Raw genomic sequence first — 288,358 nt, 5'->3', positions numbered from 1 at the left:
AAAGAAGCTCAACAGAACTCTAACCTTGTTTAAGGGACAGCTCCTCCTAAATTCCCTAACCTACAGTGCAGAGCAGATTAGACGTTGCTGAATAAACATAATCTTAACCTGTAAGTATAGTTCATCATCGATATGATTAATTCTTACATAAAGGATCTTTCCTGATCTTAAAAGATACAGTCACCATATATTGATTGCTGTCTCTTCTCTTGGCTCACCTTCATGCCCAGAAAAATGTACCTAACATTAATTTCCTCCTAATGAAGGCTAAAATGAATAAACCCTACCTCCTTCATACCAGTCGAATGATGCTCAAAAATAAATTTCTGACGCTTCCTTTCTACTTCTTGCACTAATGAATTAAAGAATGAATTTGAACTGAGAAAAAAATACTATTTAAATTGAGTGTTAGACATACTGGTTTGTTGAAAAACCTCCTCAAGGTCCTTCGGAGAACATGGAGTTTATTGTCAGGAGGCACATAGGAATGAGTAAGCAGCAATCACAAATGTCAAAGAGACCTCACGGAAGCCCAGAAAGACAAGCCCAGTTTCATACCAGTTCTAGGCCCTGAGGTGACACAGGTACTACTAGATCTTCCACTTGATCATCCATGGTACCCAGCTACTCCCTCTCACCTGTTCCTCTCTGTGCCTCTTTCACTTTTCCTGTGCCTCCCACTTGGCTTCCTTCTAGCTTCTCTTTCCTTGTAACATCCTCACTCATGGTCTGCCATGACCTCCCTCTACTTCACGGGTTTCCATCTTCTATACCTGCTACTACTTACTGGACCTTTGCTATGCTCTTCTGTTCAGATTCCTAAAAGATGGTGATCAAGTTGGTCCAGACTCTCCCTATTTAGGCAGAGATTTTGTTCTGAGCCCCTCTTATAGTCCACTACCACCGTATGGCCGGATGTCATTCCCGATCCAATTAGCTGTGTGGTCTGTGCAGAATGCATACTCCAACTCCCACTGGATCCCTGGACAGAAGAAGAATTTTCACACAAGGGTTTAGGAAATGTCCAGCACTGTGTCTAATCAGCACCTTACAGGAGAAGGTAAAGAATCTACGGACTTACTACTCTGGTAAGGAAAGCCATCTCTTTCAAATAGCACTCCCATTTCTCACCTTACATTTTTTCCCTTGTAATACAACTATTTCCAATTTCCCATCTGTTACCTCGTCCATAAAAAAGAATAGTCACATTTTAAAGAGTGTTACCAAAAAGGGAGCCAGCCAATTTTCTTTTATGGGGCAATCTGTAAAACAGTCATTGCTAAATAATACAGAAGCTTAAATACAAAATCCAGGAAATACAATGGACAGGAGATGAGCCAAACTCAGTGAGGCTTTTCCAATACTTGCCCTGGGAACTGTGGTGTGATGACCTCTACAAGCAACACAGTGTACTGTGATTAGAATAGCCATGCTACAATCTAAAGAAAATTAGATAATTCAGAAGGAAAAACCTGCCAAGCCTCAATAGAGGAGAAAATCATTTAGTAGCTGAGTTGGAAACATTTAGGTTATTGGGCTAACAAAGTCCTCCAACCATCTGACCCCCGATATTATGAAGACATACCTAGGAGAAGAAAGGCACAGAACGACACAAGTAGCCTGCAGCCCTCAGTAGGATGCCCAGTTTGTACCCGTGATCAGAGAAGAGCATGGATTCAATTATTTGTAAACCAGAACTCTAAGAAGAAATGAGGGAATTAACTATAGGATGTTAATAAAAATAAGTTGATAAAATATCTTCCCCTGCAATGCAGCAAGAATTATTTGAGTTATTCCATATTCCTTAGATTCACAATAACAAGAAGTTACATCAGAGAGCTTGGAGGCTTTATTTTAGTGAATATTGTACTGATTCACAGTTCCTGGTTAGGCCACTACGGGAGGTTGTATTTTAAATCTAATGGTAAAAGATTTAGGAAAATGTTAGAAAGGACATGAGCTCAAGAGTTACATAGACAGATTCTGCCTCTACTATTCACTGGCTGTGTGAGAAAATACTGAACCTTTGTGAGCCTCATCTGTTAAATGGGGATGATAATATCTTGTGGAGTTATAAGAATTAGAGATAGATCATTGAACAGCATTGGACCTATTCTAGATGATGACTATTAACATTACCACCTAGAGAGCAAAGATGCAACTCTACTTGTTAGGAGGACCCACCTGACTGTCTCCTGCACAAAGGAGAACAAAAATGAAAGCAAAGGGACCTCTAGAGCTAACAAGTCACAGGCAGAAATTACACATGAGATCTGGCAAGCATCTCAACCTAATCTATCCCCATCTGGTTTTCACTTGGTGTTTATATAATAAGGTGAGTTATCAAGGAAAAAAGCAATCAGCTATTGTTCGGGGCTCTCTCACCAGTAGGGATTTAAAAAGAGTCAATCTCCTTTCCCTATCTCCATCTGTCTCTAAAGGTCTGAAGGTTCCCTCCCATGAGGGGGCTGGTGAATAGGCCTGTTTCAGACCCACCAAGGTCATGCCTACCAGAAGAAGAGAAGACAGAACTAATGCTTTAAACTGCAGGTGGGGATGATGGTCTGCACCACAGTTTCCCTGAGATTTGGAAAAGTACAGGTTGAACATTTCTACAAGTGAGAAAGAGCTGACCTCTACCCCATCCAGAGCCCTGGGACTTGGTAAGGCTTCTGTTGGGCTGCCAGTGAATGGCAGAGAACAGAAAAGCAGATGCTTTGGCAAGGAGCTCCAGGCCTGATGCAGGCATCAAGGGCATAATCTTCCCCACCCTCCCTCCTCAGCACAGCCGTAGCCACAAGCATCTCCAAGTTTCTGGACTATGACCTTTGGATTCTTACAAAGTAAAGAATGGACTCCCTAGCAACAGTGACCAAAATGGACTTTTCTTCAACCTTGGCGGGGGGGGGGGGGGGGAAGATGGTGCAGGGAGAGGAACTCAGGCCCAAATTTATTTTTATTTAGAAAAATAAGTAATTTGGGTTTTTTGTTTTTTGGGTTTTTTTTTGCTCTTGAGGCTCATTATATAAAATAGCAATAAGAAGGAAGAATGGAGGAAAGTTCCATTTCCTTTTTCAAGTCTGCCCTTTGATGATATAATAGACTATTAGTCTTTTTTTTTAAAGATTTTATTTATTTATTTGAGAGAGAGAGAGAATGAGAGATAGAAAGCACGAGAGGGAAGAGGGTCAGAGGGAGAAGCAGACTCCCTGCTGAGCAGGAAGCCTGATGTGGGACTCGATCCCGGGACTCCAGGATCATGACCTGAGCTGAAGGCAGAATAGACTATTAGTCTTGCCTGCCTGTGCAGGAAAAGGACTCATTCCATTCTCGTGAAGCCATCCCTGGGCAGAACAATCCTGTTCTAATAGAGGAATTCTTGTACCACTGGCTGACATTTTCTTGGCACTAGCTGTCCGGCAACCTCAGCTCTCCAAAATAGAGTTATGAAGAGAAATGAGTGAAAAGGGCCTCTAAGTAGCCAAAGTAACCTCCATCAAGGCCATCAACACAAGTCTGTTCTTTATTCCATAGAAAATGCCCTCAAACCCCAAAGCAGAGTCAGTCTATGTAAAAAGCAACATTATGTCCTCCACACCACACATGAACATCAGGATTGCTGTGAGGATCAGAAGATGAGGTGCTCTTGATGACTATTGTCTGGTTTCTTGTCACAAAACTGATTAGGAACTGAAGAGGGAAAAAGGCAGGAAATAGGATCTAAAGAACAGCTCATGTATGTGGCTCCATGGCCAAGGGGTAGGCAGTAAAACTGTAAAGTGGGTAGTAGAAGAAAATCACCTTAGGTCTAACAGTTTCTTTCTGCTACAAATCCTATGTGCTTCAAAGGCCCCCAAACAACAGTTTTCAGCTTCCAAAATACCTGGCAAGTTGGCTTAAAGTGCAGATTTCACTTACGAGTACTCCTGGAATTCTCCTTGGGGCCATCTAGGGCCGCAGGAACCTGAAGTGTTTTGAGACCTTGGGTAATTTCTGTAACAGTAAGTCCTTGGACCACTTTTCAGAAACACTGAATGGAAGATATGACTGCACCCCTCGTAATTCATGCCTTTAAATAAGGTTTATTAAAAATGTACTGGGTCCCAAGCTGGATGCCAGGAATACAGAGATGATGGAGTCATGGTCTCTGCCCTCAGGATTCCCACAGCCTAGGTGGAGTTATAGACAGGGAGATAAAATCTGCAATAATGCCATCAGTACGGTGCTGGCACATATTTATACATATATCAGCCACATTGGCAACACACAGAGAACAAGAAATTCTACCTTGGCGGAGCTGAGAAGCTTTCACTGGTGAGGAGATGTTTGAATTGCATCATGAACAAGTGTGAATTCAACAAGTTGACCTGAGGGAAAGGCCTTTAAATCACAGATGAGCTCGGGGGTTGGAAAAGCAAGGACACTCAGTGAACTGGAAGTCTGACCTAGAGAGTGGAGGGAGAGAGGAACAGCAGATGAGGTAGAACTGGACAGGTAGGGGCCAGGTCAAAGAGAACCCTGAATTGCAAACTTCTCATGTGAGGACTCTCTCCTGTGGGCAGAGGGGCGCCATTGACAGAATTAGTGAAAAAACAACATGTAATCACATTTGTACCTTTGACCTTTCAGGTGCCGGTAGGGAGCTCACTATCGAAGGTGGAGGCATTGAAGGTGAAGGTGCTGACAGTTTGAACTGTGTAAGCTTGAGCCTTATCTAAAGCAATTAAGTAGCAAGGGTGGAGAAGCCCAAAATTTGAAATGCACTAATATAAAGAGTAAATTAGAGATGGGAGGACTATAGCATCAAGCCCGCCGGAACTATTATGCACCACACACACAGTCTTTAACTGTAAGCCCCAAATCCTTTATCCTCAATTCCAAAGCCAAAAAGCTCTAAAAACTAAAAAATAATTCTTAATAACAGATGTGGCAGCAAAACCTGACCTGACCTAGAGTCATTTATGACAAAACCTGCCCTGACCTGATATGAGACTATGCATAATTTTTAGTTATTCCACTTAGTATGACTATTTGTAGGTTTGCCGCAGAAATATTAAAGGATATGATTCTGGGGAGCTGTTCTAGCTGCTGCTGGTGATGTTACAGAATATGTGGTTCAGGGTCCAGATTTCCATTTTAAAATCAGAACAATCTGAATTCATGAACACATTTGGCCCCAAGAGTTTGGGGTAAAGGGTTGTGGTCCTATGAAACCAGAGCCAAAAGCCTGTCCTGGGGGCACCTGGGTGGCTCAGGCAGTTAAGCGTCTGCCTTCGGCTCAGGTCATGATCCCAGGGTCCTGGGATCGAGCCCCGCATCTGGCTCCTTGCTCAGCGGGGAGTCTGCTTCTCCCCCTCCCTCTGCCTGCTGCTCTCCCTGTTTGCGTTTTCTCTCTCTCTCTCTAATTAATTAATTAATTAATTAATTAATAAGCAAGTGAGCCTGTCCTGACCTAAAGCAGTCACAGCATCAGAGAGAAAAAGAGAGCAACAACACTTGGACATGAATGTGACGGAGAGAAAGAAATCCCATCTCTGGCTTGGGTCTAGGACAATAAAGACTATCACCATCCAGAATGAAGAAGAAGGAATCAAAAGATTAAGGAACACTTTATAGGAGTTCAGGAATCTTCCAATTCAAATTATTCATTTTCTAAAAGGTTGTTTAAATGGGTACATTACAAATATCTGAACATCCATGTGTCTGGAATATCTCAAACCTCTTCAAACCTAGATTAATGAAATCAAAACAATAATTCCTTACATTGCTGTGTGCTTTAGAACTTACAGAGCACTGCCCTATAACTATGGCACTTAGCCATCTGAACAACCCCAAGGCATTTTTGTGTGCATGTACTCATAGACTTAGCTAAACTTTAATTTCAAAAAGAAAAGCAGTCAGTTTATTTTTGCATATGTAATGTTTCAAGACATATACTCAATATCAGAAAGGACTCTGGTATAGGGAAAGGTTTGATAATGTGGGGGAAAGGAATCTATAGAGCCACATGAAGTCTAATTAGTGTACTTCCATATCAGTGTGGAAAATGTTCAGATCCATACTGAATCCATCAAATAGTGCAGCATTATAGGACTGCTGCAGGAGAAAAAGAAAGCAGGCTGTACCTGTCTCCACTCAAGCATTCTATCACTATTTACTTTCAATCAGCAAATTTTTCTCCCTTCCAAAAAAAAAGTGCCATAATCTATAATTGTACATTTATTAACCTCAATTGTATTTATATCTCAATCTCCTGAGTCAATAACAAATTTAGTTGTTCATTCTTGATTGCATTTTTCTTTATAATCCTATATTTACCCAATGGTTCCATGGCACTTTGCAGTGTCCTTGCCAACTGTAGATGCTAAATATTTGTCTCAATTAACGTACATGTCTGATAAAGCTCATGTTAAGACTACATACACATTGCCCAAATGAGGGGAAATGTGTCTTTGACAAAAGTTATCAGTAACTTTTTTTACTGTTATGCAAGTAACATAAGACTATATTGTTGTTGTAAAAGATTCAAATATACAGCAGCACACAGCAAAATGAGAAGGTTCATTTAGGCTCTCCTACTTCATGCCACTGACAATAGTTTGATGTAAGTCATTCATTCTCCACACTCTCTCCTATGCTCCAAGAGTAGTTCAAAGGGAGAACTCAATTGTTTTGCCTTTTAGGTTCTCGTTCTCTCTCTCTCTTTCTCTCTCTCCTTCCCTCCGTCTCTCTGTCTCTCTCTCTCTCTCAGTCTATTTAATATCTTCTCCATCAGGAACCTGTGTTGGCTCAGTCTTCAAAATATATCCATCACCCCACACTGATACCCAGAAAGTTCTATACAATCTTATCTCTCTGAGCTCATCTTCCGTAACTCTCCTGGCTCTGCACAGCCACACTGGCTTCCCAGCTATTCTCAAATGTGTCAGATCTGGGGCCACTTAGGGTCTCCGGAATGAACACAGTTCCACCAATACCTTAATTTTAGCCCTGGAGCCTCATTGTAGATGCCTGACCTCTAGAAAGGAGAAGGTAATAAATTTGTGTTGTTTAAGCCGCTAAATGTGTGAAAATTTGTTACATAAGTAATAGGAAACAAATACATAATCTGCCTTTCTTTTATAGTAGCCCCAGGCAAGCACCCCTTCTAGACACAAGTGGTAAAAGTACTTCCAACTCTGAAATTTTACTAACCTTCCAGTGAATGTGTGGATTGATTGCTTCTTTACTTATTTTCTTATGTATTTGTTTATGCTAGTATAATATATAGCAACTGGTAACATAGCCTATTTAGTAGACATAATGCATAGAAAAACAGACGTTCAAATAGAGAAAGGGCAGAGATCTAAAACAAATTTTTTTTATTGATCCAAAAGTTACTGAAAATCTCCCATGGGCCAGACACCATAACCATGGCAGATACTGAGTCCCTGAGAGTACAAAGGACACTAATTCATTCAATGACTGAATTCATGACTATGGTTATTGATCATCTATCAGCCATCTAACAATTATTGGCCAATCATCTACTACTCAGTACTATACTGGATGCTGAGCAACACAAAGAAGTATCCGGATTCATGATTATGTATGACCAGACTAATAGACCAGAAATGACAAGTGAACAATGTCAGACACTATAGTTTGCATTAAATCATAAGGATAGCAGGTGGTCCATGTACATGGACCAGAGTGAGGACTGCATTCAGCAGGACCTAAAAGGAGGACTGGCAAGATTAGGGTGAGTGAAAAGGGGACATGAGGGCATCTTAGGCAGGAGAAACAGCAGGAGCAAAAGCCTGAAAGAGAAAAAGAGCACAGCAGAAATGAGGGAGAGTGAGGAAATGAGCTTGGCTAGAGCACAGGGTTTGACAGGAAGCAGTGGAAATAAAGCTGGACAGATGTGGCACAACTTTTTAATTCTGAGCTTTAAAAGCCAGGCAGAGGCCTTTGGACTCAGTGTAATAAAAGTAGGGAGCTATGGCATGCATTTTCCCATATTACTTGGAAATCTTTCAAGCACCAAAAACAGTTGAAAGAATTGTACCTAAACATCCTATATGCATCATCTGGGTTCCACAATTCACCTGTTGATTCGTGTACTTTATGGTCTTCCACTGATCTTTACAGAAGGGAACTATTCTTCTTGTTCTGATCTCAGCTAAAATTTTGTCTCCTCAGAAGTCCTTCTCTGACCAATGTTTCTAAATTAGAGGCTTACTACTATATCCCTACTTACTCTCTGAATAGTACTTAATACTAACTGAAATTTTCTTATTTATTTATTTATTTACTTACTTATTCATTTTTATTTTACTTTCTGGATCCTCCTTCTAGAATGTAAGTTTGATACGATCAAGAACCTTGCCTGGCTAGTTCACCATTGTATCCCAATAATAGTACCTGGTACATAAAATAAAGTAAATAAATACAGACAATGAATAAGTGACTGAAACAACCTCAAATTCTTTGGAATGACTCATTGCTAAAGTCACGGGTAACTTTTATTCCAGTTGTCTCATCTCCTGAAACAGCATTTTTGAGGAGGAAATTACTGTTTAATTAGCTAAAATCAGAATTGATTTTACACAGTTCATTAAATGTTTTATGAATTAACTCAGAAGAAAATTAACTCAGTAGAAAAATAAATGTATATGCATTATTTTTTTAAATAGTTTTTTTTAAGATTTTATTTATTTATTTGAGAGAGAGAATGAGAGAGAGACAGCATGAGAGGGGGGAGGGTCAGAGGGAGAAGCAGACTCCTTGCCAAGCAGGGAGCCCGATGCAGGACTCGATCCCGGGACTCCAGGATCATGACTTGAGCCGAAGGCAGTCGCCCAACCAACTGAGCCACCCAGGTGCCCCACAATAATGTTTAAAAAAGGGTGCCTGGGTGGCTCAGTCGGTCAAGCATCTGCCTTTGGCTCAAGTCATGATCCCAGGGTCCTGGAATGCAGTCCCATATCAGGCTCCTTGCTCAGTGGGAAGCCTGCTACTCCCTCTCCCTCTGCAACCCTCTACTCGTGCACTCTCTCTCTCTCAAATAAATAAACAAAATCTTTTAAAAACAATGTTTAAAAAATATAGAATTAGAGACATAAATTATTTCAGATGTCAATCTACAGTTGTTAGATCTATTATTGGTGTAAACGTAATATGTTAAAATGTGCAAAACTCTTCTATAGCTAGTTCTGTGTTATAAAATAATCCATTAGATGTTTTATTAAAAATAGTTTACAAAAATAAAATCAGATTAGGCTTAAAATAAAGACTGTGATTACTCCCAAATTCCTAGTTTCTATTGCCAGGCACAGAAAGATGAATAGCAAAATAACTCACTCTAATTTTTAAACTGCTTCTAGGTCATACACAAAAACTAATACATATTTAGCCCAACCCTCAAATCATCTATATTACTAAAGATACAATTTTTATCAACTGATTTATAATTTGACCTTTCCTCTCCATCTTCTAAAAATGATTAAAAGTAGATTAATTGTAGTAAAAATTGAATGTTCCCAAACAAGAGAGAAAAATAAGAAACAAAAGAGGAGAAAAGAAAATTTATATTTTAAAAAATCTTGCTTAAAGTGAACAATGCTATAGTAATTGGATAGAACTTAGTTCTTTATTCTGATCATCCTAAAAACCAGGATAAAGAAGGAAGTACATAGGTTTCACCAATAGACAGAAGTATATTCGTTTATCGGGAAAAACAAACTTTTATCCAGATCCTTAGTGCCAAGAGAAATACTCATAGGAGATTTTGTAAGAGGGCATTGAACTGCTTTATAAATACTATATGGAGCTCTTTCAAATGTTACATGTTTTCAATTCCACCATCTATAAAAGAAAATAATGCCAAAGCATGGTTCTATCAATGCAGTCACCATGTAGGCAGGGAAATGCGGACAGGTGGTGCAATGCAGGTATTGAGTTGTCTATTTTCTTTAACACCTGGCGTGCATAAAAAAGAAGCTGCATTCATTAAAACATCCCATTCCTAAGGAATTATAACTGGAGAGTTATTCCATGTGATTTCTGAGTTCACCGTGGGAATTTGTAGTAAATGTGCTTCAGGTTATATATCACAAAATGCAAAGTGTCCCACTGTTGAAGAACATTGCCTAATGAAAGGACGTGTTGATGGGATGTAAAGTGACATAAATGTTCTGTTATTTTGGCAATATGTACCAGGAGGCTTAAAAAAGGGAATAAATTTTGACTTAGCAATTCTAGTTCTAGGACTGCGTCCTTAGGACATAATTAAGAAAGTGGGCAAAGGCTTACTTACTAAACACCCAAAAAATACAAGAGTGGTAAAATACCCTCTTACACTGTTGGTGGGAATGCAAGTTGGTACAGCCACTTTGGAAAACAGTGTGGAGTTTCCTCAAAAATTTAAAAATGAGCTACTCTATGACCCAGCAATTGCACTTCTGTGTATTTACCCCAAAGATACAGATGTAGTGAAAAGAAGGGCCATATGCACCCCACTATTCATAGCAGCAATGTCCGCAATAGCCAAACTGTGGAAAGAGCCGAGATGCCCTTCAACAGATGAATGGATCAAGAAGATGTGGTCCATATATACAATGGAATATTACTCAGCCATCAGAAAGGATGAATACCCAACTTTTACATCAACATGGATGGGACTGGAGGAGATGATGCTAAGTGACATAAGTCAAGCAGAGAAAGTCAATTATCATAGGGTTTCACTTATTTGTGGAACATAAGGAATAGTATGGAGGACATTAGGAGAAGGAAGGGAAAAATGAGGAGGGGGGAAATCGGAGGGAGAGACGAACCATGAGAGATGGACTCTGAGAGACAAACTGAGGGTTCTAGAGGGGAGGGGGGAGGGGGGATGGGTTAGCCTGGTGATGGGTATTAAGGAGGGCACGTACTGCATGGAGCACTGGGTGTTATACGAAAACAATGGATCGTGGATCACCGCATCAAAAACTAATGATGTATTGTATGGTGACTAACATAACATAATAAAATTTAAAAAAATAAAAATAAAAAAAGAGTGGTAAAATACATTATATGGAAAACTATTTATCCATTAAAAATTCCTTGGCAGAAAAAATTTTTATCCTAGAAAAATGTTCAAATACAGGTCAATGTTAGGAAAATGGTAAGGAAGTAGTTTCTTTCCTATGATGGAGGGCACGTAAATTTGGCAAAGCTTTATGGGAGAGATATTAGGTAGATTTATCAAAATTCTAAATGTGCATCCCCATGGAACAGCAGTTCAATTTATGGGAAATATGCCCTGAAGGAATCCTTACTGTGTGTTACAATTGTTATGTTGTTGTAATGAACAAAGTCATAAACGGCCTAAATGTTCTTGATAGGTGTGGTGGTTTTATCCACAAAGTCTCTGACACTTCTCCCATCAAGAGATGGGGGTCTATGTTGGAGCTCCTGAAATCTAGGTAGGCATGTGACTACTACGACCAAAAGAGTACAACAGAGGTGACACTAGGTCAAAAAAGGCTATGCAGCTTCTGCCTGGTTCTCTGGGGCATCCACCTTAAGGACTCTCAGCCACCGTGGAGAAAGTTTAACTACACTCCAGCAGCCGTACTGTGAGGAAGCTCAGACCACATGCAGAGGTAAGTGCTCTAGACAAGAGCCAGCAACAACCACCTGGCATGTGAGTGAAAATACCTACCAGTGATTCCATTCCCCAGTTACTGAGTTCGTCTGGCTGTTGGGTGTCCCCAGGTAAGGTCCCAAACATCATGTATCAGAGAAAAGTCATCTCCACTGTACTCTGTCTGAATTCCTAATCCAGTGAGCACACCAAAATGGTATTTCACATGACTAAGTTTTAGAGTAGTTGATTATGCAACATTGCTAATCAGAATGGTAAGACATTGGTTAAGTAAAATGTGGTACATCCATTGAATGAAACTCCAAACAGCTGTTAAAAAGTAATAGATGGTGTTGTTTTCGAAACAATACATAATATGACTCTAGTTTGTCTTGTATTTTTTAAATTTAGTTTCAACCTTACTGAGATATAATTGACAATTCTGATCCAGTTCATGAAATAGAGGAATAAAGATAAACAAACATTGCATATGAGTCTTATGAACTTTCTAGAAAGCAATTTAGCAGTATATTTATTTCAAGAGCAGTAAAAATCCGAAACAGTTGACCCAATAATACCTTTTGTAGGAATGTATCTTTATTTTGTATTTTAAAACTTCATATGTAAATCTAAGAATTCTTCCTTAAAAAGGTCAACTAAAAAAAAAAATCCCCTTTGAATGAAAGAATTAAGCAAAAAAGAGAAAGAACACAAACATTCAACACTAAAAAAGGGTGGAAGTTTGATAACCACAGGAGAGGAAATTTAAATTTTTTTAATGCTACAAAAAAATATATAAACTCTGGATAAATTAGACTGCCCTTTTGGAAAACATAAATTACCAAAGTTTTTAAAAAGGAATTTTAAAATCTAAATAATTACGTTAGAAGGTGAAAAAGATTTCACTGCTGCTTCCAAAAAATTGTCAGGCACAAAAAGTTTTGCATGCAAGTGTGTTCAAATTTTAAATGAAGAAAAGCTCTATTAGAGAAATTAAATCAAATTCTCTCTTAGCCAGTAGGATTACTGGTGATTTAATTTTCTTTTTCCACTATTCTATATTTTCTAAGGGTTCTACATTTTTAAATATCTTTTTCGATTATTAACATAATTAATATTATATATAATAATACAACACAAATGTACTAAAAATTTGGACGAATCTAACAAATCATGAAAATGGGAATATGTAATTTTTTATGCAGCTTTGAAATCAGTGAAAGGCAAGGTGAAGGTGGTACTAATTTGGCTGGGGAGGCTGAGATCTTGAGAAATCCCTAAGAACAGAAATGCGGCCTGCTCCTCAGGCCAAAGCTCCTGGACCAGCAGATAGGCCCCCTTCTCAAAAAGACAGGGGTGTGTTTCCGTCGGCTATCACTGCAGTGCTCTCGGGGTGGAAGACTGGTGTTCCCGCCTCCAGAGCCAGACAATCAAGGGGCTTCCCCTGGGCTGTGGCTGCAAAAAACTGGGGCACTAGACTATGTAAAAGCTCCCCTCGGAAGATCCTGAGGCTGTGGAGTGTGGCAGAGGGAGAGCCCAACATGGCACCCACCAAGGAATGAAGAAAAGTCTAGAGAAAAAAAAAAATCTTGGAAAATGGTGCCCGCGAGCAGCTCTAAGAGTATCCCCAAAAGGCCCCTGCCACTTCCAGGGAGGCTTTAAAATTAGCAAATGAGGGATGCCTGGGTGGCTCGGTGGTGGGACCAAACCCCATGACAGTTTCTGCGCTCAGCACAGACTCTGCTTGATATTCTCTCTCGCCCTCCCTTCTGCCTCCTCCAACCTTGCTCTCAGGTGTGGAGAGGCGCATGCACGCGCTTTCTTGCTCGCTCTCTCAAATAAATAAATAAAGTACATAAAATTAGCAGATGAATCTCTTTCACCTAAATTCTGGGTACTTTTCAAAAGCTGCTTCTGCTCTGGGCCCTGAGGCCTCTGAGTCTGTGGGAGCCCATTTAAAGACCAAAGAATTATCTGGCCCTAAACGTTCCTCAGTTCCCTTCTGGTCTCATGGCCTTGAGCCCTGTTAAGTTTTCAAAGCCAGATGTTTTGTGGGTTCCTTTCTCAGGTGCAGGTCTTAAAAGCTGGGGGTGCCTCTGGTGAGGTACAAACTCTACACCCCTCAGGGAGAAACTTCCAGTTCGTGGGATTCTTCCGGATCACGAGTCACTGTGGGAGGGAGGTTAAAGGGGAGATTGTGTCTCCACCTCTCCTACCTGCTTCCATGTCTACATTTGCCCAAGTGAAGGAGTTCCTCAGCTGGTTTTCAGGTCTTTTTCGGAGGAAATTACTCCATATGTAATTGTAGACTCCCTATGTCCGTGGGAAGAAAGGAGTTCAGGATCTTCCTATGTCGCCATCTTGAACTGCTTCCCAGGACTTACTCTACAACGGGAAGTTTGTATCTTTTGATCCACTTCACCCTTTACCCGTTTGCCCACCCCCAACTGCATAACTCTGACAACTACCAGTCTGTTCTGTATATCTAGCTATGAGTTTGGGGTTATTATTAATTTTTAAGATTCTACATATAAGAGAGATCACATACATGTAAGTGAGACAGTTGGGGCCTTTCTCTGACTTCACTTTGCATAATGCCCTCAAGGTCCATCCATTTTGTCACAAATGGCAAGATTTCCTTCTTTTAATGGCTGATTAACATTCCATTATATACCACATTTCTTTATCCATTCATCCAATGATGGACACTTGTGTTGTTTTCATGCCTTAGCTGTTATAATACTATAATGAACACGGCGGGGGGTGGGCAGGTACATGGTGCAGGTATCTTTTCAAGTTAGTGTGTTTCCTTTGGATAAATACCCAGAAGTGGAATTGCTGTATCACATGGTAGTTCTATTTTTAACATTCTAAGGAAACTTCCTACTGTTTTCCACAGAGGCTGCACCAATTTACGTTCCCACCAACAGTGCATGAGGGTTCCTTTTTCTCCACCTTCTCACTAACACTTGTTCTTCTTGTCTTTTTGATTCTAACCATTCTAACAGGTGTGAGGTGGTATCTCGTGGTTTTGATTTGCATTTCTCTGATAATTAGTGATGTTGAGCACCTTTTCATGTACCTGTTGGTCATCTGTATGTCACTCTTGATGTCTCTGAGACAAATAAGGAGTAACAGATACTATGAATGTGTGGTGGAAAAGAAATACAGGCTTTAGGATGTAAGGAAGTTAAAAAATGACATTGGGAAATGAAAGGAAAAATAGTCTGCGAGATTTGACATTTGTCAATATGAGTATGGGAGTTAGATAATCTTTGCTGGGGTTCATCTGTACTTCATTCTACTGTACTCTGGTTAGAATTAAGATAACAAAGTCAAGAGGCGACACTGGCATAGGGCTACACATTTGCAGTACTGGGTTGAGTTTCCAGGCTTCAAAATCTGGTCCTTAGTAATACACATTTAGAAACTCAATTTTACAAGGTGGGTATGACACTCAGAGATGACCAGTCTCTTAGAGAATGAATCACCCCAATTAGATTCTCCAGAGACTAATGCATTATAAACCTAATTCTGATTTATTAAATAATAATGAAGGCTATTCTTCTCTAAAATGTCACTAGATGAGAACAGAATCAAATAAAAGGAATTTTGAAAAATGTTTACCTAGCCCGGGGTTTCTCAAATAGGAAATCATTTGGCAATACCTAGAGACATTGTGGGGGTAAGGGGAGTCCCATTGTCATTTAGTGGGCAGAGGGCAGGGATGCTGTTAAGCATCCTACAATGCACAGGGTAGCTTCCCACAGCAAAGAATTATCTGGCTCTAAACGTCAATGGTGCCAAGGTTGAGAAACACTAATCAAGCCTGTGGAAAAGCCGTAAGAACACTTCTCAAGTAGCACAGTGCTGATGCCCAGTAGATTATACCATTCTTCACGTATGGTGCCTTTTCCAGGCTCTCTAAAAATCATCTCCTTTCCCAAAGACCTTAAGCAGAGTTGAGTTTTTCTCATTCATTAAATCTCTTTATTGACTCCCTAAGATTACATCCTATTTATTTTAGGTCAGCAGAGTCCTTAAATCTTCTCAGCCACACATTTGCAGATAATTTTTGTCTATTTCTTTAAGTAGTTAATATTCATCCATTTTTTATTACTAGTTTCATTATTAGAAATGTCAACCTTAATTTATGATTTCGGCTTACTTTGCTTCCATGCATATACATATATATGTATGAATATATATAACATATTTCAAAGAAGAAACAGAAATTTACTGGATCTATTGTAATATTATTTATGCTGAGCAAAAGAAATTTTAGTTCTTGTTGTTATCATACTGTATTTGTAACACAAGAACCCTTTCATAAAGGACTACATGCTCACAGTTGTTAGGCTGGGCTGTACCCCACAACAATCATTTTATTAAATAAACACCCTTTAACTTTCTTCAAATATTTCCTATCAGTTCTAAATAACTTGCAAACCTGAGTATTCTGTTTTATTTGTGAAACTCAGTTTGAAGAAAATTCCCTTTTCAGTGATTTATATTTAAAAAGTAATAGAAAGCAAAAAGAAATCTTCAATAGTTTCTCAGAATACACTTTTTATTTTGATTAGATAAACATTATTTTTGGACTGAGTCTCAGTTGCTCCACAGGTCCACAGGTTCAGTCCACAGTTTAGGTCAGTCCACAGGTCATTATGGCAAAATGGGCATGGGCCACAGGACAGAGTCTGGCATCCCTGTTTATAATGTCAGCTCCCATAGAGGTCATTTCACCTACGAATCCTTTCTGCAGGATCAGCCACATGATTTGCAGGGCTCAGTGCAGTAGGAAAATATGGGAACCCATTGTTAAAAAATTATTAACGATGTTAATAATTTAGGCACAGGAAATAATTACACTAAGCAGAGAATTAAACCAAGTTCAGGGTCCTTCTGAGATAAGGACCTTGTCCTATGGCTTGCACCCCCATGAAACTAGTCCTCCCTTTCAGATTGTTCATTTACACTCAGTCAGTCTAGCTGTTGGTTTAAAAAAAAAAAACAAAAAACTTTTTTGGGGATCACATTTAATTTCCTCAAAAGGCAAAGTACATACACAATCAGCTCAATTAAATCAAGTCAAAAAATAAAAAAAATCAAGAGAAGATTTGCTGTAAGTTATCAACCAGCAACTATTAATTCAACTAAGTTATATTCAGAGAAGGGAAAAAAGGGAACATTGGTGGAGTGTGTCTCCTCCTATGTGTCTGGCACTGGAGATTTTTTTTTTTAAACATTTTATTTATTTATTTGACAGAGAGAGCACAAGCAAGGGGAGTGGCAGGCAGAGGCAGAGGGAGAAGCAGGCTCCCTGCTGAGCAGGGAGCCCGATTTGGAGGGGGGGATGCGGGGCTCAACCCCAGGACCCCGGGATCATGACCTGAGCTGAAGGCAGTTACTTAACCAACTGAGCCACCCAGGTGTCCCTGGAACTGGAGATTTAAAACTGACACTTCATGTGGATGAGGGGGATGGGTGCAATAGATGAAGGGGATTAAGAGTACACTTCTCTTAATGAGCACTGAGTAATATGTGGAACTGTTGGATCATACTGTCCGCCTGAAATTAATACAACACTATGTTAAGCACACTGGAACTAAAATAAAATAAAAAATAAAAATGGCCCTTGTTTAACTCCAGCTAAGTAGGTGAACTGGAAAGATTTAGGGGATGGGGGCTCCCAGACACGATAATATAATCTTGTTTTTAAAATAAGTTCAAAGACTACTTGGAAATCTTTTCCACCAGTTAAGTGGAAAAGTTAAAATCCTTTCCACCAGTTAAGTGGAAAAGTTAAAATCCTTTCCACCAGTCAAGGAAGAGTCTGGGTCCGCGGGGGTTGGCTGGTCCCTGACGAGGAAGCCCACAGCAGGAGCAGCAGGAGGAGAAAGCCCAGTGTATTGAGCCGAAAAGCGTTCGGTAAGGCAGGGTGGGACCGGGGGGCCCGAGCGACCGGGGCGGGGCGCAGGGGCGGGGCTGTGGCTGGGCGGGGCCGGAGAGAAGGGACTCAGGAGGTGGGACCCGAAAGTGGGCGGGCCTGAAAGTGGGAGGGCCTGGTAGCGGCAGGGTCGAGCCTGGGCGACCCCGAGCGTTGGTCCCCGGCGGCCATGATGAGGCCCCGCCTTCCCGCTTCCGCTGCTGCTTGTTTGCCCGCCGGCGCCAATCCCCGAGGTAAGACTGAGTCTGGGCAGAGCCCTGGATGTCCCCAGTTCCTCTGCGGCTCCGATTGCACGGCGGGACCTGGTCCGGGGCGGACGCTGAGGCCAGGGGCGAGCCCAGCAGGCTTGATCCCTGGAACGGCGGCCCCGATCCCGAACGCGACCCAGCAGACGCTGGAGGCCAAGGGCTGGGTCTCCGAGGCCAGGATCTTGGCTGCGGACGCAGGCCTTGGCCCGAATCCCTTTCCTTCCCTGAGCTTCCAGATGAGTGTAACGCTGGGCTCTCGGGCCTGCGGTCTCCGTACCCGCTTCCGTTTGTTTAGCTCTTTCCATTTTGCATAGATTCTCCCCGCCCTTTGATCCGATCGCCACCGCATGAAGTAGCTGCATACCCAGTTTAGTGAGAAACAGAGCCCAAAGCTGTAGTAGCCCTGGCAGGCGCGCGTTTCAGGGCCCTGGGTACGGGGGGAACCCGCACCTGCTAACGCATGTGCAAGCGCTTTGTTAGTCTGTCCGTGTTGTAAATGCTGTCCGAGTTCTGGAGGGGTCTGGAGGTCACTCCCTGATGGCGTTGCCGGGGAGCTGGCATTTGAGCGGACCTCGGGGGGCATTCAAGGTTGCTGGAATAATAATAACTAACATTTGTATGCATAGTCTGCAGTGTTAACAGTCAATAATAAATTAAGTCATTTAGTCTCGGGATCAGCCCTCAAATTGATCGTATTGTATCTCCATTTTATAGATGGGGAAATGAGTCATAGAAAGATTACCTAGCTTGTCTAAAGTCATGTCGTAGTAGTATATGGTGAAGCCAGAATTTGAAACTGAGGGTCGGTCTCCAGAACCTACTCTGAAATTGTTACACCATGGCAGTGGGTACAGCCAGCCATTAGAAACATCCAGGCTATACTTGGATTCTGCATAATTGAGTTTGAGTGACTTAAGATAATAGAAAGTTTGGCCAGAAAAATAATGTGGGACCATTGAAGACAATTTCGAGAGCCAAATTAAGGTGTTTGGAATTCATGGGTGCTATATTTTCCCCCCATGGTGGATTAAAAATTTCTGTATGGGCCAGCCATGTGAATTTTTATGAAGGAAAAGAGACTGTTATGGCCAGTACGCAGTTAAAATGTGACCAAAGTATATGTGGAGTTTTATTCATCTTTATCTTTTTGTCAGTTCTTAATAGTTTGAATTTTATTAAGTTTTGATGGCACCAAACTTGAAAAAAGTTATAAATAGTTATATTATTTTTCATTTCAATGACTTAGTGATTTTTCAGCCACAAGGTGAATGGGATTCCCTCTACACCTGTAGCAGCAGCGTGGAGATGGCCAAGATTTCTCCTTTGCTGGTTATGTGGGCAAGCTAACCATGTTTTTTAAAATTGACAGTATACTTAGCACTACTGAATTATACACTTAAAAATAGGACAGTAAACTTAATGTTACATGTTTTTATCACAAATTTTTAAAAATCAAATAAAAAATAAATCAAAATGACTAACAATTGCATGTAGGCCATGTGAGGCGTGAATATGTAATGTGTAGAGGTATCCATTAAACAGTAAGATTACGTGTGTTAAAGTCCTAGGCTTCCCTGAAGGATTGATTTTAGTGGAACATACAAGAAGGAAACAAAGTAGGAGCCTAAGTTGTTAATTTCTTTTGTATAATTAGAATGGTGGCAGTGGGAATTCAAAGCAGGGGTAACTTTAATAAGACGTTTCACACACAGGTTGGGCAAGAGAGGCATGGATGAAAAGAGAGGCAAGAAAAGGAAAGAAAAAAATGGTTTGAAGGTGGGAGATAGACACTTAATTTTAAATTTATTTTTTATTTTTATTTTTTGAGAGACAGAGTTGGGAGGGGAGAGAGAATCTTAAGCAGATTCCAGGCCCAGTGTGGAGCCCCACGTGGGGATCGATCTCATGACCCTGAGTTAATGATCTGAGCCAAAATCAAGAGTCTGGTGCTCAACCAGCTGAGCCACCCAGGTGCCCCAACACTTAATTTTAGATGTGCTGAGTTGGCATATCTCGGTAAAAGGGTGTAGTAAGACATTGAAATTCTGGCAGTAATGCATGAGAATGATTGCGTTTAGAGATGCAGATTTAGATTCTTCCACCTAGAAAATGTGGTTGAAACACAGGGAATGGGAGTTAGGGAAAGAGTGCATGCGAAGAGCAAAGGAAAGGGAGATGGGAGAAGGGGAAGGGGTAGAAGTACCCAGAGAGCGAGTTTTATCTGAAGAGAGGATTTAAACAGAGACATGATGGTGAGCAGTACCATAATCTGATGATGCCGGGGAGACCTGTGTAGGTTGTAAGAGCCGGTGGAGTGGGACCCCCTGAAAGTGAAGAAATGGATCCAAGTCCGAGGAGTCAGAAAGAATGAGAACAAAACACAGGAAGAGGTAGAGACCTTCTGAGACTCATCAAAAGAAGAAAGGAATGGGTGAACCTATAAAGAACACAGCTTTCTGGAGGAGGGTGGCAGTTAGCCTGAGTAAAGAAGGTTAAGAAAACTAAGATTTGACAAGTCAGCCTTCTGGGGGAACAGATGCTTCGTGAATAAAGATGATTTCTCTTTAATAGCTTTTGCCTGATTGGCTTGGCAGTGCACTTGAGAAAACCTTTCTTCTCTGAGAAATATTGATGTTCATTTCATTGACTTTCTAGAAAAATTGTGTAACACCCACTGGCACGGTAAAACTGTTGTTTGTTCAGGGTTTTTCTTGGGGGAGGGATCTGTTTTGCGTTTTGCTATTCTGCCCCACTCTTTCACTCCATTTCTCCTACAAAATACAATCCAAGAACCTAAATAATATACCCGGCAGGTAAAATGACCCTGACAGGCCTATACCTACTGTGTAAGTTTCTCTTTATTTCTTACAGTGTCGCAGCAGTCCCTGCACCATCATTCATAAGCCCAGTCATTTTTCTCAGCTCTTCATCCTTTCTAGCCTGTCAGCCCAGCAGTCCTGAAGTCCTTTCTCCTGCGCAACAAACTCCATCTACACCTCGTAGCCAAACAGGTCTGCGCTTTCTGTCTCTCTCTACTCTTCTAGCCCCCCCATCTCTCTCTACTCTTCTCTCTCTACTCTTCTAGCCCCCACTCCTGTTTTCTTTCCTCTCAGCGGTTGATTATATCTCATACTAACAAATTACACTCTAAAATTTTTTTCTATTTAATTAAAAAGAAAAAAAACACACAAAACTTTCTTCATAGGAATCTTAGTCCAGCAGAAGTTTTTGCCTGCCTTGTAGCAAAATAAGTATTAAGGAAGTTAGATTAAGGGCTGAGGTGATGGGGTGATGCTATTCCCTCAGCTGCTTTTGCCATGCTGCCTTATCCAGAGTAGACAGTCATCTGCATCTGCCTCAAGGGAAGAAAATGTCTCTGCTCAGAATGTGTTATGCCCTGCACATGTCTGTATAACCACTGTTGTGAAAAGTATGTCCTGAGGCGCCTGGGTGGCTCAGTCGGTTAAGTGGCTGCCTTCGGCTCAGGTCATGATCCCAAGGTCCTGGGATCGAGCCCCAGCTCGGCCTCCCTGCCCGGCAGGGAGTCGACTTCTCCCTCTCCCTTTTTCTGCTGCTCCCCTTGCTTGTGCTGTCTCTCTCTCTGTCAAATAAATAAATAAAATCTTTAAAAAAAAAAAAAAAAAGAAAAGTATGTCCTGTTTATAAACCACTTGGTCTTTTTATTTTTTTCAGGATCATCTATCCTTTGGTGCAGGCAAAAAAGCAAGTAGCAATTGGTCAGGTAAATTTAAGTTTTATTTTTTAGGTGTTACTTTGAAAGTTGGATGAAAAAGCTAATAACTTACTTTAAAATATGTTATTTTTCACATAGAAAAATTTTAATGAAGAACGCAATCACCTAGTATATTATTTCATATATCATAGTGTATCTAGTTCTTAGCTTCTGTCATATTTTTTTATTGAGTGTAACTTTTTTCTTGATTTTTAATCAAGGTAATTTCTAAAATGGGTGGTTAGAGGAAAAAACTTTAAAAGCTTTGATTTTATTTTTTTCAGCTCATTCTATCAGTTGAAAACAGCATTTTAACTTGGTTTTCTCTGACCAAAGGGGAAGTACTTGATTTTGAATTTTAGATAAAGCACATTAAAAAAGCAGAAGAAATAAACTAGTTGTGCTTTACTAAAAAAAAAATAAATCATAAAGTATAGAGCAAAAAAGATGAAGGACAAGCAGATTTTTAAAACTTTCACATAATTGGTAGTCAGAAGTTAATAAAATAAATTATTCATTAATTCAACAAATAATTATTAGTTATTTCTTATGCACTAGATATATGCTCAGTGTGCCATGGTTTAGGAAAGCAGACATAGCCCTTACTAAATTTAAGAAAATAGGACATCCTTATAGAATAATTCAGCAAAAAAATTCTATTCCCTGGTCTCGTGTGTATGCTAAAATTATACGTCTGTCTGTGTTATTGTATTATTTAAGCTAGGATCATGAACAAGAATAGCTGAAGTTAATAATAATTAATAACATTTGTGAGCAGTTTAAGAATTGATCTCTTATAGATGAAATGCATGAACCTGTGAATAGAAGATAATTTCTCTGTAATTGTAAGCCCTAATCCTATAAATTTAGTCAGTCTCAGAGCATCTAAAAAAAGAGAGTATATAAAGACCCTCCAAAGAAGCAGTAAAACATAGCAGCAAAAAGTAGGAGCGCTGATGTCAGGCTTCCTGGTTCAAATCCCAGCTTTCCCATGCAAAGCTAAGTATTTGGATTTATTGAGGAAATTACTGAAAGGTAGGATTGAAACTAATCTTAATTTAGATTTTGCAAAGACAGGGCGCCTAGGTGACTCAGTTGGTTAAGCAACTGCCTTCAACTCAGGTCATGATCCCAGGGTCCTGGGCTCGAGCCCCACATCTGGCTTCTTGCTCAGCGGGGAGCCTGCTTCTCCCTCTCCCTCTACCTGCTACTCCACCAGCTTGTGCTCTCTCTCTTTCTCTGTCAAATAAATAAATAAAAATTCTTTTTAAAAAAAGAATTTTGCAAAGACATTTCCAAGATTAACTTTTTAAGATTATTGTTATGTATTTTTTTAGAGTAACCCTAAAACCACAACCGATCAGCATACTGTTACTGAGAATGTCAGTAGAAATTATGTGGAACTTATTCACTGAGAAGACCACTAGAGTGGTAATACCTGTTCCTTGTATCTGAGGATTGTTTATTTAGTGTGTATGGCTAACTGATTTATAATAAGGAGGGGAAGGGAATCCTTCCTGAGAGATACACATCATAAGCAATCTGGTTCCTCTTTGTTGAACACGCACTTCTGGTACGGATGGTTTACCGACTTTTTTTGTCTTATTAAAAATTAAGAACGTGTGCTATTTTAACATTTAAACTTAAAATTTTGTATTTATGAACATTTAAAAGATTTGTCTGAGAGAAAAAAATTACCAAACTTCAAAATCTGCCATCAGTAAGCTGTGCTTTTAATTCACTTATGTTTTACTTGTTGGTTCGTTTTAAAAGGGAGAATTGTTGACCAAAAGTTGTGCATCACTTTCTCAGAAAAAATCTCATAGGACGAGGAATTTGATCTGGGTGCGTGTATAGCAAAGTGGCGATCACGCTGTAAGTGCTCAATAAATGTTACCACTCGTTGTTATCATTATGGTGACATCATTTTCCTCCCATTTTAAAAAATCAGCCAAAATCAGTAAGACCAATTCTTTGATTCGTTTGTTACAGTTGACAGGTAAAATATTAAACAGTTTTTGATCTTCTAAGCTAAAATAGTTAATTAATAGCTTGTTTATATTCTCCCTCTTTTCTGAAAAGAATTTGGGGCAGTCCACAAAGAGAAAAAGAAAAAGCTTGTTAACCAACTGGATAAATTAGTATTGACCTACCAAAAGTACTAAAGTTTCCTGAAGTGCATAACAGCTCTAAGTGTGTACATGAAAGTGAGTCAGTTTCTTAATGTTATTTACCAGAAAAAAATAGCAAGTGAAAAAATATTCTCAGTGGAAAACAGTTGTGTATGTTGGCTAATTTATCTGAAAACAGTTTTGTTTCAAATTTTTCAGGAACTAGTGTTTTAGAAATTAATAAGATTAATCTTCACTAATAGGGGAAGAATGGCATTGAAGCAGATTTCCAGCAACAAGTGCTTTGGAGGATTGCAGAAAGTTTTTGAACATGACAGGTAACTACCAAGAAGATAAAATTTTAGGTATCTCTCATTCTGCTTCCATCTATTTGATTCCTTAAATAGACCCATGAAAGATCATTGTTGCACAAATTGCCATTTACATGGAAAAAATACCTGTGGTTTTTATCAAAATTACCTCATTTGTGATGTTAGTGATTATAATAAGATATTAGTGACAAAGAATAAATTAAAGATGTACATTTCATTGCCCATGAACAAACATATAATTTAATATCTTTAGAATTCATTTTTTATAAAAGCTGATGTGTTATTTCATACATCTCTTTAGAAACAAAACCAATTTTTCTCTTAGTAATATTAGTGCTATATTGAGGATATTACATTTATTCTTTTAATTTATTCCCACCCCAAATGACTCGTGTGCCGTGCACAGCGGAGACCCCGGTTGGTTAAGGGATCAGTGTGCTAAATTGGCCCCATTCTTTCCTTAAGGGCCAAGTTGTATTCCTTAAATGTTGGTGGAATCATACTTTATGTTTCTGTCTTAACGAGTGAGAGGCATTGATTTTTTTGTCATGGTTAAAATTACAGTGTTGAACTGAACTGCAAAATGAAATTTGCTGTCTACTTACCACCAAAGGCAGAAACTGGAAAATGCCCTGCACTATATTGGCTGTCTGGTAAGTGTTACTCATGTGAGTTTTAGAAAGGAATTTCTTTTTCTTTTTAACTGCCTTATCTTCTCTTTTATCTTGACTTATTGGTGTGCTTGCTGAGCCATTTATAAAAGACTTTAGGAACCTCTTATAGTCTACTCCTACTTTATCCTGAGAATAATTGCAGACCTACTAAGTTATATTGATTTCACTTCTTTTAAAATTAAACCAAGTAATTTAACAGAGAATGTAAAATTCTGGACTCAATGGCAAGAGCTTAGCAAAGTTACTTACTTAATTTGTACCTACCTAAGAATTTCTGAAGTTTGTAGAGATTTTACCACTCAAATAGAACAATATTAGGTAAAATGAGAACACCCATGATACACTAATTAGAAACTACAGACAAGTAACTTCTTTTGGAAGGGGGAGTACCAAATTACTTTATTTGAAGAATGCTACAAATGAAAGAAGTTAAGTAGATGTTTTGGTACAACTTACAGAAAAGGTAAAGGTAACCCCAACATGCATGCACTGCCTTGCTGACCAGGGAAGTCGTGTTTTAATCAGACTCCATCAATCTCCTCTGGCAACAATCTGGAAAAATCACAAAAGAACACTAAAGTTTCTTAATCAGTGGCAAATATTAAAGACTATAGAATGGATTATGAGAGAGTAAAGTTTTGCCACCAGTAGTTTGAAGCTGTCTGCTAATTTCATAAAATGTTGGCATTTCATCTTTAGAAGCAACCATAAGGAGAGGCTCGATAGAAGCTAAATTATGTCATAGAGTGCTATTTTTGTTACTTTAAAATTGCTTATAGCTTGGATTTTAATAAATCCCCTCTTACATATGTCTTACCAAGGGTAAGCCCCAAATACCAATCATTTAAAATGAGAATAAACATTTCATTTTAAAAGGTAAAAATTAAGTGCCTGCCTGATTGTTACTCAACAACCCAATCCTGTGATTGAAAAAAGCAAACCGATTTTGCTGGAAGAGCAGTGGGTATTGCCAAAAGCAGCAAGAACAAAATTGCATGCTTGTTTTAGAAACACAGTACTGTAGCTGAAGATGACCTTAGAAATCATGTAATCTATAGAACAGGTAACTGTTTCACAGGCCCCGAGAAGTTATATATTGACCGAGATCATGTAACAGAGTGAACACGAGATCATGTAACAGAGTGAACACGTTTTCTGACTTAGAGCCCAGGGCTGTATTTAGTCTTTCCCCTGTTCTTTTTGCATTGTGTTTCTGGTGACGGCTGCTGGAGTCCTGTCTCCTGGCTGTAAGTATAATAACCTAGATCAGAAGTACCAGGGTATTGTATAAGAGGTGCTGTAGTAATAAGGCCCTAAATTTCTAACCAAAATTGGAATCTCTCAAGACCTATCATCTGAGCTTTATGAGTATAAAACATAGAATTTGGGTTTGTTTACATCACATGACAGGACAATTTCCTTAGTGAGATGCTGAAGAACAGATAGACTTTGTAACCTAAGGCTTGATTTTCTTTTAAAAAATTAAGATCGTCTGACTATACATTTGAGAAATAATGGCAAAAGAATTTCAGGATATTTATTTCCTGGTATGTTGAAAGAAAACAATGGCAGAGAGACGACATCAATTTTTAGATTTCTTAAATGACTAAATTAACTAAAATTAAAGCATCCAAACTGAAATGCTAAAAGATGGTCCTGATGGCGTGGTTTGCAACTTTCCCAAGTCAAGGTGACCATCAGAACAGCCCTTCATTAGCCATATATCCAGGAGCACTGAAAATATGTGTCCATATAAAAACTTGCACACAGATGTCCATATATTACATTATACATTATTTATAATAACAAAAAAGTGGAAACAAACCAAAGGTCTGTCAACTAATGAAATAAGGAAAATGTGGTATATCCACACAGTAGGATATCGCTCAACAACAAAAAGTAATGAAGTCCTCATAGATGCACCATACATCATGGATGAACCTTGAAACCATGCTAAATGAAAGAAGTCATTCACAAGAGACAACATATTGTTAAATTCCATTTATGTGAAGTGTCTAGAGTAAACAAACCCATAAAGACAGAAAGTGATTACCAGGGCTGAGGAGGCAGGGAGTAGAAAGTAGGAAGTGACTGCTAATGGGTATGGGTTTTCTTTTTGGGGTGACAGAAATATTCTAAAATTAGATAGTGGTGGTGTTCCATAGTTGTAAATATACCAACAGTCATGGAGCTGTACACTTTACATGGGTGAATTGTATGGCCTTGAATTCTACCTCAATAAAGCTGTTAACCAAAAAACCCCAAAGCTCTTCATAAAAGTAAGCATAGTTGATCAAGTGGATGTTAATTAGTAACCATCTTTATATTCTTGAGAGTAATTCTGCTAGTAGAATTATCTTCATTTCTGTGAGTCTACAATTCATTTCCTAATACCTTAATCAAGGAAATTGTGTTCTAACTAGAAAAAAACAAATTTTTCTCTGGTCGCTAAACATTTACATTTCCCAAGTATAAGACACTCTGCACTGTGTCCAAGACACAATTCAAGGCTTTTTACATTATTGCATTTAATCCTCCCAGCCACACTGTGAGATCATCATAAGCAATATTATCCCCATTTTTCAAATGAAAGAACTGAGACTCAAAATATTCAAGTTACTTGCCTGATTTTGGTTAGCCAGTAAGTGGCTGAGTGACATCTTTATAACCAGATCCTGTCTGAAATCCTCAAAACCCATTCTTGTTACCCTTATTACCTTGCCTCTGAACACATTTGCATTAAGGTCATCAAGACCGCTGACTTTTTATCAGTATTTGGGGTAGTTCTCCATCATGATACGGCTCCTATATCTCTGGAAGATTTATTGGGAAGGAACAGAGTGGACAAACAAGGACCTTCTTCCCCTGCTATGACTAGTGAAAGTATGTACGTCCTAACAGTTTAAACATGAACTCCTGGGGCGCCTGGGTGGCTCAGTCATTAAGCGTCTGCCTTCGGCTCAGGTCATGATCCCAGGGTCCTGGGATCGAGCCCCGCATCGGGCTCCCTGCTCCACGGGAAGCCTGCTTCTCCCTCTCCCTCTCCCCCTGCTTGTGTTCCTTCTCTCGCTGTGTCTCTCTCTGTCAAATAAATAAATAAAATCTTAATAAATAAATAAATAAATAAACATGAACTCCCGAAACACTTTATCCAATAATACTGGTAACTTTGTATCTTGTAATTATTTATTAATTTAATCCTCATTAGCAACCATTTCATAAGCCCCTGTGCTGGCTGCTAGGGGATAAATAGAAACTATAGAAGTGTTCCATAGTTAATTCATACCGTATCACGCATACTAGTAAGCTTTGATGTCACTAATTATCAGATGTGGTGGGATATTTGGCATTGGCCACTGGAAAAGGGTGTTGGGTTAGGTGGTACTTAGCTCATCCATCTATTGCCAGTTTATTCTTGGCCCTTCTCCTGTAATAAGAGGATTCAGTCATCTCTTCTGTCACACGACCGAAAAGCCTATAGCTAGGAAAAGCAGCAGAAATAGCTGGAAAAACTAGAGCTAAAGTTTAAGGAGCTATATGGTAACCATTTCTCTCTTCTTAAAACACCGAGGAATACAAAGATGATCAGGCTAAATTCTGTTTATAAAAAAAAAATTTAAGTTATTTATAGTATTATGCTGACTTATTGTGAATATTTATGTTTTGATGCAGGAACAGTAACATGTTTAATTAGCATGTTTGACAGCACCCCACTGGGGTTGATACAACGTTGCTTTCTACACCATATTGCCGTTCTACAGTTTGAAAAATTCTGAATTCCCAAATACATCTGGTCCTAAGGATTTCAGTGTTTGAAACTTTAGTGAGTGACTTTGAAAGGACAGCTGTGGGAGCATTTAACCTAAGACAGTTCTTAGATTAATACTACTGTAAATTTTATGAGAAAGGGAACTTTATTGTCTTCTTTAGAATCATTTCTAAAAAAAAAAGTGTTTTAATAATACCAAGTGAGTTGTTTTCCTACATTATAAAAGGGTTACATCATGGGGCGCCTGGGTGGCTCAGTCAGTTTAAGCATCTGCCTCCGGCTCAGGTCATGATCCCAGGGCCCTGGGATCGAGTCCCGCATCGGGCTCCCTGCTCAGCAGGAAGCCTGCTTCTCCCTCTCCCTCTGCCCCTCTCCTGCTCATGCACTCTCACTCTCTCTCTCTCTCTCTCTCTCTCTAATAAATAAATAAAATCTTAAAAAAAAAAAAGGGTTACATCTTATAAACCATCCACAGTGTAGCATGAGATAACACCATTTCTGATCTTCAGGTTTGACTTGCACGGAACAAAATTTTATATCAAAGGCTGGTTATCATCAAGCTGCCTCCGAACATGGCCTTGTCGTCATTGCTCCAGATACAAGCCCTCGTAAGTATTCTCAGTCCAGAGATCCTTGTTAAAATCTTTCAGGCTAAGTTATAAGTGGTATAATGTACTATTATTTTATTTTTTATTTATTTTATATTTTGACTATTATCTCTATTAATCTTTCAGATGATATCAATACTCTAAAATACCATGCTATATATTTTCCTCACTGTGAATCTTACTCATGGCAGCACTCTTATGAGAAGGGACCGTTTTGCTAGTCCCATTTTGTATATTAAGACACTTCAAAACATGGGGCACCTGGGTGGCTCAGTCCTTAAGCAGCTCAGGTCATGATCCCAGAGTCCTGGGATCGAGCCCCGCATCGGGCTCCCTGCTCTGCAGGAAGCCTGCTTCTCCCTCTCCCACTCCCCCTGCTTGTGTTCCCTCTCTCGCTGTGTCTCTCTCTGTCAAATAAATAAATAAAATCTTAAAAAAAAAAAAGACACTTCAAAACAGAGACTGAGCAACTTGATTGATATATTGGCACTAATGCCAAAATTCATAAAAATATTTCTATTCCATAGGTAAACTGACCTGTCACATGAAAATTATGTTGTTTCTCATCTGTTCATCAGTCATGCATCAGTCATGCATTTAATACACATCAGTGTATTGGTTTTAATATAAATAACTAGAATGCTTACATTAGAGAAATGAAACTATCAAATATTTGAGAACTCAATCCATCAGAGAGTTAAAACTTAACTTTGTGACCCTAGAAAGTGTCAGGAAATGGAATTTATTAAATGCAGCTAAAATTATCTGGAGGATAAATGGCTGGCCTTAGGAAGTAGTACATTTCCTTTCACAGGACATATAATACACCAAAGCAAGACATACCTCACTAGAAATGTAATAAAAAATTTAATTCTGAGTAGTATCAAAAATATTAAATGCCTAGGAATAAACTTTTAAAATATGAAGATTTATGTTTTAAAAGAAATGTAAAATTTGCTAATAATCATAAACAAAGACTTTAATAAATGGAAAAAGCCATGTTCCTGGATGAGTGTACTGAATATCATGAAGAGGTCATTTTCGTGAAATTACTCTATGTATTAATGTAATTCTCTTGTCTCAGTGATTGGCTTTTTAACCACCTGCAAGCATATAAAATAAGACCTAATAAATTTTAAAAGATTATAAGAAAATCCTATTGGGGGATGAATAAATAGGGGAAATATAATGGAATGATTCCAAAGTACATACGGAGACATTTTCAGTGCAAGATAGTAAATCTGAGCACAAGCATTTGTCTCCTTTTCCTTCTAAGAGAAAAAAGTGTTGGTAATAGGGGAGGGTCCTCAGGGGAGGAATCTCAACACATTTTGGAAGAGTAGAGAGAGGATATAAGTCCTCTGACAGGTAAACACTGAAGAAGCATATAATCGGAATACATAGGAGGGCACTTCAGCCACAGAGAAAGCCATTGTGCCTCCCCTTAGCAGTGACTTCTCCAACCTGGAAGGGCATTCCCTCTCTCACCTCATTGGCTAGAACTAGTCACGTGGCCCCATTCAGGGCTAAGAGGACCAGGGAGTATCTGCTGGAAAAGGCAGAGAACTGCAGTATTTGGCGAACCGCCCAAATGCAAGTGAACTTCCAGATTCATTTAAAAGAGTGTTACTAAACATGGGTCATTACCATGGACTAGATGAGGCCACGGGATGTTTTCTCTGATAGGTGGCTGCAATATTAAAGGAGAAGATGAGAGCTGGGACTTTGGCACTGGTGCTGGGTTTTATGTGGATGCCACTGAAGATCCTTGGAAAACTAACTACAGAATGTACTCTTACGTAACTGAGGAGGTAATTTCATTTATGTTGTATTTATTAATTGATGATTACGAATTGTTTGGGTCACAAAGTCCTTCAGTCCTGAGAATTTTAAACCAGGGTATGGTATTGTTGAATCTATTTGGTACATATTTATTGATTATCTTAGTGAACATTCCAGAGTTTACTTATGCGGTAGTCTTATTTACTACAATTTAAATTAATATTAAGTACAGTTTTAAAGAGGATAATAAATATATTGATACCTGCGTACACTACCCAGATTATACAAAGAAAACAATATATGAAAAAACTCTGGCAGCTGGTTTATTCAGACATATTTTATAATGATTAACCAAGGCTTACTTAGAAAGGATAAGTAAGGGTAAATCGTTGCTTCTGTTAATAATATTTATGCGCAGTTCATGCATTTTTCTAAATTTTATATGACTTTAATTGTTAATGTGTATATCATAAAAATCCAGAAACAATAATATAAAATTTTAATCACCCATTATTCCATCCCCCAAATAATAACTATGTTTTGGTATATTCCAGACTTTTTTTTGTATGACCAGTTTTCATACAGTTGTAAAATTTTTTATCTTCTTTTTTTTAGTTGTATAAAATATTTTCTAATACTCTCTTTGTAACATAACCTAGTAATTGCATAACATTCTGTCAAATGTCATAATTTAGTTTTTTCTAACGTAGGTTATTTACATATTTACGTGTATTTCTTACCACAGTAAATTTTACTGCATTGGTTGTCTTTATGTATAATTTTTTTTTCCCTAAGGACTTTTCCCTTAGAATAGATGCCAAGAAGTGAAATTACTAGATCAAAAATTAAGACATTTTAAAGGCTTTTCTGCATCGTCTTCTTTAATTTGCTTTCTGAGGATTACTTTTCTCCAGTGATACATTAATAATCCTTGTCTACCTGAGATTTTTTTTCATCTTTATTAGTTCATAGTACTCTTAAGACAGATTTGGAAGTGTTAATTGTGTAATTATTTTATGACTTTGAAGAAGTCTAAACTTGTTTCTTTCATATCTTTTGTCACACTATTAAATGCTCTCTAGCTTCCCCAACTCATAAATGCCAATTTTCCAGTGGACCCCCAAAGGATGTCTATTTTTGGCCACTCCATGGGAGGCCATGGAGCTCTGATTTGTGCTTTGAAGAATCCTGGAAAGTACAAAGTAAGATTACCGAAGCTTTCAGTGACAAGTATTTCTCTTGGATAATATCAGTTAGGAACTTTCAAAGAGTGAAACTAGGATATTGTTATTTTATAGTACTGGGACTAAACTTCTCTAGTGTTGGGAGTTTCAGGGGGCTCTAGGGGAAGAGTATTAAATTTGACCACACGGTTCTATGCTCCAGAATCAGAAATACAGGAATTCTATCACGGTTGGTCTACTAGAAGTATGGTAAAGCAATTTTTATTGCTTCTATTCAAACTATAGTTTTATAGGCATTTTTTTTCCCCTAAAGCTTATTCTTATTACTGTGGCAGTGTATATCACTTACTTATATTTTTTCCCAGGATTACATTTGTTAAGTTGACTTTAATTTTCTGAGGTAGAAAATATTCATGATTTGTAAAAGTTTAAGTATTCTCTCTTCTCATTGCCTCTGATGCAAATTGGATTGCAGCTTAACTGAAAAATAACACTGTCAGTCTTTCTATTCATTTATTTGAAATAGTATAGCTTCACTTTTTTGTTGTTTAAATAAGCCAAGTTGGAATAACCGCCATATGTAAAATGTCTTGGGTAGAGCGGCATGCCATCATGTTGAAAAAGGAAATGGTGAAGCAGTGATAATCTCAGGATTGCTTCTGTCTTTAACATCACAGGGCTGTCAGATACCTCAAGATTTGTTTAATCCATGTCCTTCCCTTAGGAAAGACTTCTTAGCTATTTCAGGTGTGCCCCTGAGAAATGACAATATTTCTGAGAGCAGTTTCTTATTGTGGCACCAGATATTTTTCTTTTAGCAGACTTTATTATAAAGTTGAACTAATTCATGGCTTGAGAGTAGGTTTTTAAAATAAGGTCTTATTTTCCATTTTTTATACATAAGACAGTTTATTACATTTAAGGGAGAAAGTCAAATTCAGTTGTTTTTTGTCCTTTAAAAAAGGTAATAGACGTTAATAAACATATACTTTTAGAAGTGCTCTGAAACTGAACGATTCCATCTCTGCCACTTATCCAGTGAAAAACAACACTGCATAGAATACAAATATTTAATGCATTGCTCAGTGCTTTCCTGGCCCTCTTTAAGAGAACTAATGTGTCTCAGATTTAATAACAGGTTCACAAAGATGAGTGTAAACTGTTCTGTATTACTACTCATTAGTTATAAGTGGAAAAAATGAGTGGAAACGGAATATAAACTTGCATGTGTTATTTAATGAAATAAATTATTTATTGAAATTATTATTTAATGAGAATACAATGTATTGCTTTACAGTATGTTGGCACCTATGGTTAATTAGCTCTCAGAATGTACAAAAGATGTATCATGGAGAGGCCTACAATCTCAGTGCTTCATATAACCAATGGAAAATTGTTCACAAGTGTTTTCATGGCAAGTCAGAGTTCATAAGCAAGTTGCAGATAAATTTCTGAGTTTTTAAGCAAGTTGCAAATGTTTGTTCATGTTTGCTTTAGCAAAATATAACTTGTTTTTAAATTTCCTTTGTTTCTGAAGTCTGTGTCGGCATTTGCTCCCATTTGCAACCCAGTGCTCTGTCCTTGGGGCAAAAAAGCCTTTAGTGGATATTTGGGAACAGATCAAAGTAAATGGAAGGTAGGTACTGGGATGGCTGTCTTCATACTCATTCTTAAGTTTTCAGATTTGTGAAAAAGCTACACATCACAGACATTATATTCCTAACTCACTAAAAGATCCAGAGCTAACATAATTAACAAAAGAATATATGTAGAACAAGATCAACAACAAAAAAGCCCTATTTTCTAATTGTAGTGAATTGTGGTGGATGTTCTGAAACTACATTCTTTATTCTAATGATTAATTTTTGTGTTTATTTCTAAATTAACATTACCAATAAATACCACACTTTATTATTGACTTTAGATTTGCCTCTTATTAACCAGGTGCTCAATTGTACAACAGGAAGCATGAGTCCTGGCCTTTTAATTATTTCCTTTATTTGTTTCAAAATCCAGCATTTCTCAGATTTGGATTTTAAATTCCAGACTCAAGTTTTTAAAAATAGATATTGTGTAATGTGCATTTATGCGAACATTCCCAGTAGCAAGATTGCTTTTTCAAGCATGGGAGCAAATGCTTCAAAATGAAAATTTAAAAATGGCTCTTTCTCCCGAGACCCATTTGACTTTTGTGCAGAAATAAGCTATTTACAAACGTCGCCAAGAGTTTGAATATTTGGCAAATACATCCATCATCATGTTAACAAGTAGAAAATACCTGAGTGGGGGAAGAAAAAAATTTTTTTGTCTTACTGTTGTGTGTTCAGGGGGGGTCATTCACACATGGATCCTAATTTTATTTAAGATTGGTCATTGAGGGCGCCTGGGTGGCTCAGATGGTTAAGCGTCTGCCTTCGGCTCAGGTCATGATCCCAGGGTCCTGGGATCGAGTCCCGCACCGGGCTCCCTGCTCCTTGGGAGCCTGCTTCTCCCTCTGCTCTCTCTCTCTCCTCTTCTCTCTCATGAATAAATAAATAAATAAAAATCTTAAAAAAAAAAAAAAGATTGGTCATTGAAATTCTAACAAATTGGAGGGTTAATCTTTTAGGCACTAGATTAGAATTCTGTTTTGTTTAGGCTCAGATTTTTATTATATTGGAAGAATGCAGAAAGTGATTACTATTAGGTACTTTGAGAGCTGATGGTGCATGTACTTGGGTGTTTGGAGTCCTTGCTACTGTGCAGAGCCTGTGTGGAGTTTGAGATCTTAGGTCACAAAGGTGATGATAACCTTTCACATCCACACGGGTCTTAGGTTCTGATGGGAGAGTTGGGTAAAAGACCAACTGGTGGGGTGCTTGGGTTGCCCAGTCAGTTTAGTGTCCGACTTGTGATTTCAGCTCAGGTCATGATCTGATGGGTGGTGAGATCAAACCCCAAGTCAGGCTCCCCACTCAGTGGGGGGTTCTTCTTGGGATTCTTCCTGTCCCTCTGCTCTCTCTCTCTCTCTCTCTCTCTCTCTCAAATAATAAATAAATCTTAAAAAAAGAAAGAAAAAGACCAACTGGTTGGAAGAAAGGAGGGGAGAGGTAGAGGCACAGGTAACATATAAAGGAATCTAATTATATAATTTTTCTCTAAGTGGCAGTAGATTTTACTATCTTAATTATGTTGCGTTTAGGCTATTTAATTTAGCATTGGAATAAGGAGGCCGTGCAGAATTATGAAGTCACAGAGCTTAGAACTAGTTGGACTTTATAGATCCCCTTCCAGTCTCTCCTTATGAGATTAAAGAAAGCAAGTCTTAAAAGCAGGCTACTTTAGAAGGGGAACTCTTTGGGTTTTTGTTTGTCTTGATTGGTACATAGAAGTTGTCGCTAGTGAATATATATGAATCCAGAATACTTCAAGGTGGATGGTAAAATACGAACTTGTAACTAGTGGCAGCTCCTCAGATAACAAATTTGAGGGATTGTTTATATGAGTCAGATTATTTAAATTAAATCTTCCTGAAAGCTTATGGGGATAGCAGACATTTGGTGGTGTTCAACAGACCGCAGAAGAGAAGGCTGAATGTATTTAAGTCTGGAATTAGAGCCAAAAAGAAGAGGCAACAAAATAGACTATTTGAAATAGAAAATATCTGGAAATAGAAAAAGATAAGGAAGGTAGAAGAAATAGTCAATTTGTGGGGGGGATTTATAAAGAAAAAAAATTACGATTTTGGAGTTGGGAGGTGATTAAGAACCTCAAAGGTTTAGAAGAAAAAAGTCTATACTATGAAGAATGCTGAGGTACAGAATTCTTGCCACTGGCCCAGGACTGCTTCGAAGTAGAGAAGAGGCTCTAAGTGGGACATAGACTTCTGAAGATCTTATAAATAAAAGCCAGGCAAGACAATGATAAAGCATTTTTCTGGTTTAATCATCCTTAGAGCTTAAATAATGTTAAATTTATATTTGGTTCTACTGCATTCTGTTTTGAAGAACATATTTCTGGGCACTTTACAATTTATTTTTCAATATTTTTCTTTTTCTAGGCTTATGATGCTACCCATCTTGTGAAGTCCTACCCAGGTTCTCAGCTGGACATACTAATTGATCAAGGGAAAGATGACCAGTTCCTTTCAGATGGACAGTTACTACCTGATAACTTCATAGCTGCCTGTACAGAAAAGAAAGTCCCTGTTGTTTTTAGATTACAAGAGGCAAGTACTAGGAAACCTCAGCTTGTTCTAAGTAACTATAAGGCAAAATTCCAGGGGCGCCTGGTTGGCTCAGTTGGTTAAGCATCTGACTCTGCGGGGGATCAAGCCCCATGTCTAGCTCATGCTCAGCTCTGGGGTCTGCTTGAGATTCTCCCTCTCCTTTACCCCTCCCCCTGCTCGCTCACTCTCTCTTTCTCTCTAAATAAATAAATAAAATCTTTTTTTTTTTTAAGCAGGATTCCATAATACTTTATATTTCAGAATTTGAAAAGCTACCTCTAGTAAGGTATTTTTTAATTATAACAAGACAAAGTGAAAGCCTTCTTATTAAGTTAGTGATGCTTATGATCTAATTCCATAGAAAGAGGAAACCTGTACACACTAATTCCTATTTCTTCCTCCCTGTCTCCAACCTGTGGCAACTATCATTCCACTTTCGCTGTAAATCTGACTACTCCTTAAGTATCTCATGTAAGTGGAATCACATAGTTGTTTTCATAATTTCCTTTTCAGATTGTTCATTGTTAGTGTATAAAAATGCAGCTGGTTTTGGGGTGTTGCTTTTTGTATCTTACTATGGAATCTTTAGGGTTTTCTGCATTTAAGATTATATCATCAAACTGTACGCCTTCTACGTCTTTTTCTTGCCTCATTGCTCTAGCTAGGATTCCTAGTACTAGGTTGAACAGAAGTGGCAAAAGTGGGCACCTCGTCTTGTTCCTGATCTTAGAGAAAAGCTTTCAGTGTTTCCCCACTAAGTATGATGTTTGCTGTAGGTTTGCGTATATGGCTCCTGTGTGTTTTACAGGCTCAGAAGGGTACTTTGTATGTGAGGTCACACAGCTAGTTTACAGTAGAACCAGGACAGGAAGCGAGGCCGTTTGGATGGAGACACACGTCCTCTCACCAGTCTCACCGTCCCCAAGCAAGGTGAAGGCGCGCTCCCGAGGAGCGCGGGGATGGGATTAGCTGACGCGAGCGGAGCTGATGCGTAACCTGTGATCTGACTTCTGCAGCAGAGCTTAACAGTCTCCCTGGTTTTTTAATTCCCCTAATATTTTGATCATGTAAATAATACATATTATATAATAATATATTTACATACATATTTACATGTATATGTAGATCGATCGATCATGTGGGAAAACATGTCAAAAACCAATATATTAGATATACCTTGTTTTCTCTGAGTGTCTGTCTTTAAGTAATAGTATTTTCTTAGATTAATTTAAACACTTATCGGAATTACATGTTTTCAGTCAATAACCAACTTTGAGAAACCCAAATACCAATTTGATTATAAAGGAGTGTGTTTAGCTACATTAACTCTAGCTCTAAGGGACATAATAAACCATGTTTCTTTCCGAATGATTTCTTGGCACTAGCAGTGTTGGATGCCTCTTCTTCCCCCCCCCACCAAGGCGGTGCCAGGAAATTCTGTTGTTACTACCAACACCAAAGTTTCAGCCTGCCAGCAAAGACTGAAAAATCTCTGGAGTTTGTTATGAAAATAGCACAGAAGTAAAACACTGATGAAATTCTTGGAGGGAAAAAAATAAATCAACTTATTTATTTCTGAAATGCTTATATCCTAAGCAACTAAAAAACACAGGTGGGTGTATTTAATGAGGAGTCGAGACAAAATATTCAGTTCTTTAAAAAAAGTGGGAAAGTATTGAAATTAACCAGCCGCAATCTTTGCTCAGACGCAATTTTTCATTCACTTTCCTTCCGGCAAGGGCAGGTTACCAGCACACTACAGGGTCTGAGGATGATGTTTAGACTGGTTATAATTGAATGAGCAGCTGAGTAGACATGACTGGGCATGGCTCTGGAGAGGATGCCTTCACGTTTCCAGGCCAACTTCCACTTACTTCAGGATACCTCAGGTCTGAGAATCGTACCTGCCTTATCCTTGACATATAAGTACGAGGGAACTGTATTTCTTCATGAAATGGGAGCAGTGAAGCATTAAGGAGGCTGACAAAAGTAGGGGCTACGTGTAAGTTTGTGAGCTGAGGAGGAAGATTGAGAATTACTACAGTCATGTACACGATTTACCCAACTTTATTATTCACCTCTCCTTGGTGTTAAATGCTCACACTCTATTTTTATTCTCTACTGTCCGAAAATAATGAGAGGTAAGTGTGGTGCCTGGGGATATTTGTTTGTTGCCTCATAGAATTTTTCTTTTTTTGTTTAGACTTCAGCGAATCTAAATTGAGAAAGCGCTAGATAGCAGAATTTTGATAGTATACAAAGATCAGATCTTACTCTGAAGCCTCATATGTCTTATTTCCAGTTATTGAAGTTACATTGTGAGGAAAAGCTATCAGTGACCTGACAGAAACTTCCAGAAACAATATTGAAGCAAGGCTATCTGACCTCTTCAAGTGTCAGGCCCTTTTTGAAGACTCGGAGGCTGTTTTGGCCTCTGCACTGCGTGTTAGAGAATAGTGAAAACATGGCACAGAATTCCAGAAGGGCAGGGATGTCATGTGCCCCTGTATGCTCATGCTCAGCACCATTACCCAGCATGTAGGACTTCGGGAAGGGCTTCCTAAACAAACAAGTGAGCGCCTTTCAGCAGTCTTCTTTGTATTCTGAAGAAACTGAAGAACCCAGGGATTCATACCAGCTTTTCTAATTGGGTCTGGAAAATGTGTGGGAAAACACTGCCTGCTAGAATAAATGTTCATCATAGCTGCTGGCACACTACTTTTTTGAGAGCTGAGGGAAGAATGAAAGAATGTGTTCATTTATTTTTATACTCTGAGAGAATTTGTTACTGATGATTTTTCCATTTCAGGTGGGAGGTAGAAGACAAAACTAAGGCTCCTTCAAGTGTCACTGCATATATGGAATTGCACGAGCTGCTTAACATATCAAACCAACTCAAAGAAGTTAATGAAAGGACCCACCCCTATTTAATAATATCAATAAATACAACAGGAAGACCAGTCAAGAATGACACAATTAGCTCAAATTATATAAGCATCTTTTATCTAAACGGAACTCCAGTAGTTCCAATGTGTTCTCCTGCCTTTAAGTTGACATTTTTTTTCTTTTTTTATAATTTTATTGTTATGTTAATCCCCATACATTACATCATTAGTCTGTGATGTGTTCCATGATTCATTGTGTATAGCACCCAGTGCTCCGTGCAGAACGTGCCCTCCTTAATACCCATCACCGGGCTAACCCATCCCCCCACCCCCTCCCCTCTAGAACCCTCAGGTTGTTTCTCAGAGTCCATCATCTCTCATGGTTTGTCTCCCCCTCTGATTTCCTCCCCCTTCATTCTTATTTTTCCCCTCCTGCTATCTTCTTCTTCTTCTTCTTTTTTTTAATCTTTCCTGGGGCGCCTGGGTGGCTCAGTTGGTTGGGTGTCCAACTCTTGATTTCGGCTCAGGTCATGATCTCAGGGTTGAAAGATCAAGCCCCGCAATGGGCACTGTGCTCATGGAGAGTCTGCTTGAGGTTCTCTCTCTCCCTCTGCCCCTCCCCCTGCTTGTGTACGCACGCGCTCTCTAAAAAAAAAAAATCTTTCTCGCTGTGTCGTGATAGGCCATTTTCTATTTTCTCGTGAAGGTGGGTCTTCTGTTAAATATCACTGTGGAAGTTACGGACAACTGGCTTTGTATTTTAGATAAAATATACTGTCATCTTGTGGTACACTCCTCAGAGCTCAAAATTGTAACTTTGTTTTACCCTGGGACTTCTCTAATAAAATAAAAATAATAATAAATAATAACAAGAATAGTCATAGCTACGCCGTGTGTTCCTGACACTGTGCAAGGCATTAAACCCCTGTGAAGCTGCATGAGGTTAGAGCCCTCGGTCACATGAGGGCATGTGCTGCACAGGTGCCGGGGCACCCACATCCTTGCATCCGGACCTGTCTTCAGACATCTGTCCATCTGTAAAAACTGGCAGGTGCTGCTTGGTCCTACATTTCCTAGGGTTTGTGGGTTGAAATCATGGGTCTGAAGATCCTGTTTAACCTTGGAACGATTGAGGAATTACAGGAGTGGAAAATGCTTTTCTTTATGGTTCTCTCTCTCCCTAAGAAATTTCTTCAGCTCTAAATTGAACTAATTAACTAGGGCTGGTCTAATCATTGAGAAATGTGAAACCAAGTGATTCCAGAGCTCAGCCTTAATTTTGACAACATTCTTGTCAGATTCATTTCTGTGATTCGGCCACAGGAAACAAAAGATCATGCTTTTAAGTTACTTGGATGACTTTAACCTGGAACTCTTTACTTATTAACTTCCGTTCCCAAGATATGTAACATTGCATTTCTCTGAAAGTAAAAGATTAAGAACATTTACCGATTTCATCAAAACCTTAGGGATTTGCTTTGTTCCTTGGAACCCAGGTGATATTTTTATTAGGGCTTTTTTTGCTTCTTAAGTGCTTAGGAAAATTCCCATTTTCTCTCATCACAGACCATTGAATAAGCTAAAAACTTAAAAATCTTTCTTAGACTTTTACCTCCTTTCAGTTTATTTCACCTTCTGTTCTCATTGTGTTTTGGAACGGAGGCCACCCCCAAATTACCTGTTTAACCCCCCTTAGGTTCTTCCCACCTTAATTTTTTTCTTTTTCCTTTGAAAGCCTCATCTTATCTTGTACTCAGAGGATGCCCCGAGGAAGCATCTTCTCTCCATTTATCTAGATGTGGTTTTAATTAACCAGGTAGCATGAGATCTGTTTATTACATTTTCTCTCTGTTTCAGAATAGTTTTCAAAATAGTTGACTGGCTTTTTACCCAGTGTGGTTTATTGCTAAGGGATGTCAGGGTTTAATGAATTATTCCTTTTTCCTCAAATAAAAATGTGATATGCTTTTATTGCATAGGAGGTGAAATTCCTAACTAGACTTAGGATAGCTGTGTTTGACTTCCCAAACAATGTTTAACCATTTGGGTGGTTTTTTGCTCTTTCTCTGTATTGCCTTTGTGTGCTTATTTTGTATTTTAACATTTTCTGTGTTACCAATGTTAGTGTGTTTCTTCTGTGAGTTGAAACTTCTTGCCTATGTTTCTGACTTCTTTAAATTCTGATTATTTTATTCCTTGTTGATATGACCACCTGTTTACCCTGTACATTTGATTAATGTGTTATTTCCTCTCTTTGCATATTAATGGTAGCATCTAGAAACGAGGCTATGCAGAATGTTTCTTTTTCTATTTTTGCTGTTCTCTTAATGTTCAGTGAAAATATTGAAGTACAAGTATAATAAGCTTGATTTTGATTATAAGCCTTCCTCATGTTCTAATAATTTCAGGATTTCCAAGAAAATTAAGTGACATGAGAGATATATTTAATGTCCTTAATATTGATGTTTCTGACTGGTAAATATCCTACCATTTCTCGCTTTTGTCTTCTAGGGTTATGATCATAGCTACTACTTCATCGCAACCTTTATTACTGATCACATCAGACATCATGCAAAATACCTGAATGCATGAAAAACTTCAGATAAGAGGATTTGTTCAAGATTATATAAAATTTGTTCAAGGTTATAAAAAGGGAAAAATGATTTCAAGACACTGGATTTCATAGTGCTAAAAATGCGTCATTCCATAGTTGAATCACTTTATGAATAAATACGTCAAACCTGCTTACGATTTAAAAAGTTATTTTACCAATGTTCATATGGGAACTATTTAATACTTTACAGCTTTTGCAAGGTCATTTGGAAATCATTGTTGTATTAACCTCAGGCCACAGAATATATGAATATGATCCCATTTAAATCCTAGAATGCTAACTCAGGAACGGGCCTTAGAGGTAATTTAGCCTAAACCCCTCACTTTGTCAGGCTTGAAGTCTGTGAAAGCTGGACTGTCTTCGTTACGTTTACTGTTACATCTCTAGTGTCTGGCAACTGCTTGGCTTCTAATAGGCATTTAATAACTGATTTGTTGTTAAATAAGGAAGTAGGCTCAGAAAGGTTAAAGAAGTTCCCCATCTTCAGCTAAGATTAGAAGCCAGATTTCCTAAACCCAATCCAGTGATACTTCTTATCTATTAAGCCAAACAGATTTGTGGACCTTGATTTCTGGAATCTCCCAAGAGACAAGAATTAAATAATCAGATTCAATCTGGAAATAGCTATATAAGGAAAGTTGTTTCAAATGTTACTGTAATCACAGTATTTTCCTTCAGTTACATGCAGAAATTTAGCTTGGTGAGCTCGCCAAGAGAAGTAATCCGTCTCTTTGTAAATACCAAATTGTGTTCCTTTAAGAACTTAATGAATAAATGAATAAACTTCTGAAGCATGATAGATGAAGTCTGGTTATTTAAAAAAGATTTTTCTATTAGAGAAGCATGAAGATTATACTTTTTTTAAATTTTAATTTCAGTGTAGTTAACATAATTATTATTTTCAGGCGTGCAATATAGCGATTCAGCATTTCCATCTGTTACTAAGTGCTCATCAACATAAGTGTACTCATGATTCCCCTCACCTAGTTCACAAAGATTATACATTTTAAACCTTCAAGAAGACTGCATATTGTACAGCAATTAAAGAAGCCATCAGGTTCTTAAAGTTATAAAATTAGTACTATTTAAATGTGAATTAGATTGTACTAAAATTTTTAAAATCAGTCCTATTGAAATATCAGTAGTCAAGATCGAGCCCTGTAGTGAGCTACACACAAAATGGTTCCAGTCTTAACGGTTTTGTGTCCTCTAATAAGGAATATTGTTTAATTTGTGAATTTTGTGCATGTTGGTAACTCCTTTGTAAAGAAAAGCAGTTGTGTACTAAGATCACCATATTGCAGATTTAGTTAGAGAAGCAGAACTAGCAGGAGATAATACATATTAAGAGGGTTTTTTTGTTTGTTTGTTTGTTTACAAGGAATTGGCTTATGTGAATGTGGGGGCTGACTAAGCAAGTCTAAAGTCCATAGGGCAGGGGCGCCTGGGTGGCTCAGTTGGTTAAGTGTCTGCCTTCGGCTCAGGTCATGATCCCAAGGTCCTGGGATTGAGTCCCGCATCGGGCTCCCTGCTCAGCGGGGAGCCTGCTTCTCCCTCTCTTCTCTGCCTGCCTCTCTGCCTACTTGTGCTCTCTATCTCTCTGTCAAATAAATAAAATCTTAAAAAATAATAATAATAAAATCCATAGGGCAGGCCAACAGGAAGGTTCATGAGCAGGATGGGACCCCACAGGCATGGGCTGAGGCTGCTGCCCACAGGTGGGATTTCCTGTCTGGAGCCTTGTTTTTAAGGCCTGATAGGGTGAGGCCCACCATATTATCCAGGATAATCTTCCTTATTTAAAGTCAGTTGATTAGGGACTTTAATTATATCCGCAAAATCCCTTAATAGCAATACCAAGATTAGTGTTTGAACGGGAGCTATACCCTCCCAAGCCGGTACAACATTATGAGAAAAGTGTTGCTTTGCCCTTTTGCAGGGTAAATGCAAAAATATTTAAATACTTGGTAAATAATTGCCAACATATAGCCAATGATAACACTAATAAAGACAAAGGCTTCAATTACAACACAGAACTGACTGTCAAGGATATATAGGAAGCCAGTAAATTGAAGCTTGCTCTTAGATGCTGCAAAGACTGGCCTGGGAGGGATGAATTCTTATTATATGCCTAAGTGTAGGCTGTTTCCCCCACCAGAAATCATTCTCAAAGTTACAAGGAACCATCTTGATGATTTCATAGTAGAAAAATAACCCCAAAATGACCTCCTACTACTAGCTCTGTGTGCTTCTAAATGGCATCAGACAGAGTCAGGTATAAAAGGAGGCAAAGGAACGGACACATTTCCTGGGTTATAGATGTTGTAAAACCCTCTTTATGATCCCTTTAAGGATACAATGAAGTGTATTGTATTCTTCCAGAGAGAAAGGGCAAGCCATGTCGTGGATGGAATGGCTTGCAATACACTATCTGATAACGAATTTGTATCTAGAATATCTAAAAAGCTCCCACAAATTCATTTTAAGAAAAGATGTAAACCAACAGGAAAACAAAATTGAATGGGTAATTCATTCACGAAATAGGATGTAAGTATGCCTAATAAACCCATGAAAAATGTGCTTAACTTCCTAAGACCAGGAAAATGCACATAAAAACTACAATAAAATGCCACTGCACACTCACCTGAAGTTAGGACAGCAGAAATCCCGGGTGTTGGTGAGGCTGCACGGTGACCGGCTAGTGGGAGTGTAACCGGCAGGGTCTGCGGAGATGGAGCATGACCCTACCCGACAGTTCCACTCGGGGTACCCCAACCATAGCATGTGCATACAAAACCTGTCTGAGAATGTCCTTAGCAGCACTACTCATAATAGCCAAGGTCTGGAAACAACCCAAATATCCATCTACATAGAATGGGTAAAATTGGTATATATTCAGACAGTGGAATATTCTACATTAATGAAAATGAGCGTGCTACTAGATGCGGCCACACGGAGGGGTCGCAAACGTACTATTGATAAAGGAATCCAGACAAAAAAATTATGTCCTGTGTAAATCGTTTTGTACCATCTCATGTAAGTTTCCAAGCCAGGCAAAATTCATCCGTGGTGTTATAAGTCGGGATGGGGTTGCCACAGCAGGGGAGGGGTGGGGCCCTCGGAGAGGTGATGGGAAGGTGGCACGAGAGGGAGCTCGTGAGTCTCTCTTACTACTTTATCTGGGTGCTTGCTTCCTGAGTGTGTTCACTCTGAAAATGCACCAGTCCATACATTTAAGATTTATATACTTTCTCATATACGGTTGCACTTCAGTGAGGTCTACATTAAAAAAGAATTCAGGGGCGCCTGGGTGGCTCAGTTCGTTAAGCGACTGCCTTCGGCTCAGGTCATGATCCTGGAGTCCCGGGATCGAGTCCCACATCGGGCTCCCTGCTCAGCGGGGAGTCTGCTTCTCCCTCTGACCCTCTTCCCTCTCGTGCTCTCTATCTCTCATTCTCTCTCTCTCAAATAAATAAAATCTTTAAAAAAAAAAAAGAATTCAGTAGTCCTTCTGTGAAGACCATAAATCTACTGCATGAAGAAGAAAAACTCCCAATGTTACACAAAGGACCCTCATTTGGGGGGGATAAAATTTCCACATGACTTCTAGCTTCAAGTAATGTTGTATCTCACTTAGAAACCGCTTAGAATTGAAGGTGGTGTGTGACACTTCAAGCAAGTGGAACATGATGTCTGATTTTGGAGATGCGAGTAAAGAGTTTGAATAAAACTGTTTCATGAATCTTACAGTGCAAAAATTCTAAGCTGACGTCTTAAAAATATTTTTAATATATATGCGTAGTAAGCTGTCATAAGTAGACATGCGTTTTATATTGAAGAGCTCATTAGACCTATTCCCAAATTGGCCAAGCAACCTTTTTGTATATTCTCATCGGAAGAACGCAGACCTCCATTGAACACGTTGGACAAACACAGGATACAATAGAGATTACATCAGTGTGTGTAACTTCTGAAACCAAAATCACTTTTTATTAAAACAAAAACAAAAAGGTGTGCATTTTTTTTTTAAGCTTTCATTTTAGTTTAGTTTTGGGTTGCGTTTCATTTGGGTTTGGATGAAGAAAGGACCTGCTGCCTGTGGTGCGGGCTGGTGAGGGTGGCGGCGATGGCAGGTGCCAAGGGATTGGCAGACGTGGGGGAGCAAATGGAGCCGCAGACTCAGCCACAGGAGCACTGGTGACCGGAGGGCGGAAGCAGCAGCCGTGTGCAAGACGGGGGACAAAGTATTAGAACCAAGAGCAGCATCTCAAAATTAGTAATTTTCCTATCAGCTTATAAATATCTAACACAAACGTACAAAAGGAAAATGATCCCATTCAGAGCAGCAACAAAAACCCAAAGTACCAAGAAATACCCCGAACAAGAGTGGTATGAGGTCTTTAGTAAGGTAAACCCTTAACAAATGGAGAGCAACGTATTCATGGAAGAAAAGACTCAATATTGTAAAGGTATTGATACATTCCAGATTAATCTATGGAGGCAATGCAATCTCAATCCAAATCTCAATACTTTTAATGGAACTTGACAAGCTTGTTATAAAACCTCTATGAAGAATACACCAAGACAGTTTTGGAAAAGAACACATTGCTCTACCAGGGGTCGAAACACACTGGAAAGCTGTGATAATCAAAACAGGCTTGGACTCCGTAGAGTTTGGTGGATCAAAGAAATCCTGCAGCAGATCTATCCAGGGATTTAGTCTAAGTGATAGGTGGTGTCTCAAGTCTCCAAGGAATGCACACTTCCATATATGGTGCTGCAAAATTATTTTTCAGCAGCTTCACGGAGAAAGATGTACAAAAGTAGCCCCGGGAAGGGCATGCCTTGCAACATTGCTTGTGGTTGAGAAAATATGAAAACACCCTAAAACATTTATGAGTAAAAATAAGCTGCTGAACAACGCACTTTAATTCAATACTGTTAACATTTTTTAAACCAACACAGTATGTGTACTTCCTATAGATACAAATATTTCCTAGGAAAATGTGCAAATGAAAATAACGGCCATTACTTCTGAGAAGGAGAAGAGCTTCAGAATTGAGGATGATAGGCAAAGGGCTTTATTTTTGAAGAATGCCATCATTTTTACTAACAGAAGTTATGCGTATATGGGCTGAGTTGTAAAACATTAATTTTCAGCCTTCATGTTTAATAAACGTTGGAAGCCAGAAAGAACAGTGCTGACACCCCGCTGTGTCAAGGCCCAGAAACACACCTTCATGCCTTTTCCTTTATACTCGTGGGAATTTAAGTTCTGATTCAAAAACACCTTTTAAAAAATAGAATTACCGGGGCACCTGGGTGACTCAGTCATTAAGCGTCTGCCTTCGGCTCAGGTCATGATCCCAGGGTCCTGGGATCGAGCCCCACATGGGGCTCCCTCCTCGCGGGAAGCCTGCTCTCCCTCTCCCACTCCCACTGCTTGTGTTCCTGCTCTCGCTGTCTATGTCTCTGTCAAATAAATAAATAAAATCTTTAAAAAAATAAAAATAAAAAATAGAATTACCGTAACTTGCTCTGTGAACTAGTGAGACTTCCAGAAGAAGAGAACCGGATGTGATTCCCACGTCCATAAGGTACCTTGGGCCTGATTGCTCATCTGCAAATGGAGCAGACAAGAGCCCCGCGCCATCTAACTCACGGGGCCGTAGCGCGTAGCAAAAAGGATGGCCTTCGAAATCACCGCCGTCCCGTCCAGTTGTCAGTGACCAGGGGCACCAGTGCCGCTGGACTCCACAGTGAGGTGTGCTCACCTGCAAAGGTGCACAAGACCATTCATTGGAGTGTGAAAGATCTTCTGTCAGTGTATTTTTAGCTCATCCTTCTCCTGTTAAAATGTCTATTTTTGTGCATACCTTAAAATATCCGTAACTTACTCCTGTGGCGATACACACAGTGATATGTAAATAGTCATATATTGCGGATGCATGTGGCATGTGTGAGCCCTCTCCCCCTAATATTCTCCTACCACAACTTTTTGAGTAAAAGAAAAGACTTGTGAGGGCCAGCACACTGAGTATCAGCTCTGCATTCAATGTGTACCCTGTACCGAGGCTGCTTGACTATAGAAATAAAATCGTTTCCTCCAGGAGAACGTAGTTTGTAAACTTCTTCATTTCTTTTAGTGGCCCCAGCCAGTCCAGGAGAAAATGTCTTTTTGGTCTTCAGAGAGGAAATAAGAGGAATCTAAACCCTTGCAGTATTTGGCCTGAGACCAGGACTCCCATCCAAGAGCATCGAATTTCCGATTTCATTCACGTCTCTTTGGCACCAGGTGTCAGCCTTCTGTCCCTGGTGATGTTTAATGAGTAGTTCACTTCCTGGTGACCGTGAGTAAAGAAGAGAATCCTAGTGCCCTTTTTGGATGACAGTGGTATATACTCAACCAGTCAAATATATTAATGTTTTCATCTCATTGGGTTTATTAGATGAATTCAAATACTATTAAAAATGGGGCATGGAGGTAGGACCTAGAAAAGGCAAGAGACTTTTAATTTATCAAGATGATATTTCTGGCATTCTGGTGTGTATGTGTGAATGTCTGAGCGTGTCGGAGTGTGTGCACTGTGTGTGTGTGTGTGTGTGTGTGTGTGGTTAAAACACCACATTTGGAGTTGTAATTTTCAGCACAGGCTGTTCAGGTGGTGGATTGATGGCATATTGCCTTTTTGTTCATTGCTGGTTACGTAGGATTATTCTTCTCAGAAGACTGAAACCTACTGCTTTAGGGGCTCTTGTGAAATCATTTCAGTAAAAATACTGCCACCCAGTGTTTTGATCAGGACAATCACAATAGGCCACACACTAAAAAGTAAAGTTTTCTAGAGTAAATAGCAAATAACTCATTTTCTTAGTTATATACAAATAAGGCCTGACAGACTATAGAACATTCCGGTCTTCATCGTAGACTGACCCAGCCCACACTTGCTGCATAGTGCAGAGAGGCTATCCCAGCTGCTGGGATTATCATGTTGATTCTAAAATATGAGTTCTATAATCCTGCTAATATTCCAGCCTTATTCAGTTGTTCTCTGCTGAGGGATTTCATAATTCGGTCCCTCCCACAGCCTTTCTGCTGCAGCCATATCCCATGCACCCCCCAAGAACTTACCTCCAGGAGAGTTCAAAGCAACCTCATAGAGCAGTTCCCTCATGGGGGGCATGGGGGACCACGTCTGGAGAAGCCCGTGTTCTGTCTGCACCCCAGAAAGGAGCACGGTTCATTCCCGGGGCAGCCCCCTTCTCTCTGCCCTGCCAGCCCACAGGTCAGCGTTCAGAGGCCAGGCCCCTGCATCAAAAACTCCAGGGGGCACACATCAGGTTTTCCAAATAGTCCCTGTATGCCCATCTACCGAGGCCTAAGGTAGACCACCCCGCTTCCCATGGCAGGGCAAGGCTGGGGAAATGCACAGCACCCCACATCTCTCTCTGAAAACCTTTGGCCTCCTCAACTCTTCTTAACCGCTTCACAGAGGGTGTTGGACCGAGCTGGGTTTCACATCCCCTTTCGCAGGTGGCCTAACACCTCCCTTTCGAAGGTGACTGTACGGAGTGCCGACTATTTGGGGACCTCCGTCAGAACTGGGGTAGAGAGAGCCCCACAATGACTTCCTGTTAAACTCATGAGCAAAAGAGGGATGATAATAATGGCACCTACTTCTAGGGTCATCGTGAAGATCAAAGAAAGTAACCCAAGTAAAGGCTTCAACTATTTACTCCAATTTTTATGATTGTAGGTGCTTGGTCCAGGGCATTCAGGAAGGGTTGATAGCATTGAAGAGCGTGTGCTCCGAGCCAGACTGCGGGGGATCTGAATCCAAACTGTACTGTCGCTTAGGACTCAGGGACCTTGAACAAGTCACCTCCCTGCAAAATGGAGGTTATGGTAGGTGCTGCCTCCCAGGGGTGCGGGGAGACGTACAACACAGCCCTTGACCAGTGCCAGTCGGGTAGTGACTACTCAGTAGGCATCAGCCATGGTGTTTCGTTTTCTTCATCACACGTGGGTCTATGATTACTCTTATTAAGATTTCCATAAGAGAACAGATGAATTATTGAGGGTCTTTTTGTGCCTTTTTCCCCACTGAAATGATTTCGTCCAATATGAAGAGTTGTATTTAGAAATGAACATTTGAATATAGCAGACCAAATTCTTTTTCAGGAATACGAAGGAGGAAGAGATCATCCGGAGGGTGTGGGCATAGCTTCGCCGAAAACGCTGCACTTTACAAAATCAAGAAGGAGTGAGAGGACATTCCAAGCAGCAAATGTAGCACGGGGGACAGAGACATCAGAGACCCCAGTGAGGCTCAGGAGAGGGGAGACTGGAGTGGCTGCAACAGAGGGCGTTAGCAGCAAACGGGTAACAGATTGGAGAGGCATGCATGGCATTGAAATCTACTGCATAAATAATAGTGAGATACGGAAGGTGTTTCCAGCAGGGATGAGACATAAGATTTGTGCTTTATAAATATGACTGTAGTAGCAGGGGGAGAGGGTAAAGAGCAGGCAGACAGGGAGACCAGAGGGACCACTGACTACTCACCCCTGGGAGAGCCGTTCAAGGCTGACACTAAGGGGGCAGGGATGAAGAGGAGATGCTGGGGCTGAGCTCCTCCCTTTCTAAGGGAAGCTCTACATGGCTTAGTGACCAGCTAACAGGGACAGGTTCACATTGGTGATGATCCTACAATACCTGGCTCCGGAGGCTGGGGAGGCGGTGAAACCACAGAATCGGGAAATGCATGAGAAGAAGATGGGATTTGGGACGGTAGATAGGGAATTAAATTTTAAATACCGTGAGACTGAAGGATCTATAGGACTGCCAAGTGAAGACACCCAGAGCTACATCATGCTAGATCTCAGATGCGAAGTGGGACCTAGAAGTGCAGAGATTTGTAGATTCATAAGTCACTACTGCTGGTGAGCACCCCCAAAGATCTTCAATATGGAGTGTGCTCCTCCTAAAAGAAAAGAAAGAGAAGACTATGAAGAAAATGAAAAAAGAACAGTTAGAGAGATAAAATGTCACCAGAAGAAAACTCTTGGGTTTCAAGAAGCGAGTGTTCGGCCGTCCCATATGCTTCCCTGTTCGGGAGGATCAGATAGAACAAGGACTGGAAAGAGGCCATTGGGAGGGGACCCATGACTTTCTTATGAGTGTTTTCAATAGAGTGATAAGGGTAGAAAGGAAAATGAACAAAAAGCAAAGGCATTTGTTCAACAAATTTTTATCAAGCACCTATTCTATGTCAGCCACCATGCTGGGCCTTGAGGATACTCTGGTAAACAAAACATAGACCCCGCACAAAAGATCGAGCCCCTGGTCGGGCTCTGCGTTCAGCAGGGAGTCTGTTTGCGATTCTCTTCCTCTGCCCCTTCCCCACTTATACACACTCTCTGACTCTCTCTTTCTTTAAAAAAAAAAAAAAAAAGAGTACTCTTGAGAGAGAGAGAGAGAGAGCGAGCACACACGTACACGTGAGGGGGGAAGGGTAGTGACGGGAGAGGGGCAGAGAGAGAATCTTATGCAGGCTCCATGCTCAGCATGGAGCAGATGCAGGGCTCGCTCTCTGGACCCCGAGATCACGACCTGAGCCAAAATCGAGTGGACACAACTGACTGCGCCATCCGGGTGCCCCTTGAATATTCTTTTAAAGAACGTTCACTAAGGATTTAGGAAGACAAGAGACTAGACAGTATTTTGAGGGGAAAGGTGAGGTCTGCCTGTATGGGACCTTCCTTAGGCAGCAGACGTGTCTCTCCCTCCGTCCCCATGCCCAGCTTTAATGACTCTAGCAGGTATCTATGTGGAGATCACATTCCAAGAGGTCAAGGGCTTTCTTTTACTTTGTAAAGAAAAGTGATAGTTGTTCAGGAGTGTCCTGGCCCAGCACTTTGGCATTTCTCATCGCAGTGGAAAGCGGGCAGCCTGCACGTCCCTGCTTCTCCTCCCCCGTCCCACCCCCCCCCCACCCCATGTGACCTTGTAAAACACCGAGTCTGCCCCCGCTGCCCTCTATAAATCCTCAGCAGCTTTGCTCTTCCTGAGTGTTGCTGAACCGATTGACCTTCAAGTCCGGCATCCAGAAAGCACCGAGAATGGTCAGATGGATTTTCAGTGGTTAACTGCATCCCATTCCTTTGGTCTCATCACCTCTTTGACCTTGTCAGAAAAGACCTCTTTACTGTCCTCCTGAAGATGTTTGTGCTGCATTCTCCATGACACGTAAGGCAACAATCCTCAGCTCCAGACCTGTTTGCCAGGACAGTGTCTTCTGACCACAAATAGGTACACTTCTTAAGATCGTCTGGCTGGGCACAGCTGTCTTAGCCCTGGGTGTGGGCTGACACAGGTTTCCAGTCCTGCCGGTGGAAGATTCTACTTACTTTTGAGATGGCCCTTCTCAAGTGCCTTTACCAAGTGGAACGCCCAGCCATTAGAAGGCAGAATGAAGAAGTTTGGGCTCATGTCTTCACTTTCTAGGATCACTTTTACCGCATGTCTACAGATACAGAGGTATTTGTACTTCTCCTGCTTGAAATGTGTTGTGCCTCTTGAATCTGAGCATTCAGATGCTTTATCACTTTTGGACAGATCTCGATTACCATCTCTTTACATATGGCCACTCTCTTCTTAATATCACACTAAGATGATAAAGACTTGAATAGGGGCGCCTGGGTGGCTCAGTCGGCTAAGCATCTTCCTTCTGCTCAGGTCATGATCCCAGGACCCACATCGGGCCACTTGCTCAGCAGGAAGCCTGCTTCTCCCTCTGCCTGCCACTCCCCCTGCTTGTGAGCTTTCTTTCTGTCTCTGGCATATAAATAAAATATTTTTAAAAAATTAAAAAATACAGACTTGAATATCTGCCAGCTCCAATCGAGTCTTGTCACCAAATTTAAGTTGCAAAAAAACTTTCAGGCTGCAAGTCTCAGAGCTTCTTTTGTAATTTTGCATAGGATGCTCATGCATGGTCGGTGTCATCCCAGGGAATCTGTGGGGTCTGCCTCAGTAAGGAAGTGTTTTTTCTTCTCCTTGGTGTCCTGGAATGTGACCAGCCTGAGACACTGTAAGTATTCTTCATCTTGGGGTTTCCCAGACCACATTTGCAATGGAAATTCAAAGCATAAATCTGTGGAAGATGAGACCTGTAGTGACAGAAGCTAATATTTCCCACTTCCTCTCACCCAAGGATCGCTTCTCTCCTTGCCGTCTCCCTTGGTAGACAGGCTAACTTCTTTTTTCTCTATCCTTTCAATGAAGATGCAGCCCTTTACGGATGCTGGCTTTGTGCAGAGATTTCAGATCCAACTCAGGACTCACCTTGACTGGGTCCGTGTATTTGTTGCCATCACAGAGTGCCCATTAGTTAATACACCATCTCTTGGTCAAGAGGAGGGACCGGTGCTCCCAGCAGGGTCATGGCTTTGCCTTCATTTTAATATTCTGGTCTCTAGCTCCCTCTCTGCTTACAGATCCTGGGGATTTCCTTATTTTCTTATATAACCAAAGCATTTAAATGGGCATACACTTATTTTTTTAAGCATATCTAGGCATGATGTTAAGGGAGGTTTTAGGGGGATATAAATACCTCCTGGGAGTTTGGCTGGGAGGATTCTGAGGTATGAGATATTGTGTACCATCTCCCAGAGCTTCCTCCAGGACTGAACTTCAGTCTTTCACTGTGGGGCTGCCTTGAAAATGTACCTCCCGAGATGCCTGGGAGGTTCAGTGGGTTAAACAGCTGCCTTCGGCTCAGGTCATGACCCCAGGGTTCTGGGATTGAGTCCTGAGTCAGACTCCTTGCTCAGAGGGGAATCTGCTTCTCCCTCTGCTTATTTCTGCCTGCCACTCTCCCTGCTTATGCTCTCTCTCTCTGACAAATAAATAAAAAAGTCTTAAAAAAAAAAAAAAAAGAAAATGTACCTCTTGTTGGCCACTTTTCCCTTCCAGCCGTAACTCCCAACCCCCTGCAGACTCCCTGCCCACCAAAGACCTCATGGCCCTTAATCTTATTTCAGGGTCTGTCTGCTTCTTTTAGGTATTGCCCACCTAAGACCACGTTTTTAAAGGGGGCTTCTAAAATATCATTAGTGCCTGTTCATGGTACCCCATTTTTTCTTTTAGCAAACAGCATTATCCTGGGGAAAATGGATATACTCTAGTATTAACAAGGGAAAAACCTATGTAAAGTTGTACTGTGTAAAAATACATAGGAATGTCTCAAAGAAAATATTTGAAAAGTTTAACAGTTCCCTATAAGATGGGATTACCAGTGATCTTCCCCAACCTCTTCATACTGCCCAAAGTTTCTTTGATAAACGTGTATCACTTTGATAAACAGATAAACATTCCAAAATTAAAAAAAAAAAAACCCTAGAGTAATGTTTTATCAAATTGGGAGAGAGAAATGGCAAGGAAACTGGAGGCTTCCTCCTCGACCTCATTTCAATGTGAGGAACGCTTCCTCTCCCCTGGGCCTGTTTTTTAAACCTCTTTTCCTGGCCTTGATCTGTCTTAGCTAGCATTTAAACTGGTCCCAGTAAGGCTCAGTTTATCAAGTTTTATCCCACAAATGCTTTCTTTTGTATCTCTAAATCCTAAGAATTGCCCAAGACCTTTAAAAAAAAAAAAAAACTCTAGAAACTTCAGTCGGTCAGCTCTGCTGGGATGCCCTCTGTACAATGACAAGGACACAAGCCCAACAGTTGAACTTGACCGTGGCTTGCCCTCTGTCTTACCTGATATGAGCTTGAGCAAGTTGCTTATCCCTACTTCTCTCTGAATGTCAGTGTTAGCCTCTAGGTCTCTTCCAGGTTTTATGTCTTTGTCTCCAGTCACCAGGAAAAGAATTAAAAATTGGGGGGAAGAGACTTATTGGTGAGTTGAGTAAGGTGGCTGCTTTTGAACCAATAAACAATAGCCACGTGGACAATGTCAGGCAAGGACCACAAAAACCTCTTGGTAGAAGAGGCAGGGTCAGTTCCTGATGTATGTAGTATTAAGTATAGGTGTCCACAAGTCCTTCCCTGGTAGCGTTTTGGCAAGAATTTTTGAAATACTGCGTGCAAAGTTCATTAATTCTTCTAAGTGGCATCTTTTTAGTGCCTATTGACAAGCACTGTTCCAGGCAATGGGGAATTGACAGAGAACAAAATACACAAGTAGCCTTCTTTTAATGGGGTTTATAGTTCAGAAAAACACTTGACCCACAGTAGCCACTCAATGACTATTGACCATTAAGATGGCCCATTAGTGTGTGGGTGTGAGGAGTGAAGGTAGTGGCTGGGAGTGGAACCCTGCTTTACACGCACGCCCCCCACACGAGTACCAGCTCCAAAAAGAACTCCCTGAGTTCATACATCCCGTGAGACCAGGCTCAACTGGATCTGGTCTCTGCTAGCTGACCTCCGGGAGGTTAGATAACCAGCCCCAATGGGGTCATTGCTGCCCGGATCTTTCGGACTCCCCCAGGAAGAAATGGGAAACCCCCAATGCAACCGTTGGCCAGAACTCGGTCTCTGGGACAGTCCCTTGCTGCGGCCAATGCCATATAGCTGAACCGCACGGATGCCCCCAGTGCCAAGTGTGCCCCCCCGCCATGTCCCCCCACCAGCGCTCTGCGCCTGTGGCCTCCCCTTTGCTTGCCCTTCACACGTTCCCCAGGTGCTCCAGCCAACTTACAGTGCAAAGTCTCTGTGAGTGCTAGACTTGTGCAACATATAGTAGACTAAGATACCCCAAAATTCGAGGTTCGGCCCAGGAACAGCATTCCCCATCGGAACACTGTTGGCCATGCATTGGTTTTCTCAACTCGGTAGGAACGGATCTTAAATGGAGAGGCCCTGACCCTGATCTCTGCTTACTTAGGCTGTTGGTCTCGTGTGTTGTGTTTTCACTTGAATTCCTCCAAGCAGCTTCTCTTCTACCAGAGGTAGGCTGCACATGTGGGAAAAACCCCAGCCTAGATTCATGGGAGGTGTAATCATGGCGGCCACTTCGCAGGTCAGATCCCACGGGGGCAGCTGAGGAGAAAGGACCAGATCCTGTGGTTCTCCAACACACACCGCACAGCCTTCAGGCTTCCTCGGTGACATCTTCTGGAGCTGCCACCCAAGGGACAGGTGAAGGTCCTGAGTCTACACTCCCTCTCCCCCTCACCACAGCAACTCTGCTTATAACTGCTGTTATGTCCTGTGCTTCCAGGGAAGATTTTAGTTTGGAAAAAAAAAATGGTTGGAAAATATATATATTACAGGACGCACACACACACACACATATATATATATATATATATATATATACACTAGATAATTGCTACAGACTATTTCAGCAACGACACCCTAGGATTTCTTTTGTGACTATAGTCAACCTTCATATAAGATGGGTAAGTCAGGCAGAAGATGGTTTGTACAAATTCAAAGTTTTAATGGCTGTTAAGTAATAAAAGAAAGGATATTTGCGCTGTGTACATTCTGTCCACTTCCGGTACTCTCAGCTGACCATGCCCGTTTTATTGCACATATAAACAGTGTACAAGGATCTTGAAGACGTTACTTAGCCATACACCGACTGCATTTAAAAGGGGAAAAAAAAAGCCATTGCACAAAATATTGAAGTCATTTGTATTATACAGCCAACTTTAAGAAAAATACTGAAGATTAGTATCAAAAGAAATATTTTAATTTGGGGGGGAAAATCTCTCAGAACAAGGATTACAGAGCTTCATGTTTGCCATATACACACGTAAAAAAAATATTTCAGGACCCTGCGTTCTGAATGCCCGTCAAGGTGCGGCAATCTGCATTCTTATTTCCATATCGACCTTGGCATGTTGTTGACCTTGAATAGGCTCTTTGCCCAAAACGCCTTTCTCTTTTACATCATGACGCTATTTGACAGAACAGGTATTTGTGCAGTACAGGAACATATTAAAATATATCTTATGTTAGGTTAAAGTGCACAGTACATCTGACAGGAAATAACTGCTAGCTGCCAATCCAAATGACCGTTTCCAGTAACCGCCCCTATCTCGCCCCCGGCACAGGGCAGCCGTGGCATTGACTGACGGGCGTCTGTGTTCAGTGCCTCCCATCCTCGCAGCGCCCACCCGGGTATCTGTCTCCCGACACTTACAACGGCTTCTCATGGAAGTGAGGCTGCAGTCGACCTTCTCGAGACTTTGGAAGACGAACGAGCGGGCTATCTGTAACTGCGGGGCCAATGCCCACGCGTGGAAGCGTGTCTGTGACGCCTTACGTGAGTCCCTCAAGCCAGCACAGGTCCCTTTCCTTTGCTGGCTCTTCTTAGCCTTGTTTTGACTGAACTTCCTCCTTCCTAGGCTACTCCGTCTCCCAACAGCCCTTCCCGAGCCCGTTCCTGAGCCTGTGTTGGTGTAACGGGTGGCTGCCCCCCCCAGTGGGGGACTCATTCCCGTGGTTTCACAGCAGAGGCCGTGAATTCTGCAGCGTTTTAGGGAAGCCGCCGACTAAATTACAATGAAACGAGCACGTCTGCCTCTCGGAATCATTTTCTCTTTTAAGACAGGCTGGCAGCTGTGAGAAGGGCTGGTCCTGATCCAGGTCCTATGTGCCGTGTGCCATTCTTGCTCACTCAGTCAAAGCTGTCCTTACAAAAGCTTTGTCGTCAAACAATAGACTTTTTCTTATCTCTACTTACCTAGACCATTTCCTTATTATCTACCTTTGGTGCTAGACTTTCTTTCATTAGCCAAGTTACAGTGCAAAATTATACTTCAAGACACATGACGCTAACACTTACGAGTTCTTTGTGTTAAAACGTGAATGTTTTGTGCATAGCAAAATAAGTCTGAATCCAAAAAAATAATTGTTCACATTTCATCTTCAAGTTTAATATGCCTTTTTTTTTCTTCATCACAGCTATTTACAAATAACTTTGGGGTGCTCTCTTGATTTCAGTCGGTTTGTTATGTGAGAGGACAACAGGGCTGCTGGAATGTAGGAAACTGGATGGAATGCAGAAATATAAATAAAACCATGTTCCATAAACCTAAGTGTAAATAATGCCTCCCCAGAAAACAGTTCTTGTCACAGAAGCACCTGTTTTTGGCTTAAATTTTTTTTTTTTTTTTTTTTTTGCTGAGTCACATACACCAGAATACATGATTACTGAGACCTAGAACTACTGCACACCAAAGAGGATAGAAAATAATTCAATATTTATAATATTAAAATAAAGTGTTTAACCACAAAAAAGCAGTAATAAAATAGTTTCCTAATTTACAATTTGCATCCAAAGGATGAATAACAACTCACTAATAAATAATATTTATATAAATATTTTGTATGTCGAAAATAGTTTTTTAAAAGGCAATGGTCTCAAGAAACGTCTTGAAAAATTTGGTGGTGAGAAACCTGATTGTGTCCCCCTCCCCCCACTAAATACACAAGAAGTTTGGTTTGAATAAAACAAATGCATCTTGTTGCAAAACGGTTGTGCTTGGTGTGTTGGTAATGGCAGTAGGTGAGCGTGGAAGGGATGAAGGAGGTTGTAAAAGGCATTGATGTGCTGCTCAGGTCTTCGCTGGCAGCTCCCTCACTGGCTTTAAGGTAAGTATCTCTCCTATCTTAACAATGGAAGTCAGTTCTGGAAGGCGGACAATCTTCCCTTCTGTCCTCCCTTCGATGCAACCAGAGCCAGGGAACTGACAGGCAGTGAGTGGGAGGGCAGGAGGAGCGGGTGCTGAGAGCAGAGTCCAGGACTTCGGACGAGAGGAGAGTCTGAACCGACCCCAAGGAGAGGGGCTGGTTTCATGTGAACAGAGTCTTCGTTACCGTTACATCTAGTAACGCTTGAACGGTAATGCCCACTTTGACCAGGCCTTTCTCTTCAAGGATGTGATGGGGTAGACACAGTTTTTCCTAAAAGGAAGAAGAACACAGCGTCAATTTTTAGATGACCGAAAACATAATCATAAAATCTTAGAGGACACCACTGACAGGAGTTCAGTTGAGCTCTGACATGTGCCTGTCTGATCACCTCAGACTGTGCTCCCTCCCTTGCTTTCCACCCGCTGGCAAAGATCTTTTCTGTGTTTGCAGAGAAAATACCAATTTTTCACAAGTGAGGGCTGTTCCAGAAAGTCTCTCAAGCATCTTAGAATATGCACTAGATCTAAACAGTTAAAAAAAAAAAAAAAAGCTTTATTCTAAATAACTGAGCTACATAGACAGGGGGAAACCAAACACCAAGAAGATATTAGATTACATTCTTATAAAGTAAAATGCACATAGCCTCTCACACATTCCAAAGGAACTAGGACACTCATTTATACAGACCATGCACCGTTCTACTGACCATAAACCTTGATTTTATTTGCTGTGATCTCTGAAATGGAGGTATGCTGGTGGACTTGGTATCCTTTCTTCATGGTTTATGAACGGCCTTGTAAATAAGTAATTTTAACCACAGCCTTCAACAGTCTCCCTTTTAGGACTCTGTCATAAAACGGTCAAAGACACAAATGTCCTGTTACTTTCTCAGGTTGAATTTTTGCTCTTGGGAAATGGCCGGTACGTACAAGTCAAGGAAAACAATCAATGCAAATCACTCCTTATGTGGAGAACCTTGCATGCTCAACCAAACAGTTTACAAAAGAACACAATAAAATAATTTCACACCTTTGTCAACTGGCTCTGGGAATGAGGGGAGTCTCCTTGCAGAACATGTCTCCTTGGCTAGGGAAAGACTCCGCAGCAAACACTCCCTCTTGTCTACCGGATCCTGGTATGTTCTCCACAAGCCCAGTGACGGCTGTTTTTAAGGACAGTTTAAAGGGGATGTGGCCACACCCCAGGTGGTGGACGCAGTGTTTACCATGAGGCCAATGAGGGTCTTGGACATTTCTGCTTCATCTCATGGGACTCTTGCTTGAGGAACCAGATCTTCCTGCTTCCTCAAGTGCAGAGCTCTCCAGAAATTACCACAGACACAGGCGTTCTGCTCTTAGAAAGATCTTCGAAGGACATGCCATGACATCTCCAGTAAGTTGTTCCACCATCTGAAAATGTCATTTTCCTACACGCTCTCGATCACCTTATTACCCCTATCCCTCCTCCTTCCCTAACTTGTGGTAAATGCAGAGTATCTCAGACTCTGTGTCCGGCACCAGGTCTTAAGAAATGGCCCCATGTCAACGTAGGACAACGGATTCTTTAGAACACAATTTTAACCGTTATTTCCCATGTCTGCTCTGTACCATAATAAGATGATCTTGCCAATGGCATAGTCGGTGGGCATTCAGGTTTATGTTGCTTGCCAATTTAGTAGGCACATGTCAACCTGAGAAAGAATGGGGGGCTCTGTGCCAGGTGGGCACGAAGCCAGGATGGGCCACAGCCAGATGTCAGGGTAGATCCTTTCCTGATGCCACCTTTCGCGGGCTTGTGAAAGCACCTCAATCTGGCATTTCATTGCTAAGGCTGGTTCCACAGGGGCAGGGGTATGTTTACCCCATTCTTATGATCTCCACATCACCCAGGTTGACATTGGGCTTCGCAGGAAATTACAAATGGCCACTATTATGGTTAAGCTCCTGGTACGAGACATTACTTGGGGAAAAAAAAAAGGTCTTGTATTTACACCATATGCTAAAATCAATTTGAAATGAATTAAAGAGTTAAATGGACATCTCTCCTAATAAAACAGAGATGAAGAGTAAGCATTTTCTCCTATAAATAAATGGAGAATTTTCTAAGTTAAAAACTGTTACAAAATTCACAACAGATAAAAACAATTGAATTGCCTTAAAGTTTAAAGCTTCCATGTATCAAAAAAAACCCCAAATTGGGGCACCTGGGTGGCTCAGTCAGTTAAGCGTCTGCCTTGGGCTCAGGTCATGATCCCAGGGCCCTGGGATCAAGCCCCACATTGGGTTCCCTGCTCAGCGAGGAGCCTGCTTCTCCCTCTGCCTGCCACTCTCCCTGCTTGTGCTCTCTCTCTCTGTCAAATAAATAAATAAAATCTTTAAAAAAAACAAATTAACTAAAAGATAAACAACAGACTCTAACAAAAGTATTTGCATCAAATTACAAAGAGTTTTATATGACACGTTGGTTTAATAAATCATTGAGAAAAGCAGTAAGGGATCAAAAGAACACTGGGTGAGGAACACAAATAGAAATCTTAAAAGGATGCACACACCCAAAGCATTTTGAAAGACACTTTGCTTCTTGACCGCAATGTTTACTTATATTTAGTCCTAAATGTTCCTGAATTCAAGTACAAATATTTCCACAGGGTCTAAACTCTGTGTACAACACGGCTTTTATGGGGCTACGTGCCCTAAACTAAGTCTTGCTTGAGATGCAACATGGCCCCATTAATGGCTGCGCCAGTCCCGGTGAGGAGTGCTGGAGGCCATGGTTGGGAGGGGGGCTCCACAGAGACAGGGAGGGGAAAGTACTGAGGTTTCAACCTCCCACTGATAGGACTTCTGGAGACAACACAGACTCACAGACTGAGCTAGCTTAAGGTCATCCTCTCTCCTAGCCCTTTAGTTTTCCAACTGACATTTCTCACCTTCCTGGTCTCCTCACTTCTAAACCAGGTGCAGAGTCCAAGAGTCTCGCTTCCACCCTCACAGCTGGCAATGAGAAGTACACGGAAGACATAAAAAGCTACTTCTCACTTCCTTCCCGCCTTTCTCCTTTCATTCAGATGCCCTGAAGAAACCCAGAAGTGCCCTAAGATTACGTGGATGGGGTCGGAGGTGCCTACAAAGACTGGTCTAAGGTAACAGAAACATAAAAACACAGCAGTTCTGGTTATCACAGGACTGGGATGAAACCTGATAGGAATGATGAGCTGAGGCGCTGGTTGACAGGCCGAGCGAGGGGAGCCTGCCGGAAATGAAGAGGGTAGCAAGGATGGCCAGAAGGCCATCTCCCACCGCACTAGTCGGGCCACTGCATAGGCCGGGGGGCATTGGGAAGGGTCCTGGAAGTGACCCAGAAATTGGGATAGGGAAGGAACTTCTGCACATTCCATAACTGGATCAGAAGTGACAGAGAAGGGCCACCCCCTAAACCTGGATAAAAGGGACTTAAAGCAGAGATACTGTACATTCACACTGACTTTAAATGCATTTAAATTTACTTCCTTTTAGAGGAGCCTAGCGGCTTTCCTTGAGAATGGGGCACCACTGTTGTGTTTCCTTTTAAAGCACAGGGCAGAGTCATAAAGGAGTATCTTCCATAAATACCATGCTTCCGAACCCCTCTGAAGAACTCGTGCTTTGTGTTGCTTCTCCGATGGTGGAATCAGTAAGGTTCCCTCACATGCCGTTCATTTTTTTCCCCGCCTATGTTTACATCTTGAGGTAGAATAGTTTATCTGCAGCTACATGATGGGCTATGTGAGGAAAAAAAAATCTGGGCTATTAAGAGTGAAAAAGCGTGTTTTATGTAAATTTTGAAAGGAAAATGGGTCAAGAGCATGGTTTTTAAACTTACTTGGGCTTCATTTAAAAAAAAAAATGTTCTTGGGTGCCTGGGTGGCTCAGTTGGTTGAGCGACTGCCTTGGGCTCAGGTCATGATCCTGGAGTCCTGGGATCGAGTCCCACATCGGGCTCCCTGCTCAGCGGGGAGTCTGCTTCTCCCTCTGACCCTCTTCCCTCTCGTGCTCTTTATCTCTCATTCTCTCGCTCTCAAATAAATAAATAAAATCTTTAAAAAAAATGTTCTTTAAACCCAGTTATTTCACTTGATTTGCTAGCTTCAGGGAAGAGATCGACTTTGTGACCAGCGCTAAAGGTTCCATGCTAGTATGGCTTGTGCCAGCCGCTGTGCCGTATTCTTGCTGGAGATGAACCCTAGCACCGGAGCCCATCCTTCCTTGTCAGTCGTGACCCAAAGATGTCATCGTTCCTAGTTATTTGTCACCACGTAATTGGTGTTGATTGGAAACTTTCCCTGAAATGGGGCAGAACTGCTTGGCTGCTTCCAGGTAACTTAAGCATAGTAATATAAATAAAGTAATAGTTGGGGGGAAAAAAAAGAGTTGGTCACCCAACTCTTTTTAGAGCCACAGCAAACAGGGCTGGAAAAGGCAGGCAAGCCATAAACACTAAACGCCAACTCAGAAAGATCTCCGGGCCCCTCCTACATGCTCGGTGCCAATGCTACAGATCTGCACTGCTTATTTCTCTAGGACAACTATGTAAGGCGGATATAATACCTCCCTTTTACAGATGACAAAACTGAGATGTAGAGAGCTTAAGTAACTTTGTTAAAGTCCCACAGCTGGTAGGTACTGGAAGCAGGATTTGAACATGCTTCTCTTCTCCTAGCCGGGGCTCTTTCCACAACATCATGCTGTTGCCCATAAATTTTACCTTCATCCGTAGGTGGGTATGTTGCACCTGTGCCCCTGGGACAGGAAGAGGCCTCTAGACCCCCGGAGTCCTAGCCTGGGAAGCCCCAGCAAGTTCAAGATCAGGTGCGGGGGGGACACAGAACCCTCAATTTGGGGACAGGCGTTAGCTCGGCGACTTGGCTTGTTGGGCTTCTCTTCAGGGAGAGCAACAGACATCTCATCCCAGAGGAGGACGCCTTGCAGGAGCATCGCTGCCTGACTCTCCTCCTTCTATAGTTCCTTGTGCTCCCAAACAGCCACGCACCTCCTTCCAGGACCAGCTGCTAGACTAAGAAGAAGTCGTTTATATCCGCATAGTTCATATGGTCCAGCCTGTTTCTCAAATGCACGTTCCTGGCGCTGAAGTGACTGCACTTAAAGCAGAACTGTCTGCATGATTTTCACGTGAGAGAGCTTCAAGTTCTGCCACCTGAGCATTCTGAGGGGCGGTCTCCTCCTATGTAAAGTGGAGACCACGTCACACTCCTACAGACCAAGATGGACGTGTCCTGTCGCTCTCCGTGGGAGTCTCTGCCTTCCAGCCCTGCCACCGTCCAGCGCTTCCTCCCTTGGGAATACGTCATTCTCTACAGGTATCTGCCCCCTTTCGCACGTCCCTACCTGCACCCTCCTCCCCTGGCTTTTCCTACACACCTTTCAGGTCTCCATGTAAACATCACAGTTCCAGAAAGGCTTTGCAGACTCCCCGTTCCCCATCAGGGTCCGGTCCCCTGCCGTGTGCTTTGCAGAATCTTGTGTCACCCCGAATCACATCTTATTTGTCCACTAGGTCAGGGGTCCAAAACCCACTGCCTGCGGGCCAAGTCAGTCCACAGCCTGTTTTTGTAAATAAACTTTTACTGGAACACAGCCGTGTCCATTCACTGATGAGTCATCGATGGCTGCTTTCAGGCTGCAACAGCAGAACAGAGTAGTTGTAACGTAGACTGCATAGCCCACAAAGCCTACGATATTTATAATCTGGCACTCGACAGAAAAATGTTGCTGACTCCTGGTCTAGACTGCAAGATTTCTGAAGACAGGGTCATGTATCCCCAAGGGCTACCACAGAGGCTTACTCAAAGAGCGCTCATTCCGTATTTGAGGAATGAATAAGTGAACACAAGCACAAAGAAAATCACACTGAAAAGCCAAGGAACGGACTCTGATAGTCTCAAAGAAGAAAAAAAGTGCACATTCTACATACAACTGATTGTTTATTGAGAACTAATTTCAAAACCTGAAGCCTAACTTTAAACCCAAATCTCCTGAAATAAAATGGTATTAAAATATTTTTCATTTACTCCAAAACCACTTCAGGCTCCTGAAATTTTAATCCACTGTCCAGTACTTTACCCTGTAAGGTGAAACAGCCTTTGTCCTTAGGATGTCTTGTCCTTATAGAGCAGCATGGATTTTAGAGAGGTAACCCTAGCTGCCATGCACTGAATTTAATTTCTTACTCACAAAAAAATGGTATCGGGGTATCAAGTCCCTTTTTTTTTTAAACCTATTCTCATTGAGGAAATTCCTACTCAGTTGTCTTACTTTTGAGTTCTCCACCAGCCCGATTCCGTAAGTGTCTTGCCCCGAAGAGTGAGCCACATGTGACTCACAAAGCCGTCAATAGAGGGAATGAGTAGACACATTAGCTATGACATACTGTGGAAATCCTGATGATGAGTGGTGAGCTGCCACCAACTGGAGGACCTGGAGAAAGAGAACCTTTTCTTTCACATAGATCTTTCTATCTCAAAGAGAGAGCATAAATAAACAATTGGTTCCTTTTATCAGGCACTGCAAGTACTGTGAAAATGGTCTGTCTTGTGTGAGGAAGGAGATTGAAGATGCACATATAAATCACACAACTAAGTCCCTGCCCACCTCTCAGACGACAAGCATGTCAGGCTGTAATGGCAGGCCTCATGTGGGCATATGAGTTGGTGTGTGGGTACCTCGGGGAAGAACCATGGAGAGGCTTAATATTCTGAATAGAAATGAACAGCCTGACAATGGGCAAGACAGTTCATTCCAAGTTTTGCCTAAAGGCCTAAATTAATTGTGTTCTGCTAGTTACCATGCCACTTGATAAAAAAAGAAAAAAAACAAACAAACCATCCCACAGATCCCAAGAGGAGCGTCACGTTAGGTTACAGATACATTAATGACATGAGAAATGAAAGTGCATCCAAAGAATCCTTTGATGCCAGAACTGAAATACGAACATAGCCTGAGAATGATATCAAGTAGCACTGAAAATTAAATCTGATCTCACATGATTGCTCTACTCAGTTTTTATTGACAGAATTTTCTTTCAAGTGCCACCCTGTAAGTCATCTCTCTTCTTCCCTTTTGCCCCCGCCCCCACTCCTCCCAAAGAAGAGAAAAAAGAAACCCAAACAGTGATGATTAAGGGAAGCCTCAGTGTACTGCAGAGCTGGATGGAGATGCAGAGGGCTGCTCCGGGTGGGCACAAATCAGTGCATCGACGGGCTGATAAAAACCTGGAATAATCACCCGAAATGTGTTTATTATGGCTCAGGGTGCTCATTCGACTTTGCACAAAGGGCTTTTATTGTGTCACAGATTGAAGGGTACAAGATAGCCCCAAAAGCAGTTCAGTACATCTGCAGGTTATTTATACACAACCGAGGTTAATTAGGTAACTTCCACATACCGTGTATTTCACCAATCAACACAACAACAGGAGGGAAAAGCTCAGGTAACTCAAGGTATTTTCATGTAAAGAATGTTTCCTGTTAGAAAATCTAATTCAGAAACAAAGAATATTTATAAATATACTCTTCTAACCATGTGGGTTTTGCATATTTTCAAGTCCCCTGGATTCATGGAAGCATTCAGAAAAATAAAATTATCTTCTTAGTAGCCATCGATGTAGACTCTTCACAACTCAGTAAATTAGAAATTTATCTTAAGGAAGTTAACATCATCATCTCCCAAATTTAAGAAATAGTATTTGGCCACCAGATGTAAAGTGAAGCCTAGGGGAAGCTGTCTGAACTGTGGAGGAGGGCATTCTCATAGTATGAAGAGACATCCCAGAACCAGAAATATCTTGGCCTAGACAGGATTCTAATGGGTTTTTTTTTTCTTTTAGTTACAAACTGATCACATTGCTCCAAAAGCAGATATAGTTAACATATAATCTTGTAAGCTTGCTTAAGGATAGAAGCAGCTAGCTAATGTCACTGGAAATCAAAGGTTAAATGGAAATTTCAGGCCATTAGGGAAACTACATTCTTCTAAAACAAGAGCAATCTTATTGTTGGCTTCTCCCATAGTAACCCAAGTATTAGGACCAAGAATGTTCCATGACTCATGGCTTTATTTGAAAGCAAATACAGTCAAATTCATCACATTCTTGACCTGCAGTTATGATGTGATGTAGCAAAAAAGGAAAACGACCCGTTCCATTATTTAAAAATAGAAATCCCTTCTGAAAAATGCTTTTCTAGGAGCTCAGAATAGACCTAACATGGAGCAAAAAGTAAAAATATGCGGAAAGTGATGTGCAAGCGAATCCTCCAGATGGCACTCTAACAGCAATGGACGCTTCTTCCCCAGCTGCCCAGCTAGGTCTCATGCAGCAAGGCAGAGGGGCTCACTCAGGGTAGGGGTGGGCGGCAACCCTCCCTGGTGCCCCTCACCGCTCCCATGGCAGGAAACAGGGAGGAATCCAACTGCATGGCCAGCAAAGCAGTCATTTGCCGATGGTATTTTTCAAGTTGGTCAGTAAGACTTTTATAGGCCAAATTGGGAGCCAAATGCCAATTTTCTGTCTCCTCTGCAAGGTGGCCCTTCTACACCTCAATTACCGAGTCCTGAATTAGGATCCGACACTGACCCAAAGGAAAGATTTCCACATCCTAAATCCCCTCTGCTCCTGTTCTGGAATCTTCTTCCACTCTACCAAGGGCAACAAAGCTCCCTGGGAGAGAGAGAAGAACTGCATAGCACTGCTGCTAGCACTATATGAATGAGAAAGCATGAGGTTTGGACACACTTGTTGCCGTTTTTTCAGTAAGGGAGAGAAATTATTTGTGCTTTGGGAAAAATCTGACTCATAATGTCCGGCTTCAAAACTCCAGAGATTACTAAAGAGATGACGGGGATGGAAGTTGGCCAGGCAAAGGCTCAAATGGAGGAAGGACCCTGCGATTAGATCAGGGTGACACAGCAGAGTGTTTGGATGCACATGCAGACGTTATGCGGACAGAGCATTCCAGTGGTAAGTGACATAGATTAGCACTATAAAGAGAATGTGGACAAGACAGAAGCTTATAAGGTCCCTGGAGCGGAGGGCAGAGGTTGGTTGTGGGGGTTTCTCCCCAAGTGCCAGGAGAGTGTCAACAGTCTTTCGAACGTGACGAAAGTCCGACTGCAGGATGTCATACGAAGAGCAGAGGTCGGCCTATTCCGTGGGCAGCCATTAGAACAGAAAGAGACAGTGCATACAATTAAAAATACACGCATTTCTGGTTACTAGCAAATGGCAAGAGTAACCCCTTATTTCAAGCAGGTAAAAACCCACTCCACCATCAAAGATTTTTTTTTAATCCATTACAAAAGAAAAGTAGCATACCCAACGTGTTTTTTGCAAACAGTGCAAAAAAATCCTCCAAGCACAATGCCACTACTAAGGAATAGCGCGTTCTGCAATTACTAGGCCATTCCGTCATCGAAACAGTTTTAATGTTTAAGTGGAATCACGTGCTCACCAGTGGCATAAAAATAAGAGCTTTTGGCTAGGGACGTTCAGGACCTAACCTTACCTAAGGGAAGAATATAAACTTCCAAGCTGAATCCCCACCTGTCCTCACCATTCTCAATGTATTCTTCAGCCTGGTTTATGAAGACTGAATGAATATCAAGGATTCCTCTCTGAAAGGTAATACGTACACCTAATTTTTGTTTGTTTGTTTGTTTTAGGGTTACTGGTAAACTCTGGGGAATGCTGCTTTTAAGTATGTTCCTACATGTGTCAGAAAGTACATTAAATTTCGTGGTTTTGCAGCCACACATAGACCAAAGTCTAGAGGAGGCTTCTCAGATGTGCAGTGAGCATAAAAGTACATGGGGCTGTTATGTAAATTTCTTCACCACTAAACAGGTACAGTGGGGCACAGCTCTTCTGAGTGCCTCTGAATATCTGTTGCTATCAGGAAGCAAACCTTTTCCTGATTCACTGTGTTCCTGAACTGGAAATGACCACAGCTTAACATTAACAGTGGTTATAACTGCCATGTCAATAGGAAAGAGAAGTAGTTTTGTGTCCAGATTAAACAAGGATTGAAAATACTTATATTTCATAAATGCAGCTTTATTTCAAAATTGGCAAAGTATTTAAAATATATGTAATATAGATTTTATAACATACTTTGCTACAGTTTTACCCTTTGTTTTAGCCTCATTGCTAAGCAGATGCAAATCTCAGAGCCACTCAAAGATTCTAAGATAGAGATGCTGTCTTGCTTGTATCCTCTGAAGTTAGCCTGATGCCCTCAGATAAATAGGAATACTACAACAGCAAGTGGGATGAATAAGGTTAGAAACAGTCAGCTCTTATTTTGGTTTATGAAGGTAGAGAAGCTGCTATTAAGGAAAGGCTTTTTAAAGATATCAAGTCATATCTAGTCAGATCACGAATCTTTTCTCAGTGGATTTGGAGGAATCAAACTACCACTGTTATTTTCCTAAGAATTAAAACAGCTACACAGAGATTTGATTTCACTGGGAGAGAGACGCTGGTCAAGGACTAAGCGGATGGGGAAACATCTAAGGAAAGAAGTTTTTATTGCAATAATAATTTTCTATTGCAATGTTGTGCTTTAACCAGTGAAATCTGAGCAAAGCAGACATAAGACAGAAGGCATCCACAAACTGAAATGTGATTTTCACAAAAGTGGGTATTTCCATGTTAAAAGCAAATCATTCTACCTCCAGTGTATGTTTTAATACACTTCCCGGGGCCCTATGGAAAATGTGGGTGGCTCAGTCGGTTAAGCGTTTGCCTTCAGCTCAGGTCATGATCCCGGGGTCTTGGGACCGAGTCCCGCATCTGGCTCCCCGCTCGGCAGGAAGCCTGCTTCTCCCTTGGCCTGCCGCTCCCCCTGCTTGTGCACTCTCTCTCTCTGACAAATAAATAAATAAAATCTTTAAAAAAGAATAAAAAATAAAAGGTTTATTCTCAACAATACACATATGAAAGGCTGTCAAACTGCTGACCACAGACGACCCTGCCAGCAGGAGACACATGGTGGGAAAGGAATCTTACATTCTCAGTGGTAAACTCATACTACCTGTTAAGAAATGTACCTGATTTTACACACTAGAGACTGACTCTTTTTAATAAATTATGAATTTAAAAACTGCTGTTAATAAAGTAGCAAATGTGTCAGTCTGCACCTCTGGTCATTCAACCTCAAGACTAATCAATATAAGTAGAAAATAAAATTTTGTAATAATAATCTCATCCCATCCCCCCAAATTATTTATTACTTATGATTTAAATTGACGCTAAAATTACTGATTAGGGGGAAAAAGAGAGGCTTAAAGCTCAAAGAGAAAGAACTCATTTCTCCTGTTCTCAAGATTAAAGCAACAACAAAAAAGAGCAGCTTCGATTTATAGAATGTATGGACTAAAAAAAAAATTCAGATTAGTTACAAATTTCCTAAACCCTCACTTAAAGCAGGGAAATTACTACTGTTACTTTCAGATACTGTACACCTCATTACAAAACAAACAAACAAAAAACCCCAACAAAAGCAAATATGAAAGGTATTGAAAAGAAGACTCAGCCATAATGTCAACACGACCCACTTATATCAACATGATCTTTGTTAGAATCCGAATGTTCTCTAGGATTTTATGTTTAACTCCATTTGGCTGATGCAGAAGCTGAGGGATCCCCTCCAGTCCCACAAGCCCCTGGTCTCTGTGCTGTCCAGGCAGGCGAGTGGGGGCCCAACGTGTCCACCACTCAGGGGAGCTGCTGCCCCAGATCCTCTTCTCTATTTTCCCTCTGCAAACAGAAATGACTATGAAGGGCTGGGCATTTCGTCTAAGTTCCCTCCTCCTCTAAAGAGAGCAAGTCTCTTAAATAAAGGACCTTGCTCCTTACAGAGGTCTGAGGCCATGGCTACTTATATAAAACAGAGTAGAAAAATTTCCCTGGTGAACCAAAAAATATCTATTTTCTAATACTTTTAATGCTTCGTAAATCAGAAGTTTCTTTTGACCTGTGGCAACACTTATTAATAAAAGCCCCAAACTGCCCTAAATTTGAATCAATTTGGAAACCCCCAATAGCCAACCATGAATCTTCTACAACAAGTTTACAGGCCAAGAAAAGAAGCCTCAGTATGTCCATTAGTAGCCTCATGAGTCCAAGGGTTAACCGAAGTCAGATTCTCGGGTGACACAAAGAATGTATCCTCAAGAATTTGAAAGCCCACCAAGGGTAGGCCTGTCTTCAGGATCAAGTTGATGCTGGGGCACTCAGTCGTTAAGCGTCTGCCTTCGGCTCAGGTCGTGATCCCAGAGTCCCGGGATCTAGTCCCGCATCGGGCCCCCTGCTCTGTGGGAAGGCTGCTTCTCCCTCTCCCACTCCCCCTGCTTGTGTTCTCTCTCGCTGTGTCTCTATCAAATAAATAAAATCTTTAAAAAAAAAATTTAAAAAAAATTAAAAAAAAAAGATCAAGTTGATGCTTGCACCAGAAGTCAAAGATAGCTTGCACAGTCTGACGACTGGCATCATTACCACATGGAGCTCTGGGTGGTGCGGTCACCATCACCCAATCCCTAGATTTTCCAAGGCACCATGATGCACCTGCGGTTACACCTTCAACTGCTAAGCAGCCCCCCCGCCCCCCCCAAGAAGGGGAAGCAATTATGGAGCTGCAGGATACAGATGAGCTTTCATGGACTCCTACAGCTCAGAGAAATCATAGGGGTCTGATGATTTCCAAACTATGTTTAGCAATAGGATACATTTTCCCCCAAAGAAAATGTTAGCTGGAAATCCAATATATGCTATAGACAAAGGAGAAACTGCTCTGGCAGATTCAAGGGGGCAAGAATGATCTGCAGTCTCCCCACTTGGCTTTCCCTTACCTCCCGGGCTGGCCACTGGAAAGACTCGAGGGCTCTGAAGATGATTTGAATTTACTGCTCAAGTCCAACACCTGCAATCTGCAGAGTAGGGAGCTCAGTCACAGAGAGCCAGGTTCAAACGCCAGCTCTGCAGCTAACCAGCTGTGAACGTGAGCTTAGCAAATTGTTTAACCTCTCTGGACTTTACTTTCCTCAGGGCATGGCAATAAAATATTTACCTCCAACCCTCCATGGTAAGCATTCAAGATGATGCATGGATAAGAAGTCCTCAATAAAAGGTTAACCGCTGCTAATTTTAAGGAGTTAGCCTCAAGGCACAGAACTAGTTAACAGCACAAGTAGGGATAATTGACCCCAAACCTTGTGCATTCCCTCCCTCTGCTCACAGATCCCCTTCACCCACTCAGTCTTCTCCTTCCAGGTTATGTTCATTTTGGTTGTGTCCCTTTAGTGGAGGAACTGGTCCCCAAACCAAAACCAAAACCCCAATGCACCCGGATTGGGGAGCAGGAAGGAAAATTACCTGCACTGAAATAACTATTGGAATATCCAATGTCATCCCCTCCACTGAGAAAGAAACTTGCCGGCGAGTGCTACTTCTGGTTCATTTTTAAGGACCTTTCCTTGGCATTCTCATTAGTGAGCCTCTACCTCATCCCAAATCCTTCTCAGTTAATAGCAAGGAATTCTCCTGTCACCCTAACAGAATTTCTGCAGGTCCCCATCACTAACGTCTTTCTGTGATGTCATCTTCTTTCCCTCAGTAGCAGCTGCTGTTCCAAATCCTGTCTGTTCCCCCGACTGAGGAGCCAAGGGGATAGATCCAGCCTCACCCAAACGTCACAAATAACGCACAGAGGTCTGGAGTGGCCTTAACCTGTCCACATACGCTAACCTGCAGCAAATACGCAGACCACAGCCAGGTCGAAGAAGGCACATTTACAGGTAAGCCGCACCAGAACCTCTCTACCCAAGCGCAGAGTAAAATGCTTCATGAACCTTGACCGACCCGGCGGCACAGAGCTGGGATTGTGTCCACGGGGACTTCTACAGAAAATATATTAAACTGTAGCAATTTGAACAATTTTAAAATTACTTCCATCCCTTCAGATTCTTTTATATGTAAAAACTCAACTAAATCAGCAACCACATTCCACGCATAGGAACCTGACAAAATTATATAAGCTGCCAAGACTGACTTTGCCTGGCGTTTCGAACGGTGATTCTGTTTCGAAGGACACCGAAGGCAGGGCTTAGAGCACAGCTGTGACTTTTCAGTCTCTACAGGATGATTCATCACTGTCAATTAGTACTGGGCTTATAAAATACAGAATTCAAGATCTCTGTGACTTATGAGTGTATGTGAGTAGATAAGCAATGGATGGAGAAGAAAGCAGGAAAAAGCTTATACATTGGGGAATTAACTATGTGACTGGGAAATATGAGGTGTGATGCAATTAAGAAAATGTAATGGATACAGGTTCTCTTTTTTTTTTAGGTACGAGCCTTTTCAAATGTCTGATCATAAATGGAGAATTTCGGCACTTAGGCTTGTGATATAATTATTTTTAATGTAAATAAATTAATTGTAGTGTGCCACATATACATTAAAACATCAATGCCCTTCAGAAGTGAAAGAAGTGTATCTAAGGCGAAGGGAGTCATTTCACTCCTCCCCTAACTTCCTATCACATGCCCAGATGAAAAGATTTCCTCATTTCCCGTCATGTATTCGTGCATTCTGAGATGAAAGCAAGCTCCCTTGTGCGTCCAGGAAGAGCTGCCAATTGCCTTCCAACGGCATTATAGTTTTCCACTAGAATACTCCTTCCTCACTTTTAACACGTCTCGTTAAGAAGTTCAATTGCTAACTAACCAACAGACTTTTTCTAGTAGCCAAAAGCTTAATGTACCTCTAGTCCCTGGTAAAATGCTATTGGATTACCCATCAGGATGGATGTGTATGTACACACACACACACACACACACACACACACACACACACACGCACGCATGCACACAACCACACATGCACCATTATACACGATGCAAACTTGAAAGTCACCTCCAATCTTAAAAAATTTTCAAAAATAGCCTAGGTAATATATTTTACTAAGCAGAGTTGAATGGGATACTGGCAAGAAAGATTATTTATTCCTTGTAACTCAATCTTCTCAGAAATTATGAACTGATTAGTGCAAGGGGGCACATTGCTAGGGGCATATTTCAGAAATTATGATACATTTTTCTCTGCATATTATGGTAATTTAATTTCCTTTTCCCTACTTTAAAAGAAAATTGTAATTACCAATCTTTACTCACAACACTTGGTTAAGGGCATTTCCATTTCATTTTGTATCACCATAAGCCAAAAAAATTTTCTGATGAGTTTAAAAAATATCACAGGGGATTAGGTCATAACTCACCAGTACTTTCTCTAGCACAGGCACAAATAATTTATCTTCTGAAACTTGGTATGATAGTTTTGATTCACAGATGGAAATCTTATTAGCCCATGATGGAGTCCAATTATTAAAAATAGTATGTGTATAGGAATTAAGTATTTGAAGCCAACAATGTATATGCAATATTAAAACATACACATGTAATATAGACACACACATTAACATTGTTGAAAGACATCTGGATTGATCACAAAGACATTTAGTCCATTATATAAATATTACACTCTTTTTAAACATGAATTTATAAGCTTTTCTTTGTTGATACAGTTCTGACGTAATGATGCTTTAATAATTCTCTCCTTGTCCTCAGATAAGATTAAAAATTGCATCACTAACCCTTTACTTTTGAAACTTAACAAGCTAAAAGATAGGAAGGGAGGGAGGGAGGAAGGAGGAAGGAAGGAGGAAGGAAGGGAGGAAGGAAGGGAGGAAGGAAGGAGGAAGGAAGGAGGAAGGAAGGAGGAAGGAAGGAGGAAGGAAGGGAGGAAGGAAGGAAAAAGAGGAAGACAGGAGGGAGGGAGAATAAGCCTTTCTCAATTCCAATACCTAACTCCTATCACTGAGTAGAATTACGTTACAATATAATTCTTTCACATACTCATAAACAGTATTTCATGACAGAGTTTGTAGCTACTTTATCTCTGGCATATTAGAAAACATAGAAGAAAAATTTTAAAAATGTAATTTCTGGCCATTTCTGTTTATCACAATGATGATAAACTTCTCAACTTACCCCCAAATTCTGAGTGGACTGGCCTTTGTCTCCTGAAGAAATAATTTTGTTACTAATAGCAAAATCCTTTAAAAGCCCCAAATTAGCTATCAGGCTGAGGCTGAGGCTGGGACTTAGCTTGGGAGAAAGAAAAAGTAGCCAAGTATAGTTGGGCTGGCTACAGGGAATGCCAATTGGGTCTACAGCAGACTAATGGGGAAAATGGAACTGCAAACAGAGAACAAATTATAAAGCAACATACAAACATTGTTATTATTATTGGTAATGATTAATTATAATAATAACAATAATTATAATATTTTCAACATTGACTCTTTTGATCCACATACCCAAAATGCAACTATTCGGAATGAAAATCAACAAATTAGTAGTCAGCTACAGGTCTGCTTTGCTAAAGAGCTGTGGATAAGGAAAACCAACAGCTCCAAAATTCTACCCTACGGAACCTGCTAGAAGGTTCACTGGAGCCACAGTAATTTCTGTTCTTGGAGTAGGGAATCAAGCCAACTACATGTTTTTCTCCAGGTTGAAATTTTGCATTTATTTCAAAACCTTAAGGAAATTATATTCCCTTTTCCCTCAGTATTGACCCTACCACTTTAAGCCATTTTAATTTCACTGCAAAGGAATTTAAACTAAAATTTTGTATTAACTTATTTCATATTATTCCTCAAGAAAGACTGAGACTAAAAAGGATGTGCAAAGCTGTACATCCATTCAGTGGGTTCGAACACATATATTAAATGAAATCTGCACCAAAACATAGTTATTGGGACTAAGTTTGACGTTACCTCTGGTACTCCTAATTTTCGGCATGCTTCCAAAAAGTTTTCCACATTTCTTCTGCATTTGGCCATGCTAAGTTTGGGCTATAAATACAAATATGCAGAAATAATGTATTATTAAAAGAGAAATAATTTTAATAACAGGTTAAATTTTAAACTCTCTAAATGCCACAACTAATACATGTTCATTGGAGGGAAAAATACATAAGCAAAGAGAAGACAATAAATGTCATCTAGAAACATCCACCTCGAGATAAAAATTATTAAGATTTTGGATTATATTCTTCCAGACATTGTATATGTGTGTGTGCATATGTGTGTGTAAAGATGTAAGTAAATGGGGCACCTGGCTGGCTCAGTTGGTAGAGCGTGCAACTCTTGATCTTGGGGTTATGGGTTCGAGCTCCACGTTGGGTGCAGAGATTACTTAAAATAAAGTCTTAAAAAAAGATGTACATAGGGCGCCTGGGTGGCTCAGTTGGTTAAGTGACTGCCTTCGGCTCAAGTCATGATCCTGGAGTCCCAGGATCGAGTCCCACGTCGGGCTCCCTGCTCAGCGGGGAGTCTGCTTCTCCCTCTGACCCTCTTTTCCTTCTCGTGCTCTCTCTCATTCTCTCTCTCTCAAATAAATAAATAAATTCTTTAAAAAAAAAGATGTACATAAACATATGTACAACACTGATGTTTATATAAGCAGAATTTCTGCATGTGTGCATACATGTGTATATGTACATGTATACGTGCAAATTTCTACATACGTATATATGTGTATGTGTATGTATACATACACACATGCATACTGACAGTTTTTATGGGATCATACTCTTGTGTAATCTGCTCTCATTCATCTAAAAATACACCATAAGCATCACCTGTTGCCATCAGCAAATATATTTCTATATGAAGGTTTAAATTCAGCAGGCCAATTAATTTCCTTCCCACCAAAGTGAAGGGTTTAACAACAAAGAGGCAACATAGAGGTAAATGGCATAAAAATGGTGGGATGTTTAGGACCCAGTCAACGGCCACTCACAGTTGAGCTGACTGTAGTTACAGATCACCTCTGAGGTGTGGGATGGAAAGCAGGTACATTGGATCCACACATTTTAATTTTTATATAATAGGTTTAAAAGCCTTACTGTTAAATTTTAATATTTCCCTCCTCCCTTAAAAAGGGAACAAGAAGTATGACTGACTCCAACAGTCTAGGTGTAGAAGCAATGTTTTATAAAGACTGATTTTGCCCTGTGAACAGCAAGTGACCGTGAAGTGACTCTTATTCTAGATGGTCTACCCCAGTCATCACAAAAATCTGCGTTTGCACATTATTTATTTTTTAAAAAGGGACTCCTTCTATCCCTATCTCCTCACCCCCAGCCCCCAGAAAGAATGAGAGCCTGCTGATGTGGAACAATTTAGTTTGGAAGCTAAACAGACAATTCTCCACCTTGGCTAGAGAGGAAATGGTTCCCCTCAATGTGAGACTTGCAAAAGTGGGGCAAGGAGCTGCTTGGGTGGTTTGGCCCATTTCCTGGCATGTGTTAGGACAAGACCACATTGACCCCATGCAAAGGGAAGGATGGGCAGAGGTAATGTGACAGGGGGATACCAGAAGTACGGATGCTAGCCCAGCTGTCGGGGCACCCAGAGGCATTTCATCATTCTGAGACCCTAGCATTTGTCTCTCCAATCCTCTGGGCCCATCATCTTCCTTCATGTACTTATTATTTAGGTGGGAGGAAGGGGTCTGTTCTGAAACTCCAAAGATGCCCAACACCATTCACAATATTTAGGTTAGCCCCAAGTGAGGTGAGTTTCAAGCTACACAAAGAAAATTTCCCATCTTTGGAAGTGGGCGGGAGGGCCCCATTCTACGACTGATGCCTGGGTCTAGGGTAGAAAAAGTACTTGCCACAAATAAGAGGTTCAACCCCACCATCGGCTGAAGAGTCAAAATGACACCAGCCTGGCATTAAAAAAAATGGACAGTATTAGTTTTGTGAATGAAAAATTAAAATGCTTAATGCTGACAATAACATGGGTAGAAAAGGCATCCACTGCCGCTGGTGCAGCTACAATGGTGCAAACGGAGTGTTTACTGGGTGTCAGATACTCCGCTAGGGGCTACGTGTGCACGTGTGGAAGCGAAACACACAATCCTTATGGGCGCTCAGCTCCAGTCTCGTTGGAACTATTGATACGTTCAAGGAGATTACAGTGTAGTATGGTATAGGCCTTACTTGTGAGATGACCATCAGGAGAAAAAAAAAAAAAGCAAGGAACAGAATCTAACTTCGTTCCAAGGGGTCAAGAGTGGCGTGGCTCCCGTAGACACTGAAGCAGAGGAGAAACAGGAGCCTGAGCGGCTGCAAGGTGAAATTTAGAGAGAGGGTAGAGAGTGACCTTCCGGATTAGAGAGCACAGCCCGGGCAAACAGTCGACAATGACACACGTCCCAGGACAGCAGGCCGTACTGTTCAGAGGGGCTCTGAGATGCTCACTCAAGAATGTCTGCTAAGTGGACATTTGGAAACAGCCTGTATTTCCAAAAAAGGAAAACTCTGATATGATAACATAAGGTACAATATCTGACAGTTATTAAAATGGGCATTTATTGAAGAATTTTAATGGCATGAGGAAATATCTAGGTTTTGATCAATTTTAAAAACTACTAAATGGTATATGTGAGGAGCTCATAATTCAGAAACAACTTAAACGTAGAAAGGATGCTAGTAGTTCGCAGAGAAACCAAAATGTTAACAGTGGTGGTCTTTGGCTTATGGAATAAAGGCTGCTTTTTTTTCCTTCTGCATTTCTGTATTTTCTCTAGTTGGGCATTATTTCCCATTATTTTTTCAATTAAAAAAATTATTTAGAAAAGAAAATAGGGGCTCCTGGGTGGCTCATTCGGTTAAGCATCTGACTTCAGCTCAGGTCATGATCTCAAGGTCCTGGGATCGAGCCCTGCATCGGGCTCCTTGCTCAGTGGGGAGTCTGCTTCTCCCTCTCCCTCTGCCTCTCCCCTCTGCTTACGCCTTACGCTTTCTCTGTCTCTGTCTCAAATAAGTAAGTAAAATCTTTAAAAATAAATAAATAAAAAAGAAAATAGGTTGACAACCAAAAGATTTCTAGAAGAACGCAGCATGTTTCCTGAAGGCTTAATAAAAACTAATGATGTAATGTATGGTGATATAACATAATAAAAAAATATATATATATATAAATGCTTACATACATGATTCATATTCACTATGATTAATATAATTAAATTCAAATTGGAAGCTATGAGGAGTCATGGTTTCTCTCTTATAATTTGGAAAGAATTATGAAATGAGAATTTGGCACATGGCTCAGACAACTTTACAGCAGTTTGGACCTTATTTGTAGAAAACAATGGAAAGTTTCATACTGGATTACAGGATAGAATTTGCTGCCCAAACTAAGGCAAGCTAGAGACAGATTTGAAAGAGAAGACAAACTGATCTCCCCCCCATAATTTTTTTTTAAAGATTTTATTTATTTATTTGAGAGAGAGAGATACTGAGAGACAGCAAGAGCAGGGCGCAGGGGCAGAGGGAGAGGGAGAAGCAGACTCCCTGCTGAGTAGGGAGCCCAATGTGGGACTTGATCCCAGGACCCTGGGATCATGACCTGAGCCCAAGGAAGACTATTTACCCACTGAGCCACCCAGGCGCCCCACCCCTCTGATTTCTGAGGCAAAAGTGGTACAACTTTTCAGAGGAAGAATATGTTCCACAATATAGAAAGGAAACTGACAGTTGGAACGGGATCCTCAGTTAATCTCTCCTGCTGCCAAGAGAAAAGAAAACATAAAAAAATACCATTGTGACCTCCTTAATGCCCATCACCCAATGTGATAAGCACTGGGTGTTATGCGCAACTGATGAATTACTGAACACCACATCTGAAAATGTCAGCTATTGAATGTAAATTTAAAAAGAAAAGAGAAAAAAAGATAAGGCCATCGTGAGGCTTTCCTGGGGGTGATGGAGGTAGAAAAATGCTCATTATGTGATATTTTATGAGCATTGTGCCTTGACATTAGGGCTCTGAATTTTGAAAATCTGTTCTATAGACAAATGATAACAACGGCTTACATTTGTGCATGTGTCATAGGCAGTAGCCTTATTTTATCCTCACAGGAATACTTCCATGATAGAGAACAAATCAAGGTGAAAAGAGGTTAAATACTTGCCTGCAGTCATATGGCTGACAAGTAGATGTGGAGTTTGAACCCAAACCCTGCGTTCTTAGCCCCTAAACTCTTCTGCCGCTCCTAAGAACAGCAAAGAGTGTGGACAGAAATTCTTCTTTCTCCTCCACTTGCCTGAACCTGACCTCGGCTCCAAAGACAAGCTGTGCCCTGATTCCCCCACCCTCATCTGAATGACCATAAAAGTGACCCCGTAGCTCTGGGACCTATAGGCAGCGGCTCCCACTGCCAGCTTCATCTCCCCTACAGCAGACATGAGGAGTTTCAGGCTATTAGCCGAGTCTCAGCGATCAGCCTGTCTCACGGCTGCCCCAGTATCTCGTGTACCCCAAGCAAAGTGGGGCCTAATGCCCGGCTGACCAACCTCTGGCTTGACGGGTTATTTAAAATGCCATTTTACAGAGAACCACATCTTTCCAGAGTCATCCTAAAATCCTCAGTGACTAATAAAGGAAAGAGATTCCATTTAGCAGAGAAGCCACCAACCAAAAACACTTCCTGGAAAGACTTCTCACTGTTTAAATAACCCCTAGTGAGAAATGAATCTTTATGTCCTTACAGCCTTAAAAGTTAGTGCCCCAACCAGTAAGTCCTTTAACATGATGTGCTTTATCTTTGAAATAAATTCTTTTCCTGGCACTTACATATTTATATATTCTCCCTTTTTAGGTGAAAATGTTGCTTCATTCAGAGCTTTTTCTTTTCCACTCTTCCAGTTGTTGAGGTCCTGGGGAACCCTGGCAGCAACTTTAACAAGCAACACTGTCCCCCCAAAATCTGTCTTATGTGAAAGTTAGTTTCCCTTTATCTGGTGTTACTTACAACTGCTGGTGAGGGGACGTGGATGCTTGCGACGGATCGCGGGCGGATGTGATTGACCAGGTGGCAGAGGACCACGCCATCCATGAGTGCGGCCCCCAGGTCTTCGTGCAGGCTGACCTTGAGTCTCATCTCGATGCTCTGTGGGAGGAATCAGAGGGAAGCCAGGTGTCATCAGGCAATGGAGGGTCAAACAGAGTTACAGGTATTTATGAATTGAGACATTAACTTCATTATGAGGAAGAACAACAGGAACACTTGGAAAACACTGACATTACTGAACTTTTTTCAAAAGATATTACAGTAAAAACCCTGCTGTAGAAAAACAAATTCAGCTGTGCCTAAAATTTTTTAATAAGTTGAGTGAATGGAATACCGGATTACTTCTTGAGCTCAATGTTGCCTCAGCCTTGGCTATGGAAATATAAAACCAGAATGAGGTGACCAACAGAAAGCAGGTCCAACTGGTTCTGACAGGCAGCCAGGGGCAGAGGAGGGACTAAGGGATGCTTTTCTCTTAGATTATGTTTTAGCTGAGAAATCAATTTTTCTCCCTTAAAAAAAATTGAACTTTCTATTTTGAGATAATTATAAATTCATACTCAGTGACAGAGATCCCATGGCTTTTGGGTGGCCTTTTAAAAGAAATTGTGCCCATTAGCATTTCTGGGTTTCCAACTACTTCAGCTCCAGATCTGAGATATATGAGGCAAAAAAGAAAACCCACAGAGCTCACCATGGTGTCATTTCTAGTCCCGAGGGGCCCTAGCCAGACTGCTGTCTTCTCTCTACCTTTCTGAGTGTTCTTATGTTTATTTTATATATAATGTCCATGGTTTTTACTTGTACTTAGTGAGGGTAACAGGGAAAAGTAGGTCTGTTCCATCTTCTCAGAAGCAGAAGTAGAGAAATTAACTTTCTGAACTTCAAATACAAGTTTCTGTTTTATAACAGTGGTTCCTGTTAAATGGATAACAGCCCAAGAAAGAATGACTTAATTTGGAGATTTGGAATAAATGAAGCTCTAGAAACCCAGTGCATAAAACAGTGTCACGTAATTCCTTCTCAAAACGGTCCTGTGTGTAGACACCTACTTTTCTTCTGTACACTCTTTCAGCCCCTTATTTTATATCATAAATGAAAATGTAAACAACCAGCATAACCCACACTTTAAAATAAAACTGTCACTCTGAGAGGCATGTCTCAGCTTCTGATCTTATTTTCACCTTCCTCTGAAAGTTCACCTCCCAAATTTACAGCACATGCAAATACTCTAGGCAAACCACAGAGGTCTTTCTCCCTGGGACTGTTGAGCCAACCACGGTGACTTAAAGCAGTGGGAAGGGGTTTCTGTGTTTTTAATTCTTTCCTCCTGACCCCCTGCTAAACCATATATAAAGTATCATCTGTAGCAACAAAGGTGTGGACCTACCTTAATTTAATTTAACTTTGATTTTATTTACGGGATTCAGTTCTCATTTGCAGAACTCATTGCCATCTAAAATTATATGTTTATTTGTTTCCTTCTCATTTACTATCTCTTTTCATAGACTACAGGCTTCATGACAGCAGGGACCTTTATGTTCTCTCCTATATCCATCTCCTAGAATACTGCCTGGTACACAGTAGCAGTCAATCACCCAGTGACTGAAGAAGATGTACCTTAAATCTATCCCCTCTAGACTTTCTTATACTCTTCTGGTCCATGGCTATTGTACTTGTCCTTGAATATAAAGAACTTATGAAGCAGTTCATGGTGCACTGACTTTAATAATTAATATCCATGTGTTCTCTGGCGACCGACCCATGCACTGCTATTTGATTTTTCATATATTCATATATATATGAGCTCTTGAACTAGATACAAGAGGTATCCATGAGGATAGACAAATACCTCCAGAGTGCCCACCAGAAGCTGTGTGGGAACAGAAATACAGAGAATAAGATAGCCATGTTCCCTGCCATTACCAAGCTTAAAATCTTCATTGGCACCTAGCACAAGACTTCATTCTGGGTAGGATCTCAAATGCTTTGCTTAAATGCCTGATTATAAAGTTCTGATCAGTTGGAATACAAAGTAGGGTAAGGATAAACATTTTTAAATTAATGGAATGTTATTGCTAAGTAAAAGAATGACAGCATATTATTGTAGAGCATACCTGAATTGAAACAATACTAGGTTTTATCCATATGTATTTCAACTTCCATTATCTCATATATTCCTCACAAAACCCCACTAAGATGGGAAGTATTGTTTTAATGCATGAAAAAAACTGAAATCAGGGATGTTATGTGACTTGCCCAATATCAGTCAGGAGGTAACCTGGCTGGATTTGAAATGAGGCCTTTTGGCAGCGCTTCAAAGTCTATTTTTCAAACGTATAGAATGCTGCCTCAATTCTGAAAACGGGTATTCAGGGACGGACTGTTTCTGGGTGAAAACAGGTATTCAGGGACGGACTGTTTCTGGGTGAAAACGTGTATTCAGTGACAGACTGTCTTCTGGGTGAAAATGGGTATTCAGGGATGGACAGTCTCTGGGTGAAAACAGGTATTCAGTGATGGACTGTTTCTGGGTGAAAACAGGTATTCAGGGATGGACTGTTTCTGGGTGAAAACAGGTATTCAGGGATGGACTGTTTCTGGGTGAGAATGGGTATTCAGGGATGGACTGTCTCTAGGTGAAAAGGAGTATTTGGGGAGGGACGTTTCTGGGTGAGAACGGGTATTCAGGGAGGGACTGTTTCTGGGGTACCTCACGGAGTTGTTCCACCAGTTCCTTCTCCTCTCTCATCTGTTCCATTTTCCTCCGAATTGTAAACTGTGGGTCTATAGATTCCAAATTTCTCTGAGGTCTTAGAAACACTGTAATAAAAAGGAAAAAAAAAAGCCTTTATTGAGTGCCTACCACAGGTTGCCATATAGGACTACTCGTATGGATGTTAAATCAATAGTTTACCCTCAAATAATGCACTTAGCACTCATGGAAACAAATTCTGACTTCACACAGAAGGCTTGATTTGAATATTCTAAAGATTATATTTTAAACTGTACTGAGTTATGCAGACTAATAACAGTTGTATTTTTGGTGATAATAGACTGAATCCAGGGAAGGGTGTGGGTCATCCTTGGACCCATGCCAGGCCACAGCTCTGACAGATGTCCCCTCTCTCATGTTCCTGCTGCTTTCATCTAAGTGTTCATGTATCCTTGGGGTTTCATGATCCTTTCATCAACTCAGATAATTTTATTCAAAGAAGAGGACTCTAGAATTGCTTTACACGTTAAAAATGAGGACAGGTTAATATTTCTGTTGGCCAAAATTTTTTATAAGCCTGAGTTAAGAACTAAGTGATGATACACAGGATTACTACGTATTTTAAGTGTGGAGTGGGAAAACTCTGCCTTCTATTACATCACTGACACGATATCCAGAAAATTAGTTCTTTAGAGATGACCATAGACTTCTTTTAGAAAAGCTGGCAAGATTAGAGGCAATTTAAGAGATCATCATTGGCTTCGCGTCTTTAAAATTACAACCATCACAAACAGCAACTAACAGCAGAGCTCCCTCTGAAAGGCGGCCAGCCTCGGGCTCCAGAGAAAATAAATACTCTAAACCTCTGAAGGATAACATCTTGTAAAGACTAATAAAGAAGGTACACAATATTCTACATATGGCATGGTGATTCTAGCAAGGATTTTAATCACTTTTTATTAGGATACAAAGCCCAGTGCAGATTTAAACTTGAATTTTTTTTCTCCTTTGAGATTTGTATCCCATCGAGACTGTCAATTTCCCATTCACACAGGAGGGAGAGCAAGGTGCTGGTAAGAGCTGTATTTGCCCCTCCTGTACTATAGACCTTCAGACTGCATGTGGGCTTAGGGGGCGAGGTGGGGTAGGGGAGCCCTCCAGGAAGTTTTGGGCAAAGAACTTCAGTTTTAAAAACCACAACCACAGGGAAGGCTGCATGGGTACTACAATTCCAGTAATTTTGATCACCATAATATAAATCATGTAAACAAGGTCATGCAACTTTTATTCTATTCTGACAAATATTTCCTACAGGCCACTTAAAAAGTTACTTCAATTTGGGGGCAGAGCAAGATGGCGGAGGAGTAGGAGACCTGGATTTCGTCTGTGGTCTCAGGAATTCAGCTGAATAGGGATCAAACCATTCTGAACACCTACGAACTCAACAGGAGATCGAAGAGGAGAGTAGCAACAACTCTCTGAACAGAGAAGCGACCACTTACTGGAAGGTAGGACGTGCAGAGAAGTGAATCTGAGGCGATATTCGGGAGGATAGACGGCGGGGGAGGGGGCCTCCGTTGACTGCTTCTGGCAAGTGATAGAGCAGCGGAGCACAAAATTGGAACTTTTAGAAGTCGGCTCCGCTGAGGGACATCACTCCAGTGGCTAAGCAGGGGATGGAACCCTCGTGGGACAGTGTGGTCTCAGGACCCTCAGGGTCACAGAAAGACCGGGGATGCCTGAGTGCGGCAGAGCTCCCAGGTATCGGAGCGGGGAAGCCGGCTGCAGAGACGGAGCCGAGGCGCGGGCTCTCAGCTCGGGGTTGCCATAAACCGTGATCCGCGGCCCAGTCGGGCCACTGCTCCTCCAGCAGGGACCCAACAAGCGGCAGAGCCAGGGAGACTCCCCTTCCTCCCCCAGAAGGAGCGGCACGAGAGCGCGCCGCAGGGATCTGCTGGGTTTGGAGACTCCACACGGGGTCGGGTGCCAGAGATAGAAATGCTCGGTCACAGGCCGGGTGAGCACAGAGTGCGGCCGGAGACCAGGGAGACTAGAGTGACTGCTTTTCTCTGGGGGCGCACTGAGGAGCGGGGCCCCGAGTTCTCAGCTCCTCCGGGTGGAGATTGGGAGGCCACCATTTTCACCCCGGTCCTCCAAAGCTGTACCGAGAGCTTGCAGGGAACAAAAGCTCCTGAGAGCAAACCTGAGCAGCTTGCTTAGCCGGACCAACAAGGGCGGGGCAAATCCGCATCCGGCAAAGCCATCTGGGAACCACAGCAACAGGCCCCTCCCCCAGAAGATCAGCACGAACAGCCAGCAAGCCAAGACCAAGTTTACCGATCAAGGAGAATGGGAGAACTCCAGCGCTAGGGGAATACTGCACATAGAATTCATGGCTTTTTTTTACCATGATTAATTAGTTCATCAAAGTTAATTTTTTTAACTGTTTTTTTTTTAATTTTTCTTTTTCCCTTTTTCAACCAACATCTTATCAATCCCTTTTTTAAAAAAACATTTTTTATTTTTCATTTTCAGAGTCATATTTTATCCCTTCATAGTAGTTACCCTTATTTTTGGCATATATATATAAGTTGTTCTCTCTTTAAAATTTTGAGATACAGTTTCTTCTAATGGATTAAAATATACCCTAAATCACTAGTGTATGGCTTTGTTCTAGTCTCCTGCCTGATCACGTACTCTCCCATTTTTCTTTTTTTTTTTAAATCTTCTTCTTTCTTTTTTCAAACAACTTATCTTATCAATTCCTTTTATAAAATCTTTTATAATTTTCATCTATACAGTCTTCTTCCATCCCTTCATTGTATCAACCCTTATTTTGTACATATATGTCTTTCTTCCTTTAAAATTTTAGGAGGCACTTTTTTCTAACAGACCAAAATATGCCCCAAATCTAGTGTGTGGCACTGATCTATGCATTAGCCTGATCATATTTGATCATATTCTGCTTTTTTTGTATTGTTCCGTTTTTGTTTTTATCTTTTTTTTTCCTCTTTCTTTTTTCTTTCTTTCCCTTTCTTTTCCCCTGTTTTCAGATCTTTTCTGATTTGTATACAGTATATTTGCTGGGGACATTGTTAACCTATTAGCATTTTGTTCTCTCTTTCATCTATTCTCCTCTGGACAAAAGGACAAGACGAAAAAAATCACCTCAGCAAAAAGAAAAAGAGGTAGTACCATCAGCCAGGGACCTACTCAATACAGACATTAGTATGATGTCAGACCTAGAGTTCAGAATCATGACTCTAAAGATACTAGCTGGGCTTGAAAAAAGCGTGGAAGTTATTAGAGAAACCCTTTCTGGAGAAATAAAAGAACTAAAATCTAACCAAGTCGAAATCAAAAAGGCTATTGATGAGGTGCAATCAAAAATGGGGGCACTAACTGCTAGGATAAATGAGGCAGAAGAGAGAATCAGCGATATAGAAGACCAAATGATGGAAAATAAAGAGGCTGAGAAAAAGAGAGATAAACAACTACAGGATCACGAGAGCAGAATTTGAGAGATAATTGATACGATAAGACGAAACAACATTAGAATAATTGGGATCCCAGAAGAAGAAGAAAGAGAGAGGGGGGCAGAAGGTATATTGGAGCAAATAATAGCAGAGAACTTCCCTAATGTGAGGAAACAGGCATCAAAATCCAGGAGGCACAGAGAACCCCTCTCAAAATCAATAATAATAGGTCAACACCCCGACATCTAATAGTAAAACTTACAAGTCTCAGAGACAAAGAGAAAATCCTGAAAGCAGCTCGGGAGAAGAGATGTAACCTACAATGGTAGAAACATTAGATTGGCAACAGACCTATCCACAGAGACCTGGCAGGCCAGAAAGGACTGGCAAGATATCTTCAGAGCACTAAACGAGAAAAATATGCAGCCAAGAATACTATATCCAGCTAGGCTGTCATTGAAAGTAGGAGAGATAAAAAGCTTCCAGAACAAACAAAAACTAAAGGAATTTGCAAACACGAAACCAGCCCTCCAAGAAATATCGAAAGGGGTCCTCTAAGCAAAGAGAGAGCCTAAAAGCAGCATAGATCAGAAAGGAACACAGACAATATGCAGTCACAGTCACCTTACAGGCAATACAATGGCACTAAATTCATACCTTTCAATAGTTACCCTGAATGTAAATGGGTTAAATGCCCCAGTCAAAAGACACAGGCTATCAGATTGGATTAAAAAACAAGACCCATCCATATGCTGTCTGCAAGAGACTCATTTTAGATGCAAAGACACCCCCAGATTGAAAGTGAGGGGGTGGAAAACCATTTACCATGCTAATGGACACCAAAAGAAAGCTGGGGTGGCAATCCTTATATCAGACAAATTAGATTTTAAATCAAATCTGTAATAAGAGATGAGGAAGGACACTATATCCTACTTAAAGGGTCTATCCAACAAAAAGATCTAACAATTGTAAATATCTATGCCCCTAACATGGGAGCAGCCAATTATATAAGGCAATTAATAACAAAAGCAAAGAAACACATTGACAACAATACAATAATAGTGGGGGACTTTAACACCTCCCTGACTGAAAGGGACAGATCATCTAAGCAAAAGATCAACAAGGAAATAAAGACTTTAAATGACACACCGGACCAAATGGACTTCACAGACATATTCAGAACATTCCATCCCAAAGCAATGGAATACACATTCTTCTCTAGTGCCCATGGAACATTCTCCAGAATTGATCACATCCTAGGTCACAAATCAGGTCTCAACCGGTACCAAAAGACTAGGATTATTCCCTGCATATTTTCAGACCACAATGCTTTGAAACTAGAACTCAATGGCAAGAGGAAAGTCAGAAGGAACTCAAATACATGGAGGCTAAAGAGCATCCTACTAAAGAATGAATGGGTCAACCAGGAAATTAAGGAATTAAAAAAAATTCATGGAAACCAATGAAAATGAAAACACAACTTCAAAATCTTTGGGATACAGCAAAGGCAGTCCTGAGAGGAAAGTATATAGCAATACAAGCCTTTCTCAAGAAACAAGAAAGGTCTCAAATACACAACCTAACCCTACACCTAAAGGAGCTGGAGAAAGAACAGCAAATAAAGCCTAAACCCAGCAGGAGAAGAGAAATAATAAAGATCAGAGCAGAAATCAATGAACTAGAAACCAAAAGAACAGTAGAACAGATCAACGAAACTACGAACTGCTTCTTTGAAAGAATTAACAAGACTGATAAACCCCTGGCCAGACTTATCAAAAAGAAAAGAGAAATGACCCAAATACACAAAATCATGAATGAAAGAGGAGAGATCACAACCAACACCAAAGAAATACAAACAATTATAAGAACATATTATGAGCAACTCTATGCCAGCAAATTAGATAACCTGGAAGAAATGGGTGCATTCCTAGAGATGTATCAACTACCAAAATTGAACCAGGAAGAAAGAGAAAACCTGAACAGACCTATAGCCACTAAGGAAATTGAAGCAGTCATCAAAAATCTCCCAAGAAACAAAAGCCCAGGGCCAGATGGCTTCCCAGGGGAATTCTATCAGACATTAAAAGAAGAATTAATACCTATTCTCCTGAAACTGTTCCAAAAAATAGAAATGGAAGGAAAACTTCCAAACTCATTTTATGAGGCCAGCATTACCTTGATCCCCACACCAGACAAAGACCCCATCAAAAAGGAGAATTACAGACCAATATCCTTGATGAACATGGATGCAAAAATTCTCACCAAAATACTAGCCAAGAGGATCCAACAGTACATTAAAAGGATTATTCACCACGACCAAGTGGGATTTATCCCTGGGCTGCAAGGATGGTTCAACATCCGCAAATCAATCAACGTGATACAATACATTAACAAAAGAAAGAACAAGAATCATATGATCCTCTCAATAGATGCAGAAAAAGCATTTGACAAAGTACAGCATCCTTTCTTGATCAAAACTCTTCAGAGTATAGGGATAGAGGGTACATACCTCAATATCATAAAAGCCATCTATGAAAAACCTACAGCGAATATCATTCTCAATGGGGAAAAGCTGAGACCTTTTCCCCTAAGGTCAGGAACGCAGCAGGGATGTCCACGATCACCACTGCTATTCAACATAGTATTAGAAGTCCTAGCCACTGCAACCAGAAAACAAAAAGAAATCAAAGGCATCCAAATCGGCAAAGAGGAAGTCAAACTCTCACTCTTTGCAGATGATATGATACTGTATGCAGAAAACCCAAAAGACTCCACCCCAAAACTGCTAGAACTCATACAGGAATTCAGTAAAGTAGCAGGATATAAAATCAATGCACAGAAATCAGTGGCATTCCTATACACCAACAACAAGACAGAAGAGAGACAAATCAAGGAGTCGATCCCATTTACAATTGCACCCAAAACCGTAAGATACCTAAGAATAAATTTAACCAAAGAGGCAAAGGATCTGTACTCAGAAAACTATAAAAGACTCATGAAAGAAATTGAAGAAGACACAAAGAAATGGAAAAACGTTCCATGCTCATGGATTGGGAGAACCAACATTGTGAAGATGTCAATGCTACCTAGAGCAATCTCCACATTCAATGCAATCCCCATCAAAATACCATGCACTTTTTTCAAAGAAATGGAACAAATAATCCTAAAATTTGTATGGAACCAGAAGAGACCCCGAATAGCAAGAGGAATATTGAAAAAAAAAAAAAAAACAAAGCTGGCAGCATCACAATTCCAGACTTCCAGCTCTATTACAAAGCTGTCATCATCAAGACAGTATGGTACTGGCACAAAAACAGACACATAGATCAATGGAACAGAATCGAGAGCCCAGAAATGGACCCTCAACTCAAGGTCAACTTATCTTTGACAAAGCAGGAAAGAATGTCCAATGGCAAAAAGACAGTCTCTTCAACAAATGGTGTTGGGAAAATTGGACAGCCACATGCAGAAGAATGAAACTGGACCATTCCTTACACCACACACAAAAATAGACTCCAAATGCTTGAAAGACCTAAACGTGAGACAGGAGTCCATCAAAATCCTAAAGGAGAACACAGGCAGCGACCTCTTCGACCTCAGCTGCAGCCACTTCTTCCTAGAAACATCGCCAAAGGCAAGGGAAGCAAGGGCAAAAATGAACTATTGGGATTTCACCATATAAAAAGCTTTTGCACAGCAAAAGAAACAGTCCACAAAACCAAAAGACAACCGACAGAATGGGAGAAAATATTTGCAAATGACATATCAGATAAAGGGCTGGTATCCAAACTCTATAAAGAACTTATCAAACTCAATACCCAAAGAACAAATCATCCAATCAAGAAATGGGCAGAAGACATGAACAGACATTTTTCCAAAGAAGACGTCCAAAATGGCCAACAGACACATGAAAAAGTGCTCAACATCGCTAGGCATCAGGGAAATCCAAATCAAAACCTCAATGAGATACCACCTCACACCCGTCAGAATGGCTAAAATTAACAAGTCAGGGAACGACAGATGTTGGCGGGGATGTGGAGAAAGGGGAACCCTCCTACACTGTTGGTGGGAATGCAAGCTGGTGCAACCACTCTGGAAAACAGTATGCAGGTTCCTCAAACAGTTGAAAATAGAGCTACCATACGATCCAGGAATTGCACTACTGGGTATTTACCCCAAAGATACAAATGTAGGGATCCGAAAGGGTACGTGCACCCCAATATTTATAGCAGCCATGTCCACAATAGCAAAACTGTGGAGAGAGCCAAGATGTCCATCGACAGATGAATGGCTAAAGAAGAGGTGGTATATATACACAATGGAATATTATGCAGCCATCAAAAGGAATGAGATCTTGCCTTTTGCAACGACGTGGATGGAACTGGAGGGTGTTATGCTGAGTGAAATAAGTCAATCAGAGAAAGACATGTATCATATGACCTCACTGATATGAGGAATTCTTAATCTCAGGAAACAAACTGAGTGTTGCTGGAGTGGTGGGGGGTGGGAGGGATGGGGTGGCTGGGTGATAGACATTGGGTAGGGTATGTGCTATGGTGAGCGCTGTGAATTGTGCAAGACTGTTGAATCGCAGATCTGTACTTCTGAAACAAATAATGCAACATATACTAAGAAAAAAGAAAAAGAAGAAGATAGCAGGAGGGGAAGAATGAAGGGGAGTAAGTCAGAGGGGGAGACGAGCCATGAGAGATGATGGACTCTGAAAAACAAACTGAGGGTTCTAGAGGGGAGGTGGGTAGGGGGATAGGTTAGCCTGGTGATGGGTATTAAGGAGGGCACATTCTGCATGGAGCACTGGGTATTATGCACAAACAATGAATCATGGAACACTACATCAAAAACTAATGATGTAATATATGGTGATTAACATAACAATAAAAATTTTTAAAAAGTTACTTCAATTTACTAATTTTTTAAAAAAGTTAAATATGGTTTACAAATATACTTAGAATAGAAAAACTTGAGTCCACTCCCTATAATCGATTATCGCATGCTCACCCAACTATGTCATTTTAATCTCAATGTGTACCTTTGGATGAAACCACCTTAATAAATGACTTACATGCGGGCACCTGGGTGGCTCAGTCAGTTAAGCATCTGACTCTTGGTTTGGGGTCAGGTCTTAATCTCAGAATCCTGAGACTGAGCCCTGTACCAGGCTCGGTGCTCAGTGGGGAGTCTGCTTTAGATTCTCTCACTCTCTCCCTCGCCCTTTGCCCCTCCCGCTCATATGTGCACACTCTCTCTCTCAAATAAATAAATAAGTAAATAAATGAATAAGTAAATAAAATGACTTGCACTAAGCTTCTCACATCTCAGTATTTTCTAAGTCAGTTGTAGGATATGTGAACCAGTATTCTGATGCTCTATGGAAGATCAGAAAGTTGTCTTAATAAAACTTTGATTTACAGTAAATGGAGAAAAAGGGAGGTCTACTAGACATGACACCTCCTGGGACTTCAGGGAGAAGTCAGCCTGGGGCCTGGGCCTCTGCTTCAAGCCATCCAGGGAAGTCACCGGCAAAAAGAGCCAAAGACATGTCATCAAAGGGCTGTCACCAAAACCCACAGAAACCAAACCCACAGGAAGTGAGACCGATTATTTAAAAAATCAAGGCAAGTCCAGCAAAGCAAGCAGGGTAGCATAACCTGCAGGGAGAGATGAGCAGTTTGCAGAGCAAAGGCAAAATAGGAGAAGGTGGACAAACTAGGAAGCCAGGAAGAAACTGGAAATGCATTACACTTGCCTTTGAATCTTACCAAGACCAACAAAAAAATCTACCCACTTAACATAACATCCAGAAGAGATATATATTGTAATGTAAAATTTTAGAAATAATCCACACCCCCCAAAAAAGAAGTCAACCAAATTTACCAAAAAAGTCAAGGAATGTGAGCAGAGTTGAATAATACATACACTAGCCAGCAAGGGGCGCCCCAACATTGTTTAAACAATGCTAATGTTTTCTTTGGAGGTTTTATTTCCCTTTGCCTTTTTTCTAGGGGGCAATCTTATCTAATACAGCATGCTTAATATTTTCAATATGTTTTTATTGGCAGATTTCTTTCGAATACAAAACTATCAGGAAGTTAAATTAACCATGAGCTTTTGTTTAACAGCACACAATTCAAATATCTATGCCTTGTTAGAACCCTATGTGAGATAAGATAATACAGTGGTGTCTGGGTTTTAATGTCCCAGCATCATTTTTCATCTTAAATTCCCATGCATCTTAAAAATATAAAATGCATGCTTGGGTACTTGCTCTATGAATGTTAAGCAATCACAAAGTGTTAAAACACATTTGAACTGTGTTTTTTTAAATGAATATCTCAAAAGTACCTAAAATTATTGGAAACCATGACTACAGTATTATTAGTTTTCTAAGTAGATTAATTACTGTAGAATATATGAGATATTAAAACAAACTTTAGACTAATAATAACTCTACAGAGCACATACATGTTTGCTTATGTTGCGAGGTCTGTTATGACAGAACCATTTTAATGGGATCATGATGGTAGCTCTGATTCTATTACCTACAGTTTTTTTTCTTTTCTTTCAAGTCATATTTAAATAATACACGTGTAGTGACCAGCCTGAGCCGAAGCTTTGGGAAACTGATCTATAGAAGAATTATTGTTTTTTCCTTAATTTCCTATCACTAAATTTTAAGAACTTCCTTATTTAATTCAGGGGGAAAGTTTAATTCGAGGCTACAATATTAAGAAGAGCTGCACTGTTAGAACCTGTCTTTCAAATCAAATGCCACCCTATTTAAGTGTAATTAAGAAGCAAAAAAAAGGAGAAGAGAGCAGAGGAAGTGTGTGGAGGACTGTGTGTGTGTGTGTGTGTGTGTGTGTGTGTGTGTGTGTGTGTAGGAAGAGACAAAAAAGTGGGTGATGTAATGGTGATTAAAGAGGCAGGAAAAATTAGTCCTGCTTAATTGTTTAATTACTATGTATCTAATAAATAACATTCAAAGAATGGAAAAGATGATTTGCTTTGCTCCTATTTGTAATTTATTTAGCAGAAGAGACAAATCTCTAAGCAAAGCCTCTGCAAGGAATGATGGATATGTTTGTGCAGAATGTCAAATTCATCTTTGCAGGTACAGGTCAAATTCCACTGATTTTTCCAATATCTCTGCTACTTCCTTCACTTTTCTCCTCACCCTCATCCCCGACCCGGGAGTGAGCTATCAACGTACAGAATTCTTTATCTGTGTCTCTCTAGTGGTACTCATCACTTTCTCTCTTGCAGTCTAGATCTGTTCCTCTCCATGACTCTGTAAGAGTTTATGTCTGTTTCCAATTTGTATGTCTCCTCCTACCCCACAAAGCTGTTTGATGGATGAAAAAATGAAACAAGTGTTTCAAAAATTCCCCTCATTCAAAGATCAGTCTATTTGGAAAGTATCTTTGCAGAGATTATCCTACCCTGATAATCAGTCACCTCAGTTTTTCCTGTCATGAAAAATCTACTGAAGCTTGGTTTCCAGGTCTGAATTCATTTGACTCTGAAATAAAAGTTCTATAGAAGCAGATACCTTGTTTGTCTTTTGCAGAGTCATATCCGTAATAATGAACCTCATGCCTAGCACAAAGTATACAATAGACATTTAAGAATGTGCACAAGAAATCATTTCTCTATTTGTTTAAGAATATCTTTTTTAAAAAAGATTTATTTATATATTTGAGAGAGAGAGAGAGAGTGGTGGGAGGGGCAGAGGGAAAGGGAGAGAGAATCCTCAAGCAGACTCCTCGCTGAGCGTGGAGCCCAACACAGGGCTCAATTCCAGGACCCCAAGACCATGACCTGAGCTGAAATCAAGAGTCAGCTGCTCAATCAACTGAGCCACCCAGGCACCCCAAGAATATCTTTTAGTTAAATCAAGAAATCCCACTGCTCTAAAATTTGCCTGAAGGGGTGCCTGGGTGGCTCAGTCGTTAAGCATCTGCCTTCGGCTCAGGTCATGATCCCAGGGTCCTGTGATCGAGCCCCACATCGGGCTCCCTGCTCCGCGGGAGGCCTGCTTCTCCCTCTCCCACTCCCCCTGCTTGTGTTCCCTCTCTCGCTGTGTCTCTCTCTGTCAAATAAATAAATAAAATCTTAAATAAATAAATAAATAAGTAAAAATTCCCTGAAATGCTTATTTAATTATTATGTGAAATGCACTCCTGGTATAAAATTTATCAGTCTATATTATTAACCTTTATTACCTAAGTTTAACTCGATGAGAGATTTCTTCTCCATGGACGTATGGGGTTTTGAAATTTAGCTCTCAGTTTCTCCTTGGAAGTTAAGAACCTGGACTGGGTGTGATGTTTAAGATACACAAATTCAAGGGCAGCAAAATAAAACGGCTCTGCAAAAATACCAGGGGCTTTAGCTCCTGGCTAATGTGAATTAGAAATCTGACTAATGCATTCATTTATTCCCTTCTGTGCCCCAAAATGAATTAGATACATTCTCTCTCTACCCTCCAAATGCTCATATTTCCTCTCTATAATTTTGGGCAATTTATTCTAACCTAGTGACTTTGACCTACTTGAATATAACATAAAAATCAGTAAAAAACTAATTAATGTGTAGAGTCCTTGTGACACCAAATAAATTAGCACCTCTGAGTGTGGAGCTAGGCAGCTACAGTCTTAAAAACACTCAGATGATTCTAATACAGGGCTAGGGCTAAGAATTGCTGAAACGCCTCTCATGGCCTATGTCCTCATTTTTGTATGGGGAAAATAATACACAGAAGTGCAAGATTATTGCAAAACTTAGAAAATGTCTGTAAATTGGCCTAAGATGGGTATGTCCATTCATTCATTCATTCTCCAGTGATAATTAAATGGCCGATTTTAAATAAGTATAAATTAGCACCCACGAACTAATTGCAAATGAAAAAGAGACAATGATTCAAAAGAAGATAGGAACAACAAAAAAAGGGGGAAAAGAAGAAGACAGGAACAGTTTTCACTTCAAAGTGAAGGGGAAAGGCAGGAAAGAGGCAGAGTAGTAACAGGGCACAAGAGCAAAAGAAAGAGAAGAAATTGTTCCTAAGTTAAGAACCAGTTCAAGTGAAGCTGCCTCACCCAGCGCCAGGAGCGCCCCACAGCCCTGCACACACCCTCCCCACCCTCCCCACCCTCCACAGCCTCCCCATCCTCCACAGCCTCCCCATCCTCCACAGCCTCCCCACCCTCCCCACCCTCCACAGCCTCCCCATCCGTCTCAAGGGGCAGAACTCTGGGGACTGCGGGAATGCAAACTTCCAAGGACCTTCTAGCCACTTTGCCATTTTTTATTACTTTGAAGAAAGAGTTTTAGAAAAAGATGGGGAATTGAAAATGAGACATATCTGGAATGAAATACTGAAAAGAACTTAATTAAAGGGGAATTTTAATATAAAGCAAGACAGTGAACAAGGTCTAAAAATGCCAACTTTACCCAACACTAAAAAAAATATAAATGAAAGACAAACTGCATTACACACTGGGTTGAGTCGGGGATAAGATGCCATTTCTTTACAAAGGTTGAGACAGGTACAGATAATGGAGACCAGGAATAGGGGGAAACAAAACTGATGTGCTACTCAGCTTGGAAATGCCAAGAATGGCCACTGAACAGGATCTCCTACTTAAGAGGAATGAGTAAGAACAACATAAAATCGCAGGCTGTATTTCTCTTGCAAGATTACTCTGTATGCTTGTGAATAAGTATAGTGCAGCTTCATTAATTTAAAAAATGCTTTGGAAAATATATCAAAATCACAAGGCCAAGTGGAGCACAAAGAGAATGAAGAAGCATGTGAAAAGTCAGATCTGGGAACCTGCACAAATATTTATTTGTAAAGACAATGTAAAGACAAAGAAAATTTTCTGTTGTCCACAACACCTTCTAGACAAACTGCCAATAGGGATAAACGACAACCACCCGTTACCTGATGTGACTGATGGAACCACATGAATATCGAGAGTTAATTCCTTTATTACGATTATGGTACAGCTTGACAGCTACACGTGCATCTCTGGAATTTGCAGTCGTACAAAAACAATGCCAAGTAAAGAGTGCAAGGTGATTTTATTTTCAGAGAGATTTCTACAATTATTAATTTCTAAGGAACTCTTAGGATTTTTAATAAAAAGAAGGCAGTCTGGCTTATAGCCTGCACTGAGAGTCCTCAGTAAACAGCCGCAGAGTGAGTATGGAGACGGTGCAGAGCTAGGACCCTGGGTGGCCTCACCTCCATCACGACGTAATGGTGTGACCTCACCTTTCTGGTTTTAGCTGGCGCATCGATATAGATAGAAATTCTGCTACATAACATGACTAGATCTTTCCCAGCTTAAACAAACAAACAAACAAACAAAAAAAGTCCTTTGGTTTCAGATATCACTCCTAAGGAAATACCAAATCACACATAAATCTTTCATTTTAGGCTTGATTTCCTTTAAACAACAGCAGACCCATAAATAGCCAGGCTTTCTGAAAAACAAAAATGCCTCTCCCCCTCTTTTTTTATTTTTGAGTAAAGGAACAGTTTCTCAAGAAAGTTTCCACTGAGTCCTCTTCAACTTCCAGATTTTAAAATAGGGATGGTATAAGGAGGGACTTTTGTCTCATTGCTGCTGTTGTTGAAGCATACTTATTTGTGGTTAAAAAAATTTAGAAATCTATGAAATAGTAAAACTCGTTTTACAACTAACCTGCCAAAATATACATGTATCCTTCTTTATAAGGAAACTGGAAAATTTTTTTATTGAATTTTGACCAGAAATCACAGCAAATGTTTTAAATATATTTTTTCTGTATAACATACTTCGATTAAAAAATAACTATGATCGGAAAATTTATTTTCCTATTGTGTTTGCATTTTGGTTATACCTCATATCTCACTTCTCTTCCCTATAAATCATGCCGCTTCATTTAACATTACTTTTGTCACTTTGTATCTTAGAATAAAATGTTTAAAATCTTAACTAACATTAGGCTAAATGGAGATTCTGATCTATGTGGCATGTAGGTCTAGATAACTATATTTTGTTTTCATCTTTCAGGCTATTTAATGGCACAAAACTAAAAGATATTCATAATAATCCAACGAGCTGTCCAATCTTTTTATTGGCACATTTGATTTTCAGGCCAATTTGAATATCATATAGGTGAACAGACACTCGAAAAGGTAGAAGGTATCAAAAGTTAAAATGTGCAAATCACAAAAAAAAGAAGGAAAGTGATTTCTCTTCATTTTTAGCAATTTCTCAATGTTAACATTATTTTTAGTGCACCACTCAGCGATCAGCCATGGTATTAATTACCTTAAAAATCTCATACGGTTAAGCATAGATAATAAAAGATCAAATTCATCACTTTGGTGCAGATGCAGGAGCAAGCAGAGACACTCCAAATGTGCAACCCCCAATTTTTATAAACAAGCAAACAAAACACAAAAAACAAAACAACAACAACAAAAAAACCCAAGCGGAAAAGGTAGAGAAAGAAATTATGGTAAAGTCCTCCAGAAAGTCAGAACTTTCAAGTTAATTAAATGTAGTTCGACAAACTGCTAGAGAACAATCCCCATGCACTTTTCTGGACTTTGCTTTCCAGCTTTTCTCATTGGTTCTTAGAGCAGGCATGCAGGTGAATATACTCTGTCCTCGGCTGCACAGAAATGAACGATCAGTATATTCATTGGCTTATTAATGAGCACATTGAAGAACAGGTACAAGGCCACCTACCATTGTCACTGTCTCCTTCAGATGGAACACTGTAGCTAGAGCTGTCCCATGTTTGTGCCTGTGTAAGTTTGTTGAAGGAGATAGGAGGAAGAGTGAGGGCTGGGTCTGCAGGAGAGCAAGAGAGCCGGTCCGCGTACAGTTGGACAAGGACCAGGAAAAACCAAAGGGACAGCAGCATTTCACAAATGGCATAAGGTTTGTATGGAAATGAAGCGAATTTCATATTATGGGATTTAAATTCAAATGTACAATATAGGAGGAGAATGAAAGATGGCGCATGAAATAAAAAGAATGATAAAAACCGAGTGTTAGTACTTATCAATCATATACTTTGCATGCAGTTAATATTGTTAACCTTAACAGTTCTGCAAGCCCACAGACTCAGAGTCCTAACGAATCATGTCCGCAGATAGGAAGCGTACCCACAGTCAACATACATACAAAGCAGAAGACCTACCACACACCTTTTTTCAAAACCTTCTAGAAAACTAACATCGTAGCAAATACGATTCACACAAAAAAATTCGGTTACATAGACAAAGCTTAATATGTGTAAATATATCTATTATTTAGAAATGAGACTATTACAGAATCAGTGTTTACCATGTGTCAATTTTTTTCCAAGGCAATGTAAAATTTCTCTTTAAAGGTTACCTCTCTCTCTGTCTCTCTCTCTCTGTGTTAAAAAATAAAAAAAATCTTTAAAATTAAAAAAAAATTCTCCCTAAAAAAAAAAATAAATAAAGGCTACTGGCATGCTTTATTGATAGCTGTAGCGAGCCAACTCTGCTCAACCCTGGACACACACACCCCTCAATACTGTCTTGGTACCGATCAGCAGGAAAACATTTTCTGACACTAGCAGGGTCTCTTTAACAACAAACCTCATTCACCAATAGAAGTCAATCAATTTCAAGCACTTCTGAGTTAGGAATGAATATTTGAGTATATACAGTTGTCTCTCTTTGGAGGAAAACAGAAGAGAAAAAAAATGTTCTTTTGAAGAAAACTATCAGCCTACTTAAGAATCTAAGTTCTTATTCCAATTTGCTGATTTGAGCAGTCTATTTTTATTTATAACACAGAAATCACATAAATCCATATACTTAACTTGAAAAGAAAAGTTCATTGGCTTTCAAAAGTTCCAAAGCTACTCAATCAAATAGAACTTCTTTTTAAATTGTATCATCTTCAATTAAGATTGCTATATATATTATTTTTTAGAAAATGTGAAAAATACATACTGTAATATGTTTAAATTACTAAATAAAATGAAGAAATCCCCAATATGTAATGCAGTTTTATAAAATTCCAACATGCCACTTGATGTTCCTGATGATAAATCACATTATTTACAGCAACCAAACTCCACAAAGCTTTCAACGACTAGAACAGTTTCCACAGTCAGCATTATAGAAAGGTTGGAAGCTTGCAGAGGAAATTATCTTTGTTTTCTGCTATTCAAAATAAATACCCCCTTTCTTTTTCCACCACTACAATGAATTTGAAATGGTTGAACAGTACAAGTACAATATTGATAAGCCAAGTTTGGACTCCATAAAAGAGAGGAAAAAATATCATTGAACAATTTTACAACTAAATTGTAAAGATGTATATTCAAAAGAATATTGGTCTTTGAGGATTCATTCACCTTTTGATTGCTCATTTATGAAATATATTTAAAATTCCTTAAAACTACCTGTAAGGATTAGAAGCAAATCTGTAGCCCAGTCTGAGGTCCTGAATACACAGCGATAACTCTCCTGGAAGGCCGTCACTGAAGGCACGGGGGAGAGGTGCCCACCTGATCATGTCTCCTGGTACACACGTGAGACCCCAGGGAAATGGAAGCCCAGCCCAGATCTGACTGCATACGCTCACTGCCATAAATGAGGAGGCCAGTCATTTGAGCCTTATTTCATGCATAATTTGGCTTTCCATAACACACCTACTAACCTTTGCCATGTCCCAGCATTTTCTCAAATAGCTTTGCCTTATAGCCCATCCAGAATGCCAGGAAACCATTACACCTGGCTACATGTTATGCATCAATCAACCTGCTCCCCAAACGAAAAAGTTTCCTTCATAAAGGAATTATATTTGTTTTTTTATGGGTACCTGTTTACAAAATATACACGTATATAACTTCTGTTTGCCAAAATGCTTTACTGAAAAACCCAAGACATCTAAGTTCTTTACTAGATTTTTGCTTAAATGTGTCTGAGTCCCTTCTTAGCAGTTACTTAAAAGCATTATAGTCTGAAAAACAAACTGAGGGTTCTAGAGGGGAGAAGGGTAGGGGGATGGATTAGCCTGGTGATGGGTATTAAAGAGGGCACATTCTGCATGGAGCACTGGGTGTTATGAACAAACAATGAATCATGGAACACTACACCAAAACAAATGATGTAATATATGGTGATTAACATAACAATAAAAAATTAACCAAAAAAAAGCATTATAGTCATGAGTGTATGCAAAGATCCAAAAGTATTAAAATAAAAAAGGACTAAAAGAAGGTAGACAGTGCTAGAACTTCAGTGGAGAAATCAGAAGAACCAAATTTTTTTATGCATCATCGTCCTTTTTAAAACCAATAGTTATTTTGCACATTGTTATAATTTACATCTGTGAATACACTAACAATAAATTAAAAGAAAGTAGATAATATAAGCAGAAAGGCTTTTTTAAATTTTATTTTATTATGTTATGTTAGTCATCATAGAGTATATCATTAGTTTTTGATGCAGAAAGCCTCTTTTAAAGAAATGACTCCTGGCCACTCATGTGAGCCTTGAAATGATCACCCTGTTGCAGGAGGAAATGCATAACCTTACAAGGGTTAGAAAGCCAACAAAGGATATTTTAGAGGAGTCACCCTGTCAGAGGCTGCTCTTTAGCTCAGCACCTTCCTAGGAACCACTGGGGCAAAGCGCTAGCTATTTTATCTTCCCTGGGTAAAACACTCATTAGAATATTTCTTCCCCACTAACATGCCCCATCACATTTTCTCTTTGCTCGGATTGGAAAGCAGCTATGATATCTACTACTGATAACATGGACATAGCAGATGATTCACTGAGAACAAGGCTCCAAAGTCTGGCCTCCCCAAGCTGCAGCTCTGAGGCTAGGACTCAATGTTCACCAGAGCGCATTCACAAGGCTGTTCACGCTAACACATACACATTTAAGAGGCTAAAGGGAAACAACTGAGTGTTTCGAAGTGTCAGGACGCTGAGGTTTTAATTTACCTGATCGAGGCTTGAGGCCAAATGGAGCTGTGCTGTTGGTGGTGGGAGAGATGGCAGGCGAGTTCCCTCTCATCTGCAGTATTGGAAGGAAAGGATGTTTTTGTTTTTGTTTTTTTTAAAAAACAAACAACTAAAGCAGAACTACACATGCTTCTCTATGTTCCAGGATTATAACACCACTACCTCTTTGATTCGCTGCATGTGATGAAGCCCTGACTAAAAAAATATGACTGATGCATCTTCGCATTGCAAATGGTTGAGTGGCATCGTTAACAGAATGTTGTCTGCGGGGAGAGCCAGTCAATTTTCATTTGCGCAAGAAAAAATATTCTACAATCATGTGACACTGGCGATCTCTTCTGCTCCAGAATAGATGCGTGCATGGGTACACACACACAGGCACACACTCACACTCCCCTCACAGGGGGCACAGCTGATGAAGAATGTCATGACACAGTAAGATAGGAAAACAGGTCACATTGGACAGAGTCTCATCTACAGGGAAACCACCCACTGCTCCACTGATGGATAACAGGACATTCGAAATGCTGCCTATGGAAGCCATCACTCTGTCTTCTATAAAGACGCTGCCATATTTGGTTTTCAAAATATATCTTAAAAAACAATCTTTCATTATGGAGAGGGCCAGATAAGACTATGATAGCTAATGAGACTCCCCCAGAGAACCTGCAATACAGTTAACTCATGAATCATGACAGTCTCAGATTATGTATTTCTGTAAAAGCTATTCCAATTCAGCCTTCACAAACTACCTCGTCTACCTCGTCCTACGGTAATCCTCAGGAAACTTACCTCATTTGGAGAATACTCGCTCCCATTGCTCTGTGATGTGAGATCATTTTGCACCTTAAAGAAAAAAATGCGTGGTATATTCCATTAGACCATAAAATTACTGAGGACAGAACTGCGTCCTTCTGACTTCCCTCATATCCCTGGCACCTGGGCACTCAATGAATATATACTGAATTAATGAAGTAGTGTGTTAAATAGCGAAGTAGGTCATACTGACATTTGCTAAAAACATGCAGCTGTACTCACACAAAAAAAATACATCTAAAGTATTACACAAACTAAGAAAAGGGATCTCCCAGGGCAAAGAGCTCAGTCCAAAGTACCTTTAAACATAACCCGCCTTGCTTGATGACCAAGCCACGTGCAGGCTCCCACTCCTCATTTGAACTACAGGTCTTTAGAAATGGTCCAAGGCAGTATTTCCCAAATACATAGAATCTCACTGGGAGCTTTTATTTTTTTAATATTTTATTTATTTATTTATTTTAGAGAGAGAGAGAGAAAGAGAGCTTGCTGTGCGTGAGCAGGAGGAGGGGCGGGGGGGGCGGGAGGCAGAGAATCTTGAGCAGGCTCCAAGCTGAGCACAGAGCCTGATGGGGGTGGGGCTCGATCTCAGGACCCTAACTAAGATCATGACCTGAGCTGAAACGAAGAGTTGATGGCTTACCCGACTGAGCCACCCAGGTGCCCCTCATTGGGAGCTTTTAGTAAATATACATGCCTACACTCCAAATTACCTGAGACAATCTTATGTTATCAATTCGATGCCAGTTTGCTTGGGCAACCAATGAGGAAACTCTAGATTATTTTACTCAGATCAGCCTTCTTCTTCTTTTTTTTTTTTTTTCAGATCAGCCTTCTTTATACGGTCATCAAGGAACCCACTGACTACCCTAATAAAAAACCCTGGTGATAGCTAACATAAACATCTTCATTTATAGCACACCAAATTTGTATAAATTTAAGATGGCTATTCCTATTCCTATTGTTGAGGAGTGCTATTTAAGAAATACTCCAAACTTCGACACATCCATAGGAAAAACATATTTTTAGAATAAAATGTCATTAATTTCCCTACTCAATTAAATGGCTTTGTTAGAAATACTAACAAGTACCTGCGGGTTTGATTCTCTCTATGAGCTATTCCTTCCTCCAACACTGTCCCCAATTTGATATTATTTATGAAGGAGACTATAATTTGCAATTCTTCCTGAATGGATGCCAGTGCTACCCAAACTTGATACCATCATCTCAACTATGTTTAAAGTCAGACAATGTGATGTAAAAACCCCCTGGCAATCTTGGCCCGACCCATTGAACTGGGCAGGGCCACAGTTCACACCCCTCCTCAGTGTTCTGCCTGGCTCACACACTGTGCTGATTCTGCCATAGCTGCGTGCTGGGACCCATCCAAATCCAAACAACCCCCAAAATCTACGTTTACTTCCCTCTCTCTTTAAACTCTACCTCTTCCCCAGTCTCCCAGAGCACCTAAAATACTCAGGATTACAGACCACCTCAAATTCTTTAAATTTTTTCAATATCCAAGTTTTCTTCCCTCCACATTTTTTAAAACATCTTAAAAGGAGGACAACTTCATATCCTTAACAGCCCAGTCCTTGACACCCAAAACAAAACCAAATCCAGCGTAAGTACTCTGCAAACACTGGCTAATTGATTCAAGACTTATGCTAAGGTTATTGCTTTCCTCTGGAATGAGATAGAAAATATAAAAATAACCAAATCATAAATGAGGGCCACATTGAAATTCTATAATCATTAGCACTGGCCTTGCTAGTCCACCACTTTCTCTTCTTCCTCCTTGTGCCTTCCAGAGCCCACTATCTGATCCCTCCTTTTCAAAATCATTGAGATGTGCCTGTAATGGACAGATGAATGCCCTAGAGAAGGAAGACAATGAGTAAGAATTTCTTACACCAAATAGGAGTCCTCATTCAACCAAAAAGAAAAAACTAACTTATATTAATACAAAACGTTATAAATCAGAGACGGAGTGGACGTATCTTTTTTTAGAGGACTTGTGTCTTAAACTGGTACTCCTGAATCAGGCACCCAGGATGACATCTGTTTTACTAGCATCAAAAGTGGGTCTGCAGCAGGACCCTAACCAGTTATAAAGTACCTCTTCACTGACTGCTTATCGGTTGCAATGGAAAAACAGAACAATAACTACACAGTGGACAAATCAAGCTACACAACAAATGGGCAATCAAATTAACATCACCAATCAGGCCCATCTAGACACGTGTGATATCCTGAGATGGACATAATACCACCTGTGCAGTGTTCCGATCAAGCACACAGAAGCCTAATCTATCGTGAGGAAATATGAGGGACTTTTGTCTCACAAAATAAGGGGCACACCATTAAAAAAGGGGAGAGCTATGTTCTTCAAAATTTCAAGGTTATAAAAAACAAAGAAATGTTACAGAAATGTTCCAGAGTAAGGGAACCTCTAAATACCTCCTCCTAACTGAATACAATACCTGCCACTACACTGGATCCTACATGGGAGGAGAAAAAAAAAAAATCTGAAGAACATCATTAGATCAACTGAACAATTTGGAATATGAATAGTAGATGAGATTAAAACAGTTTATCAATGTAAATTTCTGAATTTGATACCTGAAATGTAGTTATGCAAAGTAAAACCTCTATTCTTAGAACACATACAGTGAAATATTTAGGGGAAAAAGGACTGTGATATATGAAACCCTCAAATGCTTCAGAAAAAGAACCATGTGTGGAGAAAGAGAGAAAGAGAAGAAACAATATGACAAATGTGGTAAAACAATAATAGGTCACTCTGGGTAAAAGGACGCAATTTTTGTAACCTTTTGTAGAATCTTGTAATTTTTCCCCACATTTTTATGAATTTAAAATTATTTCCAAATAAGAAGCTTAAAAAAAAAGTGGGTCAACTATAATCAATCAATAATAAAATAGTGGGCCTGCACAGAATCACAAGGAGCTTGTCTCAAAGGACAGCCTGAGGGAATGGGCCGGGGGCAGCCTTCACACAAAAGGCTTCCTGATGTTCCAGGACTGGGTAATTCAGTGATGCCTCCACCAGGGAAGACACGGTGCAGTCATTTTGTCTGAGGACCCCACCAATAATGATAATAGAATGGTAGAGTGAGAGTCATAGCTAACATCTAGGTATCCTGGGTTGTGAGACTGGTCCCAATTTACAGAAAATGAAAGTGAAGTTTAGAGAGGTTGCCCATAGTTAGCAAGTCTTTGAGGTGGGATTAAAACTCAACATAATTCTAAGTCATGGCGCTCAACAAAGAAACCAGAGTGGTTCTCTCTCCTCTTATTTAACACAGAGACTTAGCCAGTTAGGAGTGTCAAACTGCTTCACTACACTTCACATGCTCAAACACCTCAGGGACATAAATTGGTGTGTCCTGAAGTTAGCCATCCCAAACCCACTCACTACGGTGGGATGAATTAGGGTGTCACCCAGATGTCACTCCCAAGTCACCAGCTCAACCCTATTTTTAGGACTGTTTCTCTGGGACCTTCTAGGCTCATCTCTAGTTTTACATCAAAACGGCTTTCGATAGCCACCCAACTTCCACCCAGCACAACTCCACCCTTACTCTGTCCCCACATAACCCCACCAGGTCTCTAAAGTTCTCCTAATCCTCCCAGGCACTTCCCAAATCATTTGTTCTTGCCTCTCAAGTCTTTTCTAGTTTATTTCCACCTGGCCACTCCCTAGGCTTCGTTCTTGGCTCTAAAATCTACACTGAGTGGTCCTACCTCTTTCTGATGCAGCAGGTTCCCTTGCTATCTTAGTTGCTACTGCCTGGCTCAGCAGGACTATCTGACCCCCCAAATTTAGAGAGTTTAATGGGAAGAGCCAACTCTCATCTTTAATGGAAGATGAAGTAAAATAGATATGCAGGAAAACTAAGGTAAAAGTATAAAAAAATGTGAAAAACAGACCATGAACAAAATTGAATACTAGTCCCACTAATGAATGTTCTACCCTACGATCAATCTTTTATAGACTATGGTAGCCACTATTCCGTGGCAGAATACTGCAGAGAGTTCTGGTTAATCCAAGAGCGGCCTTACCTCACACACCGGAGAGGTCTCCAGCTGTATTTGACCACTGTAGGAATAAAGAAAAGAAAGGGACATAAAGTGGAATTTAAAGCATACATATTTCAATGTAGAAAGAGAAAATATATTCAGTTACAAGAAGGTCAACATACTTTAGTGCAGAATCTTGTAAGTCTAAGGCTTCTGCTGATTCCACAGGATAAAAGTTTACAACATTTCTCTCTGTAATATCAGTGCTTAATCTAAAGAGGGGGGGAAAGAAGATGTTAGCAAATTTATTAAACTTTTCATATGTTCTATGACTTTAATAAATCCAATGCTTTCGGTCATATTTAGTTTATAATTTTAATATATTAAAAAGTTATGTTTATCATTAGGTTAAGTAATCAAAAATTTATGATAGAAATTTCAAATCACATGGTATTTTCCCACCCTGTGCCAAATTTTATATAATTTTAATTTAATTTTCTATCTGCTATTGGTATTGAAATCCAACCTACTTGCAATATAACAGTAATTTCTGCTAAAGTCATAATATTCATAGATAGCACACATTAAGTCCTATTCTAGAACTTGATTGATTTATAGAAGTAAATAAAATTGCTGAGAGTACTGTATTATTTTATATGTACCAAGGGCATGTTGCTTTAATAAGAAGACATCTCTGATATACAAGAATACTCTCAATTTAAAAATTAAAATTCATAAGCAATTTGATGTGCAATTTTATTTGTGAAATTGTCTTACAGATATTTTCTGAATTTCTAGCAATTTCAAGAGTTGAGTTCTTTTTAAGATCTGTAAAACCAGGAATTGCTGTAAGTCATATAAAAGTTACAAGGCTATCTTTAAAGGTAGGGATGAGTCACATTATACATACTTATTGAAAATGCTATCAAACCAATAATCAGAAATACTTAAGAAAAGAAACCAAGACAAAGGCAAAATACAGTACCAATATTCAACTAGACTTTCTGATGTTAAGGTTGTATGAAAGGTAAACCTCTAAAACTTAATCCTATAATCAGTGGCTTAACTCCAACAATAAAAAGTTTGGATCTATGAAATATGAGAGAAAGGAAAAACCCAGTATGTATGTAAAATTTTTATTATTAATAATCAGTCCCAAGCAGCTAGAAATAAGTGACCCCTTGAAGTGCCCTCTCTTTTTAGAAACACACACAGGACTCTTCTTATACTAGTACTATACTGGCTCACAGAATATTATACATTAGAACTGTCCTTTTGTGATAATTATTTCAGGATGAACAACAAAGACCTAAAGCAGCCAAAGGAGTGGATAATTTTAGGGAGGAAATGAAATCCATATAAGTTTTACAACATAATGCATTTTAAAATAGTACTCCATAAAGATGTAACTCAATTAGCTCTTGAAAAGTTACTCAGGGCTGTTTTCTTCCACAACTCAAGCACACACCCACCATTCTGACTCGCTCAACATTCTTGGCAACTCATTGCCTCAAACATTTCCAAGCTAGGGAGGAATCATGAGGTTCTCCGTTCATCCCACTTCTCATGAAGGAAGGCAAAACTAAGGCCCACGGCTGGGAACCCTCCTCCAGGTCAGTAGGATTTTTACTACTGGGCTCCAGTCCCACATTCCCAAGCCACTTTTATTTCCACCAAAGTAGGCTATTGTTTTTCACTTTGGGGTTCACGTATTAATCAATCTTGAATTTGTAAGAAAAGTGTATTGGAGGAGTAGAAGTATTAAAACACTATGAAGTTTGAGCCCAACTGGGGCCTTCTCTCTGTCACATCATGTCTTCAAGGCTCGTTCCTGGACTCACGCTCCCTTCCCATCGGTACGCTTGGCCTTGGAAATCTCATCCTCCTTAGATAGCTCTGTTACTGCAGCACAGTGTGAAAATGACTTTCAAACCTAAGTCTTGAAGCCCCAGAGCCGAACACCTAGCAGCAGAGTGGACGCTGCCACCTTGGATAAAAATTCAGTGCATCCTACGCTGACCCCAACATCCTCCTCTTCAAACCTGCTGTCCCTCTGGGTTCCCCAACTCCGATAACGAGAAGGGGGGCTCAGATCTAAACACTGTTTAGATGTGTTCTCGCCACCCACTTCAAATGATCGCCAAAGAACTACAACTGTACCTACCACTGAGTATCTCTAATTTATAAAATCTAAAGAAAAGTATGAATTTAGAAATACCTACAGAAGAACATCCATTGTAATATATTTCCTTCCAGTTTTAATTTTTTCTAGGTTTCTGACACGACTGAGACCTAATTCTGTCTGTATAATTGGGATCAAACGTTTGTATTTTATATACTTTTTAAAATATATAAAACATAAAATGAGCATTCTAAAATATATTGGAAACTTTAAAAAAACCATTGTATCAGGCACATTATAGTCCATCGTATTAATACTTATATTTAAGTATCTCCAAACTACTGGATTATTTCCCTTTTCCCAAATATTTGCTATAAAACACCTTCCTCCTCACAATCGTTGTTCATATCTCTTTGTCCCTCAGGATAAATTTTTAGAATTTATTTGAAAAGTTTATATATTTTATAGGCTACAGCCATGTACTACTAGGATGTCTTCTGGAATGGTTTTTCCTACTAACAGCTTAGATATTATTTCAAATCCTCACCATCCTAAAAAGTAAATATTTGGATCTCATCTTACAGATGAGGAAACTGGCATGCAGAGTAGTTCTATCTTACCCAGATCAACGGTGTTGGCGCTGAGTTCAGAACCAGCGGCCAGCTGATCCCAAGTCTGTTCTTCTCAACAGACAGGCTGCTTCCCCATTCTTTATAATTTCACACAAATGCACACAATACACACACACACTCTCTTGTCCCTGTTTCTTCTCATTGACTGCCCTGGTTTAGGATGTGAAACTCAGCCCTTTAAGGAATACACCTTGATTAGGCATTCACTAATAAGCAAAGCTCTGAGCCAAACATTAGGGAGAATTGGCAACATAAATAATCCTATTTTTAAACCACCACTACCTCCGTCTACATATAGAACAAAGTCTGGGCTCCTCAACACAGCATTCGAAGGCATCCTCAGCACCATCCCACTGCCCCTCTGCGGGGTCTCAGTCCCAGCTATGCATCAGAAGCACTGGCAGTACTTTTGAAAAGTGGAAATGGCCAGCCCCCAGCCTCACAGGTGGAGTCGGGGTATCTGTGTTTCGAACGTTCCACAAGCAGTACTGAAGCACAGCGAAGGTAGAGATCATCTCTGCCTGAACCGTTCCAAGCCCGCTCCAAGCCCGCTCCACTCCCTGTGACTCCCTGCCTTTGCCCAAGCCTCTAATTCAATCCAGAATTTGCTTTCTCCTTGAAAGGGCCAGTTATTAAAGGCCCAGATGAATGATCCCAGGCTTCACGGATGCCAGCCCAACCACCTCCCTGTTTCCATCTGTGGCCAGGCATTCACTTCAAACACTTAAATCCATTCCACTTACAAATATCTACTCAAGGCAATCTCTACCACAGTTTAAGTTCTTTGAAGGCAAGGGCTGTGTCTTGTTCATCTTCATATCCCCCCGAGGTGCACTCGGTAGATCCTCCCATGCTCTAAGCACTCAATTAATGTCTGCAGAACCGAAATGCTTTTCAAACCAATTGCTGAAGATTTCCAACCAAACTGACCCGTCACTCTTCTTTTAGGTCCAGCCGATTTTGGCAGTGACCCATCACTGGCACTCTGGGACGCACTAACCACCATTTTCAAAAATTCCCAAAATGTGGTGTGGTTTCCGTGTTCACCATATTACAAGACCACATCATCTTCATATTTAAATCCCCAGGACCCCTAAACAGTTTATCAGGAATAAGCTTGGGGTATATTTCTCTAGTGCTAAAATAGTTAGGACCTGACACCTGGTATACCGTTTCACTGAAGAATATTTTGTTCATGGGAATCCCATTATCCTTTGCGAAGAAACCAAAAAATAGATCTCCTGCATATAGTGCCTATTATTGACAATGGCCAAGTCAATTAAAAAAATTATCTTATGACCCAAATCTTCAGAAATATACTATTTATTTAACATATATTTAGCATCTCAGAAACAAATATGATAGTACCAGATAAAACAATTCTTTCTTTTTTGAAAAATATCCCTGATATTTCTCTAAGTCAGGAGTTAAATTTTAAGCAATTACAAATCTGCACTTTTATCATATTTCTATTTTCTAAGAATTATACCAAAAATCCCCACAGGAATGTCATGAAGGGTAACTGAATTTCATTATGGAGTAGCAAAAGGAGGAAATGATCTCAATCTCTCCAGAACTGTGACTCTTACTTATGGCTCTTGTGAGAAATTCTCTTTTTTTGGTGGCTAGAGTGAACCCAAACGGTGTGTACAAATATTTTTAAAGGTGAGATAACATACTCAATAAATTAGTACACATTATTCACACATGAACCCTGGGCCAAGGAAAGACACGCATACCTGTTGGGATCTTGCAGCAAATCTACTGCTTCTCTCAGTTGTTCAATCATCGCTATATCCATGTCCTGGTCTTTGGATGAACTTATTCTGTAGCATGAACCGGGCATAAGAATGAAAATGATTACTGGAACGTGGATATTATCCAGATTCTTAAGAGCAAACGTATAAAAATCCATCTAACATATAAAAATGATTTTGACAAGCTCAACATGATAATGAACAGGTGTCAGTCCCCTGTGGAGTGGATTGCCAGAGGGTAGAGGAGGTGGGGCTACTGGGTGGGGGAAGCCCAGCTCTGCTATAAAATAGCAGCTCACACAAAGTCTCGATGCCCAAGGGTTTGCATCTGCTCCTCTATAAAATCAAGGCAATGGACAGGCTGGGTGGTTCTCACACTGTGCTTTCATGAGCCCGGGGCGCGGGGTTGCACAGGGGTGCCCAGCTGCAGCAGGTCTGCACGACTTCTGGCTCTTCCCGCTCCAGAGCAACCAACGTGGCTCGGTTTTACTGCTTTCATACAATATGGGATTTCACTGCAGGATAGTGGTTCTCAGTGCAGTTTCTTTATGCAGCAAAATCATCTGTGGCACTTAAAAAAAAAAATGCCAAGCCAGATACTGGGGTTTGGGCTTTTTATTAAGCTCTACAGGCAAGGTTGAGAACAACAGGTATAAGATTCTGAATGGGGTTTCCAAAGCTTTATAGACAGTTGGCCCTTGAACGACACAGGCTCAAATTGCATGGGTCCACTTATACATAGGTTTTTATTTTTTCAATAAATATATTGGAAAATTTTTTAGAGATTTGTAACAATTTGAAAAAATTCACAGATGAACGGCATAGCCTAGAAGTACTGAGAAAGTCAGGGGAAAATCAGTTATTATTGTAAAAATATAGTATATAATACACATACAAAATATGTTAATTGTTTATGTTATTGGTAAGTCTTCTGGTCAACAGTAGGTTATTAGTAGTTAAGCTTGGGGGGGTTGAAAATTATATGCAGATTTTTGACTGCACCCAACCCCTGCATTGTTCAAGGGTCAGCTATAGTTTAAAAAAACACTCTCCCTATAAAATCTGTTTCCCTATAATTCTGTGATTCTGTAATCAAACTAGTCCTCCTTGACATTACAGAAATATATTCAATGAATAGCTGATAATACTGGACAGTGATTTGAAAGGAACTTAGCAATGTTTTTAAAGGCAGAAGAGATCTGATCATGGTTACTGCTTTCCACTACAGAACATGAGCCAACGTGTTTCTATAAGTGGAGAAACTTTTGAACAATATAGTAAATCCTCATTCAGGGTAAATCCCTCCCAAGGTATGAAGGAAGATCCAGGCCTACATGCCAGATCATGGAAACAAAATCCTGGGAACCAAAAATCTACTGTATGCCACATGGTTCAAGCTCAATTCCCCTGGAAATCATTCATCATCTGATAGATGACTCATGCCCTCCCCTGTAAAGCTGGCCAAGGAAATCCTCACATGCAATCGAGTTGAAGGGCTATCTCTATCTGATATGAGATTCCTTGGGTTCAATCCCAGCCCTCTGGGACCTTAGGACAGTCTCTCTGTGCCTCAGTTTTGTGCCATGTGAAATGGGGGATAACAATAGAACTTATCTCATAGGATTGTTGTAAAGATGACATGAGTTACTACCTGTGAAGTATTTAGGACAGTGCCTAGCACATAGCATTTAATAAATGTTAGCTATTACAACTGTTAGACATGGGACCAAGACATGAGAAGTATATGGTTTTCTCAGATCTTGAACCTGAAGACGGTTCAAGGTAAAGCGTGACTGGGACTGTATATTGCTCCGGGTCCAGTTGTTGGTTTCTTCAGACAAATGGAAGGAAGCTAGAATCTCCAGTGTAGGAATTTTATCTAATTTCCTGAATCACATTCTATCCACAGGCTCCAGTCAGATAAAACTCCAGGCCAAGAAGAGGTCTGACCTTGCACTGTGACAATAAGCATCTGACAGAGAACAACTTGCAACTTATTGATATAACATTGGGCTAGACTATCAGCTTGCCCAAAGAAAAGCAGACCAAAATTCTATCATGACAGGGCTGCCTTCTGCTTGAACCATGAACTTTACAGGATGGTGGCTCATAAGCAGGCCCTGGGTACTCACATTCCCTCAGGTTGCCAGTGCGTGTCCTCTTCTATCCGTAACAGTTCTTCACAGTCCTCAGCCCTATCCTGTGGACAGAACACACGGGTCTTCTGAGAGCCACTGGCTATCAACAGTCCACAGTCAAACCCTGCCTTTAGTCCACGTTCACACTAGCATTACTCTCAACAGCCAAAAGGTGGGAACAATCCAAGTGTCCATCTACAGATGAACGGTTAAACAAAATGGTTAAACAAAAACAAAATGGTTAAACAAAATGGTTAACCAAAAATGGTTAAAACAAAAAATGATCTTTACATACAATGGAATGTCACTGAACCCTCAACAGGAAGGAGGTTCTGACACAGGCTACAACAGTGAACCTGCAGGGCATTCCGCTAAGTGAAGTCAGTCAGTCATGAGAAGCCAAATACCGTAAGAGTCCAGCTCTGTGAGCGACCTACAGGAGTCCCTCATAGAGACAGAAAGCAAAATGGTGGCTCCCAGGGGTGAGGGGGGGAGGGAATGGGAAATTAAAGTTGAACGGGTCCAGTGTTTCCATTTGACAAGATGAAAAGAGTCCTGGAGATAGACGGTGGTGATGCTTGCACAACCATGTGAATGTACTCACCACTGAACTGCACACTTAAACATGACAAAAATGGTAAGTTTTATGTTACGTGTATTTTACCACAATTAAAAATAAAATTAAATTAAAAAAAAGAGAGACCTGACCCAGGATCACAGTACCTGTTAACTTAAGAGTCAGAAATGTAAAGTTCTATTTCTTATTGCCCTCTTAGCACCTCATGTTCAGATTCCTCTGTTAAGTTAGGCTCATCGGTCACATAAGGAAGCGCATTCTACTGTTCGTGAGAGGAGGGGTGTGTGTGTGTACACATGTGTGCATGTGTGTATTCTTGAGGAAAAAGAAAGTGTAAAATAAAGAACAACAGAAAATGCCTCCAGTTGCATCTAATAGTTCCATGCATACTGCACCCAGATCTCACTGAAATGTCCCCCCACACACATACACCGTAATTTTCCCAAATGAACGTTGTGACGGGCTTAGTTAGCATGGTGCATCCCACCGCTAAGACTTCCATGTGCTTCTGTCCACTGTCAGCTCTGACACAGAGCCATGCTGCCTTAACTCAGCCTACAGCCAGAAAAGAAGCCACCCCTGAAGGGCAGTACGTTCCTCAGGCAAGGAAGGAACAACAGACATACCCAAGGACTGACACGCTGTTTACTAACTCAGACCCAGCCCATTCTCCAGATACGTCACTGAGAAAAGTCTTCTTCTGAGGAGGTGCCTAGCACTGGATGCCAGCCTCTGGCTTAAAAAACACTCAGACTTTTATTAATTATAGATATAGTGCATAGTAAAGTAAACACAGAAATTACTGTGTCACTATCCAAATAAGAGTGAAATTCATGGGTGAAAATATGCTACCAGAAATGAGCAAGAAAACATGTTCTAATTGCTCTTTGTTGGGTTTCAACTACAGGAGCCAAGGGTATTTCCTTGGCTATTTCCTAATTTTCAGTTTCATAATAAAAGAATAGCCAATAGTATAAAAGACCACTTATTTTCCAATATGCAAAATAGGGCTTACCGACTACTTTTGCTAAGTTACAGGGTTATACAGTTCATCCTCATTATTTGTGGGTTCCATTTTTATGAACTTACCTACTCACTAAAATTCATTTGTGAATGAATCAATAAATCAATACTCGTGAAGATTGTCCAGAGCGGTGAAAACCTTGAGTCCACAATATGTGTGTGTTCCCAGCTGAGGCTGAACAAAGCAACGCTCTGCCCTCTCATTCGGACCCAGCCCAGCAGCCATCAGAGCACCAACCTCGGGAAACAAGGACGAGCACCTGGAGACCTCACACCTGCTCTACCACAGTAAGCCCGGGCCCATCATTTCTCATGAGCCTCAGTGAAAATGAATTTTATCCAATTACCCTTGTGATTCATGGGGGCCACACCCTGAGCCAGAAGGACTGGCAGAAACACACCAATCATGTCTCAAAGTGGAACCTTCACTACCAGCGTTAGCAAAGGGCTGGTTTTTCTCTATTCTTTTTGCTGCTACTATGATGAAGGTTCACCTGAAAACACCGTGACTTCATCCAACCTTTCAACACCTCAGTGCAAGGATAAGAGCTCAGGAATAAGTGTCCTCAGAGTGACCTTCCTAGAAAGAGAAGACATTCATTTCTAGATTTTAAGAGTCTCCACTTTTCTCTTTATACTATGGACATACTCCCAAGAAAAGCATTCACCTAGAATACGTGGAAAAGAACGTGAAACGGTCTATTTAACTTTGAGTGGATGGTGATGGTAATGCTAGCCCGGCTGCTAACTTATCATGCACCGAGAGGTGGAAAGCTAAGCAATCACTGCATATAAAGGAAATCGGACACATGTACAGACACACAGAGAGGTATGACAGGGACCAGCTCCCAACAGCAAAAAATAGACACCCCAAGCTTTGAGAAGATATAGAAACCGGAGGAAACTGGCATAAGCTGACATTTAAGGTGACGGACTGGTAACCTTGAATTTAAATTCAAAGGCACCAAACAGAAGAAAAAATTTTAAAAATCAGCAGATCCTCAACTTGCCTTAATATAGGTTATAAATTCTGAACGGAGAACATCTGTTCCATCAGTAAATTGGCCTCTTCCTTCTCCTGAGTTGTCATTGTCACCCAAAAGGGAAGGCTCTGGTTGAAATTCCTGATGAAAGTCCCCTATTAGGAAAATGTAGAGAAAGACAAAAAGATGGTTTCATGAAGAGATGAGCAAAGCACAGACGACCCTCAAATACCATCGGGCTATTTTCAGTCACTGCTCTTGCCTCTTCTGGAGGTCTATGAATGACAACTTTTCTCTTCCCTGAAAAGTGGGACGAGAAGATGAATAAAGGAGGAAAAAGAGAAAAAGAAATAGAAAGCTCCCCCCCCCATGGTGAACTGGAAAGTTAAGGCCTCTTTATGGCTTTGTCCCTTAAGAAAGAAATGAAATCTCCTATAACTTTTTTAAGAAACAGAGGAAAGCATGTTTGAAAGAGGCAAAAGGAACACCAAGCAGATCTCTTCTCCATGATCTGCAAACTGGAAAGAACCAAGTAGGGCCACCTTTAAGGACTCCTACCCAGCAGAATACCCACTTCTAGAATAGAGAGGAAAAAACTCACTGGTGACAAATTATGTAATTCTTTTATTTTCAAAATTTCCCTAAGACACTACCTCCTATACTGTATAATGTCACACAGCTTATAATAAAATGGCAGTTTTATTTTTGCATAGAGTATACAGTGATTTTATTTTTTGGACAACGTATGGTTCCAGTCATAACCTCAGATACACATAAATGCTAAACTTAAAAACCTGAAGGTAAAAAGTGAAAGCAAACACTAGACATTGAGTTGGTTCACACAGCTCTCTCATCACTAATGAGAGCATTTTTAAACTATTAGGGAGATAATCTGTATATTAACCTAGTTCTATACTGTTCATATATCATGAAATCATCTCTGCCACAAATCATTAAACACAAATCATTCACATTAAATGAAATCATCTCTGCCACAAATCATTAAATTTTAGGATTTTCTTTAAAAATTATTGAATAAACAGGAGCAGTTAAAAAAAAAAGTACTACCCTAATGTAATCAAATGAGGGTTTCTCACTAAAATATGAAATATATTGCTAGGATTTTCAAGGTATATAGGACATAAAGTACTTAGTGATCACTTGGTGATTGTTAGAGGACCACAGAATTTGAGAGCTACTGAAGACCTTACATATTACCTAATCTAATCACCTCACTTAAAGGTGAGAAAATTAAGGTCAATTGTCTTGTCCAAAGTCAAGTGGATTCCTGGGCACACATCTCAACTACATTTCCCATCTTCACATGTGGCCATGTATCCAAGCCTACCTTGTAAGTGATGGGCACTCCTAGGCTCAGTCCACTAAAAACCTCCTGTGAGCAAGCCCCCATGCTTGGCCAGCTTCAGCCATAAAACAGGACTTGGGAACTTTGGAAATCTTGTGCTAAAGATGGTAGAGTCACAGCATGAAAGCAGCTTAGGCCTTTGAATCACTGCTTGGAGGGGAGTTGCCTGTCAATCATGAACTCCCATGTAAACTTGATTTGGACTATGTTAAGCCAATGAGATCTGGGATTTTATGTGCTACGACAACTGGTGTTGCCTAATATATCTATACATCAATATTTGCTTTCCAAGAATGGATTTAAAGACAGGTATATAAATCTTCAAAATGAGGACCACTCTACTACTTACTAGCTGTGTGATCACTGGCAAGTTACTTAAACTCTTTGAGCCTTGGTTTACTCACCTATAAAATGGAGATGACTAGAATATCCATCTCAGAGTTCTGAACTTTAAATGAGATCACCTTCACAGATTAGCACAGAGCCTGGTGCACAGGAAATGCTCAACAAACTTTAGCTATTACCAAGGCCCTATTTGTGTAGATTGTAAACATAGTATTTGAAACTTAAAACAAGCATTTTCTCCCCATCTTTCATTCTCACACCTTTAACTGGGCTACGGTGATGGCATGAGTCCTCCTTGATGATCTGTTCTTCTTCCATGATGTTTGACATTGGCACATTGAGGCTAACAGTGTCTTCATCAGAAGGCTAAAAAGAAACAGTGCACTGCTTCATTCGCGGGACAAGCATTATCGATGTAGATTAAGAGAAAGCTATATGATAAGAAAAAATACTGCTAATTCTCAAAAACATAATATTGAGTAAAAGAAACCAGATACAAAGAACAATTCCACTTACATAAGTTCAAAAACTAGCAAAACTAATTTGTGGTATTTGAAGTCAGGACAGTGACTACTCTTGGCTTGGAGGTTGGATGTGTGAGTGGGCTTTCTGGGGTGCTCGTAAAGCTGCTCTGTTTCTTGTACTGGCAGTTGGCAATGTGGGTGTGTTCCACTTTGTCAAAATTCACTCAGCTAACACTCAAGTGTTTCTCTGTACATATGTTTTGAGCTGAAATTTTGTCAGGTACCTGATGGCATTTCCAACCGAAGAGCAATAGTCAAAGCACTAAGAAGGACTATGTTATACCTGATGGAACAAAGCAGTAACTAAATATACTATCACACTAGCCCTAAGACTGACTAATCAATCCTTGTCACAGTAACGGTACTCTGAGACCTGACGACAACACTAATTTCCCAAAACTACATTAAGGTTTCATGGGGCTAGTCACCAAATCAGGCAATATCTGTGACAATATCTCATTTATTCACAGTGCATCTTATGTGCAACATTAAGCTCCGGTTTATTTCCCTGTGTGAGACTGAGGAATATATAGGCATTTCGGCTGCATCAAATACATAAAAGTGCTGAATGACCGTAGTGCTTAAAAGGACATGTGTTCTGCGCAATTTTCAGAATAAGGCTTCGATTTGGTAATCAAAGTCAGTTGTCTCTGGGGTCTTGTTTCCCACACTAGCTGATGAAGTTTATTCAGATAATCTACGATTCTGTCACGGATGAAATATGGAGCCTCAATTTCTTTCCTATGTCTCCATTTTCGTGTGGCTATTTAGTGAAGAGCTTTCCAAATCACAGGGATCATGAACCCCAACAGAACACATCTCAGTGACTCCTGGGTTGCTCCTAAATTCCTGAAGCTGTGACTTTCAGAGTTCAGTGTTCATTTACTTTTGGACGCGTGCACAAATTGTTTAGAAACTGACACAAAACAAGTGTGCATTTCATCCATTCAACAGATACTCATTCGGACTCAGCCAATTTTTTTTTTGCATGTTTATCTTGACAAAAATATGTTTTAAACTTCTTAGAGACAAATGCTAAATCAATCAGACAACAGCCAAACAAAGTGAATGAGATGTGCTTTCTGAATGCCACAATGAAACAGAAGTGGGGAGCAAGAGAAACTGGCCATAGATGGTAACGTATTTGCCAGAGTAAGTGAAAATAGAAAGCTACAGTGGATAATTCAAGGCCCTTTTCCTTCTAAAAAACAAATTGCTTGGAGGTGTTCTCAGGTAATGAGGCTACAGTGTGAGCAAAAAAAGGCCAAAGGGAAGAAAGAAGCATGCACTGATTCTGTCGAATATAACCCTTTTTCTAGTCCTTCCTACCACCCTCCTCCCATCTTAAAAACTTAGCAAAATTCCAAAGATATGCATCTAGTTAAAAGGGAGGAAATAAACCCTTGGCCTCCTTTTGGAATGAAATTAGCATCCTACTTGTATTAAGTGAGAACAAAAGGATAATGAAGTTCTTTGTGTGATGTTTTATTAATGAACTTAATTATCCTTAAAAAACAGATAAAGGATAAAGCAGAGTCTGTTTTAATTTCATAGAAAATAAGCTTAGGGTGAGTAATTTCTGAAATAATGGGACATTTCAGGGGACTTAGGAGTTTTAATAAAGCTAAGGGGGCTGAATTAAATACAAAATATAAAGCAATGTGTTGAGTATTTTCTCCCCCAGGGAGCTACAGTAGACTATTCATGTGGCTTCATGAGAGTATGAGAGTAATTTTCTTTTATTGAAATTGGCCTTCTTTTTCTGCCTACAAACTCCTTCTGAAATGTTCTGTATTAGAAAGATTTTAAGGTATCCTAACTTTTTAATACATTGCTTTATAAAGCATTTTGTAGGAAATAAATGCAAATATCTTAGCTACATATTAACCCCTGAAGACCTGAAGAGAACAGGGAAAAGGCATCTTTCTTGGAGTCATACACAGTACAAATGTGAACTCCTTAAGTGGGGTAATTGACTTAATAATTACATCTTCCAAGAGTAGAATGTTTCAAAACTCAATAACTACAAAAACTCAATAAATTTCCTCAGAAGAGAAGACCTGATGATTCATCTATCCCCTACCCCAGCTATCCCTTCCAGCTCCCCTGCTCAAGAAACCCCATTTAATGGTATATTAGTGGAAGGTTTTGGGAACTCTAACTGTAAGTGACATAAATATGCTAAATGAGCTATTTATAACCACTTCAGGAAGCTCTAGTGTGGGAGGCCTCTTAGCTTACAAATAACCCAACTTTTATCCAGTTGTCTGAAAAGAACACAATCGAAGAGTTTCGGGAAAACAAATATTGCTCTAAAAATTATGGCTACTCAAAATGGCATTTCCTGTGGGTAAACTGCTAAAATGCAATGCACATTTGACTCCTTAACATTTATGCATGCAAATAACTTTTTTCCTAAATTATTCTGTCACTTAGAAACAAACACATTTAGAAATGCCTCATGGGTACCTGCACACCACTCTTCGCCATTTCATATTTATGAAACATTCAAGAATATTCTAGGTACTGTGAGGAGCGTGGTGGAAGGGGAAGGGGATAAGAACGTTTACAAAACATTAAATATTCAGCAAAAGCTGAAAACTTGGAGGATTTCAAATTGCTTTCACGAACATAATCACACATTCTCACACAGATGCATTAATGCCCTTTACTACAGAGGAGTTCAAGAATGCAGGAAGATACATCTAGCACAGAAAGCAAAAATAACTAATCACAAACTTTACCTCTGTGGCAGATAAACGCTTATCTCCATTATCACTTCCGACACCCGAATCAGAATCCTTCTTGCTGGGATAGATGCCATCAGTACGGAATCCATTTAGAAAAAAGTGAAATCAAAAAGTTCACAACAAGATACATCAATTTATATTCGAATAATGACTTCTGCTATACAAATTTTATTATTACCCTAAGGCAACAAATCAGCCCAAAATTAAAGGAGGTGGAGACAAGGGCCCAATAATCAGATATTCTTTCTAAGCAGAGGACAAGATAAATTCTTTGTGTTCGGGGTTACTCTAACCAAGTAGCCTGTTCTTTGAAACAGTTAACAATTTTCTTCTTATGGATTCTAGTGTCTAAAAAACCAAAAACTGCCTAATTGCTTTTACCTTTTCTAAGAGGCTTTTACTCTTATGTGGTTACTCTCAATAATTCTGTAAGCTTTTATCCAGTGACTAAACAAATTTGATGTTTATGAAAATAAAATAATGAATACATATTTTAAGTATTATATAAAAGGTACCATTAGAGTAGGCTGAGATTTTAAGTCACCATGTTTTTTAGTAAAAAGTTAAGCAAAGGTCTCTGCAGTGAAGACCTCTCAAAACAATCTGTGTTTTTATACACGTGTTCAGTGTGGGAATTTTGTTCTTTGAAAATTCAAGGCCCAATTTATGCCACAAAAAGGCCAAGGGCATGAGAAAGGATTCTAACACTTCGGTTCCAAAAAGGAAATGGCAAAAACTATGCACGCTGCATTTTTAAAAGACAATTACAAAACAAAACCTGCAGTTTTTCTTAACAATATTCTGGAGGCAGATTAAAAATTAATAATTAAAAAGACATGCCTGAGTTTGATACGGTTGTTTTAATTTAATTTAATTAATTTTAATTTAATTGACTTATTTCTGATAAGTAAAAAATACCTACATTTATATTATAGATTGCATTTATAAGGATATATATATATATGCACCTAACATACATGTATGTAGGTACACAGATGCACATGCACACAGCACACACAGTACCCAGGAAAGACTGATCACTGACTAGAATAGGGAAGGTAAGATTTGCAAGATGCCAAAAGGTTATCAACAGCACCTATTTTCTCTCTCTTATTCCAAATTGCTGAAACACCTGAGGTATTGTGAGGCATCGGTTAAGTGAGGCAAAGGGATTTTTAGAGTTACCTACCTGGAGGCCCCAGCCTCAGCAAAGTCTAAACGGGCGCTTTGAGTGACTTCAGTCACACTCACCTATCCTCCACGGGCTGGTGGAAATGTGGCCTCTCCATCGTGTGGAGATCAAGGGAGTCAGCTGTCTTAATCTGACATGCTTGTATGCTCAGATACTTGAATATGTGCACTTTGCCCTTTGTGCAAATCTATGGAGAAATTAATAATACATATTTGGTTTTCAATGGCAAAACAAAATGGAAACACTCGACACAGAGGCTCTGTGTATTTTAATTTTTGCATTTTCATTTTAAGTAACACTTCAAAAATACACGCCAAGGGCGCCTGGGTGGCTCAGTTGGTTAAGCGACTGCCTTCGGCTCAGGTCATGATCCTGGAGTCCCGGGGTCGAGTCCCGCATCGGGCTCCCTGCTCGGTGGAGAGCCTGCTTCTCCCTCTCCCTCTGCCTGCCTCTCTGCCTACTTGTGCTCTCTCTCTATCTCTGTCAAATAAATAAATAAAATCTTTAAAAAAAAAATACACGCCAAATTTGACCTCTCCAAAACATATGAGAATTTAGGCAATCATTTCTTCCAAATTCTACTTTGAATAGAAAACCATCCTAACAGAAATGTGTCTAAGTCTAAATAGTGTAAAAAAGTAGGAAGTCAGATACCTGACACGGTAACATTCCAATTCTGGAAGCATTCATTTTGTTCCCACACAGTTTAACAGCTGAACTTGGAACTTATCTCTAAATAACCAACAATCATACGTGAAAATGTTTAAACCCCATTTCTCAGCTCACATGAAAGTAAGGAATATATTACTCCTTTGATAAGCCATACACTCCATGAAGGAGTTTCCAATGTGTGTACAAATGCTAACCTAATCAAACATATAATCCTAGGATTAGAGTGATCAGGACAGTGGGGCGAACGCTGGTGAACGGACTTGATGTAGCAGAAGACAACTGACGGTAGTCGGATTCACCCAAGGTTTCATCTTTCAGAGATTGTGATCATGTCTAAAACAATATTAATTCAGCAGAATATCAAAGGCCCAGCTCTGCTGCGAGTTTCCCATGCAGTATTGATAGCATATCCCGTGGTGAAAGAGCTTCACTGCTATCCCTCACCTGTGCTGGAGGAGACTGCAAAGGGTTGTTCTCAAGTAGTAATACTTGCAGCTGTTTCATCTGTCTAAAACAAATGGGAATCACGAGCACTTTATTGCAGGAAAAGTCAAACTTTACCAAGGGAAGATCTACTAGTTCTAAAGAACAGGGGGGGGAAAAAGAAAAAAAAAAAAGAACAAATTCAGAAAGCAATAAGATTAAATGGCTAAACATTCAAAAACTAATTCTCTGCTTACCAGGAAAAATATCAGTTAGCATAATCAAAGCAAGTTATGCATCAAGAATATGTGGTATGCATATAAAATATTTTACTAAAGGGGAGGGGGAAATCTTTCATGGAGAGCGCAGTAATTTTAAATTGTTGTTAGTTCTGGTAAGAGCTAGAAACACACTTGACATTTACACTATCTATTGTTTAGAAAAACCTTTCTTCCAGCAAAACAATCACAAAAGCCATACCACATTGGCTTAGGTTTCATAGGACATGTTTAACTTCAATTGTGAGCTTATGAACAATGTGCTAATGATAAAATATTCTTATCTAGTCAACGTATCTGGGCTGGCATAATGTCAGAACTAGTTACAAGAAATATGTTCATGGTTTATTTAATTCCACTTTTTAAAAACTAAATGCTATCTACTTCAGAATTTTGCAGTGGACCCTGTAATCCTGATTCGATGAGGCTCAATTCTACTGCTTTTAAAAAGTCTTCTGTAGCTCCACAAACAAGACAGAACATTATATTTAGCTTAAAATCCCCACCCAGTGGCATAGTAAACACTCAGTAATTTCAAGCATTCCAGCCGACACTGGCAGCTACAAGGAACGAAGTCAAATATATTCCATAGAGCAAAGAGGCTGAGCGACACCAGACATGTAGAGTGACACGGGGCAAACCGCTAAGACCTCTGCGTGAGACACTCTGGCGGGTTCATGTCAAAAGGGGCCTCATCATGTTTATTACAGGACTTGGTAAGGGATGAAATACAGTGCTTTCAAAGACACAAGAAGTTCCAAAGTGGAGGATAGGCAGGCACTATATAAAGTGACCTGCAGTGAGAATTAACGCAATTCCTTCTCTCCCCCTAGCATGCCCTAGGGTTTTCACTTGACTCAGCTATGCTACTTCAAGTTCCACAAACAAAGATGCTCTTAGCAACCAGTATCTCTTCTCCTAGTCACCTGGCTCTGGGCCTCTGGGTGTGTAAGGGACTTTCCTTGTTTCATGCCTTAGTGAGTTACATTGTATTTAAAAAACAGAGTCAAGCGGACTCAAGTGCTAGAAGAGAGGCAGAAGAGCATCCAACTCAGCAGGTCCCAAGCTCCGCTCTGTGTCAACTGCCCTGAGTAATTCACTGCCCAAACTCGGTCCCCACCCCCTCCCCCCAACAGCCGGGTGGATGATTTGCCTCACACCCGACTCATCCTGGAGGCTGCCTTGATGGAGGTGAGCAGCAGAAGGTGAAGGAGAGAGGGAGGGAGAGAACCTGGAGGGCAGCAAATCAAGAAAATCAAAGGAAAAGGGAAAGTAAGATCCCTTTCACCTCGTAGTTTATTTCTAAAACAGGGTTAAGGCTTAGAGGGATTTACATACGAGAGGAATATCTCCTTGCCGTAACCCTTAAGTGATATTAATCCGTCTCCGGGGCTGTTAATTTTACTCACTAAACTTAGGTTGGCAAATTAGGGGCAAAATCTAACTGCAGTCTGGATCTTCAGCAAGTCTTTGCCACTGAAAATGAAGACTTTTAAGCAAGACTGAGGGCTAAGTTCCTGGCAGCCATAGCAGGAAGGGGAGGAGAGGCAACTTAAATAAATAAGGTAAATAAAATAAGAATGGTTTTTATAACGACTGTTCCTGCTAATTGCAGTTTGGAACACAACTACCATCTTAGTTTAGGAAAACGAGAGCCTGGCAGTTTCATAACAAGAAAATGGGGGTGGGGGTGAGGGGTGACGATAACTCCAGCCCAGAAACGGTCAAAAGAAACCGGGCAGGAAAAGGGAGGAAGAAAAAAAAAAAAAATCCCAAGGAATCTTCTGTTGCAAAGAAGGTCAATGACTGGCTCCTTTAATCTTAACTCTGTCCATTCTGGTCCTCGAAAAGACAAAATATGGTCTCCTCATTGAAGTATTTGTAGGAAAAGCACCACAAAATTGATATGGGTAATTAGACCACAGACTTGTTTTCCCCCCCTCAGACTGAAAGCATACGGGGAGGGGTACTCACAGAGGAAAAACAAGTCAATATGGAAAATCTTTAAATTCACTGCCTGAAAGCACTATCAATGCTCTTTTGTTAATAGAGTTCTCCAGAGTGAAGCAAAAAAGAAACTTAATATTCAGGAAGTTATAAAAAAAAAAAGATTTTTCCAGTAAACTGAAGTTTTAGCTTTGAATATATTTTAAAATATTAAACCTGAGAAAACACAATTATGAAAAGGATAGAAATGTGTAACTGATCTTTTCAAGGGAAAGGAATGCTCTTAAGGTAAGAGCGTAGGGAGCGCTGAGAGAAAGAAGAACCTTGGTTTGCAGACACACTGTTTACACGTTTCTACACTATTACAGGCAACCATGAAATGACTCTCTTAGATTTTTCTTTTGAAAATGAGAGTCTGATGTTCTGTAATGATTTTTCAATGATTAGCATGAGAGCTACATTTAGAGGCCAGCTTTCTTTAATGCCACAAAAGGTTAAATGCTTAGAAATGTGCTGTTGGTAAGAGTGTTTCCCCTTTGCACTTGCTCAAACCAAGAAAAACAATTTCATCCATTCAAAATGGATTAGACAATGACAGAATGAAAAAAATCAATGTTTTCATACCAAGCTATCTCAAGCAATAAAGTAATACATCCTTGCACTGAGATAGTTTCTAATTCTACTTCTTTAAATGCTGGTCAGTGCAAGAAAGGTGACGGATGGCAGGTAAAGCACACTGCATTTTAGGAAGTTCTTTCCCTTCCACGAGCTTCATCCGCCTGCCCTCAAGCCAAAGATCAAGATGCAGGAACAGAATAATAAAAATCAGGCAGTTCTCAACTAGCTGCAGTTGTGTCAGATTAACCAAATGCTTTCTTTTTTGTTTCCAAATATATGCTTTTGCTTTGAGGTATATTTTTAATTATATATTTGAAACCCGGTATGCCTAGTGGCCTTGAATGAATCCGAGGGAAATCAGTGCGATCTTTGAAAACCAGAGTACGTTTGGCGGAAGCATTCAGTATTCTGCTCATCAGCTCATTCTGATTCAAGTCCAAATAAGAATCCCAAAATAGGAAATTCAGATCCACCATTATCTACAAAGCTGCTTGTCAAAGTTCTTAATGGTGCACACTTCCTGAAGAAATGTATCTTTTTATTTGAACTCAAGAGTCGATGTCTAGAGGGACAGACTGTAGAAGCCCACAGGTGCAGGGAAGGGTCTGCCTGAGTCTGGCTCCTGAGCAGGGATGTCTGAGAGGGCAGCCAGTCTCAGCGCTGAGGTTCTGGAGGATCCTTGCTTCTGGCCTTTGGGAGACTCACCAAAACTACCAGTGACATTAGTCCAAGTACCACCTCAGCAGGGGTAGTACCCTCACCTGAGGCATATATTATAGACATGGCAGGTGGTTCCCAACTAGGGTGACCAGATGCTCAAAGCCAGAAATCCTAACAGCTGGGTCTATAACACCAAGCACATCGCCTAAAGTGTTGGCTCAACATTCCAAAACATCACACATCCATACCAAAAACAACTCATGTTGCCTCCTGTTATGAGCTGAATCGTGTGTCCCCAAATTTCCTATGTTGGGAGTCCTAACTCCCAGTACCTCAGAATGTGACTGTATCTAGAGATAAGGCCTTTAGAGGGGTCATTAAGTTAAAATGAGGTCATTTGAGTGGGCCCTAGCCCAGTATGACTGGCGTCTTTATAAGAAGAGACTGGGACAGAGACACAGAAGGAGGAGGATGTGAGGACACAGGGAGAAGAGAGCCATCTGTAAGCCGGGGACCGAAGCCACCTTGATCTTAGACTTCCTGCCTCCGGAATTGTGAGAAAATAAATTTCTGTGGTTTAAGTCACTCAATCTGTAATACTTTGCTACGTGAGCCTGAGCAAACTCACACACACACAGGGGAATGGCTGCATTGCTGTACTCCTCGACACAAATTAAAAGCTGAATATTCACTTTTCTGGTATCTGCATGTGAAATTCATATAATTCATATTCACATAATTAATTAATAATTAATATCATTAGGCATACCCAAACATGACTAGACAAACTACCTTCTTCACATAAGTAAACAAAACAAAAAGAATAAACGTCTCCTGCTTTATTCTTTTTTACCTTGTGGTAAAACTTTAAGGTAATTTCTTCTGACATTCAGTTCCCGTAGAGATTTCAACTGACCTATCTGCTGGGGCAAGGCCGTGATCTCGTTGCAGCTGACATCCTGCATCAAAGGCAAAGGCAGAAATGATAAACACCCTTTTCCAGGAAATCAAGCATTTCACGTGAAACCTTCTTAAGGAATTTAAATATGAGGACAACTACTCAAGTACCTTTTTATCTTGGTCTGTACATCCCTGGCCAAGGAAGGCTTAGCACAGAAAAGAAAAAGAAAGTGCACCATTTTTGAACATCCTCTGAGGAGAAAAAAAAGAGAGGAAGGATGTTTGGAGCATCCGGGGGCTACTTTGAGGACCTCACGCCTGCTGCGTTCATGTGCTTCAATCTCATAATTCTCATGACAAACCCATGAGACAGTATTTACAGTCAGAAAAGCGAGGCTCGGGGAGGTTACGTCAGGCATCCAAGGCAGTTAACACTTGGAACGAGTGCCCACCCACTGTCAGGCCACTATCCCACAGTGCCTTGAAATAGAAGATGACATATCCTACTTACCAAACACATTTTACAGTGAGAACCTGTGACTATTAATGCATCTTTTGGATGCACTATTTATGTAAGGTGGAGTTCTTACTGGAAGGCTGGGAATTTTGCGGGCCTAAACACCTTTAAGCACATTTTATAAGCAAGACTGTGGGGCATGTGGATGATGTCTTTTTTTGCACTGAAACACTGGTATCCCGTTAACCGTTGATTGGAACCACCTCTTGACACATGCAAAATGAAAGCTATGACATTTACAATGTTCTTATACTGTCCCCCATCCCATTCTTCCTCCTCCTCTGGAAGCTCTGCTCTGCTCTCACCCCACCCCCACCCCAGCTACTCTCTAGTCCAGAGCAGCATTCTCTCTCATGGGGACACTGTAATGGTCTCCTCGATTGGTTCCTTACATCGGTCTGCTCCCCAGATCCATCATTCACAGAGCTTCCAGAGTGTGCATTTCACCATGTCATTTATCAGCTTAGACATTTGCAACAGCTCCCGGGAAACCCATGGGGTAAAGTCTCCAACTCTGGGGCAGGGCCCAGAAGCCACGGTTCAAGTCTGCTTCTCCAGCACCACCTCTCTGAAAGCCCTCCCTTGCGTCCTCAAGCCACACCATCACCGACCGCGGTCACGGCCGTGCGCCGGGTGCTTCGCGGCCCCACCCGTGCCCAGGGCCCCGGTCGGCACGCCGTTCCCCGGGACTGACCTCTTGTTCCACCAACATCTTTCCAGATTTAAGTCAGGTCTCGCTCCCCTCTGAAACCTTTGTGGAGGTTTCTCCCATTTTCCCCCTCTGGACCGACACCCAGGGGAAATGACCGCCCTTCCCTCTGTGGCCCTATGCATAAACTACTACTGTACTCATATGCTCACACATTTGCCTTCTCTTAAGAGCCTGTGAGCTCCCAGATGGAAGATACCGGGTCTTATCCACGCCATCTTCCTGGGGCCAAGCAGAATGCCAGGTATGAAGAGATCAATAAATATTGGATGAAATTTCTGAAGTCCATTTATGTTGACACTCTCATTCTGCCTCACGGCTGGAACCCCAGGATGCTCCAACATACACACCAATCCCTGGCAGGTCTTGCTTGAAATGGCAAAATCACAGATTTACTTGGGCTAGGTCTGAGCCCAGTGAGACTGAGTCTTTAAATTCCCCACATCACTTGTGAACCTGCAAAAACTCCCCCTTTCACAAGGCAGCAAAGCAGTTTCACATTCACTCAGATGAGAACTCACCATTGACCCATCCCCAGCAACCCCAGGGCTCCGTGTAAGAGCAGGACTATGCAGAACGCAGGGGATCACTGCCCTCTAGTCTCTTCTCACCTAAAAATCCTCAGGTGACCCATCAATCTGGCAAGGTTACAAAGCTGCTAAATGAGTATCACTGGCCGAAGAGGAATAAAACCACTCCTGCTAAAGGGAATGAAACAGCCCTCTGGAGAGGCTGCAAATTGCACACAGTGTAATCAGCCGTGGTACTGCTCAGTGCCCTGCATTGGACTGAGGTGAGGTGGCGTGTGACAGGCTCACAACACTAGGTGTTCAAGGGCATCACCCCCAGGCTGGCTGTTGATGCATCACTCCTGGCCCAGAAAAGCCACATAAAATTCCATGAAAAACATCCCTAGTGTTTAAAAACAAAAACAAAAACCCACAAGTACATCTTCAGAGAAATAAAAGTCGGAGGAAGTAATTACAGAATTAAAAGGTCCAGAGATTTGTTCAGTCACTTTGAGCCCCTCACTGAGTCAGTAAATAATTCTGCCTCTCAGCATATACTTCCATATATGAGAAATAAAAAGGGAAATACTACCTTTTCCCAATTACTCTGGCATCTGATCAGTCACAGATAGCAACAACCAAATCCTTTCAATGAAATCTTTGTCTTTCTTTGCCTCAACCAAGTCACAAATACGCAAGAGGTACCATTCCATTCTCTTTTAGAAGAGCCCTCACATAAAGTGTATACAGGTAAGCCCCAGAAATACATGAGATTAAATCATTCTATTGGACTCACAGACAGGCACAGTCACGCTGGTGATGGTTGGTGGGAGGGAAGGAGGCGTGGGGGAAGAAATAGTGGGTATTTTCCGTCTCTAGAGAGAAATTATGTTACTGACATCTATAGTAAGTTTTTATAAGTCAGTGAGCGACAGCACGAGAAAAGACCCTTTTTGCAGTTTATGGGAATCAAATTTTTGATATGAAACTGGCAATTTTCAGAAGTTTCAAGGACAGAATTCTTTTAAAAATCATTCTTTTCTTTTATTATTTATTTTAAGAGAGGGGAGGGGCAGAGGGAAAGAGAATCCCAAGCAGACCCCTGTTGAGCACAGAGACTGATACGGGGCTCGATCCCAAGACCCAGAGACCACAACCTGAGCCTAAACCAAGAGTCGGACACTCAACCAACTGAGCCATGCAGGTGCCCTCCAAAAATCACTCTTAAAAAAAAAAAAAAAAGGAGGGGAGAGAGGGAAACAGATATATTTAGGCAGCTTATTCACAGCATAAAGTCTCATTCAGTCTTATCCTATTTCTTTGAGGGTACTATATTCACCTTGCATTCTGTTGATTACCCTCTGGTTAGCCGGAAAGGGTATGCCTGGTTCCCTAAATATAAGGGAATTTTTTTTTTCCTAACATATATTTCTAACATAATGGCTTTATCAAGGAAAATCAACTCCCTTCAGCTATATTTAAATGCTTATTTACCAGTAAGGAAAGCGGTTACCCAATTAACACTTAAAAAAAAAAAAACATAATGATAAAGAGTTTTTCCTTCTGACCTACACGATAGGACATCTGTAGACAATTAGAAACACAAAGTCCAATTGTCCATTCACATTTTGAAGGGTGTATAGTGAAGGCCAAATTATTTTAATAGTACGCTGTTGTCCGTTATTTCCTGTCCTGCCAAAATAACGAGGGGAAAATGTCCAGGCAGATTTAGCATGAAATCGAGGTAAAGACTTTTTTCACTATTATATAATCAATATTGTAGAAACTATGCAAAACTCGATTGTCTCCCAGTTACTGAACCTTGCTAAATTTTAAAGAGCCATAATTTCATCACAAAAATAAACCCCTCCCCCCCATGTCTTAATTAGCTGGGGAATGAGGAGGAGGAAAGAGAGGATAATAGTCCAAATACTTTGGGTAAGATGTTTCAGTTTAGAACATGAAAAAGCAATATTCCTAGAATGGTCTGGTTCTCTAGAACATGTCCGTCCACGTTTAGCCTAAGGTATGTTTTTTTTTTTTTAAATTTTGAGTTCATTTTAAAAAGATAATGTTTAGGAAAATAAATTTAATAAATAAATAACACCAATGCCTCATACTTCTGCATTTAGTGAGAATTTCCCAAGCTATGAATTCCAGATTCAGTGGCTTCTTTGAATAGTCAAATGAATCCCTTCTGAATTGTCTATTAGCCCCTAAGCTATATCTTAGAAAATAATGATTGCAAGCTTCAGTGAATCAAATTACCATATATTTACTGTTATAATATTGCAAATGTACAGGCAGGCCAAAAAGAAATCATCACAAACATGTCATAAATATTTACTAATTCTATTTTTTTATACAGAAAAGAACCTAATTATTAAATATTAACATAAACACTCAAACTTAAGTTTTTATGGACCAGCCAGTCTAATTTAGTTAGTGAGATAAAAAACAAAACAGAAAATTTTAACTATGACTTAAAATATACTTTTTTTTTCACTGGTTTAATCAACATGTTTTTAAGTAACCAAAGGAAAAACTTTAGAGTCATTTCATGCTAGTCCTTCCAGGCAATAAAGGAAGTCTCTAGAAGTGTTTAATGCACATTGGAGACTAATAGATTTTTGTTATTAAGTGCTAGTTGTTAATTTACCTTCAGGATGCAGAAATGACAAGGATTTAAAACATCAGATTAATTCAGGAATTATTAAGCTAGATAATGTTGACTTTCAGAAAATAATATTTAAAAAAACAAAAACAAAGTGTTTTTTAAGGAGTAACCTCTAATGAAAACCAACATGTCTACTGCGTATTGGGTCAAGATGATCTTGGTTAGGGAAGATGTCCAGTGAGACCAGGCCACCCTGTGAAAATGCACATGGTATTCTCATGACCTACCTTGCTCTGACTCTCAGGTTTTCAAAAACCTAATGTGGTTATACAATTGCTGAAGTCGTATTTTTGTAATAAATGTAGCTCTTTATTTACTGGAGGAAATGCGAACATTCCAACAGGAAATTCAAGATATTAACTCCCATCATGGGATCACGCTCTTTTTTTTGGGAAATGTCTGTTTTGTGATTCACTGTGTAACTTTAAGTAAATGTCTTAACCTCTCTGTTCCTATGAAAAAAGAAGTGGCAAGATTAAAAAATTGAAATTTCCTTGCGATATTGGGAAAATCCATTTATTACAACAGAAATAATGAAGAGATTTTGAAAGACAGATACTTAATTTACTTAGGAATAATGTCAATTTGGTTTTCTTAGCAATCAAAAACCTCAATGCCTGTAGTCAGAACTTTTCTAAGAAAAATCAATATGTTCATTTAAACTCAAGACTTTCTCAAGCAACCGCTGGTATGATAAATTACCACCTCCCAATGCTTACTGGATGTCTTCTTCCAGTATAAAACTCTACTTCACACCCTTTCACATATCCACAAACATCTGTCCCACCCCAATGCTCTTCAACAGAATGGATCTTAAACAAGTCATGGATATCCAACTGTCCCACAGAAACTAGAGATGTTAGGAGGTATCTCCGGACACTACAAATGGAAAAATGATTATGGCAGACACATGAGTTTATATCTCCCCTACACCTAGCCCAGAGGTTGGAATGCTATGGATGAAAATGAAGAAGGGATTTTCCTCAGAAGCAGGCCAATACACCCTGTGTCTATAAATCAATGCTCGAATTCAAACTCCCCACACAAACAAACATTTCATGAAAAGAAAATAAAAAATGAGCTGTCTAGTCAGAGCCAGAAAATGCACCTTTCAATCCTTATTACTTGTGTCAGGCTCTGTTAGCTTTTCAGTGGTAAGAGCAGGTTTCTGGATCACAGATACTAAGTTCCCTTACATGGAGGTAAGAGCTGGAAGCCACAATTTTCACTGCCTGAGTTGGAGAAAGACAAATTGAAAGAAACCACACAAGGGCTAGAGCACCTCTGGACCCCAGGATGTCAGCATGCACAGGGAACCATGAGGAAACTCACCTTCACTGTGCTCTAACTTGGTGTGCTTTTCTTCACAGGTGTTTGGGAATTATAACATAGGCCATTCACATGGCATCTCTTACCAAATATTTACCATGCCTTTTTCCTTCAGGCATGGTTTGACAGGTAAAGGAACCATGTCTCCAAATGTTAATGTGGTTTTAATGAGTAAAATAAGGGTTAGTCAATACCAGAATGTTCTACTGACCTTCCCTGACTGGCTGTAGGTCCTCTGTGAGGAAACTTCCAGACAGACACTGCCCCTATTTTTGTAACATTCATTCCCTGATTCACTGTTTGTGCTCTGCCCCAACTTTAATGGGAAAACCACTGCAAGGTGAACCAGGAACTCAACAAACAAACAAACAAAACACGGCCCCTCTCATGAGACACGTCATCTAGAAGACACAGCAAGCACAGCTGTGTGGTGCTGTTGACAGGGTTGGGGCTTTCATCACACAGAACTGGTTTTCACCCTAGCTCCCCCACTCCATAGCCCCATGGCTTTGGGTAAGTAATTCTGAAACTCAAATTTGTCTACAGAATGTAGATATGATATCTACCTTGCTGAGTTACTGTCAAGATTATACAGAATAATCCATGTCATGTACCTAGCAGAGGGCCAGGCATATAGTAAGTGCTCAGTAAATGCCAGGACTTTTTCTCTTTCTCTTACAGAAAGAACATCCAGATACAAAGACTTACAAAGCAACATATGGATTACATCTACAGCTCTGACAGTATGAGAGGGACAGAAGTAATTCAAAGTGGCCAAGAAAGTCAGAAAGGTCTAGATCATTCCCATTAGAAATGACCCTGGAGGGGCCAGCTCCACAGAGCTAGGATTCCTTAAATTCTCTTGCATCTGAAACAACATGGAACTCTATCCTGGCCTCTCGTGGATTCAAAAAAGGACATCTCAAGAGGTGTTTCTTAATGGCTTCTTCATGGAAGGAAGAACAATTGAGTTCCTTTGTTCTCTGCACAATCTCAAATGGCTGGAGGAACCAATCTCTGCATGGCAATGCTTTTTGTTTTATTTTCAGGTAACTGTGATATATATAAGATGGTAAGATGGTGTTTTCCAATTTTTGTTCCTCTTAAAAATTAGAGAGGACTCCTCCTTTCTTGCAGACAGCTAAGGTGCTTTTGTTTTTGTTTTTCAGGCTAGTGATGACTCTGGAATACTCACACTTGTAAGAAAAGAGAGTTTACAACTCCATTTAGGATACTCTTTGAGTCTACTGTGAAATTTAAAAATATTTCTTCCAAAATAGCTAAACAATGCTCAGAGCCTGATAAGCGGAGTGATTTTATCAGCACTTAATTGGCTTAAGGTACTCTGAATGCTTGAGGGGGTGGGTGGGTGGGGAGAAGGTGGCTCTCAAATTTTTAAACAAGTTGGTTACCATGTAGCTATAAAACAAAAAGTTTCCCAAGCCAGTCTAGAATTACTTCAGGCTCTCCAGGGAATTTCTTTCCAACTGATAGCTAAAAATCATTTGACATGGTTACCTACAGTAGCACTACTATTTTAAGTAAAAGAGATGAAAGATAAATAAGAACGGAATGGAAACTAATCTTTTTTTAGTCTGTGACCTTAAGCAAGGCCAGTCACCCCTGTGGTTAAATAGTGGCAACTAACTTAATATTCACCAAGGTCAGAAATAAATGCTTTTCACAAAGATCATGCATGCTCACACAGTTAAAGAACACAGGCTACAGAGCTGCCCCACCCGCACGTTGCTACTGAGCGTGAGAAATGTGGCTGGTCCAACTGTGAGATGTTGGCAGTGTAAAATATACACTGGACTTCAAAGACTCAATGTGAAAAAAAAATATAAAATATCTCATTAACTTTATATTGCATACATGCTGAAATAATATTTTAGCCATCTTGCATAAAATAAAATATATTATTAAAATTAATTTCACTTGCTTTTTTAAAAAATGTGGCTAACAGTGCATTTAAAATTAGATTTGCTGACAGCAATGAGACAACAAAAAGAAATACAAGGCATCCAAATTGGTAAAGAAGTAAAACCGCCACTATTTGCAGATGACATGATACTCTATATAGAAAACCCGAAAGACCACCAAAACTACTAGAACTGATAAATGAATTCAGTAAAGTCTCGGGATAAAAAGTCAAGTGCAGAAATCTGCTGCATTTCTGTACACTAATAATGAAGCAGCACAAAGAGAAATTAAGAAAATAATCCCATTTACAATTATACCAAAAATAAGATACCTAGGAATAAACCTAACCAAAGAGGAAAAAGACCTGTACTCTAAAACTATAAAACATCGATGACAGAAATTGAAGATGACACAAAGAAATGGAAAGACATTCCATGCTCATGGATTGGAAGAACAAATATTGTTAAAATGTCTATACTACCCAAAGCAATCTATATATTTAATGCAATCCCTATCAAAATACCAACAGCAGTTTTCACAGAACTAGAACAAACAATCCTTAAATTTATATGGGACCTCAAAGACTCCAAAGTTGCCAATGCAATCTTGGAAAAGCAAAGCAAAGCTGAAGGCATCAAAATTCTGGACTTCAAGTTATACTACGAAGCTGTAGTAATCAAAACACTATGGTACCCACACAAAAACAGACATATAAATCAATGGAACAGAATAGAAAACCCAGAAATAAATCCACAGTTATATGGTCAATTAACCTCTGACAGTGCAGATAAGAATATCCAATGGGAAAAAGACATTCTCTTCAATAAATGGTGTTGGGAAAACTGGACAGTTACATGCAAAACAATGAAACTGGACCACTTTTTTACACCATACACAAAAATTCAAAATGGATTAAATACCTAAATGTGAGACCTGAAACCATAAAAGTCCTCAAAGAGTGCACAGGTAGTAAGGTCTGTGACATGAGCCATATCAATATTTTTCTAGATACATCTCTTGAGGCAAGGGAAACAAAAGCAAAAACAAACTATTGGGACTACATCAAAATAAAAAGCTTCCGCACAGCAAAGGAAACAATCTACAAAACTAAAAGGCAACCTACTGAATGGGAGAAGATATTTGCAAATGACATATCCAATAAAGGGTTAGTATCCAAAATATGTAAAGAACTTATACAACTCAACACCCCCCCCAAAAATAATCCAATTTAAAAAATGGGCAGAAGACCTGAACAGACATCTCTCCAAAAAAGATCGCCAACAGATAACCAACAGACACATGAAAAGATGCTCAATATCACTCATCATCAGGGAAATGCAAATCAAAACTACAATGAGGTATCACCTCACACTGTCAGAATGGCTAAAATCAAAAGCACAACAAACCAAACAAATGTTGGTGAGAATATGGAGAAAAAGGAACCCTTGTGCACTGTTGCTTTTTCAGTGGAATGCAAACTGGTGCAACCACTGTGGAAAATGGTATGGAGGTTCCTCAAAAAAGTTAAAAATAGAACTACTTTATGATCCAGCAATCACACTACTGGGTATTTACCCAAAGAATATAAAATACTAATTCAAAGGGATACATGCACCCCGATGTTTATAGTAGCATTATTTACAATAGCCATATTGTGGAAACAGCCCAAGTGTCCATTGACTGATAAATGGTTAAAGAAGACAAAGACACAGACACAGACACAGACACACACACACACACACACACACACACACACACACACACAGAGAGAGAGAGAGACACACTGGAATATTATTCAGCCATAAAAAAGAATGGAATCTTGCCATTTGCAACAACATGAGTGGAGCTAGAGAGTGTTATGCTGAGTGAAATAAGTCAGGGAAAGACAAATACCACATGTGCAGAATTTTAAAAACAAAACAAATGAGCAAAGGAAAAAGAGGAGATAGAAAGAAACAAGCCAAGAAACAGACTCTTAACTATAGAGAACCAATTAATGGTCACCAGAGGAGAGGTAGGTGGGGGGATGGGTGACATAGGTGATGGGGATTAAGGAGTGCACTTGTCGTGATAAGTACCAGGTGATATATCAAAGTGCGGAATCACCTGAAACTAACACTGTATGTCAACTACATTGGAATTAAGAATGAGTAGAGTAGAGCAGAGTAGGAGAGGAGAGGAGAAGAGAGACTAGAAATAGAATAGAATAGAGTAGAATAGAGTAGAATAACATTTGCTGCGTGCATTATCTTCCCATCAAACAGTGCTGGGTGAGGGTGTTTCAGCTCAGGCCACGAGTCAGCTACACCACAGTGGCCTTCACACGCTGTTTTTTCATTTGTAAGACGTCAAGAGCTTGGACTAGATGCTTTTAAAACCCCTATGGCTCTAACATTCTACGATTCAAGGATTCAACAGTTGCTGCTGGTGGAGAAAAGACACCAGAGCCAGTTGATGACAATGCTAATAAGTAGTGGGTCAACACTAAACAGTGTAACAAAGAGGCAGGGCAGCCTTTGCTAGAGCTGGGCTCTGGACAGGGTGCCTAAGGGAAGCTCAAGTGGTCCCTTACAGCCACCCCACAGCTTGGGGGTCCCAGGGTGGGAGACAGTGCTGTTCTGCCCTTGCCGCAGTGCCAACCCAGCAGCTGACGCAAGTACCTGAGAAAAGCCCTGCTCTGCTGTGGGGCCGGCTCCAGGCTCAGCACACAGGCTACTCATCACCGAGGAGCTGGTCTGCAGGCCCAGCAGTGCAGGGGATGCGGGGCATGCTGTCAGCTTAATAAGCCCAGGGTGCGGGGGACAGAAACGTGGCCCTGCTGCCAACAGGTTCCAGCAGACGGACCTCAGCTCTATGCCACCCAGCTATGGGAGCCCAAGAATCAGGAAAAACCCACCCTGTGATTCATAATGTGTTCATAAGACTTAATCCAAATTCTAGCAGACCTGGATTTTGTGGTTTATCAGACTCCTAAAAGAAGTATTTTTTTAAAAAGAAAAAATGTATAGACAAGTCAGGTTTTTTAAAATTTTTTACAGATTTTATTTAATTATTTGGGAGAGCAAGAGCAGAGGGAGAAGACGACTCCCCTACTGAGCAAGGAGCCCGACTCAGGGCTCAATGCCAGGACCCCAAGATTGTGACTTGAGCCAAAGGCAGATGCTTTAATGACTGAGCTACCCAGGAACCCCGGAAGTTTGCACTTCCTGATCCCATTCATCTATTTCACTCATCCACCTGCCCCCATCCCCTCTGGCAACTGCCAGTTGTTCTCTGTTACTCTGTTATTTATGAGCCTGTTTCTGGTTTTTTGTTTTTTCTTTTTTTTTTTTTTTTTGGTTTCCACATATAAGTGAAACCATATGGCATCGGTCTTTCTCTGATTTATTTCATACCCTCTAGGTCCATCTATGTTGTCACAAATGACAAGATTTCATTCTTTTTTATCGCTGAGTAATATGCCATGGTATATTTGTATATATAAATATATATATATATAAACACACACCAAACATCTTCTTTATCCATTCATCTATTGATGGGCACTTGAGTTGTTTCCATATCTTAGCTATTGTAAATAATGCTGCAATCAACATAGGTATGCATGTATCTTTTCGAATCAGTGTTTTGGCATTTTTTGGGTAAATACCCAGTAGTGGAATTACCAGATCATATGGTAATTCTATTTTTAATTTTTTGAGGAATTTCCATACTGTTTTCCATAGTGGCTGCATGAACTGACATTCCCACCAACGGTGTGGGAAGATCCCCTTTTATCCACATCCTTGCCAACACCTGTTATTTTTTGTCTTTTTAATACTAGCAATTCTGACTGGTGTGAGGTGTTATTGTGGTTCTCATTTGCATTTCCCTGATGATTAGTGATATTGAGCATCTTTCCTTGTGTTTGTTGGCCATCTGTATGTCTTCTTTGGAAAAACGTCTATTCAGGTCCTCTGCCCATTTTTTATTCAGAATTTTTTTTTTTTTTTGGTGTTGAGTTGTAGGAGTTCTTCATGTATTTTGCATATTACCTACTTATTGAATAAATAATTTGCAGATACATTCTCCCATTCATTAGGTAGCTTTTCTGTTTTGTTAATGGTTTCTTTTGCTGTGCAAAAGCTTTTTATTTTGGTGTAGACTTGATAACTTATTTTTGCTTTTGTTTTCCCTTGCCTAAGGAGACATATCCATAAATACATTGTCAAGGCTATTTGATGTCCAAGAGATTACTGCCTACGTTTTCTTTTAGGAGTTTCATAGTTTCAGATCTCACATTTATGTCTTTAATCCATTTTGAGTGTATTTTTGTGTATGGTCTAAGAAAGTGGTCCAGTTTCATTCTTTTACATGTAGCTGTCCAGTTTTCCTAATACCATTAATTGAAAAGACTGTCTTTTCCCCATTGTATATTCTTGCCTCCTTTGTCATAGACGAACTGACCATTTAAGCATGGATTTATTTCTGGGCTCTCTATCCCATTCCACTGATCTGTGTGTCTGTTTCAGTGCTAGTACCATACTGTTTTGATTACCAAGCTTTGTCATATATCTCGAAATCTGGGATTATGATACCTCTGGTTTATTCTTCTTTCTCAAGATTGCTTAGCTATTTGAGAAGACCCCTGCATCTTTATAACCAATTCCAACTTTGGTGTGAGCTAATTGGAATGGGTTTCAGATACTACTATCACATAAGTCCTGAAGAAGACACTCTTTCTTTACCTTTAATGCCTTTATACAGCAATAACGCATTTCTATACTAAAACCAAAGCTGATACAAATATGACATGGGTGCTGTCACTTTCCCAGCCAACTCCCCATGCAGACATGATGAAGGGGTCACAGCACTCTCTATGTGGGCCTCACAAGTCATCACCATAGTGTTCCATGTGGTCCCAAAGAAATTAACTGGAATTGGCACACAAGAAAAAAGTTATTGGCCATCAATGTTCTAGACTCAGGTGCACATTTACAAACCCATCTCCACCCATCCGTAAGGTTTGCTTTTTGTTTTTTTGTTTTTTTTTTTTCTTTGTCTCTGGGGATTTGGTCACGTTTTAGAGTTCATCAATTTGGGGCAATGGTTATTAAACCCCTTACAGAATCAGAGCACTCTGTTCTTTCTGAATTATTTATATTCATAAAGTATGGCCTACTAACTTATTTGTACATTACTCTGCCAGTTTATCCATAATTTGTCACAAATTTATATGCAGTCTGAAAAAAAAAATGATCCAACTACCACATGATAACCTGCAAACTTCAGGAACTGTAAATCCTGCGAACTTTAGGAAGTGTAAACTACCGGAAACCTGTCAATTGCAGGAACTGTGTCTGCCACGGCAAAGCCAAGAGTGCTCCTCCCCCCACTTAATGTCTTTATCACACAGCCTCCCTGTCCAACTGCAGCAAAAAGTCTTTCTGACTACCTTGATAGACTAGGACTAGTAAACGAACAAAAAGGGCATCTTAAAAATCAGTAACATACCAACTCCATCAACTGTTTGAGCTGACCTATCTCTTCTGGCAGCGATCCAAGTTTGTTGTTACTTGCAATTAAGACTTTGAGAGGCAGACCACACAGGCAGGCAGGCAGGGCAGACAGCTGATTTCGACTGCAAAGACAATACCAGAACACAGGTGAACATACAACTTCATGCTGTTTCTGAACGGTTTATGAGTCAGCAAGAAGAAAGGAGCAATCCGAGAAGACATTTTACAAATATAAAAGGTCCAGTAAAGTTTCTGCATTTGTCATAAATCCCAAGTACAGAAGATAATAAAATATATTTCTAAGAAAGGCAGAGGCCCCTGGGTGGCTCAGGCGGTTGGGTGTCTGACTCTTGATTTCGGCTCAGGTCCTGATCTCAGGGTCCTGGAATGGAGCTCAGTGGGGAGTCTGCTTCTCTTTCTCCATCTCCCTCTGCCCCTCCCCTGACTCTTACACGTGTTCTAAATAAATAAATAGACAGATAAATAAATAAATAAATAAACTTTATCTTAAAAGAAAGAAAGAAAGAAAGAAAGGCATAGGCAGTTCTCTGGGAAACAACTTTTTCCAGCACAAGGAACCCCATCAAAGCCCCTGCAGAAGCTGAGTCCTTGGCCAGCCAGGAGGCAGATGGGCATCGCGCCCTGTGCCACCAATAGCAACAGGAAGCTGGTGCCAACTGTTCTCTTCCTGACAATGTGAGCCGGAAACTCAGCAAGATCCAAGCACCATGAAGGCATCCTCCCGTTCATGTGAGTAGTGATGGGGAAGATCATTTTGCTGCAACTTATAAAAGACCTCCAGCCTGATTTCCAACATTTTGATTCTGCTTCCTTTTGCTAACACAAGAGCCACTGTGGTTAAGGTCAATTTGGGTGTCGGCAAGGGAGCTAATTAAAAGAAGAAAAAAGCTGGGACGCCTGGGTGGCTCAGTCCGTTAAGCATCTGCCTTCGGCTCAGGTCATGATCCCGGGGTCCTGGGATCGAGCCCCGCATCGGGCTCCCTCTCCATCTGCCCCCGCCTCAGCTCATGCTCTCTGTCGCTCTCTCTCAAATAAATAAATAAATAAAATCTTAAAGAAAAATATAAAAGAAGAAAAAAGTAAAGTTGGCCTTCTGGCAAAAGTGAAGCTAGAGCTTCGAGGGGTTCGTTTTCACAGAGTACCCAGAAACTGCTCACATTCAGTTTCACAGAGAACCTAAAAGTCTGAGTCCAGTTCTCACTTCTACTTTGCATGAAGAAGCTTTCTACTGAGAAGTGTCTGAACTTCCTACCATCAATGCTTAGTTTTTCTGAGAAATGGGAAAATAATGGACAAGTGAAATCCATGAACCATCTTATGTATGTTAGCCATTTATTTCAAACTCCTCTCCCACAAAAAGCCCTTTCCCTGCCATCAAGTAAGGAGATAGATGGTTTCCAGTTTCCCTGCCTTTCTTTCCCCACCATTGTGCTGATGAAGCCAATGACCAGGCTGTGAAATATCTAAAAATCTATCTGTCAACTATTTAGAACTTCTTTTGTGTGTATGTGCACACATGTACGAAGCTTCCAACGTTGTGGTACAGTGTGCATGTATTTATGGGCACACATAAATCAGCGTGTGTGAGAGGAAGGGACAGACAGCCTGAAAACACACCAAAATGTTAATCAGTACTCCTTTGAGGGGGATTAGGTACAATGAATGTCTTTTTATTTTCTTCCTTACACTTCACTGAATTTTCCAAAATTCCTACAATGTGCTTTTATAATTAAGAAATAAATATCACAGGGCGCCTGGGTGGCTCAGTCCATTAAATGTCCAACTCTTGGTTTCAGCTCAGGTCATGGTCTCAGGTTTGTGGGATGGAGCCCTGCATGGGGCTCAGCACTCAGCGGGGAGTCTGCTTCTCTTCCTCTGCACCCCCTACTTGCATGCTTTCTCATGGGTTCTCTCTCTCTCTAAAATAAATAATCTTTGAAAAAGAAATAACACTATAAAAAGATAAACTACATCTGCATACTGGTTACATGGGTGCTTCTATTTATGAAAATTCACTGAGATGTATAATTATGAGCTGCATATTTTTCTGTATGTATTATATTTCAGTTAAAGGTTTTACTCCCCTACTTACCCGTATAAGGAGGTGGGAATCATATGGCTAAATAAAGGGCATCTCTAGCTGATGGGCTGAGAAAAAGCAGGTGTTATGCTCTGGAAAGAACCTTTCTAGGGGCTCCTGAGTGGCAGTTGGTTAAGCGTCTGCCTTTGGCTCAGGTCATGATCCCGGGGTCCTGGGATCGAGCGGCTTCTCCCTCTCCCTCCACCCCTCCCCCCTCACTCGTGCTCTCTCTCTCTCTCAAATAAATAATAAAATCTTAAAAAAAAGAACCTTTCTAATGTGGGTGCTCCCCCATAACTACCCTGATATCTCTTCTGCTCCAAGTAGCCAATGCCGGGGTGATAGGGTTTTAGCAAGAAAAGATACAGTCAACCTTCCCTCCACTGCCCAGATCTGCAAAGAAAGCTATTTCCAGAAAGGAGTGGGAAGGAGTGGGAAGGAGAGAGGTTTCTCTAAGAGGGTCCAGCAGAGGGAGGGAGGAGACTGAAAGCCCTATGGGGGCAAAGGGGGTCCCTGGCACTGGAAGGACCAGCTGGCTCTTCACATCCCTCTCGTTAGAGTAACAGGTGAGAATAAGGGTGATGGGCATGCCCTGGCACTTTCTCCTGTCTCTGAGGGCAGCGGAAGGGGAATGAGGGCTACCAGCCTGTCTTCCAGCCTCTGACTTCCACCCACAGGAGCCCTGTGGGGCTATTCCGACTGGTTGATAGGGACTTCCTGGTGCTCTGATGAGAGAGCTTTCTCCAAGCTCCATAAAAAGCTCCTTAGACACTACCTCTGGAAAAGAGAATGAAGTTTACTAAAAGGTGGCAAGTAAACAACTTGGAATGTAATTTGTGTTTATAAAATATTTATTAATATGTAATTTCGTAAAGTGAGCATTGGTTACTTAAAATGTTAATAAGGCAATTTTTTTTTATTTTGAAGCCATATTTAAACTTCCTTTTGAAGAGAAGATAAGGAAACAAAGATTAGTATTTTCAAAAACTTCTACATTCCTATTTTCATAGAATTAACAGTTCCAGTTGAAGATTCTTCTTGTGTTTCTTTGCTTGGAAACTCGGATTTAAACTATTCCCAGTCTCACCGTAATGCAGGCATCTCATCAGATTAACAGATATTGAACCAGGAGAGCACTTACCACACCATTTAAGCAACACAATGAAGGCTCTGCTCATTCAGAAGCACAGTATTTGAGATTACATGGGATTAGGCTCATGGGAATTCTAGGATGGGTACTAATTTAAAATAAGCATTTTAAATTTAAAATGTTAGTATTAATTTTAAATTTAAGCATAATTAAATGTAAGCATGATTTCTTTGATGGGGGTACAAGCTTTTTATGCTAAAAGTTGCTGATGGAATAGCCTGTTTCTGTATGCCCCACGCTATACTGTGGTTAGTCACCTATAGATAAATCCAGATGCCAGAACTTTAGTTTTAATTCAGCATGCTACAGACCTGGGTCACATTTCTTCAATTTCATTGCTCTAGTCTCCCAGGCTCGACTTCATATATTTTATCACAGGGTGTTCCTGTAGGACTTGTAATTTCCCCAATAGAAAAAGGAAATACACATGCACACAAAAACCCATTAGCTTTCCAGCAAATATTTATAAAGAACAGGAGAAACTCCATTTCCCTTTAATCCTCTACCCACTAAAGACCACATGGGTAGCCTGAGTTTTTTGAAACCACTCATCTGGCAGGAATTTTTCTCAAGCAAAAAAGTGCCTCAGGCCGCAAACAACTGTCTTGCTCCCCACTTGTCTCCTGCTAGCCTCTGTGCTAAAAACAGGCCCTCCACAGAAAGAGTGTTTAAAATAAGGCCGTATAGTGTCTGATAAGGTAATGGCCAACATTTATTTTCAAATCTACCCAGGAAGACCCATCTGAAAGCAAAATTAAAAAAAAAAAAATTTTTTTTTTAACTCGCTCATTACAAAAGATTAAATTAGCGGGGGGGAAAAGGGGCCACTCATTCAGAAGCAGAAATTACAGATTTGGTCATGGCAGCCTGAGCCTTCCTGCCCAGCATCTCTTGTGACTCTCCCTGCCCACTCTGGGTGGAGGCTGATGGCACAGGGAGGGAGGAGGAGGGACGGACGGGAAGGCCTTAGGTTTTTACCGGGCCGTGTTTATTGCTAATGCTTTCTCTTCCATCGTTCTCAACTGAATGACTCCCTACTAGATTTACTGCTCTATTTCCTCATGTCAAGATGAAACAAGGCAGCTCAACATAATTTGAACACTTTTGATAGCTTTAGTTTACAGGATAAATTTCTCTTGGCTTCAAGTACCCACTATCCCTCACTTAACCTAATCCCTCAATTAAGGAATTTGCAAACCAAGTCATTTCCGTATGCTTTTACTGTTAGAGAGTCTTAATTTAATGTGTTTTGACGATGGCACTTGTTAATAACCATGTTTTCAGACTTAATGGTGGTATTTAACATTATTTGTTATTGGTTTTATCAGAAAGTTATTTTCCCTAAAGTATGTGATGATAAAAAAAACATACTATATTCTTACATGTGATTTTATTATCAGGGTATCATATTTTTTGTTGTTGTTGTTCTACTGGAATAGTGTATGGGTTCTTTTCAGTGTATGGGTTTTATTCTACTAGAATAGTGAATGGGTTCTTTTTAGTGTATGGGTTCACATAATAATTGAGGGTAGAACTCAGCAGAAAATTAATTTATAGGAAGACTTCTATAACATAGTCACCTATTCGGCTGGTGAAAAGGTCACCAACTGTGGACTTAGAAGGCCTGGTTTCAAATCTTCCCTCTGCCACAAACATTTAGTATAGGTTTTGTTGTCCTTAAAACATACATAATAATACTTATGTAACAGTAACAGGAGACATGAGATTATGGATGCAAAAGTGCTCAGCCCAACATTAAATCTCTACATAAAGATGAAACCATACCCGACCGCTAATGAAGCAAAAGCAGTGGGGACATGACCAAAAAGAGTACGTGTGCTTAGCTCGGTTTTAGTTACTTGTTTTATTTTCTAACTGCTAAAATTTCAGCCACTTTTAAAATATGGTTTCACGTTCCATTCATTGAAAACATATACCACTTAAACATAAAAATGATCACTCTAAGGCGTGCAGGGTAGGACCAGGCTGGGCTCTACAATTTCAGGCTAATAGAAACCAAGGTAACTATGACTGGTCTGGAAAACCTATCCTAGCACCTACAAGCACACGAACGACTTTCTCTTCCCTACCTTCTCCAAATGCCAGGTTCCTACGATTTCTCTGGGAAAACATGAATACCCAGGAGTCACCATCTTCATTTACTGTTTGGTTTCCAAAGAGTAACAGAAATAATGACGTGAGATCATTAACCATCCAAGCCTATTCAGAAAATGTCCCAGATCACGCCTAAAAAGCCATAGAGAAAGCAGGGCAGGTTTCATGGTGTGGATACTCCAGGCTCCCCCTCTATGAGTCTCGGCCCAGGGAAGGAGCAAACAAGTATGCAGTAGTTATTGCTCCTGTTTGTGTGAAGAGTTTGTCTGGGCTTGGTGTGTGACGACCTCCAGTAAACAGCAGTTATTTTGCTTTAACCAACCAAGCAAGTTTCCTTTCAAAGGATATCTCACCTAATTTTGTGTTTATGCTGTTTTTTCTTTTTTCTTTTTTGTTTTTTGCATGCCCTGTTTGCCTTTCATTCAAGGGAGAGTAACATTTTTATGTTTTTTTTTTCTATTTTGCGTATGACACTTGGCTGTTAATTGTTTTTACACACACACATCAGTGAACAATATCTATAGAGACCATTTCCTTTTTCCTGCTGGCTCCATTCTGAAAAATCCACCATGGCAAAATGTCTCACCCTCGCTTCCCCTGATGACAGAGTACTTCCCCTTATCGTCAGCCAGCCCCCTGCATTCCCACCATCAGCAGATGCCTGAGACACTTCCCAACAACCACCAGAGCCCTGCTTCAAGTTGCCTAGGATATGTTGGCGGATTGTAATGTTATAAATACAAATTACATGAATATCATTTTCATCATGTTTCACACACAATCTGCAAAGCAGTCATGAGATTGAGACTTCGGGCATGCACAACATCTGGGCACTCACGCTGAAACTGAACTTTGAAAGCAGTTATGCTGTCTACAGCTTGAGGGTGGCCATAACCCGGAAACTTAAAATGTCAAGACCAGAAACACAGAATCATCCTTCCACCGAAATCGTGAACCGCTTGTTGAACACTATCCATTTCACATTCTACACACACGAAGGCCAAGTCTGGAGAAGCAAAAGGGTCAGCCTCAGAAAAGAGACCTAAAAGAGAGCAAGAAGAACAAGCAAGCGTCCACAGCAGCTCAGAATTCAGGCCCATGGCTGCACCAGCCGTTCTGCTGTGCATTTTCGCGTGCATACCTGCACCATATTTGGCCACTACAACTGAACCCGGTTCCCACAATAACAGCCTATCAGTCTCCTCCTAAGCATAAATAAAGCCTTGCTTAAAATACTCCACTTTTTTATACTCTCCACGGCCGGCAACCACCATGGCCGATGTCTGTAATTAGATTTCAAAGTGTAATTGTTGATAACTCGCCCCTTCTCAGTTCAGTCACTTCCTATCCTTTTTTTCTCAGAGCGCATCAATACTAAAAGGACAAGGCTCGAAAAACTGTGACTTTAAATTTCCTCTTTAATAGTTTATCGTGACCTTCCTTCACTCTAAAATGGAGCTAACTGTTCAAAATCAAGGAAGCATTGGCTGCTCGAAGAGAATGCAGTATCAGATGCCAGCAAGAATATTAATCTGCCAAACACCTCCAGAGGCAAGAATGTAGATTTGGGGTTTTAAGTATTAAGACTGTAAGGGTGCCTGAGTGTCTCAGTCCATTAAGCGTCGGACTCTTAATCTCAGCTCAGGTCTCGATCCCAGGGTTGTGAGTTCAAGCTCTGCACTGTGGCTACTTAACAAAATAATAAACAAAATAAAAAGTATTAAGACTGTAGAGGCCTGAGCCCTATGTCTCAAAAACCACCACTGTGCAAAACATTGTTGCTGGCACATAGGCAAACCACCAGTAAATGGCTAAGAAAGATGTATTGGCACTGAAGATAATTCTCCCATTTTTTGGAGCCTTGTTCCAAGTAAAATGGACACTAGCTTCCTATTATCAGGCAAAGATGCCTACATTATCCACCTTCTCCTCCACTCGACTCCACCAAGCGAAAATGTTACTTTAACATTTTTCCTCCACCCAAAAAGAAAGAGATATCCACACTGACTTAAAAGGAGGACAGGCTGCCCAGATCAACTTCCACTCAGGGACACTGAGTGAATACAAAATATTCATAATAAAATTTAAGATGCCTGAACGTTTTTTTTAACATTTTTGTTTATCATTTAAAGATGTATGTCTCGGGGCGCCTGGGTGGCTCAGTCGGTTAAGCATCTGCCTTCGGCTCAGGTCACGGTCCTGGGGTCCTGGGATCGAGCCCCGCGTCGGGCTCCCTGCTCGGCGGGAGGCCTGCTTCTCCCTCTCCCGCTCCCCCTGCTTGTGTTCCCTCTCTCGCTGTGTCTTTCTCTGTCAAAGAAATAAGTAAAATCTTTAAAGAAAAATAAAGATGTATATCTCTCCATTTATTCCTAGGAATTTTTGAATGCGGACGGAATTGCACAAATGTAAGTCTATACACATCTTCTTTTTCCTACTTACCCTTCCAAGGAAATGAGTCTCCAGAGAGCTCCTGTCATGTAACTTGACAGCCTGTAGTAACAAAGTTCCATTTAACGGCTCTAATACTTTTACAAACCAGCACCGTATCCACGTCGCTAACAATACTAGAAAACCCACTCTCTCTCTTAACCCATATTGCAATAGATACGATAGATAGCATACCACAAAACCAGATTCGACAATTCAAGAAACACTTCTTGGGTAGTTATGACATATAAAGCACTGTGCTAGGCACTTAGACAACTACTATTTTATTTATATTCTCAACAGTCATGTCATATAAGCATTAAGCCCCCAAACTTAGAGATGCAAAAATTGATGTTGTTCAGAGAGTTTAAAGGACTTGCTCCAAGTTGTCTAGCTAGTGAGTTGCTCTGTGCTGCGTGGTTTGAAACCAGGTGGGTCAGGCTTCATGTTAACGTCTGTGATCTTCCTCAATACAACACAGCCTATTCTCATTGACTTTGGAATAAAAAGTGAAGGGAACCAGGAAAACAGGAGGAGGACCCCAAATTCCAAGCAGGAGGCAATGACATGGTAGACCGGTCGTTCAGTGATTAATTTCTATGAAGAAGGACGGAGGACAGGGTCAAAAATAATTTCTGAGATTCCAAGCTAGGGGGCAGAAGAAAAATGGGAGCACGGACAGGAACAAGGATGCTAATTTGGGAAAGAAGAAAATGAGCTTAGTTTAGCAGATGCTGAATTTTGAGGAGCCAGTAAGCATCTAAGAGGAGCTGAATTTTAGGCAATCGGGAAAATGAGGACGAATGTCCACATGACTCAAGGTGAGAGAGGATATGTTTGAGACACCCGAGGCACGGGTCTGAGCGAGAAGATTTAAGGACCAAAGATCAAGCTTTGGGGAATTCTAGTGATAAGGTGAAGAAAGAGAAAGAACATCCAGACAGGGGAATAAAGAAGAAACAGAAAGACACAGAAAAGCAAGCAGGAAAGCCTGTGACCAAGTCCACGAAGGACAGTGCCCATGGTGTCAAATGCTGACAGCAAGCCAATTATTTTTCTACACTACTGAGTGCCTGCTCTGCTCAAGAACCTGTTCTAAACTCTGAGAAAATATGAAATGGATATGAATTCTAAAACTTAGCCCTTCACAGGATTAGGCAACATTTCTCTGAGCTGATGTCCCTTTTGAACATAGAACATTTATTTAAAAAATTCTGTAGCAGCAGGTATTTCCTACTGGGTTTCTCAAGACATAAGACAAAAGATTAATGACTCTTAGCAAATAAAGTGACTTCCTTTACGGATGCTCTCCTGTAAGAGGGAGTGAAGGATGCCAGGCTCATCCTAACAACTGTAAACAAGTGTCTGCAGACTTTGGGCCCCACTGTCAACTGCTCAAAGGTTGCCTCTGCCGAAGATTCTAGGCTGTTCTCTACTCTCGGGACGGAGGTCACAGTGGTCTCTCCCTGGGCCTAAAGTGCAGGGGGAAGGGCCCACGACTCCTCTAACAGTTCACTTACGTTCCCTGAAGGCCACCCACTCGAATGCCTGGCCAAACAAAGGTACACGTGCTGCGCTAAGAGCACATGCTCTGCCTCTTCAATCCTGCTCCACCACCCACCTGCCCGCACACAAACAGCCTCTCACAGTCTTTGGGACACAGGCTATGGAAGAAGAGTTTCACAATCCCCAGTGAATACCACTGCTTATTTTTTTTCTTCTTCTTATAGTCCTGTTCAAATATAGTTCATAAAGCTGCACAATTCTTGCAAGCAGTGATATAAATGAAATTACTTAGTATTACTATCAGGAAAATCGCAAGTGACTTTGAAATGGGAAAAATCACTGCTTGGGGTCTCACCTAATATACCCTTCTAGGTTCTCTCTGCCTTTCATCGTCTTTGAATTTTTTTACAGCCCTGTAACTTGTTGTAAAACTGAAAACTGACAGTAAGGCAAATAATTTTTGTGCACAGAAGCACAAATTGTGATGAGTGTGGTGGAACTGCGAATGATGACAGCCCTCTTGCAACTATTCATAAATTCATTTCAGCCAGCCCACTAGGGCGTGGGCATGTGCGTGTGCATTCAGGCGCACTGAATTCTCCCTTAAACAGGCTATAACATCTTACTGGCTCCTTTGTTAATTAATGAATTATATGCAACCTTTGATGGATGTTATATTTGTATGAGAGTCCTGATTCTACATTTTTTGAAGAATTACCCTTTAATGGGTGATTATTTCAACTATAAGGATGTGGCATTTCAACAATAAAATTTCAGTACAGACAATTTAAAGACTCTTCCAGCTGCTTCACACTTCTGGTCAAGGTCATTCTTTTCTTCATTATATAATATTGAGCTCTCAGAACCTCTGAAAAAAATCCTCTCATCACCCACAAAAAAAGTTCAATCCTATAAAGAAAGAAGCTGGGGAAAAGGAAAAAAAATCTTATAAGCAAATGTCACAAAATATTAACAAATGTTTGAGTACTGGTGAACGATTGATATATTGTTTGTACTTTGCACTATTTAATTTTTTCTCAAAAGAAATTGCATATTTTACTTGATAGCTAATAAATAATAACCAAACAAATAAATATACATATATATATTAAAGTACTAAATAAAAAATAAATCAGCTTGGATGGCAGCTCTGTGTAACACACTTTATGCTTTAGTGTTTCCTGGGCCCTTCTGTCTTCTACTTATATTTCATTTTTCCCTTCAATACATCTAGTCCATACAGATTACTTGGCCACTGAATATAACATCATGAAGGAACATACTTTTTAACCTCATCCTTTTTTAGGCATGAAGTCAGTTCTTAAAGGAGTCAGTGGGTGATAAAAATTCTTCTAAATTAGTGTTTACAAACTGATGTCCTGGAAGGCACCATTCTGGGAGATGCTAATAGGTAGGCCTCACAAAAAAGGGGGAAGAGTTCTGTGTCGCTTGGATACACACAGTGCAGATTAGTACAATACATGGTTTGTTTTTTGTGGGTTTTTTTTTTTAAGTATACCTATATCCAACAGAACATTCTTCTATAGAATATACTCTGGGGAAACAATGTTCTACTTATTCCTTAACTGATCCAATGGCATCACTGACGTTAGAAAAAAACAACTTTTTTCTCCTATGGAGTCTGGCAGGTAAGTTTTCTCCCGACCTATTATTCTCTATTCACGAACAGATGAATTAATCACTGAGTAGAAGGGGTCAATTTTCTTATGTTATTTTCACATTCCTTTCTGCCTTGGCTTGCCAAATGGAGTATCAGAAAAACACTGCCTGATTTCATGGGATTAAGGTAGATATGCTTAGATTAATAGATAACATAGTTCCACATGATCCAACTCTGAAAGTGACCCAAATCTTCTGGTTATTTTCTCACTGTTCAAAGAGATTATCTCATTCCATCCATCCTGACAGTCCATCTGGTCCAGAGAGTGTAAAGGTGTTCTAAGAAATGGCAAGAGATAAAAAAAAAAAAAAAAGCCCCACAGAATCAATTGCTCACATCACAATTATACCCTTTGTTGCCTAAACACTCAATCCCTTGATTGCTTCTAGATAAAGAACCACAGAGTATGTATTTATTCTTGACTTAATTTATCTACCTGGGAAAAGTGGGATTTAAGATTATCACACATGCTCAAATTCTTGGCTACATTATTTTATCAAGATTTCCCCTCACTGAGCTCTCAGAGCACAAGCATTCTTTTCAGAAGTAGGATAATATTTTTTAACATCATATTCTACAGTTTTCCAGCTATGATAGCGTATGTTTTGTTTTTTTTTACTTTTGAAAATGAAGCCATGCATTTAGATTTGAATTGGGAAGCTGGGAAAAAACAATACTGTGTCTCTTTTCTCAAAAGCAACTCTTATAAAAAAAAAAACAAAACTGTTTTATTTGCCCTGTTACTGTAATTGTCACTAACAGGCAAATAAGAACACCAAGAAAACCAAAGTGAAGCTCTGGCTTGGCCATTAGGCCTCCAGACTGCAGGCAAAACCTACTTGCCTTTATAAAGCCCTAACTCCATCTGACCCTCAACTTAAGACACCAGGGAAGAAGGTATGGGGGATGCTGACAAGGCAGGAAAGGCAGAAGTCAGCAAAGAAAGGACTGAGGATTAAGAAGTCAAATTCTCCTACATATATATACATATATATATATATGTATATGTATATATATGTACAAATAAGCATCAGTTGACTCAATTCCAGGTAAAAAGCAAGATGGACCTAAAATAAAGACTAAAAATAATATGTAAGCTTGCAGAGGGGTACTTGCAATTAAAGCTTTCTATAAATATTATTCAAGGAGGATGGAAGGGGTATTTTTTTTACCTTTAGAACTTCGGGCTTTTGTAAGTCAAATATTTATGTTAACAATTTATATAGGCAACCTTTCAATTAAAAGTGTAAAGATATAATGACTAACCTCTAAACCAGAGGAAGAAAAATATTAGAATAAATAAAACTTGGCATATTCAATAGAAGGTAGGAAAGGTCAGAAAAAAAGACAATAATCATCTTGATTAAAAAAAATACAAAAGAAAAAGAAAAATTTAAGTCCACATACCTACATACCGAAACTAAGGTTGAAAGGTTGAATGAAAAAAATGAAAAGATATGTGCGAGCAAAAGCCACCAAAAGAAAGTTAAGATATAAGTATTAATTTCATATACAACAGACTGTAAGTCAAAAAAAGCATTTTTGGGATAAAGTGAATCACTACATAATGATAAAACCTGCAGCTCGCAAGAAAGACATATAATTTTAAAATTGGGCTCAAAATACTTGGCCTATAACTTGGTCTTAAAATACACACATTAAGAATTGATGGAATTACAGGGAAAAAGGCAAATCTACAATCATCCTCTTTTGCTTAAAGCGCATCTCTAAGTAACAGATATATATTAAGCAGACAAAAAATGTTTTAGGATAAAGAAGATGTGAACCTCCAAATTAAAAAGTTATACTTAATGGATTTACTGGAACCCACACACAACACTTAGAAGGACATACGTTCCTCTCAAGCACACATGGAATATTTACTATGCATAGGCTATAACGTAAATCTCAACCAATGTAAAGAATCAACATCAAATAAAATATTCCCTAAATGCAATGCACTAATATTAAAAATCAATTTTAAAAGGTAACTTTAAAAATCTATTCTAGCAAACTCATGAGTCAAAGAAGTAATACTGAAAATTAGAAAAGTTTTAAGAGTGAGTTTAAAAATATGACACATCACAACTTTTAGGAATCATCTGAAGTGCTACATACAGGGAAATCCATAATCTTAAATGTTCCTATGAGGAAAAAAAATAGAGATTAATGAATACATACCCCAAACTCGAGAAATTAGAAAAAGAATAAACATATAAGAAAATAGATGGAAATTCAATAGATAAAAATCAGAAACTAATGAAATAGAACATAAAAGCCCACAAAGTTGGTCACTAAAATTAAAAGCTGATTTAACAAAAAAATACACAATCAAAACAGACAAACTTTTATAAAAAATGAGTAAAGGAAAACACAAATTCACAGTATCAGGAATTAGAAAGGCAAACCAACTACAGATACAGTAGAAATTTTTTTTAAAATTACAAAAGCCCTCCCTTATTTAAATATTTAGGTTGGTATCCTGGACAATTCTCTAACAACTATTTTTAAGACTATGAAACTGTCCCAAAGGGCAAGGAATGCAATCAAGCATAGTTAATGTTAGATAAGATAACAAAAGTGAAAATGCCAAGCAAACTATAAATGCCATAAAAATAAATTCCACTAATTTATTACTATTCTTATTTATGAACTGGTGTGGCTGGGGGATAAATCACTTTCCTGTTTCTTATCTAAACCAAGGGTTGTTGAAGGACCCAAATATGATGGTGTACCAGCTAAATCCTATTTGGCTGTTAAGAGATGATGATGATGATTATGATGGTGATGAAGATTATTCCAAAAATCTACACCCTCATCGTTGCGTATACACTCCTTTTCCCTTTCCCTCTTCTTGATGTTCTTAACAGTACTTGTTAGAAGACTTGGCAAACTACGGTGTTCTTAGAGGAAACAGAATAAGTTGATTATTGATGAAATGACAATGTTTTGAAGGGTCTTTTTCGGTCTAGTTAGAAAAACAAATGTAATTTGCATCTTGTTCATTTGGGCTTGCAGAAAAAACTGAGAATTACTATAAACAAAACATCTATATAATCAATTAGGAGTAGGTATTTACCCCATTTTTGGAGGGAAAAGCTGCAGCACAAAGATCTTAAGAACTCCATTAAGATCAGAAGCAGAACTGAAAAAAACCAACACATTCTGACAGTGCTCTAGCCATCAAAGCCATAATGTCCCTTTTGTGTCTCTCTGTTCCTCTGTTTAACACAAACACCGATCTAAAACAAGATCTGTGATCAGGTGACATGTATAATGGAAAAATCCGCTTTGGAAGTCTTGCCAAGTATGAACCATACTAAAAGGAATGTATTCTGGTAAGAAATATCCTACTATTAACTCATTCACACTTTATAAAACCCATCAGCTATCAATGCCAATTACATAATTTTATAGGCAAAGCAAATCATAAATATATTACAAATTTTAGGGACCACTGTCTCTACATTCTGCCTTGAGAACAAATGCCCAGTGAGCACACTAGAAAAGACAAGGCTTAATCCATACACTGCTGCTTGTGCAATTGATGACCCAGTGGTCACTTCCAACCATAGCATTCTACAAAAAAACGTTTTCAAATTTTAAGATGATGCTTCCAAATTCCAACATGGTTCACTGTGTTTTGGTATCTTCCTGATCATAAAACAGAACCTAGCTACCAAAGGCCAGTTTCAAAATATCTCGTTTTCCCTTTGAAAATAAGATCTTCATAAAAGGATTTGGGATAGAAGTTTGTCTTGGATTGAACAAAACTCCCCTTTTCCAGTGTAGGAAGACACCATCAATTTTCTCAGTTTCTATAAAGAATAAATGCTATCTTACAATTGAGGCTTTCTTCAGAGATGTCAGTGCAAGAAGAGGTGGTTTCTTAGGGATAAAATTAATATTCTTAGGAACAAAGAAAATTAATTTTTAGTTCACAACAAATATGTAAAATCTGTGCTGAGGCAACCCTCATATGCAAGATGCTCCTTCCGATCCTTCAAATAGTGAGATGTTCTTAGAATTAAAGATTATTTCTCAGAATGATCCCTCCAAAGGAATGTGGGGATACAGGTTGCATGGCCATCAGGAAGTTGGCTCTTTCTGCACATTGTTTAGCAGCCAAAAAGGATGCCAGGCTTCAGAAGAAGCATCCAAACCAGATTCCTTTTACGGTGTGAAAACATTTTGTTCAATAGGCTGCCCTTTCCTTATAGGCAATGCCTCAGAAACTACTCCTAAATGGACCGGTAGAGATAGGAGCTCCTCTTTTATATTTTTAAGATTTTATTTATTTATTCTAGAGAGAGAGAGAGAGAGTGCAGGGGGAGGAGCAGAAGGAGAGGGACAAGCAGACTCCGTGCTGAGCGCAGAGTCCAAAGCGGAGCTCGATCTCAAGACCCTGAGATCATGACCTGAGCCCAACCCGAGAGTCAGACGCTTAACCGACTGAGCCACCCAGGTGCCCCAGGGGCTTCATAGGAAGGAACCAGTTCCCGTTTTGTATGTTTCACCCTCAGAAAATGAAACCACTCACCAAGAGTTCTGGAAGCACTATGCTCAAATGCTGTAAAGAACTTTCATTTTTTGGCAGCTTCTATTCCTGAACCTGAGAAATAACTTTCAAAAGCTGAAGTCCCTATTCTTAGATTCATAGGACCTCTGTGGTTCCAGCCAAGAGTTTTGCTGCTTTGGATTGTTCTATTTTCCTAAGGTACATTTTCTTCATGGGTCTCATCAACACAACCTCTCCAGCACCTTAAAATAGATTTTAAACTTTGTAAGGCTTTCCTGTGGAACTCAGGTTCAAAGTGTTTGTTCCTATATAGGAATAGGTCTTGCTTAATCATTTTTATTGTTCTTGGCCACATTTCTGGGATTAAGACATTTTATAACAGGAAGAAACACAGTGGCACCTACACTAAACTAACATAACCCTTTGTTGTGAATACCAAGAAGCAAAGATTAAAAGCCCAGAACCTTCAAACACAGGCTACATAAACAGCAATAAATTAATGTTTTCCATGAATCTGACATTTCTATCATGTGGGAAAATGCTGAAGTGTTTTTCACTGTATTTCACAGCGAAGAGTTTTGTTTTGCATGTGCTAATCAAACCCATCTCTGGTCTAAGACAGGAATTGGGTTTCTGGCACTAAGCAGCCATTTGACATTTAAAGATAACATCTGTGAGAGACCCTGACAGCCGAGAACCCGTGTAGGCAGTGGCATATCACCACCACCACCACCATCGTCTTCACGGTCATCCTTATCACCATGACCATCAAACACTCATGGCTGTTTACTCCGCTGGAATACTCAATATATTTCAGAGGGTGTCTCTATTTTGAATGTTTCCCATCAACTCAAAGTAGCTTCATATGGCATCCCTCCTGCTTTGAAACATACGAAACTAGTGATTTCCACATGTGATCTATTAAAAAAGAGGAAAAACTAAAAATACAGGGAGATCATGTCTGATTTTAAGTTCAGAAACATTAAATCTGTGAACATTTGAAAAGCAGCTTCTCTGCGTTACTTTATCTTACAGCTCTTTATTCGTAGTTAATAGACTAAGAGGAAAAACACCTAAGTACCACAAAGAGAAAGTATTTCCAGGTATTTATTTATAAAAGCTGATGAACTTGCCTATTTGTTAAAGCTGTTTCAGAACATGCTATGGTTGATACAGTCTGCCTTAAGTGTATGCCTAAAAGCAATTTATTTTTTCTGTAATTTTTTTGAAACTTATGCAGATTTTCCCTGATGCATCTAAATTGGTGATAATGCCATGATTTGATTATATACTTCCGTCTAGAACATAAGCTTCTTTCCTTGGCAGAATACCCAATTTATCACAGAAAAACTACATTGAAGACAACTCGGTAATTCTTCTATGAGGCTCTATGTCCGCAGCATCCAGAGTCCCTTGCTTCCTTTTCAAGTAAATGGATTGGCAGCCTCTCTTCCAAAGGCTAAAGTTAACCGGAGTCCTCCATGCCCCTTCACCATACCCAAGAAGAAATATATTTTATTTTGCCGACTTAATTTTCATGACAGGCAGAAAAGACCTGAAAAGGCCATAACATCCGATCCTGGATATCGAGGAGGGGACATATATCATGATCACACACAAGCATAATATTCTACATGTCCCCCTCCCTGGTCACCAGCTTGAGGGTGGCTGGAAGTGGGGTAGGAGTCTGAGACAGGAAGAACTCACACAGACACCACTATCATGTGGATGATATCACTCAGCATCTTAGAAGAGTTAACAATTTTATTAGATGCCACTGGTATTTTCCAGACATTATTACATACCTACAAATAAACAGATGTGATAGTCATCTACTATTTTACAAGCTACAATAAATCCTTTAGGCAAATATAGCATTCCACTTCAAATCACTATCAAACAGAGAAATAACTCAATTCCAGGGGTCCGATTCTCAGAAGACATGTTCCCACCAAACCTATAAATCAGGAGTTAAAGGCTTTACAATTGAACAAGGTGACCATTTTCCTGGTCACTTTAAAGTTTGCCCTATGTTATTATTTTATGTTACACACTTATACTTGTGAAATAAACTTAAAAGAGGAATAAAAAATAATTATGTATGTGTACCTGTCTTTCAGAGTTTGGAGCATGTACATACATTTTTTCTTTCTTTCTTTTCTTTCTTTCTTTCTTTCTTTCCTTCCTTCCTTCCTTCCTTCCTTCCTTCCTTCTTTCCTTCCTTCCTTCCTCCTTCCCTTCCTCCTTCCCTTCCTCCTTCCCTTCCTCCTTCCCTTCCTCCTTCCCTTCCTCCTTCCCTTCCTCCTTCCCTTCCCTTCCCTTTCCTTCCTTCCTTCCTTCCTTCCTTCCTTCCTTCCTTCCTTCCTTCCTTCCTTCCTTCCTTCCTTCCTTCCTTCCTTCCTTCCTTCCTTTCTTTCTTTCTTTCTTTCTTTCTTTCTTTCTTTTTAGGGAGAGAGAGTGTGAATGAGCTGTTGGGGGTGGGCAGAGGGAGAGGGAGAGAGAGACTCTTAAGCAGGCTCCATGCCTAGTATGGAGCCCTTTGAGGGGCTCGATCTCATGACCTTGAGATCATGACCTGAACCAAAATCAAGATTTGGACACTGAACCGACTGAGCTACCCAGGGGCCCCAAGGATATACATATATTTTTCATATGCCCTGGTATAACACCTCTGAAAAGTAAGAGATACACTTTTTCTTAATTTTCTCCATGTAGTTATCAATTCCTCTGAAGAGTTGGGATTCAACACTGTAGAATATGTCTTAAAGCACAGTAATATTAAAGTAAAGATGTGAGCAAAGAAAACACAAAATAAAAGTGACCTATATAAAGGGAAGAAAAGATAGAGGCAAACAAGGAATTAAACAGAAAATAACACTTAAAGAGTTGGGTGTTCAACAGTCTCTTTATCTTTTTCTTCTTCCTATCACCTAGGAATTCGCCACAAAACTGTTTACAATATACCCACACAGTTCCTCTTCAGCATCATCAGTCTCAATGACTCTCCATTCTTGCCTTAAAGGATCCTGCGACCCACACTTCAATATATCCTTTCTACCGTCTGAAATAGCAATTATTATTCTACTCTTGACTAAGCCCAACATGAAAATCATCACACCAAAATCAATTGTATTAGTGCTTTTAAAACATAATATAAATTTTAAGATTAGATTATCTCATGTTTGTATAATTTTATAGTTCATATCATCCCAGAAGAGATATGTCATCTATACCCAAAAGTTTCTCATTGCGTATAGACTTGGTGTAACAGTGTGAAGTTAAATCTCCTTATGTGCTGCATGTAGGACTACTGGAGGTGAAAAATGTCACAGAAGGACAGACCTGGGTAAGTAAACACACCAACTGCATATGCTCTTGGGATATTTCCTCCATGCAGGTTTGAATTAGAGGGCAGGTGTTTCAGGGAAATAGTGAACCAAACCTTATAGACGCCACTAGGTTGGCTCCACCAGGCAATTGTAAGGTAATGAACATTGTGCTGTTGCAGAAATAGTTTAGACTGTCTTATTCAAGGAAACTCAAAATAGTCAGATGAACTAGAAACCTGGAGAAGTGAAAGTTAGCTATATAAGCCTCTAGGTTATGCTAATAGTAACTTACATCTTATTCACCAAGTCACTTAAAAACATGACTAGGATATTTTTTTTCACTCCCAAGAAGGATATGCACAACTAATGAATTGCAGTGGAAACCCATTTTTGACCGCAAAGAAAGCAAGAGAAGACCCCAACTCTCAGTGGTCAACTAAAAACAAATGAACCAAACAACAAACCAACAAAAAAATAATTGATATTATTATAATAAGTTAATGCTCTATCTGGTTCACTGGGAATTTTGCACTTTAAAGTTTGCCATGTTTGTTACACTGCACAAGCCTTGCTAATCAGGTGCTGCTCTTAACACACCAAGATAATGCCATTGACTTGAGTAGAGGCTTTGCTCTGGCTTGACCTTTGGAAACTTGTTTTCATAGTAGAGATAGATTTGATTTAACAGTTCCTAGCTCTCTCCTGACATCCTGTGTGAGTCAAAGATTTAGGAGACAAGGAACCCAAATCTGGCCAGAGCAGCTGACAGTCACAGCACAAAGTCTAAAACCTAGGCCATATGAAAGCTGATTTTCTTAACTTCAGGGCTACTCAGGGGCATTAATCTGTTACACCGTGCTGTGCATAATTAGGGAATCAATACAGACCACTGACCTGTCCTCAGCAAATGCTGATCTAATTGAATGGGGTTACAAAGACAGCAAACTTCATATCTTTCTGGAGTTGCTCAGTGCTCTTGAATTTTCTCAGGTGGCCTAAAGGGAACAGGCTCAGACAGTACCAAGTAGCAAATCCAATGGTACAAAAACTCCCCCAAACCGGCAAGGCCCCAATGTGTCACAACCCCCAAGTTCTTTTTTCACTTTCTTTAGCCCTCCTCCTCCTCCAAAAACTACAGCAATACATGAAGACAATATACCAGGCACCAAAGAGACATAAAGTATAAATGATGCCATATAAATTATTGTAAAAAAAAACTAAACAAAAATACCTTGTCATGTTGATATTCAGAGAAGTCTAGCACCAAAAACAGTATTAATGTCACAACAAATTTATTATGAAAGGTTGTTCTTAAATAATCTTTGTGTGATTTACTTCAAAGGGTGATCAGGATTTGCAAAGAGAAAAAAATACCTGATAGAAATGAAAGCACAATTATTTGGGGTTTTTTTCACTGAATTTGATTACAATCCTTATAAGTCAACCTACCTCAAGTTTAAGTAAGTCAGCATCTGCAGATTAATAATGGCCTCAGGAATGACTCTGATGCAATTATGATACAGATTAAGAATTTCCAGTGATACAAAATGGCACAATTCCATTGGGACTTCGACCAGTCTGTTTTTAGATAAATCTGTGAGAAAAGGAAAGAATATTTTGTCAATAAACCTTCAACATAATCCAGTACAATTGTCAACTATCAACACTTTTTTTTCTTAAATGTTTTAAAATAAGCATAATTTAAATTTAGATCAGTATTTTCATTTTTTTTAAGATTTTATTTATTCATTTAAGACACAGAGATACAGAAAGAGAGAGAGAGAGAGAGAGCAGGAGCAGGGAGAGAGGCAGAGGGAGAGGGAGAAGCAGGCTTCCCGCTGATCCAGGAGCCTGATGTGGGGCTTGATCCCAGGACCCCGGGATCATGACCTGAGCCGAAGGCAGACGCTTAACCGACTGAGCCACCCAGGTGCCCCAGTATTTTCATTTTTTGTAGCTCTGTTGCTCCAGGGTTGATTTCCTTTTCCTGGCATATTATCCAATTCATACAGAAAAGCAAAAATACTGCTTAAAACAGTTTTAGCTCTATATTAATTTGTAAATACAGGCCAGATATAAGAGTAACTGAATCAATATTTACTTTCCATTCTATCTAGAAATTATTTCAAAGTCATTCTCCCCTAGGCAAGCATGAAAACTGTATCCTTCAATATGCCTGAATATATATCTTTACCATAGTATTTATTTAATTCAATTTTGCATTCATAACATATGTTGTCTCTTGGAACATTATATCCTCGGCAAACACACACATAGTAGATACTAAACAAATATTTCATTCACTGGAATTACTGAGAACCTACAATGTACAAGACCAAGATAAATCAACTGTGTCTCTCTTAAGGACAGGCAGTGTCTGCCACATGGCCAGCAATAAAACTGGGCTCTCTCCCTCAAGTGTACCAAAGACCATAATAATGGTGGTCTACAGAGCAGTGTAAACACACATCATGGTTTACAATATCACCATCTCAACAATAAAAAATGGAACAGTCCTTACTGTCTAAACCTAGGAGTGGCAGAAATAACTGTTAAATACCATAAAATACCAAATATGAGAAAAGAGCTACCACTCTCAAAAACAATGACTCAACATTACTGATCATCTCACCCTGCATCAGAAGGGACTCAATCAGTATGATCTGAAGATGTTTATTAAGTATCATGTCATATATACTTAAGGAATCACACTCCACTAAAAAAAAAAAACATAGAAAATTTAAATAGGTCAATACTATAGGGGTGCCTGGGTAGCCGAGTCGTTAAGTGTTTGCCTTCGGCTCAGGTCATGATCCCAGCGCATCCAGCCCCACATCAGGCTCCCTGCTCCGCAGGAAGCCTGCTTCTCCCTCCCCCATTCACCCTGCTTGTGTTCCCTCTCTTGCTGTGTCTCTCTCTGTCAAATAAATAAATAAAATCTTTAAAATAAATAAACAGATAAAAATAAAAAATAAATAGGTCAATACTATAATGAAATAGAAGTCAAAGGGCTATTCTCCTGACTGACCACCCTCCTGAGAAATAAATACATAAATAAACAAAGACAGGCCTAGATGGCTTCAGAGGTGAATTCTAAGCAGGTCTAAAGGTACAATTCGATAATATTTAAACTATTCCACACAAGGTAAAAGAAGGAAAGTTTCTAAATACTTATTTAAAGAGTAAGGTATAATATTGATACCAAAACCTAACAAAGAAAATATACAAAAGAGAAACTCTTTACGAATCTCCCTTATCCATAAACACTTATGTAAATCCTAAATTTAAAAATTAGCAAACAGAACTGAGCAGTATATAAAAAAGATTAACATACTATGAGTAAGTGGGACTTATTCTAGGAATATAAGGATTTTTGTATTAGTTAAACAAGTCACCATATAACTAGAGTAAAAGCAAAATAGCATATGATCACCTCTATAGATACTTAAAAGGTATGGATAAAATACTGTATTTACTTTTTTCAAAAACGACTTTATTGAAGTATATCTAATATATCATAAAATTGACCTATTTCAAGTGTACAATTAAGTGATCTCTAGCAACTTACCAAGTGGTACATCATCATGATAAATCAGAATATTATTTCAGAATATTTATATTCATTCTTAATGTAATTTCTCAATAAAGAAGAAAGTTGGCTGTTTCCTTACATAATTACACACACACACATGCATATGAGTGGGAATTTTTTATTTATTACTAAATTTCAAATGAGTAGAAATATTACCAATAAAGTCAAGACAAGACGTCACTACCACTATTATTATTTATTATTGTTCAGGAGATATTAGCCAATGACATGGATAAGGAAAGAAAAGAAGAACCAAAATTGGGAAAAAAAGAATCATCATTGTTCACAAATAATATGATTGTTTTCCCAGAAAATCCAAAAATATCAACAGAAAAACTACTTCAAAAAGGTACAGGGTAGAAAATGAATATGTTGATGATAGTCTTCACACACACACTCCTTAGCAAAATAATACAACATAAGAAAACTAATTTATTATAATAACAAAAGTAAAACATCTAGAAAATCTTAAATAGGCAAAAGTTTATATGAAGAAAACTTTGAAATGCTACTAAACAATAAAAAGGGAAAATTACGATTAAAAAGATATTCTATGATTATAAATAAGAACATCAAAAAAGTGTCAATTCTCTCTAAGCTGTATGTGTATAATGGAATGAACTCCCAATTCAAAAAATATAGTTCTAAGATAGATATTTTTTAGTTTGCTGAGGTTACTACACAAGTTGACTTTAAAGTTCATATGGTAGAATATCGCAAAAATAGCAAGGTAGCTCTCCAAACAAAAGGTGCTCTCAGGGGCACCAGCTCTCGGAGACATTGACAGACACATAAGGCAGTATGATGGGAAGGTGAGAAGGTCCGAGGAACAAATTACAAACAGGTCAAAGACACATATGGAAATCAAGTGTGCAGTAAAGGTGGCATTTCAAGTCAAGGGAGAAAAGATGTGAGGTCAGTAAACAGTTTGTGAAAACTGGATAGCCATCTGAAACAAAGGATTACCTCCTTCACCCCTTTTACCTCAATATATTCTAGATGAATTAAATTATTAACTTTATTTTTTAAAGATTGTATTTATTTATTTGAGAGAGAGCACACAGGAGCGGAGAGGGGAAAGAGGAGAAGGAGAGGGAGAAGCAGACTTCCTGCTGAGCGGGGAGCTTGACCCAGGGCTCCATCGGGGGCTCGATCCCAGGAAGGACCCCAGGACCCTGGGATCATGACCTGAGCTGAAGGCAGATGCTTAACTGCCTGAGCCACCCAGGGGCCCCTAAAGGATTAACTTTAAAAAGTAAAGCCGTAACAGCACTGGGACAACACATGGAAGTTTGTGTTTATGATCTTAGAATGGAGAAAGTCTTCCTATGAATGGCATAAAACAAGACTGATAAATTCAACACATTAAAACAAAATTTATAGCATTCTAAAACAAACAAAAACTCCACCAAAAACATACATGACAATCAAGGAATGGGAGGCAGGTGAGAAGTCCTACAATTCATAAACCCAATAGGCTAATTTTTTATACATATAAAGAGCTTCTACAGTCAATGATAATAAGTCTGAAACCCAGAAAAAAAAAAAAAGGACAGAAGGAAGGAAGGAAGGTGGGAGAGAAAGGAAGGAGGGAGGAAATGGAGGAAGGGGAGGAAGGGAAGGAAGGAAGAAAAAAGAACAGATGGCTCACAGAAAAGGAAATACAAATGGCTCTTAAGCTTCTGAAAAAAATGATCAACCTCACTCACATTAGAGCAATGCAAATCACAGCTACATGGGATAATATTCTTCACCCATTAGACTAGTAAGTATCAAAAAGTTTGATGAACGGGCGCCTGGGTGCCTCAGTTGGTTAAGTGACTGCCTTCGGCTCAGGTCATGATCCTGGAGTCCCGGGATCGAGTCCCGCATCGGGCTCCCTGCTCAGCAGGGAGTCTGCTTCTCCCTCTGACCCTCCCTCCTCTTCATATGCTCTCTCTCTCTCTCTCATTCTCTCAAATAAATAAATAAAATCTTTAAAAAAAAAAAGTTTGATGAACACATTATAATGCTGAGGACACAGTGATGTAAATAAAGAACATGTTAGCAATATCAATCAAAATTACAAATGTACATACTTCATTCAACCTAGAAATCTTTCTCATTCTACAGATAAACTCATTAGTGTGCAAATGACATATTTTTTAACATGGTTTGAAAGAGCAAAAGATAGCAAGTTAAATATCAGTGGAGGTCTGGTTATATATTAATACGTTATTAATAAATGTAAATAAAACTAAAATTAAATCAATAAAGAAATATTAGCATAATTTTAATATTTCATATGGTGGAATGTAATATTAAACACTATACTCCATAATGCAGCGCTGATACTATGCAGTCATTAAAATGAATGAAGCAGCTTTATATGTGCTGATGTGGTACAATCTCCCAGACATATTATAAATTTTTTTAAAAGCCTGGCATAGGACAGTGTATATAGTATTTGTGTTTTTAAATGAATATTTACATAGTTGTAAATAGATATATAAATATAAATTGATTATCTCTGGAAGCTGCAAAAGAAACTGGTAGAAGTGGTTGCTTCTGGAAAGAGGGTTTCTTGCAGAGAGGATGGGCGTCGGAGCGAGATCCCCCACCATACGTCATGCTGTACCTTTAGAAATGTGAATGCATTGCTTATTTGATTTTGCAAATAGAAATGGATTCGATATATATATGTACATGTGTTGTATATATTATATATAAATACATATGTGTATATATACGCAGATACACACATACATATTCTCTACACACAGAATTTTGTTTCATTTGAAAAGAAGAGTTAAGAAGCCAGAGCAAACTGTGAAGTCCCATGCTCTTAATTAAGGGAAATACAGAGGCAAGCTTTTTATGAATGTTTAGAACCTCAACAGAAAAAAATTCCACAAGTCTCTTGCATTCTTTCTTCCTGAAACTCTTTACTAGACATGGCAATCCTCATGTGCTACGATGCTGGAAATTTGCCCAGAAAACTTTTATGTGCTGTTTCCTTCAGGTTTGACTCAAAGAAAAAAATCTATTGAGGTTCCAGTTTACATTCAAACCTTGACCTTTCCTGAGAACTGCTAGAACAATACCATCAAGTTGAATGTTTCGATAACTACTTTAAATAATAATGTTTTTATTAGTTTCAGTGTCACTAGTGCTTTTTTTAAAAAAAGGATTAGGGTTTTTGTAGAAATGCTGTCATACAACTATAAAACTTTTAAAAGATCATGGGGGTATCAAATCAGTAATAGAAACCGCTCCAACCAGAGAGAAGAAGACCAGTTCTAAATCTACAACCACCTGAGATGTTTGGGAAAGTCACTCAACTTCCCAGGTCTCTGTTTCTGAATAGGTAAAATTAGAGTATATGCAACTGGATAAATTCTAACATTCTTTTCAAATCTAAGATTTCTATGAATAAAAAGTATTCAGAATTCAAGTATTTTTTGTCAAAAGTATTCAGAATCCAAGAGATTTTGTTTTCTCATGATAATCAATAGCAGCAGTCGAATATCACAAAAAGTTATAAAGTACAATCCCACATATAACAAATACTGGCACATCTTTTTAACAAATCTGTCCTTTCATTGTAAAATCTATATTCTTATCAGATAATCTAATTTTTAAAAGTGCTGTTTTCAAACATGGGGACCATGCAATGGTAGGAGAAATAAATTAGATAATAGCTTATAAATTAAGCTAATATTTAATTCTGGGCTAAACACTAATAGCATCATTGTTAACAGTTGGCTTAAAAATGCTAGAATAATGTTCTAATTGATGTGTGCATCTGATGTCTACTACTCACAATACAGATATTCTATGCTCTCGCCCCTTTTTAGAGTTTCCCTCCACAATTTCCAGATTTGAGGGGAAGCTTTAGCACTTTCCCTTCTCTGTAATTCCCCCCTGACAGTCTAACTTTGCACCCCAGAAGCAGAAGCTGCAGAAGGGCTGCTTAGAGCTTCCAAAGAGATGGTGTTAGTCCTGCCTGCTGAGAGAAGAGGAAGCGGACACGGTAAAACCTAAACTGCCCTCATTTTAAATTGTATCTGATATTTCCTCTTCAATCCTTGTTTGTTTGTTTTAATTTAGAGAAAGAGGAAGACGGGGCAGAGGGAGGGGGAGAGACAGAATCCCAAGCAGGCTCCAAGGTCTGCTTGGAACCTGACACGGGGCTTGATCTCATGACCCAAGCTGAAATCAAGAGTTGGGGACGCTTAACCAACTGAGCCACCCAGGCGTCCCTTTAATCCTTGTTTTTAACTGTGCTGTTCTCTGTTTTTTTCAGGAATCCTTTTTCTGAAAGGACTCAGGCTAGTCATTATAAATGAAGTTACAAGGTGTAAGCAAAGGGCATCTGCCATGCCTGAGCCTACATTACTAGCCACATGAACAGAGCTCCATGTCCACTTTGTGAGAATTTACCCATGCAGTGTGCTCCCTATGGTCCTGCATTCGTGTTCCCATTTCCACATGAAAAGCGAAGAAATTTATTACAAAATCTGTACACAGCTCACACTCTTTCAATGCCTAAATAAAAACAGTTGCCTAAACCAGCATTGTTCGAGTTAAAATAAAGCTGAAAAACAGACCAAAAAAAAAGCTCTCCTTGCCTATTTATTGAAGTTCATTACCCATATGATGAATTACTGACTTATTTATTAACATACACTGAGGACATGGTTCCTGGAGAAATGAAAAACACATAGGCTTACTTTTAAGGAGTTTATCACTTGAAAAGTAAGATGAAGCAAACCCAGAATAAACCATAAGGTAAGATGTTCTACTTGTGCTGAAAAGGGAAAAGGCACATATCTAAAGCTAAAAGCCAGGTGGGTAAATCATGTTATCATCCATTAGGCACATCCTTTGTGCCACACACTGTATCTGGAGTTTTGCATCTGGTACCTCATTTAAACCACCCCAAGGAGTTGTGCTCCCACCATCTGAAGAAACGAGGCTCAGAAAGCCTGAGTGACCTGCCCAGAGCCACAGAGATAAGCAGTTATACTCACACCTAAGGACATCTAACTCTAGGGCCTGAGTGCCCCGCATGAGACCACTCCTTCTCCATGGAACAATGTCAGCAAGACCATGATGTGTCACTCAGCTAAGTTATTAGGAAGATATGACAATTAATCTTCACTGCATTTTTATTTGTCCAAAATGCAATCAAAGGAAAAGCAGCATGTTCTGTGTATAGACCCAGAGGGGAAGACAGTTATAAACATGATGTTCAAAAAATAAAGTACTGAAAACAATCTGTCAGCTAATGGCCTAAATTCTGGAAAGAGCTACAGGAAACTTGGTAAGTAGAAATCCTGGCCTCACTCGCTAATTACACTAACCCCACTAACCCTACATAAGCACTCTGTTCGCTGAAGAGTTTAGAACGAGTTTTCAAAGATATGACTTACTTCTCCTACTTGTCTCTGAGTATCATTTAATTCTCAATTAACTTTATTATTAGAAGACAGAAAAAAGGTACAAAAACCAGGTACATGTGCTTTCCTCAGACTAATGCAGAAATCACCTTCTATCTTTGAGCATCCACAGCACCACGGGAAAGCTGTCCGAAAGGGCTGAAGCCAATCTGGATTATGATGTTTTGACTCTGATAACCCAAAACAGATAATCCAATTATAAGTACTAGGGGAGGAAGCGGGGAATGACATACAAATTTGTTCAAAATCTTTCCTGTTAGTGGAAAACAAAGAAATAAAACAAGGTCTGATCCTTGAGGAAGAAGAAGGAGGAGGAAGAAGAGGAAGAGGAAGGGGAGGAGGGGGGGGGGGGGGGGGGGGGGAGGGGGCGGGGGGAGGGAGAGGAGGGGGGGGGGGGAGGGGGGGAGGGGGGGGGGGGAGGGGGAGGAGGAAGGGAAAGAAGGAGGAGGGGGAAAGACAGGAGGAAGAGGAGCAGCAAAAGAAGGAAGAAATCTAGGACTTAGTTGTTACTAAATAAGTAAGAAGACAGTCAGTTCACAGCCGGTACCCGGATGGAGTGTCCCTAACGTGGCCTCTGAAAGGGCAGAGCCAGGCCAGAAGCCTGGCCATCCCACCGACTACGGCAGGCAGACCAAGGTGGGGGCAATGAAGGTCCTCCAACCCAAGAAGACAAAAAGAACAAGTACTCATAGACAACAGGCAAATGTTAAGAAGGCAACTAGAATCTTCATCTTGGAATACAACCAAAACCAGCTGGGCAAATGGGTCAGGAGCTGTGAAATGACCCAATAAGGTATGAACGACAAGTAAGTCAGCTTTTAAATTTAGATAGAGATAAATATAGATGAGGAATTTGTGTTAATTTTTATTGTTTACTGTTCTAATTCTGTTATAAATATATGGAGGTACTACCTCTATAGTAGTAAAGCTCATGGGCAGGCTACTTTCCTAAATGAAATACTTGCCTAGCGTTTCTCAGCCTTGTTGGTACACTGGAATCACTTAGAAAGTTTTTTAAACCCTGAAGCCTGGGGCCCATGGCCATGAATTTTAGGATGTGGCTCTGGCATCAGGATCCCTTGGATGTCCAGGTGCCTCCCTCTATTCCAGGGGAAATGCAGTTGAGTAGATGATCCAACCTCTCAGGTTCCCTACCTAAACCAAGCCTGTCCAACAGGTGGCCCTATCCTAGGGGCACACAAAGGGCCCCAGGAGGGGCCTGACTTGCAGAGCCCACTGGTACCTTTACCATGAATCCTAATTTGGGAAAGGAAACCTGAGCTGATCCAGAGTTAACTGTTGTCAGTTAGATTATTATTCTAAATTCCTCCTCAACTAGTATTTGATACAATCACAGCAGCAAAAACCTGACCCGGAAGGGAGTTTTATGTATTATGAATTGGCTATCATAGAAATTTAGGTTTTTCCCCTCATTGATTTCTCACCATAACCTAGTGAGGCAGGTGCTGTTATAGCTCTCAGTTACGTGTGGACAGTAAGGGCCAGAGAGGTTAGGTAACTTGCCTGAGGATACAGAGCTAGTAAGTGGCAGAAGCAAGAAGTAAACCAGTAGGCATGACTCTTGGAAAGCCTTGCTCTGCACTATTTTTGATTCTGCCTCATACGACTGCAATATAGGGAAAGTCAGTTTTTCATGTGGGCAACTCTTGTTTAAAAAAAAAAAAATTAACAGATCCATGTCAGATGCCCGATCAGGAGAACCTCAGTGACCCCACAGCCTTGTACTAAAGTACGTGCCCTTTGACCAGGTGCTAAATATTTTCTCCAGAAAGAAGAGCATGTGTCGCGGGTGCCTCATTTCCCACCCCGAGCTGGACGCTGTGCTTCTTCGCTGCAAACCCACCCTGGGGGCTGGCCCTGCCCTGTGGAGTCGGGGAACACCACAGCGCTGTGCAAACAGCCGGGCAGCAGACCGGAACCCCAGAACCACGTCCTCCCCACGTCCGCTTCTTAATGGAAGCATCGACATGAAAGCTGGGCAGCCAGAAATAAAACAATACGTTTCACCACGGCCAAAACAAGCTTTGCAAATCCCTAAAATAAAGTAGCCAAATGAATAAAAATAAGCAGGGGAGGGTAGAAAAACAGTCGATGGAATCTGGTGTGCAGTCAGCACCATCAGAAGCACGATGTTGTTTTTGTATAAAAAAGGAAAGTGGTGCCTCGGGAGGAACTGGATGAGGCCAGCAGTCCAGCAACAACATCCTGAGTTATCAGCCACCACAGCCATGAAGCCCAATACAGCTGCGAACCTCATCTGCAACGTCTTGCTCTCCGGTCAGAAGAAAAGGCCTCATCTTGGAGGTTACGATCATGCCTAGCTCCAGCAAGACCAAAGGATGTATTTTTCAAGCTGAACAATAAACATGTTATGGTGAAAGTTTAATTTTAGAATATTAGCACTAAGCACAATGGTTCAATAAAACTGGGTCAAATGGGTATGCTTCACATAGAAGTCTAAACTCCTGACCTACCAACTAGAGCACGGGACCTATTATTTTTCTAATACTGAGGAGGGACGCTCTGTGCCTGGCCATCTCCACTCTCTTGCGTGGTCACACCTGGGACCACCGTGCAGGGACAGTCCTTAAGCGGACGCATGGTCTCAGAACACCTGCCCTATCTGGACAATCCATACCCCCTTGCCCCTAGGTAGGCAGGGGTCTCTTTGGAAGAATCTCAGCTATATGTTTTTGTCCCTTCTGAACTTCCTCCCCCCACTCCACAATGCTCCCCAGCATCTGACTGCCCCTCACTTCAACTTTTCTCTTGGCACAGGCAGCCTACCCAGCCCCATGACTCAGCACCAATGGGGGTGCTCCTGGGCACCTGCACATTTGGAAATGCACTCAAGTAAGGGTGTGCTGCTCTAGGCAGTGAAGCAGAGCTCCTGGGCTGACTCATCCTGACTCTGGAAATGAAGCTACCTGACGCTTCCAGGGTTCAATGGACAGAAATAATAAGTGGGTTCATGAAAGTTTTGAGGCAGTTGGTCAAGATCTCAGGCTACATCTCTAACAGATCAACAACAAAAAAATCTTATCAAACAGTAGAGATGAGTTAATTCCTCAGTATGAGCCATGAATCTTCCCTGACCACCTATTTAAAGTTTCAACATCTGTCTTAACCTCTCCCCTCTATTCTACATTTTCTTTTTTCTTAGCACTTAAATAACCTCCTCCCAAAACATACCATTTATTCATGTATTATGGTTATTAATTTTCTCTTTCTCCCTACTAGAATGTAAGTCCTATGAAGGCTGGGATTTTGCATGGCTCACTGGTATACACTAAGGGCTTAATAAATATTTGTTGAATGAATGGAGTAGGAAAGCAGGTTCTTAGGCCAGACAGCTTGAGTTCAAATCCTGGTCCCACCACTCAGCTGTGTGGACTTGGAAATAATTTTAATTTCTCTATGCCTCAGTTTCCTCACCTGTAACATGAGGATAATAACAGTCCTAGCCCCACTGAATTACTGGAAGGATTACACGAGATGATCGATACCTTTAAAGTCCTTTAGAGCAGCGCCTGGCCCAGAGTGAAGCCCTCTAAGAACAGTCTCTATCATTAGGCTAGCTAATTCTGGGTTCTGAGTATTTCTAGCAAGAAATAATACTGCCTGGGCTGGGAAGGAGCTTAAAACCTAACTGACAAGCTAATGAAGTACACCATACACATACATGCCTCATGGTAACAACAAATCTTAGATAAAAGAATAAAAAATAATAATGTATTTTAAGTGAAAAATTTATAAGCTGGTTGGAAGGTTTCCCTTTCCAAGGTGCCAGAGGAAGTAAGAAACAGAAATTAATTTGGTAACTGCCAAAAAGCATCTAGTGACAGATTAGACCCTTGGTGCAGTGATTTTATTAGTGGGTGATACCTATTAAGCCCACAAGGTGCCGAGAGGTAATTACATGTAGGTGGCCTTTTACTAACAAATGCATTACTGAAATGTTTATAGTAAAAACTGATTCCTTTATTGTACCTCTCCTATCAAAAGCACACTGTCAAAAAAAAAAAAAAAAGATCAGGTTACAGATTTTTAAGGGCCAGCATAGATATTGGTGGTGGGGGAGAAGAGGCGTGGGGAATTCCTGCCCTAAAGTATGATCATTTCACTTAAAGGAGCTCTAAAAGAGGCTTTCTACTCTTAAACACAATTCTAACAACTGCTATTATTAACTCTTCCAGCCCCACAGCATTTTAGAAGCAACAAACACATAAGGAAAAGAGAGAGAGCCGTTAAGAAAGTACACTTCTTACAAGGAACAGTAACGAACAGTGGGATCGACCTACATTTTAAATTTTAAGTACTTTAAATTAAAAAATTTAAAATGCAATGGCAGGGTTCCCCTAAATATTATAGCACAATGAGGCTGTGACACAAGAACATACTAACAACTCCAAACGATCCAGCGATAGTTTGTCTATTTGAGGATTAAATTGTGTTTAAAATGTAATTGTTTTAATGTTCTCTTGTAAAATTACTCAAAATGAAAACATTTTAGGTGGTTACAGCCTCTCTGTCATGACACATCCCCTGGCGAGTCTGGGGAGCTAAGGCTTCACTGCACCACGAATCATTTCCCATTTGCTTGAAGCCAACTTCGGGCTCAGGGACATAATAAAAACAGCCCATCGACCATAATCATCTTTAAATGGGGCATACTAATTTGAAGGGGAAATACTAATTTTCTTGTAAAACATGAATGCTTTAAGCAGCCTAATTTGCAATATCCAAAAGGTGGAAACAGCCCAAATGTCCACCAAGGGATGAGCAGAGAAGCAAACAGGGTGAATACACACAGTGCAATAGTAATAGGCCTGGAAAAGGAAGGAAGTTCGGACACGTGCTACGATGTGGATGAAACTTGAGGACATTTTGCTAAGTGAAATAAGCCAGCCACAAAAAAGACAGATACCGTATGACTGCACTTGTAGGAGGGGCTTCGCATGGTGAAGCTCATAGAGACGAGAAGTAGAAGCGTGGTGGCCGGCGAGGAGGGGGAAGGAAGAGCTATACATTCAGCAGCTACACAGATAAAAAGAATCCAGTGAAGGGCACCTGAGGGGCTCAGTTGGTTAAGCGACTGCCTTCGACTCAGGTCATGATCCCGGAGTCCTGGGATCGAGTCACACACACATTGGGCTTCCAGCTCAGCGGAAGTGGGCTTCTCCCTCCGACCCTCTCCCCTCTCATGCTGTTTCTCTCTCTCTCTCTCTCTCTCTCTCTCTCTCTCAAATAAATAAATAAATAAATAAAATCTTAAAAAAAATCCAGTGGATGGATGGCGGTGATGGTTGCACCACGAGAGTGTACCAAACTACACGGTTAACATGGTCAAGGTAAATTTTCTGCTGTATGTTATTTTTATCACAGTTGAAAAAAAATGAAATTTTCCCCAAAATGGTCACAAAAGACAAACATTATCCTACAACATAAAATTCCCCAGAATGCCAGAAATGACTAACCCTACAGGGGCTGGAAGCCTGAGAGAAGGGGCAGCTCTGCAGAATGACTCAGGGACAGAGTCATGAACGGTGTCCTGCTCTGTGACCGAGCACCACCTAACAGTTTCCTCTGGCTCCATCCATCCATCTGTATATATGTACCCCCACTCGCCACGGGCGCCAGGCCTGTATGCTTGACATATCTGTACCTCATCAGTGTTGAGAACAAAGGTGAAATGGTGCATACAAAGCAGCAGGGCCTGGAACCCAACAAAAGACGGTTAAGAAAGGAAACGGAACTAGGACAGCACAGCACAGAAAGGAAGAGCCCTGCCTTTCAGGGTAGGGAGGTGTGAGAACAGGCACCATCGCAGATTAGCACAGGAACAGGGCTCCCCGGAGGTGCAGAGGAGCCCAAATGAGATGCCGCATGGGGCTCTGCTGGGGACAGGGCTCCTGAGCCCCGGGGCAGGGAACAGGGAGTCGCGGGGGGGGGGGGGGGCAGCCCCACAGCAGGGCAGACAGACCAGCTGCCCAGGGGCTGTGTTGGGGTTCTCTGAGCTGCAAGAGGGACAGCTTTTCCTGTGTGGCTCTCGAGCTCAAAGGCCCCTTCACTAAAGCACCTGGTTGGTATTTAAAATCTAAAATCAAATATGTTATTGCCTGAACAAAGCTGAGCCGCTGAGGACACTTAGCAGCCAGCTCATGGGTAGTCTCTGTCACACCGTAACTAGGGGAAGACTAGTTGCTAGTCGGCAAGGGATCTCGCAAGTGCTGCAAGAGGAATAATTTGGGGAAGGCAAAGGAAGTGAGTCCCAAGGGCTGTCAGGCGTATGGACTTTGCGCATGCCCAAACTCACATCGGTGTGTTGCAGCCAGAGGCAGGGAGTGGGCTCTCGGTGTATGCCGAGCGGGGGGAGAAGAGATAGCAGCAAGCAGGGAACTCTCTGGTCCCAGACTTGCCCGGGTTTTATTATCATTCCAGGCTCACTATCAAGAATGAAACAATGCGCTGTTGTGAGCTGATGATTACATAAATACTGAAACTCTCAACCAAAAAAGAAATGTTATCTGCTGGAAAGAAAGCCCTTTCTCATAAAAATGACCAAGCCATAAAGTTTTTCCAGGATTTTTACCTTTCTTGGAAGCTTTTAGAAATCAAATATATTGTGAAATAGTCTATTTAACTTCGGTTAACCACAACCATCAGTTAATTAGGTTCTTTTATTACGTTCTTTAAAAATAGCAAATAAAACCATTAAGAAAAGTGAATCCTACCCCCCAAAAGATAAAGCAGATGGAGTGTTTTTAGAGTTTACATAGCACTTTCACATATATTATTGATTTGGTCTCACCTATTAAAAAGAGCTTTTTAGGGGTGCCTGGGAGGCTTAGTCAGTTAAACGTCTGACTCCTGATTTCTGCTCAGGTCATGATCTCAGGGTTGTGAGATTGAGCTCCAAGTCAGACTCCACGCTGGGTGTGAAGCCTGCTTAAGATTCTCTCTCTCTCTCTCTCTCTCTCTCTCTCTCTCTCTTCTGATTCCTCTGCCCCCCCCCCAAAAAAAAGCCCTTTAGAGGCAATTCAAATATTTTTTTTTCTACAATTTGGTAAATAATCTCAGGCATGAGACCATGTAAGATCTTTAATTATCACAGATAAGACTACTGACCCTCTGGGAGACTTTCTAAATGGCATGGAAATGTATCCGTACATTTTAAGAGAGTTCAAAGATAAAGGAATCTTTCTATTAACTATGAAGTAAACCGCAGCTCCACTAGCCAGACAACCCATTATTCAAGTTTTCCAAGTACTTGTGTTAAGCGAGTAGAGGGAGGGTAAGAGCCATCATTTTGAAGTAGAAATCGTACAGAATCCAAAATTTATACCATATGGTGTTAATTAATTATCAGTAGTTGGTTAATCTCAAATGAGGCAAAATTTCAAAAGCCATCCACAAGTTTCAACATATGCTAGTGTGAGGTCGAAGGGGGACCACAAACTTTACCACAAACTTTATCAAAAAAAACCTCAAAGATACTACCAGTGATATTGTTAAGATATGAATCAGGAAATCTAAAGCTACTTTAACATTTCAATGTAATAGTCGATATGAAAACAAATTTTATATTTGAGTCTATTTGAAAATCCATAGGAACTTTCCAGTACATAATGGAAATAGAGTTTTTACTACTAATGATATTTTATGTGTACAAAAATGTTCGGAGCAACCTGAATTATGATTTCATTTGTATGTGCTTTTTTGAAAGCAGACACATCGTGTCGGGGAATTTTAAATTCAGCTTTGTTATCTTTTAGATAAAACAAGAACTTGAAATTTCAAATGAAACTTAAGAGACTATTGGGAGAGGGAAATGGACAATGAATTATAACCTTCTGTTTGGGAAAGCTTCTTCTCGATGGAGTCACTCAACAAATACTTGTGCAATGGTTCTGTGAACGCTGGCAAAATGCCTGCCCTCTGGAGCTTACTTACATTCAGATGGGGCGACCTAAACAAAACTCACAGGGAAAATATCGAGTATGTTAGACAGTGGTACATGCTAGAGAGAACAAGCAAGTAGAAAGTATGGAGGAAGGGGCCTGCAATTTTAAACAGGGTGACCAGGGAGCACTCATAAATCAGATGACATTGGGTGAAGAGCTGAAGAAGGGAAGAGAGGAAGTCATGGGAACATCTGGGGGGATGAGCCTTGCCCCCCGGGGTGAACAGCAAATGGAAAAGCCCTTAGCAGGTGCAGGGTGGTGGATTGCAGGGACACCAGTGACGCTTGTGTGGCTCCAGCAGAGGGAACAAGGGTGAGAAAATAAGAAACTGAGACCAGGGAGTATGTCATAGGGTAGCAGACCAAGTGGGGCTCTAGGTAAGGTAAAGATATGGCATTCACTCGCCCCAGGAGGGTTTTGAGCAGGGTCTCCTCCCTTCTTAAAAGGATCTTACTAGATGTTGTGTTGAGAATAGCTTGTGAGGAAGCAAGGACAGGGACTGAAAGACCCCTGCGAAGTCTCCTGCAATAATCCAGGCAAGATAAGACCGTGTGGCTAGACCGGAGTGGGGAGTGGAGGCGATGAGAAGTGATTAGTTCAGATCATATCTTTTGAAAGGAGAGGTAAGAGAATTTGCTGACTGGACGTGATTTTGAGAGAAAAAGAATAGTCAAATATGTCTGCAAATGTTGGCTCTGGAAGTGAGAGTGGAGTTGTCATTCTGAGGTGCGGAAGCCTGTGGGCAGACACTGTGGGGAACACCGAGAGAGCTCGTTTTGGAGACATCAGTGTTGAGACGCCCAGTAGGTATGCACATGTGAAGATATCAAGTGGGGAGCTGCACCAGTCCGGAGCCCAGGGGACACATATGGGCTGGAGATACAAACGGTGGGAGTTGTGAGAGTATAAATGACACTTAAAGACATAACTAAGATCTCCAAGGGGTTCAGTGAAGGTGGAAAAGAGGACCCAGCACTGAGCCCCAGGGCCATCCCAACGTACAGAGGTGGGAAATGAAGAGGAGACTAAGAAAGAGGTCTGTGAGGAAGGAGGAAAACCCAGGCAAGTATGATCTCCCGGAAATCAGGTCAAGAAACTGTCTCAAGGAGGAGGGCCTGGATCCACCGTGCCCAGTGCTGCTGCAAAATGAAAGCCAGGAAAGAAGCAGGGTAGTGGTGGGCTAGAAGAGTCAGGGTGAACTTGGTTTTTGAGACACTGATTTGAAATATCTATGGAGTAACCAAGCAGAGTTGTCTGTTGGTCACTGGATTGTGGGTCTGGAGCCATGAGAAAGGCCTTGGTTAAAACGTAGTTTTGAGAAACACCAGCATATAAATAAGGAGTTTCCATATATGATGTCACCCTGGAAAAAATGTTAAAAATGAGGAGAGAAGATGAACTAGAAAACAACCTTCTAGAAGCTGCTACCATAAAGCAATGCCTTTCTCTTTCCCATCACAACTTCTTAAAATCGAAGGGCTTGGCTCCATGGCCCAAGCACCATGGTGAGTCCTGGAATTCAGAATTCCTAAACCAAAATCCAGTGTTATGTCCACTACAGCACTCTGCCCCACATGTTTATTACACAATTCAATGATAATGATGGTATTATACTGATACCCTGAAAACTGTGTGTAACATGATAACAGCATTATTTGTTACGTTATCACACACTTGTTAGGAACCAACCATGATCCATGCTTTAGAAATGTGTATTTTTTCAGTTATACTTAGGGTCACTACCAATTCCTAAAACAACAAAAATATTGTCAGCTAAACTACTAAGGCAGTTGAAAAAAGTTTGACTCCTTCCAGAAATACTTCCTTGGGCAATTTTTTTTTTCTTAGCCCAAAAAATATGACACAAAGAGTGAACTGTCTACAACGTGCCTGGTTTTCCCATTTTTAAAGTTCACATTTAGCTAGGGCAGCAATGATAAGAAAGATATTTTTGTGATGGTGACTGGGTATAGCATATTCTATTATAGGAACATGAATTTTAAGGCTAGGAATAGTTTATTTCGGATGATTTCCGCATCCTTTTTTACAGATCTAGTTAGAAGCTCCTTGAACTAAAAAGCAAAAGACTGTTGATTATAAAATAGAGACTGTTTTTATCACTTAACAGAAAGTATAACAGAAATGTGGTTTTTCTAACTTATTTAGGAAAATATATTAAACTGGTATATTATTTTCAAACATACCATTTCTGGAAGACTTAAATGTAAACAAAGTGCTTCTTCTCTTGAGACTTTTTCCTCTCATTGTGATCACGATTTACTCATCTAGACTTCATGAAAACAAATAATTGTTGCTATCATTTTTTTTTAAAGCAAGAGCTTTTATCAAAGTCTCTGAAAAGAGTTAGTGTTTGTGGAATACAGTCCAAAGTCAACTCTCCCTAAGCCTCTTGCATTATGCTTTAAACGTGAAGACTAACCAGGTTTTATCTTTTCATTATTAATTGCTTTGCAAACAATCTGAAATCTAAATCTTGGAAAATCTTTTCTTCCCCTGACGTTCCAAGTGCATGTTAGTCCCATGCTACAGCGGACACAAAAATGAGGCAACATGTCCAACATCTGCACTGAGAATTCTCTAGGTCTTCACACTGATTCAGTGGGCAACAGTTGCCGTCACCTACCTTTTCATGTAATATACACAGCATACATAAGGATACCAGCTCATCAATGGTTCCTCCTAGCAAATGCAGGTCAGCCAGTACTACGTGTTGCCATGACCACTAACCATCATTGAACACTTACAGTGGCCTAGAAACACTGAGTGTTTTCTAGAAACTAACTCATAGTCTCATAAAAACTTCACAGGTGTGTTATCCGTCCTTGCAGATAAAGAAACTGAGACACAAAGAGGCAAAATAATTCGACCCATAGCACAAAGCCACATGGTGGCAAAGTTGTGAATGTGCTTACTGCCACCTAACTGCGCACCTAAAAATAGTTAAAATGATAAATTCTATGTTGTGTATTTACAAGAAAAAATCATTTAAAAAATCGTAAGTAGGGGCGCCTGGGTGGCTCAGTTGGTTAGGCGACTGCCTTCGGCTCAGGTCATGATCCTGGAGTCCCGGGATCGAGTCCCACATCGGGCTCCCTGCTCAGCAGGGAGTCTGCTTCTCCCTCTGACCTTCTTCCCTCTCGTGCTGTCTATCTCTCATTCTCTCTCTCTCTCTCTGAAATAAATAAATAAAATCTTAAAAAAAGAATAAGTACTAGATCCGAACGTGACTCCTTATAAAAAATAAATTCCAGGTAGACTAAAAATTGGATAGTAAAAAGAAACAATAAAGTTACCAGGAAAAAAAAATTGAAAAGCTGGGGTTCGAACTAAAGTAATCTAGCTTCAGAGTCCATTCTACATGCTCACGGTCATCCACAAATTGCTATTTTATGTGGGAGGCTACCTAAAGTGCTCTTTTACAGAACGCCCTCACCATCATCCAATTAAGTTTCACAAGAGCGCAGTAGTACCTCATGGCTCGCTGGAATATACGGAATGCCGTGGGCACGTCCGGCTGCGGAGGGCAAAGCCCAAGATGAGGTCGGAAGCCACCTAGCGAGACTCAAAACTGCAGCAAGTTGTTCACTGCAGAGACAGTTACTCTCCATAGGCATTCCAAAGGAGAATGTATGTCAAGTGCACTCGGGTACCCACTTTTGGAGCCTGTAGTTTAGGGGGAAATGTTTGCTCTGGAAAGGATGCAGAAAATAATCACACTTGTGTTTTAAGAAACCACATGCACACAGCAGAGAACAAACAAAATTACAGTTTTCCAAAATACCTCAGAGTTGAAAGCTTGCAAAAAGCCTCAAATCTTTCCTGCAGCTCTAAAATAGAGTCCAGAGAGAGGAAGGAGGGGGCAGGATCCCAATTTTGAGGTCTCCCAGCGGCCTTCAGAGAGAAAGATTCCCAGATCTAGGGAGCACATTTCTTCTTGGAGGTGGACCGAAAAGGGAGCTGGGTGGGACTGCACTAAACCAGAGAAAACCTGATCTCCCCGCAGCCTGCAGTTCCAGAGTGAAGAGTTTATAAATGCCTTGTACATAAACAACTGCCCACCTTGTTTATTTTACCACCTTTCGTTATACTATATTAATTAGTACTTTCCCACCATTGTTCTGAATATCAGTTTAAGTGCATTTTGAAAAGGAAGGAAAGTCAAAATGCCCCTCTCCTTGTCCATGTAAAGCCTCGATACTTAGTATAATTTCCATTTAACAAACAAGGCAATCCTTTCCAGGGCCCAATATTTTAATGCACACAAAAGCTTGGCAGAGAGCAACTGAAAGAGAAACAGAACCGACTATTGGGTGGGGCTCCCATCAAATTGTGGGACTTCAGAGACGTAGTAAATGTACCTTGGATTCTTATACAATTGGTCATGGTGAAAGAAGACACATATTTAGATTCAGATCACCCTGGGTTAGGAAAGTCCAACCTTGTTAAATCTCAATAATCAACGTCATTCTTTGATCAATTTGCTAAAGAAGTAGTCATAATAAATAGTAATAACCTTCAATAATCTTGGAGTCTAGGACCACAAGGGAAATGCCCATTTTTATAACTTATAATCAACTGTCATCGGATAGGAAGAGAACAATATTCCTGCCCCATCCATCTGCTTTCCACCCACCAATTATGCTCCAGGGATCCAAATCCTAGATAAGCTCTGAGACTTCCCATATGGCCATTATCATCAATTTTCAATAAGCATTCTCAGAGTGAGTGGCATGAATATTGTAGGAAAGGAAAGGAAGAGGAGGGGAGGGGAGGGGAGGGGAGGGGAGGGGGGAAGGAAAAGAAGAAGAACAACAACAACAAAAACAGAAAAAGAACAGGACACGACAGAAAAGAGAAAAAAGAAAAAATCCATTGCCCTGTGGTTCTAGGAATGAGGTCTGAGGACATCACAATGATCATCCTCAGGAGCCCCAAGGAGCAGCTCTGTATCCTCCCCCAAACTCTCCCGAACTCGCCCTCAGCCCCACCCTCCTTCCCTACCTTCACACCATCTCCACTTAACCCAGCCCTGTCCATTCTTTAAAAGACGTGCTCAGTTACCACCCACTAGGGGACACCTCTGCGCCGCCCAGCTTTGAGGGATGTCTGCCTTTCCTAACTTCTGCCGGGTGGCCCAGACATGTGGCTCTTACTCCGAGTCCTTATCCTGCGGTCAGTTTCTGAGAGCTCCTGCAGCAAGTTACTCCCAGGAAGCAACGCAAGACACACATTCCAACCTGCATTGCCGGGCTCCTAATCCGTAGCCCTGCTCCTCTTTAGCCTCATTTTCCATTCTCTCGTGTCACATCTCATTCTACAAAGCCCCTTCACCTCCCCAATCCCAGAGACTCAGAGAGGCATAAACCACCCCCTAGCTTACTGGGCAGAAACCTCCATGAGGTCCAGGGCTACACTAAGCACCCACATGATGGGCCCCGAGGACGGTGGGAGGTCATGTTAACTGGGTTTAAGGAAACCCAGTCAATTGCCCATGGACGGTTTCAGCCGGCCACTTCCCATTTTCAAACCTTCCAAGAACCATGCAGCTAGAGGCACGAGTGCCATTTGTTTCTATTTTTGATGGGTGCTCGGGGGACACAAAATCCATTTCCATAGGATTTTAGTATTAAAAAAAAAAGTTAAAAATAACAAATGAGATGTAAAAAAATAAATAAATAAAAGACAGAAACGGGCTACAGACCCTGAGAACACAGCGTTCACTGGTCCTGTTAATTGGGGAAAGGTGTCTTTTGCCCCCACAAAGGATTCCATCCCATCTCAGTTTGCTTTTCTGCTCACTGATTTTGCCCCAGGTTCTACACCCCTCAGAACCTCTGCGACTTTGTTCTTGGCCTTTTGTCACATGTTTTCCATAACCTACCAGGAACAAGGTATTAAATAACGTTCTCGGGAAAAGTCCTCTGAGATATTTACTTTCCAGTGTTCAGGAATATTATTCAAATATTTGAATTCTGTCAAATGCAGAATGAATAAATGTTCCACAGACTACACAGTGAAGCTGATACTCCTCGTAGCACCAGAGACCACGTGCCCCGTCCCCTCAAGTCCTGAGCCTGCTGGGTCCTGCCTCTTATAAATGCGCCTCCGGGGGCACCTGGGCGGCTCAGTCGGTTAAACGTCTGCCTTCTGCTCAGGTCATGATCCCACGGTCCTGGGATCAAACCCTGCACAGGGTTCCCTGCTCAGCAGAGACTCTGCTTCTCCCTCTCTCTCTGCCCCTCCCCTTCCTCCTCCCCCTCCCCGCCCCTTCTTCCTCCCCCCTTCCCCTTCCTTTTCCCCCTCCCCTCCCCCTGCTGGTGCGCGCTCTCTCTCGCTCTCTCTCAAATAAATACATAAAATATTTTTTTAAAAATCTTGAGGGTGCCTGGGTGGCTCAGTCGTTAAGCAACTGCCTTCGGCTCAGGTCATGGTCCCCGGGTCCTGGGATTGAGTCCCACAGCGGGCTCCCTGCTCCGCGGGAGGTCTGCTTCTCCCTCCCCCACTCCCCCCGCCCCGCTTGTGTTCCCTCTCTCACTGTGTCTCTCTCTGTCAAATAAATAAATAAAATCTTTAAAAAAATAAATAAAAATCTCGAAATATTACCTATAAAAAAAATAAGTGCCCCTCTACACAATTCACTAGGCATGATTCTCAGAGACCCTTGCTCACTTCCCTCTTATCTCCCATTCTCCACCAGCCTCACAGCCTCCCTTCCATCCCCTTCCACCAAGCAGCCCACATTTCTTAATAAGTTAAAGTCATGTTTATCCAAGTACATATGTATATAGTAGGAATTCAATACATCTTCTGAACTGTGCTACTGTTTTTACTCTGGTTTTTATTGTCTTTGTTAGTGCTCTGGTTGCAAAGCAGCATAGATTAAGAGTGGTCAGCCCCAATCCTGTATTTCCCATTAGCCACATTCAATTGCCTACATGATTTTGCAGAAGGTGAGGTTTTCAGAATGTATATAATGTATATATGTAAATATGTATATTAGGTTACAGCAGAGATGACTGCAATGGTAATTCAGGTCATGGAAATTGAGAAAAAGAGAAAATAATGTGGGTGCCTCAAGGATGTCACACGGGTCCAAAAACTACAAATGAAAAGGAGAACCTAGAAAGAAGGAATTATATTTAGCTTTTCAAAATTTGCTGTTGTTGTAAGTGATCAACAAGCATCGACCATGTCTAGCCAGGAACAGTACTGTCAGGCTCCCGTGGAAAACAGGCTAGACACTGCATCCTTCTTGATCTTTGCCATCCAGTGTGTATGTGTGTGTGTTTGTGTGTACACACATTGCACTCAAGCACGGTGAACTGGGATTGAAAAGGAGAGAGAAGGGGGAGGAAAGATTGGGAAAATGGGAAAATATGCAGTGATTTAATAATTAATACAGTAAAACAATGGACAAAGTCCCCAGCTCTGCCTCTCATGTGCTCTGGGCCTTGCATCATTCATTTCATCCTCTGGGTCTCAATTTCCCCATCTGTTAAATAAGAATCTGGCCTTATCTAAAATGCCATGATACTAAGCAAAAAGAAAGGGATAGAAGCAGGACCATCCCTTCTTGGTACCTTAGTTCCCAGAAACATGTCGGGTTCCGCTTTCATCATGTTTATGTTTACAGATACAGAAGCACACAGATGCTTAAGACCAACAGGTCATCTGGGTTGGACTGAATCTTTCCAACTGGCCAAGAGATCACTATTATCAGTCTTTCTTTTCCCAAGCAGTACCTTTACAAGTAAGTGACAGAACCAAAATCCAAACCTAGCCTATCCAACTCCAAATCCAAAGCTTTTCCATTTTACCATACTGTCTAAATAAAAGATGTATGAGGCATATGGAAACTCCAAACCATTCCCCAAATGTTAATTTGAAGAACATGCATGAAGAAGTTAAAGGAAAATACTACCCAGTGTTTATCTCATTTATAATAAAACAGGAAGTCAGGATATTATGATCATTTTCATTTTCGTTTTTGGGGTTTTTTTTTGCATAAACTCTGTGATGGGGGTAGATAATAAAAGAAGACAAAGGAAAGCAAGGATGCTGTTTATTTGATACATTAACATACATCCTCCTTCCACTCTGGTCTTTAAATTTAACTAAAATAAAGGAGCAACAAAGTCTATGCATGAATTTTATTATGAACCACCATGCCATCCACGATCACTATTAGTGTCATGTAGACTGAACTTTAGAAAGACCACCCAAGTCTGCACATGAAAAGGGCTAAAATGGATGTAGTGAAAATCAAGTCTAATACTACACAATTTGCACATAACATGTCATTATCAAGGTTGCCAGGCTTAAAATGTAATTAAATAGAACCTAATCAACACACAAAGGAAGTGTTCTACTTCACAGCTCTTTGAATCACCCAGAAAATTACTCAATACAGGATCACATGTTAAGCACAGTGGAAGACATAAAATGATGAAAGCTGATTAAAACATCTTCTTACAAGTTCCACTTCCCAATTGCAGTTTAACTCAACTCAACCCACATTTATAAAATGTTCACTCTGTACCAGGTGCTGTCCAGCGAGGTTACTAAAATAATAGAGCACAACTCGGCAGTGACAGCTTTAGGGTGCGTATCATGGGATGACTCCATCTTCAATAGGACACGATATAGCCATTGCCACACTTCAGAAACGACACCTTCCATCTTCTATAGACAGTTGTCATCCATCCATTCATTCATCCATCCATCCATCCAGTGACCCATTCATCACTCATCTAATAGATTTTTTTGTGCCTGTGCTGGGCTTTAGGGATTTAAAGATGGAAAGACACTGTTCATGCTCTCAAGTATGTTCAGTCCAGTGAAGAAAAAGAACCAAAAGACAGAATGAACCACAATAGTGAGCCGCTTTTAAAACATGTCCTTCACTGGAGAGCCATGTTCACAGCAGCATTATTCACAACAGCCAAAAGGTGGAAGCAACCCAAGTGTCCCTCGATAGGTAAATGGATAAGTAAGATGTATATACTATATACGTACAACAGAATATTATTCAGCCTTAAAAAAAGAAGTAAATTCTAACACAAACTACAACTTAGATGAATCCTGAGGATGTTACACAAAGTGAAATAAGCCTGACACAAAAAAGTCAACTACCATATGGTTTTACTTATAGGAAGTAGAATTCATAGAAACAGAAAGTAGAATGGTGGTTGCGAGGGGCTGGGGGGGATGGGAAAATGGGGAGTCACTGTTTAATAGGTACTGAGCTTAGTTTTTTGCAAGAAGAAAAAAGCTCTGTGGATAAACATGGTGATGGTTGCACAATAACATGAATGCACTTCATGTCACTGAACTGTGTGCTTCAAAATGGTTAAGATAGTAAATTTTATGTTCTATGTATTTTACCACGATTAGAAATCTTAAAAAAAGAACAAACAAAAACCCATCTCCCTTAGTTCTGTGACACTCCTCCCATCAAGAGGTAGGGTCTATGTAACTCCCTCACACACGAGCAGACCTTTGTGACCATCTCAATGAATATGGTGCTGTTAATGCAATTGTGTGTGACTTTCAAGGCCAGGCAGCTCCTGCCAGTCTCTGCTGGGACAGTAGCTCCAGGATCCTTCGGCCATCATGGAAGAAGTCCAGCTACCTGAGGCTGCCACATGGAGAAATGACACAGCAAGAGAGAAAGAGAGAGAGAGAGATGCCCCAGGAGCTCCAGCAGTTCCAACTGCCAGCTGTGGGGCTCTTCCAGGCCCTAGCACCAGACCGTGAGCACAGGAACCTCCGAGATGAAGTGCCAGCCACCCTAGGATGGTGACCACGTGAGATGCCAGGCCAGAACTCCCTAGCTGTGCCCTCCAGATTGCTACTGTTCTAAGCCACTGTTTGGGGTGATTTGTTTGTTCCCCGGCAATAGAAAGCTGGAACACAGAGGCATGTAGAGGATGGTAGGGCAGTTTGGAAGAGGGTAGTCCTAACTGAGACTAGGGGAGTCAGGGAACAGGAGATACTTAAGCTTAAACCTCAACATGCCAAGGACAGCACTGAGCATTTGGGCCAGGGCTGGCATCCAAAAAGATAGAACCACACCGCCATGGTTGCTGGTAATCAGGTGGGTATGGTTAGAACCTGGTCAGAACAGGCGTAATGCCAAAGATGAGGCTGAACAGATGGTCAAGGGTCTCCAGAGCCTGTGGGAGGTACTGAAGGTTTTTGAGTAAGAAAGTAACAGAGTTTCAGCAGTAGGAAGATTGCTGATCAAAATCAATCCTCTGGATAGAGCATTCTATTCCATAAGTAAAGTAGCCACAAGTAACTAGGGTTAAAATATATCTTGAAAAAGTAATTCACCTATTCGGAGTCACTGGATTAAACTCACAATATTGAGATTCTGCCATCACAACATCACTAGGTCATTCCAAAGGTGTTAATACTGTTTCTCTTTTTTCGTCATCCTGGCTAAAACAGATTATGTCCCCAGTACAAGCTGCTGAATTCTAACTTTGCAAGGAGCTCTCCCGACCTGACTTGTCTCCTGGGACATTCTCACAACAGAATCCTCCCATGTTCCACGGATTCCCTGCAAGACTTTCCAACTCTCAAGGAATTCAAGCCACCATTTAAACAGGCATTTATGTCTTCTCATCAAAGAAAAATGAAAGCATGCATTCCACTGAAAATGGGAGATTTGTCAGTTGCAACAGCCCCAGTCCTGATGAGCGGAGAAGAGTTGGGAATGGGGAGAGACTGAGGGCATGCCAAAGCACTGTCATTCCGAAACTAAGTTAAGTGGGACCTGGCTAGTTCTCAGTGCTTTCCTTAATAAGGCGTAGAACACATCCATTCTTAAATTCCACACCAGGCAAATCAAGCACCAGAGAACAAAAATGAAGGAGGGAAGCTCTTAAAATGGAGTGTCCTATTTTGCCCACAAATCTTAAAATCTCATATAAACTCACTCCCGCAGAAAATTTATTTTGCAAGTTAAAAACAAGAGACATGGTGGCACAAATTATTTTTTGAGTCAAGAAAAGGGGGCAGGGCAGCGGGAGTGAAAAGGAGGAAAGGACTGGCACAATCACTAATGGAAGATGATGGCCTTAATTAAATATACCCCTGGAGGAAAGGGTTGACTTTGAACAGAAGCGAGTGACCCTCCAAGGATGAGTAGAGTTTTATAAAGGAAGCTAGAGACTGTGGACATTTTGCATGATTAGTACCGAACAGCTCACATTTTATAAACATTTTACTTAAAACTCTTAAACTGATCATGTATTTGTGGCTTTCCTTATCCCATAAACTATCTGCTTTCTCCTCATCATTATCCTTTCATTAAATACTTGCCTTCCCCCACCACCACCATTCTTAATGCCAAGACCCCTACTCAGTCGGCACGTTCTAATAACCACAAGCATTATCCTTCACCAAGACTGTGCATTATTATTATTACATGCCAGAAATCGCTCCCAAGATGAAGCAGGATTCCATTAAACACACCAGCTGATAGGTCCCAGCTCACATGGAATCGGCAACCCTTCACCAGCTGCTCTTGCTGGAAGTATAATGTAAAGCTCAATCTGAAATATCTTGCTCAATTTCAATAGATGCAAATGACAGACTGGCATCTTTTAACTCCACTAAAAGCTTCCAGCCCTGCTTGCTCTGGGACACGTGCCAGTGGGTTCAGCTATTACACCATGGGTCTCTCTCCAAATGCTGTTTCCCAAAAGGCTTCAGCTCAACGAGCAGTATGCTAGAAAAACAGAGCTGCTTTACTGAAATAACTAATGGCAAACTTTTTACAAAAATGAAAGCAAATGTAAAAGGATCGTGACAGAAAAGTCCAGCCTTACCACAGTGCTCCTAAATGTTGCTGGAAATTTCTGCAGACCGTCCAGGATGTTTAAATTACGAAGTAATTTTCTTAGCTTACTTCATAGCATACATTATTTTTAAATAAGTAAACAACCTGAGAATTTCGATTTCCCTTTCTATTTCACATTCTTTAATTCTTTGACAGTTTCCCTTGGGTTTAGTAAAAAATCAGCATTGTTTGAGTGGTACTGGCCATTCCAAGTCTTAGAGGACTAAACTTTCATGGTGGCATAATAGTCAGGAAACTTTCCTGATACTGGAAATGCAATCCACTTACAAGGGCTCTGCAAGTTAATGCTTGCTGCTTGAGATGTCGTCAGGATTTGCACTGATTTTTAATGAGCTTCTGCAGGCAAAGCACTTGCAGATGCTTGTCTGTTAAGAAAGATGCAAATCACACCCACCCAAGCTAGAGAATTAAAACCTATTTATTAGCTGATTTTGTACAATGGTAAATTATTTTATTTCCTTTGGAGAACTCCAGTGTCACTGACTTAGTTAATGGTATACTCTATTAACCAGCCAGGTGGTTGGCTAACTGGAATTCAATCAACAACAGAAGATACGGGATACTGCCTTGGGAAAAACCATACAAATGAGAGCGTGCTTATTTGGATTTCAGTTTTTAAAAGTTCTTTATTTCACAAAAGTTTCATCATAGGGTTTCTTTAAATAGCAACCTCTGTCAGCACATTCCACTTAATTCAATTTACTCAGGGCTGATTTACACACAAGCTTGCATAAACATTTCTCTTTCATAAAGAAGAATAATTCAATATTTCTTGTACGTTTGGAGTTCAATATCTAAAACATAGATATAATTACCCTGTATCTTATCCATCTTTTAAATCCTTCTAGCTTCCAAGAGCATCGAAAAGGGGCTAGATGAACATCTGCAGGATCAAGAGATGAATGCAAACTTCCCCAAGCAGCATTCTCAACCCCCTGATGAGTTTTCTATTTTATTATCATAATACAGTGTAAAAAATACCAATTGTTTAAAAAACATTATCCTTACTGATTACAAGGTAGTTGCTAACTCCTTATATTCCTTGATTATACTGGGCTTTCTATAACTTTAAAATATCAAAGGCCTTCCAATGTCAAATTTATTCAATTGTAAATACTGCAAAAATCTAATGGAAGATGTACTTTTTTACTGAGAAATCTAGTTAAGGCAATGAGAAATAAGCAACACAGAGCTCCATCATCACTCGCCTTTGTCAAAAGCTTTCTACCTAGTCCCTTACCCCAATTTCTCCCGTCATCTAATGCCACTAGGAATAACTTGTTAGGAAGCCCAGAGAAGCCTGTCACTGTTCTAGCCCATCTCTTGCATTCATCTCTTTTACTGTTTCCTACTGCCCCCAACCAAAGTCTAGACTTGTTTACACACCCTAAGTGTCCTACACTCAGAACTGAACTCTGGAAGAGTCAGCTTCGTCTGCATTCATTCAGCATGCATGGCATCCTACAATGTGCTAGACTCTAGGGGTAAGCAAGCACTGGCTCTGAAGCCACTCAGAGCTACGTGGGAAAGATGGGTGTATGAACAGACACAGAAAATACACTGTGGCACCTGCAATGCACCTCCCAGACTGGCAGATGCCATTTTGCAGGTGGAGAAATCTCCGATTCACTATACCTACATGATACTGGAAGATCTTCTGCCTGGGTGGGGGAAGGGAGGATGGAAAGGCTGCTGGGTACAAGAAAATGTGCTCATACATGGCTCTACCACCTCAAAATGTCCTGGGGTGCTGAGGTGCAAAACATGAAGAGAAGGAGCATGGGTGGGCATGGCAGACCAAGCCCCAGTCCCTGTTCTCAGAGCCCACGATGTACCTTAAACTCAGTAAGAACTCAATGAATGTACCATATTTCTTAACCAAGAAAGATGGTGAGTTCCCCATCTGAAATAAAGTAGCTCATATATTAGTTAATTATTTACTCAATGTCTCTGTGAAATGGAAAAAAGAATAAGTGCTAATTGAGTATAGTTATAACTAAAATTTAAATTAAATGAGAAGCATGGAAATGTCCAAATCCAAAGGCAAAATTTCTCCATAAATAAGAGGGTAAACAGCAAGGTCCTCTAGACGGCCACAAAACTCACCATTGCTTCACAAAAACCTGGTGGCTCAGACACAGGTCACTTCACCACTACATAGCTCCATGTTCTGATGAACTACCTAATCGAGGTTTTGGTGATTATTTACAATGCTGTCCTCTGAGCCCCATTGTTTCTGATGGGGAATACCACAGGCTCCCGATTTACTCTATACGTTTCGTTTTTCTCCTCAGGAATTAACTGAACATAAATGCATACACCATAGTACAATGAACATAGTACATCATCATTAGCATAAAAACAGGGAGAAAATAATATTCTTTTGTATTTTTGGTATAGCTAGAAGGATATGCAAGAAATTGATGACACCAGTTGCCTGTGGGGAGGTGACCTGCATGGCTGGGGACAGACCTGGGGAGGAGTTTGCACTCTGTCCTCTTTATCTGACAAATTTAGAAACACATATAGTGTACTACTGAGTATAATATCTTAACAACCAATACAGACAACAGAATTACATTATCTCCATTCATAATTTAAATTATTACTGAACCGAAAGTAAATTAAATGCACTCTTTCTCTTGAACATATATTTAATCCAATATTAAAAGGATTATAATGCAATTCTGGCATTTTGGAAAATGTGTTACTGGCAATAACACAAAGACTGAGTATGCGGGTGTAGAATTTAGGAAATGTCTCAACATAAGGATCTATTTTAGCTAAAATTCTCAGCACATGAAGTCCACAAGGCTCACAATTTGGTCCATCTTCCAAAGGATAAACAGTAGTAAAAGTCATGCCAACCCAACAGCCTTTTCATCCAAATGTTCACTTTCCTTTCTTCTAACTTCAAACACCGAGCTTTGTGTGTGATCTCTAAGAATAAATTACCCTGAAGATGATTTCTGTACTGAAGTATCTTCTCTTTATAGAACTTGGCCATCTCCTTGCTTCTGTCCTGTACACCTGCACCCTAACTTTGAGCCTGTTCTGCTGAATAAGTCATTCCTTAATGAACTTCCTGGAAATACTTGGTCACTGCCTCCAACCCAACTTCTCAAACTAAAAGAAACCAAAAGAAAATGTTTAAATGGGAACTTAAGACATGAACCTAAAGATCCCAAGAATCTGACAAGATCTTTCTAAAAATATTTGTAAACTACAAAGTACCATGCATATAGTAGTTACTACTTTTCCTAATAGTAATAAAATAGTAAAACCCACACAAGGAAAACACAACAGAGGGAGAGCTACAGAGGCAGGGAAATCCTACTTCAATAAGAGAAGTCGACTCTGAGCCTCCTCGGGGCAAAACTAAACAAGAAAACATGACTGACAAGGGAGGAAATGGACAGTCACAAGTGGAAAAAAATCCTTTCAAGTTACTCAGGACACACTGTTTGTTGTTATTATTGTCTTGTTTTATATTTAACTTAGGCTTCAAAGAAATGTCCACTGAGGAACTTCATGAGGGGGCTGCTATAGTATAATGTCAATGTCCTCAACATCATCTCCACAGTGAATGCCAAAGACGACTCTCCACAATCATCTGCAGCAAATTTTCTTATAAATTGAGGGTAAAATATCAAAGCAAAATTCAGTGCAGCAACACAAAGAACAATTTTGCTATATGCCAGGCTTTGCTAAAATTCGAAGTAGCTATAATTTCATACATGTGAACACACATATACTATACATAGCTTATGTAACACATTAGGGCATCACTACCAGGATAGGATATAAAGCTTCTCGAAGGTTAAGACCGGTGTCTGATTTCTCTTTCTGTCAAGTGTCTAGTAAGACCCAGTGCGCAGCAAACTCTCAAAAATATTTACTGAATGAATCAATGAACCAACAAACAAATGCAAAATGAGGATATGAAACCCCATCATGATGAAAAAAAAGTTCTGGGGCGTATCTTGGATGAGAGCTTTTATTGTTCTCAAGGAACTTTCTTAAAAGCTATCATTCTCTACAGAGAATCTGAGTAAGTAAGTCAAAGACAAAAAACAAAAAACAAAACAAAACAACAAAAAAACCAGCTTAATGGAAACAGAGAAAAGGCCTGACATGTGTCTTTTAAAGAGAAAGGTTAGGGAAGGAGCGGTGACATCCAAGATCATGAGACCTTCAGGGGACTTGAGGTGGGGACCTGCCCCATAAAAGTCTTGCTCTGGGTCACCCAGCTGCTTCTCTCAGCCTCCCTGAGTAGCAAACAGGACTACACAGCTCAGATGACCCTTTATGAGCTTCCACTTCAAATGTGCAGTCTCCCAACTCACAAAAACACAGTTTTGGAAGGGACCACACAGATGAGCCAACACCCTGATTTTACAAAAGGAAAAAGGGAGGTTCAGACAAATGAAGTGACTTGCCCACACAGCTAGTAAGTAACTGGTCCGGGATGAGAACCAAGTTCTCCCGGACCCGGGTCCAAAGTTATGTCTAATTCGCCACACTCCCCTGCCTGAAATGAAAGGCTGACTCCCTGACTATTCCCATCCAAAGCATCCAAGTATAAACAACCGAAAACACATTTGCAGTCAGCCAGAAGCCCGCCCACGGGGCTGTTCACCTGACACAGACAGCCTGACAGTTTTGAACACTGTGTTATGCCACCCCTGAAAAACACAAATTAAAAAATATTTCAGATCAGTTGCCTTCACAGAGAAGACAGGAGATTTGTTCTGGGCCACTTTAAAAAAAAAAACAAATGATAGTTCACTCCTGTTCTTCAGTATGATACTACCTAAAGTCCTCTGGGAAGAATCTAGACGTAAGGGACCCAAGAAATTACACTTACTTTTATTTTTAGAAACTCATAAAATAATAAACATCAGCCTCCACAGCCACTAGGTGCTGGCACCCCACCACACTGTTATTTTTTTAATTTTTTTTTTTTTTTTTTTTACATGTCAGGCTTACAACCAGGGACTGGAGTGACAGATACTGTCATCTTAAGGACAGAGGAAAAGCCATCTGTCAGACGGCGGTTCTGTTTTAAGCTTATTTTGACAGCAAATAAATTATTTTTATTGTGCTGTCGTTTAAAAACCTAGTTTCAAGGGCTCTGTCTCTGTTTTGTGCCATTTGCTTCAAGTTTTATTTGGAAGTTGGTCTTGTGCCCAGGTAGACTCATCTGGGAAGAGAGGGTACTGAGATCAGGGCACAGGGGCTTGTACTGTTCCAGTTCGCTAAATAAAGCCAGTTCCCTTATCTGCAAAACTGAAACTCACTCCAGGATATTTTTCTTTTTCCAACACACAATTCCTCTGCCAAATGTGTTACCACAACTTAATTCTCAGTCTCTTGTTTGCATTTCCAGGAAATGATGTTTAATTACTCTAGGAGGGAAACTGAAGGCAGCTACTCAAATTGTTTACAAACCCTAACTACAAAAGTTGCCTTACGGGCGGGGCGCAGAGGGTGAGAAAGGCAGAGAGGTACCAGGAATGGTGCGTTTTCAGCTGGTGGGTTATCCTCACCAACACTCCAAGTATAACACTTCTTGGAAATGTTTCCATCAAACCTTTAATCATAAGTAATTTTTAAGACGATCCACAAAGAATACTTTGGTTGGGCATGTACTGGAAGAAAATACAATTGAAAAATATCCATTCTTGGGAACAAAAACATTCCTGAAACTCTTGTGCTTAAAGTCTCTCTTATTCTGGACAAACAACAACACAAAAGCAGGTCCCAGGACATACCCCCAAGGAAGGTCTGGAAGACTGAACAGAAGGAAGACTAAAGCTGGGATTTTACAAAGTGAAAATTGCTATAGTTGCATCTTATGCCACGCCACTCAGCCACGGAAGAAGTGTTTTTATGAATAGGAACTAAATCATCAGAGCAAGAACTCAGGCTCACTGCTACGCGATGAACTGATTGGTGTAGGCATGCAACCAGCATAGCCCTAAAGAGAACAGCACCCTGACAATTAAATTTATAAGGACATGTGGCCATGGAATGAGGTCAGCGTCCCAGATGCCCAAATGTCAGACAGTAATTCTGAAATGGTTTTCTACATTATAATACAACTCCAACAGGATTTTCTGAGTCACTGTCATCTCTTCCTGGGACAGAATGTTTTGATATTGCACTGTGATATACAATTGAGTAAGTCCATCTTATGGCATTGTTCATCTTGAAGGTCCTAATACCCTTCGTCTAAGTTTGGCAGCCCCCACCAGAGAGACTTAACACAATAATATATAAGGGAGCTGAAACAAGGAAAATCCACCAATTATTTGTTTTCAAAGGAAAAATAAAAATGCCAATCAGAAAACATGATTCAAGGTAAAATTCCAGATGTGATTGGGAAATAGCATCTACCACTAGAGATCAGATTTTATTAAGACTTCCTTTCTTAAATATTTCCTTAATCGTGCATGTTCCTTCCTCTAAGAACAGTCTGGTTATCTAGTCTTTAATAAATTCAACATTTTTTAGAGGTTTTATTTATTTATTTGAGAGAGAGAGAGCAGGGGAGGAGGAGAGGGAGAGGGACAAGCAGACTCTGCACTGAGCAGGAAGTCTAAAGTTGGGCTTGATCTCACAACCCTGAGATCATGACCTGAGCCAAAACCAAGAGTCAGATGCTTAAACCAACTGAGCCACCCAGGTACCCCATGAATTCAACATTTAAAAAAAAAATACTTTCTGTAACGACCACCGACAGATGAATGGATAAAGAAGATGTGATATATATATATATATATACACACACACACAACGGAATATTACTCAGCCATCAAAGAGAATGAGATCTTGCCATTTGTATGACATGGGTGGAACGAGAAGGTATTATGCTAAGCAAAATAAGTCAGTCAGAGAAAGACAAATACCATGTGATTTCACTCATATATGGAGTTTAAGAAACTAAACAGATGAACATAAGGGAAGGGAAGGAAGGAAATAAAAGAAGGGAAGGAAAAATAAAAGAAGATTAAAAACAAAGAGGTAGGCAAACCATAAGAGACTCTTAACCACAGGAAACAAACTGAGGGTTGCCGGAGGGGAGGTGGGTGGGGGGATGGGGTAACTGGGTGATGGACATTAAGGAGGGCACTTGATACAATGAGCACTGGGAACTGATTAATCACCAAATTCTACCACTGAAACTAATAATACACTATCTGTTACCTAAATTCAATTTAAATTAAAAAAATGTTTTAAACTAGTCTGCCTTCAGAGGCCTCTAAAGTAGGCATGAAGGCAGACCTCCCTCATTTTGTGCTATTCCAGCATTCTGCATTCTGATGTTTTATAGCTTGTCACATTTGTAGTTATTTCCTTTATGTCTTTGTTTTTGGTGTGCTTGCAAGTTTTAGGAGAGAAAATCTTTGCCTGCCCTGTTTTCCATTGCACCCCAGTTATTTATTATAAATAAATAAATAATTATTTGTTGGGAAAAAAAATGTTTTCTGTACTAGGATTGTTTTTCGACTTTAGTTTTATGATGTTTTCGACTTTAGTTTTATGATTTTGTTCACGTATCATCCTTAAACTCTTTTCATATTCTTCTAGTCTTTCCTTGACAATTTCACCTCTCTGGAACGAGACAAAAGGCCCCCAGAATTCAGTGATCGCTAACCATCACACCACACTACTACATAGAGGCATAATTAATGAAGGCAGCATCACCAGATTAAAATGCACACAACCTGGCTCACCAAGAAAGAGTAGGAAGTGTTTATGAAACAAAACAACCTGCTAATGTTTTAATGCTGGAAAAGAATGTGTTTTGCACCAAGCCATTTCAAAAACTTGAGTGGGAAGTAGGAATTCAGAAGACATTCAGGAACATATCAGACTTGAGTGATAAATTCTGTGGTCACCTTACTTACCTTGTGTCTATTGGAATGCCTTCAGCTACAAGTCACAAAGAACCTATTTCAAAATGGCTTAAGCCAGGTCCTGCATCAGGCCAATTAAATCAGATTCTCTGTGAGCACAGCCCAAGCATCTGAATTTAAAGCTCTCACAGCAATTCTAAGGAACACCCAGCGTTGGGAAATCAAAACTCTGGCAAATCATGTTTTAGACCACTTACCTAAAGCAATGGAAGGGAGCAGCCTGAGAAAAGCTGGGATTTTATTATCCAGGGAAAAATGACCAGGATGGGGGAGAGTGATGGCTGATGCAGAGGGAGCAGAAAGAGTTAATTAAAAATTTAGAGGCTCATGGGTTTTTTTTTTTTTTAAAGGAAACCGAAAATCTGGTAATATCTATTACGGTAATCTAAAATAGTAATGAACAAATTACAGGTTTCTGCGGTTTTTCATTGGCTTTCACTAAATTATGTCATCCATCAATGTACATATATACATATCCATTTAACCAGGAATATTTACAATTACTTAATCCTTCCATTGTATGATTTCAATAGGTAAAATGAAAGTGATTTCCTTAAATTTTGGTTCTTCAATAATTGACCAAGTACATAAACCGCAAACTATACTGCCTTGGAGGTGAGTAGGAAATATCATTGACTTTCAACAATTTACATGATCCACTAAGGTACACGTATACACATATACTTAACCAGGGTCCCTCCCAAATAATCATTGCATTCTGTGATTTCAAGAGGTCGAAATGAAAGTATTTTCCTTAAATTTCGGTTCTTAACTGACCAAATGCACAAACAACAGGATACACAGCCTTAAAGATAAGTAAGGAAACAGCTCTGTTATCTTCAAAACACTTTAGGGTTTTCTTAGAAATCATCTGCCTGTCTAACAAGACCTGCATATGGAGTACAGAATTTTCCTTCTTCTATGATTTTGCTTCGAAAAAGCAAAACTAAGCCTGCTTAAAATGAACAGCTCCATCCATATTTTGGCTATTGTGGACATTGCTGCTATAAACATTGGGGTGCAGGTGCTCCTTCAGATCATTACTTTTGTATCCCTTGAATAAATACCTAGTAGTGCAATTGCTGGGTCGTAGGGTAGCTCTATTTTTAACTTTTTAAAGAACCTCCGCAGTGTTTTCCAGAGTCGCTGTACCAGATGAGCACTGGGTGTTGCATATAACAACTGATGAATCATGAAACTCTACCTCTGAAACTAATAATACACTATATGTTAATTAACTGAATTTAAATTAAAAAAATAAAGAGCTCCAGTATGTGAGCTATCCATTTTCCCCAGAAAACACAAAGGTGAAAATAGAGTGGTTCTCAGAGTGATCAAAGGGGTCTCATGCCAAGAGGGGTGCCTCAAAATCAACACATACAAGCCCATCTCTCTAAAGAGGTGGGAGTTTCAACAAAACTGTGAGCTCTTTTTATGAATTTACACTTGGAGCCCACAATATAACAAGCCCAATACCGAAGCATTATGGCATAAAATTAGCAGCTGAAAAAGTAAACTCATATACTAAAGTTTTCCAATCATGGATTTGAATATCAGTTTTAAAGTTTAAATTAAAATTAATTTAAATTAGGGGTGACTGGGTGGCTCCATCGGTTAAGTGTCTGCCTTCGGCTCAGGTCATGATCCCAGGGTCTTGAGATCGAGTCCCACGTCGGACCCCCTACTCAGTGGAGTCTGCTTCTCCCTCTCCCTCTGCTGCTCCCCCTTACTTGTGCTCTCTCACTTTCTGTCAAATAAGTAAATAAAATCTTTTTAAAAAATTAATTTAAATTAAATTAAATCCAATTCCTCATTCGTACCACCACATCTCAAGTGCGCTTTAGCCAAATGAGGCTACTGACTATAGCACTGGACAGCGCAGCTCTGGGTTGTGGGAGCACAATGGTGCTGGGATGCCACACGGATGTTCTCCAGAAGGTCTGGTCCATACACCAGCCCTCCGATGTCCACAGGAGCCCAAGGAAGGGAGCTGTGGTAGCTGAGTCCACATAAGGCTCACTCCAATGTGGGTAGGCTGAGAAAGGCTGGCCCTCACTAGTCTAAATAGATGTTGTCTTGGAAGACCCACGGAGGACCTCATTAGGAGACAAGTGCAAGGCCGGCTCTCAGATGCAAACTCGGCTGAGGACATGAGGGCCAGAATCTTATCCTATAGCTTCCCAAACCAAGGTTATCCCAACTGAGAGCAAAAATCTAAGCATTCTGGACTCTACACCTCGAGAGCTGTTTCAAACTTTGGATGTAAAACTGTCTCCCAAATAACATTTTTAAAGTTATGCCATCTCTTAAATATGTATGTTAACAGGATCAGCAAATTACATTCTATGTCATTTTCCTAATCGATTTCCAGATGACTTTGTAAATAGTGTAGACCTAAATGTCCTGGTGTAATGGATGGTGCAAAACACAGCAGATGAACAAACATCGGAAAAGATATTGTTATTACCTCCAGGGATGGAGATGTGGGTGAATAGATTAATACAATTTTACAAGTTTTTTAAAGAAAAAATATAAATGTAGTGACTTTTTTTTTCTCAAATTAAAAAAAAAAAAACAGGATTATATGGTCTGAAAGAGGCTGGATAAGTCAGTATTACCCTAGGAAAGCTGACTTTGAACATAAAGTAAGCCTTTCTCAGCCTACCCACATTGAAGGGACAGTCAGATCACCTCCTCCCTCCTCTGGATTAATTCCCATTCATTCTCCTGACCTACCACCCCCTCCCCCAGGCTAGATCTGGTCCCCTCCCCACCTATGCTCTCAAAGTCCCCAACCTCTCCTAGGGTGGACTCACCATTTCTGGTTAGAGATATTTTTAAAAATTATTTAAATATTGTCTTTTACCCTCTAGGCCGTGAGCTCCTTGAGACAGGGACCACATCTGTTGTGTTCAACATGTAAGCACATTTCCTAGCACAAAAATCCTCTACCCAGTAGGTGTTCAGTAAGTCCTTCTGGTTGGATGAATTAATTAGCTACTTGGTTAGTTAATCTGAGACTCCCTTTTCATTCTGAAATTCTAAAACTCTCTCTGAGACCTTCCTTAAATAAACTCTTTCGCTTTCAAATAAAGAGAAAAGATCAGTCATCAAGTGTTTATAAAAAGAGGTGATTTCTTTCCTTGTACCCTTGTCGCCAGCTTTCTCAAGATGCAGTTTTTCATCATAGGGATCATGCAGGGGACAAAGTGGTTCCCAAACTTGGAGAAAACTGATGTTCAGGTCTTGTTAGCAAAACTGTCATCCCCTAAGGATAAAGAATGGAGATGTTTTGTCCAAGGCAACAGCCCTGGAACTCCATCCCAGAACAACATCACGAAGTGGGGAAGGCACACAGGCCTTGACCCTCATGCTTGTGTCCAAACTCGGAGCATGGGACAAAGGGGCTGGTCTCAGCAGATGAAGTAGATTGAGGGTGTACTCCGTGCCCGCTCTGTGCAGAATTTACCAACCCCATTTTAAACTAGGATGACAAGTTCAAGGTCATGAACAACTAACCTGAAGTCTCTGTGGACGCTAAGAAATGATTAGGAAGAGGCTGCTTCCACCTGGTTCACTCGTCATACAGTTCAGAGCACACAATTACACACCTCGCACTTCCCTTTCATGAGATGAGCAAGGGGGGGGAAGCCACATTTCTAGAAGCGGACTACATCGTTTTCTGGCCATTTTGCTTAAAAGAGGGATATATACGGTGCATTTACTTTCCTGAAGAATTATGGAAAAGAAAAGCATGTTCATCAAATACTTATTATGAAAAGACTTTATAGCACTCTATGAAGCATTTACTTCTTTTTTCCAGAATTTACTCCAATTGTGTCTTATGGTCTTTTCCTCAAACTGAGTGGAAATAAAAGTCAAAGTTACCCCAAATGACACAAGGCACTGACAGTGGAAAATATGATCAGCCATAGACATAACAATGTGTAATTCTCTTTTTATCTCCAAAGCAAATCAGCTGTGCTGATGAGAGTAGGTCTCCCCTGTCTTCCCTCTCTGTTTGCACCACATGCGGAAAAGATGTGGGGACATGCCTGTACTTTTCTTCTGCCCTGTGACTGCTATTAATGCAAGAGATTGGGAAACAAAACTGGATTTGGACTAAAGTAAATAAATGTCCACTGGGCCCCAAGTTCTGTTCACTTTGGAAAGGCATCCATGATCTATGACCCACCTTCACAAATCCCTGACGGCTCTGATTGTACAATGGGGTCACAGGGCATCCAATAGCAACTCCTCACCTGACCTTTGATCACAGAGTGACTCATCACCTTTCAACTCTGGCTATAAAACCAGTATCTCATGGAGAGGGAAGTTTAGACTGCCCTACAAGCAGAGAAAATACCCCACCCTCAGCCCTGCTTCAAAACCAACTGGTAATTATTAACAGTATTAGAAATAAACAGGGTGCCTGGGTGGCTCAGTCGGTTGAGCGGCTGACTCTTGATTTCGGCTCAGGTCATGATCTCAGGGTCACAGGATCTGGCCCCGTGTGGGGCTCCGCACTCAAAAGGGAGTCTGCTTGAGATTCTCTCTCTCCCTCTCCCTCTGCCCTTCCCCCCACCCCTGCCTCTTGTGCATGAATGCTCGCTCTCTCTCTCTCTAAAATAAATAAATAAATCTCAAAAAAAGAAAAGAAACGAAACAGATGCACTTAGTGCCGCAGATCCTTCTCCCAGGGCTGAAGATCTTCATCACAGAGAGAACCTCACCTCTCCATTAACCTTCTCTGCCCTTCCCCACCCCACCCCTCAACTTTCATGGAAGCTGTTCACCTGGTTGGTAGGCAATAAATGATAATTATTTCCCTTAGGTGTCTTAGGTCCTGAGATCTTATATTATGCTGCACATGATATTGGTAAAGTGGTATCATAATTTAAATGTTTTGCATGGAGAGTGGCAATGTTTCAAGGGAGGGGTCGGTTATCTCCAGCAGAAAATACCTGACACTAAAACTGTTAATGAGTAGTCTTGGTCTCAACCCCAGGGAGGCAACAGCTTGTATCTTCCTTTACTTGGGCATCTTTTCAGAATCCAGGCAGCATCTGCACACTCAACGCACTCAGTTAGCTAAAACCAACTGAAATATGCATTCTTTCTCTCAACTCTTTCCACTGAAGTGCAGTCGTGTGTATGTGTGTGCGTGTGTGTTGCTGCAGAGTATATGGGGCAGTCTGTGTGTGAAGGATCTTCTTCTGGTCACTTGAGAATATATAGAAACAGAAAGTTCTGTAGCCTGGCACCATGTGAGAACCTCTTCTCTTCATTCTGGTCCAAGCATCTGGGCACTCGTAGCCCGACAGGAGTTAAGAAACAACAAACATCTGAATACAGACTGTATTAGGTCCTACAGCTGCTATAACAAATCAGCACAAACCTAGGAGCTTGAAACAACACAAATGTATCATCTTACAGTTGTGGGGGTCAGAAGTCAGAACTGGGTCTTACAGGGCTAAAATCCAGGAGTGGGCAGTGCTGGGTTCCTCCGGGAGCCTCACTCCTTGCTTCTTCCAGCTTCTAGAGGCTGCCCGCATTCCTTGGCTCATGGCCCTGTGTCACTGGCACCTCTGCTTCCATCCTGTCAATCACATCTCCTTCTCTGACTGACCCTCCCGCCTCCTGTTTATAAGAATGCCTGTCATTATGGTAGACTCACCGGGAAAATCCAGGATAATCCCCCCACCTCAAGATCCTTCACTCAATCACATCTGCAGACTCCTTTCTGCCATGTAAGGAAATGTATTCACAGGCTACAGAAAAAGGACTTGGGACACCTATTGGGGGTGGGGATAATTTTTTGCCTTACCACACTAATGGATTATATTTCAATGTAACTGAAAATGGAAAAGCCTTTGGAAATTGGGGTTTTCATTCAAAATATATATATATATATACAATTTCAGCCTACCAATGGATTAAATTAGGTTGAAGTCTTTCTGATTCAATACTTTTCATTACATGACCTTGGTTATCCCAAACTCTCTTTCTCTGCCTCAGCTACTCTACCCCTAAAAGGCGGATTGCCCTATTAGATCCAGAAACGCCGAGCGGGGCCTGTCTAATGGAATGTCTCATAACATTTTCTGGATTTAGACAGATAGCTGTCTCTTACATTCCTGGAGTCACAGAGCAGACAGCCTCGATTATCAAGACAAATCTCAAATCCCCTAGGTAAGAAACAATGGCAAATGGCAAGCCACTGTAAATGTCACTCCACAAATATTTACATCATCTGGATACCTGCTAAGCACATGGCTCAGCACTAGACACTAAGGGGAAGGCCTAAGACAACAGAGATGAATACGCCCAGGAGAGGACAGGAAAGGCACAGAGGGGAAAAAAAACAAAATGTGGCAAATGCCCCACCAGAACTACAAGAGCAGTGCTCTGGAGTCTGAGCTGAGACAGGTCGTCAAAGACAATGACATCGCAGTAAAGGGGGCCCGTGGGCTTGGTTTAAAACATAAGTAGAACTTTACATCAACCTCTCCAATGAGAAGAAGTAACATGGATCGTGGTCTCAGGGCAAGAATATCCTCACTCAGAATCTATTTATCACTCATGCATATTACGTTTCCAAATAAAATGGCCTTGTTTCTAATTTTAAAAAAATTTAATCTTTGTTTTAAAGAAAGTCCCAATTTATAGAAAAGCACAAAAATAAATATCCTTCCCAAATCCCACCAGTCCCAAAAGGTACCCACTCATCCAGAACATCTCTCTTCAAAAATATAAACCAAATATACATACTTCCAAGAGATCTGGGATTTCTTGGTGCACCACAAAAATAAATGCAGCAAAGTGAGACTGGGGAGCAAGGAAATGCTATTATAAATATCACCAGTGAAGGGAGAAAAAATTGACAACTGACAAGGAAGAAGGACACCAAAAAGTTATAAAATCAGGCCTATGCCCTGAAGAGGCCTGTCACACTGGAGTTTTAGTGTAACCAAGGGCAAAGGGCTCAATTTCATAGTAGCAAAGGGCATCCATGTATTAAGACACAAATAACTGATGCTCAGAAGATAATGAGGAGGAGGAGGAAACTGAGAAAAGGTTAAAGTAGGTTCTACGTCATCAACTCAGACCTCAGAAGGTAAAGTATTTCAGAATGACTGCCACCAAAATACTGTTAAAATCAGAATTGGGGAACTTAAAGGACTATTTCAATTACCTGAAAAGGTAAACCATCCTGAACTCCTTTTTTCTTCAACAGTTGGGAGAAAGTTCTGCTCTGGAGCTTGGCAACCCAGCCCTTCCTACTCACAGCTTCTCCACTAACTCTGCTGTGTGAGTTTGGGGAAGTCACTTCACATATCTGAGTCTCCATTTCCTCCAGTGAGGGTAAGTGTTGAGCTAGATCAAACCTCCTAGTTTTGGCATCTTCTGTTTTATAAGTGAATGGTCCCTATTGAACCTAAAATAAGAATTCCAATCACATCTTTCAGTCATTATCACAAATTACAGCTTGGGTGTTGACCTTATGACCAGAAATGTAACATTTTTGGACAGCAAGAAAACTGAGTGAAAAAAGAAAACTAAAAATCAAAACTACTCAACTCTCTCCTTAAGGAATTTATCACATGAAGAAATACCCAACTTCCCCTATCAGGATGTTTAGAAATCCCAGTCAAGAATGCCCAATAAAAATATTTACAGGCACATGATGAGAAAAAAATATACTATGATTTTTAAGAAAAAGGGGGGGGATAGAAAGGAATGGGGGGGAGGAGGGGAAGGGGGAGGAGTTGTTCCCTCACCCCTCAGCACACAGAGTCTATGGAGTCTCTAAACAGAAAAAAACTCACAATTTCTGTACCTCTGCTCTTGAAGCACACAAGTATGTTTCCAAGTGGAGACGAATGGATAAAAAGCATAAGGCTGCTGCAAAATAAATACATAAAGGAGCATGGAAAGAACACATTATTGTTCAAGAGTCAGGAAGCTCTGGAGCCCAGCCCAGGAAAACACTCTGTAACCTAAGGTGTGCCCTTCCACGTCTTGGTCTATTTGTTTATAAAGGACTCAAAGAGATAATTCCAGACACGTGTGTTTTAATGTCAATCCAAATTTTCTTGGAGAAAAACTGTTTTAAACTCAGGATAGTTAAGATGTGGAATGGGAAGGTGAAGATCACTCTTTCAACACACTTCTCAGGGCTGCCCTGTGCTAACCAGCTTGTCTCTCCTGAGGACTTAACAGGTCAACTGCTTGAGGAACCGGCACCGTGACCTAATTGCCTGCCACGCAGCCCAACGGTTTTCTCATCCATCTGAGGTTTTACTCACACCTCAGCCGATATCCAGTATGGCCCAGAATATTCTCGTCTGCACCTTTCCCTCTCATCAGTGCATTAGGACTAAAAGAGTTTTCCTGTTGCTAATTTGACAACAGTCAGCACAGTGTCTGGTTCCTGAGACAGGGCTGAAAACTGTGGATAGTGCTGGGGTGAGATGAAAATTCTTATGCTCTGAGTTCACCTAGCTCAAAGCACGTCACAAATTCCCACCAGACTGTTCTGGTGCGTCTCAGTTCTTGGATCATGAAAAAAAGAGAAAAAGAGAAACCCTGGAGGAAGTCAGAGGCTGAAGGCAGAACCAGACCAACAAGACTTAAGTTCAGCCTGCTCTGCTCCAGCAATAGTTCACGCTTATGCAACATCATGGGGGAGAAAAGGCAGACAAATTTAACTCATGCATATGGGAAATACACACACAACCCACAAAAAAATTCATGAGAGTTAGATTTGAATTTCAAATAAATAACCAATAATTTTTTTAGTGTAATTATGTCCTAAATGTTGCATGGGAGATACACTAAAACAGTATTTCTTGTTTATCTGAAACTCATATTTAACTCTTGCACAGGAGATACCTATACTAAAAAAAATTCATTGTTTATGTGAAATTCAAACGTAAATTGAGTGTCCTGTACTTTTTAAAAAGATTTTATTTATTTATTTATTTATCTATTTATTTATTTATTTGAGAGAGAGAGACAGAGGGAGAGAGAGTCCTAAGCAGACCCGGCTCTGAGTGCGGAGCCTGAGCTGGGCTCAATCCCAGGACCCTGAGATCATGACCTGAGCCAAAACCAAGAATCAGACACTTAACCGACTGAGCCACCCAGGTGGCCTGAGTGTCCTGTAGTTTTACTTGCTAAATCTGACAACCCCATACCTACTTGTTTTAATACTCTTTCATGGTACTCTATAACATGAGGAAAAATTTAATGGAGCCAGCAAAACAAATTGGGGGTGGGAGGTCGACAAGCTAATTTTAAAAAGAAAGTTCAACAATATTAAGGAAAACTTATTTTAGAGACTATCATTGTACCCCCCAAAAATCTGTATATCATTGAAATTAAAGGGTTTATTATCATTATTCGAGACAGTCATTGGGTTCTGCAGAACATAACCTCTTTCACAGTACTTTGAATATTAAAGCATCTGATTTAAAAAGGTGAAGGTTAAGATTAAAGGTGTTTTTAGATACTTAAAACTTGTCAACACTTAAGAAGTTTTCTAATAGAATTAAGCTGTCATGATAGATATAATTCTCAATTTATTGATGGCATTCAGTGTAAGCATCCACAATTTTCTACTTCAACTACTTGCTTTGGTGCTACATAAGAACTCTCTCCCAGTTCTTTACTACCGGACACAGGACACTTCTGCGGACACTAGCTCTGGAAACAACCCTTTGGGTTATGTAAGGAGGCCCACTGACAGAAAGAGAATGGGGCTGGCTGAAGACTTCAGGGAAGACCTGAGTCAGGGTCAGGCGGAGGAAACTGGACAGCTTCCCAACACCTCAGATCTCCACAGTGTGGCTTTGTTACTCCCTTAGTGATCAGACACACCCATGCTCCAAATACAATGCCATGCCAAAAAGAAGTAATCTGGAGAATGTCCGTATCTCTTGAGCATAAAATGAAGAAGATCATGGAAACTGTGACAGGCACAAAGTTATTTAAAAGATGGAGCCACAAAATGCAGTCATTTTATTATAAAAATATAGCCATGTATTCAGCAAGAAACAAACTTATTTAAATTTACTTCCTTTTTTTGTTAATTTTCAGTACTGAACAATGGCTATCAAAACCACTCTGACTGCAGAGAACTTCAGCCTGGTGTTCACAGAGCATATTGCTGGAGGAGGATCAAAAGCAATATCCCTCCCCATCTTTTTTTTAAGATTTTACATTTGAGAGAGAGCACGCATGCACACACGTGTGCGAGCAGGGGAAGGAGCAGAGGGGAAGAGAGAGGAAGGGGAAAATAATCTCAAGCCAACTCTATGCTGTGGGCTGAGCCTGATGTGAGGCTTGATGCAGGGCTCAATCTCATGACCCTGAGATCATGACCTGCACCAAAACCAAGAGTCGGAGGCTTAACCAACTGAGCCACCCAGGCGCCCCAAAAGCAACATCCTTTGATTAGGAAATAATAATGACACTGAGCATTTTCTGGGCACCAGCCATTTTGTGAAGAGCTTTACATAAACTTACCTCATTCAATCCTCACCACACCCCTGTAAGTTAAAAAAAAAAAAAAGATTCTTATTATTTAATCCCATGGGAAGACTAAGTCTGCAAGGAGTTAAGTAGCTTGTCTAAGATTACAGAGACAATAAACTGTGAGGGAATAATTCAGACCCACTACAGACTAATCCAAAACCAGTTCTCTTAATCCTGTGGACACTCCATTCCAGATTAATTGACACCTGTTCTGGGTGGTGATCATGGCACTACCACTGACACAGTAAGGGAACAACCAAAACGCACTTAAATTTCTCTGGGTCTCAGTCATAGAATGAAGCTAGATCCTCTGCAAAGACCTTCCCACCTTTGAAAATCCAGGCTCTTTTTCATTTGAACTAAGGATTCCTCAGGGCCAACTATTCTTAGCTACATTTCTTCCTCCTGATACCTCTGAGGCATGGACAGGTTAAGTGGCTTTCTCAAGGCTACATGGCTAGAATGAGATTCAGACATGATCTTTTGAATCCACATTCCACGTTGCCACTATTAAACCACAGCTGGATCCATGATCTCTAATGCACACGACAATGCTGCGAGTAAGGGAGACACAAACACATCCAGGTTGCACCCCAACTACAACTGACCAGCTATTAATTCTCAGGTTTATCAAACAGGTTCTTTCCCCCCAATAAAAAAGGAAAGTAGCTGAAAACTTGGACTCGTTAGTTGATTTCAAGAGTTGGACAGCAGAGCTGCCACCAGGATGCAAGCCAAGCTCATGTTTCTAACATCCCAGGTGCTGGTGACCTTGCAGAGAGACCTGCCACCTGCAAAAAGCCCCTGGTCCTGCAGGATCTTCCTGGGGCCAACAGAAACTCAACGGGGCTGGGCTTGGCAGGTAGGGGGTAGCCGGCCACCTAAACATTGCTATGGAACTCCTTGTTAACCTAAGACTCAAATTCTCTTACGGCTTTGTGACATTTCAGGGAGAGCCAAACCCCATCTGGATTTAAAAGGATTGGATAAGAAAATTCAGATTGCTGGACGACATTAAATCAACCTTAAGTAATGAGCCATTTAAAAGTCATTTAAAAGCCTCTCTTTCCCTCTGACCAGTGAGATCATTGCTAATCATCCCCTGTATTCGTTTTTTAAAATTCTGTCATCTTACTTTTCCTTAAAGAGTCTTTTCCTCTTAACTTGCCTCGAACAGAAACTTTAACATACGGGCAGTCTCCGCTTCCCAAGCCAGTCACCCCTCAGGCCATTCCGTACAGTCTGTTTATCTCTCGCTGTACATAACTCCGTTTTCCGTAGGAAGGAAGAAAAAGCACTGGAGGAATGAAGAGGGAGGATTAAAAGACTATGGCACCTGAAGCTGAGGCGTTTTCTCCACACATCGTGTTAGCAAGTGTGAGAAAGAGAGAGAAAAGAGAATCAGCCCATCCCCTCAAAGCATCCTCGAGATGGGTGACAGGGCACACTTTCAAGGCGACATGAACCTATGCTTTTAAGGGATGGGGTGGGCTGCTGTGTGATTTCCATCCTGCTGAGTCTTCCTTGGTGAGCAACCTCTCCCTCCACACATAAAGCTGTTTCTATGAAAAGTTCAATCTGCTCCCACCTCCCAAGGAGCAGCAGTGCAGGTAAAATTCAATAGCAACTAGAGCCAGCATGACTTTTGCTAGCAAATTGCTTTAACGTGGGACAGAATCCCCAGCAACAGGCAATCAGTTGTAAGCAGAAAAGTTGACTATCATGACAGAACATGAAAAAAAAAAAAAAAAGGAAATACATATCCTTAGCAATAACTATTATACTCATTACAACAAATACATTAGGTTCAGTTGTGTGTATGTGTACGTGTATATGAAACTGGTCAGAATGTAAAATGTATTTCCTACTGGGGGTCATGATTTTAAAAGCTTGGAAAACATTGTCTTAGGCTCAGTAGTAAACTCAATTTAGGGTAATAACAGCACAGGGAGCAGCAATAAGGACTGTGACCCGAGGAAAGGCAAACAAAAATGAGTAAAAATAAATACTTCCTTTGAAGGCCTGACCATACAATTCATGGTCTTGAATCCCAACTCTGTTATTCTTGGCTTGAAGTAATCCAACTATCTGGGAAAACTACTGCAAAACACCTGAAAGATTTCAAATGCAGGTGTTTAGAAGGCACTTACCAAAAAAACAAAGAACATCAAGATTTGAAAGACCAGAAGCCACATTCCCAAACCATAAAGACATTACTAGAATAAAGATGTTTCTATTTCTGTGTTTACAAGCCTGGCCCGAGTGGTCACTGCACACTGCAAAGCCTAAAGATGGCCCCCGGACACCACAGAGGCAAAATGTCCCCCAGGCCCTGATGTGAGATAATAGAATAGGATCATTTTCCTATAAAGGACCAACACATTTAACATTCAACATAACTAGCACATTTGACACTGGGTAACATTTAATATCCAGAACATATAAGGAAAAATCACAACTCAACAACAATAAAACCACACCATTAAAAAATGGGCAAAGAACTGAAGTAGACATTTCTCCAAAGACGATCGATATACAAATGGCCAAGAAGCACATGAGCAAATGCTCAACATCACTAATTATTAGGAAAATGTGAATCAAAGCCACAGTGAGATCCCTTACGCCCATGAGGGTGACTACTATCAAAAACGAAACAACAGAAAATAATCAGTGTTGGCGAGGATGTGGAGAAACTGGAACCCGTGGGCACCGCTGGTGGGAAGGTAGAATGGTTCAGCTGCCATGGAATGCAGCATGGTGGTTCCTCAAAAAGTTAAAAATAGAATTACCATAAGATTCATCAATCCCACTTCTGGGTATATGCCCAAAGAATTGAAAGCAGGGACTCAAACAGATATTTTTATGCCCACGGTCACAGCAGCATTATTCACAACGGCCAAGAGATGGAAGCCACCCAAGTGTCTATCCACAGATAAATGGATGAACAAAATGTAATATACATTCAAGGGAATAGTATTCAGTTTTTAAAAGGATGGAAATTCGGCTATGTGCTACAACTTGGATGAACTCTGAAGACATGATATGCTAAGTGAAAGAAGCCAGTCCCCAAAAGACGAATACTGAATGATTCCACTCATATGAAGTACTGAGAGTAGCCACATGCATGCATGCACAAAGTAGAATGGGGGTTTCCAGGATCTGGGAGCAGGGAGAACGGGGTACAGAATTTCAGTTTTGCAAGATGGAAAGAGTTGTGGACACTGGCTGCACAGCAAATGAGTACACTGAACACTACTGAATTGAACACTTAAAAGTGGATAAGATGATACATTTTATGTGTATTTTACCATAATTTAATATATATATAAATGTATATGTATATACATTATACACAAACCATATACATGTATACATACATATACAATGATATATAATGTACACATGTACACATGCACACGTGCACATATATGTACACACGTGTGTACACATATGTACATGTGTGCACACGTATGTACACGCACACATCAGTGTTTCGTTCTGGGGTACAGACCGCAGTGCTACCCATGGCTCTGTAAGCAGAGGACAACTTGTCAAGAGCTGAACCCTAGGCTTTGCAACAGCACACATTTCTCTTCCCGAAAGCCCATCCGGAAGTTCTGACACTTGAATTCATTGTCCAAGCGAACAGCCTCACAAAACCATTTCCTCAAAACACAGAACAAGGCTGTTTTGTTTGTGTCCTTTTCTTTTTCAGGGGGTGGGATAGGGTGGTGGGTGGAGTGTGAAACTACAAAAAAAAAAGTTGTAGGGAGTACAGAAAGGTATTTTTCCCTTGAATTTTCTGAAACTGGACTTTTTCTTGAGCCTGTAGAATATCATCCATTCAGATGCAAAAGTTTTCTATGAATCTGCAACTATCCCCCCGAGACGGCCAAGTTCCTGGGCTGCCTATTTTTATACAGATTGTACACTGAACTGGGGCACCAGAGAAAAACCACCCCTAGGGCTGCTCCAAAGAGGCTATTTTACACGTAAAGAAATGGTGATTCTGGATCTTGCGGAGGAAAAAGTACAATATAGGTGGACTTACTCTGAAATGGCCTCAGAAACTGTGAAGTTTAAATTCTGCTCCATTTTACTAGATGTGTGGTTCTGGACCGGCATGCCAACACATTTCCACACTTGCAGGGACAGACCAACAGCTACAGAATGGTAGCAAGTACCCCGCAAAGTTCCCAGAACTTCTGGTCCTGATGGTGAGGTACTATGGTGTACAGTCTAACTACGCTCTTAGAAATGTTGGAGAAAACAAGTGGGATGGAAGGAAAGGAGCTCCCACATAGGGTTGATCCTCATTATTTTAATCTGGTAGGTTCTGTCCTACAAAGTCATCTCGAACACTGGATTAGCAAATATCAAAGCACTGTTACTAGGGGGCACACAGGGTTAGGTATGTCACATTTTAGTCAACCCATCAATACATGACCTTGTTTTTGTGTGTGTTTCTGTTTTAAAACCCCTTATTTGGGGCACCTGGGTGACTCAGTCAGGTGACTCTTGATTTCGCCTCAGGTCATGATCTCAAGGTTGTGAGTCTGAGCCCTGGGTCAGGCTCCGTGCTCAGGGGGGAGTCACCTGAGATTCTCTCTCTCTCTCCCTCACTCTCTGCCCCTCCCCCTGCCTGTGCTCACGCATGCTCTCTCTCTCTCTCTCTCTCTCTCTAAAGTAAATAATCTTTAAAAACAAATGAAAATAAAAAAAATAAAACCCCTAATTTGATATATGTTGTTGATGCATTAGCACTGTGCCCATAGTATAAGCACTATAAACTCATGCCTGAACAAAGCTGCCTAACATACATTTTCTCCAAAAGACACATCATACCTTCTTCTTTTTTTAAGTTTTCGTTTAAATTCCAGTTAGCTAACATACCGTGTAATATTCACTCCAGGTGCACACTATAGTGATTCAACACTACCATGTAATACCCGGTGCTCATCACAAGCGCCCTCCTTAATCCCCATCACCTGTTTCAGCCACGCCCCACCCACCTCCCTTCTGGTGACCACCGGTTTGTTCTCTATAGTTAAGAATCTGTTTCTTGGTTTGCCTCTCTCTCTTTTTTCCTTCCCTTTTCTCATTTCCTTTGTTTCTTAAATTCCACGTATGAGTAAAATCATACAGTATTTGTCTTTCTCTGACTGACTTACTTTGCTTAGCATGATATTCTCTAGCTCATCCATTTCAATGAAAATGGCAAGATTTCATTCTTTTTTATGGCTGAGTAATAGTCCATTGTATATATACCACATCTTTATCCATTCATCATTGATGGACACTTGGGCTGCTTCCCTAACTTGGCTATTGTAAATAATGCTGTTATAAATAAAGGGGTGCATGTATCCCTTTAAATTAGTATATTTGTATTCTTTGGGTCTCGCATTTAGAACACTAGGCAACACTTTAGCACTAGCTTGGTAGCATCTTAAATAGTGAAATCACCAACAAAAAACACAGAAACTGCAAAAAGTGTAGCCCAACTGTAAAGGACATAATATGAGAGCTGAAGCAGGAAAGGAGAGCGTCCCCTGGTGCAACCTCAACTTTTAGCATCTCAAATTTTTTGTCACCCCTACACATGTCTGCAAATGACCACAAAACTACCATGGGTACTGATTTGGGGTTACAGATAAGCCTTAGCAAGTGGGCAAATTCACAAAAACAGAACTCACACATGATGAGAATCTACTGCATTAGCTGACTTGGGAACTTTCCTACACTTAAGCTCATGATAATACAAAATCTATGCAAACCTATTAGTGGTGTCCCTTTTAAAAGCCATTTGAAAATTCAAGTGCTTTGAGCTGCATATACCAGGCACAAGTCACTGCTTGCTGGGGCAGGCGAAATGCTTCTCTTGCTCCCCAAATTCAGCAGCCCAAGCACTGGGCAAGTCGCTGACCACCACAGACCCAGTAGTCTTGACTACCAGCATCAACCACTACATCTCTGTGACTTTGATCCAACTAACAGCTGCTGGTCTCCCCACAACGGGACTTCCCACCATCCCCAGAAGGCACTTCCTCAAATCGTCCCCTTTAAAGTCTCATCTCAAGGTAACTTCCAGTTAGAATTCATGGGCATTCTTCCCCCAACCCCAACAAAGAGATCTCTGTTCTTCTGAACATTTCATTTCCATATACATGCTTAAGGTAAAATCCAAGATTGAAAAATGCCCAACTTTTTCCTATTTACTATATTCACAGCCACACCAGGTGTCTTGCACTAGAAAAATACAAACATGACAGGGCACCTGGGTGGCTCAGTCGCTTAGGCTCTGCCTTCGGCTCAGGTCATGTTCCCAGGGTCCTGGGATGGGTCCCGCATCGGGCTTCCGGCTTAGCGAGGAGTCTGCTTCTTCCTCTCCCTCTGCCTGCCACTCCCCCTGCTGGTGCTCTCTCTCTCTGTGTCAAATAAATAAATAAATAATCTTTTTAAAAAAATGGAAACATGACAGACGTCATGCTACTGATATAAGATCCTTGCACAATAACAAATAATTTTTTATCTCTCTGGAGAAATCAAGACTCTGATTTACCATCACTGTATGAGACTGCACCAAATCATGCTGCCTCTTCCAGGCAGAAAACGCTTAGGGGCACAGGAGAGGTACCGGGTGCCCTGGTCGTTCATTAGGATCGCAGCACTTCTTCAGAACTGCAGGAAAGTTCAAAATTCACTCTCCTACAATGAAAGAGATAAGCACTCTTATTTGCATGCATGCTTCCAGGGAAGGAGCCATTTTGTTGTCTTCCCCTCACAGCCAGACCGTTCTCAGCCCCACCTTCTTGCCAGTCTTAAGACTAAAATAGGAAGTCCTGCTCTCTAACACTTCTGCTTTTTAAAAGTCTCAAAACTGGTTACTTTTTCAAAGCCTTTTTGACATCACAACTAAGAAAGCTTTGGAGCACTAAAGTTGTGATTTACTGTGTTTAGTTGTAAAGCTATGCTCACCACTGATAACTACTTTCCCAACTTTTTACCCTCCCTTTCCTACACAAAATAGTCGAAGAAATAATATCGAGCCATGCTTCTGATTTCACGTGGCTGATTTTGCTCTGTGCCCGTCACCAGCAAAAGTCCGTGTCTGGGCCAGCCGGTATGTGCCTAGGGCCTTTCCTGTTCTTTTTGTTTCCTTGAGTCAATTCCTGTCAGGTGCAAATGCTCCAGAAATGTAGAATTAGGACACAGGAACTCACCCTGAGTCATAGCTGGAACCCATCTTCTCCTCTGAGCTCACAATGAAAAACAAACGAAATCTAAAATTACATTTAAAACAAAAAGGTAGGTGGAAGGTTAAAGTGCAGATGCGGCTGCAGCAGCAGCTGGATGTGTTCACGCGGAACAGATGTCAGTAATAAACCAAGGAGAGCTACAAAAGTTACTTTATATCCATCCCCAGTAGAAGTGAGAAGCCTGACATGAATATAAAGCCCCAACGCACTTGCTTTGCAACCCATTCTGCGTGTGCAGTCTGGACATACAACCTGGAAAAGAATCCAAAAATGGTCTGGGGAGGCAGAGCGGGTCTGCCTCATTAGCGGCGAGGAAGTGGGCATAGGACTTGATCAGGGCAGTTTTATAGGCAGCACGATCAGAAAAGCTGGCATCAGGCCTATTCACCTTCTTGGTTCCCCAGAGAAAGAAAATGTATAACCCACTGTTACCTTCATTCCAGTCTGCCATAAAGGGATATGGTTCTTGAGGGAGTCTGGGACCAGCAATGGTAGGAAGTTAAACCCTACTGTGACCAAGGAAAAAGCAAACCTAGAAATGATCAGCATGAAGCTGGGAACTAAATAAAGTCTGTAAACTCAGAATAAGGTAGGAGAAAATCCAGAGCCTGGAAAGTTCAAGGAAGGGAAAGCAGTATTGGAAACACTGTCAATGGGACTGAGATGGAATCAGTTACTTGTGAGACTCCTTTTATAGATGCAGACTGGATAGCCACCTACACTGGAGTCAATCAGGTTTTCCTAAATTACATTCTTGTTATCTGATCTTATGACAGTCTTCACATTTCAGAGCTAGATAGGTTTTATTTTTAGAAGGCAGCGACGATACACTTGAAAAGTAGGGGCAAGTGTCTTTTTCAGGATTTGCAGCCATTGTAATTTGGTGATTTTATTCCTCGCAGCTAACTGAAGCCGTCACTTACGAAGTCATAGGGACTAATTCAGTCAACCTGAGAAATTTTAAATGTTAAATCCTATTGTCAAAGTCAGCTGGAAGTCACCTCTCCCTCCACCAAACTCCCAGGGCACGTGGTATCTGTCCGAGGGCCCTGTCTCAAGGAGGCAGCATGTAGTGACTTGAAGTCCAAGGGTCTTTATTCTCCAGGGAGATAAGAAATCATTTATTACTCTATAAGGATCTTCTCACTAAATATTTCTTTGAGTTCAAGTAGCACTAGCACTTGTCCAAAAACAAAGGTCCCACATCTGTCCTGTGGTGACTTTCTTAAAAACCTCATAAGCAAATACATTTTTGGAAGAATTCCCTGTTAGCTTGGAAATTTATTACAGTACATTCTTTTTTTTTTAATTTTATTTTAATTCGGTTAATTAACATTTAATGTATTCCTGGTTTCAGAGGTACAGGCCTGTGATTCATCAGTCTTATATAACACCCAGTGCTCAATACATCACATGCCCTCCTTAATGTCCATCACCCAGTTTCCCCATCCCTCTACCCCCTCCCCTCCAGCAACCCTCCGTTTGCTTCCTATGATTAAGAGTCTCTAATGGTTTGTCTCCCTCTCTGGTTTCATCTTGTTTTATTTTTTCTTCTCTTCCCCATGATCCTCTGTTTTGTTTCTTAAATTTCACATATCATTCTTATTTTGCTTAAATGTTAAACATGCATTTTCCACTTTTTTTTCTGAAATTAAGGAGGGGTCCAGTGCCAAATGGAAAGATTATAGATAATAAAGGAAGAACAATGGATATCTTGACTTGTTTCCTGGAGTCTGATTGCCTGAGTTCAAATCCCAAGTCTTCCACTTACTGGCTGTGTGATCTTGACCAAGTCACTTAAGCTCTCTGTGCTTCAGTGAGGATAATAACAGTCACTACCTCGTAGGATCATTGTGAGAATTAAATAGGTAAGCCAAATATGTAATAAAACACCTAAAATTATTCCTATCACATAGTATATGCCATATGTGAGTTAACCCTTATGTTGTTATTATTACTATTACCATTCATTTCAAATCTTGTAAAATTTGAAGTTATAATACTTAATCCATAATGATACCCTTAAATTTTAGCACATCAAATTAAAATTGGCTTCATACAGGAAATGATACAGGGTAAAAAACATAGCTAACAAAAAAACAGTGTTTCTTCTCTATCATTATTGTGGGTCTACTGAACCAAAGCTACCCCAGTGAACAAATATGAAATCAAACCAGAGCGAATTTAAAATTCAGAGAAAGAGAAGAAGAAACTGAGAGAGACTAAAAGTGAAATACGGGTCCACCAGGGGCAAGTCAGTGTCCCTGGACTTGACGTCGTGGGAGCTTTGGCCTCACCTCAGGATCATCCCATGGGAAGCATGGTCCCTGCCTGGACCGTGCTGCAGGCAAGGCAGCAGGCTACGGGGGGGCACGCTGCAAATGCTCCAGTGCGCCCACTGGTTTACTAGGCAGCCACTAGCGAAACCAGCCCCTTGAATCAACCCACAGAATACATTTATTCAGAACGTTGCCTCACTTATCTGAGATTGAGCTTTTTTCAGATCACAAGGATGGTTCGTAAAAGTCACTTTGGTTTCTCCTGGCTCTAAAATTCAGTGACTCTGTGCAGACTCTGGCACTCCTGCCTTTGTATTCTCCGGCATGACCTAATCAGATACCAAGTGCTGGGATTCAAAGAACTGTTTGAAGAATGGCATGTTCTAGTTCACTAAATTTGTCTAATCAATTCAGCTCTTAGGAAAACAAAACAAAATAACAACAAAAAAACTTCCAAAGAAAAACAAACATTTTTGTTTCAATTCTTGTTGAAAAATATTTGAAAATACAGTTGGCCCTTGAACAACACAGGGGATAGGAGCACCAACCCTCCCCCACCCACCATCCCTCACCTCAGCACAGGGGAAAATTCATGTATACCTTGCCTCCCGGAAAACTTTACTAATAGCTCACTGTTGACCAGAAGCCCTACTGGTCAATAAACACATGATAACATAAGCAGTCCATTTGCACATACTTTGGATGTTATTTGTATTATATACTGTATTCTTATAGTAACCTAAGCTAGAGAAAAGAAAATGTTACTAAGAAAACCGTAAGGAAGAGAAAATACATTTACAGTACTACACTGTATTTATTGAAAAAATCCACTTATAAGTGGATCCTCACAGTTCAAACCCATGTTGTTCAAGGGTGAGCTGTACGCTGACAAACTTTCTTATTAAATAAATGGAAGTGTTGAACACTGTTTAATATTTCTTAATGATCTGAATTCTCAATAAAGTTCCTCAGGGTTTTAAGAGAGCTATAAATATAGGGTTAGCAATTTAGAGGAGGATGACATTATTTTCAGCTGGCAGGGAAATAGGAAAGCCTACCTTGGGGCACAGGACCCCAAAGGCACAAGGGGATTTAGGCAGGTGGAAACTGGGTGGCGAGGCGGGGGAGGGGGACAGGCCAGGGGGAGAAGAAGGGGCAGGAACGCAGGTCATGAGGGAGTTTCAGGTGGAGAGAACCCACAAACTGGAAGCCGTAAATTCAGTGGCATGTGTGGCACGGCAGCTGGTCCCCATTTTCCATACCAGTCCAAGCATGAGCCCAGAAAGGTAAGACAGAGGCATATCACAGGGAGCCTCATATGGCCAACTAAAGAGTTTAGATTTTAACCCATAAGCAGTAGGGAATCACCAAAGGTGTTCAGCTCTAAGAACACGGACTGGGGAGAGGCATGACATGACCAAAGGAGGGGTTTAGAATAATAAAACTTGCACAAATGTAAGTGGTATAATGCTAAGTACCATTTATAACATACTTCCTAAATGCTTAACATAGTCTAGCAATTTAGTCCCACTTTACAGATAAGAAACAGAGGCAAAAAGGGATTAAATAAATTCTCCAGATCAGTGTGACTCCAAAGGCCAGTGATGGCAGCCACAGGGAACCCCAGTATCTGCACAAAGGATATAGCCCCTTTATATAGAGAGAACAAGAACTCAGCACCCCTGCCTGACATAGAAAAGGGAAGTCTAGAAGCTAAAAGGATGGAATAATACAGTGGCATATATCACGGGGCAGTGTCACAGGCATGACATTTTCAGGGGCCATAAAGTGGTTAAATTGTGACGTTGTCTCTCGAGACTGCTGCCTATTAGCCATGGCAGGAATCAGCAACACTCCTCTGTTTTAAACAAAAATTAGCTATCCAAAGCCAGGAGACCATCATTCTCTCTGGATGTGATGAGATTACACACTTCAAAAATCTATCCAACTATGCACACCAGTAGGAAGATTTATTTGTAGTACCTCAGCATCATGCCACGTTCCAAATAAGGACTGAGCCACAGAAAGTACCGCTGGGTAGGAAGTGTTGGCTATCCCGACATTTTAAAACAAAATCCTAGTGCTCGCTTCGGCAGCACATATACTAAAACAAAATCCTATTTTTTATTTAAATACCACATGACACGAGGAAAGGCCTGAAAACCAGGGACGTTTTAGCTCCATGACAAAGTTTAAGGACTCCATGGCACATAGTGAAGCTGCAAACTGAGGACTGAACTCTCATTTCTCCAACTGTAAATATTCTTTTCCTCGATATTGACCTAGCTCATTGAATTGAAAATGAAACTATTATTTTATTTCAACAATATTTAAACTATAAAAGAAGACAACCCAGGCTCACCCAGGAACAGGAGTTAGTATCTTACTTGCCTGAAGGCAACAGGCTTGCCTTGCTGGCTTTCTGGGGCCCCTTCCTGGTCGAAGAGCTCTAATTTAATTAGGTTGGCTAGACTGAGAGCTCCCCAGAATCCTGACTCTCATCTTAATTGCCATGAAGAGCCTGGTGGCTAGCCTCGAGCACTGCCTGAATAAATGATACTTACAAGTGAATGCTGAAAGCCGCCTTCCCTTTTATCAAGGGCACATTCAGAGCCTTATTTCTTTTTCTTCAAATATGATTAAAGTATTCATTCCATCATGCCTTTCCAGGAGGGAGTCACAATGAAATCATAATACTACTACTGGAATCATTTATTTCCACTCCAACAAACTGGATATTAATGAAGGCTTATTCTTGCAATTGAAGAAAGGAACTAATTCATTATGAATATGAATAACACACATGCACGCTTATCAACCGCCCATAAAATAAATATTTTCATGTGAAAGCTGTGTTTTTATATCCCAAAATTATTTCCAGCCTTTGGCATGGAACCAGGGCAATTCAGAATCATTGCCATTTATAGCAAAGTTTAGGCTAAGTTGTAGGGCACACAAAAAAAGTATACTTGCTCAACATTTTAAGGCCATGGAACCAATCAGAATGTCCGTGCAGGAAGGGACTTTGTCTAACTGATATACCAAGCTCTGCAAAAGTGAAAGAGTCTACATGTTTCCACGGGTATAGCAGGCAAAGCACTAAGAGAAACAGCACCATAGGCAACAGAAAATTCGTTTCAGAGAAGACACACATCAACTCCTAAAAACTGATAGACACACCTACCTTCTCAGTTCACTTGGGGGTACCTGAAGTCCAGATGTGACAAAGGAGCTAAACTGAGGACAGGAGAGAGGATGAATCCACCCGGTATTCTGAGAAAACATCTATCCACCTGGCAGAGACAACTGAGTGGTGGATCCAGAAAACTCCTTTCCACATCCAATTTAAGAAGAAAGTTTTAAATAAAAATAAATTAGCAAAATCATGTAATTCAGTGTGGTACCACTGAATTGTTCCAAGAAAATCAACACCATTCCTGCTGTCAGAATTTCACGGGCTGGGGCACAAGACAAAAAAATGCACACATGACAGTTGCCACATCGTGCGGGGGAAAAAAAAAAAAAAAAGATCTCCTAGTGACACACACTCCAGGTGCCATGGAACCCCAAAGGAGAGGAGAGAGGAAGGGACTTCTCCTTCAGGTCTTTGGAAATAAGGAAGAGACTCTAATCAGAAGCTTACAAGTACTACCTTCCAATAAAGTCATTATTCTTCTCCGCTCTACTCACTGTCATAGAGGCCTGGGTTTTAAGGAAAGTTGTTCCTAAAAGAGAGGATTCACTTTTTGTTAAACTCTTCCACCCTACCCCCCCAAAAAGGTAAAAGAAATAACCTCCAAACTTTTTTCCCAACTTCCAGTTTATAGGAAATACAGGAGTTCCCCCCCAGGGAAACAATCCATCAGAAACATCCCCAGTGTGAGGCATTCTCCAAGGCATGCAGCCCGGTCTCTTTCAAACGTCAATGTCACACAGAAAATGCAAGAGAACATTAACGTTTTAGATTCTAGAATAAAGGGCCATGGCATTGTTGCAATGCATAAACACTGACTGGGTCTTAGTTCAGGGAAAAAAATAAACCGTCATAAAAGTCATTTTGGAGACAAATGGGGAAATCTGAATATGAACTGGCTATCAGAGGTCATGAAAAATTATTAATTTTCACATTCTGAAGTTTTATTGTGGTTATGTCGATTGTCCTTTTTTAAAAGATAGATGTTTGAGAAAGTAGGGAGTGTACATCGTATTTGCTTACCCCAGTTTACCTCAAGTTGTTCAGCAACACACATATATGTATATACCTTCACATCCTCACACACGTGCACAGGCACACACAAATACAAAGCAAATGCAGCACAATGTTAATTAATGAATCTAGGTGCACATACATAGATGTTCCGTGTACTAGTCTTCTTTTTTTAATTAATTTATTTCTGTGAGAGAGAGCATGCATGCACACATGAGCCACAGAGGGGGGTGCAGAGGGAGAGGGAGAGCAAGAACCCTCAAGCAGACTCCCCGCTGACCATGGAGCATGACACAGGGCTCGATCTCATGACCCTGAGATCATGACCTGAGCCAAAATCAAGAGTTGGATGCTTAACGGACTGAGCCATCCAGGCGCCCCAGTGTACTATTCTTCCAATTTTTCTGTTTGAATGTTTTTATAATAAAAAGATAGGTGGGGAGCTGGGGGAGAAATGCTGCTAAGACCTTAAGCATGTGAAGACAAAGTAAATATGTCTATGAGGAAACTCAAAAGGGTGAAACTCATAAAAGGAAAGTTATGTATTACTTATCATGTAACTAGCAGAGAGACGTTTAATCAGACGAATAGGTTACTTATTTATCTCGGAAAACTGCTACCACTTTCAGTATCTCAGATCTGTAGGAGTTTCTACTATAATCTATCCCAGATTTACTATGTAAATAAAAAACATTTTATAAGTTAATATGATAATGAAACTGTATGGTTCTGGTTTTCACACTTTCATGCACAGCATGTTGTAAATATGAATACTCCAAGATAAGTCAGTTAGGAAAGATCAAATAACTCGGCATTACAATTCTATCAGAGATATATGACTGGATTTACATAAGAGAGAAATACAACCTCAAATTTGCACATTCCTTTGATTTTTCTCATATTAAATTATATTTAAATATCCCCATAACGCTAAGAATCACAGGCCCATCATCCCTGAAATACTCTGTGGTATTGAAAATGAAATGGAAACACTAAAATTGATTTCAGCAATTGAGAAGAGGAAGCAGAGAGATTATTAGTTTCATACATTGTGAAGAATAATGTGATCTATGCATTTTCACCTTTTCTTACAGCTCCCTAACGTACACTAGGACTATAATTTCAAGTCTATACTGTCACAGATGTCAAAAAAAGGGTAGATTTGTTTCGACTTTTCACCAACCAAACTGGTGGCATTTAATGAAATTCATCTCTAAAAGCTTGTTATAAAACCACCACAATAACAATAAGCCACACTAGTGCCCCCTTACCTGCGTGGGCGACATCCCAAGCCCCCAGTGGAAGTCTGAAACCACAAATAGTACCGAACCTTACACAGTCTGTGTTTTTTCCTATACATACACACCTGTGATCAAGTTTAACTTACAAATCAGGCACAGCAAGAAATTAACAACAATAACTTATTTTTTAAAGATTTTATTTATTTATATGAGAGAGAGGGTGAGCAAGAGAGAGCACACAAGCCGGGAGAGGGGCAGAGGGAGAGAGAGAAGCAGGCTCCTCGCTGAGGTGAGAGCCGGACGTGGGACTCGATCCCAGGACCCTGAGATCATGACCTGAGCCGAAGGCAGATGCTTAACCAGTGAGCCACCCAGGCGCCCCTAACAACAGTAACTTATAGTGAAACAGAACAATGTAAGAATAGACTATAATAAAAGCTACGTGAGTGTGGTCTCTCTCTCCTCAAGAGAACTTAATACATGGACTCAGCCTTCTCGGGATGGTGTGAGGTGATAAAATGCCTCCGCTGTGGGATGAAGTGGGGTGGAGGACGTAGGCACGATGACACAGTGTTAGGCTGGGGCTGAGCCCCTGACAGGGTGCCAGAGGGAGGAGCATCTGCTTCCGGAGCGGGGTGTGCTGGCAACTGATACTGGGAAAAGCACACCTGCAGATGAGGGAGGACTGCTGAACTCTGAAAGTTGCCTCTAATTCCTGACTAAAAAATGTCATTGAAGGAGAGAACAAAAGCATTTACTAAGAGACCCAGTCATAAGTCAGGGACAATCTAAAATTTACCTTGAGTCACACACCTCCTCTCAGGCACCCACAATATGTTCCAATACCTTTCTTAATTTTCTTCTGACCCTTCTTCTAAAATGCCTTTCCCGCACCGCAATGTTAACAGGAGCGTCTTAAAGGGCCGTCTAATCTGCCTTAATTCGTCAATGCCAAAAATCAATTGTCAGGCCTCAATATTTTTTCACTTCATCAGTAGAACAATTGGCACATTCTGTTTGCAGTGCAACCTATCAGGCCTTGGCAGGAGGCATAAATTTGTGTTTTCTTTACAGAAATTTGCCATTCCAAGACTACAGAAAGTGGGGCACATAAATAAAGTCAAGAACAAAGATGGCGCCTAAGGCCATCCCTCCACTCTTCTCTAGAATCAGGGCAAATGGAGGTAAGCTTCACCATCAGCAACCAGTGTGTTAGAACATTTACAAGGCAAGCAACTTGGATTGGTAAAGAAAGGTCTAGACTTACAAGCTTCCTGTAGCAGCTGTCAGGAGCTGTTTGATCCTTCACAAACCATACATCTCAACGGTCTCAGTTAGAAGGCATGACTGAGGTCATCAATGGCCTACCCCTTGATTTTTCCTGATAAAGATATTGAGACCCAGTGGGAGTCACTGTCTCTCCTCTGTTGAAGCTGAAACAAAATCCTGAGGGACCTGAATCACATCTACACAAAATGTCTAACAATCCTTTCTGCTTGGGGAGTTTGGATGCTAGGGGGAGCTGCTGGTGAGGACAAACTACGGCAGGACCCTAGCCTGACCCCCAACACTTACTGTTGCAGCTACACTACAATTCCTAAAGCCAGGGAAGGAAGTCAGTCAAAGCTGACTAAAAGAACAAACAAATGAGTGACGTTCTCCTCAGCCTCGCTCGGGCTGTTCCTGGCTGCCAACCACATGTGACAGGCAGCCCTGGACCCCACGTGTGGCCTTTCCTAAGGCTTCCTAAGCAACAAATACCATACTGAATTGAGCAAAATATGCCATCTCTGTGGTCAATTCCCGCTGGTCTTTCTCCTGTCTGCCCTTCTCTTCCCCTCTCTTTATCTTTACAGTTATTTTTTTGTATCTCCTGTAGGTCAAACTATTTCCAGATGCTAGACCATCAGTACACATATTATCCTAGTGCTGTGGCCTGTGAAAAGAATGCATCGTGCTTTTAGGGTTTAAAAATTCATAATGAAAAGTAAAAGTAAATTTTAAAGTGCGTTTTTTTCCCCAGTACTGGCCTGATTCATAATTGAGAACCGGCAGAACACGAAGTCAAGAAAACTCTTGCAAGCAGACACCTGTGAAGCACAACCAAATCTGAATGTATGGTTTAAATTTAAATAGGAAAAACAAAACCTAAAAAACAACAACAAAAAAAACCTTTACAAAGACTTAAACCACGGTCTTTGTGGTTTGTTCTTCAGCTGGAAAGGATTTCTTAGTACTGTAATTACACTTATCATACCAGTGTCCTTGTGGCGGGGGGGGGGGGGGGGGTGGCAATGTTCATTCTTATCCCCCAGTAAATCCAGTCATAACCAAAAAGACGGAAACTAAAGAATGAAAATTATGTGCATGAATGATACATATGTAGGTAAAGCATATTCAGGAAAACTAATTTTAGATGATACTGATTACTACAACATTGTCGCAAATTACAGAAATGCTGAATGTGTTCTTATGAATAGCAGAAATACAAGTGCCAACTGCTTTTAAAACATCTTACTTAAAAAGTAAATTCAAAATGTTTTGACCTGTAAGTCAGAAATTGTACCAAGTTGTTCCTACTCGTTTCTAAAACCTTGCTAATAATAAGGGGAAAAGACATCTGTTCGTTTGAAAAGCCGGAAATGTTTCTAGTTACCTATGAAAAATGCAGTTCTCTTAAAGAACTACTTCTTCTCAATGTCACTATTACCCCATAAATTTCCCTTTACTTTTCAATAGTGAAGCAAGTTGAGAATTCTCTGCTCTTTCCTCGCGTAGTTATGTGGAAGCAATTTGGGGAGAAACTTTTATAGCAGACCAAAATACACTTCCCTATCAGTTTCCAACTGACCCGCAAAGTCCACCCACATTTTGCATAGAGCTTCATCTCAGGACGATCTACTCTTTTTCATAATAAGTGGTACTTTATAAAACATTATGAAATAGATACCATGTGGGTTTTGACTATAAAATTGTCACCAGACTGAAATGCCATGTTTAAACTAAGAAATAAAATGCTATTAAGTTCAGAGCACTTAAGGAAGAAATCCCAGGGACAAAGTCTCAAGGGACAAAAGCACACAGGGGCAGAGTTAAGAAGAGGAACCCAGGGGGCCCCTGAGTGGCTCAGTAGTTAAGGATCTGCCTTCGGCTCAGGTCATGATCCCAGGGTCCTGGGATCGAGCCCCGCACCGGGCTCCCTGCTCATCAGGAAGCCTGCTTCTCCGTCTCCCACTTGTGTTCCCTATCTCACTGTCTCTCTCTGTCACATAAATAAATAAAATCTTAAAAAAAGAAGAAGAAGAAGAAGAGGAGGAGGAGGAACCCAGGGTGCGGGACCCACAGAGGCTCTGCCGTAGCCAAGGGGACTCTGCATCATCCTCAGAAAGAAAGGAATGGGCATCTCTGCTGTATGTATCGGAAACACAGGCTACACAACTGGGCAGATCTGATTCAGAAGGTCTGGGGTGGAGTCGGAGTCCGCCTTTCTCTGTGAGCTCACAGGTGACACCAGTGCTGTTATTGCATGGACCATACCTTGGGTAGCAAGATCTTAAATCAAATGTGAAACAGTGAAATTAACATAGCACGCTGTGGGAAGGAATGAGGCTGTGTGTATAAGGAAATGTAGGTTCCCTGGAAGAAAGCCAGTCTGTAACTAAAATTACAATTACCCCAGTGGTAAATTGAATAGACTATAATTTAAAGTCTTAATTATCATTATGTCTTTAAGTCCCATTGCCTGGAATTTCAGAATCATACAAACTTTGGATAAAATTATAGCCATGAATTTTTACTAACAAATGTAATGTTTTTCTAATCTTATGTGGTCTTTCTGATAGTTAACATAAATTTCTAATAAAAGGTATGTGTTTCTCCTGATACTGGAAAATGGTTACCATCATTTCTACACTTCTTTTTTCTTTTCTAGGCTTCACATCCAGTTTCTTCAATTATTCTTTGATTAATAAGGTTTTGTTTTGTTTTGTTTTTAAGTAGGCTCCATGCCCAGAGTGTAGCTCAACGCAGGGCTTGAACTCATGATCCTGAGATCAAGACCTGAGCTAAGATAAGAGTTGGACACTTAACCAACTGAGCCACCCAGGTGCCCCTGATTAATAAGGTTTTGATTTCACTGTTTTAGTGGCTCTATTCAAAAACTCAATGTATAGGTCTACATGTGTTACTCTCCTGTTTACTATTAAAAATCTAAAAATAACAAGGAATAGAAGCATAATAATATTAGTTTGCATTTGTTGGATGTTTACTGTCAAGTACTGAGCTTTAGGTGAATTATCCCCTTAAATCTCCCAGCATCTTTTTCATATCCCCATTTTGCAGAATAGGAAAATAGGGCCCAGAAAGATTAAGGAACTTGCCTGAGGCCACACAGCTAACAAGTGACCAGGCCAGGATCTGTATAAGAAGAGGAAACTTCAGGGGCGCCTGGGTGGCTCAGTGGGTTAAGTGTCTGCCTTCGGCTCAGGTCATGATCCCAGTGTCCTGGGATCGAGTCCCACATCAGGCTCGTTGCTCAGCTGGGATCCTGCTTCTCCCTCTGCTCCTGGCTTGTGCTTTCTCTCTCTCTCGTGTGCGTGTGCGTGCACATGCGCAAATAAATAAATACGTAAAATCCTTAAAAAAAGAATAAGGAAACTTCAGATGTCAGGTCCTTAACCACTACCTATATCACCTCTAAAAACATACCCAGAAAATATTCTTCTATATAAAAGGAAAATGCATTATGTAAAAAATAACTTTCCTGACTCCATACAGTTTAAAAAGTCTTGGTAAACAACAACAAAATCTTGGTTGAAATGTTAACAAGTAACACAAATACAAACAAAAGATTAAGGTCAAAGGTTTGTAGGAATCCTGTCAGATCAAATCACATCGCTAACATCTACTCTATGAAATAGAAGACAAACGGGGTGGGGGGCGGGGGGGGCAGGTAATGACTCTCAATTGCCTAGAACCTAAAAACTAGATATCCTGCCCAGGAGTGAGTACTGCCATTCACACGTGCAGCCAGGAACCTGAAGCCATCTTTGGAATACTGAATACTCACAAGTGACTCCTGAATTAACAGCTTTTCATATGAAAGACTAGAAGGGTAGTTGAGCCACAGAAGGTAAACAAAACTCCACTCCCACATCCCCACCCAAGGCCTCCAGTGTGTGATATAAATCACTGACTTAATTTGGCAATAAAAATGTCTTGGTACAGTGAAATTCATTCCTTTAAGTTTGGCCAGGATTCTCATTGGCTATATTTCTTTAGCACCCAGAAAAGAACAGAATATTAGTGCTTTTAACACGGCTGATTGAGGATGAGCATAAGCTTACAGCACGTGTCACCAACACCTTTTAAACAAAGGAAGCTAGAACTGATTGGCCTTGGCAGCTGTCAAAATTAAATATGGAATGTGAGACTTGATAAACTTTTTATAAAAAGACAAAAAGGTTTGCAATTTTATGACAAAGATCAGTCTTCGGAGAATCTGTGGCAGAATATTCCTTGAGATTGCAATAAACAGACACTGGATGCCTCTGGCTTTGGTCAACATGGATTTCTTGGGAACATATTTTTGAGAAACATTTTAAGTTCCTGGCTCCACCCTTGGCTGAACGGAACTGTCATTTGTTTTCTTTCTGAGAGCAAGTCTTTGTGGTGTAAGCTGTTGGAAGAGCTGGGGCAGAGCCTTTATTCCTGAGCCCAACAACCTCTGTGAAGGGCTTGGTAACACTTACTGTCTAATTCCATCAAACAACAGCATGCTCATCCCCCCGTTAAGACATCCAAGGGAACTCAAAAGCAAGCACTCGGCCACTGGAAAGATGAAATGACAGAAGAGATGAGAGCAACAGCTGTTTTCCCATTGGTGGAAAAGCCTGGTAACAAGGGTCCTTTGTGTCCTACAATACACTCAGATTTTTAAAACTGCCAGGGTCCCGTGAAATGAGCAGCTTTTAGCTCACACCCTTTACTTTCGTCAAAAAAAAAAATTTTTTTTTAATTATTTCTTTTGGATTATATAAAGGAAGGGCAACCAAATCATGGGAAGGAGAAGAAAACAAAAAGGGGATTACATGGGCATGAAAAGGTGGCAGGAGGGTGAGTGGGAAAATTGGAAGGACGAAGCAGCCTCTGGTTGTGATTTTTGCCCCACACTTTGTTCAGTACAGTGTAACAGAGTTAAGGGCATAAACTAGAGTCAAACTGCTGGGGTTTAGTCCCCAAAAGGGCCACTTCACAACTGAAAAACTACCTACCCTTTTGTGCTTCAGATTCTTCATATCTGATATGGGGATGCCTAATAGGACTTCCGTGAGACTCTGATGAAATAATCGATCCGACGCGCTTGGAACCAGGCGTGGCACGTGCCACATGTTTGGTGGATGCCGCTGGTCTTTCTGCACCGCCCTCTCTTAAGTTCCCATCTCCAGATCCTGTGGGCCCGCCGCCTCTACCCAACTCCCGGCTAAACCTTTTATGTTGTTGTTTTGCATTCATTTCTGTCCCTGGCCTGCCCGCCTCACCTCCCCTTAAGCCTTTTCCTAAGATGCTCCAGGCATAGTCAATGCCATGTTCCACTTAGTGCACAAAGGCTGGGGGGCAGGGGGTAAGAGCCAGGAGGCAAAAGCTCTGCAGCTGCAGTGGGGTTCATTAAGGCAATGAAAGAGATGAGGAGACTGAAGGACCCCACAAAGTCCCACCTGCAAGTTTCCAAATGTCAGGAAAGAGATGGCACAGGAACCCACTTTCCGGTACCACGGTGCCACAGGGGATTGTGTTTTACTTTATTTCATTAACCAAGTGAATGCTAGACCCATTGGTAAAGCAATCTAGAAGCCCACTTGGTGATACATCTATTAACGAAAGGATGAGTTCCAGTTGTACACTTCAGTATCTGAAGCATCACTATACTGCTGCTGCTAATAATAATAATTAATAATTAATAACAATTATTATTATAATGAAGGCCTCAAGTCGGCCCTTGTGCACAAATTCCCTTTGCTAGGGCTTCATGAGAACTAACCCAGCCCTGGAAACTTGGGGATTTTTACCAATTCCCCTTTGCTCTGCTCCCCTTTGGTAGAAAGAGCTTTGTCTCTAAAGTTCTGTCCTGACGTCACTGAAATGCATTTAAGCTTTCCCATCTTGGTCTACTGCATGTCAGAAATGTTCCTCTGGTGACATTAGGTTCCATCAGTATGTCTGCACTGATTAATCCACATCTTACAGAATCCATAATGGCAAAAAAGGAAGGGACTTTCCTTTTGGTCTCACAAACAAGTTCATCTGACAAGACCTGCTGCAAAATATAAATTCAGCGGTCATTTATTAATCTTACAGATTTGTCCCAGATCGAAAAGTATGTGTCCCCAGTTCCAGTTCAGTGCCCCTGGAACAGAAAGCAGTGTGCACTAACCCCTACATGCTGACATTACAAAACACAGAACCCTTCATGTTTTGCTACTATCATTTCAACTCCTGGTTAAAATACAAACTGCAAATTACACTTTGTACAATTTCATATCCCACTCTAATAATACAAGATTCCAATAAGAAGGTAAGAAAAGGGCCCTATAAGAAAAAGTACAATAACCAAAGCTCTTTTTATTATTTTCGATCTTTAGATACATCTATAGTCAGGTTATAATTTGATCACAAGTGACAGAAGTCATTTTAAAACTCCTTCTTCATTGAAAATGGTTCTATAAGGCTATTTTCCAAAGCTAGCTCACTATCAAACGAGAATGTCTAGGTGAAAGGAGACTTAATTTTTTAAAAACTGGAGGCAAGAGAGGGTGCCTGGGTGGCGCAGTCGGTTAGGCATACGCCTCTTGGTTTCAGCTTAGGTCATGAGATCAAGCCCCACATTGGGCTCAGAGTCGGCTTGAGATTCTCTCTCCCTCTCCCTCTGCCCCTCTAGCTTGTGCTCTCTCTCTCTCTCTAAAACAAATAAATAAATCTTAAAAAAAAATTTGAGACAGAAGGGGAGTCTAAGAAAGGAACAAATGGTATAAAAAAAAAAAAAAGCCTTGGGCTAGAAACTCAAAACAAACATCCATCCCAAAATGCTCCAAGAACTTCCCTTGTCCCCCACCCCACTTACCTGATGGGTCTCACTCCATGAAGCCATTCTCTAGACCTGCCTTTCTGAGGTACAGACTGTAGTCTTGTCAAATTACTCTGAAGCTATACAATGTTAACAATGTTCGAAGTTAAAATGAGGCACCTCATGCTTCAATATTTCAAGTTGCAAGATGATGAACTATGGGACAGATGTTTCTGAAACCAGATTTACCTGACAATTATTTCAATGTTCACATTGCTTAGTTACATCAGGGACAAAGCAGGCAGCTGCCTTTGAGAAAACTTAACTCCGAAAGGTATGAAGGTGGTGAAAAGTGCTAAGGTAATTTAGGAAACTAAAGGTTATCTGCTTTGTTGTGATTACTGAGGGGTTATTATCTCTCTATTGTTCACATCATCAGACTGATAGTGACGAATCCCAGAAAAGGAGTCAGTTTTACCCTCTATTCATCTCAGCTGGAAAAGTGATTAGTATAGGGAAAGATGACCTTTTTTTTCCCCACTAGCCACAAAATGAGCATATATGGAAACATCATTCCCAATAAAGAAAAAACAACCATAGGCAAAAAGAGACAGAGCACTATCAACCCATCTAATAATATTGACGTCTCATTCCACGGAGTTCTAAAAAGCCACTTTTCATAGTGATGACTATTTCTCTGATGACTTAAAAAAAAAAAATGATCACTGATGACCAGTGACAGTCCAGGCTAGAGTTAAGTTGTGTTCCGTGGGTTCATATCAGGTGGCGGTCCAGTCTGCAAACCCTGCCCATAATTAGATGCTGCTGTCAAGCACATGGCAACACTCCTGCTAGGCTGAGTCAAGCAGACCAGCTTTCAAAAGAACGGTCCTTTGGCCTGTTTGTTTTTATTCCAAGATCTATACACGAATTCTTGAAAAAGCAGCCCTTGCCCTGCACACAGCAAATCCCCCACCTACGCACCTGGGAAAACAGGCTTCTTCAGGAGGGAGAGAACTATTTTCAGCATGGAGGCTTCCCTGTTGAGCTGGAGAAGGCAATGTGGCCCTACCGGTTAACCTTAAGAGAATGCCAACACCTCCTCCCCCAGAGAGCTCCCCCGCAGTGTGCTTCCCTGTCCTTTGTGGCAGGAGGGCCAAGCCCTGTCCTTCCACCTTCCAAGATGTGAGCATCTAACTGTATAATGCAGGTGTTCCCAAATCCAGTCCAGTGATTGCTGACTGGTTCTGCACCAGCTCATGGAGACCAGCCACCACACCATTTCAGCTCTCAAGGGAGTCCCAAGGACCCGGCATATTAATTTTAGAGGGAGTAAGAGATTTGAAAAACAAGGACAGTCTATTGTAAAGAAGAAAAACATGGTTCTTCTGACTGCAATGCTGCCAGCTCTTACAATCCAGAAAGGCAATCAGAATGTATCCAATTGTTAATCAGATGAGACAAAGACTCTTTCACTGTTTGTACATTACCAGACTCCAGTCTTCATATTTTCCTCCCAATTTTAATGAGATCCTCCAGCTGCTATTAATGTGTCATCCTTTTGCCTCTGCAATGCACTAAAAACGGCAATGTTTACATAAGGTGGCACCCATGCCTGGGAACTGTCAGGGAAGCAGGCCATTGTCTGCACGGGAAGCTTCTAAGGCTGGGCAGAGCGGTATTATGTCATGGAGAGTTTTATACTACGTGGGCGCCACAAAGCACACATCCTTTCTGTTCTTCCAAATTAAACACAGACAGCCATGGTTCAATTTGATTTTTAAAGCCAACCGCAGCCAGGAGATTTGAAGTTAAGGCTTCCTCTCCACACCTAATGCATCTCACTGCTGGAGGATTCCAAGAGATACCACATGGGCCTGTGGTTATAAGGGATGGAATACAGACTCAGGTTTTTATTTCAGCCTAAGGCAGAGACTCCATCTCTGGAAACCAGAAGCCAAGCTGACGGGGGTTCCCTTTACCGCCTCCACCCTGCTGCATCCAGAATGGCTCTGCCCCAGGGCAGAACGGAGGAGACACCCATAGCTCCTGGTCTCTGACCAACTTGTAAATGTAAGCAGCCTGGAAGGTGGGTAGAGCTCCTCAGAAGTGGAACCGCCACCTGAAATCAGCCCAAGACATGATTTCCTTCTTTTCTTTTTCCTTCCTTGCTTTCTTGCTCTTTCTTCTCTCTGGCTGATGCCTTCCTAGCTGCCAGGAAACAGCTCACTGGTGATAAAGAAACTGCTGGCAACTGCACTTTGCAATAAAGACCTCAATACCTTCTCTTACTCATTTTACAATCAAGCTGGTTGCTGTACTGCCACCGATCAGAATTCATTCATCCCATTCATTTATTCTTTCAACATTACTGGGCATTCTGGTAGGCAGAATTTTAAGATGGCCCCCAAGATATCTGTCCCCGTATATATCTATACCCTGTAGAAGCCTCTCCCCTTGAATGTGAGTGCAACCCGTAAATATGATGGCATATCATCACTCCAATAACTATGATACCTAACACGGCAAAAGTATTTCAAGAGTAATTAAGAGTAATTAAGTTCCCCGATCGGTTGACCTGAGTTCTTAAACAGAGAGATGATCTCAAGTGGGCCTGACTTAATCAGGCAATGCTTTTAATTTTTTTAATATTTTATTTACTTATTCATGAGAAACAGAGAGAGAGAAAGGCAGAGGGAGAAGCAGGCTCCCTGCAGAGCAAGGAGCCTGATGCGGGACTCGATTTCAGGACCAGGATCACGACCTGGGCCGAAGGCAGATGCTAAAACAACTGAGCCACGCAGGTGCCCCAGGTGATGCTTTTTAAAGAGGGACTGGAACTGGGACCCTCTTTCAAAGAAAAAAAAAGCCACCATGAGTTCTATGAGTTCTACAACCACAAGAAACTGAATTCTGGCAATAATCTCATGAACTTGGAAGAGGACTCAGCCTCAGATAAGAGCAGCTCTAGCCAACACCTTGATTAAAGTCTTATGAGACCCTAATCAGAGGACCTAGCTAAGCTGTGCCCTTACTCCTGGCCCAGGGAAACTGAGAGATAATAAAATGTTACGATGTTTTAAGTAACTACATTTTTTTTGTGGCAGTTTCTTACGAAGCAATGGCAAACTAACACAAATGCCGATGTGAGCCTTATGCTGAGGACAGAGAAATAAAGAACACAATACAATGAGGTACATATAATAAAGGGTAAGTAGAAAATTCCATGGGACCATGAGGAAGCCTCTAATTCTGGCTCGGGGGGGGTGTTGAGAACATCCAAAGAAAAGCAGCATGCTCCCCAATTTTTCAAAGGGCACCAAAGTTGACCACATTTAAAACTCAGAGCTTTCATCAACAAGGGCATTGTGACCATGTCATGACAGCACTCCTGGGTCTCAAAATATACACTAATAGTCAGCATAAAGAATGCAATTATTTCTGTTGAGTCCAGCAGCAACTGACAACTTCGGCCAGGACTCCAGAGGTTATCAGAAGGAAAGGAACTTAAATTGTCCCACTCAGGAATCTTTACACTGACAGAACCTGAATCCTACAGGGAAAAAAAAAAGAAAAAAGAAAGAGAAGGAAAGGGAAGAACATTCTCATTTAGGGCCGGCATAAAGTGCACCATGACTCAAACATGCTGCAGTGCGTGAGAACCTCACTAACAGTGCTTTCCAGGTTCTTGTTTCTCTGACTTAGGGAGATGTTACATGAACACAAAGGTCCCTGACAAATGTCTAATCCAGATGGCTTTCCCCTGGTCACCAGCATGCCTCAAGGCTGCCACTTTCTCTGGCCCTAATCAGCATGTGCTTAAGGAATGCCAGCTAATTCCAATGTTTGTCCAGGCAGAACACAGGAGACAAATCCACTGCCAAAAATAAAAATGCATTCCAAAGTCAAATATTAGTTACTTTCGGATGATGTACTGTTTTGTATCACTCCTACCAGGGCTTTCCTCCTTCACTCCTGTTCATCATGTTCATTCCCTCTGGATTTCCCAAAAGATCCTCCTTACTACTTTACCAGAGGCATGACCGCCAGGGCTCAGAGGCCAGCTTCACTCTTTCATTTCAGCCACAAAGAGCTTCCTGGATGCATTTCATGAAAAACGGAGAGAGAAAGAACATATGATGTAATTAACATAAATCGAGCAAGTTTCTATATCATTCAATCCGGTTCAAATGGATCCTATCATTCAGTCCGAATTAGATGGCTCCCATGAGCGCCCATTGATCTCCCACTGTTTGCAAGGCACTGAACAGGGCTCACATTTAGTCCACCCAAGACTCTGAAAAACATGAGCCTTGTGCAAGGCTTTGAAAAGAGACCAATGTGTCCCCATCTCTCAAACACACACACACACACACCTCTTAGTTTTGTAGATTTATGTGATGGTGCCAAGTCTCCTTCAACTTAGAGAACCATCTGTGTGCAAAGCATAGGGAGGCCAAACCCTCCAAACACAGTGCTAGCACCCTAACCATAAGGTCGAGTAATAGTGCTTTATTTAGATGGTGGTGCCCACACCTAACGGCCCTGTGAAGCTAAGCCATACAGTAGGCAACTTCGCCAAAGTCTGGAGTGCATAGCTGAGCTTAAACTTCCCCCCATCAGATCATTAATCTGCAGCAGAGAACACACTTCTTTGTGTTGGTGATGATGGGAGAAAGCAGCCTTCTAGCTCTCAGCTCCCTACGGTCAGTCCAAGCCAGGACCCTATTGAGGATTTCCACCTCCTGAAAGAAGGTGGCTCTTGTCCATCAGGCATATTTGGATTTGATCTTTTCAGTAACTTCACCATCCACTGGCCAAAAAGAACCTGTTATTCTAACATTCAAGAATGTACTTGTAAATATTTAATGTAAATCTCATCCTAAGACTAAGCAGAGTCTTTATCATTCCTGCTGCCAAAAAGAATTTTGCTGGCTGAATTTACCCAAACAGACAAGGAAAAGATGAAGAAAAACCAATAAATATCCCACACACCAAAATGGAAAAAAAATTAATTCCAAGCAACCAAAAGGAAACAAGTGAGTGTGTATCATACCCAGTTTTAAGTTACTTGGTTGACTTTTTAAGATCTTTTAAATCGTTGACGTTTGTTCGCCTTTTTAGAAACCTTAGAACATGCACATAATGGTTTATATGTTTGAAGAGAAGAAACAGTTGAGATGGAAATGCTTTAAAAAGCAGGAAGGGGGACCCACAAATAACTATTTTAAGTCTGCGAACAGATGATGAAAAAAACGTGCGCCATTTATCAGTCAACCATACAGGGTCTGAAAATGCCACTATTCCCTGATCATGCCATCCAAAATAGTCTCCCCTCATTCTTTCCCTGTGTGTCACTCACTCATCACCATTGGTCATGATATATCTCCAGTCCCCTCTCCACCAGGCTGATTGGCAGCTTCATGAAGGCAGATACCATGTTCATTCTATGACTATACACGAAGCATCCAGCATGGAGCCTGCCATTCACTCACTCAACCACTTTATTCATTTATTGAGCTCAAATATTTACTAAGATCCTACCATGGGCTAGATACCGTCCTGGGAATTAGGGGTACTAGTTACAAGAGAAAGAAAAAAACAAGGTCACTGTCAGCATTTGATGCTGGAGGGAGAGAATGACAACAAAGAAGCAAACAAAAAAGAGACAAGTAAAAATTATTGAGTGTTTCTCAGATGCCAGGCACTGCTCTACACTCTTTACATATTCAACTTCCAAAGGCCCTCTGAAATAGGTACTGGGCAGGGCTTTCCCAGCAACTTGCCCAAGGTCACCATGCCAGTAGGTGGAAAAGCAGGAACCCCAACTTTGAATGCCTTGAATGTGGTTCCAAGTCACTGTGCACACTGTTGTGTGATCTGTTGCCCACTTGATCACCTGATCTCCAAGCCCACTACTGAAACAGCTACCATAGTTTTAAACCTCTTGGAAGGTCACAGCAAAAACGGGAGGGAAGCCAGTGACAAAGACATGGTGATCTGAGCACTGTGGTATTTCATTCCAGGAAAGCTCCGTATCATGCACATTCTAAGAAGCTCGATAGCCCTGGAAGATGACATATCTGGCACATTTCGAGAAAACCCAGTGCACACAGCCAGCGCTTCTGTTACCCAGAGCACAAAAGGCCATGTGTGGAAGACAGAGTTGGTGTCCATCACTCCAGAATCTACACTCAAGTCTCTTCTGGCGCTCAGGCTAACACACATCATTATGAATTCCACTTGACAACTGTTCTGTGGGCATGTAGCATACTCAATAGAAACACTCTGCTGATAGAAATGAAAGCGGAGGACGTATTACAAGATCCAGGAACTAGACCTGATACAGACCTATCTTCTCATCACACCGGGTTACCTGCACTAAGGGCAGAGACACATGAGGGGCACTGGGCACACTGAGAAGGTGTTGCTTTGATCAGTGAAATTCTAACTATTGTAACATATATTCAGAACTGAAAGGAGTTCCTTTTTTGTTGTTTGGGTTTGTTTCTTTGTTTTGTTTTTTAATAGTTAATTATTCTTCACAGTGAGCTCTAGGTGAATTTCAGCGGTCTACACATCCACCAAGGACAGGGCCCAGGGTAAGCACCTACAGCTTTTAATTCTGTCCCTGAGAAAGGCGGAGTGGGGAAGCAGGCTGATTGGGAGTAAGCTAACAATACAGCAACTTAAAAATGTGAACAGAAATCCTATCATCCTCTCCTATCTTTTAATTTTAGACATTCCTGCTCCACTACAGTACAAGTCAGGAAGGCAGAAAGTACATCTCCCAAGATAAATGTGGTTTATCTGTGGTTGCCATGCCATTCAAGAATCGATTCCACCTCATCTTCGTTCCTGTAGCATCTCTTTTAAAAATCTAACTTCTTTGTGGGTTCCACCGTCCCTACTGGAAGATGCCTTATCCGCTCATGCTTCTCTAACAGAATAAAGGGGACCTTTGTGTTTTTCAATCAACCTATAACTAATTGAAAAGTTTCACTAATATATAGCTGGGACTTGGAGAGAATAAAAAAAGAAATAAAAGGCCCTGGAGAGAAATAAGAGAAAGAAATATAGATGGAGTTTCTCACGCACAGAGTGGTGCGTCTCTAGGGGCAGAAAGACCTGGTTTAATTTTGATGTCTCCACTTACCAGCTCTGTGACCTGGAGCAAATTATTTAAATTGAGCCTTGGTTTGGAGGCCATAAATCTAATTTTTAGCACCGGTGTAAAAATCATGTGAGGAAATGAGCCAACCTCCTCTACTCCATACCCTAGTAAAGGCACAGGAAAGGTCACTTTCCTTTCTTTTCCAGTATCTTCAAGGACTTTGCGAGGACTCAGTGAAGAGCGAGATGTGAACCCTCAAGTCAAATGGGATTTGAATCTCAGTTTCTCCACTTAGGACTTGGACATTTCTCTCTGAGCCTCAATTTTTCCCATTAGCCAAATAGGGAGAAAACATATACTTGCCTCCTAAAATTGTTTGGGGGTTAGTTGAAAAAAGCCACCTGAAGTGCACAGCACAACGCCGCACTCAATAAATAAGGCAGTTATCATTCTTACTGTTATGACCTGGAAAGAAAAGACATAAAATTAAAGAATAATTGAGGGACAACTCGATCACTGAAACCACCTGTTTCAGACCCAAAGCCTGAAGTTCAGGAAAGATGGGAGGTGAATGGGGAGTGGGAGGCTGGGATGGGGGAACATCACAGAAGAGGCAGGAGTTGAGATTTGGGGATGACTGACAGGCACCTGGGGTACTGGAGTTTTGTGGGGTTTTTTATTGTTGTGTTTTCGGTTTTATTTTATCTGGCAAATGCAGAGAGGAAAGCAAAGGTATGATCAAAGGCGAAGGAGAGGCACTTAACCCAGAACATATGGGGACATTACAGGAAAAGGCAGCTGGAGCCCCAGGGGCCGTGAGGAGGGTGTGAGGAAAACCCAGTGGGATAAGCAGGGTGGCGCCAGTTCCCAGGGGCTCATCAGATCTGCCGGCAGGCGGGCAGCTGACTCTGGGTGGGCAGGCAGGAGAGAGCCACGGGAGGAGGCTGCGCAGGGGCCCTGCCGGGCACCGTTGTAATGTGGGCAGTCTGGGACTGACATGCTGCCCGAGCTACAGGTTGCAGCCAGGGAAGAGCCAACATGGTCCACTTTCTCCGGGATAGGCAGTTCTTTCTAAATGACCATGTGCTTGGTGGGAAAGGCGAATGCTTTAGCGTCAGGCAACTAAGATCCAAACCCTGGCTCCTCCATTTCCCACGTGGGGAATCTCGGGTAAACTGCTTAACATCTAGGAGCCTCAGTATCTGTACTTGTTGACATTCAGGTACATGACACCTATCAGGCTGGCAAGAAGAATGGGATCCTGTCTGCACAGTGTCTGCTACCCAAGAGGTGCACAAACAAATGCTCTTGAGCCTTTGGACTTCATTAGCCAACACCATCATCCCAGTGACCCTAGAAAATTCGACTCGGTGTCAGTTTTTACTATCAATAAAATAAGATGCTACTCATAATTAGACTTAGAATATTTTATTAGTATGACTATATAGACAGTTAACAAGCTGTTTCAAAATAAAGAAAATGAGGATCAAAGAATCTGTCCACTACAAGAGAAATATCAGTCTTCTAGCAGTAGGCATTGACTCAGCCATGAAGCCCCAATTATTCTGTGTTTTAAAACAGCTTGTCAATCAGGGATACACAGTGTGCAGAGAGCTAAAACACATACTGCAAATGGTCTACTTTTTAAGTTGAATAATGGGTCTACTTTACCAAGGTATAATTTATATACAAAACAGAAAATGCCCCCATTTTGAAGGGTAGAGTTTCGTGAGTGTTGACCAATGCACACACCGGGCAGTCAACATTACAGTCAAGACAAGTCCCGCTTACTGTGTGCTCTGCATGTCTATGTCACTATCACTGTCTAAATCATGCCTACGTTCTGTATGGACTCCTTTCCATGCTGCGTTTCAAAATTTTAGAATGAGTACTGCGTTGTGCCCACGAAAATGAACAACAAATGCCAAACACCTTCTTGTGAGGGTTTAGAAACCAGCCAAGCGCTGCCCTTTCTTCAAAGGACAGCAGTCTGGGCGGTAGACAGAGATGGCCAGGATAAGCTCTTCTGATTCCAGACCTGATCCCACACTTACTGGCTGGGGGGGGCAGGGTGACATGCAAGTCACTTCGTGTGTCTCCATTTCAGTTTATTCTTAAAAGATAGTGTCTATGGTCCCACATGAGTGGAACGACCATAGGATTTATCATCCAAATCAGGAGCTGCTATCCTTCATTAAGCCAGGGCAAGAGGCATAAACCAGACTGGACTCAGCATGATGCTACTTATGATCATCTTATAAGAGCACGTCTTGTGATGTCCACAGTGACCAAATGTTCTCTTTCAAAACCAAAAGAGGGTGGCATTTCACAAAATGATACGTTTGAAAGCTGAGGTCTTTCATCCAAAACTGATGGGGCTCATCACCCCAATCTACCATGCGCTGTCAAGAGAGTACAAATAAGGCTTCCTCGTTGCCAGAGGACAGCAGGGGTCTGAGACACGGACACACCAGAGAGCACAGGGCACACACTGAAAGGAGGAAACCACTTTAGAGAGACCCAAGCTGCCTGATTATGCGAGCACTTAGCTGGGTTCTCCTATCTTTGTCACTCACTCTCTAAGGGGCAGGCATTAGGGGCTCTATCAGGACACATTACCCCAGAACTCCCACTGTGCAAATTTCCTATGGAGATACCAAGTCTTCATTAACATATCAAGGACGTTGGGGGTGGAAGGGGAGCAGAAACAAGTCTTTACAGCCTCCAGCTGAATTTCACAAAATAGATCAGACTTAGCACATTAGCACTCTTAAAGTTACAGCACAGAACCCTTTAAAGGACTGCACAGATTCAAGAAAGCATGACTTGTAAATATCTGAACAAACCACAGCTAGAGTTTATTGCAAGACTATAACCACGGGAATGACTGGTAGAACTAAAATTAACTTTGATTTATCCCGGCTTTCTAAAGACCAGAAAAAAACATAATTGCCTAAAATTGCATGCAGAGATTATCATCCACACCTCCAAGGGAACTGCACAAAGAGGTATCTATTTGCCTTCAATTGCACAATCAGATTCCTTTGAATTGGATCAATTTGCATCAACACAAAAAATTTTGGTTATTTAACCGTAAGCCGTGCTGCCATTGTAGCCAAAATGGGCTGCTGTTTGATCTCATTTATAAGATGGTAAGAGCAATGAATTAATGTAGTGAAGGATCTGTATGATGAAATAAAATGCATTTTTAGAAATCAAATTGGTGATTATTACTTAATAAAACAACTTTAAGAATATAAACCCTTCTATTACAAAGAGAATACTCTAGAAAACAAACAATTGATTACTCACCCAATGGGTCTTCATTCATTTCTCATAGGGAATAAAATCTAGTACAGTTAAAATGGATTGTTCAACTAGGTTACATATTATAAAGTCTTTTACAATAAAAGACTATAAAGTTTTTTATGCATAAAGTAGTTTTATTAAATTCTTTAAAGTAGTTTAAATAAGTTTTCAAGGTTTATAATGCATACAAAATGTATGTAAATATATATTTATGTAAAATACATGTAAAAATAGCACAAAGCACAGAGTAAATGGAACTGAACTGAATATTCTGAATATATGACATATTCTTATGTTTTACATGAAGTGATATAACATTAATTCAAAGAAGATTGTGATAAATTAGGGATATATAGGGTAAGCCCTAGAGCTACCTAATACAAAAACTGCATACGAGAAAACTAAAAACCCTAATGTATATTTATGTTTCTAAACAACGGACACCTCAGAGAATGCTTGCTTGAAAATGCAGTTCTCAGAAATGGAGCCGATAGCCGGGCATTACAAACAGCTGAGGATCAGAACTTGCCACACATGTACCTGCATTGCTGGCACCCACTTTCAGATTAGTGGGAGAAAGAAATTAGTCCAGGGGCGCCTGGGTGGCTCAGTCGGTTAAGCGTCTGCCTTCAGCTCAGGTCATGATCCCGGGGTCCTGGGATCAAGTCCCACATCGGGCTCCCTGCTCAGCAGGGAGTCTGCTTCTCTCTCTGCACCGCCCCTCCCCTCCCCCTGCTCGTGCTCTCTCTCTCTCTCTCTCTCTCTCTCTCACACACACACACACACACACACGCTCTCTCTCAAATAAATAAATAAAATCTTAAAAAAAAAAAAAAGAAAGAAAGAAATTAGTCCAGAATCTGACTCCAATTCAAGGATCTACTCTTCACTCCGAGTCACCCCACGGACTGTCTGTCAAATATGACCGATCCCCTCCTCTGGCCTGCTCCTCCAGCTCTAGATATTCAGTGACACCATAATAGAGCCTGGCAAGAGACTCCAGCACTTTCCACAGGAGCTGACACCAGTTCTGGCTCTGTCTTTACTGGATCTACAAACCTACTAAGATTGCCTCGCTGATGTGTTCCCTTCTCCGCAACAAGGACCCTACCTACCTTGCAAGGCAGGCATGAGGACTGAAGAAATATTCTGAAGGAACCTGGACCCAGATGACATGCCCCTTTCAGTTCCATTAGCAGAAACTTCAGCGTGATACTGAACCTACCACAAGGCTTTTTAAAGAATTAACTCCTGAATAAAGTTCAAAATAAATCCGGATGCCAGGAAAACAGTGAGAAAAGAATAGATACATTTAAGTCTATATATTTATTCTTAAAGCTTTGCCTCCTCAAAGACATTTTCTCACATCTTACAGAATTATTTGCTCTACATCCTCAGAGCAGTTGCCAAAATGTAAAAAGAGTCACAAATTGTTTTTTGCCAAGAGCATAAAAAGGTGATCTATTTATTTATTTTAATCTATAAGGCTTTTATTTATTTTTCTAGAAAGCTTTTATTTATTTTATTTTTTAATTTTTTTAGCAGGGGGAGGGGCAGAGGAAGGGAGAGAATCTTAAGCAGGCTCCACACCCAGCACAGAGCCTCACTCGGGTCTCAATCTCACAGCCCTGAGACTACAACCAGAGCCGAAATCAAGAGTTGGACGCTTAACCACCTGAGCCACCCAGGCGCCCCTTTTTAGAGAGCTTTTAAATCAGGGGCAGGACTCTTGCACGGGACAGAGAGCCACAAGGCAAGCCCTCCTCTGAGGCCTCACCCCCAACCAACTTCCTACCCTTCTAATCCTGAGGCCAAAAATAAGCCTTGGACCCTAGACTCTTGGCCTCAATACATAGTGTGGCACCAGAATATGGTTCCCCATCCTTTGCTGGGAGAATCCCAAACTCATTCTTCTCATCAGGCTTGTCCCCCTCAGGATTTCTCCATCCTGGTAAAATCAAAACCAGACCTAAGAATGCTGTTATATTAAAGACTGAATGGAAATCACATAAAAGCTCAGAAGACCTGGTCCTGGCTCAACCACCCACTAGCAACATAACTCAAGGAAAACCCATCTCACCATCTAGTCTGGGTTTCCTCACATGTAATCCAGCTCTGAATATTTAGAGCTGGAATAATAAGTACTACCTACTCTATCATCTTCCAAAGACTGTCAAAGAGTTTCAGTGATGCTTACACACACTGGAAGCATGTATACTCAAGCTTTCTAGGGATTAAAATCATTTTAAAATGTCACAAAATTTCCAGGAATTTAGGGGGTTTTTTGGTGCTTTATAAAATTGAATCCGTTTTCTAAAGATAATGGAGTATAATAATGATGGCAAAGGTCAATGCCAGGCATTGAACTAAACACTTTACACATATATTCATTTACTTACTCCTCACAATAATCCTATGATTATTATCCCCCATTTTATGCTGGGGGCACTGAGGCACAGGGAGTTTAAGCACTCCCCCCATCCTGGTGGAGCCAGGACTAAGACCCAGCCACAGTGCACTCATAGCCCCCATGCTAATAATATGCCAACAATTTCCAATGATTATTTTTACTGAAGAAAACTATGACATAACCCCAGGGGAGCCCACGAGGGCCAATGACATCTACTGATGACTCACTCTGTGCCAGACCCACTGCTCTGGGTCCTGCACCTCCCTCAGGAATCCTCACAGCCCTGAGAGGTAAAGAGTATTTTTCACTTCGGGCGCCTGGGTGGCTCAGATGGTTAAGCGTCTGCCTTCGGCTCAGGTCATGATCCCAGGGTCCTGGGATCGAGTCCCACATCGGGCTCCCTGCTCCTTGGGAGCCTGCTTCTCCCTCTGCTTCTCTCTCTCTCTCTTTCTCTGTCTGTCTCTCATGAATAAATAAATAAAATCTTAAAAAAAAAAAAGAGTATTTTCACTTCTCACAAATTACAAACCTGAAGCTCCATGAGATTCAGGAACTTGCTTCAAATTCTAAAGTTAATAAATTGAGGAAATAATATATAAAAAATAAAAAAAAAATACATGGAGAAGGGTTTGAATCCTTGCCCGTCTCCCTCAGACAACATCTGCTGGGCCAGCCCCTCCTCGGCCGAGAGGCCTCGAGGAGTCCCAGAGCCGACCCTCTGACTTATGCCAACCCTTGTCCCCACACCAGTGGGAAGGGACACCTACGGACTGAGGGACCTGGAGGAGGGTAGAGAAACCTTCTGACATTCGGTCAGAAAGGATGAAGGGGAGAGAGTTGTCCCCACGAGGCGGGAGCTTTGTTCACAGCCTGATGCCAAGATCTCCAGATTCAGAATTTCATGTTACAACTAACGCTGCATTTTTCCAAAGAAACAATAAGAAACCACCATTAATATGGAGGCCCACCTCTGCCAGGGTTAAATAGAGGGTTGGCGAGAGAACCAAACCACCACTTACTGCTTTATTTCCACAGGAGTGCCAAGAAAAACACTGAAAATGAAAGACCATTGTGGGCCTCCAGTTTGTGGACCAGGGACTGCCCCACACACCCGCCTTTCAGTATTTGGAATCCAGTTCACCCGGGGCCCATGCATGTCCCCCAGACCACATGCAGTAAAATCCTGAACTAACATGTTTCATCTATAACCACTATTAATTTTATATCTTATTCTCCCTGGCTTTAAACCATATGCTATTAAAGTTTTCACAGTATTTTTTTTTCTTTTAGGGACCATCCACACGGCTGGTCTGGAAGAATTTGACCTGAGAACTCTATGGAAGGAAGGAGGTCTTTCATCCAGGCCAGGGTAGCCTCCGGGTTCCACAGAAACAGCCCTTTGGTGTGAGGCTGTGAGACTCTGCCTTGTCTCAGGAGCCTACCCACCGCCCTGCTGTGTGACGTTGGTCAAGTGGCTTAAGCTCTCTGGGAGAGATGTGAACGGATCCTTTCTAGATATCTAAACTCCCTCTTCAAGCCACAGTAGTCAAGAAAGGCATTTCAGAAGCAGATGAACTTGAACCAGATGCGGGAGGTTGGGTGGGATCCTGGTAACAGCTAGAAGAGACAGGGGTTAGCAAGTTCCTCCCATGGCTAAAACAGAACACTCGGCAAGAATCAAATAAGGCGATACCTATACTACCTAGATTTAATACATAGATTTACATATAAAGCACGAGGGGCAATACTTGGCCCAGAGAAAGCACTTGATTGTGTTCTGGTGTCATTTTATAATCATTGTCTTCACAATAACCCCACTGAGCACCTATCATTCGCACTCTGCAGGGGTGCTCAGGGTCTCAGTTATCTGGTCAGATCCAAGATGATGGATTAAAAGTACAGAGACTCAGAGTAGGCCGCGAGTGGGAAAGAGCAGATGCAACAGTCACCCTGATGGAGACCTCACACTATTTGCGAGAGGCACGGACGGCGCATGTAAAAATAAAGAAAACCCTGTCTGGCCAGACCTTCCAGGACAGTATAGGCAGAAACCGCCTAAACATGGGAAAAGTACCAAAGGAGGAAAGTAATCATTAACCAAAAATGCCATAAGGAACTACTGCAAAGGTGCCCTGAGGGCATGCATGATTCAGGGCTCAGATCCACATGGAGGGCTGGCGGGGAGGCTGTACGTTTTAAGTTAGCCTGGGGACTGGACGAAATCAGAGTGGGAGAGAAGTAGACTCCGACCAGGCAGGCAGAAGGGGGAAGTGAGGGAAATGACCTGGAAAAGCGAAATGAAGGCAATGTAGAGGAAAGCCAAGTCAGAGAGCCTGCACCTGACGCCCTTCTCTGAACGTGTCACTGTTGCCTGCAGAGATAACAAGAGTCGAATCAGAGCTACGCTGACGGAACCAGGTCAGACATACTGATGCTGCTCCTAACACTGGATGGCATCAACATCAAACACAGGAAAGAATACTGGAGGAATATGTTGTGTAGCAAAACGCTGGGTCTTGCACTGCAGGGGTCAGCTGTCAAAAGCAAGGCCATGGAAGAAACCAGAGGATTAAAAAAAATTAAGATGGGGTCTCTTTCTGCCCATTCGGGGACAACAGAGAAGAGGGAATTCAACACTCACTGGGCTGGGGGTCTCATGGCCCTATTAATCTCTCAAGGTCTTAGGGCCCCCTCCAGCAAAAAGACGGAGGAAACACAGCTAAAGGAAGAAAAGCCAACATCAAAGAAGATTCCAAACCCCTAGAGCCTGATGCTGGTGACAAAAATGTCCTGGAAGAGTTCTGAGAACCCTAAACCAACAGCATATTAACAGCGGAGCAATAATTTCTCATCATGCAAGAACATACAACATTTCTGTCATGGAAATCAAACATTGTTCTTCTGTAATTGTTCCCCCCCCCAACCTATATCCTCCTTTGTGGCTGGTAAAGGTGGATAGGGTGGGAAAAACTATGAACACAGGCAGCAATCTGATGATAAAGGCATTTTCCCTATTGCTTTGCTGGAGTAAACAGGAGAAGCCAAATTCTCACAGTTCGTCAACTTTCTGTTCATGTAAACCATCTCACTTTATTTTCGAATTACTTAGTGGGAACAGATGGTTTCCAAATGCAAGACTTCTTACTGCAGTAGATGGAAGTAATACTACTGAGCTCTTCAATTAAGATGAAGAAAACACAGGCGTGCTTCTAGCCTGTCTCCATGGATAGACCTAGTTTCCCTAAACTAAGGCTTACCTGGAATTCTGACCTTTTTTTTTTTCTTTCAGTTAAACAATCCACATAATGTAGGGGGAAAAAAAACCTATCTGAAATACAGTAACTGCAAATGCTGGAATTAATTTTCACAAAACAGCAGCAACAAAAATCAGGAGTATCAGTAACAGGAGCTTCTAGGCTTCCTATAGGTTGCATATAAATAAAGGCATCAAATATGTAAATATAGTTGGGTTTTGTGCTTTATATCCTTAAACCTTTTATGATAGATTATAGTATTATAATTTGAAATAGTCACTGCAATTAACACCAAATTATCTTAATCCCAACAACTGACTCATTCACTGAAAGAGTTCACAGATTGGTGGCCTTACCAAATCTAAGCCCAGGGCAGTTTCCCCTGATGTTTCTCTAAGGCAGAGCCCTAATTTTCCAAAGAACTAAGCCAAATCTGGAAAGTAGTGTCACAAACAGGTTTTTGTGAGGCTTAGACAAGAGTTCAAGTTACGTGGCCTGACGGATGAACCCACAGCCACCTTAAGTAGAGTTAATAGCATTTCTATCATTTAAATTACCAAGTCTCTGGAAAAACATAATCTGTACAGTACCTGGGGGTAACTCGAGAGAGACTGAGAGAGTAAATGCTGCTCCTCTAAACACAAAACATCTATCAGCTATCTATCATCTAACTATCCACCTATCTATAATTTTATGTATGTTTCTCTATTTTGCATATTTTGTACTTATAAATAGTTATATGGATAGATATAAAGGGAAAAATAGAAAAGTACACACAGAGAGGAAAAACTTATGTTTAAAAACAAGCAATGATGAAGTCAAATAACAGGATAGAAAAAGTCTTCCTACACATCAGAAGAACAAGAATAAAAGGAAATTGACCCGTGAATTGATCAAGGTTAACACAGACTTCAAAAGGTATCTACCCTTTAAATGCTTGCCACCAAAGAGTTACTAAACCACAGCGTGAAAAATCAAAAAAAAATTTTTTTAGTCAATAACTTAAAAAATTTTAAATGGTGGGGTATGCCAAATTTTGGCTTGATGACCTACACTCACCAAAAATCAAATAAGATGTCACAGTGACTGACAAGTGATCCAGTAGAATCATTTCGATGATGAAGGTCAAACCCTGGGCTGTTTCTTTATAAACCGGCACAGGCCAAAAATTCCCAGAGGTTTTGTGACCTATAATTGCATGCTATTATTCTAGAAACTTGATTAGTGTGCTCCTACCTCTTCAATGAAGAGTGGCCTATAATGCAAGCACTGAGAATAGCAGTGTGTTTGTGGAGACGGTTTCTGCCATACACAGATACATAGAAGAGCGCATCTGGACAGGATCCCGAGCCACCACATATTGAGTGGCAACATATATTGAGTTTTCGATGTTCTAAAAGCTTTCACCATTAGAAGTCCTCTACACCTTAACAAGGAAGGAATTGATCAACGGAAGAAAAAATAATAATAGGAAGGAAAAGCTGTGACTGATCATTTATGAATGGAAAAGCACTGAAGATACATGTCACAAATGTAGACATTTCTATGATAGTGATGGCCACAATAAATGATAGGTACGGCAATAACTAATAAATTTAATTCAATAGCAGAAAAATAATCTGAAACTAAATATCACTATAAAAGAACATAAGTTTTAAGAAGCCACATGATTTCAGAAGTTTCATCACATTTGTAATGAAAACTCTCGGTGGCCAAATTTATGGAACAGAACGTGTATTTGAGAACACACAGATTACTTTATCAAGTCCTGTATGAATTCTGATGACAAAAGAGTGCTAATATCCTAAGGATTCAGTCGCTATAGGATGGGAGGGGAGTGGGGGAAGTCAGCATTCAGCAGATAAGCCTGCCCACAAATCTCCAAGAAGATTCTTTGCATCTGTATAGACATTTGAGAGAGGTAGCTCAGACAGACTAGGGTGTTAGTCCCATAGGCTGACAAATCCCAGGCCTCAGCCATCTCCAGGGTCCTCAAATAAAAGGTCCTAAGAGCCTCGCTCTCTGTGACCTCATTACATGGTGATAGTGGGCAGGGAGAATAGGACCAGAGGCACAGGCTTAAATGCCTCTTTCTGTTTTAGTCACAGATCTCAGGCCATCAGGTTCTCACTCCACATCTCAGAAATATCTTTCTGACCACAGAATGTCCACGGGCACTTCTATCTAAAACTAATCCATCCTATAAAATCTGACCCAAACCATGCCTATGCTATGAAAGTCGTTCCTAACCAGCTTCACTGAAAAGACCTTTTCTTCTGAATTTCACAGACAGTGTCTGTCTATGTGATTCAGCATCTCACCTTGACCTGCTTTGAGGCTCCTGGGACTTCCTGAACTATTACTTACCTTCTCATGCATTCCTATCTTATCTTCACCTTGCAATCTCCTATACATTCCACACAGGCACATACGGGACCACCGTGAGCATTTTTTTATGCCAGACTTCTATATTCCTGCTTGGGTAGGCTCTTCATTTCCCGTACAGTCTTTCCTGCTTCCAACCACCTCAAAAAGATACTATCATGATACACTCCACCCTCTCCTTTTTTTTTTTTTAAGATTTTATTTATTTATTTGAGAGAAAGAGAGAGAGAGAGAACAAGCAGGGGGAGGAGCAGAGGGAGAAGCAGGCTTCCCGCTGAGCAGGGAGCCCGATGTGGGGCTCCATCCCAGGACCCCGGGATCATGACCTGAGCCGAAGGCACTTAACGACTGAGCCACCCAGGCTCCCCTCCACCCTCTCCTTAATGGGACCAGTTCTCACCAACTGTCTGCGCATCAAGTCCAAGGGCTTCCTTTTTATTTTCTAGCCCCTCCTGCAATCAATCTGAGACAGACACTTTCTTTTCTTACTCCTCTTTTCGATTTGCTTTTTCTCAGTCATATTCCACACCATCTTGAACTTCTTCATCACAAAATGATACACTTAATAAATCAGCACTAGAAAAAAAAAGTTTGCTTTCCTGATGCACATGTGTACTTCTTTTTATCAGGCCCAATTTTATGCTTCAGTTTCTCTGTCTTACTAGTCATCCTTTGTGCTCTTGTTGTTACAAGCTACCTCAAGTCACCTTAAATCAAGGCAGCATGTGTCTTTCTGAAACAAGGGATTATATTTATACTGTAAATCTTCCAACTCATTCTGCAAAATCAATTTCCTCCTTTCTCTCCCCATCCCCCTCCAAACAGAATGGAAACTCCATATGAAGAGATACAGGGATTCTCTGATGGTCCCTGGAGCCTAAAATAGTGCCTGGCACTTAGCAGGGCTTGGCAGGTTCTTGTGGAATGAATGTTGGCTGAATGAACCGTCAAACAGCCTCCCGGATTCTGCTCCTCTCCACCTCTTCTCTGCTTCACAGGAAAATGGTCAAGAACATAAAAGCCAAAGTGAAACTGTCAGGGTCCAGTCACTGGCTCACCATCTAAGTAAGGGTATGATCTTGAGCATATGACCTGACTTCTCTCAATTGCGATCTCTCCCCAACCATCAGTGAGGATATGAATAGGCTTCCAGTGAGGACTGAGCGGGATCATGCAGATAAAGTCCTTGGCACACTGCAAAGTGCAAACACCAAGAGCTAATCGTGGTTTTTTTGTTCATGCTTCTCCCATTCAGTGTCACCTGTGTCACCACACCTGCCTAAGTCAGCCTTTCTATCCGAACCTTCTCAACCTGAAAAAAGACTGGACGCTGACAACAAGATTATTTCGACTCAAATATGAGCAAATCAAAAGGCTCTGAGCCTATCTGAGGCACTTTGAGTGAGGGCTTGCGAGTATTTTTTTCCTGTGAAAAATATGTATGCACTTTAGTGACAGAGTTTAGACATCTACTGAGCGGCCCCCGGCCTCTATGTTTCTGCATTCACATCCCAGTTTGCCACTCTGTTCAGATAGGTTACCTTGCCCAAGAGTGCAGGTCTGCATCTGGCTGCTAGGGGATAAACCAAATGGCCTGTGTTATACAACTGAACAGTGAGAAAAAGCTTTCTATGTCACTCTTCATTTTACAAAATTTATGAAAAAGTACACTTTACATCTCAGGTCTTTAAGAATCTTCATGTGCCATTCTGATTTTAAGAGCTTTTCTGTAAACTAAATATTAACCAGGAGAAACCACTATCTTTATTGTATGTCATATTCCTCATACTCTCCACTTGGCTGGAACTTCATATGCAGTAAATGGCAACACTGTGCAAACTGGGGGTGATTTAACTCTTGCTTTATTTTGATTTTTGCTCCTCCAAATAAAGAACAGTGATCAGTAAATATTTCTTTAGAACAAAGGGCAGAATACATTTGCTTTACAGCCAGCTTTTGACCTGAGGCAAAGATGTTTTGCAGAAGCAACCCTTGAATACATAGGAGTACTCACATTTCACGAGAAATAGCTGGCTACACTGAACACACTTTATCCTTTCCAGGATGTCCTACATTTCTACAAACGTTGGTGACATTCCCTATCCCATAACTAATATTGCATTTTTTTTTGGTTGGGAAATTCATGTTAAGATTCTGCGTTTTAACTAGTTAGAATTCTCTCAACATTAAATATGTGCAAGGAAGGGTCATAATTAAAAACTGGCAAAACTCACAGCCTATGTTCACCACAAGCAAGCAAGAGAGGAGAACAGGAATATTGTGGAGCATTTACCTCACATGGCAAGGTCTTAACTGAAAAAGGTGGTCCCTGCTTTTAAAAGCACAGGTCTCAAAGACATGCCAACACAGCAGACACATCAAGTTCACTCAAATTTGGGAATAAACGTCTGCATAACTGAAGTGACCAACAACTTTCGAACCCCCCTACTGACCGTACAAACACGTATCATTGCTTATGCCAGCTCTGTTTTCCCCAGTCATATCCAATCCTTCCATAATCCCTGGTATACTCTAAGGCAAAAGGGAAGTAGAACTTAACAACAGATTTTTTTTTTTAAGTTAATGATTCAGGCAATTCTTGGAATAACTTCCACTTGAGAAAATGTAACTAAGAGCTCCTATCGAGAGACTCCCCAGCTGCTGAGAGCTCAACTCTGGAAATTCCCTCCCTTTCGCCCATTCCTGACTATCCCTAATGCAAGTCACAAAGTTTAATGACCCTAAAGAGCCCTTTTTTGCCTCCAGCGCACTTGGAATTCTTTCTAAATACTCATTAAGACACTCAAAGATGTTTACTGAATTGAAGTCGAAAACAAAAAGCACTGGAAACCTAGCTCCAAAAGCCTCGCTCCCTCGCCCAACCCCCTTTTTTTCCCCCAGGAGAGGAAACTGGGAGATCTGCAGCTGAGAGTTGAGCCATCCAGTATCCAAGGGGTCTGACACTCAGCCCATGAGGTGATGACAGCCAGGAGGTCTGGGCAGTGGTTCCAAAATGGGGCACCCACTGCGCTGGGAAATGTTGGGCGCTTGCCAAGATACAAACCCTCCCCCCTGGGAGCTGAACCGGATGGTCGGAAACCAAGGCAGTTCTAAGGGATCCCAAGCCCCGAATCGAGTTCCACCACCCTCCTTCCTGTTTATAGATCCCGCTCCAGGAACTCCAACTACCAAAGAGAAAGCAGACGTCTCAGAAATATGTCAATACATGACATAACTTGAAAGAGCTGGCTGCTCATTGGCGCGAGTTACAACTTGTCGGGTTCACACAGGAAAACCGGCTCACTTTAATTACTTTTCTTTTAATATGCCATGCCGTCCCCTCCTGGGCCCCCACATAGATCGGGTTACTGAGAACCAGGGAGCCTCGGCGGCAGGACCAAACCGTGTGGGCGGTTAGCGAAAGGCAAGGAACGCGGGAGCCAAGCCGACCGCCGGCGAAGTGGCTGCCCATTCGGATTGGCGACAACAGCAGCGACTCTTCCCTCGCACAGGCGCAGGAAGAGGAAGCCTGGCACCTCCTCGCAGTCGGCACCAAGTTGCCCGACCGCCCGGTGATGTCGCGAGGGGGCCTAGCGGCACCGCGCCGCTGCCCTCGGGTCGGCCCCGGGCGCGCCACCTTTGTCTCGGTTTCCCAGTCCGGACGGGCGACGCCTGTCGCGAACCGGGCTTGCCTTGGTCGGAAGCACCCACCCGGCGCTCGGCTTCCCGGCCTCTGCGCGGGGCCGGGGAAGCCCATGCGGCCGCCCCAAACCTCCCACTTCCACAGCGCGCCCGTGACTCTCCGCCGGGCCGCCACTTCCCTGGAGCGGCCGCCGCAGGGTGGGGAGCCGGAGACCCGCGTGCTCGCGGGCGCCGCAGCCAGGCGCACCCCAGTTCTCTGGCCAGGCGGGGGCCACCTTGCCCTCCGCGGGGCCCGCCTCTCCCGTGCCCACGCGTGTTCCTTACTCTGGAGAGCACCGGCCAGAGGACCCCCAGCGAGGCCAGATCTGACGGGCCGCGGCGAGGGGAAGGCGCGACAGCCAGTCACCCACACCCACTGGCTCCCCTCGGCCTTTTCTCACCTGCCTGCACCGTGTCCGAGAGGTCGTGCCCTGGGGCCGCGGTCCTGGGAAATTCCTTCAATTTCCTGGCGCTGAGGTTCAACCCCCCGGAATTGGCCGCTTCCTCCAGCGCGCGCTCCAGCCCCCGGTTCAAGGGCAGGTTGAAGCCCCCGCTGCCGCCGCCGCCGCCGCCTCCCCCGACCCCGCTGCTGGCTCCGGTTCCTCCGTGGTGCTGATGGTGGTGGTGGTGGTGGTGGTGGGGATGGTGATGTGGGTGCAGAGTAACCACCGAGAGGGCAGGGACGAAAGGTTGGGGTTCGCTTCCCGGCGTCGCCATCTTCTCCCGGGCCCCCCCACCCCGCCCCGCCGCTCCTGCGGGGGGGGTCACAGCTTTCCCCCGGGAGGGGGAGACTGCAGCGCGGGCCGAGTCCCTACAGTGCCCCACCGGAAGATACTGGAAGAAGGGGAGGAGGGTGTGGCAGGCGCGCGGAATGGGGGGCAGGCGGGGAGGCGGCAGTGGCAGCTCGGTCTCGAAGGTTTCCTGTCCCCGGGAAGCTAAGGACTGCGGCGGCGGCGGCGGCGGCGGCAGGCAGCGCGCATGTGTCTCCTCCCGCCCTTGCTCCCTCCTCTAGGCGGCTCTCCCCTCCTCCGCCGCGCCGCCTGCTCTCTCCTCCTCCTACCCCAAGCTGTCAGTCCAGCCCTTAGCCTTCCTCCGCTCCGAGCCCGGCCGGCCCCCCGCAGTTTCGCTGCGCTCCGCCCGGCAGTCGGGGGTACGTCAGGGGGCCGGGCCCCATTTCCGGGGTGATCTTCGTTTAGACGCCCAACGCCCCTGGGTTTCTTTTTGCTGCCCAGGGTATTGGGGGGGGAACAAGAGGTTTTAGAGGGTCTGAGAAGACGCCAGCGAGGCAATAGATGGGGTTTGAAACACAGTGATATCATGAGGAGGTGAGAGGTTATCTCAATTCTGCGAACTATATTGGCTTTCTGACCCACAGCTCCCCAAGAGGCAGTTTCTCACCGTGGGGTCAGACCCCTGGCATTTGGGCGCCTACAATGCACCAGTGGTGGTCTAAGTAGTCTACATTAATTATCTCATTAATCCAGGGATCCAATGAGCGGAAAACCTGTTTCCCCAGAGTACAGAGGAAGTTAAAACAAAACAAAACAAAACAAAACAAAACAAAACAAAACAAAACAAAAAAACTTGTCTAGGGTCACCGGTGCAGTCCGAGGCGGAGCGGGATGCGAACTTGCAGCCCTCAGACTGTAGGGTTGCCCTTCTTCCTGTGTAGTCCCTGGCTGGACCTCAGGGCGAAGAGACAAATAAGAGTAGGGCAGAAGGTATTCTGAGCGATGGGGGGAAACTACAAACACAGAAAGGAAGGACTTTCAAAATGAGGGTAGTTTTGATGGTGGACAGAATCCACCGGCACATGAGGGAGAGGGGCTGGCTATGGCTGACTGAGCCCCGAAGTTGAGTGGTGCAGAGAGAAGTAAGAAAACCAGTGACCAAAACTAGCCAGTAACTCAGCACATTTTGAGCCTACGCACAGGTACCGTCAAAGTGTCCTTGTGCCGCTTCTTCTTGCCCCCAAAGGACATGGGGACTGACGTGTAAGCAAATTCACGTTCTGCCCAGACGTGGCGACAGAACATCTGACAGCACAGGGCAGTCCAGCTGAAGACTGATAAAACCTCACTCCCTTCTGAAGTTGTAGCTCCAGCTCTCTAGGGCCTTCATCTCTGCGAGATAACCATCTTGACGGTCGCTATGAGCGACTCGGCTAGGAGAGATGAGGATGCTTGTAGAAAATACTACAACCCCGCTGGTAGGTGAGCCAGTCTTTCAAATGGTAGTGCAGAAAGATGATGGCCTGGCCAAGAGGCTGGAACCGGTGACTTCGTGTACTCGGCACTAAAGTACGACATGATCTATGTCACTTGCGTTGAGTGCATGCACAGTCGCCCCTAATTCCTACAGGATTCTAGGATGCCTAAAATATTCTAATCTCGTCGGAGGAGACAAGCGCCACCTGCTGGTATCTCCCCCAAACCTCCTCTCTCACCAAGCTCTTAATCCCCTCAACTTCTCAGACTTTTAAAAACCAGACTTGGAAATAATAACAATAGTAAATAAAAGCACACTTACATCACTTATAAAAACTAACCTACTTTCCCCTTTCTTCACTGGTTTTTCCCCAAAAGGTGAGTGAGAAACAGAAACAGGAAACATTTTCACTCACTGTCTTCAGTTGTGTCATCAGTATGCAACTTATAGTTGAGGACACTTAGCAGATTGCAAATTTAGTTCAGACCACAGATTGTGGTGATGCATCATATAGAGCATCTTTTTTTTTAAAAAAGGCCACAAATTCTTTTTTAGAAGAAATGATGGAATAGTTCAGAATTTGCTTTTTAGCAAGTGATCAGTCTTTATGTTAGAATGACATAGTCATTATAGTTTGCTTTTCCTTCTACAGACTACAAAGTGTAAACTCTTTGGGGGCGGGACCCATTCATCTTTGTAACTCCCACCCCATATCTAAAAGAGTACTTTGTGTATAAGGAGCGCACAATAAATATTGGTAATTAAGCATTGCACAATAGGCCAAGAGCACAATAAACCTGTCTATTGCACAATAGAAAGCTTGCCATTTGTTGGTATGTCTTTCAAATTATGTCCCTGAATAAAGGAGTTTTTCCTTAAAATGGAGGAGAGTACTTGACCCTTAAAACGGACCTTGATTATTTCTAAATATTCAAGAACGTGACAAACTATTTTCTCTTGCTGTCTTGCTTCTCTATTTTTGGGCATCTCTGTTTGGTTACTCTTTTTACTTCTTGTGAAAACAGTACCGTCTTTCTGTTCACTCTCCCTACTCCGTACTTACAGTTCTTCAACACAACTGGTCACCTCGGTTAGTCTAGAAGTGGACTTCTGAGCAAATGACAGAACAGCCAGAGGATCGGAAGGTCCTGAATATGTTCAAACCCTAGATTCTGACTGTTCCTGATTTGCGTCTTTAGTTTCTATGAGATATCCAGTATATTTGTAATACATTCTACTGTTCACCTAAGTCAATTTTATTTGGTTTTCTCTCGGTGTAACCAAGAGTTCTAATTAATACATTCAATTTACCATATTTTAGTCTTTATTCCCCCTTGTTTTCCTATATAACCTCATTTTTGGATGGTCAACAAATAATCTTTTATAAACTATTTGGATAATGTCAGCAGATTTTTTTCATGTTTTGTCTTTATTACCTTCCAATCATCCTACAAAGTTGACAGAATTCAAATGATTGAGAAAATGGGGGAAACAGAAATACTCTCAGATTAAAATATTGGCTATTAGGAAAAAAGTGATCATTTTCATCAACAAACAAAAAAATTTTAGAACCCATTCTTTTTTAAAAATTCCTCTTGCGCTCAGAAAAGATACCAGACTTTTCCATATTTAAGACCCAGCTCTTTTATTCTTGCCTGGAAAATAGAGCTGTGGACAAGCTGATGAGAATCAGACTTATTAAGAATGACAGATAGATTTGAGCAGGGCCTGGGGCACCTGGGTGGCTCAGGTGGTTGAGTGTCTGCCTTGGGCTTGGGTCATGGTCCCAGGGTCCTGGGATAGAGCCCTGCATTGGGCTCCGGGCTCAGCAGGAGTCTGCTCCCTCTCCCTCTGCTCCTCTCCTGCTCATGCTCTCTCTCTATCAAAGGAATACATAAAATCTTAAAAAAAAAAAAAGATTTGAGCAAGGCTATTTGGCCTATACCACCTTCTCAGAAAGCCATGAAGAATTCTCTTTTGGTGGGAACTTGAATCATTTGCTGAAGAGGTAGGCATGGTCACCCAGGTTTGACCTTCACGGTCCTGACTGCCCCTGCCAGCCATAGCTAACTTGATAAGAGGGGCTGACACAAGATCTAGTCAGCCCCAAGCAGGGGAGTTCACCCATCGGACTCTCCTGAAAATTGAAGCAAAACACACCAAGACCAGAGTCAAGTAACAGCAGGTATTTGACCCCAAAGGCAGCCAGAGTCAGGGCTTATTCCCATCTTCTTACCTTGATATTCTCCAACCTCCCTGCTTCAGTTTCCTCTTTCTTAAAAAAGGAGTAAGAATATTCCCTGCATAACACCAACCTTTTTGATTATTCCCTCCACATGCTCTCAGACTTAAGTATTCTCTTTGCACTATATCAGTAAATATTTATAAGTAGATATTTATCTGGAAGTGATCAGAGTGTGTTGTATTCATTTGTATTTAAGTACATCAGGGGCAGAACCCAGGCCTTTTTTCCCCAAGAGCCCAACGTGTGGCAGGAAGACAACACTCTGACCTAGAACTTCTGAGAGATTAATAGCATTTTTTAAAAGATTTATTTATTTGAGAGAGAGAGAGAGAGCATGTGAGCAAGCCATGAGTGGAAAGGGCAGAGGGAGAGGGAGAAAGAATCTCAAGCAGATGCCACGCTCAGCGTGGAGCCCTATGTGGGACTTGATCTCATGACCCTGAGATCACAACCTGAGCTGCAACCAAGAGTAGGACACTTAACCAACTGTGCCACTGGGACGTCCCTAATAGCATTTTGAAAGAAGCTGTGAGGGAGAGATAGCTTGGACCACCCAGCATGTGAAGATGATTGTGACAAAGAGTTTTTTGGCTTAATTAGGTTGATACCTCTTTGAATAAGTTGTAAGGAGAAAATGTCAGAGACCAATAGCTGAGCCTCGGGTTCCTGTCAGAAGTTTCTTAAGAGGCTACTGGGGGAAGAGCCACTGGACAATGACGACTAAAGGGCACCAGCTAACAGAACTTTAACTTATAAAGAAATGTATTTTGGGAGCACCTGGGTGGCTCAGTCGGTTAAGCATCTGCCTTTGGCTCAGGTCATGATCCTGGGTCCTGGGATCGAACCCCGAGTTGGGCTCCCTATTCAGTGGAGAGTAGGCTTCTCCCTCTCCCTCTGCCACTCCCCTTCCCCTGCTTGTGCTCTCTCTCTCTCTCACTCTATCTCAAATAAATAAATAAAATCTGTTTAAAAAATGTACTTTGAGTAACTGGCTTTTTAAAGATGTGAATGTAAATATTGAATTTTAGATGACATTAGATAACAACTTTACTATGATTGGTTCCCCTAAATATTTCATCTATTTTTTATATTGTGTGTTATTGGTTTACAATATAATTGCATCTTATGCTATTGGCTTGTAATACAGTAGTCTCCCCTTATCTGTGGTTCTGTCTTCTGTGGTCTTGATTACCTGTGGTCAACTGTAGTGTAGAAGTCTGATGATATCCCCCTAGCATATCATCAGAAGGTCAATAACAGCTTACCTACCCCTATGTCACAATGCCTATGACATTCACCTCACTTCTTGTCATCATATAGGCATTTTATCATCTCATATCAACTAAATATTGTTATAATTGTTTTATTTTTTTTATTCTTGCTAATCTCTTACCGTGCCCCATTTCTATATTAAACTTTAGCACAGGTATGTATGTATAGGAAAAAAACAGCATATATATGGTTTGATACCATCTGTGATTTCAGGGATTCACTGGGGCTGTTGGAATGTATCCCCTATGATAAGTGGGGAGACTACTGTATAACGAATACACGAAATATTTAGGGCAACCAATTATTTATTTATAAATTGCTTAACTTGCATGGATAAACTGAAGTGACATTATTATCCGGTATGTGCCCTCTGAACCATAGTTCTCTAGGCTGTTAATAGTCATGTGCATAAAGGGTTTTATTGCCAAATAAGTTTAGGTTAATAAAAAAGTTTAGAAGTTATTTCACTCTGAGACTTCTTAGAGTCTTCAGTAGGCTAATGTGCTTTGTGAATATGCATGAAAGAGTAGTGGCTTACCTCCAGCTTTTTTCATATATATTCGAGAAACCCTAGATTAGGGTAATCACATTGAGAAACCCCAGGTTGGGGTAATCTCTCTCCTGACATTATCTATAATGAATCACAGTTGAACAGATCAAAATTTACCTCCAAATCAATATTTAAAATGATGCCAAGTGTTACTACTGTAGCATCTCTTCGGCAAATGCCATTCCAGGCCTGTTATTCATTAGGTGGATTATAAAAGAACAAAGAAGTCTTCCCATTTGTACTTAAGGTACTGTGCATCTAACTACAACAGTAATTTATATGTCCCCCAAAGGCAGTTTTTAAGACTCCTGATGTCATTATAGGGATATTTTCCAAATGCAAGGCTGTCATTACTGCTTAGTCAGATGCAGAACCAGAGCATGCCTCCCAGAGGGGCCATTTTCCCCAGATTTAGCAGGAAACACTCTCTGGCCACAAGGGCATCAAGCTTTCTGCACCCAGATGTTATCACTGTTCATGTGCCCAGGATTTAAAGTGTAGATGTGGAGAACCTCAAGTTCTTTCTCGAATCATTCCAGGGCATCATTAGAAGAGGGGTCGGGGCCCCTTGGTGGCTCAGTCAGTGAAGTGTCCAACTCCTGATTTCCACTCAGGTCATGATCTCATGGGTCATGAGACTGAGCCCTGTGTCAGGCTCCACGCTCAGCACGGAGTCTGCTTGGAATTCTCTCTCTCCCTCTGCTTCTTCCCCTCCCTCTGCTGGTGCTATCTAAATTAGTTAATTAAAAAAAGAAAAGAAGGGTCAGGTATGGACTTAGGAATAAGGCCAGGCAATGAAGCAACAGCTCAGAAGCAAAGGTACATGGTCATTTCATTCTTATCTCCTGGCAAATCAGGTCAACAGGTAGCATGAATCAACCATGGTTCAGACGCAAAACAAGTTAGAACTTTCTTCAATTTCTGGTTGGCAGAAACAGCAAAGTCAAAACTAGTGGGGTTGGGTCTGGAGGACTGACCAGGAAGGACTCCTGGAGCCCCTCACAGTAGCCACAGGGGAGGCCCCCGGGAGCCCCAGACAATCTAGTAAGAGCAAGGGTTGTCTCAGATTCATGTGGGGTGAAGCAAATCACAAGCTGGTGATGAGGAGTGTGTGTGGTAGAGCCCAGTTCTGGGAAAAATGTCCAGCAGGTAAACAGAAATGTCCAGACAGCATGGTACTGAGCTGTAGCCGGATCAGGAAGCACTTGTATGGAAAGTGGACTCTCTCCGCCAGGATGTATAAGAAACTGCTAATAATGATTGTTTCTGGGAAAGAAAACTTGGAGAGTGGGCTGGGAGAGAGACTTCTATTTCTCCAGATACATTTTTGTTCTGTTTATGTGTTTTGTTAGTGCCTCTATGACTCTTTTTAAGCAATGAATAATTACATTTTTATTTATTTTTTATTTTTATTTTTTTAAAGATTTTATTTACTTATTTGAGAAAGAGAGAGAGAAACAGCATGAGAGGGGAGAGGGTCAGAGGGAGAAGCAGGCTCCCCGCTGAGCTGGGAGCCCGATGTGGGACTCAATCCCGGGACTCCAGGATCATGACCTGAGCCGAAGGCAGTCGCTTAACCAACTGAGCCACCCAGGCACCCGAATAATTACATTTTTAAAGTACCAACTGAGGAGATCGAGTTTGGATCACCAGTCTGTGGGGAAGAGCCGGCGAGTCCTGAGGAAGATGGAAGTGATAAAAGACGCCATGGAATGGATCAGAAGTGACGATGAGGCACAGGGCATGTGGGAGAATGGGCGAATGAGAAGTGCTGGGACGGAAGAGGGGACAGAGTGTCAGTGTTCCACAGAGGTCTGCCCAGCCGCTTCGGAGCCACCGTCAACGCCGGGTACTGGTGGTCGGTGGCTGGAAGCACTGTCTCTACCCCATGGTTATAGCAAATGCCAGAGACAAGGAGAAGGGGAACATGGAAAGCTGTCTGCAAGATCGCACCTCCAGGGCAGCTTGGGAATGTCCAGACTGCAGAGGTAACAAGGCGAAAGAAGTACAAACAGCAGATGTAAGCTATTCACTCCAAGGATTTGGGAACCGGGGGGGAGGAAAAAAATTGAAAGGTGACTAAAAAGGCAATGATGTTTAATGTAGGGAAGACCTGAGAAGATTCGAGAGGCAAGGACAAAGCCTGCGAGGAAGGTAAGACAGGAGCACCCAGCAGGAGGAAGTGGACGTGAGGGTGGCAGAGACTGCTGGCTGTGGGATAGACAGGAAAGGGGAGGAGACTAACAGGATGGGGTCCAGGTTGGATGGAAGGACTCAGGTGCCTCCTCTGGAGACTGGAGTGAAAACGTTAGGAGACCTAAGTGAGAACGCTAATATGCCAAACTGGCAATCTCAACCTAAGTGAGAACGCTAATATGCCAAACTGGCAATTTAGGCCCCTTAGGGATTGGATGCCAAGAGTCAAAAATCTAAATATATATTATCTGCTAAGAGCAGAACTGGAGGTTGGAGGTAGGAAAAGAGATTTATGAACAATACTTCAAATCAGAAACCATAGAGCAGGCACCCCATTATAATCAGAAATATGTGATCTTTGGCTTTCAGCCTTAACTAGCACATTAACCCATCACTGATACCTCGATACTACCCACAAGTGATGGTTTTCCCCTTGGATGTGTCTATTTGCTTTTAGTTGGATTGCAAAATCCAACATGTCTTAAAACATATAGCTTGGTGTTTAAGATAGAAAAGTGAACTAGCTCCTGGGCGCCTGGGTGGCTCGGTTGGTTAAGTGACTGCCTTCGGCTCAGGTCATGATCCTGGAGTCCCGGGATCGAGTCCCGCATCGGGCTCCCTGCTCAGCGGGGAGTCTGCTTCTCCCTCTGACCCTCCCCCCTCTCATGCTCTCTCTTTCTCTCTCTCAAATAAATAAATAAAATATTTTTTAAAAAAAGAAAAAGAAATGAACTAGCTCCTAATAACAGACCACTTCTCTCCCATAACCTCTCTGTAGACAGAGCCATGCCAGGGAGTTTGTATATAGTCTGTCATGTCCTCAGCGAGGGAGGCCTCAGGAATGCAACCCATCTTCCCCATTCTGCAGATTGGGAAACTGAAATAAAGGCGTGAAGGTGAATTACTCAATGTTATGCTGCTGGCCAGTGCAGAACATGGACTAGAACTCAGGTCATTTCCTATCCACTGTGTTCTCCTTGTCCCTCATGAGACAATACCACTGCCATGCTTGGACATCTGCTCTTGTCCTTCCATCAATGTGGTTCATTTGCTTTCTGTCTGAGTATGACTTTGTGAAAGGGGAATCATCTAGGGTGCAAGCTCACCGGGCTGTTGCTGGGTAAGGGCTTTGGTGGGAGCTGGTCCGAGACACCTGAGATGGTCTAGCTACTTGTCTCTGGAACATGACAGGCAGTGTGCCCTCGGTCGGCTGAGGGGTGTTGTAAGTACCCAAGAGCCAGGCAAAATTCAAGGTCATAAGTTACCCGGCGTCCACTTCCTGTAATGACACTTCAGGATACTTCCTGAAATGACATTTCAGGAACCCAGCCGGGTTCCCCTGGGCTCTATACCACTGGCTACAAAACATTTTGGGCATTGCAGATCCTTTAAGGTTCTTTTTTTTTTTAAGATTTTATTTATTTATTTGGAGGGGGCGAGGGAGCACAAGCAGGGGGAGAGGCAGAGGGAGAGGGAGAAGCAGGCTCCCTGCTGAGCAGGGAGCCCGATGTGGGACTCGATCCCAGGACCCTGGGATCATGACCTGAGCTGAAGGCAGATGTTTAACTGACTGAGCCACCCAGGTGCCCCCCAGGAAGAGAGATACCTTCTTCCCAGAAAAATGAGCCTGAAATCCTACATGCACCACTTTCTGTACAATTCAAAGGTACTAGAGATACTCTGAACCTTCTAAGGCTGGTCAAGCATCATCTAATCAACTCTGACTCTAAACAAACCTTCCTATTAAAAAGAAATATATCAAGAGAAGTAGTTTGAGCCATAAGACTATCTCAGAAAATATTCTCTTTTTTAGGTACAGCATGTTCTTCTTCTTCTGAACCCCTGATATTTCCTTTGGGCACAGGGGGAAGTGTGTGACATTGGAACCGTCTTCCAACACTTAAGTAGAGGTGGCAGGTAGTTGAGGTAATGCTGATGACAAAGATTCATCCATGCTGACCATGGACCCCCATCTGTAACATTTTAAATTCCTGTTCAGGCTTCCACAGCAACACACCAGATTTGATCCCTGCCCGGCCTCTCCTAACAGCCTCCCACAGCCCAGGTTAGAAAATTCATGTGTGCTCAGGTCTTTTCCAGCATTTCTGCCATCTGGCTAATGATGGGGCGCCATATGTCAGCAGCAGGATACGGGCATCCACCTATGGCTTGGGGCACAGCCCTGCCCCCGCGAACAGCATGGCTTCCCAGTGTAAGGCTCGCTCCCGAATGACACCAGGCATCTCTTTTGCATGAGTCTGCAATGAGAACACAAATGAGTGGTTCCTCCCACTCTGGGCTGAGTGTGTGGTGAATGACATAAATGTGTTTGAGTTACCTTTAATTTAAGTCATCCATCACCTGCCTCTTCCCTAGCAACTTAGTGCAGTCCGAGTTATTTCACACGTAGTCACAGATATTATCTAACTAACCACCCATTACTCCTGTGGGGTTAAAAATCAGGAGGCAAGGGCTTTACTACTGAGTTCAGTGGATATATTAAACAGATTTTCACCCAACACCATCCCCAAGGGGTTCCAGATTACTCAGGTCATTCAGGGAGTGATGACCGGGAGAGATATCTGAACAGAAGCGGGTACTTCCTGTCTTCACACACCGTTAGGTGGGAAACTGGGAAGCATGTAGATTACCTTGTGTGGTTAGCAATTCTGTACACAAACCAAGGAGTGGGAATGGGGCCATCTAAAGCTCCAGACCGAGATATGAGAGAAGCACATATCTTTCAGGTCCTTGCTGCTGATTAGGTTACACTATTCGGCATAGACTGTTTCTAATTATACGTGCCTCTTCCCCTAACTGGGACCATTTGGGTCCAGATGGCTGCATTAGGCAGTACCTGTTTCTCTTTATCATGCCTCAAAGTCCAAGGGATCCTCTAGGCTTAAGGTTTTCTAAAAGTGAGGCCAGGCTTTTATTCACTTTTCCCCCTCAAACTTCCTTTTCAACTTAAAAAATAATTTGAATGCAAATGAGAGATAGTAAATGCAGGGCTCATAATAATGGACTGTTTTCTTAGTCATTAACTATTGAATTAAGTAGGCAAAGATGTTTTCAGCATCAATTAGCCAGCCTCGCCTAACTTCAGAAAGCTAAGAGAAAAACCCGAGGGCTTTCATAAATGGAGGAAGGTGGAATGTGTGGCCATCATATGACATAGACCAGTTAGTGAGAACAACAGTGAAAATCTCATATTAGCTTAAAATTTATTTTTGCAAGTTGTAATTTAAGCGCAAATTTGCTACCATTGACTTTGCCCTTGATTTTTCCTTCAAATTAGTAAAACAATAAGCTTTTATAAATTGCATGATTTCATACGATGAGAGAAGTTCAGGAAAATAATGCATACTATAGTTATTTCTTAACTATTGTGCTAATTGGAGTTCTTGAAGGGCAAGGTCATTGAACTGCTGTGTGTCATGGAAAAAGAACTGAACTGGAAATGAGGGTGCAGTCCTATTTCAAGAAAGGTCACCAGTCAGCTGGGGCCAAGTCATTTAATTTCTCTGGAACTCAGTTTCTACTTGTGTTTAAATAAAGGGTTTGGAGGGTTTATGTCGAAGATCTTTTTTCCCTGAAATTTCATGACTCTCAAAATTACAGTTTAAGCAATAATTTCAACTTTCTGTTCTACCAAAAGTACTTTGACATTACTTCACACCCAGAGAAAGACATATCTCCTAAGTATCCCCTGCCTCATCAGAGGAGAAAAAAACTATAAATGGCTAATGAAGAGCCTGAGGCTGGCAGAAGAAACTAGTATCCTGAAAAATCCACAGAACACATAATAATCTGTCATACAATTAGGTGTGTGAAGTACTGCAGGCAAATTCAATTCTAAAATTCTTAATCAGGCTCCAATTTTATATTCCCCTTCTCATAACACCTTGCTTCTAAAGTATCAATAAGCAGAGAATCTTAATTTTGCAGAAAAAAAGAAAAACGTTTCAGGGGGGAAATGAGGCATGATGTAGTAGTAGCACTGGAGAAAGAATTAAGAGAAAGACCCTCTCATACATCCATCTCAAAAGGTGAGATTTAGGGAAAGTCCAGAGTGATCAGGGCTTTGTATGCTGATGGTGTAGGTCCCTGAGTTATAAAACAGAAACCATGACAAGGAAATAATACTGGCGTTGCTTTTGATTCTGTTGATGCATATATACAAAATACATTCTGTTAAAAGATAATCCTGGGACACCTGGGTGGCTTAGTCAGTTAAGAGTCTGACTCTTGATTTCGGCTCAGGTTGTGATCTCAGGGTCCTGAGATTGAGCCCCATGTTGGGCTCATACGAAGCTGGAGCCTGCCTAAGATTCTCTCTCTCTCTCTCCCTCTCCTGCCACGCCCCCTCAAAAAAAAAAAAAGATAATCTTTAAGGACAAAACCATGATTGTCATGCCAATATAAAATAAACGCATGTCAAGGAATTTATTTAACTCCTTCATTAATCATTAAACCCATAAGATATTTCAGCTGGTTTAAAGGAGAATTCAGGTGAATACACACACATACAGGCAGAGAGGGAATGCTGAAATGAATTTACAAGTAGACACAAAGAGCCCGCTATCGCCTGGGTGGCTCAGTCGTTGGGCGTCTGCCTTCGGCTCAGGTCATGATCCCGGGGTCCTGGGATCGAGCCCCACATCGGGCTCCCTGCTCGGCGGGAAGCCTGCTTCTCCCTCTCCAGCTCCTCCTGCTTGTGTTCCCTCTCTCGCTGTGTCTCTCTCTGTCAAATAAATAAAATCTTTAAAAAAAAAAAAAGAGCAGGCTATCCACAGGGCAATTATCAATTGCACTCTACGAAAGGCAAGTAATTTGCAACTCTGTGGACAAGAATCATTTGCATTATTATTAGCTTTCTGTAATTTGCAGAGCTGTATGATAGCTCTGAGACAGTGAAAGGGAAGCTAACTAAGAAGGGCACACTAGACAGGACACTTGGGGATCCTTTCTCTTTACCTTTTTTTCCCCGCTTCAAAGTCTTTCACGATTTTTCCTGACAATTTGCATTGAGGGAATGTAATGTGGTAGAGCGTAATGAACCCCGGACATGGGGGTTCGAATGGTGGCCCTGGGTTTGAATTCCTTTGTTATCTTGAACAATGTATTTGACTCTGAGTCTCAGTTTCCTCTTCAGGAGAATAGGAATGATGCTAGCTATCTTTGAAGATTGTTATGCAGGTTAAATAAGAGAAACATGTAAAGAAACTATTGCAGCCCACCGAATAAGTAGTAGCCTTTCTTTGGTAGTACCAGTTACACAGAAAAATCCATCAGTTTGTTAGAACATACTTGTGAAGAAATCTCTCTGTCTGTGATCCAGGTACAGTTAATACAGGTAAAAGTGCTTTGTAAATATAAAAGTCTATATAAAAATTAGTTATTTCTTTTTTTAAGTCTTTTGAGTATAGTTGACACACAATGTTACATTAGTTTCAGGTGTACAACACAGTGATTCAAAAATTCATTTTTTCTTATTCATTGCTGGTGTGAATGCAAAATGGTACAGCCACTTTGGAAGGCAGTTTGGCAGTTTTATAAAGCTAAACATACTCTTACCATATGATACAGTAATCGTACTACTTAGTATTTACAGAAACGAGTTGAAAATTTATGTCCACACAAAAACCTGCACATGAATGTTTACAGCTGCTTTGTTCAAAATTCCCCAAACTTGGAGATAACCAAGATGTCCATCAGAAGATGAATAGCTAAACAAACAGTGGTAGATCTAGACAATGGAATATTATTCAGTGATAACAAGAAATAAGCTATCAAGCTACAGAAAGACATGACGAAAACTTAAGTGCATGTTGGTAAGCAAAAGAATCCAATCTGAAAAGGCTGTAGACAGTATAATTACAGCTATAGGACATTCTGGAAAAGGTGAAACTATGGAGGCAGTAAAAAGATCGGTGGTTTCCAGAGGGGAGGAGGGCCAGATGACAAAGAGGAGCACAGAGGATTTTCAGGGCAGTGAAACTGTTCTGTGTGATACTGTAATGTTGGACACATGCCATTATCCATTTGTCAAAAGCCATAGAACCCACAACACAAAGAGTGAACACTAATGCAAACTATGACCTTTAGTTAATAATAATAATATATCAATATCAACTTATGAAATATAACAAATGTACTGCACTAATGCAAGATGTTAATAACAGGGGAAACAGGTGTGCAGGTGAGGGGGGATATGGGAACTTCCCCACTCTCTGCTCAGTTCTGTAAACCTAAAACTGCTCCCCCGAGAATCCTTGTTATTTCCTTGTACTGGCTGTGTGACCTTGGGCAAGATCTTTAAATTCTGTAAGCTTGCATTTCCTTCTCTGTAAAATGAAGGTAAATGCAGGATCTTCCCTGCAGGGTTGTGTTGGGGATAGGAGCTCTAGCACAGGGCCCGGCAGCTTCGAATGATATTCAGCAGATGGACCCACCTGTATGTACCTGTTGTTCAAATACGCAACACTTCCATACAGGCTGCCCTGGACATATTCCCCACCTTCTCTCCACCAAAAAACACCCACATCACCTGCCAGGCTCCTCCCCCTAAATTCGTCATACTTCCCTATGACCCAGCAACTAAAGGGTCAGTGCCCAGGGTGGTGACCAGTCTCAGGTATCCTACTACAGGTGTGAGACCAGAGTTCTGACTGGTCAGTGCCCACGCCGTACTGTCTATGAAATGCTTTATACCATTCCAGGTACCTAAGGAGAAGGAAGCTCTGAAGGACTGTTAGCTACTCTTATTAACATAACTATTTCTATAATTTGAATTTTTATGCTTTGAACACAGTCTTGTTATCAAAAATGTCAATGCCTATGGCTATGAAAGGAATGTGTGTGCCTTAAAGCAATTTTTTTTTTAACTATGGAAAAACACTATATACCGAGTGGAAGTTTTTGTGCTAGCTTGTAGCCTGGGCTCAAAATGCATGCTGCAAAAATTTAACTGCAGGATGTTGAAAAGCAAGGCAGTCGGCTGATATAATCATATTCCATAATTGCTTTAGCCTTACAGTAGCATTCAAAAGTTACCGTGCAATTACTGGAGATGAAAATCCTGTGGATCAATTGATGTAAGTGAAGAGCACCATATCTGATTTGGATGCCTATTCTCAGGTAGGACCCTGATGCTGCCCTCACCAGGAAATAATAAGAGACCGATCAGAGCTTGGGACTTCCAAGAAAAACATGAAAAGGGAGATGTGAACCATTATCGGAGGAATTGGATTATCTGAACTAGATTATCCTATCTAAGAGGTGTGGACTATGCCTTTTCCTTAAGAATGGCTTATTGAGCCCATGGTTTTGAGTCTGTACAACTGCCCACACTCTCCCTTCTGCCTCGTCTGTGCTGACATTGGAGGCAGGGAGAGGAAGTGAGACCGTCGGCTGACCAATGGGGCATTACCATAGTGCCAGCAGTACAGTCCTCAAAGTGCTCTCTTCTTTCCTAAATTCCCAAACAGTAGTGAGAGGACACCCTTTTTGGTTCGGCTGGAAAATAATCCACCAGGTAGGTCAAATCCAGCTGAATCAACTCTTGGTCCTAGGAGAGCAGGTCCAGCACGAGGAGGAGGAGGAGGAACCCAGCTGAGAATCCTCACGGGGTAGCTCACCCAGAAGGCTGGTTTAAGGCTCCAGGTTCCTTACGGGTCCCAGACAGCCACCGCCAACGACAGTGATATCGCCACTTCACACCTGCGTATCATTTGTGTGACTCTGTCAGAAAAGGTGGTTTAGCTTCCTTCCCCCCCAGCTCTCCAGCCTGCTTCCAGAAACTCATCGAGGAACGGAGCAGAACAAAGTCCTTTTTAGGAAATCTATCATTTTCCAGGGCTCATGATGGTTTCAGAGCTGGGGTGGGAGGAGTATAGGTAGTAAGTTTCGTGTGTGTGTGTGTGTGTGTGTGTGTGTGTTTCCTGCTAGGTCTACCTATGGGGAAAGATGCACAGAGATGCAGACTCAGAAACAGAAGGCCATCCCACAGCGGCATTCTTCCCGAAGCCCTGCCCTGACTTCGGGTCCAGCTCTCATCCACTCTCCCCGTTTGCCTGGGACTGCACTGTATCCTCTCCTTCATGATCTCCTGGCCTTCGCTCAGGCCATCTTCGGGGGATTTTGTTCTCCCAGTTTCAAAGCTGGTATGGACACACGCTCCTGAGGAGGAGGACTGCCTCCCAGGAGAGTAGGGAAAAACCCTATCACATTCTGACCCATTGTTTGTTTATCTAAATTGTTTTGTTTTGTTTTTCTCAATTGCCAGCATTGTCTGTCCTTTTCTTATATGCCGGTTTCATAGGCTTCTGTTGAAAAGGATTTTGTTCTAATATGATCCCAAACAGTGGAATAGAGTCAACAAACGCGTTCTGTATGATCTATTCATAGCTCTCTTTGGAAGAATCCATGCCAGTTTGGTGTGTGTGTGTTCATGTGACTTGGCAAAAGAGACCAAAGGGACTTGGGAATCAGCTAAAGCCAAGAGCTCCTACGGCAGGTTCTTCAGTTACCGGACTTACGTTAATGGTAAATGCCAGCCTGTGGTGGGGGGCCTCTCACTACAGCCACAGGACTGGCCAGCCTTAGGCTACTTAACCCATTAGGGGGCTAAGATTTGCTCTACTGTCACCATGTTTAAAATATATTTTAATACCTGATAGTCACTCTAAATTACTCTTCCTTTTCTAAATTTTCTTTGATATCTTTATCTATTGATTCTACCAAATACACTTGAAAATAATTTTGTCCCCCCTCTCTCCAGGGTATTTGCTGATTGTAAAGGGGAAAAACTCCCCACACCTTTAAAATAGAAAGATTTGGTGGTCACCATTTATCCATCCGCTAAATTATAGGATAGCCTGAATTGTATGCCTCCACATGTGATGCAATTTGGAACAAATCACATGGCCTAGGGAAGCACTCTTGTTACAAATGTTTATTCTGGGGGCGCTTGGGTGGCTCAGTCTGTTAAGGGGACGACTCTTGATTTAGGCTCAGGTCATGATCTCAGGGTCATGGGATCAAGCCCCACGTCGGGCTCTGCACTCAACAGAGGATTCTCTCCCTCTCCCTCTGCCCCTCCCCTTGCTCTCTCTCTCTCTCTCTCAAATAAATAAACAAATAAATAAATCTTTAAAAAAAATGTTTACTCTGAACCTAATCAAGCCTGTTTGGAAGATACAAAGAGTAGAAGAGCAAGTTAAAGTGTACCATAAAAAGATAATCAGACACATCAAGGCCAAAAGGATTGGCCTGATGTTTTCAAAAGATCAAAATGATTTTCAAAACACCTCAAAATTATTTTCAAAACAACAAAAGTATTTTCCAGAAGCGAAAGATATGAAAAATAAAGTGGAGGGACTGTTCTCTACAATAAAAGAGACTAGAGAGACATAATAACGAAATGTAACGTGATTCGATTCTGATTTGAAGGGAATAAAGCAGCAGTAAGTGACACATTCTCAGGACAATTAAGAAATTTAAAAATGAAATAGATACTAGGAAATCATCGTTAATTTTCTCAGTCATGCTCACATTATTGTGATTATATTGGAAAATATATTTTGAGGACATGGATATCAAAGTATTTAGGGTGAAGTGTGATGACATCTGCAACTTGGTTTCATATGATTCAGCAACAATAAAAAACACAGTATAAATAATTGTGTATATATATATATGGTATGTGTATATAGGTATAGTGTGTGCATATATGTTTATATACATGTATAAACATATAAACATGCATGAGTAGATAAATATAACAATTATAGATATAGATATAGATAAATATAACAAAATACAACAATTATCAAATCTAAGTGGTGGATATATTGGTGTTCTTTCTACTCTTTTCTCCAACTTTTATGTTTGTTTAAAAAGTTTTCATAATAAAATATTGAGGGGACATAAAATCATTGAGATTTCGATTTGAATTGCAACCTACTGAAAAAAGTATGTTAATTTTGGAATAATTAACATGTTTATAAAATTTAGTATTCCTTTTCAGGAACATTTTACTTCTCCATTTATTCAGGTCTTTTTTCATATCTCTTGATAAATTACTTTTAGCTTTTTTTTATGGAGGTTGTCGTATTCGTAAGCTTGATAGTAATGACAAGTGAAAGTCATTCACTTTGTAAACATGAACTGTGGCTTTTGTTCAGTCATTTACAGTTGCATCTCAGAAACTGAAGCTAAAGGGCAATTCCAAAGTCTGTCTTGTGACTAACATGCTGCATTTATGGCGTCCATCAAAACTACCTTACATGTTTGATGGGATGCGGAAAAAAATGGAAGAGAATCAGGTTCCCGAATGCCACATGGCCTTGGTCTTCCAAGCGCATATTTTCTTGGGAACTTGGTATCATGTTGTTACAGTAACCCACTTAAGCCCCTGTCAGTTCTCTCAACTCTCTTGGGGTAGATGTGGGGTTTGACGGGAGGTGATCGAACCTGTTACCTAGTCTCTCCTCCAGCTTCGGAATAAATTTTAAAAAGACTCAGGAAGCCAGACTTAGAGGTGATACAACAGCAGCTATGTTCAAGTACAGCTGCTGGCGTAAAGAATGTGACTTGACCCAAAGGCTGACCTCGAGCTTCCTATTCTCCCTGACAAATTCAGCAGTCACAAGTGGAAAAGCAGAGGACCCAGGCTTCCCTTGCAGGGTGGGAAAAGCCCTCTGCTGAGCTGACTGAGGGAAAGGAGGAGCTGGGGAGAGGGGACTTTCGCTGCGCGCTGGCAGATAAGGGAGGTTGAGCCATTATCCCACCATTCCTATTGGTCTCTCACTGCGGTGAGGAGCCAGTGAGAGGAAAAGCTTCCCCCCAGTTCTCCCAGAGGGCTGAGGGACCGGGGGTGAATTCCTCAGAATCTGGAGAGGCCAGGAGTTACCACTCTACAGTCAAGATGGAGAGCACTGCACAAAAATGAGAAGACATCCCCCTCCAGTTTGAATTAAGTTTCACTCACATGCCTTCCTTCATAGCTGACTGGTCCCCTGGCAGAGGAACTGCATGAGAAGAAGTGCCTCAAGCAGGGGAAATATTTGGATGAGCCATGGATGAAGACTTAGCGTGGAACAGAAATAAAATCAAGCCATTTTTTTAATGTACCTGGCACCATTAGAAGGTTAATTATCTCCACTGTAGTCTCTGTATTAAAGGCTGCCTGTAAAGATAACACAGAGAAATAGAAGGATTCAGAAAAGTCTGGAAGCTCAGGTTTTCCTCAATCTCACTGAAAGGCTATCTGGCTGTTTCAGCTAAAATGTAATGAGATAGGTAATCATTGTGATGAAAGCCAGGCATGTAAAATGAATATCAAATGGACAGGATCATGAACTTAAAATAGCATGAGAAAGCCAAGCAGGTTTTTATCCTGAAAAATTATCTACCCCCGCCTTCTCCCCCGTCCCCATTTTTATTTCAGGAAGAGGAGAGATGAGTATGGGGCAATAACACTTATAATAGAGGGGAAGGTTTTACCCAGCAGATTCAATTTAGCCTAAGGAACAACACAACTATGAAAACATAGTTTTAAGCTCTTAAAAACCCCTAACAAAATCTTGGATGAAATGAATCAACAAACTATTCATCAAAGAGCCCCATTTTTACTAAGAGTCTGGAAGAATAAAAATTGTGAAGTTGAATCAGTTAGGGACTTTCAACATTCACCAAAGAAAAAAGATTTAAGCCCGTTCGTAACAGTTCATGAATGTAATTTAATAGTACAAGTATTGTGATGGTTAAATTTTATGTGTCCCCTTGGCTAGGCCGCAAGGTGCCTGGACATTTGGCTAAACATTATTCTGAGTATGTCTGTGCAGGTATTTCTGGAGGAGATGAATATTTGAATTGGGAGACTTGAGTAAAGCCCACGGTTCTCCCCGATGTGGGTGGGTCTCACCTAATCAGTTGAAGGCTTGAAGAAGACAAAAACACTGACCCTCTTGTAAGGACAAGAACATTCCTCCTGCCTGGTGGTCTTGAACGGGGACATGGGTTTTCCCAGCCTTCAGACCTTCAGACTTGGACGAGAACTGTATTATCAGCTCTGCTGTACCTCCACCTTGCCAACTACAAATCTTGGGACTTGTCAGCCTCCATAATCTCATGAGTCAATTCCTTACAATAAATCTCTTTCTGTCTCTCTCTCTCTCTCTCTCCTCCCCCTCTCTCTCCATCTAGCTATCCAGCTATCATCTAGCTATGCTATTGTTTCTGTTTCTCTGGAGAACCTGACTAATACAGGTTTATATTGATATCTGTGTCCAGACTCTATTGGGAAGTGACAGAAAACTGTGCCTACATTGCCTTCCAAAAGTGGCCATTCTGTAGGTACATGGCTTGGTTTGAATCCTGGCTTTATACACTGGCTCAAATAATGATATCAGGATCAATTTTCCTGATCTCTCCATTTCTCAATTTTGCTTTCTCTGAGTAGACTCTACTCTCACACAGACTTTTCCCTATTAGTCACAAGATGGCTCTTCTAAATTCTTATCTGAGGTGGAAGTGGGGGGGGAAGTAAGTTGCCTATCATCTGGAGCAAAAGCTTCAAAGGTTTTATTTTGTCTCAGTAGTTCTGGTTGGCCCACACGCATGTCTGGGTGTGGCCAACCAAATTTAATGCTGTTGGGGGACACATGGCCCTGGGCATCTGTTATGTCCCTGCTGGGTGTGCCTGACCTGAGCAGCTCTGGAGCTAGTCATGTGGGCAACCGAGTAGGTCAAGGACCTATAGTTTGACTACCGTTTGCATGGGGGGAGTAGGGAGGAAAGACTGACTTGTTGCTGGCAACAGTGTTCTCTGCTTGCTCAAAACGTACCGGGCTCTGGGCTCTGAGTTTTCTGTTGTAACACAACCCACTATATGTGCAGATGTCACTTCTCCTTCTTTGCTGCCCTGTGGAATTAGAGCTTGGGAGACCAAAACAAATATGCTGACACTTTAGCTACTGTTTTTGCTCTGAGTAGTGTGTGTGTGTGTGTGTGTGTGTGTGTGTGTCAAAGAGTCTTATGTTCTCTGTAAGCACCCATGAAATAGTAGCAAGCTAACTTGCTTTCTTGCAAGTAGGATAAAATCTCAGAGCCTTTATGGTTCTTGACAGATGCGCTAATTGACTTACAAACCTCGAAAGCCCTGCTCCAGCGCATCTCCACCTGGGACACATTGACTGAGATGGGGAGGAGGAGGTCTCCCAGAGGAAGAATGGGCACAGATAGGAGAAGATAGGCAACAAGACGGCGGGCAGGGCAAAAAATTGCAAACTGTGCCAACTTGCCCACGTGTGCCCTGCCTCCATGCTTCCACCTCTATCTAGGATGTGGTATGTCTTAACCCATTTCAACACTTGTTGCAATTCCACATTCGGGCCTCTTCCCTGGACCCAGGACTCCATGAAGACTTAACAGAATTCCACAGGACTCAGACAAAGGGCCAAGGATCCCGTGGCTGCCTGTCTCTCGGAGAAGGATGCCTATGAGAAAGGAGGGACCGAACTTAATTGCTTTCTGTCATTTTAAGGAGGAACTTTTTAAAATATAATGTCAAACACAGACAATAATAACAGAAATGAAGCTAAAAGGAAAAAAATTCACCCAATTCTGCCTCCTCCCAGAAAACCAAATTATGTTTATTTGACCCCCTTTCTAGTTCTTTTTCATATGCATACATATTGTTTATAAAATCATAGTAGAAAAATATAACACTGATATTCTTCATTCAGTGTGCCAGTCATTTCCCCATTTTGTTATTGTTTTCATTTTGATTACTGCAAACCATTTAATGCCAAAATATGAGTAGTTACATACAGCTGATATACCATTCCCTTTTAAATGAGTATTTCAATTATTTTCCACTTTCTTCCTAAAATAGCACAAGTAAATAATATTCATGTAACTGTGCTTTCCATGCTTGGTTTTACTTGGTTCTCCCAGCAACTCAGCTTGGTTATTTATTCCCTGTTCACAGCTGAGGAAAGAGGGGCTCGAAGACACTAAGTGGCCTGTTCTCAAATCTAGCGTCTGGGGACACAGGGTGATAGCTTGAGCCCAACATGGACAGCACTTCTAGATTCCATTTGTTTTGCATATGTTAGTGCTGACAGATTTTTACCTTTAGAACCTAACTGCCCCAAAACTTCCACCAATGACAGAAGCATAGGTGTCAATAGAGAGAGCTCTTTGGCTTTCTGGGTAAAGGACCTTCACAGCTCCCTGGTAATTTGAAAATTCTAGAGAAGGCTTTTGTGCCCCCTAAATATCTCAACCACTGGGGCCTGTAATGCATCTATTAGAAAAGCATTTCTCTGAGTTTGAGTGACCTTTTGGTCTTTTAAGAGGTCCTTAAGAAAATCTCCCAAACATTGAGAAGGATGACTGTATAAACAAGGGTTCGCTAACCCCAGTAAGAGATTGTTTTTCAACCCTTGATGTTAGCAGACTGTCATAGACATCTGTTGTTTTCTTAGCTCGGGACCCCACCCCCACTCTCATTTAACTGAATTGCAACTTCCTCCCAGTGACTTGGGAGCAATCATGTTAGAATAACGTGATCATTGGTGGTGATCATTCCAGGGTCAGAATTGAGTAAATCGGGTCCTTCCCTGTGATTGTGGAATTGCAGAGAAGAAGAGTTCTCTCTTTCTCTCTCTCTCTCTAAAGGGTAATTTCCTAATCTACACAGAAGGCAAAAGCAGAAACTCTCTGCCCAAAGACTTGTGAAGACAGGAATTGAGCCCCATTCTAAGAAACCTGTAGAGGCACAAATTAAGAACATTTTGCATTCTGTGGAGGTGTTAAATGTTAGCAATCACTCACACATCCTCATAACTTGTGTAGATGCAGTTCATCATTTATTTAGTAAACACCAATTGAGAACCTGCTATACACGGCCCTAGAGACACAGAGATGCAATCAGTCCTGTCCTCAAGAAGTTCTCAGGCTGGTGAGAGAAACAGACAAGCAAATAAATTATTTCAAAACATGTGTTCAGCATTCTACATTAGGTTCTGTAACCAAGGAAGGAATCTGTAACCGTGGTCATGGAAGAAGGGGAAACCAGCAAGGGGTCAGGTGAACTTCAGGGAAGAGTTGCCTTTTGAGTAGTCCTCGCTCCACAAGTGGGAATTGTCCCTTGGAAAGATACTGAGCATATAGTGTATGAGTTTGGGCAAGTACGATGCTGTGTGTGAGGAGAGTAGGGTGTGCATATGGAGGGAGTGTTTGGTGGAAATGCTTGCATTCTATGAGGTTGCACCTCAGGGTTCATGGTGAGAAAATTAGCACAGGGCACATAAAGATAAGGAAGGGCCATCCTGGGATGGACCTTGTGCTCTGGGCTAGTAGATTCTATCCTGTTTGTGAGGATGATCATTTTGAAAGCAGGTGAAGAATGAGAGGTTAAGCCCATAGGCTCTGGAGCCCCAGCTCTGATGCCCAATAGCCATGTGACCTTGACCAAAGTGATGATCCTCTATAAGCTGCTGCTTCTTATGTACAAACTGGTACTCTTAATGGCATATATCAAAAAGGCTTCTGGAGAGGTGTGCCTGGCTGGCTCAGTCAGAAGAGCATGTGACTCTTACTCACAGGGTCATGAGTTCAAGTCCCACGCTGGGTGTAGAGATTACTAAAAATAAATGAATAAATAAAAACTTTTAAAAAAGACAGCTTCTTGAGAGAATTAAATGCATCATGGCTTTAAAACACTTAGCACAGTCTGACAAATGTCATGATAGCTTAATACAAAGTGTTTTTTTATACTATTAGGAATTTGAGTAGCAGTAGACTGAAGGCTCCAGCCGGAAGTAAAGAAGCCCAGATTGTATCTAGTATCTTCCAAGGAGGAAAAAACTATCATCTCTCTTGGAGAGAAAGCTTGAAGATCTTGCTCACAGGAGACTACTTCAAGTACTCGTTACTAATGATCTAGGAAATGTGTTTCCAAGTAGCTGGATAAGAGAAAACAATTAGGAAAAACAGTGAAGTAATTTTCATTGATTAGTCTATGTAAAGTACAGGATATAAAATGAAACACATTTGAAAGTTGCTAAGAGACTAAATCTTAAAGGTTCTCATTATAAGAAAAAATTTTCATAATTATGAATAGTGATGGATGTTAACTAGACTTGTGGTGATCATTTTGTAATATATACAAATCAGATCATGACATTGTACACCTGAAACTAATACAATGTTACATGTCAATTACACCTCAATGGAAAAAAAAAAAACCAACCACAAGGTAAAGAAGATTAAAATGTGTCTTGTTTACACTGGTTTGAGCTTCTTCACATCGGGGACATGGGGGAAAACCAAGATTTTCTTTTTTCTCTGGTGGCTCAACAGAAGAACATGTTGGCCTTTGATGCAGATGTGTTTAGCTGATTAAAGAGTTTGCAAAATGTGGGGGGACCTTTTCCTCTTTGTTAGATTGGCAAGCAACATGGAAAGAAGATTTGTGCACTGGGAAATATTGTGGGGAACTTTTGTTGTGGGATACTTTTTGGAGGCTGAAATATTAAAATCTAATCACTACTAAGCATAATGTCTTCGGGATGCGAAAACATCTAGCACGTGTTGATTGATTAGAAGGCAATGAAATATTTGGCCAACGAATCCAAGTTTTGTTCTACATGATGCCAAACATCTGGATATTTGGAAGCAGCTGTTTGGCATCCGGTGGATCAAATAGAAACATCATTATACTCCTGTACAATGGCAAAGGCCCTAGATTGCCTTCTGTCTGATCTGCTCCTGTTCCTAAGATCCAGTCTCAGGAACAATGTTGACCAAGGAGGGCCAGTACTAGTTTGGACCAAGGTCAAGTGGTAAAGTTGTTGGAGACAGAAATTTCTCATTGGGATTCAGATCTAAGGAGTAGGCATGGGACAGGTTTATTAGGAGGATTGAACCTCCTCATTGCAGTAGTTCAGGAGGCCATGGTACACTGGAACAAGACAGGAAGTAGTGTGGAAACCAGGGCCAGGGTGATTTCTCCTGATGGTCTAGACAAAGCACTTTGAGAAGGAGTCTGCATCAAGAGCTAACACATTGACTGAGTTTTCACGTTTCACTGAGTCGATGGCATGATATGATGGAAGGAGCCCAGGACCAAGAGTTAAAGGAACTGGACTCTGTTTCTGGCTCCACCATCAGGCTGCACATACGAACATGTGCAAACTCTCTGAAACTCAGCTCTCTAACAGGTAAAATAAAGATGATACTGACTGTCTCACAGGACTGTTGAAAAGTTCACTGACATGCTTTGTAAACGGTAAAGTGGTATAAAATGTAAATTATCATTAATAGATTTTTCATTCCCATCTTTTGATCTCATGCAAAATTTAAAATAATTAGCTAAAATTATGGGGGGGTGGCTATAGGTAAGGATATTTCAGAGAGTCCTGGTGGGAATGGGTTGTTCTGAAAGGTGCAGGGAGACCTTAGAGGAGAAAAGCTTGGGGTTTGGGGGAAAACAGACCTGGGTTTGAACTCCTGCATCAGTGCAGTCTGGTTGTGTATCCTTGGGCAAGTTTCTTCTCTGGCTTTGGTTTCCCGATTTGTGAAGTGGGGCAAAGAGTAGTAGCTACCTCAGAGAACTGTGAGCGGTGAATGAGATGATGTGGCAAAGCCGCATCCCTGGCTCAAAGCACACACTAAGATGCTGTGGGTATTAGTTCAGAGAGCTTCCTATCACGGAAAGCAGACAAGCAAAAGCAGAACCCCAATCTCGTCAAGGTGTTGATGGTGTGTAAGGAGGTTAGGCGAAATGACTTCTAAACCTCCTTCAAATTCAAACTTCCGATGAGTTTCTGACATAAAAATACACAATTGTGGGAAAGAAACCAGAACTGAATTTGATCCTTGGAAAAGATCCTTTGGCTTACATGCAGAATGAGAAGCTACATATGAGTAAAGATCAGAAACTGTTCTCCAAATCTTTCTGCTGGCCCTGAATCCAGCCTCTCATCTAGTGAAGCCCAACACAAACAACTAGTGAGCTTGTTCACAACGTCCTGTGCTTTGAAGTGTCAGAGTTTCAACTTCTCCTGCTCTTGTAGGGTTGACCCCAGTACAAGATAAGGGAACAGAGGATCGTGTTGGCAAGTTAAAGAATGAAAACAGTAACAGCAACTTCTCAGTGTAACTATGCCATTAGTCCTAACTCAGGTTGTAATTGCTGGCTGAACAGATAAGGTACTTCGGGGCAGAGCTATCTATGTTTCTCACTGTGCAAACAAAACACTATTCTTCTTGTTAAACTCATCTTTTAGGAGGGAGGAAGGACAGCCCAGCTTTGGATGCTGAGCCCTTGTTGGAAAATCTGTGTGGTAGAGAGAAAAATTCTCCTTAGCAAATGCTAATTTCTCTTTGTCAGGGGTAAAGTTAACTGTGAAAACCTCAATAAACACCAGCAACTTTTAAATATTTTTCTTCATGTATTCTTGACTTCATTCCTTCTTTCTTTCTAGTGCTAATTACTTGCTCAGCACATTGTCAAGCCTTCTGCATGTTCTGCCAGACATTCCCCATTTGCTGTCCCAGACCCACTTTTCCACCCTGCCCTGGACCCCAGGAAGCTCACCTTGAATGGGCAGTGTCACTCAGGCTCCACTGACTTCTGGTTTGTATTTGAGTTTGGCCACAGGGGAGGCAACAGCAACAGTTAGGCGGGGCAGGAAGAGAGAGGGGTTAGGTTACTTAATCCTACCCCCACCCCCATCTCACAGTCCCTCCCTGAGTTTTAGGTACTGAAAATCTAGGACCTGGATTGAGCTGCTGGTACCCCTGATGTGCCTCACCATCCCTTGTGCTTTCTCTTGACCTTGCTTCCTGGCTTTGTAAATAACCCATTAAAGAGTGGCCCTTCAGAGTATGCCGTATGTTTTTTGCTGTGACTCTAATATATACATGCTTACTTCCAATGGGCCATAACCAGAAAGGACATAGTCACTTTGAGGCCAAGCCAGTAGAGAGCCAGTGCGAATCCTCCCTTCATCAGGAAGCAAAGACCTCCAAGATGTCAGAGCTGCTATTTGGAAATAGCCCAGGATCTTGAGCACCCTTGGAGGAAAGCCACCTGCCTCACCTCAGACTGTGACATGAGCAAGAGGTAAACTTTTGTGAGGTGAAGCCACTGAAATATTGGGGTTTATTTGTTACTGCGGCAGAACCTATCATATCCTGACTAATTCTCTTATTTAATTTAACACTTATCCCCCATCCTATCAAGTAGATATTAATGTTAATCCTCATTTTATAGATAAGAAAACTGATGCAAAGTGCTTAAGTAACTTGCAACAATACCATGAGCAGCAGAACCAGATCTTTTGGACTCCAAAGCTTAGCTTCTACCAGAGCATGGCATAGTTTCCCCCTAAACCACACTCCTTTGTGTGGGATCAGGGGAATGTCTTCTTGCCATGTGTAGGAGGATGCACTTTCTGTCAGTGAGTCTTGCAAATGAAATGGTATAAGCCCAGGACAGGTCTGCTGGCCAGGCAGATAGTATATCCAGCAGAGGTCAAGGGAACTTTCCTGAAGCTGATGAAAGATGGGTAGGGAGCCCCTCAATACCCTTGCTCACCTTCCCTACATGGAAAAGAGGGATTTAGGATTTTTTTTTCTTGTTGAGACATAACATTATTCTTGTGGAAGTATCACATTTTCCCATTCTTCTCTAGAATGAAAATGATAGCTCTTTCTTTGTTATGCCCATTTTTAGCAATTTGTGTATTTTTTTAAGATTTTATTTATTTGGGAGAGAGAGTGGGAGAGAGAGTGCAACAGGAGGAGGAGAGGGAGAGAAACAAGCAGACTCCTTGCTGAGTGTGGAGCCCAGTGTGGGGCTCGATCCCAGGACTCTGAGATCATGACCTGAGCTGAAATCGAGAGTCAGTCACTTAACCGACTGAGGCACTTGGGCGCTCCAGCAATTTATTTTTAAAATATGATTCTTCCGGGCCCCCGAGTGGCTCAGTCAGTTAGGCGTCTGCCTTCAGCTCAGATCATGATCCAGGGTCCTGGGATCAAGCCCCAAGTTAGGCTCCCTGTTCCTTGGGGAGCCTTCTCCCTCTCCCTCTGCCTGCTGCCCCCCGCCCCCCGCTTGTGTGCTCTCTCTCTGTCAAATGGATAAATAAAATCTTTAAAAATAAATAAATAAAATATGATTCTTCACTGACCTCTACCTCTGAAACCAGCAATACATTATATATTCATCAATTGAATTTAAATTTTTAAAAAATCACTAGCATGAAAATAAAAATAAAATAAAATGTGATTCTTAATGTACATAATGCCACTGATTGCGCAAACTTAAAAATGGTTCAAATGGTGACAGATGGTAGGTACCCCAGTGGTGAGCACAGCATAACGTATAGAGTTGTTGAATCACCATGTTCTACACCTGAAACTAATGTAATGTGTGTCAACTATACCTCAATAACAAATTTTTTAATACTAATGAGGTAAAGGATAAAATAGCACCCCAAAAAATGGTTCCAATTGGAAGTTTTATGTTATATAGGTTTGGCCACAATAGAAAAAAAAAACTGTCTTAAAAAATATGATTCTTCATTTTCGATTCATTAAAGTACAAGGCTGCATCTTTGCCATGGATTGTTTGCTTTTGAAATGCATGTCCAGCACATTTTCAGAGTGTCATCATCAGCTGGAGGAAACACGCTTTGTCACCGGCAGGAAGAAATCATTGACTCTAGGTCAGAGCTGTCCCTTGCAGTCAACAGTGATGACTGTTTCTTCTGTTACCAAAGGAAAATCAGCAACACAGTGACTTCTGAAATTTTGTGCATAGGAAGGAAAAGCCAAAGGAGCACTTGGTGGCCCAAGCTGGAAATGTGACCTATTGAGCTTTTCTGAGGCAATGAGGTCAGAGAAATCCTTTACCCTCCTAAGCTGGATGTGCTAAGCCTCAGCAGTTTGCTTTCTGTGGCTCTGTTGAGGGCAAACTCAAAGGTAAAATTTCGATCCCAATGTCCTTTCCTATGTGCTTTCCTATAATCAGTTTTCCTGCTTTCCTTCACTGCGTTTTCGATGCATCTGGAGGAGGTCTGAGCTCGTGGAAACCACTTTCCTATTTGCATTTTCCTAGACGTGACAGTGCTCCTTGGAAAAGAAAGCAGGAATTTCCTCGGAAAAGCCAGCAGTGTTATTTAGAACTGTGATTGAGCCCGTACATTTTTGCCTAGAGTCTTCAAAGAATTAACTTGTTGGGTGAAGTGGGAGTTTGGGGTCAGATTCTGTGTAGTGGTTGGAGCCAAAATAGGCAGGGGTGGGTCCCACACCTATTGCTTGCTTACTGTTGGGCTGACCTCGCCCTGGTAGTCAGGGTATACAGCAAACCCTTTGAACAGTGGCCTTTCCCCCCTTCTCTGTCCTTAGGGATGGCATGTTTTAAAATAGTCACACATTTTTATAAAAAGGATGAGAATTCTCAATCCAGAGATTTGAATCTCTCACCGCAGGGGCTGGTGAGCTGTTTATTTTCTACTAACCAATCCATATCCATTTCTCGCTCTTTTCTGTCCTGCCCTGTTCCCCGGGAACCTGGCTCCCACTGGATTGGATCACAGGGCTCCCTTACCCTCCCTTTTCTAGTTGGATTTGGCCAACCCTACTCACCACTGAGGGGAGAACGAGTCGAGGTATTTCTCCCCTGCCTCCTTCCTCCCCGCTTTAGCACTGTGGCTCTGGCCCTGGCCAAGGTCTTCCCCTAAGGTGGGTTCTCAGCCTGAGGAGTGGCCGCCCTGATGGCCCCTGGTTCTTGCAGGTTCCCATCACGTCGAGTCGGGGGTGCGGGGGCAAAGGCTTCCTGCTGTGCTGTCTCTATCTGCCTCTAGCTGTTTGTTGGGTTTGTTGGGGGCTCTGAAGCCTGCCCATACCCGTGCAAACATCCTGTCCTGAAAGACTCGCAATCACTGGCAAAGCATGCCTTCTGCGGCCTGCAGAGGACTTGTCTGAGGGTTTCTTAGTTCCAAGAGCCTTTGCCATTTGGGTTGAAAGCCTTACTGTCTTGCTGCTGAAACTGCATCATTGGAGGCTGTCGAGCCTTAAGCCAGTTTTAATGTTTCAATATTGACAGTGCTATAGTTTGTGGTAATGAGCTTTTACTCTGGAAGAGATTATTTTTGGTAGCCCTCACTGCCCAAAGTGTGGCCCACAAACCAGCAGGCTTGGCATCACCTGGGAACTTGTTAAAATGTTGAAACTCGAGGCACCTGGGTGGCTCAGTCGGCTAAGTGTCTGCCTTCAGCTCAGGTCATGATCCCGGGGTCCTGGGATCGAGTCCCTCATCAGGCTCCCTGCTCAGTAGAGAGCCTGCTTCTCCCTCTGCCTGCAGCTCCCCCTGCTTGTGTGCTCTCTTTCTCTGTCAAAGAAAGAAAGAAAAGAAAGAAAGAAAGAAAGAAAGAAAGAAAGAAAGAAAGAAAGAAAGAAAGAAAGAAAGAAAGAAAGAAAGAAAGAAAGAAAAAGAAAGGAAGGAAGGAAGGAAGGAAGAGAGAAAAATAAAAATTTAAAAAGAAATGTTGAAACTCAGGCTCTACCCCAGACCCCCTGAAACAGAATCTGCATTCTAACAAGATTTTAGACAATTGGGGGTTTTGAGAAGCACTCCTGTAACCCATAGATCATCAAGATCAGTGTATATTACTGCATGCGTAGAGCCTAGCTCAAAAGGATGGTTAAGGCAGGACGGAGGGGCAGCATTGTGAAATATTTACTGATGGTTCTTTATGCACCAGGCTGATAAGAGCAGAGGAAATTTATATTATATCCCCTTTTAACAACTCCTTCCTCTCAGATATCTCATGAGATCCTGTTCTATTTTGCTTCTTCAGCCTAGCTCTAAAGAATCTGGTAAAGTCATTCATGCTACAGTAAATTAACGGGAAGATCCGTTTTCATTCAATCAAAACCAAACATTCTTGAAGTGCCTGCTAGGCACCAGAGAGCGCTCTACAGGAAGAAATGGTGAGCTAGCCATGGAAGAAGAGAGGGTGGTGGGAGGAGGGGGGTATCCTTTGGGGAGAAGTTCACCAGAAGCTAAGAACTAGCTACCTGGGCACCAGGGTTTGGGGGGCGGGGGGATGGGGTGGAAGGAGAGTGTGGAAATGGGATGGTTTCTGCATTTGTAGCCTGTGTGGTTGGGGCTGTGGGAGGTGCTGACACCACGATGAAGAAGGGAAGACAGCAGGAGAAGGAGCGAGTTGAGGGAGGAGGAGAATATCTCGTGGGCAGTTAGCTATATGAGTCTAAAGTTTAGGAAATCAATTTAAAAAAAAAAAAGAAGAGCTAACCAGTAAACATAATGATTGACAGGGAGATGCAGTGGAGGAGAAAGCCGTTTGTTTTTCTAAGTTCAAGGGCAAAATAAAGGAAAACACCCTTCTAACCACCTCCAAGCTCAAGAAGGGTCAGGTCAGCTGTGCTTCGCTCTTTCCTCCTGGGAGCCGGGCTCAGGCACTCCATCCTGTCCCCACTTCGCTAGAGCACGTGCTCCTGCCGCACCACCTCGGGAGGCTCCGCACCCCTGGCCAGGATGAGGAGTGGGATGTGGTTGCCCAGGCCCCATTCCTTGCTGTCCTTGGATCCAGCATAGGAGCCTTTGTTTTGGGGGCTTTCGTGCCAATCCCCACAGGAAATAGGAGAAAAGAAGTTGGAGCAAGGATAAAAAAGTGGTTTCTCGTGTAGTATTTTTACTGGGAGTAGATTTTTCTAAACAATTCAGCTTGGTGCTTTTCCTGAACACCAAAAGTGCCCTCTTGGGAATTAAACGGGAAAGGAAACTTATGTTGGCTGACTCTTTTGAGAGTAAAAACAAAAGGAATCCTAATAATGAAAACGATGTTATGCATTTTCTTCCTGGATTAATAGATGGCTCTGGTTTTTTTTTCCTTTCTTTTAACTTTGTTTCGTTTTTGTGTTTTGTTTTGTTTTGCTTCTTTGGTCTTATTTGCCCTTCTCTTGGGACCAGATCTTGACTCTGCACAAAATCCTTTGTATTTATACGGCAGTCCGTGAGGTCTCCTCATTGTTCTGGAGAATGAAATCAGATACTCCAACTGTAGGTATTGTGAACACGAGCCTACAAAACTCAAATGAGTTCCAAATGCAGCCCTGTGCAAGATAAATTACAATCCCTTGCACTAAACTGGATATAGGATCTATGTGATATTTTATGCTGAGAAATACATTATCACGAACCTGGCAAATACCTTGTAGCTTCTCAATTTTTTTCTCAAATGATATCCATATTCATTTTTCTCCTCTTTGACAAAGAAAAAAAACTTGAGCATCACTCCTGTAGTACTTGGCCCTTAGCCTTCCTTAGAAGATCTTGTGCAGCAAAGAATAATGCCGACATTTTGTTTCAGTGAAATTCAGTAATAAAAAGACTAATCTGAAGAGTTCCATTCAAGTAGCCATCCTTTACCCTCAGTTACTAGAGTAACTCAGGCAGGAGTCATTTCTTCAGAATTTATCAGAATAGTTCTTGTAATGTGGTGATAGTTTCTTGGGAAGGTTTCTGGGAAAATCCTTTGGCTTTTCCAAATTAGAAGCAAGCACTGCCTTTTACATTGGCTTGCTAGAAATAACTGGTGGACTTCCTCGTAATAGAAAAAATCATCAGTGCGATTTCTTTACATGCATTCACTGAATAACATTCCTTGACACCCATGATGAAGACATACTTTGCTGGATTTGGAGAGATTCTTACCCTTGGGAAATGCGCGTTCTTGGCAGGAGACAGATACGTAGTGATGTTAACAATGTGGAGAGTGATGCAATAGAATTATGTTTCAAAGGCCATAGGGGCATGGAATAGAGAAAGGTCTAATTTTGTAGGGAGGAGAGGGGATGGATGAACAGCTTCATAGTAGAGGTGACATTGAACAGGGTCTCGAAGAACAGGTAGGAGAAAGGCAGGTAGCATGGGCAAAGGGAGCATAGTGGGAAAGGCACAGGTTTAAAGTACATGTGTATTTAGGATATGGGGTGTTTGTTGGGGTGGGGGGAGGAGGGCTAGGTCCAGACTGATTGGCTGATGAGCCAGACCTGGAAGTTTACATGTTATCCTACAGGTGGTGATGAGCTGCTGAGAGGGTTTTAATTAGGTATCTCTGCTTTCTTTTTCTTCAAGAAAATATCCATATCCTCTGTTATTAAGAATTTAAATAAAATCCCTATGAGATCTTATTCCCTTAGGTTCACTTTCAGCTTTTAATGGGTCCCTAGTAGTCAGTTCCAGTATTACTCTGGTCTCAAAGAGATCTCTGCACCAAGCTGCACAGAGGGCTCTTCCAACAATTCAGTGATACCTCAAGATCTGACAAAGACATTGAACAAGATTTTATTAAACCCTGGCATTACAAAAATAAACAGAGTAGGATTATACAATTTATAAAAGGTGCCTTACTCTCAGGATGTGGAGGTCTGGTCCCCTCCAGTTCCGATTCTGCCCTTACTGCTTGTGTAGGTGAAGCTTCCACACACCTGTATGTGGATGTGCTTACCTGAGTAGGGCAGGGATGGGTGGGATACCCCCTGGACAACTACCATCCGGGAGTACATGCCTAGACCTCTAACCTCCTCAAAGCTTACCAGCCCTTCTCAACCACACTTCCCCCAAAACATTCATCTTTAAGGCCTTAAGGCACTCAACACATTTTTAACAAACCGACATCTCTACTGTGCATCTGGAATGGAACTAGCTATGGACTTGGGAGAGCTGGGTAGGGAGGGCTTCATTCTCTGTACTCTTCTAGTCAAGAAAGACTGGGCAAAGGCCAAGCTCCCTCACCCGCCCGCTTTAGGCCCATCTTCCGGGTTCAAGTTTCCATGCTGATCAATTCTAGGAAGCTCCCAATTCCTGATGTCGGGAATGTGACCTCGCACTGACTGTCCCAGAAAGATTCTCTTGGATAATCTGGTGGTAGCAAGAAAAATGGATTGCAGAGAAGAGAGCCTAGAGGCAGGGAGAAAAATGAAGGGGGTACTATAAAGGCTCAGGAGGTGGATGTGCTGTCTTTGTATAGCCCCCAACAAAAGGACAGGCCCCATTAACAGTGTTTGTGCAACTTTGCTCCCAGCCAGAAGAGACTGTTTTAAGGGAAGACAGCTCACTGGATCAGATTCTCTCACCTGAGAAATTTGAAACTTGGAAAAGAGACACAAAGACTGAGGGTTGTTTTTTGTTTTTGTTTTTGTTTTTAATTTAGGTAGTTAACATACAGGGCAATATTGGTTTCTGGAGTAGAATTCAGTGATTCATCACTTACATACAACACCCAGTGCTCATCATAACAAGTGCCCTCCTTGATGCCCATCACCCATCTAGCCCATCCCCCACCCACCTCCCTCCAGCCATCCTCGGTTTGTTCTCTATTCTTAAGAGTCTCTTATGGTTTGCTTCCCTCTCTCCTTGTTTTTCTTTTCCCCTTCCCTGTATGTTCACCTGTTCTGTTTCTTAAATTCCACATATGAGTGACATCATCTTTCTTTGACTTACTTCACTTAGCATAATACACTCTAGCTCCATTCCTTTCGTTGCAAATATCAACATTTCATTCTTTTCGATGGCTGAGTAAAATTCCACTGTGTATATAAATACCACATCTTCTTTATCCATTCATCTGTCGATGGACATTTGGGCTCTCTCCATAGTTTGGCTATTGTTGATAATGCTGCTATAAACATCGAGGTGCATGTATCCCTTGAAATCTGTATTTTTGTATCCTTTGGGTAAATACCTAGTAGTGCAATTGCTGGATCGTAGGGTAGTTCTATGTTTAACTTCTTGAGAAACCTCCATACTGTTCTCCAGAGTGGCTGCACCAGTTTGCATTCCCACCAACAGAGGGATGGGAATGCGAGGGGGCTCCCCTTTCTCCGTGTCCTCGCCAACACCTGTTCTTTCTTGCATTGCTAATTTTAGACTTCCTAACAGGTGTGAGATGGTATCTCATCATGATCTTGATTTGTATTTCCCTGATGGTGAGTGATGTTGAGCATCTTCTCGTGTGTCTGTTAGCCATCTGGATGTCTTTTTTGGATAGTGTCTATTCATGTCTTCTGCCCATTTTTAACTAGGTTATTTGTTTTTTAGGTATTGAGTTTGATCATTTCTTTGTAGATTTTGGATAGTAACCCTTTATCAGATATGTTGTTTACAAATATCTTCTCCCATTCTGTAGGCTGCCTTTTAGTTTTGTTGATTATTTCCTTTACTGTACAGTTTTGCTTTTGTTTCCTTTGCCTGTGGTGACGTGCCTAGTAAAAAGTTGTTACAGCCAAGGTCAAAGAGGTTTATTTTGAGCTGATTGAATAATGGCAGGCTTTAGAGAGACTGACTGTTAATGGTTTCTTTTTGGAGTGATGGATATATTCAATTTTTTTTTAAAGATTTTATATATTTGACAGAGAAAGACACAGCGAGAGAGGGATCACAAGCAGGGGGAGTGGAAGAGGGAGAAGCAGGCTTCTGCTGAGCAGGGAGCCCGATGCGGGGCTCGATCCCAGGACCCTGGGATCATGACCTGAGCTGAAGGCAGACGCCCAATGACCGAGCCACCCAGGCGCCCCTGATGGATATATTCTAAAATTGATTGTGGCGATGGTTGCACGTATCTGTGAATATATTAAAAACCATTGCATTGGTTTGCATGGGTGAATTTTATGAAATGTGACTTATATCTCAAAAAAACGTATTTTAAAAGTCTATGGAGAAGTAGATATCAAAATGCTTTTCTGAACGCCTCAGCATGTTTGGCATTCAGCGGGGACTCTGCTGGTATCCAAGGCTCAGGCTCACATGTTTAAGGACCTGGGATGTGGCAACAGCCACAATACTGCAGTCCTACAAGGCGCCACCAGGATTGCTTTAGCAGCATTTTTGCATCCAGCTGTGCTTGTCCTGATCCCAGGCCCCCAGATCGACAGAGAGTAGATTCACTT

The 288,358-nt window shown here is 41.1% G+C and overlaps 2 protein-coding genes across 10 annotated transcripts; one reads left to right on the top strand and one right to left on the bottom strand.

Moving 5' to 3' along the window:
• The first annotated feature begins 17,643 nt into the window (after window positions 1-17,643).
• Window positions 17,644-42,504, top strand: ESD (esterase D). 7 transcript variants are annotated; one of them, XM_073894538.1, is made up of 12 exons: window positions 17,671-17,791; window positions 20,678-20,817; window positions 21,500-21,548; window positions 23,352-23,414; window positions 23,914-23,988; window positions 24,547-24,635; window positions 28,935-29,033; window positions 30,720-30,844; window positions 31,898-32,017; window positions 33,537-33,635; window positions 36,039-36,206; window positions 41,603-42,504. In XM_073894538.1, exons 5-12 carry the CDS (start codon window positions 23,921-23,923, stop codon window positions 41,681-41,683), a joined length of 849 nt encoding a protein of 282 aa, XP_073750639.1. In that variant the 5' UTR covers window positions 17,671-17,791; window positions 20,678-20,817; window positions 21,500-21,548; window positions 23,352-23,414; window positions 23,914-23,920; the 3' UTR covers window positions 41,684-42,504. The 7 variants fall into 7 exon arrangements, with proteins under 7 accessions (XP_025730663.1, XP_025730662.1, XP_025730664.1 ...); XM_073894536.1 differs by having other exon boundaries at window positions 23,313-23,414; XM_025874878.2 differs by lacking the exon at window positions 20,678-20,817 and having other exon boundaries at window positions 17,644-17,791.
• A 13,886-nt stretch (window positions 42,505-56,390) lies between these two features.
• On the bottom strand, window positions 56,391-252,979 carry LRCH1 (leucine rich repeats and calponin homology domain containing 1). 3 transcript variants are annotated; one of them, XM_073894535.1, is made up of 21 exons: window positions 252,290-252,410; window positions 213,250-213,395; window positions 212,965-213,113; window positions 160,771-160,915; window positions 140,489-140,615; window positions 127,285-127,390; window positions 122,950-123,086; window positions 121,893-122,020; window positions 120,636-120,699; window positions 117,628-117,733; window positions 115,684-115,811; window positions 113,068-113,135; window positions 110,918-111,004; window positions 106,607-106,696; window positions 106,467-106,503; window positions 102,360-102,413; window positions 101,547-101,619; window positions 83,052-83,161; window positions 80,300-80,437; window positions 75,250-75,327; window positions 56,391-58,631 (listed from the first exon to the last, which is right to left on the bottom strand). In XM_073894535.1, exons 4-21 carry the CDS (start codon window positions 160,881-160,883, stop codon window positions 58,521-58,523), a joined length of 1,755 nt encoding a protein of 584 aa, XP_073750636.1. In that variant the 5' UTR covers window positions 160,884-160,915; window positions 212,965-213,113; window positions 213,250-213,395; window positions 252,290-252,410; the 3' UTR covers window positions 56,391-58,520. The 3 variants fall into 3 exon arrangements, with proteins under 3 accessions (XP_073750636.1, XP_025730659.1, XP_025730660.1); XM_025874874.2 differs by lacking the exons at window positions 212,965-213,113; window positions 213,250-213,395 and having other exon boundaries at window positions 252,290-252,961; XM_025874875.2 differs by lacking the exons at window positions 56,391-58,631; window positions 212,965-213,113; window positions 213,250-213,395 and adding an exon at window positions 60,695-67,556 and having other exon boundaries at window positions 252,290-252,979.
• Between the last annotated feature and the right edge of the window lie 35,379 nt (window positions 252,980-288,358).

This window comes from Callorhinus ursinus, unplaced genomic scaffold (genome assembly GCF_003265705.2).
Source record: "Callorhinus ursinus isolate GAN/ISIS: 27379988/994484 unplaced genomic scaffold, GSC_fseal_2.0 scaffold7, whole genome shotgun sequence".
Lineage (NCBI taxonomy): Eukaryota > Metazoa > Chordata > Mammalia > Carnivora > Otariidae > Callorhinus > Callorhinus ursinus.
This window is presented reverse-complemented; position numbering and strand designations above follow the sequence as displayed.

Excerpts from the sequence above, each read along its gene's own strand:
- ESD (XM_025874879.2), top strand. The coding sequence starts at position 23,921 with ATGGCATTGAAGCAGATTTCCAGCAACAAGTGCTTTGGAGGATTGCAG. Across the intron at positions 23,989-24,546 it reads AAAGTTTTTGAACATGACAG|TGTTGAACTGAACTGCAAAA; the intron begins GTAACTACCAAG and ends TTAAAATTACAG. Across the intron at positions 33,636-36,038 it reads CAGATCAAAGTAAATGGAAG|GCTTATGATGCTACCCATCT; the intron begins GTAGGTACTGGG and ends TTCTTTTTCTAG.
- LRCH1 (XM_025874875.2), bottom strand. The coding sequence starts at position 252,605 with ATGGCGACGCCGGGAAGCGAACCCCAACCTTTCGTCCCTGCCCTCTCG. Across the intron at positions 120,700-121,892 it reads CACCAGCCCGTGGAGGATAG|CAAGAAGGATTCTGATTCGG; the intron begins GTGAGTGTGACT and ends CATCTATCCCAG. Across the intron at positions 117,734-120,635 it reads AGCGTTTATCTGCCACAGAG|CCTTCTGATGAAGACACTGT; the intron begins GTAAAGTTTGTG and ends GTTTCTTTTTAG.